The sequence below is a fragment of the Dromiciops gliroides genome, chromosome 1 (genome assembly GCF_019393635.1).
Source record: "Dromiciops gliroides isolate mDroGli1 chromosome 1, mDroGli1.pri, whole genome shotgun sequence".
Lineage (NCBI taxonomy): Eukaryota > Metazoa > Chordata > Mammalia > Microbiotheria > Microbiotheriidae > Dromiciops > Dromiciops gliroides.
In genome coordinates this window covers 674,813,874-675,100,924 of record NC_057861.1, presented here as the reverse complement: position 1 = coordinate 675,100,924, position 287,051 = coordinate 674,813,874, and the positions used below count along the sequence as shown (strand labels likewise).

General features: G+C 45.2%; 7 protein-coding genes and 1 non-coding gene across 10 annotated transcripts in view; 6 read left to right on the top strand and 2 right to left on the bottom strand.

The window, feature by feature from the left end:
* RBM6 (RNA binding motif protein 6) overlaps positions 1 to 16,222 on the bottom strand; it is a 101,313-nt gene extending 85,091 nt beyond the window's left edge. The window contains exons 1-4 of the mRNA XM_043965280.1: positions 16,099 to 16,222; positions 8,335 to 8,442; positions 3,850 to 5,167; positions 2,961 to 3,050 (exon numbers count right to left, since the gene is read on the bottom strand). Of these exons, the coding sequence (XP_043821215.1) occupies positions 2,961 to 3,050; positions 3,850 to 5,167; positions 8,335 to 8,378 (1,452 nt within the window). The 5' untranslated portion in view covers positions 8,379 to 8,442; positions 16,099 to 16,222. The remainder of the gene's footprint in view (positions 1 to 2,960; positions 3,051 to 3,849; positions 5,168 to 8,334; positions 8,443 to 16,098) is intronic.
* Positions 14,093 to 14,154, top strand: LOC122737752. Its single transcript, XR_006354531.1, has one exon. It is a non-coding gene; the product is annotated as a U7 small nuclear RNA (small nuclear RNA).
* An 18,076-nt stretch (positions 16,223 to 34,298) lies between the features above and the next one.
* Positions 34,299 to 48,157, top strand: MON1A (MON1 homolog A, secretory trafficking associated). Of its 3 annotated transcripts, none has more exons than XM_043978952.1 (6): positions 34,299 to 34,480; positions 39,088 to 39,228; positions 42,427 to 42,915; positions 43,997 to 44,762; positions 47,454 to 47,601; positions 47,886 to 48,157. In XM_043978952.1, the coding sequence occupies exons 2-6, from the start codon at positions 39,102 to 39,104 to the stop codon at positions 48,024 to 48,026; spliced, it is 1,671 nt and encodes a 556-aa protein (XP_043834887.1). In that variant the 5' UTR covers positions 34,299 to 34,480; positions 39,088 to 39,101; the 3' UTR covers positions 48,027 to 48,157. The 3 variants fall into 3 exon arrangements, with proteins under 3 accessions (XP_043834887.1, XP_043834886.1, XP_043834888.1); XM_043978951.1 differs by having other exon boundaries at positions 34,301 to 34,648; XM_043978953.1 differs by lacking the exon at positions 34,299 to 34,480 and adding an exon at positions 39,647 to 39,884 and having other exon boundaries at positions 39,112 to 39,228; positions 42,424 to 42,915.
* A 23,341-nt stretch (positions 48,158 to 71,498) lies between these two features.
* Positions 71,499 to 106,513, top strand: MST1R (macrophage stimulating 1 receptor). Its single transcript, XM_043979844.1, is given in 22 exon segments — positions 71,499 to 71,612; positions 71,940 to 71,987; positions 71,990 to 73,225; positions 80,584 to 80,775; positions 81,541 to 81,666; positions 82,690 to 82,860; positions 83,558 to 83,718; positions 84,880 to 85,039; positions 85,173 to 85,309; positions 92,363 to 92,524; positions 92,845 to 92,938; positions 93,175 to 93,387; positions 93,622 to 93,768; positions 94,327 to 94,489; positions 100,438 to 100,521; positions 100,613 to 100,810; positions 101,265 to 101,345; positions 101,863 to 102,044; positions 102,645 to 102,754; positions 103,261 to 103,426; positions 104,591 to 104,727; positions 105,326 to 106,513. Coding segments are annotated over 21 exon segments (4,257 nt in total). The 5' UTR covers positions 71,499 to 71,612; positions 71,940 to 71,981; the 3' UTR covers positions 105,657 to 106,513.
* A 56,645-nt stretch (positions 106,514 to 163,158) lies between these two features.
* CAMKV (CaM kinase like vesicle associated) lies at positions 163,159 to 187,730 on the top strand. Its single transcript, XM_044004960.1, has 11 exons — positions 163,159 to 163,340; positions 180,996 to 181,103; positions 181,556 to 181,687; positions 182,269 to 182,343; positions 182,959 to 183,097; positions 183,878 to 183,998; positions 184,529 to 184,604; positions 184,717 to 184,853; positions 185,111 to 185,189; positions 186,768 to 186,855; positions 187,124 to 187,730. The coding sequence occupies exons 2-11, from the start codon at positions 181,009 to 181,011 to the stop codon at positions 187,706 to 187,708; spliced, it is 1,527 nt and encodes a 508-aa protein (XP_043860895.1). The 5' UTR covers positions 163,159 to 163,340; positions 180,996 to 181,008; the 3' UTR covers positions 187,709 to 187,730.
* Positions 187,731 to 187,737: 7 nt separating this feature from the next.
* Positions 187,738 to 244,188, top strand: LOC122755970 (TRAF interacting protein). Its single transcript, XM_044004974.1, has 15 exons — positions 187,738 to 193,001; positions 200,718 to 200,775; positions 201,766 to 201,849; positions 204,030 to 204,069; positions 205,149 to 205,276; positions 208,138 to 208,232; positions 214,277 to 214,390; positions 215,174 to 215,261; positions 216,934 to 217,023; positions 217,791 to 217,879; positions 233,109 to 233,264; positions 239,165 to 239,213; positions 242,159 to 242,308; positions 242,797 to 242,847; positions 243,356 to 244,188. The coding sequence occupies exons 1-15, from the start codon at positions 192,904 to 192,906 to the stop codon at positions 243,467 to 243,469; spliced, it is 1,404 nt and encodes a 467-aa protein (XP_043860909.1). The 5' UTR covers positions 187,738 to 192,903; the 3' UTR covers positions 243,470 to 244,188.
* Positions 244,189 to 248,093: 3,905 nt separating this feature from the next.
* On the top strand, positions 248,094 to 269,069 carry UBA7 (ubiquitin like modifier activating enzyme 7). Its single transcript, XM_043977854.1, has 25 exons — positions 248,094 to 248,112; positions 248,244 to 248,802; positions 248,935 to 249,103; positions 249,227 to 249,361; positions 249,699 to 249,805; positions 250,532 to 250,622; positions 250,735 to 250,867; positions 251,282 to 251,379; positions 251,862 to 252,008; positions 252,112 to 252,294; positions 253,595 to 253,693; positions 254,216 to 254,296; positions 254,722 to 254,877; positions 255,258 to 255,423; positions 256,180 to 256,376; positions 256,779 to 256,864; positions 257,174 to 257,357; positions 257,472 to 257,546; positions 258,796 to 258,985; positions 260,438 to 260,517; positions 260,778 to 260,870; positions 261,662 to 261,853; positions 266,520 to 266,621; positions 267,146 to 267,240; positions 268,557 to 269,069. Exons 2-25 carry the CDS (start codon positions 248,747 to 248,749, stop codon positions 268,687 to 268,689), a joined length of 3,048 nt encoding a protein of 1,015 aa, XP_043833789.1. The 5' UTR covers positions 248,094 to 248,112; positions 248,244 to 248,746; the 3' UTR covers positions 268,690 to 269,069.
* A 415-nt stretch (positions 269,070 to 269,484) lies between these two features.
* On the bottom strand, positions 269,485 to 272,440 carry INKA1 (inka box actin regulator 1). The gene is given in 4 exon segments (XM_043976435.1): positions 269,485 to 269,647; positions 269,649 to 269,836; positions 269,839 to 270,326; positions 272,244 to 272,440. Coding segments are annotated over 3 exon segments (765 nt in total). The 5' UTR covers positions 270,293 to 270,326; positions 272,244 to 272,440; the 3' UTR covers positions 269,485 to 269,524.
* Between the last annotated feature and the right edge of the window lie 14,611 nt (positions 272,441 to 287,051).

Genomic DNA, 287,051 nt, shown 5'->3' with positions numbered 1-287,051 from the left:
CACTATGCATACCCTTTGATCCAGCAATATCACTACTGGGTCCGTATCCCAAAGAGATAAAAAAAGGGGAGGGGGGGGAGAAAGGACCAGAGAAAGAACTGGTAGAATCTGAATTCAGATCAAAGCATACAATTTTCGGGTTTTTTTTCTTTTGGTCTGTTTCTTATTTCACAATATAACTAATATGGAAATATATTTTACATAATTGCACATATATAACCTATATCAAATTGCTTACTGTCTTAGCAAAGGAGGAGATGAAGAAGGGAAGAAGAAAATTTGGAACTCAAATTTTTTTAATGAATGTTAAAATTTGGCTTTACATATAATTAGAAAAAATAAAACAGTATTTATTTATTTATTTGTTTGTTTGTTTGTTTGTTTATTTATTTATTTATTTATTTATTTATTTATTTATTTATTTTTGCGGGGCAATGGGGGTTAAGTGACTTGCCCAGGGTCACACAGCTAGCAAGTTTCAAACGTCTGAGGCCGGATCTGAACTCAGCAACTCCTGAATCCAGGGCCAGTGCTTTATCCACTACGCCACCTAGCTGCCCAAAACAGTATTTTTTTAAAAAGAACTAACCAGGGCAGCTAGGTGGCACAGTGGATAGAGCACTGGCCCTGGAGTCAGGAGGACCTGAGTTCAAATCCAGCCTCAGACACTTAACACTTACTAGCTGTGTGACCCTAGGCAAGTCACTTAACCCCAATTGCCTCACCAAAAAAAAAAAAAAAAAGAACTAACCATTTATATAACTAAAGTTATAACCCAACTCTCTAATAAGAAATGCAAATTAAATTAACCTTTGGGTCTCTTCTCACACCAAGAAAATTGGCAAAGATGAGAAGAATCAGTGTTAGATGGGTTGTAGAATACAGGTACACCAAGTAGCTATGGGTAGAGTTGTGAATTAGTATAACCACTCTGGAAAGGAATTTCAAATTAAGCAAAATAAAGACAAAAATGTCCGTATCCAATGACCCAGAGATTCCAATGCTAAGTATATACTCAAAGGAGTATATACTCCTTTTGTGTCTGTGTGTGTGAATACTGTGTACACACACACACACACACACACACACACACACACACACACACACACACTCCTTGAATATATACTAAAAGGAGGTCACTTATAAAAAGAAAAGCTCTATATATGCCAAAATACTTATGGCAGCACTTTTAATGGTAGTACCGAAGAACCAGAAGCAAAGTAGATATCTTACTGATTTGTAAATGGATAAACAGTGGTACACCAACATAACAGATTACTATACTATAAGAAGGAATGAACATGATGATGAAATGTTGAACAAGATACAAAAATAAAAATGCATGAAAAGACTTAAATGAACTGATGCAAGTGAAGCAAATAGAGAATGAAAAATAACCTGGGGGCAGCTAGGTGGCACAGTGGATAAAGCACCGGCCCTGGATTCAGGAGGATACGAGTTCAAATCCGGCTTCAGACACAACACTTACTAGCTATGTGACCCTGGGCAAGTCACTTAACCCTCATTGCCCTCATTGCAAAAACACACACACACACACACACACACACACACACAAAACAAAAGAAAAATAATCTGCACAATAACTACAACAATGTAAATGGAAAAAAAAACAACTCCATAAAACAAAAGAAAATGAACACTGCAAAATTATTTTTTAAAAATTGGCTCCAAAGAAGAGCTATTAGAAGACAGTTCCCCTTACTCCTCTGCAGAAAAGAGGAAAGGAATGACCCCAGCTGGGGAACATTGCACATATTAGATTTTTTTTAATGTATTGATAGGTTTTGATGAATCTTTTATTTCTCTCTCTTTTTTTAAAGTTTTTGATATAAGAGATGATTGGCTGGGATTGGGGAAGGGGAAAAAAGTGGGGAAATCTCAGTAATATAAAAAATATCCATAAAATATGTTAATAAGTCATGTCACAAAACAGTCTGTTTTGATATCATTTACTGCAATATTGTATAGATAAGACAATATCCACATTTCATAGTTATTTTTTCAGTGCGAATATTGAATACACACACACATAAAAATAAGTACATGGCACATAAATAATGAGACAAACAGACATGGCTGCCTCCAATTTCCCATATCCAAGTGGAAAGAGCATTGTCAGAGTCATAGGGTCTAGATTCAAATCCCAGTCCTCTAACTGGATGTCTCTCAGACATCTTAAACTCAACATGTCCAAAACTGAACTTTTCAATTTTCCTCCAAAACCCTCCTCTCTTCTAAATTTCCCCATTACTGTAGAGGACACTATCCTCTTTCCAGGCACCCAGGCTCACAACCTGTTGTCAGCCTCGACTCCTCACTATCTCACTCCACATATTCAATCAGTTGCTAAGTCCCGTTGATTCTACCTTCATAACTTCTCTCATATATGTCCCTTTTCTCTATCCCAAAGCTTCTTAAACTGTGGGTCATGACCCCATATGGGATTGTGTAACTGAATGTGGGGATCGTGAAAAATTTGGCAACAGTAAAAGGTTATGTATACCTATTTTATATACCAATATTCCCCGGGTCATGTAAAAATTTCTTGGTTAAAAAGGGGTCAAAAGTGGAAAAAGTTTAGGAAGCCATGCTCTATCCTCTGACATTGCCACCACTCTGGCACAAGCCATCATCACTTCATACCCAGACTATTCCAATAGCCTGTGGGTTGGTCTCCTACCTCAAGTTTCTCCCTGTTCCCAATCTATCCTCCACTCAGCTGTCAAACTCATCTTCCTAAAGCGCACTTCTAACCATGTCACCCAACCCCAATTCAATAAATTCTAGTGGTTTTCTATTACCTCGAAGATCAAATATCAAATTCTCTACCTTTTAAAGCCCTTCATAACCTGGCTTCTTATACCTTATTCCCCTCCACAAATTCTACTATCCAATGACACTAACTTAACAGTGATTTTTAAGGATTAAAATATACTCACATCTTCCTTTGTTGCATTTTCAGGCACCCCTCCTAGTCGAATCAACCTGCTTGGCTTCTCCTCAGTTGGGCCAGTCCTATAATCCTGGTCCTTGAAAAGAGAGTGAAAATTATTTCAACTAGAAAAAATATGGCTAGAAGACACAAAATAGGACAATCATGGAGTGCTATAACAGATATTCAGGAGATTAAAGACAAAAGGCCTCATTACACAAAACAAGTTGTCCTGTATCAGAACATGAGAAACAACTATGACAGTCCCAGAGAAATTATATTTTAAATTATTAGAATGCTAGAAGAATAAATGTCTACTCAATTCATTCCCTGAAAAAGTCCAGTTAAGATGAGAATTTTATGAATAAATGCCCTAACCATTCCTACAATGAAAAGAATATTTTTTTGGGCTGAACTGTTTTCTTTTCCTGAATGGTCAACTTTGGAAAACAAAAAATCTAGATGTTAATAACAGCCATACTAGATTTCTTTTTTATTGGGCAGAGCAATGAGGGTTAAATGACTTGCCCAGGGTCACACAGCTACTAAGTGTCAAGTGTGTGAGGCCGAATTTGAACTCAGATCCTCCTGAATCCAGGGCCAGTGCTTTATCCACTATGCCACCTAGCTGCTCCCATACTAGATTTCTAACATAAAATTTAAAAGGCTACCATATTATAAACTAGCTTACAACTATAGCTGAATAACTGAATTTAGAGTCTGTAGAATTGGAATATACTTTCTCTAGAGATCTATATTACATAAATGTTTCTAATGGTTCAAACTATATTATGAGAAGCCATTCTCTCAGAACACTAGCCTCCTCTCTTCTGCAGTATAACAATAAGAAAGGAAAAAACAAGGTACTTCACTCCTAATTGCATTCATTCACATACCTGAAGATCTTGCCGGGAATCTTTGACAATTTTTCCCTCTGGAAAAGATTTGTTATGACTATAGTCAAACATCTGGTTCCCTGGAACCCGGTGATCCACATCACGGTACTCCATGTTTCTATAATCAGTATCTTGGCGGCCAAGGAAATCCAGACCCTCTTCTTCTTTAAATACAAGACCAGAATCTGGTCTTTGTTGTTCACCTCCGGAAAGTGGCTGTTTGTTGGCAAAGATTTGAGGTGCTTTATCTTGGTCCTGTAGAGGGCGCTGGTTATTCCGAAAGTCTAAAGGAGACTCATTTTCAAGGCCCAAACCATGAGGGTCTCCTTCTCTTGCTCTTGTCTCTGAATGTTGAAACTCTCCCTTCTGGATACCAAAAGGAGGCCTTTCTGTTCCTGCAAGGTCATGGGTGGACTCTTCTCTTTTGTTCACATTTATGCCAGATCGTTCTCTATCTTGTGTAGAGGGCTGAATGAAATCCAACATATTTGGATCCATGGGGGGCATCTCCCTATCTGTAAATTCCATATGGGGAGCCATCTCTCTGCCCCTAAAATCCTGATCAGTCCTAGATCGATGTCTACCTCTGAAATCTGAAGGTGGTGTATCCCTGTCCCTAAAGTCTAGATCAGCAGTGCCTGAGCCCCTACCCCTAAAGTCCATTTGAGACCCATCCTTTCCCCTAAAGTCTAAATCTGGTATATCCCTATTTCTAAAATCTGGGTGGGATTGATCCCTACCCCTGAAATCCAAATCAGACATATCTCTGCCCCGAAAATCTGAGTGGGACCCATCCCGGCCTCTAAAATCTAAATCATATGTACCCCGGCCCCTGAAATCAGGAGGAGGCCCATCTCTACCCCTAAAGTCAACAGCATGCGCTTCCCTATCTCGATAGTTCATATGGGATGCCTCTCTACCTCGATAATCCATAGAAGTACCATCCCCACCTCTATAATCCATAGGTGGTCCTTCCCTATCTCGAAAATCTCCTGGGTGTATCTCTCTACCCCTGAAATCCAACTGTGGAGAATCTCTGTTCTGGAAATCAGAAGGGAAATCCCCCCCCATGAAATCACGTCCGGGCCCCTCCCCAACTCGATAGTCAGCATGTGGTCCATCTCTAGCTCCATAGCTGAAAGAATGATCCTCTACATTTGCAAAGGGAGGATTGGGAGGCCCCGTATGCCCCTGGAAATCAAAGGGAAGTGAATCTCTGCCAGGAAAGTTGCCAGAGTGTCTTTCTTGAGCATGACTCTTAAGGGGAGGAGGATAATCCCTGTTCCACCCGGGAGCAAACCTTTCTTCTTGGCTCCCACTGTAGAAACAAAGACAGTGTTATTCATATTGTCCAGAGTTTGCAATCTATACACCAGCATATTCTTCTCTAATCACAGCACATTCTTCCGTATACCAAAAAAAAAAAAAATTTTTTTTTTGCAGAGTTCTGAAACAATGTCCTAGATTTGCAGAAAACAGCAATGTTTTGATATTTTAAGACGAAGTGGTGGAGTAAACTTTTATGCTCCCATTTCAGGATACGAGGGAAGTCAACACAACGTTTTCAACATGACTGCTGCAGAAAAAGCTTTCACCCAGGCCTGCAACAGGGAAAATCCGCAATACCAGATAAGCTAGCAATGGTGACATGCTCTATAATTTTCCATTTCCTACAGCCAGGGAAGCTAGAATTCCAAGGCCAACATGATGACTCATATATATTAAAAGCTTTTTATTTAAGGTAGGTTCTGTCAAGTGGTCTACTTCTCATAGCTACACATCAATTCCAAGTGTGCCCTGAATAATCCTTGCCTGAGTTTATTTATTGCCTGAATTATCAATCGGCATTACAGAAGAGTATTAATACCACCGTAAAGCACTCATGTTTAATTCCTTTATACCAAATTCCATTTATATATTTGTTTTGCTGCAATGAAATTTGTTAAAAACAAATATATTGCTAAAAATCATTCCCAATTAGCAGGACTTGAGATGAAACTCAGCTGAACTTAGCTTTTCAAACCTACCCTACTCCTTTTTACCCTACCCTATGATCTGAATGTAGAATTAGGTTTTGGCAAATGAAAAAATAAGGAAAGTTGAAAGGAATTACTATACGGCAGAACACAAGCCTTAAGTTTTCAAGTACGACTCGGCTCTCCTCACCCCACCTACAATGCAAACAAGCCAATAAGTTCTTTAAATCATCTGGTACAAGAGAAAACACTTATTAAAAACTTTTCAAGGCAACACTGTTTCTAAGCCATTCATTAGGACAGAAACAGTTGAGTCATAAAGAACTCTCCTTTGTGATGGTACTATTTAGGACTTTCACTTGCTGTAACCTTAAAATTAGAACAGTAGCCCCAAATGCAACAATTGTTGGGGAAAATGCACTGACTACTAACATCTTCTACTAATATACTGAACTTACATCAGATCTTTAAGGTTTACCATAAGAAAAGCCACTTTAAATTTGGGGGATTGGAACTGTAATTTCATGGGTAGTAAGAGCAGATCAGGACCTGCTCTGCAACCTACTGTCTTACAGAGTTGCCTTGGGGACTGAAAAGTTAAATGATTTGCCCTAGGTCACTGAGCCATGATGTGTTAGAAGCAGGACTTAGAATCAGGTCTTCCTAACAATCCTGAGGCCAGTTCTCTACCTACTACCTTACCCTTCTTCTCATTTGAAGAGAGCTGTCATACTTATTGACTGATATATTAATTACACTGTAACAAAGGAAACATACAGCTCATTTCCTGAAATGTCCTAGGTGTTCTTTCTGGCAAGATTATTTAATAGTAATGTGACTGTGGGCAAGTCATTTAAACCTATATGAGCCTCAATTTCCTCATCTGTTGAATTAAAATTTAAGTCAGTTTAATATGAGGTAAAGGAACAAAATACTAGGCTATGTTTACAAATACAGGGAAAAAGCTGAATACAGCATAAACATACTCAACAGCTCTGAATAGTAACTAATCCACATTGGCCTTGATTAAGCAATTTATTTGGAAATAATTCAACTTGCACAACAATGATCTACAAGTATAGAAATGCCAAAATATAAAACTCCTATTACAAATTTAAAGCAACCTGTCTCTCTGATCTAAAACTGGCTTAACTGAAAGAAAATGGGGAAAAAAAACTTACACCACCTTCATCTTAAAGGTCACTGGATAGAAGGCAAAGCTTCCTGTGAGGTCCATATAACTCTATCTAGTACCTAACATTTACTGAAATCATCTCATTGAGTACTGGGCAGAATATAAGGGTTTTGTGGTTTCTGTTTGAGTTCAAGAATTGGAATTGTAAACTTTTAAAGGGCAGGCACATCTGTTCAGCCTACTCAGGCAAAGAGGTACCTTTAAAAACATTTCTGCTATAATTGCAATTAACTCATTTGAAGATGAGCTTTTCCACCACACTTTATTAAATGATAAACAGGTATTACTATTCCTACAAAAGGATGAACTAAGGCTGAACCATTATATGAATTTTTAAAAATTTTATCCCAATGGGATGTCTAAGTAGTAATACTGTTTCCAGTAATGTTATATTGATAAAGAAAAAAAAGATTTTGAATATCATATTAACTGGGGAGGGGAATCACTTAATTGCCATGATAGTCTCTTTCATTCAATGTGATGTAAGGGAAAGAAGACCACACTTTGAATCAGAAGTCCCAATACTGAAGTGTTATGTCTATAAACAATTCACTTAAATAGAAGCTTGTTTCTTTATGAAATGGGAATGATAATTACATTAGTTACCTTATAATGCTATTTGTTTGTGAGTTATTCTCTTGTTTCTTATTATTTAGTGGTCCCTAAAGCTGGGCTATAATAGAAATGTATTAAGAAAATTTCATCAATAAGTTTTCCCCTCAGATTTTTTAAATTTGCAAAGGGATATAAAAGTACTTTTTAAAAGGACTTTAAGAGAGCATCTAAAAAATTATTTTATGTGAAAAGAGGTATTTTCTGTCTGAAAAAGCACATTAGCAAATAAAAGAGTCCCCAAAATACACAAAGTACATTGGGAAGAAAAAATTATGGGTTTAGGGTTTTTTTTGTTTTGTTTTTTTTTACAACTGTATAATCATTTTAGAAGCAACTAGAAGCCCAAAATGTATTCCCAGCTAAATAGAATAGTCTGGGAGTAGAAAATGACACTTGTGTTCCTCTTCAAAAACAACAAAAACATCTAACTAAATTATAAGAAGTCAAAATTTGGGACTACACTGGTATGGTGAGAAATCTGGCATTGTAAGAATGGACATAAATGTCTAAATAATTCTCTCATTAATCTAACAATCTGATGATAGTATAACAGAAGGTGTAGAAGAGTTAAGTTTAACAGTAAATTTGGCAATGAGAGATCAGATACACAGTAAGCTTGTTACTGAATGTTTTTCAAGTGGCAACCAAAAATATACACATTAAAACTAGAATCTTGAATATAAAATTTACATTACATACCGGAAAGGGCCTGTCCTGTTAGCAGGGCGAGGGTCCCCCCACATTTCTTCTTGTGTTGGGAGGGCCCCAATCAATGGATTTTTTTAAACCAAATGCTGGTAACAGTACCTACACACCAAAAAATAAAAAAATAAAAAAGAATAATTAGCATACTGAAACCAAAAATCTCTGTTTCATTTATTTAAGGTCACTTTAAGAAGAGTCACTGTGAGACCCAACTTTACATATTACTTTATACCACGAAAACAATCTCATTTTTAAAAGTTCATGCAATGATTCAAGTACACTAATTCCCTAATATTTAATAAGAATTTACTTTGAACTTTTCTTAATATTAAAATATTTATTAAACACACACCAAGCAAAATTGCAAAGTAAGCAGTCTTAGAAAAGTACTTCCAAAATCTTAAAAGTGCTATTATCTATATAAATGTCAACTTTCATTATTCCCATTTTTAAGGCGATCAAACTGGGGAAATTCAAGGGAAATAACTACACTAAGGCAATTTATTGTTCTTCGTAGTACCTGCACCAGTTAGTGATTTTATGGCATTTTTCTATACCAATTTCATTTATCAATTGACCAATTTAGTCAATGCAGTTAGACAAATTAAGAAGTACTAAAAATTACCATATCTATAAACAATCAATTGAAGTAAAGTAGACAAATGAGAGCTACCTTCCCTTCCTTCACTTGGATAGAGGAAAGGGGTACTAAAGGAATAGGGAGTGGAGAGAAAAACAACTCTATTTCTTTATCACTTAAAAGGCAGCACAGAACTAGAGAAAAGACTTTCTTCTCACCTAAAAGTAAACAATGAGCCAGGAGACAAACTTTGAAGTACTAGTAAAGTTAAAAGAACCTGGTAATTGATAAGTGCTACATATACATAAGTATACTGGGCCTCTAGGGTTGCTACTAAAAAACCAAGTGAACTTTTAGGGTTTCCTACTTCCTCAATCTCTCCTTTCCCACAAACCTCTAGGACTTTCATTCCTGATTTAGCTGTAATGTGAAGTGTTCAGTGTAGTATTTAATCAGGTCTCTTGGACTACATCTTGTTTTTCCAACAAAGGAAAGCATGGTTATTCCTGAGTTTCCTCAACAACTGAGAGAAACGAAGCATACCTTAGTATAGCCAAGGGCAGCAAACATCGGCAGAACCTAATATGAGTTTCTCATTCGGACAACAATGTTTTGGAAATGGTTCAAAAACCTGTCAAAACTGTACCAGTCAAACCACTTATTGGCATAACAAGCCCATCATTGGGGCAGCTAGGTGGCACAATGGATAAAGCACTGGCCCTGGATTCAGGAGTACCTGAGTTCAAATCTGACCTCAGACACTTGACACTTACTAGCTATGTGACCCTGGGCAAGTCACTTAACCCTCATTGCCTCACAAAACAAAAACAAAACAAAATTAAAAGTCCATCATTTTTTCCAGTCCAAAAAGATAGGCCTTTATTTCAAAAAGCTTGGCATTTTTTTTTTTAGTGAGGCAATGGGGGTTAAGTGATTTGCCCAGGGTCACACAGCCAGTAAGTGTTAAGTGTCTGAGGCCAGATTTGAACTCAGGCCCTCCTGACTCCAGGGCCGGTGCTCTATCCACTGCGCCACCCAGCTGCCCCTTAAAGCTTGGCATCATTAAAAGGACTATGAAATCTCCCAGAGACAAACCAGCCTGCTCTTCTTCCAAAGTCTGAACAAAAGCTATTCCTCATCCTCTTAAATGTATAAATGGAATCTTTTGAGTGACCATTCCTCTCATTAGGAAATGTCAAAATGTTCTTGGCCTTTGTTGCAATCAAGACACTTTCTCTGCCAACAGGTATACCTACAGAACCTTTGATTCCATGGGGAATCCCCCCTTCCATTTTAATTCTGCTAGAACACTGTGTGTGTCCGTGTCCTTGTTTTAGGCATTGTTTGATGTTAATAATCACAATTGTCAGTTATAACCATCACATCTTTTAAGGACCCCTAGATGATTCTAGCCTACACATGGGAGATACTTTATTGGAGAACAGCTTTTATAAAGTAGCATTTTGCCCTACCAAATTGAAAGATGGTTTAGAAAGACAAGAATACAACGGGATCTTGTATTCTCTACGCCTTTCTTTCAATATTTTGTCAATAAAAGGCATTATTTTCTCTCTACATAAGCAGCTGCAAATTAAGGGCTATCATAAACGCTATCATGATGACTGCTACCATGAGCCTCCTCTATACCTACTTTTCCCAACGGCATCCCTCTCCAATGGAACTGCAATGGCATACTTGACCTTTTCCCTCCCTCAGCTGTAGCAACAAATTAATGAACAAGGTACACTGGAAGACCCCTGCAGCAATGGGTAGGCTAGGCTCTGAAGGACTTGTGACCACCATTTTTATGGGAACAAGGTAGTGCCTATTCCTAGGGCTGAGAAGATACATTCCAAACTGGGACTTAGAATATACCTTCTGGTTTAAACAATGGTGAAAACAGTGGAGAGTTCCTAGAGTACTACTAAGACAGAAATATTAGTGGTCAAGTAAGTTTTTATGTACTGGTTAACCACCATAATAAGGTTATTTTTATGAGAAAACATACTCCAAGTTCCAAACTGAGCCACAAGTGAATTTTTAGAATATGACCAATTGTTAAGTTTGGGAGCTGGTATTCCTCCTGTGACAGGGACTAAGATATTCACAGAATACTTAAAAATCATAGAATAACTTCACAAATTTAGAACTGGAAGGGACCTTAGACGCCATCAAGTCTAAATCTCTCATTTTACAAATGAGGAAACTGAGGATGAAAGGTTTAAGTATCTGAGCTGAGATCAGAACTCAGATGTTCCTAATTCCAAGTTCAGTACTTGTGCAATTCCTACATACAGAACTAAATCAGACTGAGCAAAGGACACAATGCTTGAAGGCTGAATGCACTCCAGTAATGTAAAAAATATCACAAATAAGAAAAATAAAGTTTTCACCAGAAACAAAGAAAATATAGATTTATGGGCTAATTTCAAGTTCTCAAATAGAAAACTGAAGCAATTCACTATGACAATTAAAGTTGAATCAAATGTTTAAAGACCATGCTCCCTTTATAAAGGCATTCTGCTACACCATTATTTTTCTATGAATGCAAGTCAAGTATTCCTTGATTATTCTTCACTGATTGTATTTTTAAAGCATAAATATACTTTAACTTTCAACACGTATTTTCATAAACAATCCTTTATGTCTTTGTTTTCTTTTTTTTTGTTTCATTTTGTTTTTTGCAGAATCCTTTATGTCTTTAAAATCTAAGATTAATTTTTAGCAGAAGCCTTAATTAACAAAGAAAAGTGAAACTGTTTATAAGGTAACTAAAATGATATTTTTATTTGGCTCATCTTCCAAAAAGTCTAATATGCCAGAGTTAGGATGATTTCATAAATACACAAATGTTAGAGAAGGGGAAACTTCTTTTGTTCATATTAAACATTTCCCTCAGGACCAAAGACACCTGTTTGTACCACACAAAGTTACAAAGAACCCTAGCATCTTACAATGTGGTACCCTTGAGAGGAAGCATGGCAGAGTAGATATGGCACTGGAGTCTCTGGAAAACCTGGGTTCAAATCCCACCATAGATAATTACTTTGTGTGACCCTGGACAAATCAGTTCATCTCCTTTTCTTTATCTGTGAAATTAAGGGGTTGACCTTGGCCTCTGGCTCCAAGCCTTTGATCATCTAAACAATAATACAAGCTGTCTGACCCTGGCTGGTCATTTAACCTCTCTCCAGCTGAGTCTCCTCTGTAAAATGGCATCAATAAACCTCTAAAACACAACTCTTTAAGATTACTGTAAGAATGGAATGACACTTTGAACAACTTAAAGAACACACTAACAGGAAGTGCTTCCAAGATTCTGTCACAGGCTCTTTCTCTTCACTCTCCAATTGGTTTAAATATCATCTCTATAAGGCAGGTAGGTGGCACAGTAGATAAAGCACTGGCCCTGGATTCAGGACAACCTGAGTTCAAATTCTGCCTCAGACACTTGACACTAGCTGTGTGACCCTGGGCAAGTCACTTAACTCTCATTGTCCTGCAAAAAAAATATCATCTCTATGAAGATGACATGCATATCTACATAGCCAGTCCCAGTTTCTTCCCTGAGCTTCAGTCCCAGATCACCAACTGAATGCTCATTAGAAGTTTCAAACTCGATGTCCCATAGATATCTCAAACTCAAAATGTCCAAAACTGACCTCATCTTTCCTCCCTTCTTCCAAACTTCCCTATTTCTGTCAAAGGCATCACAATTCTTCTACTCTCCCTGGTTCCATTACTGCCCCTCACCCCACAAATACAATCAGTTGCCAAATTTTAACATTTCTACCTCTACAACATCTCTCACATCTGGCCTCTTCTTCTCACCACTCACAAAGCTACCATATAAGTTTCAGCACTTATCACCTCTTGCCTAACAACAGCTTTATAATAGGTCCCCTGCTTCGAATCTCTCGCTCCAGTCCATTCTACACATCACTGCAAAAAGTGACTCACCTTGAATGCAGACCTAAAAATATTACTCCCCTACTCAAACTCCAATGGCTACCTATTGCCACTAGGCTCAAATATAATTTTTGTTTAGTTTTTAAAGTCCTTTACAACCTGATTCTATATGTCCAGCTTCATTGAACAATAATCTCCTTCACTCTCTTCCTTATATAAAACATTCCCACCTCCCATCTTCAAGCCTTTGCTGTCTGTACACCATGCTTAGAATGCACTCCTTTCTCACTTCAGTCTCAGACCCTCTTCCTTCAAGAAGAAACTTCTATACATAACTTTTCTTGATCCCTCCCAACTGCTAGGACCCCTCTTCCCAAGTTATCTTGAATTTAATTACCAGATATAATGTATTATTTGTGTATTTGTGCATATGGGTATAGATATATCTATTTATACATATACCCACATATGCATTCTTACATTACTGTTCATCCTTCATTTTTAAAGAGGACCAATGACATCACAGGGTCAGTGTCCTGACCTTCATGTGAACTGGATTTAAGTGAGGCAGTTGTACAAAGTTGTCAGCCTTACACTCTCTTCCAGAGTCATCAAAGTCCAGTGGCAGAACAAAAGTCAAGATGACTGATGATATACACACCCATATATGTACTTCTTGTCTCTCACATGAGAACTTAAGGTCCTTTTAAGTAGAGATTGTTTCATTCTTTGCATTTGTATTCCCAGAGCCTAGCACGTTGCCTGGCATACAGCAAGTACTCAATAAATGCTTGCCTGATCAATCAAGTTATTACTATTTTACAGTTTAAGAGAAATATTTATTGCATATCAACTTGTGTTTCTTGATACTGAAAGACAAGGAACTGAAATGTAATCTGAAGCATAAAATCACCATAAAACTTATACTTCCATACAAACTGTAAAATATCCACTGCATTCTACCATAAAATGAACTTACTTATGGTCTTTATATTTTCAGAGGTTTTCAAAGGAATTTTATTCTCCATTTACAAATTAAGAAACTAAGGGCTAAAAAAACCTAATAAACTTGCTAAACTTTTCTGGGACACTTTTCTTACCTATAATATAAGGTAATGGGACTAAAATGATCTCAAGTCTCTTCTAGTTCTAAACTCTTAAGATTTTAAGTTTACTCAGCAAAGGGGGGGGGCAGTTAGAACTAAGGCTCACTGAGAGCAAGTGACTCTCTTCCATTCTACTCCTTAGCAAAAGTCACCCCATTAGTGTTGCAGCTCTTTTAGAATTTGTCTAGTAGGTTTTCCAGTGTCTACCAGGAAGCCCTTGCTAGGAAAAAAAAAAAAGTCACCCCATTCTTCTGATCCCTCTTGTCCCTAGACATATTCTTCTTTAACCTCTAAATCCTCCATCTGCTCACCAACTGCAGTACACCATTCTAAGATCCTACAGATACAAAAAAAGACTGGGAGAAATTAACAATCAGAACACTACATCAATTACAACGGATTTTCATTCTGTGTGTCAGATACCCACTTGAGGCTGAACCCAAACAGTCCTCTACTTGGATCACTAAGCCACAATACCTAACCCTTTAGCTCTAATCACCTTGTTTTGATGGTTATAGACTCAAATATTCCAAATTAGCATCATTTCACAACAGGAAGAAAATAATAAATTCAAGCACAACAAAGTTCAAAAGTGAACCCATAATATCATGTATTTTTTTTAAAAATCTCCTGCTCTCATTAGGTGGGCCCTAGAACGATAGATCTGACACATTCTCTAAGATATTCAATATAATCCAAAAAGAGTACAAGAGTTAGGTACTTTTCATTTAGAACAGAAGCCACTGCCCCTCTCTGGGTATCAGTTTTTCCATCTGGAGGTTTGGACTAGATGATCCCTAAAGTCCCTTCCAGTCTAACTTATGGGCTTACTAGGCTATGTGCCTTTGCCTTTCTTTTTCTGGAAAGTGGTGTTTACTTACAGAACAAGGAATCAAAATACAAACTTAACTGAAGAGATGCTTACGCCTCTAACTATGATTAGTACAAAATTTCATTAAAACTCTTCCCCGGGGGCAGCTAGGTGGCACAATGGATAGAGCACCGGCCCTGGAGTCAGGAGGACCTGAGTTCAAATCAGACCTCAGACACTTAACACTTACTAGCTGTGCGACCCTGGGCAAGTCACTTAACCCCAATTGCCTCACTAAAAAACAAAAAACAAAAAAAACCTCTTCCCCAAATGGTAGAGGGAGGGAGGGAGGGAGGGAGGGAGGGAGGGAGGGAGGGAGGAAGGAAGGAAGGAAGGAAGGAAGGAAGGAAGGAAGGAAGGAAGGAAGGAAGGAAGGAAGGAAGGAAGGAAGGAAGGAAGGAAGGAAAGGGAACTGCCAAAATCATCCCTAAGGTCCCGTGGAGTTTTAACATTCTGTGAAAAAATGAGACTTCTCATTTTTAGCCAGATCGAGGCAGGGAAAGCCACCCAAGGACCTGGCTTCCCTTCCTAGTTCACAGAAAGGAGAGCCTGGAGTGAGCGTGCTGGGCGAAAGGCAATTTAGCAGCCCGAGAGCAATGCTAACTGAAGGAAATTATCTCCTGGGCGCTAAAATCTTTCCTGCATCCTAAGAAATCGAAAAACAGAGAGATGCATCTAACGCAGGACCCTTAACTCCCCCGGGAAGGAGGGTAGCCCCAGGAACCGGGAACATTCTCCATCCTGAGCCTTTAGAGGAGTTTGAAATTCCCCACCAGTCACCCCCTCCCTCCCCCAAAACCCACCACCAAATCCCGCGGGTCATCCTTAACAGGGACGCGCCCCAGGCGGGAGCAGTCGGTGGTCGGGGACCCCGGGGGCCCTGTCCCTGGATTCTCTGACTCGAGTGGCCGGAGACCGCAGCGACGCCACTCCCCACTTTCCCCACTGCGGGGTCCCGCCGCGGCCCGCGCCCGGGGCCAGTCTAGGCCAGTAACCTCGCCTCCTCGTGCGGCTGGATCCCCCGAGGCCGGCGGCGGCGACGACGACGTCGCCCCCACCACCAGGCCGGCGACAGCCCCCAAAAAGGGGCGGGCCAGGCCGCTGCTCCGGCGGCCTCGTCCAACTCCTGTTCCCGAGCGAGCCGAGATTGCGAGTTCGCGCGGGCCTCTCCAGGCCCGCCGGGCAGGCCCGGACCTCTCCCCGCAACACGACCTTTGGAGGCCGGAGACCCAGACGGCACAAGGCCGGGCGTTCCACCACCAGTCCCAGCTCCGCTCGTCAGGGACCCTTACCTGAGACAGCGACAGCTACACCGTCGCCGCCTCCTCAGTCGCCGCCGTCACCGACCCAGCGCTAAGGAGACCGGAACTTCCTCCCAACCCCCTCCGCTGCCGCCCCGCCAGGCCTCCACAAAGGCGCCCCCTCCGACGCCAAAGCCCACTGGGAACTGTAGTCGACCTCGGAGGCCCACGGACTACGACTCCCAGCGTGCATCACGCAAGGAAGTGGCTCTCCGCCGGTCAGAGAGGCGGGGCGGCGAGGGAGGTGAGGAAAGGCGCCGAGATTAGATGGAACCCAGAGACATCCAATGAGAAGGATGCTGCGTCTGCGGTTCCCAAAATGGCATTCAATTCACGACTGCCGTTGTCGCGAGGCTTACTGGGAGTAGTAGTTTGACAAAGCTTGCTGCCCAGAGGGCCTTCTTCAATTTAAAAACCTTTTTCCCCTGCCCAAAGGGGAGCCCTAGAGAGCAGTATAGCTTTCTAGATATTCCCATGCGCCAGAATAGGATCACTGAGAGTAATAGGATTTAGCATCGGTTCCCCTTTTGCTGGCCTCAGTTTATCTCCTGGGCCTTTAATACATTTATACGCTTAAAACAAAGGCTCCTCTTCTGAGAGAAGTTCAGCTCAATTCGGTTCAATCCAATAAATATGTATTAAGTACCACCACCACTACTCCCAGATACAAAGGTTAGGGGAGCACATAATGGACAAGCATTTGTTCAGGAGGAGCACAAAGTGCTAAAGAAACAAGGAAAACTTGAAAGCAGGCCCCGCCCTCAAGGAGTTTACATTCTAATGACACCACATGCCCACTGAGCATCCCCTCAGCTCCCTCAAATATCCTAACTCTGCAACTCTGACAACTGGGGGGGAGTGGGATGGAGGGGATGATCACCGTAAAGTCTGGATTAACCCTGTGGGAGGTTATTTTTTTTAAGTAATAAACATTTTTATTTATAGTTTTGAGTTACAATTTTTACCCTTCCTTCCCTTCCTCCCTTCCCCCCTCCCTGAGGCAGCAAGCAATCAGATATGGGTTATACATGTATGATTGTGTAAAACATTACCATCTTAGTCATTTTGTACAAGAAAACCTGATTTAAAGGAAAAAAATGAAAGTAAAAAATAGCATGCTTCAGTCTGTTCCATCAATATCAGTTCTTTCTTTGGAGGTAGATAGTATGTTTCATCAATAGTCCTTTGGGATTGTCTTAGATCATTGTATTGTTGAGAATAGTCAAATCATTCACAGTTCTTTGTCAAACAATATTGCTGTCTCTGTGCACAATGTTCTCTTGGTTCTGCTCACTTCCCTATACATCAGTTCACACAAGTCTTTCCAGGCCTTTCTGAAATCATCCTGCTTGTCATTTCTTATAGAACAATAATATTCCATCACCATCATATACCACAACTTGTTTGTCCATTCCCCAATTGATGGGCATTCCTTTGATTTCCAATTCTTAGCCACCACAAAAAGAACTGCTAGAAATATTTTTGTACAAATAGGTCTTTTTCTCTTTTAGGGGATGTCTTTGGGATATAAACTTAGCAGTGGTATTACTGGATCAAAGAGTATGCACAGTTCTATAGCCCTTTGGGCATAGTTCCAAAATACTTTCCAGAATGGTTAGATCTTTTCACAACTGGGAAGCTATTTCTTTTTTCTTTTTTTTACACTTAGGTTTTTGGGGTTTTTTTTTGTTTTTTGCAGGGCAATGGGGGTTAAGTGACTTGCCCAGGGTCACACAGCTAGTAAGTGTCAAGTGTCTGAGGTCGGATTTGAACTCAGGTACTCCTGAATCCAGGGCCGGTGCTTTATCCACTGCGCCACCTAGCTGCCCCTGGGAAGCTATTTCTAACACTGTCCCTTATGAGGGGCCATCACTCAACAGTAGTTTGCTCGAAGGTGAGCTAGGCTCAATTGCCAAAGGATCACACCCCTCTTTCTTGGCTCTTCTATTCACACAGAGATCCTCCTCCTGATACTGAGCCATCTGTCAGGCATTCACAGTCAGTCTAAGTAGAAAAAATTGGTGGGAGATTTTGTAAAGAGAAAAAGCCATTCAGAGCATCAGTAGGAGTACATGTGGATCAAAAGTATAATTTTCATGATCAAAGGATGAGTAATAGCTCATCCAAGACCAGGGAGAATGACAGGGGGGGTGTAAGGCTGGGTCATGGGGGAATGGGCTGGGCAATAATAGCACTCATGGCTCTTTTTTTGGTGGTTTTCATTTTGTTTCAATCTTCTAACTTTAAACATGGCCCACCATCTCCTGCTCTCTCCTTCTCTACCAATTCTCATTCTGCTCACCTTATCTCTTTGCTTTACCCCTAAAGGTGATGGTTGGCAGAAATTCCTCCAACCCCTGAGTTCATCCGTGGTTGACGAGGAAACTCAGTGGCACAGTGTGTCCTTCTGCCCTCTCCCCCTCCCTCTTCTTCTCCTTTCCTTTGCATTGGATGGACCCCACTTATTTTTCTGCAGGGATGTATCCATTCACTAAGGGGTTGCACTCCATCCTGCCACCTATTTGTAGGAGGCAATGCCTTGGGGTTCCAGGCCCAAGTTCTCAACTTAGATAGTCACGTTGGTGCCTCCTTTCCCTAAGCCACAAATTTACTTCCACTGCTGGCACATTCTCTGAAGGAAGTTCCAGACTTTCAGCCATGCTCTCTTGTGTCAGCAAACCTGCTCATTTCATATGAGAGATCACCTTCACCCTATTATTAAGAATCACTGTGGAAAAAAAAAAGAAAGAAAAAAGAAAAGAAAATACGGGGGCAGCTAGGTGGCGCAGTGGATAGAGCACCGGCCCTGGAGTCAGGAGTATCTGAGTTCAAATCCGACCTCAGACACTTAACACTTACTAGCTGTGTGACCCTGGGCAAGTCACTTAACCCCAATTGCCTCACTAAAAAAAAAAAAAGAATCACTGTGGTTTGTCACCCATGGGGACCATGGGAAAGGGTACTTGTATTTGCATTGGCTGTCCTTAAGCCAGTAACATGTGCTGAACTCACAATCCAACTCTAAGGAGGCTTCCAGACTCATGTTTATCAGCACATACACGAGCAGATTGCTGTCCACCCAGAACTAGGCCCTGGGTACAAAGTCTCAACATTTTTTTCAATGATAGCCTATTTCAGGGCCAAGAAATATAACTTGGAATAATGACTCTCTCTGCCAGTAAATCCCCTACTGTAAAATGCAGGCAGCATTTAGTGGCCATAGCTGTATTTATAGAAAATGGTCCCCGGGGGCAGCTAGGTGGCGCAGTGGATAAAGCACCGGCCCTGGAGTCAGGAGGACCTGAGTTCAAATCTGGCCTCAGATACTTGACACTTACTAGCTGTGTGACCCTGGGCAAGTCACTTAACCCCCATTGCCCCGCAAAAAAAACAAACAAAAAAAAAAGAAAAAAAAAGAAAATGGTCCCCAAGGCATCTACTCTTGAGGCTGCTAAGTGGTGCAGTGGATAGAGTGAGGGGCCTGAAGTCAAGAAGAATTGAGTTCAAATCCAACATCAAATACTAGCTGTTTGACCCTCAAAAAGTCTTAACTTCTGTTTGCCTAAGTTTCTTCAGCTGGAAAAAATGAGGATGATAATACCACCCCCCAAGATTGTTGTGAGGATCAAATGAGATAATAATTGTAAAGCACTTATTGCAGTGCAGTGCCCAGCACATAGTAGGTACTATGTAATTGTTATCCATCATCATCATCATTTTTATTATTGTCTTTGGCATGTGATACAAATAGCTTGCTTTGATCAGAAAGTCATCTTAGCACCCCCTTTGGGTCTACTCTTCCAAGGAGACATTAATAGCTAAGAGTCTCCAGAGGATGGCTAACTACTACTTATTGTGAGAGTTCTAGGATGACTCTGAGGTGCTGAGATTTCTAGTGCTGTCACTCATGAATCCCCACCAGTATGCTTCTCATTAATGATTTTCTAGCCAGATTTAATGAGCTTTTGGAAAAAGTCATTTACTAAAATAGCATGAAAGAATGGTTGGTATAACCCCCCCCCCTCAAAGTTTAGGGCACATTTTCCCACAAGTGCATTCACAGTACAGGGGAAGAACGAGCTTAAATTTTATGTGTTCGTCGTAGTGCATACCTACATGGAGAGAAAATGTGTGGCCAAAGGACAAACTCACAACTCATGGCTGCTGGAAGTCCTTTCCTGCATGCAGCTTTCTCCTCTCCCCACCTCAATCCCATTGATAAAAGGAAAAACAAAACCTTTGTAAGAAATATGCATAGTCAGAGCAAGATAAATTCTCACATTGACCATATAAAATGCATGTCTCATTTTGCATCTTGAATCCATCACCTCTTGGTAAGGAAGTAGGTAATAGTCTTTATTATTAATCTTCTGGAATCATTTTTGGTCAATACACTAGTCAAAGTTCTTAAATATTTCAAAGTTCTTTGTCTTCACAGTGTCGTCATTATTGTAAAAAATTGTCCTGGTTCTGCCATTTTACTCTGCCTCAGTTCATTCAAGTCTTCCCAGGTTTCTCTGAAGTCATCCCTTTCATCATTTCTTATGGTGCAATGATGTTTTATTACATTCATATAACAGAATTTGTTCAATTGTTACTTGATATGCATCCCCTTAGTTTCTAGTTTTTTGGACACCAAAAAAGAGCGCGCGCGTGTGTGTGTGTATACAAATATGCATATAGATTATATATATGCTATATATGTAGAATATATGTGTATACATTATATAGATATATAATTTTTTTACATATGGATCATTTTCTTCTTTCTTTAATTACTTTGGTCATATGAGCCTAGAAGGGGTATTGCTGTGTCAGAGGACAGGCACAGTTTTGTAACTCAGGGGAATGGTTCCAAAATGTTTTTTGGATTAGGTGTTCATAGCTCTAACAACAATGCTTCAATGCACTTATATTCCAAAGTTCTTCCAACATTTGTCATTTTACTTTTTTGTCAACTTTGCTCATCTTAAAGGTGTGGGGTAGAACTTATAGCTGATTTAATTTGCATTTCTCTTGCTGTTGTTAGTCCTTCATTCTGGAAGAGGACAGGTGACATCATCAGGGTGATATAACTTTCCAGTGAATTGGATTGAAGTGAGACAAAGCTGTGCAGAGTCATCAGCCTCACTCTCTCCTCCAGAGCCATCTGAGTCCAGTGGCAAAACATGTCAGGACAATTGACAATGGCCCAGGATGCAGTGGGAAGCCTTAGCCTTTTTAAGGTCTTTCCCAGGTCTCAGTTTGTTTGAGACAATACCCATTCAATGATTAAGGGCTAGGTAAGAAATGAGATAAAAGATGGCCTAGTTTGCCATCACAAAAGAATCAGTCTGGAAGAAGACAGTCAAGGTTTCTCATCAGAACAGAAACAATTGTTATTTACACTCACTCTGAGCCATCAAAACCCAAATAATAAGTGAGGCTTGGGCTAGGGTCTATTATTGGCCAATTGATGAAAGCCAGAGTGATTTGGGTTGAAAGGCATAATCAAATTAGCTCCATTTGAATCACAAGGGGGTTTATCAAAGTCTAATTTACCAGAGCTGTTTTTTCAAGAAATCATAAACGAAAACTGCATGAGACAGAGTTAATAATCCCAGCTTTTTGAAAAAAAAAAAACGATAAGATTTGGGGATGGGGTAGAGAATCTAACCCCCAAATGCCAAGATATCTTGTGAAGTATAAGCAATCAAAAATTATATTCCTTTGGACAGAGCATCCACATGTAAGATTTAGACTCTCCACATGGATAGAGGGACAGAAGGAGGAAGGAAAGAAAGAGAAGAGGCAAGAGGATGAGAGGGAGGAGAAGGAAATAGTAGCATTGCCCAAATCAAACTGGCCAATTGGGTTCCTGGGGGGGGAGGGAAGGGGGCAGTTACTCCTCCGCACAGATTGTTGTTCATCCTTCATTCTCAAAGAAGACTAATAACATCATGACTTGTGAGTGAATTGGATTTAAGTGAGGCAGAGCTATGTGAAGTCACCAGCCTCATTCTGTCCTCCAGAATCATCAGAATCCCTGCATTTCTCTAATTTGTGATTGGGAGAATTTTTTTCATATGGCTGTTGACAGCTTGATTCACTTCCATTAAGAACTGCCTATTTGGGGCGGCTAGATGGCACAGTGGATAGAGCACCAGCCCTGGATTCAGGAGGACCTGAGTTCAAATCCGACCTCAGACACTTAACACTTACTAGCTCTGTGACCCTGGGAAAGTCACTTAACCCCAATTGCCTTAAAAAAAAAAAAAGAATTGCCTATTTGTAAACCCCTTGTTAAATGTCAAAAACAAAATGACCACAAAATGAAGTGACCAAGATCCTGCCTGATTTTAGGCCAAGTGGAAAAGTTTCCAAATCCAGACCCAGAAATCCAGCCATAGGATCTAGAGCCAGAAGGAACCTCAGAGATCACCTAATACAATGCTGTCAACAACAACAATCACAACTAATATTCATATAGTGCTCACTAGATGCCGAGCACTGTGCTAAGTGCTTTGTAAATATTTCCTCATTTGATCCTTACAACAACCTTGGGAGGTGGGTGCTATTATCACGCCCATTTCACAGATGAGGAAATTGAGATCCAGTAGGGAAGTCACTTGTTCAAAGACCCAAAGATAAAAAGCAGCAGACCCAAGATTCCCTCTACCCACAGATCTGGTACCCAACCTTCTATTCTACCCAGCCTCTGTTAGTCACCGAACAATCATAGATCCCTTAGGTGGGCTTAGCCTATACGGCAGAGAGTTCTCATTTTATTCCTAGAGATTCAACTAAGGCAAAGAGAATGAGCATGACTTACCCAAAGTCATAGTGTGGCCAGAAGTAACCTCAGCTGAGTCATCAGCCAGCCAAAAAAAAAAAAAAGCATTCCCTGTTCTGGCCAGGTGGATCACATCTTCCTCACACATTCAATTTTTCAGTCCACCTTGGGGATTATTTGTGGTCCAAAAATACTCTAGCCATAGGTTATTTTTTCCTGACCATTCAGGTGGGTGGACAGACTGCCTTCTCATTTTAGAGCTAGAAGGAAATTTTTTTGTTGTTAAACCATTTCCATTAGACTCTTTGTGACCCCCTTTTTTGGGGGGGGGGGGTTTCTTGGCAAAAATACCAGAGTGATTTGCCATTTCCTTCTCAAGTTCATTTGACAGATGAGGAAACTGAGGCCAACAGGGTTAAGTGACTTGCCCAGGGTCATACAGCTAGTAAGTGTGTAAGGCCAGATTTGAACTCAGGAAGATGAGTTTTCCTGAAGGAAACTTAGAGATCATTTATCAGGGGAAGAAATGGAAGCTCATTCTAGGGAAGAGATTTTCCCAGAGTCACACAGCTAAGAAGTGGCAAGGCAGGAATTCAAACCCAGGCCTCCTGATTCCAAGTCCAGAACTCTTTCCTCTAGCCTGATGAACCAGAAAGATAATTTGTTTTCAATGCCATAATAAAGAGGAGAAATACAGTACAGAAAAACCAAAGACTGAGAGAAAAGCCATAGAATAAGAGTGGGAAAAAATGATTCCCTCTGGACTCAATGATTCCACTCATAGAACAAAACTTCTCAAAGTATCACTAAGGGGCCATGTGATATAGGTCATAGGTCAGGAGTCAGGAAAGCTCAAAGGTCCCTTCCAGATCTGAGATACTGTCATTCCATGAGCTGAGTTTGAATCTCCGCTCTGATGTGTGGCCCTCCCTGGACGGGTCACTTAACTTCTTTGAGATTTATACTGTCTCTTTCCCGGGTCAGTTGCAGTGAATAGAGTGCTGGCCCTACAAGTCAGGAGGTTCGGATTTCAAAGCAGGCCTCAAACAACTTACTGTGTGACTTGCAAATTTAATGGAAATGGGGGTTCTCTTTAAAAGGAAGAAAAGCCTGTCTGTACAAGACTATTCATAGAATCTTTATTTGAAAAACAAAGATGAAAAGGTCCAAAAGTCAGACAGTGGCTGAATAAATGGTGTTGTAACAACATGATGGAATAGAACACATACGCTGAGATACTTGTTCCAACTCCCTAATCAGTTAGGTCCCTAGAGCTCAGCTAGTGCATCACTGTCTGGATTGTAGAGGTACCCCTAAGGGCTTGGGAGAAAGGAAGTATCTTTCTAGTATATAGCTTATGAACCCCTACCAGTATGCTTTCCACCCTGGTTGTCAGTTCAGCATCATTTATTTAGTCAGCCAGACTTAAGTATTTACTAGAAGGATGCAGTAAGAATAGTTGTTGCAAAACATCCAGAATCCAGGGGAAAGTAGACTCAAGCTTGGAGAGCACCTGTAGCAGAAGGCTGACTCACAGCTCCTAGTTGCTGGGAGTGCTTTTCTCCCCTGCACAGATGAAATCACAAGACTGGACCAGAAATCAGGAATCTATAACACAAGGTAATCAATTTTATGTGTCCCAAAGTATTTAGTTGTAAGCTTAGTACCAGTGATTGGTCAATTTTGGTCAAATCCATGAGAATACTAGTCTTTTTTTTTTTTTTTTTGCAGGGCAATGACGGTTAAGTGACTTGCCCAGGGTCACACAGCTAGTAAATGTCAAGTGTCTGAGGTCAGATTTGAACTCAGCTCCTCCTGAATCTAGGGCCAGTGCTTTATCCACTGCGCCACCTAGCTGCCCCCGAATACTAGTCTTTAATAGACATTTTATCTTCATATAATAAGCCAACAGGAAACAGAGAATACCTGTGCATTCTCTGAAGCAAGGAAGGAAAGGTCTTCTCTAAGAGATATATCCAGAAGCCGGTTCACCAAGCCTCCACGTGGCTATGTAGCTGGCAGAACATAGAGAAGCATGAGCATAGAACATGAGACAAAGACCAGGTCCTCTTTGGCCTGTCCCTCTACCATATGCTATAATGTACTCCAACTATCTGGATTGATTTTTTAAAAATTTAATTTGATTTTTTTCCAATTTTTCCCAATTACATGTAAAAAATATTTTTTGAGTTCCAAATTTTTCCCTCCCTCCTCCCAAAGCAAGCAAGCAATCTGATAAAGGTTATATATTACAATCACATTAAACATATTTCCGTATTAGTCATGTTGTAAGAGAAGAATCAGAACAAAAGAAAAAAACAGCAAGAAAGAATAAACAACAACAACAAAGCAACAACAAAAGTGAAAATAGTATGCTTCAATTTGCATTCATATTCCATAATTCTTTTTCTGAATGTGGAGAACATTTTCCACCATAAGTCTTTTGGCATTGTGGATTGACCTTTTAATTCTGTATTAGACTATAAGGGGCAGGAACCTGGCATTAACCCTATCCTTGATACAATGCTCTCTATACACAGAAGGTATATTAACAAATATTCACTGAATTGAATTCATTGACTTGAAATGTATATGTTTGTCTGTTAAGCATGCCTATGCTGAGAAGCCTGAAGTGCCTCACTTATTGTCTCTCATAACATATGCTATCACAGTGGTGGGAGGAGAAGGATTGTTACCCTTGTTTGACAGGTGAGGAAACCAAGGCATAGAAATGTTAATGAGTTTGCAGAGTTCACCCAAGCCAGACAATGATAGAGCTGTGACAAGAATCTAGCTCTTTGGATAAAGCACCGGGTTCTAATCCTGGCTCTGACAAATAAGTTTGAGCCGGAGCAAGTCATGTCACTTTCCTATTTCCTCATCTGGAAAATAAGGAGAATGATAGCTGTCCTACCTACCTAAGAGGGCACTGGTAAGAAAATGATTCATAAGCCTTAAAGTCCCATAGAAATATAAAGTTTTAAAATATTATTATTACAACTTGGTCTTCTTTTAGATGGACTCCAATTGCCTTTTGTTGGCCAAGGATGAAGTACAGTGAGGTATGAGTAGGTTGCAGATTTCTCATCTTAAGATTTGCCTTTTCAAAGAAACCAAAGAAAATAAACTCTAGGAAAAAAGGAGGCCTTGTGTTTGCCCTTGCTGCAGTTTCTGTATAACACACTACCACAAGCCATTGTTCAGGGCAGAAAGTGGAGGCATTGAAAAACTCTGCCCTAAACAAAATTGAACACAGAGGGTCTGAACACTGCCCATCGAGAGGGGAACAATGGGCTCACTCATGGAGACACAGGACAGGCTGTCATTGGCTGAGGGACCTCTTCGTTATAAGAAGCATTTATACGGGGAGGGAATAAATCAAAGAATCAATGAATGTTGGCACTGGAAGGAACCTTAGTCCAAACCCTTGTTTTTTTTATACGGGGAAATGAAGGTCCTGGGAGGGAAAGAGGCTTGACCAAGGTTACAACTGATTAATAAGCAGCCTCATTGAAACTAGAGCCTGGATCGGGTGATCCCCTATTCAGAGCAATCTCTGACATACCACAGCTGCCTCATCCCTCAGTGCTTCATAGGTCACTGACTAGACTATGTTTGCATCTATGTGGCAGTTACTTTGTATGGGAGATCAGAGGAGCTGGAAACAATGAGACCAACTAGGAATTTGTTAAAATAGTCAGTGCAAAGGGCATCTAGGTGGCACAGTGGATAGAGCACCGGCCCTGGAGTCACCAGTACCTGAATTCAAATCCGGCCTCAGACACTTAACACTTACTAGCTGTGTGACCCTGGGCAAGTCACTTAATTCCAATTGCCTCGCTAAAACAAAACAAACAAATAAACAAAAAAAAAAAAAAGAAGAAAAGAAAATAGTCAGTGCAAGGGGCAGCTAGGTGGCGCAGCAGATAAAGCACCGGCCCTGGATTCAGGAGGACCCGAGTTCAAGGTGGCCTCATACATTTGACACTTACTAGCTGTGTGACCCTGGGCAAGTCACTTAACTCTCATTGTCCTGCACAAAAAATCCCACATAAAATAGTCAGCGTAAGACGTGCTGATGACTGCCCGAGCTAGTGGTGGCTATGTCATGTGAGAGAGAAAAGGGGACAGTAGGGAAAGATGTAGAATCAGAGGTAGTCAGCAGAACTTCGTGACGGATTTGGGTATGCACGTTAAGGGAAGGGGAGAATAAAACATGTTGAAAGTATTACTCTTCCCTATCCCTCCTCCCACCCCTCAGAGAGATAGTGGTAGCAAGGAGTGGGGTGGGGGTGGGGGGTTTGCTGGAAACGGTCAGCTGTCCTTTCTGAGGTGATATATCAGGGCAAGCCACCAGGTGGCACTGTAAATTCAAGCTGTACCTGCAACCATGTACTACATCTAAATGAACTGGACCTCCAGTTCTGAGGCCCTAGTTTGTCCATTATGTGAATGTCTTCTGGCTTGTCTGGGTATAGGATTGAGGTAGGAAATGGCAATAAAAGTAAAAAGTACTCCTTCTCTTCTCTGGCATCCACCTTTGCAATGTGAGTATCACTATATCAGGTATAGCCATACCTTTGTTCCCAAAAATCAGTTCCTATTTCCTAGTCACTACCCTCAACTCACTCCTACATAGAGAAATCGTGGGGGAGAGAGGAGAGATGAATGAGTCCTCTTGTCCTGACAGGCTGGACTTGTCTCAGACAGCAAAGATGGTGATGAGACTCATTTTAGCCTAAGGGAAAGAAGGAAAAATCCCAAATTTATTTTAGTTCTGCTTTATGAGACATTTATCCAAAACCAATCAAGCAAAACCACCAGATTCTTTCTCAGTTTGATTCAGCCCCAAGCTAGTATTTTTGGGAACTAGGATTTGAACTTTGATTTCTATGAACAAGTACCTGAACACTTCGGGCAGCTAGGTGGTGCAGTGGATAGAGTGCCAGCCCTGGAAACCAGGAGGATCTGATTTCAAATCCAGTCTCAAATAGGTACTAGCTGCATAAACCGGGGCAAGTCACTTAACCCTGCTTGCTTCAGTTTCCTCATCTGCTGGTAGGTTGCTCTTTGTTCTCAAAGAGGATCAAAATGACATCACTGTGTTGGAATCAAGGTACAGTGTGTCTGGCTTTGACTGATCAGACCAATAGGAGCTTGAGAGGCTCTGCCACAGGTCAGACACATACAAACATTTGGAGTAGAGATGTCTCTAAATTTGTACATCTTACATTTCTTCGGAGCTACTGCAAATTTTTTTTAATAAAGTATTTTATTTATTTTTTCCCCATGACATGTTTTTGTTTTGTTTTTTGTTTTTTGTTTTTTTTTTTTGCAGGGCAATGAGGGTTAAGTGACTTGCCCAGGGTCACACAGCTAGTAAGTGTCAAGTGTCTGAGGCCGGATTTGAACTCAGGTACTCCTGAATCCAGGGCCGGTGCTTTACCACTGCGCCATCTAGCTGCCCCCTTCCCCCCATTACATGTAAAGATAGTTGTCAACTTTTGTTCATACAAGCTTTCCAATTTCAGATTTTTCTCCCTCCCTCCCCCCTCCCCTAGACGTCAGGTAATCTGATATAGGTTATATTATATATATATAATAACATTAAACATATTTCTGCATTAGTCATGTTATAAGAGAAAAATCAGAGCAATGAGGAAAAACCTCAAAATAGAAAAACAACAACAACAGCACCAAAAACAAAAGAAATAGTATGGTTCATTCAGCATCTATACTCCACAGTTTTTTTTTTTCCCCCTGGATTTGGAGATCCTCTTCTATCATGAGTTCCCTGGAACTCTGGAGCTACTGCAATTCTGCCTTGTTCACAGTCACAGCACCTTCTTTGATGTGGGCGGTCCTTTGCCAGTGTCTCCTATGTCATGAAATCAATTCCAAAATTCATCAGAGAGACCTTGAGTATTCTCATATCACTTCTCCTGACCACTATGTGAGCGCTTGCCTTGTGAGTTCTCCATAAAATAGTCCTTTAGGCAAACGTATGTTTGTCATTCAAACAATGTGGCTCTCTTCAGTAGAGTTTGAATGCTTGGCAGTTTAGCTTGAGGAAGGACCTCAGTGTCCAGTACCTTATCTTGCCAGGTGATCTTCAGAATCTTCCTAAGACAATTTAAATGGAAGCTAGTTGGTTTTCTGCCATGATATTGGTAGACTAACTGTCCAGGTTTCACAGTCATACAACAATGAGGTCAGCACAAAGGCTCTGTAGACCTTCACCTTGCTAAGTAGTCTAATACCTCTTCTCTTCCACACTTTCTTTCAGAGCCTCCCAAATACTGGGCTAACTCTGGCAATGTGTGCATCATTCTCATCATCTATGTGTACATTCCTGGCATGTATATTGCCAAGCCAAGTGAACTTATCCGCAATATTTAACATTTCTCTATTTGATGTAACCGATGGATCCACATATGGATAGTGCACTGGCAGGTGGAGAAACTATGTTTTCTTGTTGTTAGGCCAAAATTAGCACCAGCAGGAGAGAATTGATCTATACTTTGTGGCATCTCAGCTTCAGAGGCTACACTGAGTGCACTATCATCTGTGAACAAAAAAGCATACACCGACTCTCCCTCCACTTTAGTCTTGGCTTGTAACCTTTTCAAGTTAAATCTGTAAAATGAACTAGAGAAGGAAATGGCAAACCACACCAGTATCTTTGCCAAGAAAATCCCAAATAGGGTCACAAAGAGTCAGACCTGACTGAACAACACCTGTACACTATTCCTCCCAGCAGTACTTTCTGCATTTGCAAATGAGGCAACTCCCAGATCAACAGCAGGTTAATAGATAGGTTTTATCTAGGTAGCAAAAGAAATGCAAACTATTTATAGAGACTTTAGAAAAGTAACTTTAGAGATTTGAATAAGCTTTGAAATAAACCTCTGCTCTGTTTGGGCAGATTAGAGGGTCAGGGAAGAAGAGACTGTACTTCACCATCCAGTTCTCAATTCTCCCCAATAGAAAGCCAGCCATCACTGTCCCATTCTGGGGGTTTTGGGAGAAAACTGCAACACACAGGTTCCGGCAGTGGCACTCAGCTCAAAAAACCAATCCTACTTTTCATGCACCTATACTACTTGGCGTTTGCAATAGTCTCCTTTAGACAGATGCAGCTAGGAAAAAATGTTATCTGTCCAGGACTATTTCTCCCGGAAACTCCTTCAGCTAATCTCTGAAAGGGCCTCTGGGTGATGCCATAGTTCGTAGAACACCAGGCCTGGAGAGTTAGGAAGACTCATCTTCCTGAGTTCAAATCTGGCCTCAGACACTTACTAGCTGAGTGGACCTGGGCAAGTCACTTAACCCTGTTTTACCTCAGTTTCCTCACCAATAAAATGAACTGGAGAAGGAAATGGTAAACCACTCCAGTGTCTTTGTGAAGAAAACACCAAATGGAGTCACGAATTGTTGAACAGGACTGAAAACAACTGAACACTAATAACAAAAGTTCTGCAATTTTCTCCTGGCCCGCATCTCCAAAGCTAGACATGTAGACATTACTAGTCCCTATAGCTCTCTAGTTTCCTCCATTCCAGGTTAAAGTCTAAGGATATATACTAATTTCCATCATAATCCATAGACCTTTTCACTCATTTTTTGTAGCCATTCCATAGGATTCTTATCTCTAGTTTTCTTTTCTTAGAATGACCCAATCACATATAGATTAATATGTAGATTTTTTTTTTAAACTGACACTCCAAAGTAATAGAAATAGCCCCAACTGAAATTCCCTACCCCATTTTCTGCACTCTGCCTATCTGTTGAAATATCATGAAATAACATTTTTCTATTCTGAAAGTCCTTTTCAGACTTGGCTCCTTTGGAAGGTGGATTAGGCTGAAGACAAAAGGACTTTCTTACTTGCCTCCTCAGTGGATGGGAGTGGGGCTTGAGGGAGGTAAAGAATATGTAACTGAAATTTTAAAAATGAATGCTAACAAATAAACATTTTTAACAGAACTTTCTTACAGTAAAGCTAATCATGGGTGTCTTACAGAGCTCTGTCCAGGGACCTTTTCTCTTCTGCCTCTGCACTTTTTCACTTGATGATCTCACCAGCTCCATGGACTCAATTATCATCTTTATTCTGATGAATTCTTTTTTTGTTTTGTTTTTTGTTTGTTGCTGTTTTGGCAGGGCAATGAAGGTTAAGTAACTTGCCCAGGGTCACACAGCTAGTAAGTGTCAAGTGTCTAAGGTCAGATTTGAACTCAGGTCCTCCTGAATCCAGGGCTGGTGCTTTATCCACTGCACCACCTAGCTGCCCCGATTTCTTGGCACTTTCTTTGGCCGTCCCACATGCCTGAAATGCTCTCCTTCCTCATTTCCCATTTCTTGGCTTTGCTATCTAAAATCTCACATTCTACAGGAAGCCCTTCCCAATCCTTAAGTCTAGTGCTTCCCTCTCCCCTCCCCCCCATTATTATTTCCTATTTATTCTCTATGTGGCTTGTTTGTGCATAGTGCATGTTTTCTCCCCTATCAGATTGTGACCTCCTAAAGGGAAGGGGCTATTTTTTTTTTTTGCAATTCTGTAATCATGCAGTGTTTTATTTAAAAAGGCATTAAAACCAACAAAGAAAATGTTTATAAATGGTTTAAAGGAGGGTCATAATTTTCCAGAAGTTTTTTAAAAATCCATTTGCTTAATTTAGGGGGCAGCTAGGTGGCGCAGTGGATAGAGCACCGGCCCTGGAGTCAGGAGGACCTGAGTTCAAATCCGGCCTCAGACACTTAACACTTACTAGCTGTGTGACCCTGGGCAAGTCACTTAACCCCCACTGCCTCACTAAAAAAAAAAAATCCATTTGCTTAATTTAGATGAAAGAATTTCCAAAGAAATTTGCATTTCTTCAAAATGCAAAAGCTTTCCAAGATTACAATCCATAAAGAGTAGCATACCTAACTGGGGGATATTTGTAACAAATGTTATCGTATTATCAAGCAACATTAAGGTTTTGAGTTCGATTGTCAATGTAACATCATCACAGCCTTACAACTTAAAACACAGGAAAATAAAATACATCAGAGCAGTGAAAGTTGCATGGCCCCAAACAAAAAGAAAACAGTTACTGTTGGTATCAGGAAGGGGTTATTTTTTGTCTTTCTTTGTGCAGCCCCAGTCCCGAAGCCCACTGGCCTGGGACTCTCTCTTCAGAGGTAAAGATGAAAGCCCTGCCCTCCACAAGGCGCAGGGTGGTGTTGGCCAGAATGGGAGAATTCCAGTCTCCTTCAGTCTTCTTTGGGACTATACGAGCATCAGGTTGCTTTGGGTACTACTGGTTTCTAGCTTCACGAGGGAAGATGGAAGGAGCCAATCTCACTTCAGGTTGCTGAAGGAGAACACTTTAGCTCCGGAGACATGAAAGGAGATGGCAGTCTGTACCATGTCCCTATCCCTAACTTGCTACACTAGAGACTCAGGAGAACTTCCCCTTGAGTGAAATCCAGGACTCTCTCTCTCTTGTGAGAGCCCATCTCTTTATTGCCTCACGCCCTAAGGAAGAGTTCCTTTACTCTGTATTGTCTGGTATATAGTCTTCTTCTGTGTGTACTTGTCTTATTTCTGTTTTGCTGTTCAATTTTTATAAATGTGTTTTCTTAGCTAAATGCTATGTGTATTCATTGTGGAACTAATATTTTGTGGGAAAGGGATCGAACCTTGGATCTAAAGAAGAGAATCTTCTCTCCTACCCAGACATAGCGACTATTAGTTGGATTGAACCTGATCACACATATCCATCCCTTAGACTAAAAACATGTAAGGGAAGCATATAGATATAATTCTAGCCTGGAACTCCCTCTTTCTGAGGGAAGCAGAGTGCCCTTTGGCCCCATTCAGATAGGGTTAAAATGATATGGATTAGGGGCAGCTAGGTGGTACAGTGGATAAAGCACCGGCCCTGGATTCAGGAAGACCTGAGTTCAAATCTGGCCTCAGACACTTGAGACTTACTAGCTGTGTGACCCTGGGCAAGTCACTTAACCCTCATTGCCCCACCAAAAAAAAAACACCCCAAAAACAAAAAACAAAACAAAATGATATGGACAAGGGGAAAGGTCACCCTTTGATCACTCCCAGAGAACACTTATGGGAATCGAGTAGTGACTATTATTCTTCCCAGCTCTGCCAGGGGCAATGAGGATTAAGTAACTAGCCCAGGATCACACAGCTAGTAAGTGTCAAGTGTCTGAGGTCACATTTGAACTCAGGTCCTCCTGAATCCAGGGCTGGTGCTTTATCCACTGTGCCACCTAGCGGCCCTCCGACTATTATTCTATAATGTTAACTTCAAATTGTATTTTTCTTTCTTTTTTTTTTTTTGTGGGGCAATGAGGGTTAAGTGACTCGCCCAGGGTCACACAGCTAGTAAGTGTCAAGTGTCTGAGGCTGGATTTGAACTTAGGTCCTCCTGAATCCAAGGCCTGTGCTTTATCCACTGTGCCACCTAGCTGCCCCTTCAAATTATATTTTAACACATAACCTCTTTGTTATTTTTGTTGTTGTTCAGTCGTGTCCTACTCTTCATGACCCCAACTGGGATTTTCTTTGCAAAAATACTGGAGCAGTTGGCCATTTCCTTCTCTAGCTCATTTTACAGATGCGGAAACTGAGGCAAACAGCTAGTAAGAGTCTGAGGCTAGATTTGAACTCAGGAAGATGAGTTTTCCTGACTCCTGGCCTAGCACTCTATCCACTAGTTGCCCCACCCTTGACAAATGCTAGCAACTAAGGGAGAAATAAGGAGGAGGGTTGGTCTACCTAACAGCAAGATGCCCTTCTGGCTCTAGATTCTATGGCATTCTAAGTTCCTGACTCTGCTTCCCCCTCTGCAAAATAGAAAGGGAGATTAACAGGAAAAAGGGAGGCTTGATCATTGTATTACAGATGTGCTTTTGTTTAAAGATGTATTACTATCTTTTGGTTTTCCGTCACACTAGCCATGTGACCCTGAGCAAGTCACTTAACCCTGCTTGCCTCGGTTTCCTCATCTGTAAAATGAGCTGGAGAAGGAGATGGCAAAACCACTCCAGTATCTTTTCCAAGAGAACCCCAAGAGTCAGACACGACTGAAATGACAGAACAACAACAACAATGTAGGGTGGGTAAATGACTTGCCCCAAGCCACAACACTAGCATGTAGCAGACCCAGGTCCTCAAACTCCAGAGCCAGAGCTCTTGCCATTTAAACCACAGGGATCTGCCCAACCCCCACAGGGCCAGGCCTTGGCAGAGTCTGGAGTAGGAGCCAGGTCTCTGATGCTCAAGAAGTGCTGTTTCCAGGAGCCTGGCCTTGCCATTCTTAGAAGTGCGCTGAGTCAGGGGCGCAGCCAGCCAGGTAGGAGCCTTCCTCCCCTAGACCACGCCCCCTGAGCACTGAGGGAGGCTGCTGGGGACTGCAGGGCCTTGAGCAGCTCTTGGACTACAATTCCCACAATGCAACCTGAGGGAAGGTTGGGCCGAGTCGCTGGAAACTGACCTTTGGGAGGAGAAGTGGTTTTGCACTGTTTTCCTGGCTGGGCTGGAGATGAACAGGATGGTTCGAGCTGCAGCAGTTCCAGTGGTGGCCAGAGGTCAGCAGTTAGGAAGCCACCATGGTCAGGGGCTGGGAGAGTGAGGACTGCTGGGGCCTGGCATCCCTCGCTCACTAGGTGGGCCCTGTCCGGGCCCCTCCAGCTTCCGGGGAATCTGGCTAAGAGCAGTGCTTTACCTGCTCGCCCCCTTCTTGGAGCAGAAGCCAGGTGGGTGTGCCCGCTCCTGTCTGTGGGCTCTGGGCTTAGGGTGTGGGGAGGGGAGGGCAGGAGCTGCCGCTGGACCCACTATCTACCGGCTCTGCGGGCCTAGAGGGCACTTCAGGGCGGGGGCGGGGATGAGGCACACACCTGCCTTACCAGGTGTGGGCTTCTGGGCCCTCCCCAAGATGAACACCCCACCTAAACCCAGGATCTGAATATCAGTCTTTAAGTCCAGTTGAGGACTGGGGGGTTCTGGCTCCTCACAAAGCAGAGAATCATAGGATTTAGAACTGGAAGGGACTTTAGAGGTCATCTAGACCAAGCCACTCATTTTATAGATGCGGAAACTAAGGTTTGTTAAGAGAAAGTGACTTGCTCAAGGTCACACGGGTGACAAGTAAGAGAGTGAATATCTGAGCTCAGGTAATTCAGACTTCCTGCTGCTTTCTTTGTGGTGAAGGAAATGGCAAAGCACTCCAGTATCTCTGTCAAGAAAACCCCACAGACAGTGCAGTTTCCACCAAAATGCCCAGGATGGCATGTATCCTCAGGTCCTCGCCTTTCCCCTTCCTCCCAACCAGAGAATAGGGGAGAAGCGGGAGGAGGGCATAGGGAGGAAGTTCCTGGGAGTTCTGCGACAAAGGGGCCACCCTGAATCCCAGGCCTACCAGATACCCTAGAGTCCATTCAGAAGAAGCCAGCTGCCTTTGTCAAAGAAGGGAGTGGTCCTCCCACAGAAGGAGGCAGGACCACAGACCTAGGGCTGAGCAAGCATGCCGGTAGAGACTCCCTGCACCCCAGTCAGGGCTTCCTCTGAGGCCCTGGAGGCCACCCCGCCCTACTCCACCTTTGTTGTACACATTCACCCTCCAGCACCTCCCCAGCCAAGCCACCTTTCCTGTTAGTCTGGGACTGACTTCTCCCATTCCTTCCCCTTCTACTGAGGGAGGTACTTGGGCTAGATCACCCCTGAGGTCCCTTCTAATTCTAAAAGTATGTTTCATAGCAGGAGGCCTTTTGGGAAGCCAGCACTGAGGCCCCATGTTATCTTTTGTGTGAGTTCCTACACTGTAACACCCTTTCTAACAAAAAGAGATGCATTCCGGAAACTTTGTTGCAAGAGGCAGAAAGAACACAGGGAAGGGCTTGTCCTAGGCTGTGAGGATACTCCTTTGTGCCCTGGCAGGACACTGCTTCCCTCTCGCCCAAGGATGGGTTGGATTAAGACATCCAAGGTTTCTCCTAAACGAGGTATTTGGGGAATCTTGGAATTGAGCCTCAAAGTTGGAAGGTATATATGTGTATTGTGAATTGTAGAGTGTCTCTACATCATTCTCACCAGGCTAGAAATACTTCCCTAAAGTCACTAGAGGGAAATTAACCAACGATTATGAAGAGACTGGCCAAGTAACCTACTGAGAATAGCATTTTTCAGCAGAGGGGTGGGGAAGGAAGGAGAAACTGGGGGCAGGGGGTGGTACAGGAAAGCACTGAGCTCTCCTGGAAAGGAGTTAGCCTTGAAGCCATCTGCCCACCCCCTGAGCCATCTGGCAGGACCCAGAGAACTCCAGCCCTTGAGCCTCAGAAGGGCTCCTTAGGGATTTGATTTCTTTATTGTGGCTAGGGCTGGCACTTGTGCTCGCTCGCTCTCTCTCTCTCTCTCTCTCTCTCTCTCTCTCTCTCTCTCTCTCTCTCTCTCTCCCTCTCCTGGTTATCTGAGTAGGAACATATCTGTTGTAGAAAAGAGCATGCTCCTGACCTCTCTGCTTAGGAGAGACTTTGGCCAACAATTCACTTCCAATCAACAAATAAACATACTCACAATGAAATGGTCCCTATTCTCAAGGAACTTACTTTCCACTTCTCCACCAGAGAATCAATGACTGTGGCTGGATTATAGGGTGTGTTAGAAGTAGGGGGAAGGAGATAGCATTTGTACTAGGTCTTTTCTTTCTTTTTTTAAAAAGTGTCTTATTTTTATATGTGTCTTTTTTGGTTTTTTCTTGTGGTTTTTCTCTTTTGTTCTGATTCTTCTTTTACAACACGACTAATGAGGAAATGTGTTTAACATGATTATACATATATATGTCTTTCAATTTTATATCTCAGTTATTTATTTTCCAAATATCTCCTTCCTTACTATGAAAGAATAGGATGGGGAAGGTATGAGTGAAAAAGAACTTTTGGGTTTTTTTTAACTGGACCCAGTGTGCTATTACTTGTAATATATATACATTTTTTTTTGCAGGGCAATGGGGGTTAAGTGACTTGCCCAGGGTCACATAGCTAGTAAGTGTCAAGTGTCTGAGGTCGCATTTGAACTCAGGTCCTCCTGAATCCAGGGCGGGTACTTAATCCACTGTGCCACCTAGCTGCCTCTGTAATAAATATTTTTAAAGAATGAAGGAGAAAAACCTGAATATATTGACTATGATTAATAACTCATGTAATATTCCAGATCCCTAGTCCCTAGGTCTGCAATGAAGAGAACCCAGTTTGAAGTGGATCTTGAAGGACCAGTAGGCTCAACAAATAGAGACAGAGAAGGGAAGGACATTCCAAGAGAAGGGAAAGGGAAGAAAGAGAGCATCTGATGGACCATGTTGTAGGGTTTTCCAGAGAAGAGAGCACCAGTAGCCCTGTGAGGGGGAAAGATTTGCTCTCAGGCAACCTCCTAGCCTATGGCAGTCTAGAAAGGAGGTGGGCAGCTCCATCATGCAATCAATTTATTAATCTTTTTTTTTTTTTTTTTAGTGAGGCAATTGGGGTTAAGTGACTTGCCCAGGGTCACACAGCTAGTAAGTGTTAAGTGTCTGAGGCTGGATTTGAACTCACGGTCTCCTGACTCCAGGGCCCGTGCTCTATCCACTGCGCCACCTAGCTGCCCCATGCAATCAATTTATAACAAGTAGGTATTTAGTGCTGGGCATCTTTTCCTCTACATTGTCAAATAAAACTTTCATATTAATCCCTCCCTCTCTTGAATAATAAACAATGAACAATCGAGAAATGGCAAACTACTCTAATCTCTTTGCCAAGAAAACCCCCAAAGGGGTCACAAAGAGTCAGACGTGACTGAAAAATGACTAAACAACAACTCTTGGACAAAGCTCATTGTGCTAGGAGTATTTAAAAAATTTTTTTTTAATTTAATTTTATTTTAAATTTTGTTTCCAGTTACATGTAAAGATTTTTTTTTTAGTTCCAGATTTTTCTTCCCCCTACCTCCATCCCTTCCCTCCCCTCTCCCAAGGGCAGCAAGCAATATGATATAGGTTATACATTTGAGTATTTTATTTTAGCAATGATTAGCTCTACAGTTATCTCTTCCACATTGCAGAGGTTAGGGGTGTGGTACCCCCATGATCTAAAAAATCTGTATAACATTTTTGACCCTTCATACCAGAGAAGAAGTCTGAATTTTTTTTCCTTTTCTTTTATGGGATATTTACAGAACTTTATAAAATTTATTGGTCATAGGCTATGTTATACAATACTATACATATATTTTATGCATTTCTGAGTTTTTAAACTTTTTCTGTGTTGTCTGCTGGCTTTCACATGTGGTCTACGGCTTCCACAAAACTCCTAAAAAATTCCCATTTAGTTTCTTATGCTAACCTGCTATGTATCAAAACCACAATGGGGAAAACCAGGCTGTGGAAGGGATAACTGTAGATTATCTCCTCTAATGGAGGGAAATAGAGGCATGAAGTAGACAGATGTACCTCTGGGGGTCAGGGTTTACATGTAAGCTGAGAGGACTCTTAGAACCCAAATTATCAGAGCTTAAGAGGGCCCTTAGAAATAGCACATAGAGGGGCAGCTAGGTGGCGCAGTGGATAGAGCATTGGCCCTGGATTCAGGAGGACCTGAGTTCAAATCCGGCCTCAGACACTTAACAATTACTAGCTGTGTGACCCTGGGCAAGTCACTTAACCCTAATTGCCTCACTCAAAAAAAAAACAAACGAAATAGCACATAGAGGGGCAGCTGGGTGGTGCAGTGGATAGAGCACTGGCCCTGGAGTCCGAAGGACCTGAGTTAAAATCTGACCTCAGACACTTGACACTTACTAGCTGTGTGACCCTGGGCAAGTCTCTTAACCCCAATTGCCTCATCAAAAAAAAAAAAAAAGAAAGAGAGAAAGAAATAGCACATAGGATATCACAGCTGGAAGGGACCTTAGACCATCGAATGTCAGGCCTAGAATTTACCTTAAAACATAAAATGTCAGAGGCTGGGAGAGCATTAGAAATCCAATCCAATCCCCTCCTTTATCAGTGAGGAAACTGAGACTCTGAGAAGGGATGGCTCACACAGTGATTGGGGTGTCCTGATTGTAAGGGAGGCCTCATTCTACCACCCAACAGAGCGTTACCTCGACAGCGCCAATTACACTAGCTCCCCTGATGGTTCTTTCTCTTGTTGGTTTGTGGTTACAGGTTGAAGCAAGAATATGGCTGCTGATGTGCATAAGAAAGAAAGCTGGGAAACCACCAATGGTACCTTGGTCCCCTCCGATGGACAGCGTTCAGAGCGGTCAGAGAGCCCAACCCCAGGACTGGCCCAGGGAACAGAACCAGGTAAGGCAGGTAGAGGGGTGGCCTGCAGGCAGAGGCATAGCTCCCATCAATAAGAGTCCATGAGGGCAGTTAGGTAGCACAGTGGATAAAGCACTGGCCCTGGATTCAGGAGGACCTGAGTTCAAATCTCACCTCTGACACTTGACACTAGCTGTGTGACCCTGGGCAAGTTACTTAACCCTCATTGCCCTGCCAAAAAAAAAAAGAGTCCATGAGATGGTGCTCTAATTCAAACCACTTCTACCTGTGACTTTTCAGCTCTGTGCAGGGGATAGATAGAGCCTTGAAAGAACCAGAGTTTTTTATAACATTAGCTAATGTTTATATTGCACATGAAAAAAAAGTGTTCTTTTCTTTGATCTTTATAACCACCCCCCGTAAGGTAGGTAATGTGAGTATGATTATCTCCATCTAGTAGATGAAGAAACAGAGGTTCAGAGATGTGAATCATTTGGCCAGAGTCCCCCAGCTAGCAAGGGACAGCTCTGGGATCCAAACTCAGGTTTTCTGCCCGCAAGGTCCATGGCCCTTTCCATTGAATTGTCATGCTTCTCATCCTGGGGGGAAGGGAAGGGCTCAGAGGCAGACCTCATCAACTTCCTTCTCCCAGTTTTTCCTCTGCTACCCTCACAGCACAGAGGTGGCCCTGGTATCACCAGCTAACCTCTAGACTTGCCCAGAGGGAGCAAGGGCAAATGGGCATTCTGTGCCAGACACAGGGTTCCAGAGAGCCCCAGCTCAGAACCCCAGGGGCGTGGAAATGGTTAATGCCAGCCCCAGGATGGCTTTTCTTCCTGTGGGGGAGGATTTCCTGCAGACCCTAGGGAACCCAGGCATGCCCTACCTCCTACAGTGAGATAACAGACTGATTAGACATGCAGATAGGGACTTCCCCAGGCAGGACTTTTGGGGGGTAGGGAGGAGGGAAAATCATGACTATGGAATGGAATAGATCATCCTCTCTTTGTCTTCTTCACCTCCTCCTTTGAGAGAGAAGGAATGAGGCACCTTGATTTGGGGCAGGTACCTGAGTTCATAAAGGAATGAAGAATAGCCACTCCTCTCTTAGCGGCTTTCCTTAGATGAGGAAAATCATTTGAATTTTTTATTTTTTTTTAAATTTTTTTTTAGTGAGGCAATTGGGGTTAAGTGACTTGCCCAGGGTCACACAGCTAGTAAGTGTTAAGTGTCTGAGGGCTGGATTTGAACTCAGGTACTCCTGATTCCAGGGCCGGTGCTCTATCCACTGCGCCACCTAGCTGCCCCCAATCATTTGAATTTTTAAAAAATTCAGTGCATAAATACAGGTTAGGGGAGGCAGAGCTAAACAATATTTCACATGAAAAAGATCTGGTGGCCTACAGATTTTAGTGGACTGCAAGCTCAGTATAAGTCAGCATCTGACAAGGTAGCCAAAAAGCTAATAGAACCATTTAGATAGAACCTACTATATGCCAAGCACTTGACAAGTATCTCATTTGACTCTCACAGCAATCCTGGGAAGCAGGCAATATTTATTATCCCCACTTTATAGGTGAGGAAACTGAGGCAAACAGGTTCAGTGCCTTGCCCAGCTTGCAAGTCTCTGAAGTTGGATTTGAAGTCAAGGCCTTCTTCTTCTTTTTTTTTTTAAAGTGAGGCAACTGGGGTTAAGCGACTTGCCCAGGGTCACACAGCTAGTAAGTGTTAAGTGTCTGAGGCTGGATTTGAACTCAGGTCCTCCTGACTCCAGGGCCGGTGCTCTATCCACTGTGCCACCTAGCTGCCCCTCAAGGTCTTCTTGACTCCAGGCCAAGTGTTCTATTCGTGGTACCATTCAGCTGTGTTCACAGAGAACACTGACATAGAAGCAGAAGGTCTAGAACAGGGAGGTTTTCGGGTGCCCCCATCCTGTACCTTGGTTAGAGCACATCAGTCCTAGGTACTCAGTTCAGTTTTAGGAAGGATGCTGCCAAAGTAAAGGGATTCCAGGAGAGTGAGGGAACTGAAAAACAAGCCATTGGCTGAAGAACCTGATGGAACCCTTAGCCTAGAGAAGAGGAGGAGGCCCAGGGGAGGCCATGGCAGCCGTCTCTGAGTATCTGAAGGGCTTTCACATATGAGCCACTTTTGGATCCTGCCCGAGAGGCATCGGGTAGAAGTTGTAGACAGACCAGTCTGGCTTGGTCTATGGAAGGCTTCCTCACCAGGAGAGCTGTCTGTCTTGGGAGGCAGAAAACACTTTATGTCCTTGGGTTTTCAGGTAACAGCTGGATGGCCACTTTGGGAGGCTATTGTAGGAGGGTTTCTTCTCAGCTACTCACCATACTAGAGACCCTCCAAGGCCCCATCTAGATGGGAGATTCTGTGACCAGGTAAGGTACTTTCCCATCCTACCTTGGAGCTCAGCCTCACCACATATACAGTGGGGATGGCACTGTATTTTTAGGAGGAGGAGGTGAACCCTAGACCCCACAAATGGGTCAGCTGCTAGAGAGAACATAGAGAAGGTAAATTCAGCCCCTGCTCCCGTATCTGAAGGCCCCTGAGCCAGCCGGCCCCTGCCATGCCCTGAGGCCTATTGGAGATCATCCTTAATTCCATCTGTCCCTCAAGGATGGGGAGAAGGGGCTGATGGAATAAACAGTGAATGCTGAAAAGCAATGTGTGAAATGCTGTGCGGTTATCCACAGTGACGGAGGACAGCTGTATGGCTAATGTCAAAGTGTGGGAAATCACCCAAGAATCACAGAATGAGAAAACTTGGAGCTGGAGGGTCCCTTAGAGCTCATCTGGTTCAATCGTCTCATTTTACAGCTGAAGAAACCGAGGCCCATCCGAGGGCTCAAGCTAGTAAATAGCAGAGTTGGACTTCATACCTCGGCCTTGGGACTCCAAATCCGCTATATCATGGTGCCTCCAAAAGTAATTTCTGTCTGGCGCAGGAAAGCACCATAGATAGCACTGGGTGTTGGTTTGGTTGTGGGGTTTTTGGCAAGGGAAGCACACGATATCTCCTTTCCTGCTCTTCTTTGGCCATGATCCCCTGAGATTCCCTAAGCATAGGCTGATTAACGAGGGGGTGAAACTGCACAGAAACAGCTGTGTGTGTCGAGGGCACCAGTCCCATGCTTGTGGTTAAGCCACAACATAGAAAATGAAGAGCCAATTGGATGAGGATGTGCCCCTCTCCTGAGAGTCTGGTTTTTTGGTTGGCAGGGGCTGGTCAGGAAGGTGCCATGTTTGTCCATGCCCGTTCTTACGAGGACCTGACAGAGTCTGAGGATGGGGAAGCCACGGGGGGCAATCCTGAGGAAGGAACCAGCGCCCAGCCTCGGGCTACCGCATCAGACATGCGACAGATCAGCAAAGACTTCAGTGAGCTGAGCACCCAGCTGACTGGTGTGGCCCGGGACCTAGAAGAGGAGATGCGCCCAGAGCCTGAGGACTGTGTCGAGTCTTCGGGACCTGGGGAGCGAAGGGCCTCAGAAGCCCCGAGGGAGGGAGAGGCCGGGGAGGGCGATGAAGAGGATGCAGTCGAAACGTGGCGGCTCCACCAGAAGCACATCTTTGTGCTGAGTGAGGCAGGGAAGCCTGTCTACTCCCGCTACGGCTCAGAGGAGGCGCTGTCCAGCACGATGGGGGTCATGGTGGCTCTGGTGTCTTTCCTGGAAGCTGACAAGAATGCTATTCGCTCCATCCATGCAGGTAAGGCCTGCCTTGGGAAGGGGAATGGCGGAGGGAGGAACACAGGCAGCCTCTCCCCAATCCCCTTGGAGATCTCTGGCCAGCCCCCAGGAGGCTGTGATAGAAAGCTTCTTCCTCCCATTTCTCGCTGGTTTCCTTCTAGACGCATTCAGTTTACATCATGCATCAGATTAGCCCTGTGTGCACAGGTCTGGACTAAGCTTGATTCAGGGAAGGGGCCTGTTCTTGTGGATCCCACCTGATGGGGAACATATAACCCTGGCCTTGAGGAATCCCTCAGGCTGATAGCTAGACACCACAGGTTTCCCATCCCAAATCCAGGCACATTCTTTATCTAAAGGGTAGACATAGTGCTTGCCTTCAGGGAGCCCCCAGTCCAAGTGGAAGACACAGGACCTACCCTTAGGAAGCCCCTAATCTGAGACAAAACACAGTCCCTGTCTGCAGTCAGCATCTGATCTGGGGGGGGGGGCGCAAAAGACAACCTCTATCCTCAGGATGCCTCCAGTTTTGGAGCAAGACATGGATCCTACCCTCAGGGAGCTCCCAGTCCAAGGGGACACCAGGCCCCATGTACACAAATGCTTTCAGACCCATAAATAAGCCGAGTAAGAAGAAGATAAGCCTGACTGTGCCTGGGAAGCCAGGGATCTCTGAGAGCTTTGGAGGTTAGATTGAGAAGCTTTTTACACCCACACAACCAACATTTCTTAAACATCACCTGAATGTTGAATTTGTGAGATACAAAATGAAAGAAGACATTGTCTTTGTCCTTAAGGTGCTCATAGGCCAGTAGAAAGATAAGACAAAACCAGATCGTTTTCATGTACAATAGCATGTGGCAAGCATATGAGAGGGCCAGAATTGTTCTCTGTAAGATCTAAATCAGTGCTGACTGGGAGGGGATCAGGGGTAGCTTCCTGGAGGAGGTGACTTTTGAGTTGGGCTTTCTCAGGTGGGTAGAAATTCAGCAGGCAAATTGGGAAGGGGGGCATTTTTCCATCTGGGAGCTACAATGGACCCTTGAGCAGGAGAGGGACCTCCCTCTCACCGGGCTGCTTTTTTCTCACCCTTCCACCAGATGGCTACAAGGTGGTGTTTGTCCGCCGGAGCCCCCTGGTGCTGGTAGCTGTGGCCCGCACCCGCCAGTCGGAGCAAGAGATTGCCCAGGAGCTGTTATACATCTATTACCAGATCCTCAGTCTTCTCACCTGGACCCAGCTCAATCACATCTTCCAGCAAAAGCAGAATTATGACCTACGGCGGCTGCTTTCGGGCTCTGAGCGTATCACCGACAACCTGCTGCAGCTCATGGCCCGTGACCCCAGCTTCCTGATGGGAGCCGCCCGTTGCCTGCCCCTGGCAGCCAGCGTGCGGGATGCTGTGAGCACCAGCCTGCAGCAGGCCCGGGCCAAGAGCCTCGTCTTTTCCATCTTGCTATCCCGGAACCAGCTGGTGTCTCTGGTGCGGAAGAAGGACCAATTCCTTCACCCCATCGACCTCCACCTTCTCTTTAACCTCATCAGCTCCTCATCGTCCTTTCGAGAAGGAGAGGCCTGGACGCCCATCTGCCTCCCCAAATTCAACTCAGGGGGCTTCTTCCACGTGCACATCTCCTACCTTGAGCCAGACACAGACCTGTGCCTGCTCCTGGTCTCCACTGACCGAGAGGACTTCTTCACGGTCTCAGACTGCCGCCGCCGTTTCCAGGAGCGGTTGAAAAAGCGCGGGGCCCATCACATGCTGAGGGAGGCACTGCGTACCCCCTTCTACAGTGTGGCCCAAGTAGGCATCCCAGACCTTCGCCACTTCATCTACAAGTCTAAGAGCTCAGGGCTCTTCACCAGGTGAGAGGCCCCTCCTCCCCCCGCCCCCATCAGGGACTGCCAGACCACTGGTATAGATGGACTTGACCACAGACCAGTGCTTCTGCCTTGGGATTACCAACAGGATGGGGTGTTCTCTGAGATCTGAGATTGAGGCTGAGCTAAAGCTGAGGCAGGACTGAGTCACAGGGCAGGGCTTCTTGATTCCCCCATGCAAGGTTATTGGAGTACGTACCCCCTGGGAGAATAATGACAACTCACATTTCTATGTAACTCGAAGATTTACAAAACACTTTTTAAAAACCAGCCAAGAGAGGCATGTCATGTAAGTATTGGCCCCACTTTGTGCAATGAATGAAAAGAACCTTATTAAGCTTATTAGTGCATGAAGCAATAGGAATATCAACAGAAAATTGAGACATGAGGGAGACAATACTCATGGCAGGGGTTAGCCACAGGGAAGATGGCAAGGCCCAGGGGTCAGGGTATTACTTACTGCAGGCCTGATGGTGATGTATAAACTTACAGAGGGTAATGGTCCAGACTGTGTAAGTGATACGGCCAATGTCACAGAACTCAAAAGCAGGACTTGAGCTGTGTTCTCCAGACCCCACATTGGGCCGGATTGCCACTATCCCACACTCTGCTTTTCTGCACTGTGGGAGGGACTGCTCTAGGAAGACACAGCCCTGAAGGCTCTGGAGTCCAGACAGCTGGGGCTGAATCCTATCTTCAACGCGTAGTAACTACATGACTATATATTTTTCTTTTCTCTCTGAGCTGCCTCATCTGCAAGATGGGAACAACAGGCCTTGTACTGTCCACCTTACAGTAGGGGGCAAAAGCTTTCTATACTTTCCAGGTGTTCTAGAAATGACAAGTGACAGTGCTGAAGCAGAGAACATATCCCACCCATGGAGGTACAGGTGGTCTGGGCTCCCTGCCTCTCCTCATTCCCTCCTTCCTCCCCCATCAGTCTCAGCGTGCGTGTGCGTGCGCGCGCGTGCGCGCGCGCGCACACACACACACACACACACACACACGAGTATCCTTAAACACACTCACTTTCCTGTCACAGAGCTACAAGCTGTATGCTACCAGAATTTGAGTTTGAGGAGGGGCCTTCCACCCTGGGAGATCCAGGAACACCCACTATCCCAGCCCCCTTAAACTGAGATGAATAAGGAAAGGGTCAGACAGCTAGAGCAAGAGCTTCAAGGAATAGAGAAGTAGGAGGCAAAAAGAAGCAGAGGAATTGAAGAGTGGTCATCACCAAGGCAGCTCTTCTTAGAAGTAGGGGATTTATTACTATTATCATTATCATCTTCATTAATAACATTTATATAGTGCCTTAAGGTTTTCAAAGCTCTTTACATATATATATATATATATATATATGTATATGTATGTGTATATGTATATGTATGTGTATATATGTGTGTGTGTGTGTGTATACATATATACACACACACACACACACACATATAGACATGGATATCTAGATACAAAAATCTAATTTGAGGCTCACAACAACCCTGGCAGATAAGTGTTATTATTATCTCCACTTTACAGATGTGGAAATTGAGGCCAAAAGAGATTAAGTGACTTTAACCTCTGAGTTAAATCTCTGAATAATTGCCTCTAATTCCCTTTGACACCTTGTGAATCTGTCTTACTGTAGCACCCCATACAACCAGACAGGGACTCGGGAAATCTTTGTGAAAATGAGGAAGAATGGGGCAGCTAGGTGGTACAGTGGATAGAGCACCGACCCTGGAGTCAGGAGGTCCCGAGTTCAAATCTGGCCTCAGACACTTTACACTTACTAACTGTGTGACCCTGGGAAAGTCACTTAACCCCAATTGCCTGGCCAAAAAAAAAAAAAAAGAAAATGAAGAAGAACATAAGACTTAGAGCTAGAAGAGACCTTGGGGTCTGTCTACACCCAATCCCTCCTTTCAACACGAGGAAACTGAGGCCCGGTCTTTTGTAAAGGTACACAGGCAGGAAGGAACAGAATGCCCCTTGAACACCTGGTCTGAATGCAGAGTTCTGGCCTCCCTCTCAAGTAGGCCTCATCTGACAGGGGAGTGCTTCTCAAAGGAGATAATGGAAATCAATCAATTTGTACCCTTTAAAGTGCTTTGTAAAAGTGAGGGATGTGGTGCTGATGGTAGTCTTTTCTCTGGGGAGCTTAGGTTTGGATGGAGGCTACAGTGCACTTGTATGTACACACACACACACACACACACACACACACACACACACACACACACCCCTCCCATTCCTTCAGAACTTTAGGGTTAAGAAAAGGCTTTTCCCATAACCTTGTGAGGTAGATGGTGCAAGGATGATTGTTCCCATATTAGAGATGAGGAAACATCATCAGAGGGAGGGAGAGATTTGACCAAAGGTCCTATGTGAATGTGAATGAATGTCAGGGGTTGAGTTTCAATTAGGTCTTTTGACTCCAAATCTGGCATGTTTTTCAGTATGTTATTCTGATGCACACATTCACATACACACAGACAGACATATATACACGCTTTGCCTTGTGCAGCCTTGGAAAGTCACTCAAACTCTGTGCCTCAGTTTCCACATCTGTAAAATCAGGGGGTTGGACTGGATGCATCTGCCTAGCTGTCCTGTTTAGCTCTGGATCGATGATCCTGCCAAGTCTCATGTTTCCCCTCTTGTCCACTTCCTCCCCAGCCCAGAGATTGAGGACCCATACGTAAGTGAGGAGGAACAGGAGCGACTGCTGGGCCTCTATCAGTACCTACACAGCCGTGCCCACAATGCCTCCCGCCCCCTCAAAACCATCTACTACACGGGACCCAATGAGAACCTTCTGGCCTTGGTAAGGGGCAGAGGGCTGGAAGTCCCTTCTCTCCCACTGCCTGGGATCCATTTGACCTGAGCTGTCAGTGCTGAGGAATCAGGGTCCTACACACTGCATAGGGGGGAGATTGGGATTCCAGGGGCTGGTCTGGGGTTGGGGTGGAGGGAGGATGGTAATCATGATCCTTTGGGGTGCTGGCTTCCTCGTCAGTCAGACTCAGGAGCAGCTTCCCTCTTACACCTGTGGCAGAGGCCCTTCCCCCTGGGGTCTCCAGAGGTGTGACCATGCCCTCCCTCCCATAGGTGACAGGAGCCTTTGAACTGTATATGTGCTACAGTCCCTTGGGCACCAAGGCTTCCGCCATCAGCGCTGTGCACAAGCTGATGCGGTGGATCCGAAAGGAGGAGGACCGGCTGTTCATCCTCACTCCTCTGACATATTGACAGACACTGGGGACGGCTGGGACCCCCACATGCCGCAGAGGGCCCGGATTGGTGGGAGTGCAGAGGGAGGCCGGGAGGGCTGCGGGGCGATCCCTGGATTTTGTGTTTGCATTAAAGAGTAGATGTCTGAAGCCATCGCTGTCTGCTCCCAGCGTCCCCTGGGGTCTTCTGGGATCTTGTCACAGATTGGAGCTGCCTTCAAAATGCTCCCTGTACCAGCTTCCCCTCTTCAAGCCCACCTCAATTTCCCCGCCCTGTACACTTCCATGTTCCATACCCGCTGTGTACACGTGCACCCACACACACCTGCTCACATCAGCCCTGCACCCCTCCTGCAAGCAAGCACACCCACGCACTAATCCCTGAAGTGCACTGTATCTTCATGCACACGTGCTCATTTGCTGACAGTCCTTGGGCCTACGCCGCACATCCCTCCTCATGCCCCCACCAATGGCATACACCCGTGCTCTCTATAATAGTCATGCACTTATTAAGCACCTACTATGTACGAGGGATACATGGTAGTGTGTATGTGGATATATCCTCCCCTTCTCGTCTGCAGCCAGCTGGCCAAATCCCACCCCCAGTCTGCTTTTGTAAAGCCCTGGAGCTAAGATGGATTCTTACATTTTTTAAAAAATACATTATTTTCAAATAAAATTTTATTGTATTAAAATTGTAAAAAAACCACCCTCAGCTGGCAGGTAAACCCTGGTCTCCGCTGTCCATCTATACGCACATGTACATACCTGGTGATAACAGTAGCTTTCATTTCTCTAGCACCCTGTGAGGCCCGGCCAAAGATCAGATAGGTCAGATGCCCAAGGGTCACAAAGCTCATAAGGATGACAGCCAACACTGCAATGCAGGACTTTCCCCTCCACCACATCAATGGCTTTAAACTGCACTAAGACATTTGGGACACTGCATGCATGCACACGTGTGTGCATGTGTGTGTATATACTGTGTGTATGAGTGTTCTAAGTCCATGTGGTTTTAAGCTATGTATGCATACAAACATATATATATGTATACTCACACACACACACATACTGAATGTCTACAAACAGTGCCTTTTCTACCACCTGAAACCACCTACTCATGCATACAAACAAACTGCAACATAAACAGTTTTTCCATCAATTTCCCTTGGGAACCCAACTCTTTCTAAATGGAGAGAGGAGCTCTGTATTCCCTCACTATTCCTGAGCCTGGGATAGGAATGGACCTAGTTCATCTTCTTTGGCCCCAAGGGACTGAGAGGCTTTTAAATGATTTGTTGTTGAAGACTCAAGAAAATCTTTGTACCTTTAGAGCTTTGTCACCCAGGACTAACTTTCCCCCTACTCCCCAGCCTAGTGCTTACATATATGTGAGCCACACACTTAGGTCATGAGTTTGGCCATGCTAACCTCTACTCTTGGCCTGGCTGGCTCACTGCACCATCATTCTCCCTTAGTTTCCAGACATCCAGGCTTAGCTGAACCCCTCCCTCCAGATAAGATTGAGTTGATACAAGAAGACATCAGGGCAGCTAGGTGGCATAGTGGATAGAACACTGGCTCTGGAGTCATGAGGACTTGAGTTCAATTATCACCTCATACACTTCCCAGTAGTGTGACTCTGGGCAAGTCACTTAACTCCAATTACCTCTAACATCTGGGGCCCTCTCCAGTCGTCCTGATGTATATCTTGCCATTGGAATTGGATGGCTGTGGAGGAGAGAGTGAGGGTGGTGACCTTGCACAGCCTCCCTCACTTAAATCCAATTCACTGCAAGTTATGACATCACCCCCTCCCCCCACGTCATGGTCATCTTTGAGAATGAAGGACAAACAACAACAACAACAACAACAACAAGGCATATATATAGTTAGAGCCTGCTATAAGCCAAGCACTGTGCTAAGCACTTTACAGATATCTCATATGATCCTCACAACAAGCTTTAAAGGTAGTAGCTGTTACTATCCCCATTTTACAATTGAACAAACCAAAACAGACAGAGGTTAAGTGACTTTCCCAGAGTCACACAACTAGTAAATAAATATCTGAGGAAAGATTTGAACTCTAGTCTTCCTGACCCCAGGCTCTATCCATTGTGTTGCCTGGTGGCATCTAGCAGGGCTGTTACTTTCTTAGTCCTAGATGAACACTGTGCCTCTCAAAATGCAGGGTAAGATTGCATTTGTTTTATTTCACTGCTATTTCAGATGAACGGCTATCAGTCAAGCAGCCTCCCTAGGCTTTTTTTTTTCTTTTCCTTTTTTTTTTCTCCCTAGGCTTTATTAAGTCCCTAGCATCATAAGATCATAGGTTGAAATCTAGAGGGGACCTCAGCCCCCTAGTGCCATTTTACATATGAGCAAGTTCAGGCCTACTATGTGTCATCCCCTATCATAGGCACTAGGGATCCACAAAGTCTCTGCCCTTAAGGAACTTACATTTTAATTGAGGACACAACATGTTGGCCATGCCTGCTTCACCTTGGTCTTGTGAAACTGGTTTTTTTAATCCAAATATTGTCTTTTCAGCCTGAGCTGTAATGTCAGCTGTAATGACATTCATTCATTCATCTCCCATCCTTCCTGGGCTGATTCCCCTCAAACTTCCTTCCTTCCTTCCTTCCTTCCTTCCTTCCTTCCTTCCTTCCTTCCTTCCTTCCTTCCTTCCTTCCTTCCTTCCTTCCTTCCTTCCTTCCTTCCTTCCTTTCTTTCTTTCTTTCTTTCTTTCTTTCTTTCTTTCTTTCTTTCTTTCTTTCTTTCTTTCTTTCTTTCTTTCTTTCTTTCTTTCTTTCTTTCTTTCTTTCTTTCTTTCTTTCTTTCTTTCTTTCTTTTTTGTGGGGCAGTGAGGGTTAAGTAACTTGCCCAGGGTCACACAGCTAGTAAGTATCAAGTGTCTGAGGTCTATGATAAACTCTACTAGAGAATGATCATTCCCCACCAAAGGTTCCCTTCATTTGTACCCCAGCAACTGGTTCTTCTCATTAGTAAGATTAAGACAGGAAATAGAATTCCTTTTGCTGGTTTCTCCATTTTTAAAGGTTTGGATTATCACCAAGGCAAGTCAAGAAGTTATTAGCCACTCTGCTTTTCTTAAAGAGAAAGAGGGATGGTGGGAGAGAAGTAGGGGGGGAGGGAGAAGAAAATAGAGAAGAAAGAGTGAGAGGAAAAGAAATAGAGAGAGAAGAGAGATGGAGGGAGAGAGAAGAAGAGGGAGAGAAGAGGGGGACAGGAAAAGGCAAAAGAGGAGAAAGAGGGAGGGAAGTGAAAAGCTTTATCAGAAGTCTGGATAATTCTGTACTAGGCTTGTGATCTTTTCCCAAACTCCTCTCCTCTTTCTTTACAGGTGGTCTATAGTATTCTCAGATACAAAACCACCTGTTTCTGTCTCCTTTGACCCTTAATCAAATACCATCATGTTTCTCCACTTGTTACTGAATTTGTTCTGCTTGACTCCAGAGAGCAGAACTAGGAACAATGGGTAAAAGTTACAAGGAGTCAGACTTTCATGGAATAAAATGAAGACTTTCTTTCTTTTTGAGTGTGTGTGTGAGGCAATTGGGGTTAAATGACTTACCCGGGGTCACACAGCTAGTAAGAGTTAAGTGTCTGAGGCCAGATTTGAACTCAGGTACTCCTGACTTCAGGGCTGGTGCTCTATCCACTGAGCCACCTAGCTGCCCCAAGACTTTCTTAATAGCTAAAGCTGTCCAACACGGAATGGACTACCTTGGGAGAGAAGTCACCTGTCAATCAGAGGTTACAAAATCAAAGACTCTCAGAACCACAAAGGACCATAAAATTCGTCCATCCAGTCCCTATCTGAAGCATATAACACCCTCAACCAATAGTCATCAAGTTCTGTTTGAAGACTGCCAGTAAGGGGGAAATTTACTGCCTTTTGTGTCTTTGTTTGTGGGGCAATGAGGGTTAAGTGACTTGCCCAGGGTCACACAGCTAGTAAGTGTCAACTGTCTGAGGCCAGATTTGAACTCAGGTCCTCCTGAATCCAGGGCCAGTGCTTTATCCACTGTGCCACCTACCTGTCCCCTAATTCACTGCCTTTTGAAGTGGCTCACTTCACTGTAAGTCATTTCTGATTGTAAGGAGGTTTTTTCCCTTTTTAGAAATGTTGTAGAGGGGCTTCCTGTTCTGGGTGGGCAGTTGGATGGATTTAGGTGACCTGAGAAATCTTTTCCCTCCCTGAGCCTGTCAAGTGTTTATCATCCTGTTCCTGTTTATAGACCTCCCATGATAGAGACTCATACCATCTGCCCCAACCCTACTTTGGGACAGTCCTAGCTGTTTACTACATGGAGAGGAATTCTGCCTCTCTACAACCTCCTTTCGTTGCCCCTAGTTATGTCCTCTTTGACTAGCATGGGTAAAGAGTCTAATCAATGACCCACAGGACAGCCCTTAAAATACTTGAAGACAACTATCGTGTGATTCAATGTCTCCATTTTCTTCAAATGGTCATTATCTGATGCGATTCTGAAGACTTTCTACTTCTTGATTGCCCTTCTCTGGATTCTAATGGATCAACAGCCTTCCTAAAATGTAGTGTTCAGGACCAAATGAAATGGTGTAGATGCTATCTAATCAGGGCATAGAACAGTAGGACTATCATATGTTCCTCATTTTGGACACTTAGCCTCTCTGGTAATGAAACCTAAGAGGACATTAACTGTCTTTAGGCTGCTATGCTTTCTTGTTGTGCTTGTAGTCCACCCAGCTTGTAGTCCCAGCTCTTTTTCATGAACCAGACTAGCTTCCCTTTGCCAGTTACCTTAGCCTGGCCAGATGATTTCCCTATTAACCAGACAAAGGAAGAATTGAGGGCCCCACCTCTGGCCTCATGAGGTGGGAGAGTGGCTTAAGGCGATAGTTCTCAAACTTTTTGGTCTTAGGACCCCTTCTTGTTGTTGTTTAGCCCTGTCCAACTCTTCCTGAATCCATTTGGGGTTTTCTTGGCAGAGAAACTGGAGAGGTTTGCCATTTCCTTCTCCAGCTCATTTTATAGATGAGGAGCTGAGGCAAACAGAATTAAGTGACTTACTCAGGGTCACACAGCTAGTAAATGTCTGAGGCCAGATTTGAAGTCAGAAAGATTAGTCTTCCTGATTCCAAACCCAGTGCTCTCTCCACTGTACCACCCTATATACTCTTTTTTTTTTTTTTTTTTGGTGAGGCAATTGGGGTTAAGTGACTTGCCCAGGGTCACACAGCTAGTTAAGTGTCAAGTGTCCGAGGCCAGATTTGAACTCAGGTCCTCCTGAATCCAAGGCCCGTGCTCTATCCACTGTGCCACCTAGCTGCCCCAACCCTATATACTATTAAATTTTATTGAGTACTTTATTGAGTGCTATCAGGGCAGCTAGGTTGCTCAGTGGTTAGAGAGCCAAGGCTGGAGTCAAGAAGACCTGAATTCAAATGTTTGCCTCAGTTTCCTCATCTGTAAAATGAGTTGGAGAAGGAATGGCAAACCACTCCACACTCTTTGTCAAGAAAATCCCTAATGGGGTCACAAAGAGGCAGACATGGCTGAAAACAACTGAACAAGAAAATAACTACCAATATTTAGAACTTAAAATGTCTTGGGTATATTCTAAAAATAGTTTAGACTTAGCAGACTCCTTGAAATGACCATACAACCCACTGATCTAAGAAGTTGGAGTAAGGGGAAGGGTCTCAGGACATCAGGACATAGGCTGGTGACCCGATCATGATGTGATTAGAAATCCAACCCTAGAAATTAACTTTCCACCAACTTTAGCACACTGCCCGAGGTTATGCCATTACTGAATCATTCCTTTGTATTGATGATTAGGGATAGGGCATCTTAATAAGAATGTCAATGGGAGGGTGGCCTGGATTGGCCTTCCAGAGCAAGAAAGGAGGGGAGAAGAAAAAGGAAAGCCCAAGAGAAGGTGTGTGGGTGGGGGGAAAGGGGGGGGGTCCTCCTTTTGGCAATGGCCAAGAATGGCCACAAGAGGGAAGCAGAGGCCAAGCTGCTCCACGGGGTCTCTGGATGGGTGGGGAATCTGGGAGCCTAAGAATATTTATAGAATTGGGAAGGATCTCAGAGGCCACCTAGTCCAACCTATACCTGAACAAGCACCCCCCTAGACCCTACCTGACCACTTTGCTTCATACCATTAACCTCTGTCCTGGTTACTGAGCCTTCATCCTGAGCTGGGCTTGGTGTTATTCTCTATCAATCAAATGGGAGCAGCCTCTTCCTTCACACAGCTACCAGATTGATATTTCTCAAAGCACAAATCTGTCATACTCCTGCTCAAGAAACCTCAGTGGCTCCCTATTGCCTCTAAAGTAAAATTCAAACTCTTCTATTTATATAGTACTTGCCTCCTACATGGGAGACCCTTCATCACAACCAGACATTTTATTTGCTTGCCTTTTTTTTTTCTTTTAGTGAGGCAATTGGGGTTAAGTGACTTGCCCAGGGTCACACAGCTAGTAAGTGTTAAGTGCCTGAGGCTGGATTTGAACTCAGGTACTCCTGACTCCAAGTCTGGTGCTCTATCCACTGCACCACCTACCTGCCCCTGCTTGCCTTTTATTTGTTGGAATACTTCATTCATCCTACTCACCTCTTAAAATCCACAGCTTTCTTCGAAGCCCAGCTCAACTATCACCTTCCGCACTGGGCCCTTTCTGGTATCCCGTTCCCCCACCCCCCACAGTTGCTAATGCCCTCTCTCCATCCCCTCTGCAAATGATTATGCATTAGTTTTTTCAGATATTTGGTTTTGATTTATTTATGTATGTTTTGTCTCTTCCCAATAGAATGTTTTTGGGTTTGGGTTTTTTTTTGGTGAGGCAATTGGTGTTAAGTGACTTGCCCAAGGTTGTCACACAGGTAGTAAGTATCAAGTGTCTGGGGCCGGATTTGAACTCAGGTCCTCCTGACTCCAAGGCCAGTGCTCTATCCACTGCACCACCTAGCTGCCTCTATCTTTCCAATAGAATGTGAGGTCCTTGAAGGCAAGGGCTGTTTTGACCTGTCTTTGTATCACAGTGCCTAGCATACAGTAGGTGCTTAGAAAGGTTTGTTTAGGGGGCAGCTAGGTGGTGCAGTGGATAAAGCACTGGCTCTGGAGTCAGGAAGACCTGAGTTCAAATCCGGCCCCAGACACTTGACACTTACTAGCTGTGTGACCCTGGGCAAGTCACTTAACCCTCATTGCCCCGCAAAAAAAGAAAGAAAGAAAGAAAGAAAGAATTGGGACTGTCTTTAAAGGCCTCAAGTGATGGGAGCTCACTGCCTCTGGGGGGAGCCCATTCCACTTTTAACTAACTAGCTCTTTGAAGTTTTCCCTTATACTAGGCCCAAATCTGCCTTGGCAAATTCTATCCACTGATCCAAGTGGTGAATCCTGGGGTCAAGTAGAACGAGTAATCCCTCTTCTGTGAGACAACACTTCCAACATTTAGAAGCACAGATTCAGAGCTGGAAAGAATATGAAAGGTTATCCAAACCAACTCACTCATTTTACAGATGAGAAAATGAAGGCCTTCCTTGAAGGGCTAAATGATCTGTCCCAGGTCCCACAGGGAATGAGCAAGCAGAGTCAGGATTAGACCTTAGGTCCCTAGATTCTATATCTTGTGCTTTTATTACTTCACCAGCAAGCCCTGGCTTGAAGGCAGCTACTCTATCTCTCTGAACTCCAAGCAAACAATTCCCTCATTATTTCAATGTATCCTCCTATGACATGGACTCAAGGCTCTTTGGCATCCTGCTTGCCTGCCCTCCTCCGGATGCTTATCAATGTGCTTCCTAAAATTTGGTGCACGTGGCTGAATGCGATTCTCCTGTTGTGGTTTGGCTAGAATGGAGTAATAATAGCTAACATTTATATAACATTCACTCTATGCCAGGCACTTTATAATTATTACCTCATTTGATCCTTACAACAACCCTAGGGGAAAGGCACTAATCTTATCCTCATTTTACAGATGAGGAAACTGAGGCAAATAGAAGTTGAAGTGACTTTCCCAGGGTCATACAGCTAGTGTCAGAGACACTGGAACTCAGGCCTTCTTCTTCTTCTTTTTCTTTTTTTTTGCGGAGCAATGAGGGTTAAGTGACTTGCCCAGGGTCACACAGCTGGTAAGTGTCAAGTGTCTGAGGCCAGATTTGAACTCAGGTCCTCCTGAATCTAGGGCTGGTGCTTTATCCACTGTGCCACCTAGCTAGCTGCCCCTTGGAACTCAGGTCTTCTTGATTTCAGGCCCAGCACTTTACTCACTATACCCACTGTACCACTATATCTCCTAGCTTCCTATAACAGCACCATCACCTCCCAAGATCAAATTCACTTTTAAAAATTCAATTCAAGAATTCTTTTTAAAAAACTGTCTATTGGGGCAGCTAGGTGGCACTGTAAATAAAGCACCAGCCCTGGATTCAGGAGTACCTGATTTCAAATCCAGTCTCAGACACTTGACACTTACTAGCTGTGTGACCCTGTCCCATAAAACCAAAACAAAACCAAACAAAAAACTGTCTACCAGGGGCAGCAAGGTAGTGCAGTGGATAGAACACTGATCCTGTAGTCAGGAGACCTGAGTTCAAATATGGCCTCAGACACTTGACACTTAACTATCTGTGTGAGGGGGCAGCTAGGTGGCGCAGTAGATAAAGCACAGTCCCTGAATTCAGGAGGACCAAAAAGAACACAAAAAACAAACCTGTCTACTACAAGCAAAGCATTGTGCTGGGCTCAAAACAAAAACAAACAAACAAAAAACAATCTCTGCCATCAAGGAGCTCACTTTCTTTCTTTCCATTTTCATTTATTATTTTTATTTATTTACTTGTTTGTTTGTTTGTTTGTTTCAGTGAGGCAATTGGAGTTAAGTGACTTGCCCAGGATCACACAGCTAGTAAGTGTTAAGTGTCTGAGACTGGATTTGAACTCAGGTACTCTTGACTCCAGGGCTGGTACTCTATCCACTGTGCCATCTAGCTGCCCCCTCCATTTATTATTTTTAACATTATTTTCTTTTAAAATTTTGAGTTATAAATTCTCTCCTTCCCTTCCACATCCTCCCACACCCACTGAGAAGGCAAACAATATGATATCAATTATACATGTGAAATTATGCAAAACATATGTCCATATTAACCATGTTTTTTAAAAAGCAAAAAAAAAAAGCATGAAAAGCATACTTCAATTTATACTCATGAGTTCATCAGCTCTCTCTCTAGAGGAAGATAGCATTTTTTCACTATGAGTCCTTTGGAATTGTCTTGGATCATTGTAGTGATCAGAGTGGCCATGTCTTTCATAGATAATCATCATTACAACATTGCTGTTATTGTGCACAAAGATCTCCTGATTCTTCTCACTTCACTTTGCATCAGTTCATATAGGTGTTGCCATGACTGAAAGCCCCTCCCCTCAAGTCCCCATGGCTAAATAGTACTGCATTACAATCATATGTTACTTGTCCAGCCATTCCCCAGTTCATGAGCATTCCTCTAATTCCAATTCTTTGCCGCCACAAAAATATTTTTGTTCATATAGGTCCTTTTTCTTTTTCTTTGATCTCTTTGGGATACAGACCTAATAGTGGTATTGCACTAGTAGGGTATGCACAGTTTTGAAACCCTTTGGGCATAGTTTCAAATTGTTCCCCAGAATAATCGGACTGGTTCATTACTCTACCAACAGTTCATTAGTGTACCTATCTTTCCCTCATCCCTTCCAACGTTTGTCATTTCTGATAAGTGTGAAGTGGTACCTCAGAATTGTTTTAATGTGTGTTTCTTGAATCAATAGTGATTTAGAACATTTTTTCATATGACTATAGATGGCATTTATTTCTTCTTCTGAAAACTGCCTCTTCATATCCTTTGGCCATTTATCAATTGGGAAATGTCTCTTATTTTTATTAATTTGACTCAGTTCACTAACTATATATTTTAGAAATGAGAACTTTATCAGAGAAACTTTAAAAAAAATTTTTACATTACTTCATTGTCTATGTTACCTTTTAGCCAAATGTAGTTCCCTAATTATCTCATTTAATTAGGTCTATTTTTGCTTTTGTTTTGTCTGAGATCATGATTACTACCTTTGTCTTTTTTACTTAAGGTAAAGCAAAACAGATTCTGCTTCAGCCCTTTATTTTAACTGTGTGTGTGTGTATCTTTCAGTTTCAAGTATGTCTCTTTTCAACAACATATTGTTGGATTCTAGTTTCTACTCTATTCTGTTTTCTGCTTCCATTTTATGAGTGAGCTCATCCCATTTACATTCAGTGATGATTATTAGCTGCGTATTTCCCTCCATCCCATTGTCTTCTGTTTCTTCCTCTCTCTTTATCCTGTCCCTCTCAAAAGTTTATTTTGTTTCTAAATACTGACTTCCTTTAATATTCCCTCCCTTTTTTCACCATCCCAACCCCTTATCTCCTTAACTTCTTATTTCCTTATTGGGTAACAACTAAGTCTGTATATATATATATATTCTTCCCTCTTTAAACCAATTCCAGTGAGAGTGAGGATCAAGCACTGCCCGCCACTACCCCCCTCTCCATCATTTTCCCCTCCATTGTAAAAGCTCTTCCTTGCATGCCTCTTTTTTTTTTTTTTGGCAGGGCAATTGGGGTTAAGTGACTTGCCCAGGGTCACACAGCTAGTAAGTGTCAAGTGTCTGAGGCTGGATTTGAATCCAGGGCCGGTGCTTTATCCACCTAGCCACCCCCTACATGCCTCTTTTATGTGAGAAAATTTTACCCATTCTACCTCTCCCTTCCCCCTTCTCCCAGTGCATCCCTTCATGTTTTTGTAGATATTCCAATATAATCAACTCATACTTATGCCCACTGTTTATATAAATACCTTTTAACTACCCTAGTACTGATAAAGTTACCTGTATCATCTTCCCATATAGGAATGTAAACAGTTTAACTTTATTGAGGCCCTTATGATTACTCTTTCATGTTTACCTTTTTTATGCTTCTCTTGAGTCTTCTCTTTGAAAGTCAAATTTTCTATTGAGTTCTGGTCTTTTCATCAATGTAAAGGCTAAAATTCTAGCTAAACTATCTAAAATCTAATGAGTGGTCACCAATAAATTATAAGCTTTAGCAAGAGTTACACTTTTTTTTTTTTAGTGAGGCAATTGGGGTTAAGTGACTTGCCCAGGGTCACACAGCTAGTGAGTGTTAAGTGTCTTAGGCCGAATTTGAATTCAGGTACTCCTGACTCCAGGGCCGGTGCTCTATCCACTGCGCCATCTAGCTGCCCCAAGAGTTACACTTTTAAGCATTTATTAAGGAGAATAAGAATTTGGTAAAGAGAGAAAGGCCTACATTCATTTATCTATTAAAGGGAGAGTGCATTTCTAGCTCTGTTCTCTGCCAGAGTCCACAGGAAGGAGAGAGAGTCAGAGCGCCAGGCTCCCCCTTCTTCCTCCCACAAGCAAACATCACTTCCTGATGCCAAAGAAAAGACACATGGTCTTGCCCTCAGAGACCTTCACCTCATGGCGGAGCTTTTCTACAGTAAGTCTCCAGCAGGTGGCATCATTCCAATCATTACAGTCCCCGCTTTGTTTCTTCAAGAAATGGGGCGTTTCCTTGATGAAACAGTAAAAAATAACAGAATATAATATCCTATGCTAACTAACAATATGTTAATAACAATATAGAAAAGGGAGAGAGGAAAGTTTTATCCAGAGGGGTGGTTTTTTGTCCTCATGAACCGGTGCTTTGACATTGGTCTTGCAAAGGGAGGGCCTCTGCAGAGAGTACATGTAACAGATGTTGTATATTATAACAGAAAGAAAAAAGAAAAAAACAACAACAACAAAACAAAACTGTTCATTTAAAGTCTCTGAAAGTCTTTTCTCAGATGTCCTCTAGGTGTAGTTGTGGAATGGAAGTCTTTTCAGGGGTTGATGTGTGGATGCTGATAATCAGCCAGGATAATTTCCTACAAAATTGAGCTTAACACAACTTTAAAATAGCTTTGTCAATAATCAAATCAAACAATGAAAGTTCTCAAAAACATGTCTAGGGACGGCTAGGTGGCACAGTGGATAAAGCATTGACCCTGGATTCAGGAGTACCTGAGTTCAAATCCGGCCTCAGACACTTGACAGTTACTAGCTGTGTGACCCTGGGCAAGTCACTTAACCCCCATTGCCCAACAAAAAACAAAAACCAAAAAAAAAAACCAAAAAAAAAAAAAACCATGTCTAAGGGAATTCAGGATTTTAGTTGTTACACATGAAACATACAATAAAACAAAAATTGAAACATGCTTTAAAACTTAATATTACTATAGTCCCCCCCTTATGGAGAGTAAATTGAGAAGACAATTGCCGCAATATTAATTTATAAAAATAATTTTTATCTTTGTTTCATCACTTTTTGTATCATTTGCCTAATTATCCTCATGCCATTATGAGAAATTTAAAAATCTAATATAATTGGTAACAGATGTCAAGGCCAAATTCAACACTGTATTTATCATGACACCTGAGATAATTATGGGGGTTACCATAAAAGAACAGAGAAATGATGGGATATGAGCATTCCCACACTTGAGCTATTGCTCAAGCCATGTAGTATGCCAGGCTTAAAATAGGTGGATGGAATATATGTCCATGCTACTGAACATATTGGAGGAAACTGAGTCAGACTTAATCAGATGCATGGGATTGAGATGTCCATGGCATCAGGCATATAGGAGGGGGCATAGAAGCCAGGTGTAGAATGAGATGGGTGGGATCAAAACTTCCAGCCATCTGTACAGTATTGTGGGGAAAAAGAAAATAAAATATTAAACCAAGAGAATCCAACCTCAACATTTGTTAAAAGCCGTTCCCTCGGCCATACCTTGACTTCATGCATGTCTCCCCTCATGTGACAGTTCAATGTCTGCTCTTGCATGTATTCCTCTTGTGATTGGATGGCATCTTGGCCAACTGGCATCTGATAACTCAGAATAAAGGCAATTAATGTCTTAAATGATAAGTTCCCATAATCCCAGACTCATATGGATTTAAAAATTGAGGGTAACAAATGATCGCGAAAAATGTGAATACATCTTGACTCAGAATATAATATAATATAATTATGCAACAATTTCAAATAATACCTTCTCTTTTTTTTACAAATTATACTATTTATATAATTACTTTTGTGAAAAATCTAAACATATTTAAATACAAGTTAAAGTACAACACAATCTCAAAGAAAACTTTTTTTTTTTTAAAAAAAGAAAACTTTTACAAATGTTCCCCTCTCTTTTTTTTTGGAATATGCTTATCAAAAAAAAAAAAAACCAAAAAAAAAATAATACTTCTAGAATCAATTTACACTTGCCATGGCAACCAATTTGCCAGGGAAATGCTTTAAAGAATTTGATCAAATAATCAGTTGAGAAAAAAATAACAAAAACAAACAACTCAGAATATGGGAGCACAATACTCCCAGAATTAACATTGTATTATAAAATCAAAACCATCTTGCAATGTTTCAAAATTAGATAGATGGATGAATAGACAATGAAATTCAAACTAGGGAAATCGAAATGAATATGAATTTAATATTAATTAATAAGAGTATTATAAAATATAAACTTGATCACATGACTATAAAAAGCTTTTACAAATATTTTCTTTTTTTTAAAAAAAAACTAAGTATAAAATACAATCTCAAAAGCATTAAAATCTCTATGAAAATAGACCCATACCATTAATTTCAAAATGTAGATGTAATAGCATAGAAATCCTTTGTAACCTCTGAACTGATACTATTACTCTTAGTGAATTTAGAACATTTTTTATTCTGGTATCTAAAATCCCCAATACTCATATCAATACCTTGCTGCTTACTTCTACATTTCTGCAAAATATATACCCTTCCATGGCAAAAGAAGTGGAGTCTTGAACTATGATGATGATTGTCATTTTTATTCAGCTTAAGTTTTTCTTCTTTAACCCCTCCATATTGTCTGTCAGTCCTTTCACCATACAAATGCTTTATAAAGTTAGTAATTAAAGACAAAAGCAGATTAGCAAAATTATGGACAAAATGAGCATATCTGGAATTTAAAGGGCTTTCTAAGGTTGTCTCAGAATCACAGTTCAGCTGGGGTAGGGCTGAAAATGCAGGTAGAGAAAGCTGCACATGTACAAAATCAGGATCTGAGGAGGGTAGATTAGATCTCATGACCTCCTGGCAGGAGAATCAAGGAGAGGAGGGAGAGGAGGTGGGGTTCCTAGAGAAGGGGAGGGGACCACCTCTCCCACATGGTGCACAGCCCAGGAATCAAACTCAGGCCTGGGTTTCCCTTCCCCTGCTTCTAGGGGATTAAAAGCTTCTAGAGAAGCCCCCAGGCATGCAAAATTAGAGCAACAATTAGTGTTAGAATTTGAAAAAGCTGCAGAAATCAGAGTTTTCTCTGAAAGAGCATGGCTGGGAGAGGGGGAACACCCTTGTGTGAGCACCTTGCTGTCTCTTCTAACAAAAATAAAAATAAAAAATCCACAAAAACAAAGCATTAACATGATCTTATCCCCCATTTGTCTGGTTAAACAGAGTAAAATAAAAAATAGGGTATTTAGGGAGTTGAAAAACCCCATTTGAAAATGTAAAGGGAAAAAACAGCCAGTACTTAGCGGTTTAAAGGGACAGGGTAGGGGAAATTTCTTACCCAACTGGAAGATCAGAAGACTGAGGTTCAGCTTTCCTTTTTGTGGTCAGCCATTTGTAAAGGCTAAAATTCTAGCTAAACTATCTAAAATCTAATGAGTGGTCACCAATAAATTATAAGCTTTAGCAAGAGTTATACTTTTAAGCATTTATTAAGGAGAATAAGAATTTGGTAAAGAGAGAGAGAAAGGCCTACATTCATCTATCTATTAAAGGGAGAGTGCATTTCTAGCTCCGCTCTCCACCAGAGTCCACAGAAAAGAGAGAGAGTCAGGGTGCCAGGCTCCCCCTTCTTCCTCCCACAAGCAAACGTCACTTCCTGATGCCAAAGAAAAGACACATGGTCTTGCCCTCAGAGACTTTCACTTCATGGCAGAGCTTTTCTACAGTAAGTCTCCAGCAGGTGGCATCATTCCAATCATTACATCAGGAATATTTGAAAGTCCTCTATTTCAGTAAATATCCATTTACCACCCTGAAGGATTACACTCAGTTTTGCAGGTAGGTGATTCTTGGTTGTAAACGTAGCTCCTTTGCCTTCTGGAACATCATATTCTTTTTTTTTTTTCACTTACTTTCATTTTTTCTTTTATTCAAGTTTTCATGTACAAAATTATTTTTTTGTTTTGTTTTGTTTTTTAATTAATAAAGTATTTTTTTTCTGTTACATGTAAAGATAGTTCTCAACCTTTGTTTATACAAGCTTTACAATTTCAGATTTTTCTCCCTCCCTCCCCTCCCTCCCCCCTCCCCTAGACAGCAGGTAATCTGATATAGGTTATATATATATATATATATATATATATACACACATAATAACATTAATCCTATTTCTGCATTAGTCATGGAACATCATATTCTAAGACCTTCTCTTCTTTAATGTGGAAGCTGCTAAATCTTGTGTGATCTTGACTGTGGCTTCACAATATTTGAACTGTTTCTTTCTGGGTGTTTGAAGTATTTATTTATTTATTTATTTATTTTTTAGTGAGGCAATTGGGGTTAAGTGACTTGCCCAGGGTCACACAGCTAGTAAGTGTTAAGTATCTGAGGCTGGATTTGAACTCAGGTCCTCCTGACTCCAGGGCCGGTGCTCTATCCACTGTGCCACCTAGCTGCCCCTGAAGTATTTATTTTAATTTTTTTATTTTTGCGGGGCAATGAGGGTTAAGCGACTTGCCCAAGGTCACACAGCTAGTAAGTGTCAAGTGTCTGAGGCCAGATTTGAACTCAGGTACTCCTGAATCCAGGGCTGGTGCTTTATCCACTGCACCACTTAGCTGCCCCTGTTTGAAGTATTTTCTCTTTGACCCCAGAGCTCTGGAATTTGACTAGGAGTTTTCATTTTGCGATTTCTTTCAGGAGGTGAACAGTGGATTATTTCAATTTCTATTTTACTTTCTGGATCTAACATATCATCAGAGCAGTTTTCCTTGATAACTTCTTGAAATATGACATTTAGTTTCTTTCTTTACTCATGGATTTCAGGTAGTCCAATAATTCTTAAATTATCTCTCCTCAATCTATTTTCCAGGTCAGTTGTTTTTCCAATGAGATATTTCACATTTTCTTCTTTTTTTCTTCATTCTTTTGACTTTGTTTTATTGTTTCTTCATGTCTCATGGAGTCATTAGCTTCCACATGTCCAATTCTAATTTTTAAGCAATCATTTTCTTCAGTGAGATTTTGTACTTCTTTTCCCATGTGCCCGATTCTGTTTTTTTAAGTTCTTCTCTTCAGTAATGTTTGTGCCTCTTTTACCATTTGGACAAATTGTGTTTTTAAGGTGTTATTTTCTTCTGTATCTTTTGGTGTCTCTTTTTACCAAGATGTTAATTCTATTTTCATAATTTTCTTGTATCACTCTTATTTTTTCCCCTAATTTTTCCTCTACCACTCATTTCTTTCTTTAACTATTCCAGGAATTCTTTCTGGCCTTGTGTCCAATTAGCATTTTTCTTTGAGTTTTTTTTTTTTCTGTATCTGTTTTCTTTTCTTTTTTTTCTTTCTTTCTTTTTTTTTTTTTGCGGGGCAATGGGGGTTAAGTGACTTGCCCAGGGTCACACAGCTAGTAAGTGTAAAGTGTCTGAGGCCAAATTTGAACTCAGGTCCTCCTGAATCCAGGGCTGGTGCTTTATCCACTGCGCCACCTAGCCGCCCCCCTGTATCTGTTTTCACATTGTTGTCTACTCCCAAGTTTATGTCTTGGTCTTCTCTGCCACAGTAGTAGCTTTTTATGGTAGAATTCTTTTTTGTTGTTGTTTGCTCATTTTTTTTTTTAGACTATTTCTCAACTGAATTTTATGTTAAAGTTGGGCTTTGCTCATCTTGGAGTGTGTAGGCACTATCCCAAGTTTCCAACTTTTTTTTTGTACTGCTATTTTCAGACCTAGTTTTGGGGATCTGCAAGTTTTTGTTGCTTCCAAGGTGATAGAATCCTGGGAGAGGTGTGGTCATTGCTCTTCTGGTCTATGATCTGGTCTTTACCCAGGAAGGCCTCTGGTTCTTTGCATCCACAATCTGCTAGCAATCTTCTTTACTTTGGAACTGTGACCAGGGCCCCTGCCCCCTTATGATTAACTACCAGTGTTCCTCTGCATTCTGGAACTATGACCCAGAACTGCATACGAGCCTGAGAGTTGCTAATCAGTGCCAGCTTGACCCAATGCTAGCAAGGGGTCCCCCGAAATCTCTTTCTGACCATATTTCCTATCCCCTTACTGTATACTGAGAGTCTTAGAGCAGCTACAGCTGTACAGGCTCCAGACAGGCCTCCACACTAGTGCTGCAGACTTCTCCTGCCACCTTTTTACATTTTCTTAGGCTGGAAAAATGTTTCATTCTGATCTTTTGTTGGCTCTGCTGCTCCAAAATTGTATTTGAGGCATTATTTTAAAGCTGTTTGGAGGGAAATGTTAGAAGAGTTCAGCTGGGTAGCTGCCCTTAGTCCACCATCCTGGTCTCTACCCAAGCTTATTGAGGATAGACATAAACGGTGAAATAAATATACAGTCATTTGAGGAAGGGTCACCCCTTTCTTGATCCCATCCACTTGGAGTCTACCTCACAGGGTTTTTGTTGTGAGGGTCAAATGAGATACCGCATATAGTGTTTTGCTGGTCTCAAAGTAGTACAGAAATGCCAGCTAGCAGGTATTGTTATTGGCCCTCTTAGCCTTTTGTCATCTGCAAATTTGATGAGCCAGAGGAGCAAGCTGGCCATCGATACCTTTATGCAAGATCTCGCAGGTGATGGATCTGGGCCAGGCTAGCTTTTAAGCACCCCAGAAACAATCCTAGGTAAGATCCCTGGGCACCCTTAGGGCAGACAGGTAGGGCCCCTTCCCACCTGCAGGAGGGGAGACTAAGGTACTGAGCCTACTTGGAGATATAACTCGGGGACTTGAGATTGCTCTTTAGGGAGTCCCTGGTCTGAGAGTGGAAACCACTGGCCCCTTCCTTTAGAGAGTCCTTAAAAGGGATGTGAGCTGTGAGGGGGTGAGTCCTATCCTCTGGGAACTCCTGTTCTGAGGAGGGGAGGCACAATCACAATAGCTAATAATATAAACTTCAAAATATACATTGTCCCAAAAGTCTTAGTACAGTTTTAAACTATTAAAGCAGCTTTAAAAATAGCTTACAACTGCACCAAGACCTTTGGGACTCTCTGTATAAATACATATAAAGCGCTTACTTGGGCAGCTGGGAAGGTTTAAATGCTTCAGTGCTGAGGAAATGGAATGTGTGATTCTGGGCAGCAAGGCCATGAGGAAGGCAGCATTCTGTGGGAGGGAGGAGTAATTTAAGAAGGAAGACTGAATAGGACTAATTCCCTCACCCCACTCCCATCCCACACAACCTGAGCTGCGTTCTGTCCCTGGAATCTGAGACCATTTTCCTCAGAGACTCCTCCCCGCCCCTCACCCCCCAATTCTATTCATGAAGAAATGTCACCTATTCTACAGAAGGGAAAATTGAGTCTCAGACAGAACAATAAAAATGTCTGGAACACCTGAGCCCTAATCCTTCATGTATACACCTCCCCCCACCCCGATCCCCTACGCAAACACATACACACACTCTTTTAAGTAATGTTTTCGGAGAACCCTACTCTGTGGACTCTTTAGAGGAAGGAGGGGAAAGGAGCAATGGGGGCCAATCCCCTGGAGGATGGTGGGGGATTGGCTGTTGCAGGATGCATGTTCATGAGGCAATCAGCAGTTCTGCCTGGGAGAATTCATTCAGGGGCATTAATAAAACCAGAGGCTAGGAGGCGCTGATTCCTGAGCTCTGGGTAAGGGGAACAGCTGGGCTCTCTCTGCCCCAGGCCCTCTTTAAACAAGGAGGCTGTCAAGAGGCTCTCTGGTTCCTAATTGAAGTGGTGCTGAGTGGGAGAAGAGGGGAGGGGGAGCGCTGACAGACTTGTTAGAATTGGAATAGACCTCAGTGAGACTATCTGTGTCAATCTGAACACCATGCCCCTACCATTTACAGATAAGGGAAAAGCAATCTCAGAGAGGTACGGGAACTTGTCCAATGTCACACAGCTAATCCTGGGGAGATTCCAGGAACAGGGCTCTTTCTACTACGCAACATGACTCCTTCCGGAAGATATTAGCAATTCTGACTTTCCTCCTCCCCCACTCACCCCCAAAGCAAACAGTACAGGATACTGACTTTCCTTCAGTCTTCTCCCTAGGAATTCTCCCTAGAAAATGGCATTCTCAGAAGGAGGGAAGTCAGTAGGAATCTTAGAAGGGGTTTTTATCAAGTATTTGATCTTGGGTGCTTAAGCTGGGTGTTGCTTTTTAAAAATATACTTTTGGATAACTCTATTTCCAATATAGTTTCCTTTGTAATCCTAGGTATTTTGTTTTATCAAGTAGTGTATTGTATTCTGAGAAGGGGTCCATAGATTTCACCAGTCTGCCAAAGAGGGCTGTGACACAAAGGTTGACAACCCCTGATGTAAATCAACCTCTCTCTTTTTACATCTGGAAACTGAAGGCAAGAGAGCTTCCTTGGGAGCAGGGTCCAGTTTGGGTTTGTTTTTGCATTTCTTTGTATCCCCATTGCTTGGCACTGTACTTGGCACATAGTAGGCGCTTAAAAAATGCTGACTGACTTGGCCAATATTGCATAGGTAGGTTCAGATTCAAACTTAGGTCTTCTGACTCCTACCTACCTCCTTCCTCTCACCAATTCCCTTTATCCTGAGAACGAGCCCTTCCCCCCTCCCCTCTTCCTTCCCTTTTCCTGGTACTAACTCGAATCTATTTTATAGACACGCAAGAGAGGGCAGAGGGGGAGGCCCAGATCCACCTAGCAAGGGGGCTATTCCTAAAGTGTTCCCAATCCTACTGGACATCCTCTTGAGGGGGAAGGCACTGAGAGTCCCAAGAATTTGCCCTTCTAATTAATAGCTTTTATCCGCCTCCCTTCAAGTCCTGGGTCTTTGAGTCCCTTTCATTCCTAAGATTTGGCAATAGACATCAAGGAACACAGGTTCCTTGTTCCTTGTGAACATTTTACAGATGGGTAAACTAAGGCAAGAAGTCAGAGATGAGACTGAAATCCTAGAACCCTGCTTCTGCTCCCCCCACCAACCTCTGAGACACCCAGCTGACTCCAAATGGCTGGTAGGAGAGGTGGAGCTGGGGAAAGTTCCCAGACTGAATAATTAATGTGTGATCAAAGTGTGTGTGTGTGTGTGTGTGTGTGTGTGTGTGTGTGTGTGTGTCTCACACATGGGAGACAATGTAACATAGAGGGAAGAGTGCTAGGTGTAGACCCCAAAGAGAAGCAGGTTTGAATCCTTACTTTGATAGTCACTAGTTAAGTGATCTGGAGAGCTCGCTTAAAATCCCAAGCCTCAGTTTCCCCATTTATAAATATCTATGATGTCTATCTCACATTATAGTTAGGAAAATGTTCTGGAAATCTTACAGCACATGAAAAATTCTGGTTCCCAATATGTATGTGCACTTGTGTGTACATATGAATATGCATGTGTATAGCATGTCGGTATATCCATGTGCCTGTGTGTCCCTTTGTCCATCTGTTCGCACATGTGATTATGTGTTCGTGCACATGTGTATGTGGGTGAGGCGTGTGCCTGGGAAGAAGCAAATTCTCCTTCAGGGAACACATGTGACATGACGGCACACAGTGTCAGCTTCCCAGCACCCTCAGGGCTGTTGGCTTTGGTGGTGGTAGAGGACACGTGAGCCATGAGGAGGGGGGGAGGGAATGATATGAGCCTATCCCCCCCCTCCCAACCAGGAAGGCGGCCAAATGAGGGGGGCGTTCAGCTGCGGAAATTGAAAATCTGTATCCCCTGGGCCAAGCCTGCCAACTGCTCTTACTGATACAGATGCAAAGATAGAAAAAGAAACAGAGATAGAAAGAGACAAGGAGATATGGAGAGAGAACGGAGGCAGAGACACACAGAGACTGGAAAACACAATCAGAGAGAATCACAGTCTGGACAGCACAAGACCTAGGACTAGAACTCAGGTCTCTAGACTTCCAGACCAGGGTACTTTGCCCCTCCTCCACCTTCCTCTCTCACCTCCCTCCTCCCACCTCCCTCTTTCACTTCCCTCTTCCCACCTCCCTCTTCCCACCTTCCTCTCCCACCTTCTCCCACCACTTTACCCAGTTTCAGGCCTGACCTGCTCTGCTGCCCCTCACTATCTCAAACAGGTTGATAAGAGGTGATCCCAGGGCTCCCGAGGCTTCCCCTGCATTTTCCCCATGGTAGGGACAGAGGGACATATACCTTCTGTTGGTCCGCCAGTCTCAGTCTTTGTCTGTCTGGTTTTTACTCTGACCTGTTTTCCTCTTTTTCTGTCTGGGCCCCTCTTGACCTTATTGGGTCAGGATTTGTTTTCGACAGGACCATCTCTAAGGTCTTTGAGTCAAGATGACTGAGGTGGGACTTGAAGTTGCCCTGATGGTGTCTGTCCTGCCCTCCCCATCTGAGTTGTCTCCACCCACCCACCCACTCACATATACATCCTAGGCACCCTGGTACTGCCCACTCTTCACTAAGATTCCCTCACTTTCTGGCCCTGTATGGTCTATTCTTCATAAATATATGATTCCTCCTTCAGGCTGTGTCCCAACTTCCACATGGTGGGGGAGGGGGTGCGATCTTTATACCCGGAACCCATTCTCTCCACTCCTATTCCATTGCCCACATTTGTGAGCCCTTGAAGAATTGTTTGAGGATGCTCAGGGTCCTTGTTGGGGGTAGGACAAGTACCAATCTGATAGCGTGTAGAGATGGAGGACACTAGAGTCAGAGTTAAAAGGACAGAGATTAAAACCTGACTCTCCACTTAATATGGGGGTGTCAAACTCAGATAAAAACAGAGACCACTAAACAATACATAAGGATCCCTCTGGGCTGCATATTGACTTTAGAAAACTTTTGTGTGTATGTGTGTGTGTGTACACACACACACTTATATACATATACATGTCTATATATACACATACATGAATCCATTAAAATCAGAACTTCATTTTAATCTGGTTTGGGTTGTTCTCTGGAGTGTTGTGGCCAGGAAGGGCAGCATGTTTGCCAAGTCTGACAATAGAATGGTACAAATCCCATAACCTCTATGAGCCTCAGTTTCCTCTTATGTCAAACAAAGGGGCTTGGAATAGATGACCTCAAAGTCCCCTTCCATCTGTGATCCTCTGCTCCTTAAAGTCCCTTCCAGCTCTGACATTCTGTGATTCTGAAGTGTGGTCATGGACCCCGACACCCAAGGGAGACATACATACACAGGAGGGGCAGCTGGGTGGTGCACAGTGGATAGAACGCCGGCCCTGGAATCAAGAGGAAAAGAGTTCAAATCTCACCTCACACACTTACTAGCTGTGTGACCCTGGGCAAGTCACTAAACCCCAATTGCCTTAAACATCTAGGATTATCTCCAGTCATCCTGATATATCTTGCCATTGGATCCAGATGGCTCTGGAGGAGAGAGTGAGGCTGGTGACCTTGCACAGCCCTCCCTCACTTAACTGCAATTCATCACCCCAATGTCATGGTCCTCTTGGAGAACTAAGGACAATCACCATCAACATACACTGGGCACTCCCAAGCCCCTCAGCCCCAGTCTCTCTCCCCTCTCACTTTCACTGCTCTCCTAAGCCTGCTCCTAGGGCAGTGCCCTCCGGTCCTTCCTGGCTGGAGTCACACTTGGCCTCTGACTCCTTTGAGGAGTTTGGGGAGGAGAGTACAATTCTCTAACTTCCTCCTCTAGTGGGTCTAAGCATTAAGGACAGAAGGGAGCTGAGAGATCACAGTCTGAACCTCTTTGGTTTTACAAATGGAGAAAGCAAGGCACCAGTGAGTTGCCCAAGGCCATGAGGTGAGCAAGTTGGGACAGGATTTGAAGCCGTCTTTTGAGTCTGGGTCCAAGGCTCTATTCATTCTCTAACGGGCTGCCTTCAGTGTGTGTGGTTCTGGTTCTCTATCCCAGTGAAAAAAAGCCCCCCGACAGTTCCCCAGAACAGTCAGCTGACTCTGGAGACTGGAACCTGATCCCTGATCCCCACCCTTCCCCACTGCCTGTCTGGGGCGGTGAAGGACAAAAGAAGGACTTGGACCTGCCCAGCCCCGGCCTCCAGGCTCCTGCAGGGAATCAGGGAGGAGTCCCTGCGGCTGCCCCTCCTCCTGGGCTCCTCCCCCTCCTGCCCTCCCAGGCCGGCTCAGATCCTCGCCCCGCCTGCAGGGCCGATCTTGCCTTATTCTGCCTGAGTTGAGGAGGACACAGGTGAGAGACCTAAGCCAGCCGTTGGGGGAGATACAGACTCAAGCAGCTCCCTCCTGTTTCTGGCTGCCCCAGCCCCTGCCCCTGCCCCTACCACAGGTATGGTTTCTAGGGGCCCATTCCTTGGGAAATGGGAGGACGGGGAACAGAGAGAGGGGAGGGTGAGTCCTCTGGCACTCAGGGCCAGACCAGCTTTGGGGAGGAATCTCAGGGGCGCTCCTGCCCAGTGGGAGCTGAGCCCCAACACTCCCCCACCCAAGACCCTGCACTGTGGGGCCTTTTTCTAATGAAAAATCTGCCATTACCCAAGTCCTGAACGTTCAAGGCCTGAATGGCTTGGGAAGGGGGTAAATTTGGGGCCTCTGCCTTGGAGATCCCTTTCTGGAGGGGCTGATTCTCTTTGCTTATCCCTCCTCATCTCCCTAGCCCAGGAAAGATGCTGCCCGCCACGCCTGCCCCTTGGCCCAGATGATAGGCCCTCTGCCCCTGCCATGGGGTTCTTCTCATTCCTTCTACTGCTCCTCCTGGCACAGGGGCCACCTTCCCGAGGGGAGCCCTGGCAGTGTCCGGCCATCCCGTACACCATCTCCCGGAATTTCAGTGTCCAGTATGAGGTGCCCAGTTTTGAGGCTGGCGTCCCCATCCAAAGGGTGGTGGCCTATGACAAGGGCCAGGCCATCTTTGTGGCTACTAGGAACCATTTGCACATGCTGAATGCCAGGCTGGAGCTGCTCCAGAGCCTAGTCACGGGACCTGCCGGCCACCCCAGCTGCCAGTCCTGTGCAGTATGTGAGAGGTCAGAGCGTTCATTCCCTGGGGGAGACACAGACAACGTGGTCTTAGTCCTGGACCCTGAGTTTCCCTGGCTCTACAGTTGTGGGTCCTCCCTGCTCGGCCGCTGTTTCCTTCATGAGCTGGAAGCTCTTGGCGAGTCGGTCCGCTTGGGCAATACCTTCTGCCTCTGGTCACCCCAGGCCAACGGTCCTCAGGATTGCCCCGACTGCGTAGCCAGCCCACTGGGCACCCAGGTGACTGTGGTCGAGCAGGGTCACTCTTCCTATTTCTATGTGGCCTCCACCCTGAACCAGACGGTGGCCGCCAGCTATAGTCCCCGCTCTGTGTCCATCCGCAGACTCAAATCGAACTTCCTGGGCTTTGACCCCGGCTCCCCAGCCCTGTCTGTGCTGCCCCCGTACCTGGCCACCTATCCCATCGAATACGTCTACACCTTCCACTCTGGCAGCTATGTCTATTTCCTGACAGTTCAGCCAGAGTCCTTGAAGGTTTCCACCCCTTACCATACCCGGTTGGTGCGGCTTAGTGCCACCGAGCCGGATCTGGGGGAGTACCGAGAGCTGGTCCTCGACTGTCACTTTTCCAACAAGAGGCGGCGTCGGAGAAGAGAGGGGGCCAAAGCCGGGGAGGAAATCTATAATGTGCTTCAAGCGGCCCATGTGGCCCGCGTGTGGTCTTCGCTGGCAACGGATCTAGATGTCCCGGAGGGCCAGGAAGTGCTGTTCGGAGCCTTTGCCGTGAGCCCCCACGGGAGCCGAGTCCCGAGCCACAAATCAGCCGTCTGCGCCTTTCCCCTAACCAAACTGGATGAGTTCATTGATAGTGGCATGGAGACGTGCTGTGGGTCTCAGGCCACCCAGGAGCGTGTGGAGCGAGGAGTGGAGTTCTTCCAGCCCCAGAGCTACTGCCCCAATCCGGTGAGAAGGGGAGGCGAGAAGAGCCAGGGCAGGAGGAGGGGGAGGGAGAGTCACGGGTGGCAAAGGGGAGGAAAACCCACTGGCCTGAGGTGCACGGGGGACAGAATCCTGCCGCTGAGGAAATTAGAGGGGGCCGGGGCAAAGTTTGAGAAGGGACTCCTCAGCCTTTCCATTCTCCCCCACCGTTCTGCATCTGAGGACCTAGATTCAGATCGTCACTCTGCCGTATATTACAGCAAAATCCCAAGGGCATCCCTTTGCTTCTCTGTGTCTCAGTTTCCTCATCTGAAAAGTGAGGAGGTTGGACTAGAATCTGGGGTTTTGACCTGGGGTCCCAATTTCATCGAGTTTGTGAACTTGGTTTGTGTTTGTTTGTTTGGCGGGCAATGAGGGTTAAGTGACATGCCCAGGGTCACACAGCTAGTAAGTGTCAAGTGTCTGAGCCTGACTTTGAACTCAGGTCCTCCTGAATCCAGGGCCGGTGCTCTATCCACTGCACCACCTAGCTGCCCTGAGTTTGTGAACTTGGATGGGGAAAATTACATCTTTATTTTCACTCATCTCTAACTGAAATTTAACAACTCCATCAACCATGAACGAAGGCAAAAAGTCCCAGGGTATTAGGCTTCACCAGATTATTGAAGGGGTCTGTGGCACAAAAAACCCCCAACAACAGTCATAACCCCGGGAACTAGGTGATCTAAAGGTCTTCCCTTACAGGCCTAGAGCCATAGCAAAGAAACAGGAAGGTAAGGCTTTTGGCTCCTGGTGGGCTAGAGAGGGGTGGTGAGGTCAGGAACCCTAGCTAATCTGTTTGGGAAGAGGAAAGAACAGGCCCCAGCTCTACACTTCCTCCTGGCTGGGCCCAGCCCCACCCCTGCTTTGGCCCCTTTCCCTTGATTTATTAGGTAGTTTCCAAGGTTACACCAAAGGGTGATTGCACCATAGCCTGGGCTCTGACTCCCCAGCTACCAGAAGGGTGGGCAAATAACTCTTTTCTGGGAGCCTTTCCCCACCCACCTCCTGGACTCTGTTACTATCTTCTATCTCCCCAAGCAGAAAACAATTTATTTCCTTTCCTGTTTGGGGAGCCTGGGCTAAGTCCTTTCTAGGGGACACACCTCCCAAGCCTAGCCTCTAGGATCATTGATTTTATTGCTGAAAGGGATCTTAAGAGATCATTTAGTCCATGGGGTTCTTAACTTGGGGCCCATGAACCCCACAAGGGAATCTGTGGAGAGATTTTAGGGGGACTCCATGATCTTGGATGGGGGGGGAAATTCCATCTTTTTTCTGCTAACCTTCAGCCGAAGTTTAGCATTTCCTTCAATTGTAAATTAAAATAACGACATTATGCTGAGAAGCTGACTGCCAAAGGAGGCCCAGACACAAAAAAAGGTTAAGAACCTCTAATCTAATCCCTTCAGTGACAGAGAGGAGGTAAAGGATGAGACCCAGAGAGGTCAAAATGATTTGCTTAAGGGCACAGTGTGGGATTGGATTTCTAGGCCCTCGGTCTCTAGCAGCTTTCCAATACCACAGGCTGCTGCCAAGAGCTCCCTCCCCTGCTGCATCAGCGCCCCTTCCCCCCCCCCCCCAGCAGGGAGATAGTCTCTGGGCTTCATATGAGCTTGGGGTCTTGGCGCAATAAGCAGCCCCCAGGCCAGGGGTCTTGGTTTGTGAGGATACAAAGTCCCTGCCCTAAACAAACCCTATCCAAGGTCTGATGCTGCTGTAGGCCAGGAGCCCCGTCAGGAAGGTGGGTTTGTGGCTTATCTCCATGTCTTCCTTCTCCAAAGGGTGGACTCAAAGGATTAGGGGTTAAGAGGGTCTTGGTTTGGGGATGGGAGCTTGAGGGTCCTTTCTGGGTTTGACTTGGGAGGTTTCAGAGTCCTCTCTGTAGGTGCTAAGGCCAGGGTTCAGGACCCTCTAAATCTAAAACATCCTGGGGTTGGAAGCAATGGCTGAAGAGACCCACTAGGACTTGGCCAGGCAGGTGGGGTGAGGAGGAGTGTATGCCCGGGTGTGCCGGAGCACCAGCACCTCCCTTCTTGGTACATGCTGACAAGCTCCATGCTATTCCATCGTTGGTTGGGCCCGGGCCTCTTTTGCCTTCTTCTGTGGGCTCCAGATTTTTCATCATTCCCCCTCCTTCTCATGATGAAGTATTGGCCTAGATCTGAGGGCCCTTTCAGGTCTACATATATGATCCTAAAACGTCAGGAAGGTGATGATGGGGCAGAATTTGAATACAAGTCTTCCAGTTTCAAATCTGTCTTTCTACTTCATGAGGGACCAGACTCTTAAACCTGACAGGGCCCGACTCCCAAATTCAAACATTCTGCACCAACAAGCCCCCTTAAACCACCATCCTCATTCTACACCTCTAGTCTGAGAGGAGCTGGCCTAAGACATGATACATTGATCTTAACTTTCCAGGCTTCTCTCTGGTCCTGTGGCTGGGGAAACTGCCCCTTGCGGCCAGGTTAAGTGATTTACCTGTTTAGGGGCCAGGAGGAACCAACTGTCACCAGTCTCTGAGTTTAGATGTGAACCTCTAGGGCTCACTAGGTCTGAGATGGTTAGCATCATAGATCCCATGGGCAGTCTACTGAAGCCTATGGAGTTCTCAAAATCAGGTTTTTAAATAATTGGAGGAAATGCCAAATTTCAGTTAGAAGTCAGTGAAAATAAAGATACAAATTTAAATAAATATATATATATGCATATATACATGCATACATATACATACACACACGTGTGTATATATACACATTTGCAAACATACATTTATAAATATATACATATGCTTGCATATAGATTTTCAAATATATATAAATATATGTGTGTATATATAAATATATATACAAATATAAATATATATTTACATATATTTGCATCCAAGTTCACAGATCCCCTGAAACCTGTCCATGGACTGGTTAAGAACCTCTGGGCTAGGGGCAGCCAGGTGGCACAGTAGATAAAGCACTGGCCCTGCATTCAGGAGGACCTGAGTTCAAATCCGGCCTCAGACACTTGACACTAGCTGTGTGACCCTGGGCAAGTCACTTAACCCTCATTGCCCTGCCAAAAAAACAAAAAATAAAACCTCTGGCTTAGACTCTAGAAAATGTAAAGAAGAACAAGAACAAGAACAAGATCTGCCCTAAGGTTCCAGCTCCAACTCTCCCACTGACCACTTGTGGAACTGGTTGCCTAAGTTCTCTGAGTTCCATCATCCACATGCCCTTCCCATCAGTTCAGAATTCTGAAGTTTCTGAAGCACCTTCACGGGCATCAGCTCACTGGATCTTCACAACAGCCCTGAAGGGGAGGCAGCTTGGGGATTAATACTTCCATTTTCTCAGATGTTAAAAACAAAAGGCAGCAATTAAAATTTTATTTTAATAACAGAGGATAATAAGCACAAGAGGACTTTGATGGACTCTGTTTGAAATAAGCTCCGATTCTTCAAATGGGATGGCGGGATGCTTTTTTTGTTTTGTTCTTAAATGAAAGCCCTGCTGCAGATTTTTCTTAAAAGAAACCTAACATTTTACAAAGGAGAAAAAGGAGACTCGAAGAGGGAAGTTATTTGCTCAAAGTCAAATAGCTTATTAAGTAATGGAACCAAGATTTGAGGGCGGGGTCTTCTTTCTGACTTTCCAGGGTTCTTTCCCTTGAATCATGCTGCCTCTGTATGTTTAGTCTTATCCCCATTTTGTATATGAAGTGACTGAGATTCAGAGAAGTTAAATAATTTAACCAAGACCACTCAGGAAGTTACTAGTTGAGTCAGAATTAGAACCCACACCTCCTAATCCTTATTTCTTTTGAAATTCTTTCCATAAACTTAGTTGCCTTGAAATTCCAATGCTGAGGTTACCAATGGGAAAACTGAGGTTCAGCAAGGTTATATGAATGTTACCTGTCTCTTTGAGAGGGTGGGGCAAGGTCAGTACAGTCTTTCCTCCACCCCCTCTCTGCCCCCCCCCCCCCCCAGAATTGGGTTTTTTTGGTGAAGCAACTGGAATTAAGTGACTTGCCCAGGGTCACATAGCTAGTAAGTGTCAAGTGTCTGAGGCCAGATTTGAACTCAGGTCCTCTTGAATCCAGGGCTGGTTCTCTATCCACTTCAACACCTAGCTGCCACCTCCCCCACCTGAATTCTGTAGCCGGAGAGTGAGTCACTTAGCCCATCTCTGCTTCCTAGCAGCACTGGGAGTCCACGATGCTAGTGGGGAATGTCCTTTTTATTCATGATACAGTCATCTCTAGTAAAGAAGCAGACCCCCAGGAAGTAAGGGACTGGGAATATACAGCTCCACTGGGGGACAGGCTCCTTCCTTGATAGGTCAGTGTCCAGAGTGTTCTGCAATCTCCCATTTCTGAATTTAACCACTGCATTTACCAGTGTCCTTCTGGCTTTGGGGCAGTCACTCCCATTCTTAGGATCATGGATTTAGATAGAGCATGGTAGCACCTTAGAAGGCATCTAGCGCAAGCCCCTCATGGGACAGTTGAAGAAACAGAAGCTTTTGTAACTTGCCCAAGGGTCACATAGTAAATGGGAGAACCACCTACCGATTCCTGATTGTTCAATGGTTAGACCGAGATGTGACCCAGTTATAGACTTGATCTCTGTTGACTTTGTGGCCAGGACACATACAGACCCCTGCCTATCTTCTGGGCAAAATAGATTAAGAGCGGGGCAGCTAGGTGGCGCAGTGGATGGAGCACTGGCCCTGGAGTCAGGGGTACCTGAGTTCAGATCCGGCTTCAGACACTTAACACTTGCTAGCTGTGTGACCCTGGGCAAGTCACTTGGCCCCAATTGCCTCACTAAAAAAAAATAGATTAAGAGCGGGGGCAGAGAATCTTTTTTCTCTGATCTTGGTAGCCCCTGTCTGGAGCATACCCATGAGCCTAGGATCAGCAATCCAGAGCTGGGGGAGACCTCAGAGGCCATCTAGGTTGGCCATCTAGGGGACTGAGGCCCAGGCCGGTCTTTGACTTCAAAGCCTATGTACTTTCCACTATACCACACTGCCTCCCTCCTCAGCCCCCTCCCTCCCAAGGGCTGTGACCACTGTGGGAAACCATTTTTTGTAATGTTCTATTTACAACCCCCGAATGGGCCCAGCCAGTGCTTAAGGTGGGGCCCACCTGTCTGTTTTCACCCTGGCTGAGTTCATATGTGCTGGTGCAGTGGGGGAGGAGAGGGAGGATGGGGGTGTGGCAGGCAGACACCTGTGTTTGTTGCCTCCTTAGCTGCACAGACCTGTCTGCCCCATTCCCTCCCATCCCAGCCTCTCCCCAAGATTCCTCTGGAATTTAGGGCATGAAGGGAAGGAGGAGGGTAGAAGACCAGCCAGAGATTCTGGGGAACCTGGGGCCAGGCCCAGTCTTCCCAGGCAAAGGGTTTAACCTCCTTCCTGTTTGTTTGTGGGTCTGGGGACAACCATGCCAGGTTCCAGGAGCCTTTCTCACCTGCTTGCTCACACTCCCTTAGACTCAATTGGTGGGGGTGGGGAGGTACGTGGGTGTGACTGGGAGAGTGTGAGTGTGTTTGAGTGTGAGTGTGTATGTGTGTGTGTGTGTGTGTTCAGGCTTGTATCATTCCTATATTTACTTAGTCCTGGACTTGGAGGCTGAGGTCTTGGTTTGCTCAGGACCTGCCTCCCACAGTCCCCGCTTGTGTACCTTGGGCAAGTCATTTAAACAAGACTTGATTCTTCCTCTATAAAAGAAACGGGGTAGGACGAAATAATCTCTTGGGTCTCTTCCAGCTCTGAGTGTTCTACATGGGCAGAAAGAGCCCTAGCTGGCTTATCAGGAGACTTGTGTTCTGGTCTGGCCTCTGCCTCTAATTTTCCCCCATCTTTACTTTTTTCTTCTCTAAAATGGAGCTGTGAGAAACTATTCCCTCCTATGTTGTCCCCAGGGGGCTTTTGAGAGGTTGCCACTTGAGAACAGCTACGGAGGCCCCAATGTTCCCTTAGCCAGCTTTGTCTGTGTTTGGGGGGGCTAAGGGCCGTAGTTCACTGGGGCCTCTAAGGGGTGTGGTGGGGTGGGGCTGGAAGGACTGATGATCGCTCCCTGGCCTCCTGAGAAATGAGCCCTTGGGGTGAGGCAGGGCCTGAGCTGGCACTGCACGTCTTGGTGTCTGGAAAGCAGGACTTGTCATGGCCAGAGCCTTACCTGTCTCTGAGTCATTCTGAGAACATGTGGCAGGGATTTCCTCCCTGGAGTGGTAGCCCCCTCCCCTCCCCTTCCTCCTCCCTCCTCCCCCGAGGAGGGCCTCAGAGCTAGAACTGGGTCAGACATATTTCCGGACAAGAGCGAAGGACCTGGGGTCTAAATCCTGACTCTGCTCCTTATCTAGCTGTATGGCTGAGGGCCAGTCGCTTACTCTTTCTGATCCTCAGTTTCTCCATTTGTAAAAAGAAAGAGATTGTACTTGATCATCTCTAATGACTCTTTTTGCTCTAAATCTTGCAATCCTCTGTATTCCTAAGGTACCCCTTGGATGGTTGCTCCCTCTCTTTTGAGTGGGGGGGGTCAGTGGAGGGGTCCATCCCTGAGGTGCCCAAGTCTAAGGACGTTTTATAAGGGGATCTGTGGAGGAGGGGAAAAGGTTAGACCGTCATAAACACAAGTGTGATCCAGCTGTAGCCACATGGAGTGTGCCTCGACCTTCCCCCTTCCCTGACATAGCTCAGTCAGGCCTCAGATTGAGCAAAGTCTGTGGCAATAATGGAAACAGGAAATGTGTGTGTGTGTGTGTGTGTGTGTGTGTGTGTGGGCAGATGGATCTTGAGAGGAAGAGGAGGAGGAGAAAGAAGAAGCCTCTGAAGTGAACATTGCCTTCAGGGGCCTAACCAGCCTAGTTGGGTTAATGAGTCTTTGGTGAGGGGGGAGGGTGAAATAAGGGTTGGAAGGTGAGTAAGAGGATATTGGGAGACAGCCTAGAATGAGACTTGGCGTCAGGAAAGAGCTAGGTTTGAATATACATTCTAATAGCCGTGTAACTTCAGACAACTTAAACTCCCTTGGCCTTAGTTTCAGCTTCTGTGAAATGGAAATAATAATATTTGTGTGTATTACCTGCTTAACATGGAGGGAGATGAAGCTAGGCTAAGAATGGGACACAGAGAGTGTCTTCAATTTGCTTGGGGTACACAAAGGAAAGCCAAATGAAATAAGACTTTATGGAATGTGGAGGCCCCAGAACAACAGGATCAGAAGAAGTTTATACTTTATTTGGCAGACAAGAGTCGTAGAAATCTGAGTTTTCACTTTTATTCTTCTCGATTCTGCCCTCCCCCTCGGATGGCATCCCTCAATCTTCTCTGCAGCCTAAAACTACTCCGATGGGCTCCAATGTCAGCTGCTGGAACTACCCCACAATGATCCCCGCCAACCACCCACCCCGAGAGGACCTCCTCAACGGGCACCTGGATGGTGTTCTCCTTACAGCCATCCACGTTATCCATCAGGGCAATGCTACTGTGGCACACATGGGCACTGCTGATGGGCGCATCCTACAGGTAAGGATGAGGGCATGACCTTACAGAGTGTCTGGTTGGGAATGGGACGTAGGCGGCAAGGCCACAGTCTCTCTCCTTTTTTTTTTTTTGCAGGGCAATGAGGGTTAAGTGACTTGCCCAGGGTCACACAGCTAGTTAAGTGTCAAGTGTCTGAGGCTGGATTTGAACTCAGGTCCTCCTGAATCCAAGGCCAGTGCTTTATCCACTGCGTCACCTAGCTGCCCCCTACAGTCTCTCTTCTGGCAAAGAGGAAGCAGGGGTGTGGGGCAAAGAGCTCTAGACTTGGAGGCATGAGAGCTGGAGAGAAATCACAGTTCTACCATTTTGCCTTGTGCACACGTGTGTGCATGCATGTGTGCGTGTGTCTGTGTGTATGTGTGTAAAACCTTGAACTTGTCTGGGTCTCAGATTACCCATCTGTAAAATGGGAATAGTTATTTTACTATTGGCCTCACAGTTTTGTTAGGGAGTGTATTAGACAGAGGGAAGGAATAGACAATAGGGAAGACCTGAGTTTGAATCTAGCCTCAGTCATTTATTAGCTGAATGATCTTGGGAAAGTCACTGAACCTTTCTGGGCCTGAAGTTTCTCATCTGTGAAATGCGGATAATCATAGCGACTACTTCACAGGGCTGTTGTAAGGATCAAATGAGATGATATGGGCCAAGCATCCGGAAATCTTTAGGGGGGTTATGTAAATGTTAGGTGTGATAAACAAAAGTGCTCCAGCAGCATCCATTATTTGTGTTATTTTTTGGCCCTAGGTGAAGTTGTATAGGTCACTCAACTACCTGCTCTACGTGTCCAACTTTTCCTTGGGCTCCTCTCAGCCTGTGCATCGGGATGTCAGCCGCCTCGGGGACCACCTGCTCTTCAGTTCTGGGAATAAAGTAAAGCCTGGATCTTCCTGGGAGACAGATGTGCCTCATTCCATGCAGGAGGGCATCACCAAAGGGGATGGGGAGGGTCTCTCTGGTCCTGGCCATTCCTGTCCTAAGGGAAAAGCCCCAATCTCAATTCAAGAAGCATTTATTAGGCACCTTCCAAGTACAGGAAGGGCACTGTGCTTAATGAGAAATGTAAAAGTAGACAAGATGCAGATCCTGCCTTCAAGGAACTTGCAATCTAATCAGCTTGTGATTTAATATGCACGGGGAATAAGAGAGTTAGATCTAGCCAGGCCTGGGAAAAGTACTCTGAGAAATTTGAGGAGGGAGTGATCCCTGTCAACTTGAGGGGGGGGGCAGAGGAGGGGGCAGGGAGTCAGGATAGCTTCGTGGAGGTAGGCAGCACCCGAGATGGGCCTAGAAAGACAGGAAGAACTTCATGAAATGAAGATAGAAGTGGGGTGTGGGGTGTGGATTAAGAGAGGGGTCAGGTTGCTTGGGGTGCCTGGAGGTGAGTTAAATGAAATAAGGAGAGTCTTAAATGCCAGAATCAGAAGTTGATACTTCATTTGGTAGACAATGGGGAGCCACTGAAGGTTTTTGAATGAAAGTATGACATGATAAGAGATGTGCCTTAGGAAGATCACTTGGGCATCCAGTGAAGGAGGAATCAGGGAAAAGGAGTGACTGGAGGCAGGGAGACAGGGAAGACTTGGTCCGTGCTTTGATGGAACTCAGTTTAGTAGAGGAATAAGATCAATTACAATAGATAACAGTAATAGTAACAGTATGTAGTAAGGACATAGGAGAAGTGTAACTAAGGTGTGCATGCTAAGAGAGGTGATAGGCCAGAGGCCCTCTAGAGTCCCCAGCCTTGGCCCAAAGCTAAAGCTGCTGGCAAAGAGTGAGGGATAGGGTCTGTGTTTCTGTCTCTCTGTCTCTCTGTCTCCCTGTCTCCCTGTCTGTCTCTCCCTCACTCTCTGTCTCTCACTATCTCTGTCTCTCTGTCTCTGCCTCTGCCCATAGGTCTTCAAGGTGCCGATCCGGGGCCCTGGCTGCCGCCACTTCCTGACCTGTAGTAAATGCCTGAAAGCTGAGCACTTCATGGGCTGTGGTTGGTGTGGGGATGTCTGTGCCCGGCAAGAGGAGTGTCCAAGTACTTGGCAGCAGGAATCCTGCCCGCCCCATCTTACTGAGGTGTGTTCTTCTCCTGCCCCTGCCCCTGCCCCTGCCCTTGCCCCTCCATCCCCACTCCCAGAGCAGCTATTCTTTCTCCTGGACCAACTCAGGAAGAGATATTCAAATCAAGTCACTGAGCCCTGGCCAAAATCTGCCCCCAGTTCCCCAAAGTACCCAGGGAACTCAGAGTCTCAGAGTAGGAGTGGAGGAACAGGACGAGACCTTGCCCACAGGGATCTCACAGTCTGGTGGTAGAGACCTACTATACACAGGAAACAAAAGTCTAACTGCATGAAAGAGGCCCTGATACAGGACTCCTAACCTTTGTGTGTATGATGGACCCGTGGGCAGTATCTGGTGGGGTCTATGGACTCCTCAGAATCGTGTTTTTAAAAGGCCTAAAATACATGGCTTACAAAGAAAACCCATTATGTTAAAATTGTTATGAAGATATTTATTCATTAATATATGTTCACAGACCCCAGATCAAAAACTGCTGCTCTGAGGACTAGAGGGGGTCAGAGGAGGAGGAGGAGGAGGAGAAAGCTATAGTCTGGAGTAGCCAAAGAAGGAAGTGAGACCCGCTTGGTCTTCTTGACATGTCTCAGTCCTTAGGAAGAATGCCTACCCCTCTCTCCATTAGTATCTAGAAATCTGGGGGAGGGGCAGTTGTTCCTCCCAATATCCACATGTGCTAGGTCTGTGTCTGTTACAGTTCCACCCCAAATCCGGACCCACGAGGGGCAGCACGAAGCTAACGTTATGCGGCTCTAATTTTCATAGCCACGTCCAGGGTCTGGCCCCAGAGGGCCCCCAGAGAGTCACTGTAGGCCAGAGCCCCTGCAAAGTGCTGCCTATGGCTACCTCCCACCTGAGGTATGTGCATGTGGCCCCTGTATTCCTAGCCTGCTGGGGACCCGCTCTCCTTTGCCACCCTGTTCTCTCCTTCTGCCCCCTCCTAGCTGGCACATCACCCAGGTGCGAGCCGGGGGACACTCAGCTTCTTGTTCCAGTACAGTCTCTTGTTTGACGTTGGGTACATCCCATGGCTTCTCTAGGCCTTGGTTTCCCCATATGTAAAATGGACATAATAATCCCAGTCTTCCTTCTCTCTCAGTTGTTTATAAGGACCCAAGGAGAGATGGGAGGGTACTCTGGAAGCTGTAAATTGCTACACCAGTGTGAGGGATAATATGTAATAGAAATTCAGAATTCAAAATTCAGCAATCATTTACTGATCATCCACCTTGTTCAAGGCCATGTGCTGTGGGTGTTGTGGGGGGGGAAACAGAGGTAAATAAGGCTGAGTCAGTAGTTTTTTCCTTCCACCTAAACCTACACCACATCTCAGCTTTCCTATTTCTGTTCCTGGCACTGCCATCCATCCATTCATCCAAGGCTCTGAAGCTCAGAGCCATCTTGGACTCCTCTCTCCCCCACCCCCACCCCATCCACATCCAATTGGTTGACAAGTCCTGTTTCTCACCGCCATAACATCTCTCCCATTTATCCTCCTTTCACCAGCTCTGCCTTGGCTCAGACTTTCCTTCTCTCTCACACGAACTACTTGAACAATCTCCCAAGGGGTCTCCCTGCCTCTATTCTCTCCCCTTTCTGATCCAGCCTTTGCAGATGTGCATGTCTGACCTTGCCATTCTCCTACTTCAGGAGTTTTTCCTTCAATGCCTCTCTATAGCCTTCCCAATATACTATAGACTCCTTACCTTGGCACTGAAGGGCCTCAGCCTACCTTTTTCAACCTCATTTCACTTTAAGACAAATTAGACTTCCAGCTATTCTCCAGTGTTGGGGTGTTCTCTCCCCAACCTCTATGCATTTGCAAAAGCTGTTGTTCTGTGCTTTTCTTTGTACTCTTTGTGTTTTTCCATAAAGTGCCCAGAACTTAGCAGGCACCTAATAAATGCTTGTTGACTTGTTGGTTAGAGAGTGTCATGGGTGGTGAAATGAGGATTAAGAGGGTTTGAAATTGGGGAGAGGGAAAGTCTCAGACCTAAGACATCACCTGGCCTTCCCAAGGTCCAAGAAGGACTCTGTGCAACAGTTAGAATGTATGCTGGAGGCATCAAGTTCCCAGGCTCCTGGTCCTGCCAATGTCACTATCACCATTCCTGGGATGGCTTCCAAATTTCAGTTTCAACTAAATGGTTCTTCTGTCCTGAGTGGCTTCTCCTTTGTGGTAAGTCAGTTTTCTTACTGTCATGGGTGAACATGGGAGGCAACAGGGCTGGCCTGGGAGACTGACCCGAAGCATTGGGTGCTGAGTTGCTGATCAGGTCTTCTCTGGGCTTTTTCCCTGTGCGCCCGGGTAGGAGCCAGTGGTGACATCTATTTTGCCTCTGTTTGGCCCTCGGGCTGGTGGCACTCAGCTCACCATCAAAGGGCAAAACCTGAACGTGGGGTCCAGTCAACTGGTGTTGATTAACAGAACCGAGTGCCACCTTGAAGGGTGAGTACTACATTGGCACTGAATGATTGTGGGTGGATACTGTTAGAGGGTACTTGTTGCTATAATGTCTTCTCTTTCTTTGTGGCTGACAGTCAATGAGCATTTATTAAGCACCTCCTGTGTTCCAGTTATTGTGCTTAAGTGCTGGGGATGCAAAACCAAAACTGAACCAATCATTGCCCTAAGGGGCTTTCATTCCGTCTGAAGATTGAGGAGATGATGTGTATACACACACACACACACACACACACACACACACACACACACACGCATTCACAAATTTACATATGAGGCTAGAGACTTTGAATGGAATCTAAGAGTCAGAGGTCGTAGAAGGGAGTAAATTCCAGGCTTGGGGGATGACCTGTGTGAAGGCAAAGAAACAGGAGATTGTTTTTAATTTTTTTTTGTGGGGGCAATGGGGGTTAAGTGATTTGCCCAGGGTCACACAGCCAGTAGGTGTCAAGTGTCTGAGGTCAGATTTGAACTCAGGTACTTCTGACTCCAGGACCGGTGCTCTATCCACTGCGCCATCTAGCTGCCCCCCCAGAAACAGGAGATTGAATAGCATGTTTGATGAAAAGCAAGAAAGCCAATTGGATTATACTGTAGGTTGGTGAAGGGAAGTGATGTACAATAAAGCTAGAAAGATAGTTTGGAGCCAGGTTGTGAAGGGCTTTGAATGCCAAACAGAGCATTTGATCCTAAAAGTACTAGGGAGACACCAGAGCTTCTTGGGCAAGGAAGTGACATAGTCAGATATATGTTACACCAGTGTCACTTTGCAAGCTGTATGGGTGGGAGAATAAAGAGCCTGGAGACAAGGAGACCAAGTTCAGAGGCAGTAAAGGTCTGAACTGGGGTTGTGACTGTGGAGAAAAAGGGGTAATAATAGTAATAATAATAACTAATATTTATAAAGGTTTAGGGGCTGCTAGGTGGCAGAGTGGATAAAGCACCGGCCCTGGATTCAGGAGGACCTGAGTTCAAATCTGGCCTCAGACACTTAACACTTACTAGCTGTGTGACCCTGGGCAAGTCACTTAACCCCAATTGCCCTGCAAAAAAAAAGGTTTATATAACTTACTATGTGCAAAGTACTATGCTAGCTCGGCTAGCTACTTTACAGTTAGGATCTCCTCTAATCCTCACAACAAACCTGGCTCTGCCTTGACTCAGGTTCCATTATTATTATCATTTTACAAGTAAGGAAACTGAGGCAAACAGAGGTCACACAGGGTCACACAGCTAGTAAGTCAAATCGGAGGTCGGATTTGAACTCAGGGCTTCCTAACTCCAGGACCAGCTCTCTAGCCTCTCTAACAGCTAGCTGGATGAAAGAGATGTTTTGGAAGACAAAATTTGATTTGATTTTTGGGATGAGGGAGAGTGAGGAATTGAGGATGATGCTGAGGCTGCTAACATGAGTGACTAGATGGTGGGAGCTTGGACAGAAAGAGGGAAGTTCAGAAGAGGAGTGAATTTTTTAGGGAAAGATGATGAGTTCTGTCTTAGAAATATTGAGTTTGAAGTGCCTACAGGACATCTAGTTTAAAATGCTGAATAGGTGCAAGACTGGAGCTCAGGAGAAAGACTAGGGCTGGATATATAGACCTGGGAATAATTTACATTGAGATGGCACCAAGAGAAAGCATAGAGAGGGAAGAGAAGAGGGTCTAGGACAAAGCCTTGGGATATCTGCCACGGTTAGGAGGTGGCATATGAATGATGCACCAACAAAGGAGGCTGAGAAGCAACAGTTAAGACAAGTAGAAAGAGAACCACTAGACTACAGAATCATTAAAACCTTGAGAGGAAAGAGTATCTAGGAAGAAATGGTAGTCCTCTGTGCCAAATACTGCAGAGTGGTTGGGAAGGATGACAAAAGATTACCAGATCTGGCAACTAAGAGATCGTTGGCAACTTTGGGGAGGCCAGTTTCAGTTGGGTGATGTAGCCAAAAGCTAGATTGCAAAAGGTTGATAAGTGAGAGAGAAGAGAGAAAGTGGAGGCAATGAGTGTAGATAGCTCCTTCTAGGAATTTGGCTGTGAAATGGAGGAGAGATATAAGATGATTTAATGGGAAGGTAGAACCAAGGGAAGCTATAAGAGAGCTTCTAAGTAGCAAGGGAAGAGCTGGTAGGAAGGGAAAGATTGATTCTTGGAGGAGGGGGAGTTCTTGTTTTTAGCAACAAACATTTATTTTATTTTCCATTTACATGTAAGGGTAGTTTTCAACATTCATTTTCATAAGATTTAGAGTTCCAAATTTTTCTCCCTCCCTCCCTCCCTTTCCTCCCCACTCCACAAGATCACAATCAGGTTATATATGTACAATCCACAAGTGTTCTTTTTATCAGTTCTTTCTATAGGGGTGCATAGTAAGCTTCCCCAATCATTGGGATTGTCTTGGATCATTGCACTGCTGAGAGTAGTTAAGTCATTCACAATTGTTCATTAAACAATATGCACAATGTCGAGGAGGGAGAGTTCTTGTATTGCAGTCTGTCCAAGGAGATGGAAGGAGATGGAATCATGGGTCTAAGAGAAGGGGTCTGTTTTTTGTGGGGGTTTTTTGTGGGGGGGTTGTTTTGTGGGGCAATGAGGGTTAAGTGACTTGCCCAGGGTCACACAGCTAGTAAGTGTCAAGTGTATGAGGCCGGATTTGAACTCAGGTCTTCCTGAATCCAGGGCCAGTGCTTTATCCACTGCACCACCTAGCTTACCTGAAGGGTCAGTTTTGAACCTGAGGATTGCTCCTTCATCAGAGACTCTAGTCTTTATTCTAATAAAGGAGAAGAGAATAGGAGATGACATCAAAAGATTTTGAGAGGGGGCAGCTAGGTGGCGCAGTGGATAGAGCACCGGCCCTGGAGTCAGGAGAACCTGGGTTCAAATCTGGCCTCAGACACTTAACACTTACTAGCTGTGTGACCCTGGGCAAGTCACTTAACCCCCAATTGCCTCACAAAAAAAAAAAAGATTTTGAGATATAGAGAAGATGGGTGGTGAATGGCCTCTTCTTTTCTCAGTAAAGTGAAATCAGGTCTTCTGCTATAAGGTTGATGGGGAGGGGATAGTAGGGCTTGAGGAGAGAAGTCTTGGAACAGCCACCATGGAGAGTGAGGTAGAGAATTAGTTAAGGAGACATAAAAGACATGCCTTGCTGCATTGAGGGCCCAGTTGAGATTAGATACCATAAATTAATAGTGGAAGCCATCAAGCTTTGTTGTGGTTGACAGCTATGCTATCAGCTATATTGAGAAGCCTAGTGAGCACAATGAGGAAGGGGTGAGTCAGTCCCATTGAGAGAAACCCAGTGCTACCCTGAACAAGGAAGCCGACAGCTCTGTTGTCCTCTGCTCAGATCCCATCTGAAGTATCATGTTCAGTTCTAGATGCTATACAGAGAGTGTCCAGAATAATGAGGGATGAATGTCATTGAAGGATTTGTTGAGAGAACTAGAGATGATTAGCTTGGATTAGGAGCTAGAATTTATATTGGGGTGTATGGGGTGTTCAGGGAAGATTAGTACCTCTGTTGTGAAAGCTTGCTGAGTCCTTTTCAGGGCTGCTCATCCATCTTTTTTTTTTTTTTTTTTTTGGTGAGGCAATTGGGGTTAAGTGACTTGCCTAGGGTCACACAGCTAGTAAATGTTAAATGTCTGGGGCCGGATTTGAGCTCAGGTCCTGAATCCAGGTCTGGTGCTCTATCTACTGCACCACCTAGCTGACCCTGCTCATCCATCTTTAGTGTTCACCTGTCACCCAACTCTCAGCTGCAGCTCCAAGAAACTGTAGCATGTGTGCATACCCTTTGACCCAGCAATACCACTTTTGGGTCTTTTTCCCAAAGAAATCATGGAAAGGGGAAAGGGACCCACATGTACAAAAATATTTATAGCTGCTCTTTATGTGGTGGCAAGGAATTGGAAGTTGAGGGAATGCCCATCAATTGGGGAATGGCTGGACAAGTTGTGGTATATGAATACAATGGAATACTATTGTGCTGTAAGAAATGATGAGCAGGAGGAGTTCAGAGAAACCTGGAGGGTCTTGCGTGGGCTGATGATGAGTGAGATGAGCAGAACCAGAAGAACATTGTACACAGTATCATCAACATTGAGTGTTGATCTACTGTGATGGACTATATTCTTCTCACCAATGCAATGGTACAGAAGAGTTCCAGGGAACTCATGATAGAAGAGGATCTCCAAATCCAGGGGAAAAAAAAAAGAACTGTGGAGTAGATGCTGAATAAACCATACAATTTCTTTTGTTTTTGGTGCTGTTATATAAAACCTATATGAGATTACCTGCTGTCTAGGGGAGGGGGGAGGGAGGGGAGGGAGGGAGAAAAATCTGAAATTGGAAAGCTTGTATAAAAAAAGTTGAGAACTATCTTTACATGTAACGGGAAAAAAATAAAATACTTTATTAATTAAAAAAACAAAAACAAAAACAAAAAAACCCAAAGAAACTGTAGCATGTGCAGCGGCCACACACCAGTAAAACTATCTCGGCAGACTGAATAAGCCAAGTTGAGGGCAACCAAAAGGCCTCAACCCCATCAGTGAATTGGGGAGGTGTCTACCTCTAGCATATGAAGACTTACCCCAGGCAGAGTGGGTAGATGAGAACAATGTGTTCCAACGGTCATGAAGGTGGCTTATAAGCAGGTGCTGTGGAGGGCTTAGAGCCTGGTTAGGCATGGAAGACACCAAGGTTGTCCTCTGCATGCAGGGCCATCGCCAGTTGTTCCAACTTTTGAGGCTGACAATTCTGTGCAAGTCTGCCCCACTCAAACCCAATTGAAGCACAAGTCAAGACATCACCTATGACTTCATTGCTCCTTATCAAAAATGAAGGACAGGGGCAACTAGGTGGTGTAGTGGATAGAGCACCGGCCCAGGAGTCAGGAGTACCTGAGTTCAAATTCAGCCTCAGACACTTAACACTTACTAGCTGTGTGACTCTGGGCAAGTCACTTAACCCCAATTGCCTCACTAAAAAAAAAAAAAAATGAAGGACAGGGGGCAGCTAGGTGGCACAGTGAATAAAGCACTGGCCCTGGATTCAGGAGGACCTGAGTTCAAATTCAACCTCAGACACTTGACACTAACTGTGTGACCCTGGGCAAGTCACTTAACCCTCATTGCCCTGCAAAAAAAAAAAAAAAAGAAAAGAAAAAAAAGAAAAATGAAGGACAAACAACAGCATATATAGCATTTTAAAGTTTGCACATTGTTTTACCAATGTTATCTCATTTGATCCTCACAACAGCACTGTGAAGTTTATGCTATTATTATCCAGTTTTAAAGATGAGGAGACTGAGGCTGAGAATTGTTAAATGTCACCTACCCAAGATCACATGGAGAGTGAGAATCTGAAGAAGTATTTGAACTCATCTTCCTAATTTTAAATCCAATGCTTTATCCATTATACCACCTAGTATATCTATCTGTCTGTCTATCTATCTATCTATCTATCTATCTATCTATCTATCTATCTATCTATCTATCTATCTATCTATCTATCTATCTATCTATCTATCTATCTGTTCTTTAAGAGTACATTATTGGGGACAGTTAGGTGGCACAGTGGATAAAGCACCGGCCCTGGATTCAGGAGGACCTGAGTTCAAATTCAACCTCAGACACTTGACACTTACTAGTTGTGTGACCCTGGTTAAGTCACTTAACCCTCATTACCCCACCAAATATATATATATATATGTAGATTATTTAGTTTCCAATAATTTTTAATCTGTCCTTCCAAATCCCTTTATTGAATGTAATTTTTACTGCATTGTGGTCCCAAAAGGGTACATTTAATATTTCTGCTTTTCTGCATTTGTTCAAGATGTTTTTATGCCCTAATACCTGGCCAATTTTTGTAATGGTGCCATGCCCAGTTGAGAAAAGGGAATATTCCCTTCTACTCCCATTTAGTTTTCTCCAGAAGTCTATCATATCTAACTTTTCTAAAATTCTACTCATCCCCTCGATTTCTTTCTTATTTATTTTTATGGTTAGATTTATCTAGTTCTGAAATGCGTGTGTTTGTGTGTGTGTGTGTGTGCAGAGACAGATAATCTATATCCATCTATTTATATGACGGGGGAAATGTAACCACTGCAAACAAGTATTTGAAGGGCTATCATACAGTAATAATAATAGCCAGTATTTATATAGAGCTAACCATGTTCGAGGCATTGTGCTAAGTGCTTTACAATGGTTATCTTATTTGATCTTCATAACAACCCTGGGAAGTGGGTCCTATTATTACACCCATTTTACAGATAAGGAAACAGAGGTGAAGTGACTGGCTCAGAATCACACAGCCAGTAAATGTCTGAGGCTGGATTTGAACTCAGGTGTTCTGACTCTAGGTCCAGCACTTTATCAGCTGCAGCACTTAGCAGCAGGCTTAGAATTCTGCTTGGCTGAAGGGGGCAGAATTAGAAGCAACAGGGAGGCAGATATTATTTCAGTGTAAAGAAAAACCTCTTAACAATGCAAGCTGTCTACTTAAGGGAGCAAGTTTCCCCTCCCCCTTAGTTTTCTAGCATAGGCTGGACGACCACTTGTTGGGAATGTTGTAGAAGTTCCTGTTCAGTTATGGGGTGGACTAGATACTTTCAGGCCCTTTGCAACTTAAGAGTGCTGTGGTTCTGGGGCAGCTAGGTGGCGCAGTGGATAGAGCACCGGCCTTGGAGTCAGGAGTACCTGAGTTCAAATCCGGCCTCAGACACTAAACACTTACTAGCTGTGTGACCCTGGGCAAGTCACTTAACCCCAATTGCCTCACTAAAAAAAAAAAAAGAGTGCTGTGGTTCTTTAATCCTGTTAGGCAAGAGGGAGAGTCAGACAGGACTCAGAGGAGGTGGTGATGATGGCTGAGTAGAGATTTCAAGAGGAATCCAGCCTAGAGCAGGAAAAGGTCCTCCGGGAAGAATGAGAAGAGAAGGGGCTAGGTAAGGACACACAACCTGATTGCAATTCTCCCCTATCCCTTCCCTTGAATCCTTTCCTCCCTCTCATCTCTCCCCAGAATGGATGAACAGAGACTTCTTTGTAGTGTACCACCAGGAGGGGCTCAGGCCAATGTCTCCATCAGGTTGTACATTGGGGGTGCTAAGATCGATACCCCTTGGCTCTTCCAGTATCGGAACAATCCCCAAATCTTCAGCATCTCCCCCAACTGCAGCTATTCGTGAGTCCCCATTTTTCCCTTTGTCTCCTTCACCCCTTGTCTCCATCCATCTCCCTCAGTTGAGGATCCGAGTTTCCAGTCCCCTAAGGGATATTGGGAGCTAATCAACAACTCCTGAGTCTAGGCTCACGCTTCCCTTTGGGCCATGTCTTCCCAGGGCCTCACAGTCCTTTGGGTAGGCCTTAGTTTTCCCCTCGACTTGGGTATTCGTGGGTACAGTTGGTTCCACCTCTCTTTCCTGGGGGCTCTTCAAAGTATACCTATGGCGGGGGGGGGGGGGAAGGACAGAAAATAAAGTATCCTTTCTTGACCTTCCCCAGTGGCTCCCGTATTACTATCCGAGGCCAGAATCTGGATGCCATTTGGCAGATGGTCACCACCTTTGAGGACGGGCACAAGAGCATGGAGAACATGGTGAGCAGTCCCCAAGTACTTTCCTTTGAGATCTTTTCCTCTCCTTCCTTCTCACTTTAGTCCTCAATGCCCATCCTAGGTACTGGGAAGAAGCATTGCCAAGGCTGTTCCCCAAAGGTGGTCAAGTGGAGGGTGGGTGGCCCCCTACCTCTCCATGGGCAGAGACCTCCCTCATATTTGGGGTTGAAAGCTAGGTTTTTGGCCAGCCCGTGAGCCTCTCTATCCTTGGCCCTCAGGAATGCAACAGCACAACTCTCCCCACTGAACGTGTGTGCCTGGCTCCTGCCTATCCCAACCTGCCAGGCCCAAGGCAGATGTGGGGCAATCTGAGCATCAGTGGGGATGGCTCCCTTCTCTACTTCCACCCCAACTTCCCATTCTACTCCAGGCCCCACACCCATTCCCAGCCGGGTACTCTGAAGATGGAGCAGGGCATTGTGGAAGTGAAGGTTTGTATGGGGCTGGGAAATTTAAAGCAGCTGAGGCTTGAGTTCCTGGATCTTTTTGTCCAGGAGGGCTCTGGCCTGCTGGGAATGGAAAGCCATTGGCAGAAAGGGAAGAAGGAAGGCAGAAGTGGCTTTGGGAAGAGGCAGAAGGTTGTGGAGAAAAGGGGCCTGCTTAGAGGACAGGTAGGGTAGAAAGCATATATCCTCACATTCACAAGGGGATGGGATTCTCTGCAGTTTTTCGGACTGAGCACTTTGGCTTCCTGCATGGATGTGAACATGACCGTGGGCGGCCGGAGCTGTCAGGCCAACCTGAAGAACAGCCCCGTGATCTGCAATGTTCCTCCCAGCCTGTCCATCCCCCATGGTGGAGTTCCACTGCAGGTAGAGAGCTTTCTGGGCACCTGGGCTGAGGACTGGGACTCTGGGATCTTGGCCACAGTCCCCTTGTCTCCCTGGACCTCAGATTCCCAATCCAAGGGTACAACTGGAGAGCTATTTTCTAGGAGCATGGAGAGAACAACTGAGACCTAAGCCCTTGAATACTGAGCTCCTAAACCCTGAATCCGCCCCCCACCCCCTCAGGTCCTCCACCACCTGGGAGGGGGTGATTTTGTTCAGTAGCCCCAACAACGGGATCACAGCAAGACTTGGGCAGCATCATCAAGACATGGGGAAGGCACACTGGGGAAGTGCCGGGGAGGCTTAAGCCCCCACCCACACTCCCTGAGATAAATTGAAATCTCACTTAACAAATCCAGGGAAGCCAGGGCTGGAGTGCAATTTATCAGTGGGCTAGAGATGGTTGGATGATAAAGGTGGACCAAGGTGGTGTCTTTGTGAGGCAAGGACTTCTGGGGAGAGGGACGTGTTGTGGGGGCTTAGCCAGGCTCAGTTCACAGCCCAGGGGATCTGAGCTGAGTCTGTCTGGTTGGTCCCTAGGCCTGCGCTAATGGAGAATGTTGGGACCTCGGTAACGTGATACAAAGCTCCTCACAGATCCCACAAGTCTTCATCATTGTGTCCTTAATCATCGTCCTGCTGTTGGTCTGCTTCCTTTTCTTGCTGCTTCTCAGGCTGTGGAGGAAGAAGAGTAAGAGGCAGGGTGAGTCTCTCTGCCTACTCATCTTCCCCTCACCCTTACCTCTCTTCATCTTCCCTTCCTCCCCCCCCCCCCAATCTGGGAGACTGGACAGGTCCTGGGTGACACCATCTCTACTGGTGCTCATAGGCTTTAACTGTCTGGCCCCCATATTTCTGTAGACCTGACATGGGATAGGTTGAGATTGGGAGGTAGAGGGCAGGACCTGGACATCAGGATGGAAACGAAAGAGGAAGATTTTGCCTCAGTATGAGTAAAAACATCCCAATAGTTAGAGACAGCTAGGTGGTGGTGCAGTGGATAGAGAGCTGGCCCTGGAGCCCTGAGTTCAAATCTGACCTCAGACTCTTTTTTTTTTTTTTTTGCAGGGCAATTGGGGTTAAGTGACTTTCCCAGGGTCACACAGCTAGTAAGTGTCAAGTGTCTGAGGCTGGATTTGAACTCAGGTCCTCCTGAATCCAGGGCTGGTGCTTTATCCACTGCACCACCTAGCTGCCCCCTGACCTCAGACTCTTACTATGACTCTGGGCAAGTTGCTTAACCTCTGTTTGCCTCAGTTTCCTCATCTGTAAAATGGGGCTAATAATAGCACCTATCTTGCAGGGTTGTTTTGAGGATCAAATGAGATCATATATGTAAAGAGCTCAGTGCAGTGTCTGGCACATGGTTGGTACTTAATATTGCTTATTCCCTCCTAAAATGGAATAAGCTATCTCAGGAGGTGGTACATGGAGGTTTCTAACCGCTTGTTGGGTGCGTTGTTAAAGGGATTCCCGCTCAGGTGCAGGTGGGCCTGGTCACCTTTGACGTGAGCTCCCTTTCAGCTCTTAGATGAAGTCTCTAGTCTCAACCCTGTAACACTCCCCTTCTCCCTCTGTCCCTAGCCTAGACCTAAAGGTTCCTGAAAGCCCCAGATTTGGGGATCAGAAAAGCTGCCTTTTAGTCCTGTCTCAGCCACTGACTCCAGGGAAATTTGGGCAAGTCACTTCTGCCCTCTGGGATTTAGTTGCCTCATCTCTAAAATGAGAAGGTTGAACTGTATGATCTTCAGTCTCTCCCAGCTCTGACATTTTTTGCCCTATGTTGTTAAGTCCCCCTCTCAGCTCTGCCATTCTGGGTTCTGGGTTCTAAGACCCCCCCTCCCAGGTCTGCCACTCTATGTTCCAGGTTCTAAGGTCCCTGTCAAGTCTGACGATCTGTGTTCTGTGTTCCAAGTTCCCAGCCAGCTCTGGGGTCCTGTTATTCCAAGTCTGTGCTCTTGGGACCAGAATCTAACAATGGAAAATTATAATTCATGATAGCACCCATTATGCTTTGCATGATGACTCAGAAAACTTGCATGTCTATTATCAATCAATCAAAAAATTATTAAGTATCTACAGAGTGCAGAGTGAGTCTCTCCCCACTCGGATCCATCCTCCACACAGCTGCCAAAGTGCTTTTCTTGAGATACAGGTCTGACTATCTCACCCTCCCCCCCCACCCCCCCAGTCTCCCACCTTGCCACTCAATAAATTCCAATGGCTCCCTATTACCTTTAGCATAAAACACAATAAGCTCCTTTGTTTGGCATTTTAAAAGATCTTTGCCCCGCCTCCCCCTTCTTTCCTTTCCTGTCTTCTGCTCATTCACTTGTGCTAAGGCCCATCCATGTTGATTTCCTTGCTGTTCCTTTCTTTTATTTCTTTTTCTTTTCTTTTCTTTTCTTCTTCTTCTTTTTTTTTTTTTTTGGTGAGGCATTTGGGGTTGTGACTTGCCCAGAGTCACACGGATAGTAAGTGTCAAGTGTCTGAGACTGGATTTGAACTCAGGCCCTCCTGACTCCAGGGCCACTGCTCTATCCACTTGCACCACCTAGCTGCCCCCTTGCTGTTCCTTTCTCATGACACTCTCATGCCTGGAATGTTATTCCTCCTGACCTCCAACTCTTAGAATCCCTGGCTTTCTTCAAGACTCCCCCCAAACACCACCTTATGCAGGTGGCCTTTTCCCCGCTGCCCCTCCAAGGCTACCTTCTACCCACTTTGTGTATGTCTTGTATGTGACCCTTTCTATGCATATTCTATCTCTCATTCAAATGTAAGATCATTCAGGGCAGGGACTGCTTATTTTTGCCTTTTCTTTGAATCTCTGGTGCTTAGCACAGTGCCTGACTGTGCAGAGCTTTGGGTTGAATAAATACTTGTTGATGGACTGGTTGGAAGGTAAGACACAGTTTATGTACTCATGGAGCTTAGCATCTAGATAGAGGATAAGAAAGACAGATACACAGAGAACTTGGATACATGAGATTTCGCGATATTTGTAGCAAGTAAGCCCTTCGCCCATGCTTCCCAGGGGAATCCTGGAGCGCAGGCATAAGGAAGGACCACAGCTGGTTGGTACCATCCAAATAAATATTTGTCAGAATATAGGTCAACAAATTGTTTTCTGTTCTTACCTCACCTCTGGATATGAGAATGAACACCCGTCTTAGTGGAGAATGGCAGTTAGATAGGTAGGGTCTAATATCTAGAAATCTCTATCATCTGTTCTTCCTGTTTGCCATCTGGGCCATCCTTAAAGGATGATAAAAGACGCTTCTGGCAAAAACAAAGACAAAAGACACCAAGGACTGGAGCAAGCTGGTGCCCCTACAGTGGGTTGTGAACACAATACCCCTGCTGGCAGATCTGGAGAAGCTCAATTACAGAGAGGAGGAAGCCCAGCATAAAGGCCAGGGTGTTTTCACTGTTTGAATGAGATGTAGTGTGTGCAAAGAGGATCGTGTTCCCAATCCACCCCTTAACTCTCCTTCTTCTTGAGAGCAGTTCCAGAAAATATCTTTCTCAGAGAGGAAGGATACTTCAGGAATCACTCAGAAGAGTGGCATCATCCTAATGCCCCATAGTCCATATTCCTCCCCTAAGCCAGTGGTACAGAAAATTCAATCGTGGCCAAATAACCAGAAGGGTAAAAGAAGGGGGAAAGGATCCAGGTATGCAGTCTAGACTCCTTGGCACATTTTGGAAATTGCTGGGATGAGAAAAGTGACGTGGATTTTAAGGACTTGGTCCCTAGCTTTACGTACTCCCTACCCCCAATGTTAGCTTTTGCAGATCCATGCAGGCCTCCTATGTCACACACTAATGCCAGCCTAGATTACCTGGGGGGGCAGTTTTGTGCCAGAAAATCAATGATCTCTGGAAGCCAATTGCATTTGCCAGTAGAGGGCTCATGCACAGGGAGACCTGTTCTCCCATCCACAAATTGGTGTGATTGGCCTTGAAAAGGGCCGTCTCTAAAATGTTTTGGGACTATGTGTACAGAGCTAATTTCAGGTAAGAACAGAAAACAATTTGTTGACCTATATTCTGACAAGTGCTCATTTGGATGCCACCAACCAGCTGTGGCCCCAGCCATCTCTGAGCTCAGTGTGCATTATTTGACAGGAGGAACCAATGTGAATGTAGATGCCCCATCCCACGAATTCTCATGTATCAGAAATGACAATTATCTGGATTGTGGGGGCTGAAGTTGATCTGTGACAACAGGAAACAGGCCCTTAACAGACGGAAGCAAGGGAAAGAGCCAGGGACTTCCCCTGGAGACCGTACAGTAGGTGGAAGCAAAGTTTATAGCTTTGGGCCAGGCCTTCTCACCCATTATGAAATGAATGACTGGTAGTAGAGCCAGCTAAAAGAAAATGGGTCTGTGAGTAGTGGGGACCCTCAGGAATCAGAGCTAGCCCCTGTGAAGGGGCACGCCTACTGTAGAAGTGGCAGCTGTTGGAACTCTACCATGGGGTTACATGCCAAACTATAAGTGATCCTACATAAAATGCTGTGTGACATTGGGCAAATCACTTCACTTCTGTAAAATGAGGATGTTGGACTAGACAGTTTCTGAGGCTCTAGATCTGTGATCTCATGTGAAAAGGCAATTAGCACTATCCAAGCATGCCAGTCCATGGCCAGGAAGGTACTCCTAGGGGATTTGGGGCACCCTGAATCTGGCACAGAATAGTTCTGTGGGCTCCAAAAGATAGCAGACATATACAAGAAGTATGAGGCCTGGGTTTCAGAGGAAAATATGAGTTGTACACAAGCTGCTTACCTGGGGAATATGGGAAGCCAGGGTTGGTTTCTTACCTCTGGAAAGGGTGCAGGACAGCATTCAGCACAATTCATTTCTTTCTTTCTTTCTTTCTTTCTTTCTTTCTTTCTTTCTTTCTTTCTTTCTTTCTTTCTTTCTTTCTTTTTTTTTTTTTTGGTGAGGCAATTGGGGTTAAGTGACTTGCCCAGGGTCACACAGCTAGTAAGTGTTAAGTGTCTGAGCTGGATTTGAACTCAGGTCCTTCTGAATCCAGGGCCGGTGCTTTATCCACTGCGCCACCTAGCTGCCCTATAGCACAATTCATTTCAATGGTAGCTGTGTCCTGGGAGCGACAGGCTGATCCCTCTGGCGTATACAGGCATAGCTACCCAACCATTAGCAGCCACTGTGGCCTCCATAGCGGCCAAGGTGGGATGGGGGAAGGCTATCTCGGTATATGCCTTCTCAGTTTATTTCCATCAGGACTGAGATTATGTTACTCAAAGGTATGCTTAACCTGGAAGAGATGAAGAAATCTAGATTTATGTTATAGCATCCATACCCGGAGGGGCTCCTCAATCTGAGCATTTTAATTGCACCCTGCTGAATCTGCTACGGCCGCTAAGACATCTCAGTGGGTGGCTTTTCTGAGGCACGCCTGCAATGCCACCAGGAAAGATGCCAAGGGCTCTATTCCATACACCTGGATGTGTAGGGGAGAGCCAACTGCTGGGATCTGTCCTTAGGAGTCCCCAAGGACAGGGAAGGCAGAGGGACTAACGACTAGTGAGTCACTTGATTGAGTGACCAACTGACAGAGGTCAGCTGTCTAGCCGTGGCCTTGGCCCAGAAGAGCCGGGAGAGGAACAAATAATAACATGAGGCCTGAGTTTTCCTGGCAGTGGATTAGATGCCTGCTATAAAATCTTTTAGTGTCCCAGGAAAACACAGAGTAGTAGGGCAGTGAAGGGCCACCCCATAAAAAGCAGACTCAGGTCATCTGCTGCTCTATAAAAGCTCCCCAGGGCATGGCTGGGGTCCTTTGAAGATGATACACCCCAACCTCCAGTTGCCTAGGCTGCCCCTCAGCCACTAATGGGATCTGAACATGGAAGAGGCATAAGAGATCCTCTAAGATCAGTCTTCTCTTACGGAGGAAGAGACTTGAGGCCCAGAGAGGCACAGGTGCTAATTAGCAGAGCGAGGGGCTGAACTCCGTTTGCTGGCTCCAAATCTCCTACTTTCTGCGCCACCGTCTTGCTGCCTCCTGATCGCTAATGAGTGCTTGGCATTTGACTCACATGTTCCTGAGTGACAGCTAAGTCATCCCTTCCTTTTCCCCTCTTAGAGAGAGAGGGGGAAAAAAAGAACAGGCCTCATTATCTTTTTGTGCTTATTTCTTGGGGGGAAAATGTCTTAATCAATGGAATCCTCAGTTCATTTTTTGTTTTGTTTTTGTTTTTGTTTTTTGCAGGGCAATTGGGGTTAAGTGACTTGCCCAGGGTCACACAGCTACTTAAGTGTCAAGTGTCTGAGGCTGGATTTGAACTCAGGTCCTCCTGAATCCAAGGCCGGTGCTTTATCCACTGCACCACCTAGCTGCCCCCCTCAGTTCATTTTTAAAAGACTGCCCATTTCCCTCACTTGGCAGGGAAGGTGGATTATACCATTTTTTGTAGATGGGTACACTGAGGCCCAGAGAGACCTGACTTGCTTAAAGTTGTACATGGAGTTTGTAATCTAGCCCATACTAAAATCTAAGCCTCCTTCCTCCCATTGACACCTCTGCACCACTGGTTGGGGGTAGAGATGCCCTGTGGTCAGTCCAGCTCTCAAGCGGGTTGTTACTGCTCTCACAGAACTCTCTCTCCATGTAGACCTGACAGGGTCTCTGGACAGGAATCATCCAGCTGTCTCCCTACCCCTGCTCCGATCAGGCTCTGATTACAGGAACGGCATTGGTAAGGACATAATCCCAAGGGACAGATTGGAAAGGGGGGGGCCTGCTCACTCAGCTCCTCACTATTTCCCCTCCTCTTCACTTCTCCACAGCTCTCAGCCCCACAGAAGAATCTGGCCATATTCAGGTTATGTCACCCACAAGCAACAGCAGTAGTTCTGGGTTTCCCCTGCTTCGGGTAAAGTCCATCTGTTTGGGGAACCTGAGTTCTGAGCTCCTGGCTGAGGTAAAGGATGTCCTCATCCCCCCTGAGCAGATCCTCACACACCACGATCAGGTCATTGGCAAAGGTGAGGAAGGCTGGCAAGGATGTCTTAGGGGCTGGTCAGATTAGGGGCAGGGGCTTGAGCCGGGGGAATAGAATAGGATGGGAGGGGATGGGAGGAGATGGGAGGGGTAGGATAAGGTTCACCTCCCTCCCCCAGCATCTCCTTAAGAAGGGACGCCAAGTCAACAGCAAAGGTGAGGGCTGTCAACATCATCTTGTGGGTGAAGGTCAGGCCAAGGGCTCAAAGTTGGGGGAATGGGAGTATTGGACTCTCTGGGATGTGTGTGGCCTGAGAACTCAGGGCAGGGGGATAGGGATAGGCCCTGGGACCCGGGGGAATGGGATGGAGAAGCCAGATCCACTCTGATCCCTGGGTTGGGTCTTAAGAAAGAAAGACCTGACATCTTTGAGGAGCTTTTCTCCTGTCCTTTGTCTATCCCAACCTCACGAGGAGCCCTTCTCTTCTCCATCCCTAGGCCACTTTGGAATTGTCTACCATGGGGAATATGTGGACTCTTCCCAGAATCGGATCCACTGTGCCATCAAATCACTGAATCGTGAGTATGCTGTGTGTGTGTGTGTGTGTGTGTGTGTGTGTGTGTGTCCAGTGGGGTGGTGCTTGGGTCAGCCCTGTCTGGAATCTCTTGGACTTTGCAGTCAGGTCCTTATTTGGTACCCAGGGAAGAGAGGAATGGAGTGGTGGGTGGGGGGTGGGGCAGGGAAGATTATCAGGGCAGGAGGAAGAGATCATGTCTTCTCCTCTTGCTGTGCAGGGGAAGAAGCCCTGGACTTGGAGTCCTGCTGCCTGGGTCACCTTGGGCAAGTCTCTACCCCTATCTGGGCCTTAGTTCTCCCCTCTGTAAAATGGGAGTAATAATACCCAGTCTCCTGGGTCTGTGACACTCTAATCCATCTGTGAGGGAACAGAGCAGAACCGTGCTTCCCCCGAGATGCCCAGCAGACGGCTCACTGAATGCTTGTTTTGTGGGGGGGCCTGGGCCTCTTCGACCTCCCTTGGTGGGGAGCTTCCCTGATCAGGGCCCCAGATGGATTGAGAGCTTGAGTGTTCTACAGGCATCACAGAGATAGAGGAGGTGGAAGAGTTCCTGAGGGAGGGCCTACTGATGCGCAGCTTCTGTCATCCACATGTCCTGTCCCTCATTGGCATCCTGCTGCCCCCTGAGGGGCTCCCCCGAGTGGTGCTACCCTACATGAAACACGGGGACCTGAGACACTTCATCCGCTCCCCCCAAAGGGTGAGTGACCTCCAGACCCCTGCCCCCTTCCTTTGAAAATGATGGCTGAGAGGGGGGCGGCTAGGTGGCGCAGTGGATAAAGCACCAGCCCTGGATTCAGGAGTACCTGAGTTCAAATCTGGCCTCAGACACTTGACACTTACTAGCTGTGTGACCCTGGGCAAGTCACTTAACCCCCATTGCCCCTCGGAAAAAAAAAAAGAAAAAAAGAAAATGATGGCTGAGGTTCCTCCCAGTCAGTCCTGGACACTGTGACCTCCAAGGTTATAGGCCTCAGCCTCCATTTACCTGGAGGCCAGAGGGCCATGGCTCCCCAGCCAGAGCCCAGGTTTTCTTCTTCCAAGGCCTCAGGGCCCCTTTCTGACCGGATACAGGGCCTCAACTCTAACCCACAGCATCCCTTACTTGCCCAAGGTCCCCAACAACCCTTCCCTTCCCTTCCTGGGTCTATTTCTCCCTAGGTCTCCCCATACTGTCTCCCTGCTAGCCAGGCCATCTCCAGGTGGTAAGCCAAAGTTGCATGTCTCTCTGAGCCCTAGCTCAGAACCTGGCCCTAGCCCCACACCCTTCTACCTGCTGACTGCTACGATGTCTTTACAGAAGCCCACGGTGAAGGATCTCATTGGCTTCGGGTTGCAGGTGGCCCGGGGCATGGCCTACCTGGCTGAGAAGAAATTTGTTCACAGGGACCTCGCAGCTCGGAATTGCATGTAAGGAGCCAGGTTGGGGAAGTCCCAAGAGAGGGGCAGGGGCAACCAAGTCAAGGCTGGGAGAACCCAGGGGTAGTACTTGAGTCAGGGAGTCTTAACAGTGCTGAGAAAAAGCTGCTGGATTCCAGGGACACTGGTCCCCATTCCAGCGATAGCTTGATGTGAGATCTTAGGAAAATCTCTCTGGTTCTCACATGTAGAACCAGGAGGGAGGTGGACCAGACGGGGTCTTGAAGGTCCCTTTCAATCGCCAAGATTTGCTGATATAGGGGATTGAACCCTGGTCTTGAAATCAGCAGACCTGACTCTGCCACATATTCCCTATGTGACCCTGGTCAAGTCACATCCCTTTTCTAAATCTCAGTTCCCTTATCTGTAAAATGGAGGAATTGAACTAAGTTCCACCACATGAACTGACCCAGGCAAGCCACAATGGGAGAGAGAGAGAGGGCAGTCCCAGGCCCTATACCCAAATCACTAAAGACCCCCATCCTCTATCTCCCCAGGCTGGATGAGACATTTACAGTAAAGGTGGCTGATTTTGGCCTGGCCCGGGATATCCTAGACAAGGAGTATTACAGTATCAGGAAGCACCGTCACGCCCGGCTACCAGTCAAATGGATGGCCCTGGAGAGTTTGCAGACATACAAGTTCACCACCAAATCAGATGTGGTAAGAAATGGACTGGACTGGGCCTTCCTCCTCCTGGCACAAATCCTCCCTGTGTGACTTGGGGCAAGTAGCCCTTCCCCTTCCTTCCTCAGTTTCTTCACCTGTAAAGTGAGGGGTTCAGACTAGATGGGCCCTGAGGTCCCCTTCAGCTCTGCATCTATGGTCCTCCCAGAGCCATCTACTGCCACCAAGGGCATGCACCGCCCACTCCCACTTCTCTTTGCTACTTACTGGCAGTGTGCACTTGGGCAAATGACCAGACCCCTCTTATCTCCAGGGCCTTTCCCGGCTCTAAATCCTTTGCTTTCTTGTGGTACTTCCTCTGTGTCCTTCAGGGTGTTTTCCTCCCAGCAGCCTTGTGAGCCCTGGATGAGAAGTACAGGTAATGGTCCCCTGTCTACAGCTGAGGCTCAGAAAGTCATACTGACTTTCAAGGTCACGCAGTTAATCAGTGTCAGAGGCAGGTTAAAAACATTTGGTCACTGGGTGCTTGGTAACTGCTATGGTGCTCTAGAATGAGTCACTGCTATCATGAATATGAATATTAGACATCTGCCACAGGTAGTCCTAAAGGTGAGTCACCTCCTTCCCTCTTCTTCTCCCATGAGCAGATCATCAGGGGTTGATTCTAGAAACCATGAAGTCCCTGACACCACTACTGCTCCCAGGCCTCGGTTTCCCTCTTTATCAAGTAGAGAGTGTTCTCTCTGTAAGAGGTCTGGGTGGAGGAACAAAAGCAAGGTCTAGGGCAGCTAGGTGGTGCAGTGGATAAAGCACCTGCCCTGGATTCAGGAGGATCTGAGTTCAAATCCAGCCTCAGACACTTGCCACTAGCTGTGTGACCTTGGGCAAGTCACTTAACCCTCATTGCCCTGCAAAAAACAAAAACAAAAACAAAACCACCAACAAAAATAAATAAAAGCAAGGTCTACAGGAGGATAGTTTTGTGGGGGGATGGAATTTAAGGATCCAGGGGGGAAGAGAGGAAGAAATGTAGGGGGCCACTTAAATGTAATAAAGCCTGTCATAAGCCTGGGGGATGCCTCATCTAGAGCCAGGGGGATCCTGTAGAGAGTTTGGAGGACCCTTCTCGGCCTACAGTCAGAGAATTGTTGAAATGGCTGTTCATGAACTCTCCTAATGCTCTATCCTCTTCATCCCCAGTGGTCCTTTGGGGTCCTCCTTTGGGAGCTGCTGACTCGAGGGGCATCCCCATATCCCAACATCGACCCCTTTGACATCACCCATTTCCTGGCACAGGGCCGACGTCTACCTCAGCCCGAGTACTGCCCTGATGCCCTGTGAGTACCACAAGAGCAGTGGGGATGTGGGGCATAGTTCACCTGAGGAAAGAGGGAGTGGGGCTAACACTGCTGGACTGAGAGTCAGCATAGCCAGGTCTCTCTCGGTTTCAGTTTCTGCCTTTGTACAATGAGGGACTTGGACCCGGTAAAGGTCCCTTTCAGTTCTAACTCTGATGTCCCCTCAATGATTATCACGCTCTTCTTTGGAGTCCTCAGAGGTTTATAGATCAGAAGCAGAAGGACCTTTAGTCACCTCCTTTTATAGAGGAGGAAATGAGGCCCCCAAAAGGCTCAAGGTCTTACAGCCTGATCCATAGAATCAGGATTCAAAATGAGGCCTTGTGTCATAGAGCACCTGGGAGATGAAAGCCTTGGAATTTGGACCTAACTTAATGTGACTGTGAGTGATTCTTTCCCCTTCTTGTGGCCTCAGTTTTCCCCTTTGGTTGATCCATAAGAACCCCACCAAACTAAGGCTCACCTGGGTTGGGGCCTAGGCTCAATTGTCAGGATGAGGCACGGGGCTTTGATTGGGGTAGATGGCAACTGTGTGGGCCCCTCTCCTTCCTCCTCTGAGGATATCTGTCCCCTCCAGGTATGAAGTGATGCTCCAGTGCTGGGATCCTGTCCCCACAGAGCGGCCCGCCTTTGGGGTGCTGGTGAGGGAGGTGGAGTGTGTCTCTGCCTCCCTACGGGGGGAGCATTATGTCAACCTACACAGTGGCTATGTGAACCTGGAGTGTGGCCCCATCCTGCCACCCTGCCCCAGCTCTGAAGATGAACTGGACCAGAGTGAGGAGGAAGAGGAGGAGCCTAAGGACTCAGGGAAGAAAGTCGAAGAAAAGGAAGCCTACAAGCGAAGGGCGAGTCACCGGCCGCTCTCAGCCCCTCCCCTCACTTTCCCCATGATGGAAAGCTCTACATGACAACTGGTGTCACAGAGGATGACCTCTGCATCAGGACAAGGACCTCCCCAAAGGGAGGGGACGACCTGGATCTGGGTGCCTGGGCACCCAGAGCGGGCGGCTCAGGGACGCTGAGTGAAGAATGAGCAGGGCCTACTGACAGAGTTCCGGGCCTGGCCCACGGCTGGCTGGCTCTCTGACTCAACCCCCCTGGCTCTTGGTGCTCAGGGAGAAATGCAAACAAAACATTTCAAGGACCTCCGTGGCTGCTTCCCCTGTTCAGGAGCCCTGGCCCAGCGCTTCCCTTATAATCCTAGTTTTTAAGGGACCACCCCCTCTTTCCCTTGGAGGAAAGAATGGGGTACAGACCGAGGCACAGAGCTATCATTCACCAGCTCCAATATCTCCAGAGGACCAGGGTTAAGCACAGGCCCCATATTTCCCTTCCTGTCCCTGTTGGGAAGAGGGGGCACAAGTAGCAAAGAGAAGGTGGCCCCTGGGTTGTCACTATACCCTTATTCCTTTTTTATTTTAACCTCATTTTTCTGAGGCTCCTTTAAGTATCCAGCCAGCCTGGGGAAAGGATGACTTTAGGGGGTGCTCGAGCATCTTCCCAGGCCCTCAATCCACTCCTCTCACTGCTGCCTGAATTTCCACCATTATAGTTTCATTCATTGGAGGTTAAGAAGTGCCCTCCCTTGGCCTTTCTTTCAAAATCCCAATTGTTGTGGAGTGCCACCTTCTGTAAGAATAGTCCTTTCCCAGTCTTCTTTAATGTGAGTGTCTTCCCTCTGAGACCATCCTCGATTTAGCCTGTCTCTATCTTGTTTGTATATATTTGTCCGCATGTTGTCTCTGTCATTAAATTATGAGCTTCTTGAGAGTGAGGAGCTAGCTCGTTTGTTTGTTCACTTGTTTGGGTTTGGTTTGGTTTTTTGGTTTGTTTTTTTTGGGGGGGCTTTCTTTGCATCCCCAGTGACTCCACTGTACCGCATCTTCTCATTCCCTTGGTCACTTCTTAGAATGAGGTTAGTGAGGAGCTACCTTCTCCCCCAAGAGAGACATGGGCAGCAGGAAGAGAAAGGAGACTGGGAGGAAGCTGTAAATAGACCTGGGTTCGAGTCTTTGACTCTGCCACTTGTGTGACCTCGAACAAGCCCCTCCTCTTGGTCTCATATTCTTCCTCTGTGAAGTCAGGATGTGGTCCAGAGAATCTCTAAAGTCACCACGTCCACCTTTGACATGCAGTGTTCTTCTTGCCCTTCCCACTGCGACATTTCAGGATTCTGGATCTTAGGTTTGGTCCATGGGATGCTGACTATCGGCCCTCCTCCCTGGGCTGAATCCGGACGTCAGCCTGTGGTTCCCTTGCCTAGACACCATCCCCCAGTTCTGTCTGCATAGAGTCTCAGCTGAGTTGGGGGGAAGGGAGACTGGGAATCTGTGGGAGAGGAAGGAGGAGGGTGAGGGTGAGCCATCCATTGTAACCAAGGCATTCAGATTTCTATTTATACCAGCCTCAAGGCCATCAGCACAGCAGGCCAGGCGGGGACTGGGGGCTCGTGAATGGCTGCCTTGCCCAGAAGGGGCTGCTGGGGGAACAGGGGAGGGAGCTTCTCAGATAGGCTGGTGAGGCAGAGAAGGCTGAAGCTGGAAAATATGAGAAGTGTGGCGCTCCCCTGTGCTCTCCTTCACCCCGCTCACCCCATCTCTGGACCAGACCTACTTCAGAAAGTCTACTATTCCCTTAAAAAACATCTCCAGCTGGGCTGGGGTCCCTGGCTCTCTCATCCCTGGCACAGCCTGGCTAAATTTCTCAGAGGCTGGGCAAGGACAGTGTCCCAGGATGGGACAATCAGCTGTGTCCCTCCCCCCATCCCCACACCTCATGCCTTACTGATTTTTCTGGACCTTGGGTTTCCTCCAGCTTTGATTGACATTAAGCAAGAAACCAGGAGAAAGAAAACTTCAGGTTATTCCCTTCCTCCCTCAGGGTAGCCTCAGTTTTCCCCATCTGTAAAATGAAAGCATTGGGCCTCTCCAGGGTCCTTCTCACCTTGAAAATTCTGATTCTATTATCCTAGTCGACCAGGGGGCATTGCCCCAGTCACAGGTTATGAGAAGACTCTGTCAACAGGGCTTCAGCAGGAGAAACGGGATGTGATCCACACTTGCTGATTGAAACTTGCCCCCCCCCCCACCCCGAAAGAAACCGCTCCCCTTTTGAGATCACTGGCATTGAGAGAGACAGTGATTGGGATCAGGTTTTAGTCTGTATCCTTGGTCAGGGCCTGTGCTGTCCTCAGCAGTGAACAAAGCCTTCACCAACAGACTCGGATCTTAACAGCTTAACAGCTGGTCGGGCTGATAAATCAAAGTGGGACATAAAACTCAGCTATCCAAGTGATCTTCCTCAAGTGTAGGTCTAACCGTGTCATTCCCCTACTTAACAAACTTCAGTAGCTCCCTATGACCTCCAGGATCAATTATAAAATCCTCCATCCTGCAAAGCTCTTCCTAACCTGGTCCCCTTCCTACCTTTCCGGTCTTCCTACAGCTTACTCCCTTCCATGCATTCTTCCATGCTGTGACTCTGGCCTTGGTTGATGTCCCTTGAACATTTTCTCTGGCTGTTCTCTAGGCCTGGAATTCTCTCCCTCTTCAGCCCTGCTTCCTGTCTTTCCTGGCTTTTTTCAAGTCTCAGCCAAAGTCCCATCTTCTGCATCGGGCATCATCCTTTCCTGGTCCTCCTTAATTTTAGTGTCTTCCCTCTTAAACTCTCCTGACCTTATCCCCTCTTGATCTTGTCTGTGTATGTCTTGCTTGTATGTTGTCTCCTCTTGATGTAGGAGGCAAAAAAGGGGTTAACAGAAAAACCTAAGACCCAACCTCTAATTTAGATCTGAGCTCCAAGAGGGGTTCAGACCCCAGTTAATGGAGAACTTAAGACTTGAGTCTTCATTAATACAAGTCAGGGCCTAGGTTCTCGTTTCCCCACATGAATCAGCACCCATAACAAGAACATACAGAGGCAGGTCATGGTGACCTTAACTATAACAATGGCACATTGACAAGGTATAGAAATTCAAACTGATAAATGAAAATATTTTGAAACTAGACATGGGAATGAAAAGGTGACATGTGAAGGAAAAAGCCAAATTTGTCCCCAGATTCACCTCATGACGTGTAAACCCCAAAAACATATGTCCACAGAAAAAGGTACCTACTTCGGGGGTTGGCTTAAACCCCCAGGAACTCCACATTAGGTTAAACCCTCCCCTGTACCACCCTAAGGTGGAGATTATGATAATGAGACTGATAATCAATTTATCCATACTATACAACTGTCTTTTCTTTCCCTATTCAAGAGAGACCTTTCCACTTTTCTGGTTCTCTCCCTGTGTTCACTCACAGTATTGCAATAAAACTTGGGAAACTGAGTCACTGAGTCTTGTAATTCTTTTGGGATGATTCACGATCAATTTGACCCCAAATTCCATCCCATATCACTCTGTTACACTGGGAGCAGTTCGTTCCTTGGGAGTAGGGACTGTTTGGTCTTTTTTTTGCCTCTCTGTAACCCCAGAGACTCTGCTTCACCACACCCTCTCATCCTGGCTCCAGGAGCCAATGGCTTCTTGTCCACTTTTAATCATGGGGGACTTTGAATTAGACCAGCTGTCTTCCCGATCTCTGCCCAGAGAGAATTCCTTTTTTCATTCTGGGCTCCTTTGGGGATAGAAGAAAGGAGGCTGAGTGAGACACAGGATCTTAGGCTGAGACATTTGGGACCCAAGCCGGGGCGCCAACATGTAAGCTTTGTCTGGTCATGCCTGGTATGGGTATGAACTTTTCCAAAGCCTTTTCTAGACAGTGGACGGTGTGCTGAATTTGGAGTCAGGAAGACCTGGGTTCAAATCCTACCTCTGATACTTAATAGCCAGCATTTATATGTTGCCTTAAAGTTTGCAAAGTGCTTTACTAATATCTCATTTGATCCTCACAATGACCTTGTGAGGGGCAACTAGGTGGTGCAGTGGATAGAGCACTGGCCCTGGAGTCAGGAGGACCTGAGTTCAAATCCAGCCTCAGACACTTAACACTTACTAGCTGTGTGACCCTGGGCAAGTCACTTAACCCCAATTGCCTCACTAAAAAAAAATTAAAAAACAAAACAAAACAAAACAAAACAAAACAAAAAACCAATGACCTTGTGAGTCAGGTGCTATTACTATCTCCATTTTACATTTGGGGAAACTCGAAGCAGCCAGAGGTCAGGTGACTTGCCCAGGGTCATACAGTTAGTAAATGTCTGAGACTGGATTTAATCTCAGGACCTCCTAACTCCAGGCCCAATGTTTCATACATTGAACCAACTAGTTACTTAGGGATAATGTCTGTAAAGCATTTTTAAAGTCTTGAAGTAATATATCAATTATTAAGGGCAGTTAGGTGGCAGAGTGGATAGAATGGCAGGCCTGGAGTGAGGAAGATGAGTCTTCCTGAATTCAGATCTAGCCCCAGACACTTAACTAGCTGTGTGATCCTGGGGAAGTCACTTAACCCTGTTTGCCTCAGTTTCCTCATCTGTAAAATAAGTTGGAGAAGGAAAGGGCAAACCACTCCAGCATCTTTGCCAAGAAAACCCCAAATGGGGTCGGGAAGAGTTGGATTCGAGTGAACGACAGACAAATGATGAGTTACTGTTATTAACAATCCTCAGAAGCAAACATTCACCAGTTGAGTGTACTCAAGAACTCAATTCAGGAGCACGGGGGCATAAGTTGGCTGGGAAAGGAGGCCATGGGGCCATCCATGCGTGTCTCTACAAAGGCTGAAGGTCACCTGCTGCTCTAGGCCATGGGGAGCAGCTGCATCTCCATCCTGGATGAGTGCAGTGAAAAGAGAATGAGGCCTGGTCTCCATCTCCCTCCAAGCCCTCCAGCCATCATTTTTAATAGCTATCCTCCTGACAATGAAGTTTCCCATTAAACTATAAATTCGTGCTAAGCTCTGACCTATCTCTAGCTTTGATGCTGCCCTTAATATCAAGCGGTTAATTTCTCATTAAGATTTTCCAAGACCTCTTTGTGTGCCCAACTCTGTGCTCTGGCTCTGTGCCAGGCTGGGAGGAAGAGATAAGGTCTTCTGGTTAGCAAACATGTCTGAAGGGCGTGGACCTCACTTAGGGCCAGTGCTGGTTCTGCTCCTTATTGGCTCTGACATCTCGGGCTAGTCCCATCCACTCTCTGGGCTCCTGGTAGCTGATCTGCAAAAGGAGAGGGTTAGACTAGGTCATCTGTAAGTTCCCTTCTGGTTCTAAACCATGTGATCCCAAGATTCTTGAGGAACTATTATCATACGGAGAAGAAATTCCCACAAAGCCCTAAACAGAGAAACACCTGTTTTAACAGCTGCAAAAGGGGCAAGATCAACAGAATTTGTACAACCTGATCAATAGTCACTGGCTTCAACCATTTCTCTGCAGGGCTTTCTGCTAGGCCCAAAGGCTCCCTCTTCCTTCCCCTTTATACGTGCCACCTGCTGGAGACTTACTATAGGAAAACTCAGCCTGTACTCAACCCCTTTACCTGCTAACCAAAGAAATAAGGGACCCAGGATCTTCTGATCTTCCCAAATTGGGCTCCAGACCTTTCAGGAAGAAGGGTGAAATCATCAGGAATCCTACCTAGATTTCATCTCTATTTTACTTCTGGGTGGAACCTGCAGGACAAGTATAATTGTAATGATATGGTACTTTAAGCCTTTTTTTCAGTCCATTTTTCTATCAATGATCTGTGGGAAGGCAAGGCTGTCCCCATTTTATAGGCAAAGAAAAATAGAGAGGTAAAAGACTTGTCCAGGGTCATGCTGTGAATTAGAACCCATATCTGGAGTTTGGGGCTTCAATCCTAGACTGTTTTAGGAAGGATTTCCACAGCATAGAGTGTATCCAGAGGAGAATGAACAGGATGTTGTGAGGGGACCGGAGACTGACGGATCGGCTGAAGGTTGTTTAGTCTACAGAAGAGAAAACTGAATTGGAGGCATCATCTCTGTCTTCCCAAGTACCTGAAAGGCTGCCATGGGGAAGAGAGATTAGATTTGTTGTGCTTGACCTAAGAGAGCTGTCTCACCTGCTGTGGGAGTTAGCTCCTTGTTGCTGGGGCCTCTTCCATTAGAGGCTGGACCACCATTGTTGGGATACTGGGTTTTTTTGGAGGGGGCAGGGCAATGAGGGTTAAGTGACTTGCCCAAGGTCGCACAGTTAGTAAGTGTTAAGTTTCTGAGGTCAGATTTGAACTCAGGTCCTCCTGAATCCAGGGCCGGTGCTTTATCCACTGTACCACCTAGCTGCCCCCTGGGATACTGTTAAGGGGATCTCTGTCCAGGTATGGGTTAGACTTGATGGTCTTTGAACTTTTTTCTATCTTAGAACCTGGGATTCCTGACTTTCCTGCTCTATGGGATAAAGGAAACCCTTTGTGGAACAAGGAGTTGGGAGTTGTACTAAGACGCAAGGAAGGGAGATTAGAAGGAACTAGGAAGGAACTAGGAAGAGTGAACAAGGAAGAAATGTCACGGACCCAGCCTGGCTTTGAGATTCTAATCTCAAATTCAAGAAAAATCACTTAAAAGTCCTAAAATGTTGGGCATGTTGAATTGAGTTGTCTTTGTTTTTCTAGCTGTTGTTAATAGGTGCATGTTCTTGATTGATTGTATTCATTTTACCTGAGTGTCCAGCCCTTCTCTGAGCCCCTTTCCTCTCCCTAAGCTTCTATCTGCCTCATACAGACCTCTTTCCCTCTTTTGTTGATGAGTCCCATCCATGCCAAGGGCATTGAACTAATCGCGGGGGGGGGGGGGGGGGGGGGTGTGTGTCAAAGTTTGTTGTTGTTCATCCTTCATTCTGGAAGAGGACCAATGACATCAGGAGGGTGCTGTCTTGACTTGTAAATGAATTGGATTTAAGTGAGGCTGGGCTATGCAAAGTTATCAGTGTCACTCACTTCTCCAGAGTCAACAGAGTCCAGTGGCAAGACACAGTTCAGGATGACTGTCAATAGCCCAGGGTGTGGTGGCAGACATTGGCTTTTTTTTTTTAAGTGAGGCAATTGGGGTCAAGTGACTTGCCCAGGGTCACACAGCTAGTAAGTGTTAAGTGTCTGAGGCCGGATTTGAACTCAGATCCTCCTGATTCCAGGGCCAGTGCTCTATCTACTGTGCCACCTAGCTGCCCCAGACGCTGGCCTTTTTAAGCTAAGATCTTTTCTAGGTCTTGGTTTGTCTGAGGCAACACCCATTCAATGTTTAATGGCTAGGCAAGAATTGAGGCCAAGGATGGCCTAGTTTGCCTTCACAAAAGAATCAATCTGTGAGGGGAAGACCTCTGTTCTAGCCAGAACAGAGGAGATAAAGTTAAAAGGGAGGACTCCCTGTCTTCAAATTCTGTGTTCTCCCTCTTGAGAGAACCACCTGTTAACATTTAAAAAGGAGATGGAGAGAGGCAGCTAGGTGGTGCAGTGGATAAAACACTGGCTCTGGATTCAGGAGGACCTGAGTTCAAATTTGGTCTCAAACACTTGACACTAGCTGTGTGACCTTGGGCAAGTCACTTAACTCTCATTGCCTTGAAAAAAACACAATAACAACAACAACAACAAAAATAAAAATAAAAAGGAGATGGAGGAAGAGGAGCAAACCTAGGTCTTGCCCTAGGTGGGGATATAGTCTAGGAGAGACAGAAGAAGAGCAAAACTGGGCCTTGCCCTCTGTGAGCTTCCAGTCGAGGGAAGACAAAGGAGGAGGTGCCTGCAGGGAGCTCCCAGTTGGGAACAGCTGCCTCTTCTCTTCAAGGATCCTGTGCCCCCAAGGCATGATCTTTGGTTGGGGGAGAGAGGTATATCTGGCAGGGGTATTCAGAGAGAGAGAGAGAGAGAGAGAGAGAGAGAGAGAGAGAGAGAGAGAGAGAGAGAGAGAAAGTTGGCATGTGGTTCTCAAGTTCCTGGTCCAGTGAGATAAGAGGAAGCCCTCCGCCTCCTCTCTCAGCTGTCATTGGGTAGGTTTGACAGCAGGATGCCCAGAGGGATTCCAGGACACACACTCACATACTCACACCTGAACTGCCTGTGTAGTTTGCATGCAGGCTGGCTTCTAGTCTCCCCTAATTCAGTCTCTTCTCCCTAGGAAATTGGACAGACTCCAGGGCTCAGCAGACTTCCAGGCGAGGGGTAGGGGGCTCCTGTGTCATGTGCAGATGTGCGGTGTGCTGGCCACTTATGGAGCCCTGAGTGCTAGGCCTGGGATCGCAAAGGGCCACTCAAGCGGGAGGGGGTTCCATTGGCACAGCAGGCTACAGACCTCTCCCTTCTGGTTCCTCATTCTCTCTGACTTCAGCTCAGAGATGACTTTCCTGTATTGCACAGTTGGAATGCCCTCTCTTCATTTCCACCTGTTGCAATCCTATCCCTTCTCCAGGGGGCCTGACCAAGGGATGCTTCCTCCAAGAACCCTTTTCTGATTCCTCCAGGGCAGCATGATCCTCCCTAGCCCAGTGTCAGCCTTTGTCCCATAGCCCTGGGCATACATTGCCTTCCATTGGAGGGGTATTTTTCTGTCTGATTGTCCTTGTTGGGCTGTGAGTTCCACAAGGGAAGAGTCTGGGCCTCTCTCTCTCTTCCTTATAGTATCAAACTCTATGGTCGGCAAGCATACATACACTAAGCACTTAGTATGCCAGGCACCTTGTTATGTTCTGGGAATACAAAGACAAAACCAAAATGGTTATTGTCCACAGGGAGTTTTCATTCTTGTGTAAGCTTGAGAACTTGATACCAACTTCTCTCTCTCACTGAACATCCAAGACACTTCCTCCCCTTTCCCCCCAGTTCTCCAGTTTAAACCAAAGGACATGCCTTAGGCCACAGGACAGGAAGCCGGAGGATCCTTGAAGACCCTAACCTTCAATTTTATCCAAATTAGAAGGAAGCAGCTGTTCCAAACTGAAGACACCTCCTTCCCCAGACTGGGGGCTCACAGAGGAAGGGCAAGGCCAGGTCTGCTGCTCCTCTGTCTCTCCTAGACTCTAGGCCCCTGAGGACAGGGTCTGGGTTTGCTCCTCCTCCTCTGTCTGCTCCTTTATCTTTGATTCCTTGGTATAGATGGGGCTCATCAATCAGAGAGGGGGCTGTATGAGACAGAAACTTAGTGAGGGGGCAGGAGCTCAGGGAGGACTTGGAGACTCGGTGAGGGAATGAGGGTACAATCAATTAGTTAATCAACAAGCATCTATTAAGCTACCACTATATAACAGCTAGGTAGTGCCGTGGATAGAGCACTGGCCCTGAAGTCAGGAGGACCTGAGTTCAAACCTTACCTCAGACACTTATTAGCTGTGTGACCCTGGGCAAGTCACTTAACCCCAATTGCCTTAAACATTCGGGGCCATCTCCAGTTGTCCTGATGTATATCTTGCCACTGGACCCAGATGACTCTGGAGGAGAGAGTAAGTTTGGTGACCTTGCACAGCCCTCCCTCACATAAAAATCCAGTTCACTTCAAGTCATGACATCACTCCAATGTCATGGTCCTCTTCAAAAATAAGGACAAACAACAATATAGTAGTTACTGGAGAAACAAAGACAACTCAAATTCAACATGTCCAAAATTTAACTACTTTCCTCCTAGAGCCAGCCATTTTTAGGGCTTTTAAGGTCCATCACAATCTGTTTCCAGCTTATTGTTCTGGGTTAATTATCCAATACTCCCCCGCTTAGTCATATGATGCAACCAAATTCTCCTACTGGCTTTTACCCATACATGACATTTAATCTCCTGCCTCCACGACTTTGCACAGATGGTCCCCCATGCCTAGAATGCCTTCTCAACTCTGTCTCCTGAGACTCCTAGTTCTTTTCAAGATTGATCATGCCACCTTCTTTAAGAGGCTTTTCCTGACTGCCCCAGTTATGAGTACATACACTTGCCCCCCCCACTTGCTTTGAAATTATTTTGTATGTAGCTTATACATCATCTGTGACCACACTGAATTCTTTACCCCACCCCCACCCCAATTAGAACATAAATATTTTTTTTTGCAGGGCAATGAGGGTTAAGTGACTTGCCCAAGGTCACACAGCTAGTAAGTGTCAAGTGTCTGAGGTCAGCTGTGTGACCCTGGGCAAGTCACTTAACCCCCATTGCCCCGCAAAAAAAAAAACAAAAAAAAAAAAAAAGAAAGGGGAGGGAGTGGGGGAGTCTGCACTAGAAGCTTGGGAGGCATTCTAGGCATGGGGGCCAGCCTAGACAAAGGTATGGAGATAGGAGAGAGAATGGTACGTACCTGGAATAGCAAGCAGTTCAGTTTGGCCAGAGGGAAGAAAGGAGAGTAATACTAACAAGCCTGGAAAGGTGGGTTGGAGCCAGATCGTGAAGGATTTTAAATGCCAGAGGAGCCAGTCTGCATTTTATTCTTGATAAAATGTGGAACAACGGTGAGGTTTGTTTTGTTTTGTTTTTTTAACAGGAGAGTGACATGGTTGGCCCTATGATTTAGGAATATTCATTTGGCATTGTGTGGACAATGGTTAGGAGAAGGGAGAAGCTCTGCTTAGGGAGGGGGTAAGTGGACACAGTGAGGCACATGGGGCTTTAGTGAGCAGGACAGTGGCCCAGCAAGGGGTTAAGGATTCAAAGGAAGCTTTTTTTTTTTTTGGTCAGAGAGGGTTTGGCGGGCTGAGTGAGGGGCAATAGGTGTTTAATAAGGCATACGGTCACTCAGGGAGGGAATGCAGAGGGCTCAGTGCAAAGGTGAGAGATCAGTAAGAGGGATGGGTTTTTCATGAGGGTAAGGGGACACAATGAAGGCCAGGGAGATAAAAAACGAGGAGAGCTCTAAGAGAGGAGACAGGGTTTGGTGGGAACACAGGGTTCAAGCGAACGAATAGTAGGTTCAGTGATGTAATGAAGGCCCAAGGAAGACTTGGAGGGTCAGTGAGGCAAGGGAATAGGGGAACTCAGGAAGGGGGATGGGAGAATCTAGGAAGCACCATGAATAAATCCCTCTTCTCAAGAAGAAGGTGCATTTTTGGTCCCTTTTCTGGGCCACGTGGGTCCCTGTGGTCCCTGTGGTTCCCCCCAGGGGGAGGACCCAATTAGGCCCTTCAAAAAGGTGGAGGTTGGCTGCACGTCACCAGGGTGGGGGTGGGGGGCTCATGGGACCTGACTCTGCAGGGCTCCTGCACCTGCTGCTGATTGCCCTCCTCTGTTCTCTCCAGAGGCCAAGCTCCTGTCAGGCACCATTAGAAGCTATTTGACTGCAATGCTGGTCCTGCCTTGGGTCCGTCGCATCTCCCCAGGAAAGAGGAGATTTTTTGTGTGTGTGGAGGTGTCTCAGCTGGGGGATCAACTGAACACCCCAGAGATGGGTCAGGAAGAGAACTAGGGAAGCTGGGGACCATCAACCAAGGGGCTCCCTCTGAAGCCCAGGAGCCCTAGGGCTGTTACCTTGGGCTTGGAGATGGCTCAGAACTTCCTGCTCTTATGTGTCACTGTGCTCTATCACTTGTTAGGAGCCACAAAAGCTATGAAAAGGCCTCCAAGGTACCGTGATCTCCCCTAGGGATGGGAAAAGCTAGGATTAATAATAATAGCTCCCATTTATATAGTGGGGTTTTTTTTTTTTGGTGTGGCAATGAGGGTTAAGTGACTTGCCCAGGGTTACACAAGTCACAGGGTCAGACACAAGTGTCTGAGGTTGGATTTGAACTTGGGTCCTCCTGAATCCAGGGCTGGTGCTTTATTCACTATGCCACCTAGCTGCCCCTATATAGTGCTTTAAGGCCTACAAATGCCTTTCTCACAGCAGTCAGGTAGATGGAGCAAGAATGATTATCCCTTATTTTACAGGTGAAAACGCTGAGGTTGATAGAGGGGAAACATTGTGCCCAAGCTCACATACAGCTATGGCATTTGGGAGCTTGTGATTAAGCACAGCTTTTATGATACCGTGTCCAAGACCCTGCCCCTTACAGTGCTTGTTACCTCAGTGGGCTAGGAGAAGATTATGATACCTTTAAAATGACCTAATACAACCCCTTCATTGTATAGATGAAGAGACTGAGAGTCAGAGAGAGAAGTCACTTGCCCCCTTCATTGTATAGATGAAGAGACTGAGAGTCAGAGAGAGAAGTCACTTGCCCCCTTCATTGTATAGATGAAGAGACTGAGAGTCAGAGAGAGAAGTCACTTGCCCCCTTCATTGTATAGATGAAGAGACTGAGAGTCAGAGAGAGAAGTCACTTGCCCATGGTAACAAAGGTAGTGAGTGTCAGCACTAGGATTTGAATTTAGGTCACCTGATTCCAGTGGTTTTTTTCCATTATAGTTGGGGAAACATAGAGAGAAGAGGAGGCTATTAACGCTAGGATTTCACTGTGTTGTCATACTTCTTCCTCTTCCCAGTCCTTAGCTTTCCTCATCTGTCAAATGGGCATCCTAGAGGATCATAGATTTGGAGCTGAAAGGGACCTTAGAGGCCAGCATGTCTAATTTCCTCATTTTATAAGAGGAAACTGAGGCACATAGATTAGGAGAATAGCCCAGGGTCACATAGTCTTCCTGATTCCAAGTCCACTATGTTATACTGCCTGATCATCATTATCTTTATGCCTTCATTCCCTCCTAGATGAGTCATTGTGAAGAGGGACTGAGAAAACAGTTGAGAAAGTATGGCGACAGAGGGACAGTAAGAAGGACAGGCACCCTCTGCTCCCTGGTCAGCTGTGTGTGGCTGAAGAGGTGGGATGCTCTCTGTCAGGCAGGACGCTATCCATTTTGGGTCAACCTCCCTCCCAGGGACATAAGCCAGAAGATAAGGAAGGTTTGGAGCCCAAAGGTCTTTGAGGCAGCATCCACTGTGGTTTAAAATAATGTGGAACATAAACATGAACCCAAACCCCCAATTCCCCATCCTGTACCCTCCCCTACTTGGGTGACTGCTCTTCACCACAGCAATTTGTAGCTCAGGCATTCCAGAAAACACTGTCATCACTTTTGAGTAAATAAAAGCTGATGAGCAATAGCAACCAAATGGATTTCAACATTCCCCCTTCCCTCTTTCTTGGAAGGCCACAATGGGAGCTGGGACGGTCTTCTCATCTGCAAAATGTAGGTGTGGGATTACATGGTCTCTAAGGTTCCTCCCAGTTCTAACATTCTGTTTTCTGTGTTTTAAAGTCATTCCCTGCTCTAACATTCTGTTTTCAATGTTCTATTTTTTAAAGTTCCTCCCAGCTCGACAGTATCTCCCAGCACTGACATTCTATGACTATGTCATTCCTTTGAGGACACTCACTTTGACTGGAGGTTGAGGGTAGTGGCAGGATTGGAAAACATGATATTGCGCAAAAAGCACTGGATTTCAGGGAAGCTAAATACTGATCTCAACTGCTTATTGCCTGTTTTAATTCAAGTTCCTCCCTTCCTCTCTCTGAGCCTAAGTTTGCTCCTCAGTAAAACAGTGGAGCTGAACTAGACAGTATCCAAGGTCTTGTGCAACTCTAAATTCTATGATTCTGTAAGTTGGGGGTGTCCAGAGAAGAGTCATCACCAGGAGAGAGCTTCCCATAACTTAGCCAGAGTTTCTGTTCCCCCTCACCACAATTCCAACACAAAGGGACCTTTTGGGAAGGAAAGCAGGGATGGGATTGAGAAAGGTTCTGGGGAGCTATGACAGCCATGTCCTTGCTCAGTGCTTGGGAGAAGGGAAAAGATGATGCCTTGGGGCCAGAGCTTTCCAAGGCATGTCCCATGTAACATTCTCAGGACCACCTGTATCCCCAAAGAAGGTGCCTTTGTTAGAGGAGACTGAAAATGAAGAGCCTGAGAGGTCACTTCAATTAAAATAACATTTATGAAGTACCTACTGTGCCTATATCTTGCCACTGGACCCAGATGGCTCTGGAGAAAAGAGTAAGGTTGGTGACTTTGCACAACCCTCTCTCACTTAAATCCATTTCAGTGCAAGTCATGGCATCATACTCTGTCATGGTCCTCTTTGAGAATGAAGGACTAACAACAACAATAACTGTGTACAGAATCCTATGCTGGATCTCCTCCTTTGGATGGAGAGTTGAGGGACTATAGGTACAGAACACTGTCAGACAATCACTGAGTCAGCTGGTTTTGTTTATTTTTCCCCTATATTACAAGGGATGACTTATTTCAGAGTGGGGTGGGGATATCTGGGAACGAATAAGTTGTAAAAACAAAAGGCATCAATCAAATATACTAAAAAAAATTCTGATTAGATCCAGAGTGTCATCCTCCGCAGCCCCTCCAAAAAAGGATCCTGTGAGAGGCTACATATATATATATATATATATATATATATATATATATATATATATATATATATATATATATATATATATATATATATATATATATATATATATATATATATATATATATATATAATCCCTTCCCTCAAGAACCTTGAAATCTACTACTTTGTGTCCAAATAGATGTATGATGCAAAGGAGAGCTCCAGACAATGTGCTCTAGGAAATTTGAAGAAGAAGGTAGCACTTTGAAGTAGGCTTATCAGGGAAGGCTTCATGGAAGAGATGGTACCTGAGCTGGCCTAAAGAAGAAGGATTTCAACAAAAAGAGATGGAGAAAGTTCCAGATGTGGGAAACCTGTGCAGATTTGTGGAAGTGGAAGAGGGAAAATGAATAGACCGGTTTTGTGGCTTTACATAGAGAACATGAAGCAACCAATGTGAGATAAGACTAATTATAGAGGGCAGGCCTTGAATAGTAAAGAGTTTACAGATCTTAGGATTCAGAGCTGAAAGGGACCTTTAAGAAGTCATCTAGTCTATTCTTATTTTAAAGATGAGGAAAATGAAGCCCACATCAATCAGTTAATGGCTTTCCCAATGAATCCCTCATGGGAAGAGAATATGGAGATTTGTCACTCAGTTGAGGTTGGCTAGATGAGGGGGTTAGTTTTGCTGAATTGTGTGGGTTCCCCCCCCCTTTCTTTATTCTTTGTTCCAAAGGATGCCTTTCTGTGCGAGGGAGAGATATATTGGGAAATAAAAGTGATGTAAAAAACCAACCCAGAAATATAAAAAAATTTTAAATCAAAATAAAATATGGAGCCCAGAAGCAGGCACAGTTCTCAAGATATGATCTGTGGTCCAATCTGTAGTTCAACTCAGGTCTCTTTATTCCCAGTTCAGTGCTCTTTTCTACCAAAATGAAACCCCTATTATTTCCAAACTTACTTCCCATTACTCCCTTTCACATACACTGTGTTCTAGCCCTAGTGCCTTACTTGCTTTTCCTTGTACACAATCTTCAGTCTCCTATCTCCATACCATTGTACAGATATTCCCCAAGCCTGGGGTGATATTCCCCCCCCCCCACCTCTGCCTCTTGGAATCCTTAATTCCCTTCTAAGCCTGTCAGCCCAGATGTCACCTACTATATTAATCCTTTGCTGATTCCCTCAACTGTTATTGCTTTCCACCCCACCCCTGCCACATTGGGTTGTTTCACCCCCATATATTTTGTATTGACTCTACATTTATCTTTGTACATGGTTTTTCCTCTGCCTTGAGGCAGGGACTGTTTTCATTTTTGTCTTGTATTCCCAGAGCCCAGAACAACTCCTTTTTTTTTTTTTTTTTTTTAGTGAGGCAATTGGGGTTAAGTGACTTGCCCAGGGTCACACAGCTAGTAAGTGTTAAGTGTCTGAGGCTGGATTTGAACTCAGGTACTCCTGACTCCAGGGCCGGTGCTCTATCCACTGCACCATCTAGCTGCCCCCAGAACAACTCCTGATACTAGTAGGCACATTGAAAATGCTTGTTAAAAAAAAGAAAAAAAAATGCTTGTTGAGTTGAATTGAAAGATAGGTTAGATAGGCAGGAAAGATTGGGAAGGCATCCTAGATGGGACAAATGGAGATAGGAAAGGATAAGATGTTTGTATATAAGGAAGATACTCCATCTGGAGCAAAGAGTTTCCATTTGGGAGTGGTGGAAAGATAAATTGGGGCAAGTTCTTCAAGGGCCTTGAATGCAAGACTGACTTCAGTAATGGGGAACCTTGAATTGTTCTTCAGTAAGGAAATCTCATGGATGGGTGGATGGTTGGATGGGGACTGTGTATATACAAGGAATTAGGAGAAAGACTAAAAACAAACTGATGAGCTTATTACAATAATCCAGGCAAGAGGTGATTAGGAAATGGAATAGCTAGCTATTTAATCAAGTCTTGGGTAGACACCATTCTATTCTCTCCACTCCACACCTCTCCTCTAACACCTGCCAGCCATGCTTCCTGCAGTAGGATTCTCTCTCCCTCTCAAACCGGGAGCCCTCTGAGGGCATGGGCCAGCTTTCTCCTTATTCTCCCCATAGACTCTGAGCTCCTAGAGGTCAAGGTCTGTTTCTATGACTCCTCAGTTGTTCTTCCCCAGACTAGAAGCTCCCTGATGACAGGGCCTGGTATTCACCATCTTTATTTTCTCAGGAGGAAGTCACTGCTGAGTGTGGAACAAGATGCGCCAGCAATATGGGCAGCATTTTTCTGATGAAATTGAAGGTTCAGGGAAACTGCAAAAAGGACACCATATGAGGAAGGAGTGCCCCTCTATGATGCACTGGCATACTGCAGATGTGTGTGCCTCATGTTCCCCTACCAACAATGAGCTCCATGATGTTAGAGACCATGTTTTATAAGGAAGCTTGGTGTAGTGCAAATCAGGCTGGACGAGAGAGCCTAGACTCATGTCCATGTTACTCTGCTCAGTAAAATGTACTCATACCTAGTGTATCCCCCAGTAAAATGTAAGCCCCTTAGGGGCTGGAACTATTTTTCCTTTTGTCTTTGTATCTCCACTATCTAGAACACAGTAGATGATATAAGCATATGAATAATTATATAAATATAATTATATAGAATATACTATAAAATAATTACATATTAGATTGTGTGACCTTGGGAAAGTCTCTTTACTTCTCTAGAGTTCAGTTATCACCTCTTTAAAAAAAAAGGAAGAGGGAGAGTTTTCCTAAGTGATCTCTGGAATCACTTTTCTCTCTAAATCTATGTTCTAAGCTTTGTACCTCAGTTAATTCCTGCCCCCCCAACACACACACACACACACACACACACACACACACACACACACTCCTCAGAATGAGAAAGGGAACTCTCTGGGAAGAATAGGGAAAGCATAGACTTTATAGGCCTCAAGTCCTTTCCTCAGGCCCAGTGACATCTTCATCCCTTAGCTGTTGGCCCAGGGAAATGGGTTAACTCTCTAGCTCATCCTCACAAGTCTAGAACTGGTCTCAGGCTGGTCTCTCCACATAGGGCCAATCCATGATTCTTTTTCAAGAAGTCAGTGCTAAAAAGGAATTTTATTCAAATGCTTTTTGAACTAAAGAGGCACTGGTGGGAGTATCAGCAAGAAAACTGGTATTTCACTCTGGAGAAGTCACTAAGAGCAATCTCCAAGACTCAGAAGAAACTGTTCATTCCCTTAGAACCTTTCAGGAGCATCTCTGGGATCTGGAACTGTGGCCAAGGTTATCAGCTGGGCCATTTCTACCTTGGACAGCTCCTCCAGGAGCCAGTTTGAGATCCCTGAAGGATGATGCATCTGTTGTATATGTTGGTCTTATACTGTATTCCTAAAGGTGGTCACATGGGTGCCTCCTGTCTTCACCTTCAGATCAGTGGCTCCTTGAGGGTATCTATGTGTCCCCTCCAGACAAAGGACTCCTAAAATTTCCCCCACAGGCAGAGATTGTATCTCCTCCTCCTGAGACTAGGGGGCATGTCTCCTCTTTCCAAAATGCAAACATTTGCCAAGACTCATTCTTTCTCCATAACATGTCTCCCACACCTCCCATATTCTGTGTACCTTTATTTGTTTGTTATCTTCCCTATTAGAATGTGGGCTCCTTCAGAGCTTGGCTTTCTTTGAACCCCTAGCATTTTGCACAGTGGCACACTGTAAGTGCTTAATGTTTGTTGACTAGCATTGCTCTTCCCTAAATAGTGCAGCCTCCAGCTGCAGGTGGGGAGAGAAAGCTGCAGAACTGTCTGCCTCTGAAAGGTACCTTAGTAATATTCCCAGTAGATGAGAAGCACTGCTCCCTGCCCCACATCCCTGGGGCTAACTCTACCTATTACCATTGAAACAGGGGAGACACTGAGGGTTCCAGGCTCCATACTTTCAGTTCTTCTTCAAGCCTCCTTCAGGATATATCCTCTCCTCCCTCCCCTTGCTCCCCCATAGGTGAGTTCAGCATCCTCAATGGTGGAGGGAGGAGTGGGAGCTCCAGGTAGCACACTCCTCCGCTCCTAGGCTGAGCTCTTCCAGCCTCCTGTCCTTCAAGCCTCCTCCCAAACACTTGCCTTCCTCCTTCCCTTCAGTCCCCCACAGGTGAGCTCAGCTTCCTGAGTGAAAGAAATCACTGACTGAATAGAAACTTGTTGAGCTGAATTTCTGCATCCGTGGAATTTTTGCAGAGCACCGAATATTTCCAGTGCTCTTGGAGAGCTGTGGTGAATCCCTTTAGGAGACTAAAAAGAGGAAGGATCCTTTGGAACAATTCCATCCTGCTTTCTCATTCTGCAGGTTTGGATTCTTCAGGTCAGCTTTTCTTTTCTTTCTTTTTTTTTGCTGGGCAATGAGGGTTAAGTGACCTGCCCAGGGTCACACAGCTAGTTAAGGGTCAAATGTCTGAGGTCAGATTTGAACTCAGGTCCTCCTGAATCCAGGGCTGGTGTTTTATCCACTGCACCACCTAGCTGCCCTAGGTCAGCTTTTCTTAAAAAGAAGTCCCCTTGGAAGAGAATCAGCACTTGTTGGGGTCCTGGGTTTCTCCCTTCTGGAAATCTGGAGAACCCTTGCTTCTTTTCTGTAATGGAAAACCTTTGTGGTAAATATCTTAGAATGCAGTATTGGGCTCCAGATTTAGAACTGGAAGCAAACCCATTTTAAAGATGAGGAAACTGAGGCCTGGAAGGATTAAGCCATTTGTTCAAAGGAGCAGAGAGAGGATTAGAACAGATCTTCTGGCTTCAGTCCGGTGTTTTATTTCTTCTATGTTGCTTCTTGCTCCCTCCAGGCTTCCTAGCACAGAAGGGTGGGGGAAGTGAACCTTCTGCAAAGGGAGAGGGCAGTGGAGGCCTAGAGAAATTAAGAGAATGACCCAAGATCATCTAGGACCCTGTGGAAGCCAGACATCTGGAATCCTGGTTTCTGAGCTGGGATTGAGAGGGGAGGAGAATGCAGGTGGGCAAAGGGGCCTGTCCAAGGACAAGACTGACCATTAATGCCTCACAGTTATGTAACTGCTGAGTCAAGCACAGACCTGCTATTCATTAAGAGGCTATTTTTATTCGGGTAACACATCCCGGCAGAGGGGGAACTGCCACACACCGGGAGGGTTTTTTTTAAACATCTGTTATTTAAATTTTCCTGCAGTTTTAAAGTTCAGATTCAACTACTCTAAACACTAGTCAGTTCTTGGTTTTAATGATGTCACTCAATTTGCAATTAGTTAACATTCAACCAGCCTATTTGTCAAAATTCAGCTGTGAAAGAAAAGCATTTTACTATCATCAGAATCCAGAAACCTGAGAAGGAGATTCTTCCCCAGCTTCAAGTCTCTGGAAATCTGTAAAATGGACAGTCTTCTCAACCCCTCCTCCCCCAAGAACAGAGGAGGAAACAGGCAGGAGGAGGCCTGCTTTCGGAAGGCAATGGCCAAACTACGATAGGGCTAGCATACAGGAAAGGTAGCTCACAGCCCTGACCTTTAAATGACTATCAGCTCAGGCTTTGCAGAGAGCCCTTGCATAGTAGGTGCTTAATGAAAGCTTGCTGGCTTGACTTGTCAGCTAGAGGTGGATATAGAGCTGAGCCCCTTCACCTTAAAAAATAAGAGCTTACCTTGTCCCTAGGAATCTGCAGTCCACAAACATTTGTCTCATGAGAACCCTGTGAGATAGGTTGTGTGAGGATTATTACCCTTTTATACACAAGGAAACTGAGGTGAAGATTGAGATTCCTGGTTAGTTAAGTGCTGGAAATGTAATTCAGATTGAAGTCTACCCAGGTTCCAAGTCTAACACTCTTTACTGAACCATTTACTTCTTTATTTCTAATACCTCTCTGCCTAAAATGAGACCTTCTCTTTCCCCTCACTATGTAATCCAGGGTAGCTAGGTGATGCAGTGGATAGAACACTGGCTCTGAAGTTGGGAGGACCTGAGTTCAAATCTCACCCCAGACACTTACTAGTGGTGTGACCCTTGGCAAGTCACTCAACCCCAATTGCTTTCGACATCCAGGGCTATCTCCAGTCATCCTAATCTCTCTCTCTCTCCCCCCCCCATCTCTGGAGGAGAGAGTGAGGTTGGTGACCTTGCACAGCCTTCCCTCACTTAAATTCAAGGTCATGGTCCTCTTTGAGAAGGAAGGACAAACAACAACTATATGACCCTACTCTGACTCTCCACCCTCCCCCATGGCCAACTAAACTTACCCTCTCTAGCCAGACAGAGTTTTTGACCATCTCCCACTTACTTTAGGCTTATTTCTGGCTTAATGACTTTGCTCTCTGTTCCCCTTGCTGAAATACCATCCACCTACTTTCCATAAATTCAAATATTACTCTTAGGTCCCAGCTGAAGTTTCAGAAGTCTTCCCCGAGTCTTTTAGCACATCGTTAGGTATCCCCTATGGAAAGCCACATGGAAAGATCCCAGGGGGCAAGACCTGAGCTTTCCAGGGCCTTTGGTCTTCCATGGGATGGGAGGTAGAGATCCAAAAAGATTTGCACTCAAACGTTTAAAAGCCTGGATTTGGTCCTGCACCAAAACATGGTAGCCATTTGACATGGAAAGAAATAACTTCCTTTCTTTGCACCTCAATTTTCTCATTTATAGAATGAGTGGCTTTAGACTCTTTTCTAAGGAACCTTCCAGATCTAATAGTCTACATTCTAAGGTCCCTTCCTGTTCAGAAATTCTATGTTCTAAGGGCACTTCTAGCTTTCAATCTTTTGATCCTATAAAAATTCTTTCCTCCACTTTTAGGTCTCCTTAACCTCTCCTTCCCCCTCCCTAACACTCACATGAATGCCTCAGGCTGAGCCCTGGTACTCAGCTGGAGCTGGGAGCCAGCCGGAGTCCCAGGGGTATTGAGTATAGAGGGAGAAAGCAGAAGGGGAATTGAGGGGCTGTCATGGAGTGCCATTGTTAGCTAAATAAATTTGCCTGTCAGTCAAGTGGAGATGACAAGCCATTCGGTTAATGGGGAACCACGATGAGAACTAGGGAGGGAGCTGTGCTTAGGTACAGGGTCCCTCGGGGCCAGTCTGTCCCATCCTGTCTTGTCCTTCTGCCTGGATACCCATACTTCACCAGAGGACCTCACTGTCAGGCTAAGTGAGGTAGGAGAATATGAAGTTGAGTTCCTCAATCTTTGTTGTTGTTCAGTTGTTTCGGCCACATCCTGCTCTTCATGACCTCATTTGGGGTTTTCTTGTCAAAGATATTGAAATGGTTTGCCATTTTCTTTTCCAGCTCAGTTGACAGATGAGGAAACAGAGGCAAACAAGGCAAATGACTTGCCTAGTGTCACACAGCTAGTAAGTGTCTGAGGCCAGTTTTGAACTCAGGGAGATGAGTATTCCTGACTCTACCACTATCTACTTCACCACCTAGCTGATTTGATCTTAGTTCATCATTTATAACACTTCTGCCTAGCATTGCAGTTTCCCTATAATCTGTGTACTCTGCTTTTCCATCTTTTTTCCCCATCGCCCAACCTGAAGTTCAACCAGGTAGACCATGCTCCCCTCCTTCTTACATGATAAGAGAAAGGAAGGAAGGGAGGAAACAAGTATTTATTAAGCACCTACTATATCCCAGGCACTATGCTAAATGCTTTACAAATATTCTTATTTAATTCTCACAATCACCTTGGGAGGTAGGTACTATTATTATCCTCATATGATAGTTGAGGAAACTGAGGCAGAGGTTAAGTGACTTACCCAGGATCACACACCCTGTTTATTGTCTGAGGCCAAATTTGGATTGAGATCTTCCTAACTCCAGGCTCAGTGTCCTGTCTATGGTATCACCTAATTGCTTCTGATAGCGTCTTTTTAAAAAATTTTATTTAAAAAAAATTTTCCTGATAGTGTCTTAAATCTGTGGTTTAAACCCTAGAGCTGGTTTGGGGAGTTAAGAGATATGATTCCAATCCCAGATTGAATAGTTAGCTACCTGCATGACCATGGACATGTCACTTAACCTTAACGATCCTCAGTTTCCTCACCTGTAAAATGGAATTAATAACATACTATTTAACTCATGGCTTGCAGTAGGGAAAGTACCTCATAAATCTACCCTAAAGCACTATAGAAGTTATTATCATACTTTGGTCCTTCACAGATTAGGACCTGGCTATATCATAGCACAACTATGTCCCTTGCTGAACTTCTTTCTCTTGTCTGGGTGTCAGTTTGTCTCTCCATAAAGTAGGGAACATCTCAGTAGAGTCACCCTTCTATTGGGGTGGGGGATGCAGTTTAGAGTGTGTGATGTGTGTAGGGCTAGAGCTGTGAAGAAGTTGACTTGGGACACTGTCAGTTCTCCCTCCTGAGCTGAACTAAAAATATCCCTTGCATTTGGAAAGCCAGTTCCCCAGGGAGCAGCTGGGGGCTCCAGGGCTTGAGACTGAAATTGAGGTTTGCTATGAAGGGCCTGGAAGGATTCACACTGGAAATTCTACACTTCACCTGATCTGTGAGCAGGACATGGGAGAGGAGATTGGACCAGGGACCCCTTCACTCAGAATGTGGGGAACATTTAGAGGAAGCACTGGACTGGGAAACAGGAGACTTGGTTTTATAGGATCCTGGGATACTCATTAGAAGGGATCTCAGGGATCATCTCACCAAATTTCCTCATTTTTTAATCCAATAAATCTTTTTTATGTGCCTACTATACACAACACTCTGTGCTAAGTACTGGGAATATATAACAAGACAAAATACAGTCCCTGCCCTCAAGAGGCTTATACTCTACTTGGATACAACATATAAACAGACAAGTATATGGATGATAATTTTGAGGAGGAAGGAGATGGTACTAACAGCCAAAGAGATTTAAAAAGGCTCTTTCCCCTAGAAGATGGCATATGAGCAGACCATTGAGTGAAGCTAAGAATTCTGAGAATCAGCATTCAGAAGGAGATGGAGTCCAGGAAGAAGCAGAAAACGGGGTGAGGGGGCAGTTAGGTGGTGTAGTGGATAAAGCACCAGCCCTGGATTCAGGAGGACCTGAGTTCAAATTTGGCCTCAGACACTTGACACTTACTAACTGTGTGACCCTGGGCAAGTCACTTAACCCTCATTGCCCTGCAAAAACAAAAACAAAAAAAGAAGAAGATGGGGTCAGTTTCAGGGAACCATCAATTTCAGATCTAATTATTAATAGACCACTTTGTCTAGAATATAGAAGCAAAGTAATATTTCATAAGCCTGGAAAGATCAATTGGAGTCAGACTTGGAAGATTTTTCCACTGGAAGGAGGAGAAACTGAAGTCAGAAGTCCAATTAGGAGGTATTTGGAGCAAGAGGTAGAGAGCCTGGATGAGAGTGTTGGCCATTCTAGTGAAGAGGAGTGAATGGATGTGAGAGAGGTTGTGGAGGTTGAATTAACCAGACTTGACAACTGATTGGATATTGGGGGTGAGTAGGGCAAGGGAGAGGGAAGAGTCCAGATGTGGATATTGAGGAGCAAGAAGATTAAATGACTTTCCAAAGGCCGTGCAGGCACTGAGCAGCAAAATGGGAGCCCCAACCTAAGTCTTCTGTCTCCAAACCCACCCTATCAAACTGCCTTCAATTCCTGGCTTTGCATTAACTCTATAATATGGAGCAAGTTCCTATTCCTTTCTGGGTTTTTTCTACTCTCTGTAAAATAAGGGATGTTGAAATCACAAATAATTAAAGAACAACTCTGAGGCTCAACATCATGCCCATCAGATTGGCAAAGTTCACCAAAAAGAAAAGAGAAAATGACAAATGCTGGAGGGGCTGTGGGAAAACAGGTATATTAATGCATTGTTGGTAGAGCTGTGAACTGGTGGCCAATCTAGAAAGCAGTTTGGAACAATGTTTTAAAAGCTATTAAACTGAGGCAGCTAGGTGGCTCAGTGGATAGAGCACTGGCCCTGGATTTTTTAATGTTCCCAGTTCATTTTATTTTTTTATTTTTTTTTGTTTTGTTTTTTTGTTTTTAGTGAGGCAATTAGGGTTAAGTGACTTGCCCAGGGTCACACAGCTAGTAAGTGTCAAGTGTCTGAGGCCGGATTTGAACTCAGGTACTCCTGACTCCAGGGTCGGTGCTCTATCCACTGCGCCATCTAGCTGCCCTCCCTGTTCATTTTATACACGAAGAAACTGAGGCCCAGGGAGGAGAAAGTTAATCAATCAATAAACATTATTAAGAGCCTAACATGTGTCAGACATTGTGCTAAGCACTGGAGATAAAAAAAGAAGTACAAGATAGTCCTTTGTTTCAAGGAGCTTACAATCTATTGGGGGAGACAACATGCAAACAAATATATTCAAGCACGCCATATATAGGATAAATAGGAATGAATTAACAGAGAGAAAGCACTAGAATAAGGCAGGGAGAGTTAAGAAAGGCTTCCCGTAAAAAAAAATGTGATTTTAGTGGGGAGTTAAAGAAAGCCAGTGAAGTCATTAGATAGAGCTGAGGAGGGAGAGCATTCCCCTTTTTTTTTTTAAGTGAGGCATTTGGGGTTAAGTGACTTGCCCAGGGTCACACAGCTAGTAAGTGTTAAGTGTCTGAGGCCAGATTTGAACTCAGGTACTCCTGAATCCAGGGCCAGTGCTTTATCCACAGTGCCACCTAGCCACCCCAAGGGAGAGCATTCTAGGCATGGGGTCAGCCAGAAAATATACCTGAAGCTGAGAGATGGAGTGTCTTGTTGATGGAATAGCCAGGAGCCCAGAGTGTATGTTGAGGAGTAAGGGGTTAAGTTGTGAAGGGCTTTGAGTGATGAATAGACTTTGTCTTTTATTCTGAAGGTGATAGGGAGCCACTAGAGTTTATTGAGTGGGGGTGGCGGTAGTGGTGTCATGATTAGACCTAAGCTTTAGGGAAAACACTTTAGTGGCTGAATGCAGGATGAATTGCAGTGGGGAGAGACTCTCTGAGGAAGGAAGCCCTATCAGGAGGCTATTGCAATTCCCAAGTGTGAGGTGATGAGGGCCTGTACTAAAGCACTAAGGAGAGAAGTATTCGAGAGATGCGGAAATCTGCGAAATCAGCAGGCATTGGCAACAGATTGGATATTGAGGTGGAGGAGGGAATTGGGAAATCGTGAGGAATCCAAGATGACTCCTAGGTTGGGAGCCACAACAGGGAAAGTGTGGGGCGGAGGGCAGGGGGAGGGTTTAGGGTGAAAGAGAATGAGTTCTCTTTTAGACATTTAGAGTTTAAGATGGACACCAATGTGAGATGTCTAAAAGGCAGTTGGAGATGTGAGATTGGAGGTCAGTGGAGAGTTTGGGGCAGGAGAGGTAGATCTGAGAATTATCAACATAGAGATGGTCATTAAATCCATGGGAGTTGAGGAGACTACCAACTAAAGTAGTCTAGAGGGAGGAGAGAAGAAGGGCCAGGACAGAACTCTTAGGGACCCCAATGGATAGAGGGCGTGACCTGGAGGAGGATCCAGCAAAGAAGACTAAGAGGACATGGCCAGATAGGTAGGAGGAGAACCAGGAGGGATTATCAAGAAGGAAAGGGGGTCAAAGCCTGCAAAGATGTCAAAGAGGGATCAAGGAGAATGAGGATTAAGGAAAAGCCATTGGATTTGCCAACTAAGAGATCATTGGTAGCTCTGGAGATTTTTTTTTTTGATGGAATGATACGGTTAGAAGCCAGATTGCAAGGGGTTAAGAAGAAAGTGAAGGAAGAGAAAATGGAGATATCTATTGTAGAGGGAGGGACATTTCAAGGAGTTTAGTTACAAAGGGCAGAAGAGATAAAGAATGATAATTAGCAGGGATAGAATGAATGATCAAGTGAGGGTTTTTTCAGGATGGGAAAACATGGGCATGTTTATGTTGTTCAGTCATTTCAGTCGTGTCCCACTCTTCGTGACTCCATTTGGGGTTTTCTTGGCAGAGATACTGGAGTAATTTGCCACTTCCTTCTCTAGCTCATTTTACAGATGAGGTACTGAGGCAAACAGAGTTAAGTGACTTGTGCAGGGTCACACAGTAAGCGTCTGAGGCCAGATTTGAACTCAGGAAGATGAATCTTCCTGGCACTATCCTCTGCACCACCCATCTACCCAGGCATGTCTGTAAAGCAGCAGGAAAGGAGCCAAAAGAGAGAGAAAGATTGAAAATAAGTGAAAGAGTGAGGATGACAGGGGACAATCTGTTGGAGGAGAGAAGATAAAATGGGATCGATTGAGCAGGAGGATGGGGCTAGCCTTGGTAAGGAGTAAAGGCCGCCTCATCATGTGAGTCGGGAGAAGGAGGAGATAGTGGCAGAAGGCACCAGAGTGATAGGAGATGAGGAAGATGGGGAGAAGAGGGAGTTCATGCTGAATGGCCTCAATTATTTTTCTGTAAAATATGAGGCAAAGTTCTCTGCTGAGAGGGTGGAGGGAGGGAGAGCCATGGGAGGTTTGAGGAGGGATGAGAAGGGTTAGAAGAATCATTGTGGAGAGGGGCCCGGAGTTGATGGGGGAGGTCTGGTAGGATTGCTTAGCTGCAGTGAGAGGCCATTTGAGGTTTCTTAAGTAGCCAATCAAGGATTCAGATTAAGTTCTCCTGCCTCCAGATCCAACTGGGAACGGTAGCATCGAGTCCTCACAGTAACAGGTGGCCTGTTTGGGAAGAAGACAGAAGGAAACGAGCTTTTATTAAGGTCCTACTATGTGCCAGGCACTGTGCTAAGCCCTTTATAAATCCTCCCAACAACCCTGGGAGTCAGGGGCTACTATTATCCCCCCCTTTTTTGGGGGGTGGGCAATGGAGGTTAAGTGACTTGCCCAGGGTCACACACCTAGTAAGTGTCAAGCGTCTGAGGCTGGATTTGAACTCAGGTCCTCCTGAATCCAGGGCTGGTGCTCTATCCACTGTGCCACCTAGCTGCCCCATCCCCTTTTTATAGTTAAAGAAACTGAGTCAAACAGAGGTTAAGTGACACATCTAGGGCCACACAGCTAGGAATTGTCTGAGGCTAGATTTGAACTCTGATCCTCCTAATTCCAGGCCCGCCTAGACACCTCTGAAAGGCAGAGGAGTCCGTTTTCAAACTAAGAAGGGAAAGCAAGGAGTTGGTACAGAGGAATTGTTCCATTCATTCCCCAAACTAACAGCTAGAGTGTTCTGTGAGAGATGCCATGTGACTCTTAACTTTCCCAAGTGTGTTATTTATTTTAGGCAGTCTGTTTCCTGGTCCTCAGGAACAGTAAAAACCCTGTGATACTATCCCCGAGGGAGAGTAGGGGAGAAGAGGAGCTAGGAGACTTCATCTTGTCCCGCTGTAGGATGCAGGAGTGGACAAGGAACCAGTGAGCCAAACCCTACTTGGACCCCAAGGGAGAAAAGAACAGGGTGACCAGGAGCTAGCTCACGAATTCAGAAGCATCTTCTTTGTGGGTCGGCACTATTAACAGAGCCCAGGTTGAGCTTGGCAAAAGGCTCAGGGATGGTGCAGGCAGCTCCAGTTGGAGCTGCCCAGGACACCAGAGCTAGGATGCTCTGGGATCCAATCACACTGAGGCATGGAGCTTGAGGGAAGACTAGAGAAGGTACAAGCCCTGATAGGAATATATACGGACTGGGGGAGGGATGAGCTCACCTGGAAATCCACTTCTCTTTCTTCCTCTTCAGAGGAAAGGACCTAATTTGTATAGAAAGGGGAAAGAAAGAGGATTTGCACACAAAATTCCTGTCAAAGGGAGCTTAGACCTGGAAAGGGGAGGGGATGGAGGAATGGGTGGGAGGTGGGGAATGGAGCTGGGAGACAGAAGATATTGTTTTCTGCAGGTGGGGGGGGGAGTCAAAAGGAGGGTTCTGCCTCTGCTGGGGACTGAGGAGGCCTGAGGGCTCCCTGGGAGAGGAAGCTGCCAAGCCAGACATAGCTAAAGACATCATGATGCGGTATGTTATAGTGAAGGGACTGCTGGGCCAGGAGTGGAAAGACCGTTCTTTTTAGCTAGGTAACCATGGGCAATCCTTACTTCTCCTTTCTGGGACTTAGTTTCCCTATCTGTAAATTGAGGGACTGGACTATGTGGTCTTTGAGATAATTTTCATCCTTGATTTGGGTATCTCTGGGATTATCCTAAGAATAATTGGGGCCTCACTCTCCCTGCAGCTGGGTGAGCCAGGACCTAGGCTGTCCTTTCTGCCTGCCTTCCTGTCCCCTTAATCTCTCAGTCTCCCAGAAGCTGGTTTAGGCTGAGGGAGTTGATTTGCTCTGTGTGTGTGTGTGTGTGTGTGTGTGTGTGTGTGTGTTGGGGGGTGGGGTGGGGAAAAAACCCTCAGAAGTTACCATGGGAACGGGCAGGGCTTGCGCAGTCCTGGCTCCTTAACTCCCTTGAATCATAAATAGAAACGCAATTCGGGCTCATTGGGGAGAGAATGTAAACAAAGATGATTGGATGAAAGGTCCCTGGGCTAGGGTCCCTCCACCCCTCATCTCCGGAGGCACTGAAGTTGGGGGTAGGGAAAGCTGTCTATTTATGGGCCTTCTAAACCCACCCTGGCCTCAGGCATGAGCTGCCTCCAGCTATTCTTTCCACCAGAAGCCAAATCCAGGGGGGCTCTGGCTCAACCTGGAAATTCAAATCTGATCTCTCAGTTGGTGTCAACTCTAACCTTAACCTGCATCTCCCTATTCCTGTCTACAGAGTGGGTTTTTTCTCATGTCATTTACAATTTGAGCAGTCTGGTGAAGACTATGAACCCCTCATCGGAATAATATTTGCAAATAATCAAAGGGAGTCCTAAATTTCAGCTAAAGGTCAGTGAAAATAAAGATGTGATTTTAAAATTTCTCATCCAACTTTGCAGACCCCCTGAAATTGATCAAGGTTAAGAACCTCTCATGCAGAAAGTAAAGCAAACAAAGCCGATGGCAACTGTAACAGATTATGGATGTACTAATAGGAAGGACGGGTTGGGGTAAGTGGGGATGGGGTGGGTGAAGGGGCAGAATGGAAGTTTAAATCCTCAAATCTAGGGGCAGCTAGGTGGTGCAGTGGATAAAGCACTGGCCCTGGATTTAGGAGGACCTGAGTTCAAATTCGGACTCAAACACTTGACACTTACTAGCTGTGTGACCATGGGCAAGTCACTTAACCCTAACTGCCTTCAACATCCGGGGCCATCTCCAGCCATCCTAATGTATATCTTGCTACTGGACCCCGATGACTCTGGAGGAGAGAGTGTTGGTTGGTGACCTTGCACAGCCCCTCACTTAAATCCAATTCAGTGCAAGTCATGACATCCCCTCCTCCATGTCCTGGTTCTCTTAGAGAACCAAGAACAAACAACAACATGCTTTGGGACTATGAGTATGTGTTTATAAGATGTTCACATCAAACCTGCAATTGAGAGAAGGGCTTAGCCTGTTTCCTGCTCTTTTGCTTCTATTCAAGTTACCTTTCCCTCAGACCCTAGGGGCCAATCTCACAGCTTCTTTCCTCCCTCACTTCCTGTCCCTGACATGAGTTCTCTTTCTGCAGGAGGCTGTTCCAAACAACAAGGAATTTTACCAAGTCACAGGTCAATCCAAAAAGTCGTCCCTGGCCTGTGTTACAATGTCAACCACTGGAGCTTGGTCTCATTTTGCTAGTTTCCTCGTTTCAATATGATTCTATTAAATGGTGGTGGTGGTGGTGGCAGGAATAGCAGCAACGGTAGTAGTTATTGTAGGAAGAGAAGGAGTTATTGTAGTAGTAGTAGTTGTTGTTGTTGGAGGAGTTGTAGTAGGAGTAACCTTTTCAAAGCCCAACCTTACAAGGTGAGAACAATGTCAAAGTTGGGAATGCCAGACAGACGATGTTCAGTAGGGTCTTTGAGGGCCCCAAGACCACTCACTATGGTAGCTATGATGGCCTGGCAGGAAACCTGAAACTATGGCCAGTTGGGCTCTAGCAATGCCACTGATTGGGTTAGTACCCCAGGCCTCATGTTGCAGGCTGGCCCTACTTGGGACCATCTTGATAATTACCTTGACACAAAGAAGAGTGAAGCATGTGCTACTTTTTTTGTGTTCTGGCTCCATCTTGGAAGAAAGCAAAATACACTGGAACCAATCAGAAATACCAATAAGCCACCTGCGGGAAATGTTTCAGGACAGATGGCACCGGCCACTAAAACGGGCAAACCGCAGGTGGGCAGGACATGAATTAAAGATATGAATGCTTTTACAGTGTTGTGAGCCATTACTACATCATAACAAACTTGGAAATAATCTTACCAGTTATAGACAAGACTTTATACTGCTTTTTTTTTGGTCACAATAACCTTAGCTCCAAGTCACACAGTAACATATTGCAGGTGTATGCAGGCTAAGTAGAAGAAAAAAACTTCATTCCTCAACCTGAATTAGATGAAATTCGTGAAAATTGACTTGTTACTTAAATCCAAAGAAGGAAAAGTTGAAGTATCTGAAGCCACTAAAAACCTCCCTTTATACAAACTACCAAAATATTTCCCAATAGTAATATGAATGGCCAAAATAATGCCTATGTCTCAAATAATTTTGAAAAGGGAATGCAAAAAAAGATGAAGGGGCAGTTAAGTGACACAGTGGATAGAGTATTGGTCCTGGAGTAAGGAAGACCTGAGTTCAAATGTGATCTCAGATGTGTAACATTAGTTGTATGACCCTGTGCAAGTCACTTAACTCCAATTGCATTGCCCCAAAAAAGAAAAGGGAATGGATATAATTTTTGAAAATTTGAATTTTTGAAATTTTGAAAAGCCCTTTTTAAGTTTAATAGGGTGAAGCTACATAATAGCTCAGCTATGCTAAAACAGTTTTGCTTTTTTTTTTGTGGAGCATTGCGGGGTTAAGTGACTTGCCCAGGGTCACACAGCTAGTAAGTGTCAAGTGTCTGAGGCTGGATTTGAACTCAGGTACTCCTGAATCCAGGGTCGGTACTTTATCCACTGCGCCACCTAGCTGCCCCCAAACAGTTATTTTTTATAATCTGTTATCTGCTGTAACCATCATGAATGAATACATTTTCACAATTTCACAGAGAGAATAAAAACATTTCAAGACCTGCACACAGGATTATAGAACCATAGGAAGAAAGGTCAGAGTTATATAGGAAAACTGCTAAGTCTATGAGTCAAATACTACACAATGGCAACTCAACGGATATTGAGCAAGCCACCTGAAAGTACTGTAGCATTTACACTACCCTTTTTGATCACTGAAAAACCTTTGACTCAGTTCCACACTCATGGCTTAGTCATCAACTGCAAATATATAAAAATTCCATGCATGGCAAGAATCCTAGAGTATTTAATGTTCATAAGGAAAACTGCTCTCTATTTAAAACATACCACACCAATATAGTAATGTTAAAAACAACTGATATAAAATGTGGTAAAATCTTCCATGGAGACAATTTGAGTCAACTAGAGCTCTACTTAGCCTTATATCTATTATTAATTATTCTCCTTGACTAGAAATGATTATTGCTTTCAAGTCAAAGAACGAATTGTATAAAAGTATCATTTTAGCCGCTTGAGGCACATGGATGAAATCAAGTTACATGACTCCACTAAAAAGCATATTAAACAGCTTCATTTCATGAAAACTCTCTCCAACGATATAAAAATAATCATTTGCACTTGATAAGGGCACAATTGTTCATGTGCACCAAGGAATGGTAGAGACTGGAGGCTTTGAACTTGAATTCAAAGGCCAACTGGAACCAATGGATGAAGTACCACATGTCTACAAATATCATGGTCTTCAAGCAAGACACATTTGACATAAGTCTGTCAAGGAGAAAGCTGAGGCTGTATATGTTAAACCAAGTAGCATTTGGAAGGCAGTGCTTGGTGGGAAATGCACATTTAATGCAATTAGCCTGTGCAAAACCAGTCAACGAATGCTTTTGGCACTGTACCAAAAGCATCCGCTAAATGGTTTTGCACAGTAAAATGGAAGACAGTAGCTCTAAAGGGTGTTTAAAAAACCCACTCCCTACAACATTAATGAAACACAAGGCTCATCATCCTAAGAGCCAATGCCTAGTACATAGTAAGTGCTTAATAAATGTTTATTGACTGATTAATCCTTGAAAAAGTAGGAAGATGATTGATGGATGTTCTCAGAACATGTAAGTAAGTTAAATAACAGAAATAAAACACAAATAATTTGAGGACAAACAAATCCTACTTTGCAAAGCATTAGTAAAGTCTGACAACATGCATGTGTGTGAGTGTGAGTATATTATATTTATATATATACACGCACACAGAGTACACACAATTAATGTATAAACACATTTGTATGTATACATGCACATGTGTATATATGTATACATATAAATGTGTACCTACATAAACATAAATTCAGTGGCCTATATGTATATACAAGCACATATACATATGTGTATGTACATACATGTACACATACCACTGGGTTGTTTTAATGTAACCCAAAGTGTTTTATCTCTAGTCAGAGCCTATGAAATATCTAAGACCCCAAAGTGAAATGAAATGGAACTTGATAGATGACTTCCATATGAAATCAAACACGTTGAAACAGATTTTGTTGTTGTTGTTCAGTCATTTCACTTGTGTCCTACTCCATGACCCCATTTGGGGTTTTCTTGGCAAAAATACTGGAGTGGTTTGCCATTTCCTTCTCTAGCTCATTTTACAGATGAGGAAACTGAGGCAACGAGGGTTAAGTGACTTGCCCAGGGTCACATAGCCAAGAAGTGTGTTAGGCCAGATTTGAACTCAGGAAAATGAGGCCAGACAGGGCATTATATACAATACACCACCTAGCTACCCTGAGAAGCATGAAATAAATAACTTAGTGATACATATTTATTTATAGAATGGAGAGGTTTATGCTAATAATTTAGGATCATATGTCACTGCCATCAGAAATGACAGAAAGGTTATCCTTAAGGAAACCTGATTCATTGATTAATACAAATCATGCAATGAAACGGGTGAAATTGTACAACATATCATTGTAGATTGCAAAAATATAGTACCCAGAGGATACCTACAAAGTCACCACTTGATCAAAGGGTTGGAACTATACAACAGAACTTTGATATTCTCTATAGACTAACAGATGACAAATCCCTGTGCTACAAACACAACCCCCAAGATATCTTTAAGAATTCAGGAAATAAATAGTACCAGAATTTGAGCATCATTTACAGACAGAACTGTTGCCTAAAACTGCCTGGGCATAACATTTACTGGATCTTGGAACTTTGAGTAAGGAAGACCTGGTTTCAAATCTCTCCTCAGACCCCTTTAAGCTTGTGATTCTGGGCAAATCACTCTTCTTCTGTACTCAGTTGCTTCATCTATGACCTCAAAGGTCCCTTCTAGCTCTAAATCTATGATCCTTTGAAAACGAATACTCTTTAAATTATAGTTACATGGATGGAAAAGCTTTCAAAATATAGAGACCTAGCAGAAGAAATTAAAATCATGTGGGATGAAGACAAGGTCTATCATGCTGTCTACTACTCAGATACTTTTAGTGAATCTACAGAAGAGGAGCTTACATTTCAATGCTCTTATTTAGTTAAAATAAAGTAATTTATATACCTGTACCAACACCTACAAAATATTAAATATAAAAGGATAATGGCAAAATAGCAACTAATCCTCAGACCATTTACATCTATATCTAATTTCTTAAAATATGAGAAGAGGATAAGGAATAGTTATAAAGAGAATAATGGTTATTTTCCATATTTCATTGCATGAGCTGTATTAAGTCAATGAGTTTGTATTCCTTAATAATTATTTTTGTTATATAACTATTACCTTGTATCATCATCATCATCGTTACAAATACCTTGGTCTTTTCTAGGCAAGACAGATGGAACATAAAATTACCAAAGAGAAAGCTGTTACTATATAAGTCAAGAGACTTATTGGCATTCTACAGTCAAAGCTAAATGGGAATGACACATTTAGGAAAACTAATAACTTCACAATAATGTATATTTTGAAGCAGCAAAATGGACTACAAATTTAGAAAGTATCCATGCAATATTAATGAAACAAACAGCCCATCACCCCAAGGAAGATAGAGAAAGCACAATACTTTATCTTCAAAAGAAAGAGGACCATTCTCCGATTACATGACAAACAGGCTAAAAGCTTAAGGAAATATCTCTAGAATTTGCCACTTCATAGAGATCAGTAGCTAAGGCTGAAAATAGGACTATGTCCCTGGACTTAACCAAATGTAACTTATCTATGTTGTTTTACCTCCTCATGGAACCTACAAAAGCTCTTTGTTTTCAAAGAGGACCAATGACATCACAGGTCGTGAAAGAAATTTAAGTGAGGCAGAATTGCACAAAGTTGTCAACCTCACTCTTTCTTCCAGTCATCTAAGTCCAGTGGCAAGACAAGAGTCAGGATGACCGGCAATGCAGTGGTGGACCTTGGTGTCTTAGCTGTCCGATCAAGTTCTAAGTGTTCCATAGCACCTGATATAACCAACCGCCTTCATGGCCATTGGAACAAATTGTTCTCATCTGCTCATTCTGCCAGGGGAAAGCCTTCACCTGCTTGGGGGAGACACCCCCCCCCAACTCACAGATGGGTCTGAGGCCTCTTGGTTACCCTCTTGGTTACTGGTTTAGCCCATCTGTCTAGGTGGTTTTACCATCTTTACACATGCTACAGCTTCTCGGAGCCACAAAACCTTTAAGATCAAAGAGTGATGCTAAAAGGCTGGCCATAGGTGACATCTACATGAATTCAACCAGCAAAATGTCAACAAGCAACTGAGCAAAACTCAGAGTCATGTGTAATTTATTTCCATAAGTAGTGGGATTTATTATGGCCTCTGGCCTATATCACCCTCCCCCAACTAGCATTCATAGCTTGGGTTCCCTTGGGTTAAATACCCCGGTTGCAAATACCCTATTTCTGCCCTTCTAAAACGATGGCTCTCAACTTCTCACCAATGTATTTCACTTTGGATAGTCAGAAGACACAGTTAGCTCAAAACAAAGGCATTTTATGAATGACAAAGTCAGAAAAGTAGCAACAAAACACCTCCCCCATAAACCCATGGTGTGATGTCCTACAAATACACAGTGTTAGTGGGGAAAGTGGAAGCCCAAGGAGTTTACAAATGGAGAAGCGCATATGCTGGGAATGTGTGTGGCCTAGGCACTCCTGTTCTTCCTATGTATTCTCATGGTGTCTCCCAGTTACTCCTTGCAGATGGTGTCACATCTTCACTGAATCACTAGATGTCTCCCCTCGGGTTGGGCACATGGCATCAATGCTGGGATTGAAGCTCCAAGTGTGGGATTCTTGACTCCTCCAGCCAGCTTGTAGTATATGGTGCATGCATAAAACCAGTTTGCCGTTAGGTCTGCTTATGAGGGCTGACGGTACAGTCCTAAGACTTATACTCATTGATGTAAGCAATAAAGTTGTACTGGTTATTTCCTTTTTGTGACTATTTCCTAATACAAACATCACACCCTCTGGGAACAAACCACCAAGCTGATTCCTAGAAGTCCTAGTCAGTGTTTCTTAACTCGCTGCTCATGACTAGGTTCCCACTCTTCCCAGTCAGAGGAAAAGTGGCAAAGCTCTGCCCATCAGCACTGCTCTCATGCTTACACTTACAAGTTTGGGGAAAGCAGGAATTTTGATGGCTGGGGCCTACTATGGGTTTTTTACATTCTAGCTTAGGGCATTTGCAAGTTACAGCTAAGTTCTTATCGGCGACCGTTACCTAAGCTTATGAGAAATGGATATTCTCAATAAAAGTGAATGCTGCTAGCAGGTGTTTCTCTGGGGTTTACAAGATTTAGGAGGGACACATGCCAGCAGTAATTATTTGCCAATTTTGGTGGACATCTATCACTGCCAGACTATACAGTCTATCTTGATCACAGAAAAATAACTTACATAACCAGTACTTAGTCACAAAATGGAGCTGTTCATCCAATATTATTCCCACTATACAACTATAGTCAGTGTGACCCCATAGCTGGATTCTCTCCACTGGATACTGCCATATACTTCTGCTTCAAGATATCATCACCAATGGTGGGGGAGAAGAGAGAAAAAATCCCCACTCCCCTTGCTAGACCCTCCAAGAGGCACAAGAGGAAAAGTAAAGCACAAATCCTCAGCCGCTGAGTTCTTTCTCCATAGCTGGAGTTGTTTCTTCAGCTCTGCCAGGGCCAGGTCTCCTATTTTTTTTTGTGAGGCAATTGGGGTTAAGTGACTTGCCTAGGGTCACACAGCTAGTAAGTGTTAAGTGTCTGAGGTCAGATTTAAACTCAGGTTCTCCTGAATGCAGGGCCGGTCTATACACTGTGCCACCTAGCTGCCCCCAGGTCTCCCATTTTTACATCTTCACACCAAAACTTTCTCCACCCATGAGCAAATCCATTACCTCTGTCAATCTTCATCCAAATTTTCTGACCCTTTCATATGCAGATGGCCCCTCAAAGTCTCTGAGGGTCTCAAACTTTGAATGCAGCCACTGAAAGTCTCCTTATGCATCACTGTCACCTGCCCCTTACATCCTCAAAGTCTGAAAGCTTCTGTAATTTTTGAATTGCCATTTGAGGTTTAGGAGGGCCTTTTTCATCCAACAGCTCTAACAGATGTGTGTAGCATCCTACCCATTTCACAGATTCAAGCACTTATACTGTGCTTACACAAGAATAATAGGATTTGGGGCAGCTGGGTGGTGCAGTGGATAGAGCACTGGCTCTGTAGTCAGGACCACCTGAGTTCAAATCTGGCCTCAGACATGTAACACTTACTGGCTGTGTGACCTTGGGCAAGTCACTTAACCCCAATTGCCTCATCAAAAAAAAATAGCATTTTAGATTTGGAAGGGACTTTAAAGATCATTTAATCCAACCTTCTCCTTTTACATATAAGGAAACTGAGGCCCAGAGATGGAAAGGGATTTACCTACGATCACACAGAAAGTAAATTGTAGCATTGGCATTCGAACACAGGCCTCCTGACTACAATGAGTCCAGTGTATCTCCCACTACACAACAATTATGCATTGCAATATTCAAGTCAGCTCAATCCCACTAATTCAGTGACCTATGGACTAGGCCTTTGTTGGGGGTGAGATAAAAATAATAATAGATAAAAATAATAACATTTACATAGCATGTTAAGGTTTGCAAAGCAGTTTACAAGTATTAGTTCATTTAATCCTCACAACAACCCTAGGAGGTAGATACCATTAAATTTAAGGAAACTAAGGCAGACAGCAGTTAAGTGACTTGTCCAGGGTCACACAGCTAATAATTATCTAAATCTTGATTTGAACTCAGGTCCAGCATTTAATCCACTCTCACATCTTCTTTCATGTTCAAAAGTCTGGACCAGCCTTTGGTTCTCTTTTATGTCCCAGGAGGCGATTCTTGGATCCTTCCCTAACATACGATCTGACCCTTGACCCTGAAGAATAATACTGAAATACCATCTTCCACAAGAAGTCTTCCCTAACCCCTCTTACTCCCAATGCTTTTCCCCTTTTAAGTGTTTCCTATTCATCCTGTACATAGCTAGCTTTGTATACATGTGTTTGCATGTGTACATTAGATTGTATACTCCCTGAGGGCAGGAACTGTCTTTTGCCTCTTTTTGTATTCCCAGTTGAGGTAGGCACTTACTAAATGTTTATTGAATTGAATAAATAGAAAGGAAAGGGTAAGACAAAGGCTCACAGAAAGCCAGTGCTTTTGGTGGATATTTGGTGATACTTAGACTTCCTGGGAGATGATGCACTGATAATTCTTCACAAAAAAAGAACTCTAGTAGAGTAGATGTGGGGTTAGGAAATCTAGGATCAAATCTTTGCTCCAACATTTGTTAGCATTGGACTGTGGGCAAATCAATTCTCTTAGATTCTTCATCTATAAAATGGGGATAATCGTATATGTTGCTCCTTTCCTCGAAACAAGATGTTGAAAGTATCTCAATCTGACTCCACATTCTCTGATTCTGAAACTAGTGCTTGTAGTGTGATAGGGTTTGGATGTTAGCTAGACCCCCAGGCACTGTTTTCAAGGCCCTACTTTCAGGGGTATTACATTGGTGGCACAGACTAGGGGGAGTAGAAAAGTAGTGGGCTCCATTAGACAAGCGTGGAGGGAGCCTGAGGAGTCAATTGAATCTGCTTCAGTCCCCCCATCTTTGAATGCCTGTGTTTGATTTTCCCCTCTGCTTAAAAGATGCTCTTTTCATACTGGGGCTGCTGGAAACTGTTCACACACAAAGCTTCTGACCTAAGACAGACACACAGTTCCAGGCTCTACCTTGGAGAATAGGCCAGGACAAACACAAAGAATGACATAATGAGTATGGACTGAGGGAGGTGGCCAGGAGGAAGCTTCATTCTTTTCTTAGGCTTCATTTTTAGCCTTGAGAGGTATGGGTTACTATCCAGAAGGCCCTCCACTGTCCTCTCAGAGGCATGCTGACTGGGAAAGTGGGTGGCAAGCCACCAACAATGACTTGAGAAGCCCAGACTACTGCCCACACCATTTTGTGTTCCCTTGCTTGTGAGCCCAGGTGTGGAACTTGGCTAGAAAGATACTCTGAAGACATGGGGATTGGCAGGTAAAGGGCAATGATGAAGGAAGGGAGGGAAGAGGACTGGCAAGCAGAAATTTGATGGGCACATGGCTGGTGGGCAAAGAATTGGCAGACTAAGGTCTGGTGTTGTGGCAGACAGAGGTCTTTTCAGGAAGAGACTAGCAGTCAGGGAGCTGGTAGTCAGGTAGCAGATGGGGCTGGTAGGTAAGGAAATAGCAGACAATGGGTATAGGGGTAAGGGGCCAGTGGATAGGGGAGCTGCTCAGGAAGGTGGCCTAGAAGCAGGGAGCAGGCAGATATGCATATGGCAATGAAGTAGGTTGTTGAGGAGGAGCCTGGAAAACGGGGTTGTTTGAGAGGTGGACCTACAATGCAAAGGGAAGAGGGTGAACAGAAGTCAAGCAGACAGGTGGCAGATAGGATTGGCTGGGCAAGGAAGAACTGGGCATCTAATCCTATCTTGGCTCCTCAGGGCTGGGCCTTTAAAATGGCTTAAACAGGCATGACACTGAGTCCTGAACTGTCCCAGTTTCTTACTTAAAGAAAAATCCAGCGAGAAGCTGGAGAGACAGGAAGGGCTGAGCTAAAGAGGAGGAGAGGAGAGGAGGCTGAATCAGGGATTAGCTAAATTGCTCCAATTATGGAGATGCAAATTCAGCATCTCTTCTGCTGCTGGTCTTAGTCCCCTGGTATCCCTTAGCAGTACACCCTGGACATTGGGATGAAGAGTCGCTATTTTTAGCCTTCATGTAAATACCATTTTAGAGATCAACCGGAGTTGGCCTTGGAAAGAAAAAAGAACAAGTAGAAACAACCACAACAACCCTGTTTCCAGGGTAGAAATACTGAGGCCCAGGGAGAAGAGCAGGGCCCTGGAAAGAGAGGGGAAAGACCAGAGGATTTAAAGCTGGAATGGGCTTTAAGGATCATCTAGTTCAACCCATTATGTTACAAATGGGGAAACTGAGACCCTGAAAGGTTAAGTGGCACATAAAGGTTACTTAGGGGAATAAGTAGCATAAAAACTGGGATTTGGAATCTGGGTCTCTGACTCCAAGTCCAGTCTTCACTACACTGTGCCATAAGACATAACAACGACAACAATAACAATACCTATTTCTTTAGCATTTTGAGATTTATAGCCCTCTCTTCACAACAGCTCTGGGGAGAGGCAAGAACATTTTTAGCCCTATTTGAAAATGAGCAAACTAAAGTTTACACAACGTACTTAGTCCTACAATTAAGGAGTATCAGAGTCAAGATCCAAACCTAAAAGGGACCCTACCCCCCATTCCTCTCATCAGTACCTGAGGAGTCTTGGGAAGGAAAGAAAAAGAATTTATTAAGTGCTAAGCCCTGGAGAGACAAAACCAAGCAAAAAGGGTCCCTGACTTCAAGGAGATTACATTCCAATGGGGGAAGACAAATACACAAAAGGATGCTAAAAAAGAGGAGGAAGTGGGGAGGAGGCAGTTTTGGGAGTGAAGGTACCCTAGGAAGGGGCACCATTTTGAAGTTCAGAGAGAGTTGAAAACAGGACTGGGAGGGAAATGAAGGCAGGGCACCTGCTATACAAAGTGGGAGCCTGGGGGCAGCTAGGTGGCACATTGGATAAAGCACTGGCCCTGGATTCAGGAGGATCTGAGTTCAAATATGACCTCAGACACTTGACACTTAACTAGCTGTGTGACCCTGAGCAAGTCATTTAACCCTCATTGCCATGCAAAAAAAAAAAAAGTGAAGGGCCCAGGAGGAACTCACCAGTGGGAAAAAGGCAGTGGGTCTTGAGAAGGGATATTCCATGGTGAGTAGCCCATAGGGAAGGAAGGAGGGGCTAGGAAGTATACTTAGGGCCCTGTCTGCTCCCTCCTGAAAAAGGCCCTCAAGTTCCTTCTCCACCAATCAAAAAGCATTTATTAATTGACTACTATATGTAAGGCTACACATTATATATACAAACACAGAAAAAAAAATGAGGCAGTTCCTGCCCTCAAGAAGCTTACATTCTTTGGGAGAATTATATGTAATCATAGACAAGCAAATCAGAATATATATGCAAAATAGCATATAGGTATGTGTATATGTGTATATATATATATGAGTATACATACATATATATACATATATACACACTTATGAATGTTACATATATATCTATGTATGCATACACACATACACATCTATTTATGAATGCTAGGCTGATATCCATAAAACAAATCTGACCATGCTACTCCCCTACTCAAGAAGCTTCAGTGGCTCCCTATTACCTTTATGATAAAATAGAAACTTGTCCGTTTGGCATTTCCCTCATATTTATTCTATGTTACAACCAAACTGGGCTACTTGATTGTTCCACAAAAACACTATACTCCAATTCAGCAAGTATTTGTGTAACATTTCCTCATGTTACATGAGGAAGCGGAGCGCTTTGGGAAGAATTCTGGGATTTGGAGCCAGAAAATCTGGGGTCAAGTCATTCAGCCAATCAGTCAATAAACATTGATTATGGACTTACTGTGTGCCAGGCAATATGCTAAGTGCTGCAGCACTGGGCTAAAGCTCAACTCTCTCACTGACTAATTGTGTGACCCTGGGCAAATCATAGAGGAGAAGACAGCACTGAACACAGAAGAAAGAAAGGAATAATATGAAGAGCTTCAAGTATGGAGGATGGATGGGTCAGCAGAGGAGGTAAGTTTCCAAGTACATCATCTAGGTCTTTCAGAGTCTCTGCCTATCCCCAAGCCCAATGTCAGCCTCCTAGACTATAGGAATAGGGGCTTTAGGAAGAAGGTTTTATGCCACAGCCAAAGAACAAGCCAGAGCAAGTGTTAGAACCAGATCAGGACAGGTAATTAATTGTCTCTAGTATACGGAACCCAACAAAGACTGGGGATCTTTGGAACAGCACCATCTTGACTTCCTGTTGGGGTCCCAGACTAATGAGTCCTTGAGTGACCTTAACACCTTTGTCCCTCTGGCAGGGACAAAGGGAAATTGGATTCCGGTGGGGCTGGAGGCAAGAATGGCATAGTCCTAGAAAGGGTATGGGACTCGACAAGAGTCGAGAGATCTGGTTGTAATCTCTGAGCCTAGTTGTATATCTTCACTAAAGTCCCTTCCCATCTCTGGTCTGCATCTCCCTTTGTAGACACAGTCTGAGTTCACCTTTGTAAAATGAAGAGTTGAACTAGATGAGCTCTAAGGTCTCTTTCAACTCTGGAAATAGATGAAGTCTATTATTGATGCTGGAAAGATCAACCAATCAATCTTTCCTCTCCCAAGAAAGTATCCGTAGGCCCTGCCATGTGTGTATACCCTGGTGGTATCAGGAAAAGAAAAGTTGGGGTCTCCAATAACTCCCATTCCCTCCTTCCAGGCAACTGGCCACCTGGTCTCTAAGAGCTGCTGCCTTCACCCACTCTAAGGCTGTTATGTGAAATATTGCCAGGGTAATGTTGGATAGGAGAAATCAAAGCTATCTATAGTCATATGAAAAATGATCTATATCACAATTAATTAGAGAAATGCAAATTAAAAAACTCTGAGGTACTACCTCACACCTATCAGATTGCTTAATATGACAGAAAAGGGAAAAGACAAATAAATGCTGGAGGGGATGTGGTAAAAATTGGGATACTAATGCATTGTTGGTGGAGTTGTGAACTGATCCAACTGCTCTGGAGTGCAATTTGGAACTATGCCCAAATAGTATACCCTTTGATCCAGGAATACCACTACAAGGTCTATCTCCCAAAAAGATTTTTTTAAAGGAAAGAAATGTATTTGTACACAAATATTTATAGCAGCTCTCTTTGTGGTAGCAAAGAATTAGAAACTGAGGAGATGGTTGGGGAATGGCTAAACAAGTTGAGGTATAAAATTGTAATGGAATACTATTATGCTATAAGAAATAGCAATAATTTTTTAAAATCCTGGAAAGACTTATGTGCACTGATACAAAGTGAAGTGAGCAAAACCAGAAGAATTTTGTACACAGTAACAGCAATATTGTAAGGTTGATCAATTGTGAATGACTTAGTTATTCTTAGCAATACAATGATCTAAGACAATTCCAAAGAACTCATGATGAAAAATGCTATCCACCTCCAGAGAAAGAACCGATGGAGTCTGAATGCAGATCAAAACATATTATTTTTCACTTCATTTTTTCATGTTTTTTGTGGTCTGTGTTTTCTTTTTACAATATAATATGGAAATGTTTTTGCAGGATTGTACTGTATAACCTATATCAAATTGTTTACCTCTTCAGGAAAGGAGGAAGGAAGGGAGAGAGGGAGAGAATTTGGGACTCAAGTTTTTTTTTTAATTAATATTAAAAATTGTCTTACATGTGATTAGGGAAAATAAAATTATATGTAATTTGAAGGAAAACCCACAATATTATTTTTAAAATAGGGGAGCCTACAAGAGATATGGAATCAATCCAGAAAGTACTCCCCATTGCCAGGAACCAAGACTGCTCCCTGAATCCCCAGTTGTTGGGAGAGTAGCTTCTGGCATCCAGCTGAAATGGCCACAGCTCTAAGTACTGATCCTTGTAGCTGTAGGTCTGTAGGTCCCATTCTGGAGGCCATACAGAGAGCCAAAAGCCTACTTCCCTGTCCTGTGGTGGCAGCCTCGAAATGGCTACTGGGACCAGATGTGTGGAGCAATGACCCAAACTGGGCCTAAACTCAATAGGTACAAGGTAGGAGTTGAAGCTACCCCAGAGAACACTGAAAAATACCTGCATACCCTAGTTACCAACCGAGGGTCAATGGAAAGGATGGGCATGATGGCATTCTGGTGAAGGCAGGGAAATCAGGACCAATTATGCACTTGGACATGTGTATTCAAGAGGCCTTTACAAAAAGCTCCCCACCCCCAGCCACATCCAGTCTTATGAAACTGCTACCACTACTATGCCCATCCTAACGAAGGGTGAAACCAACTGGGATCAAAACCAGCAGCAATGTATGAAGGCAATTGCTCCTAAGAGTCTTTCTTGGAAGGGTGAAGAAATCAAAGGAGCTAACCAGAGTCCTTACTGACTGGGGTTTCAGCCAATTCTGGCCATGAAAAACAGTTCGCTATTGTTGGAGATGACAGACAATTCAATTCTGCCACACTCATTTATGAGGCACCTATTCAAGGTGTTTAAAGTTAAGCATTGTCAGTCTTAGAACAAACCAAGTTTTCTTCCACTGGTTAAGGAGCAATCAAAATAACCAGGCAACACCTGGAGAGGCAAGCCATTTTGATGGTGAACATGGAAATGCCTATGCTGTCTATGATGGTGTCCATGGTACTTATACCAATGTCATTGGTATCCATGGTAGTGTTTATGACAGTGCCTACAGTGGTGTCCATGACATTGCCCATGACAGTGCCCAAACAAAGTAGGCTGCTCATCCCTAAAGATCCCCCAGACCACACTGGGGAGAGTGTGATTACCATACATTCTGGTCCCAACTACGACTTTTTCTCCAGTGGAGCCAAAACCATCAAGAAATCCAACTTCAAAAATCCAAGCTCCACCTACTCCCAAATTCTGAACTCAAAACTTATTTTTGCCAACATCCCCACTAAGGCTGGGTTAGATGACAAAGACATAGATCTTTGCATGGTATCTACTAGTGAAGAATTTATATAGGGCTCCAAACCTGAGAACTGGGCCATCTACATCAGAGACAAAAAAGTCTCCAATTAACCCATGGCCACATGCAGCATGGAGGGCCAAGAGCTCTGCTCTAGGAAGCCTCCTCAATTTCAGGCCCCACATACCTTGGGCTCCTGCCAGCCAGACAAGGAGAGCATGATAGTAGACATATGCACTCATCAGGCCAAATTTGGAGTTGTGTGTGAGGGAAATACATTTCATGGGGAGGCTCACTGCAAGGAGGCCTTCGGGAGCCTTTGTCTAGGGACACGGCCCATCTGTGTCACGGACAATGTGGTCTGCCCCCGATCTCCAACCACCCTGATCACTGATTCCCCGGAGGTTGAGCTTCCTAGAAAAATCCATCCATGGGCCACCAGCCCAGGTCCCTCCCAAACATCTAAGGTCACAGACAGGGAAATCACAAAGTCAGTGACAAGGAACAGCAATGCAAACCTGGAAAAGAGGGGCAGATCTGTGACCCCTGTGCCCACAAAAATTGGACTACTTAGTGGTCACATACCCCTGGAGCCACCCTATTTTGTTGGGCAAAATATTCTAACCTACCAGAAGGAAACCTGCTGGCCCCAGGTGACATCAGGCAAGGATAATCCTATTCCCTCTTTCTGGGCCCCACAAGCTTACTCCTCTTCAAACACCTCCAAGAGGCCAGTTACTATGGAGCACAGCAAAGATGCCACACTCAAAAGGCAATGTGAGGAATCAGTCTCCTATGGCTCTGCCAGACAGGAAGGGCTCATCATCCATCCCCACGAAGGCAGTATGAAAGAGGATGTTTCCAATATAGCTGAAGTCCCCAGAAAAAACAATGCTGAGTCCCTCCACTATGCTTCCCCCTTCCACAAGGAACTAACTACAACTACAGTGACCAACAGTGTGGACTCTGCCCAATCCTCGATGCCTCTGCCCACCCATGTAGGTGTACTAAAGATGCCCCTGTCACCAGAAATCCATGTCTGTGATGGAAAGGATGGGATGACTCAGGATGTGGCAAGCCATTATACCAACACCAAGACATCCCAGGACACAGCCAGCAGTGTCAACTACAGAAAATCCTCTGCTAATACCCTGTCTGTTGGCACCTACCGCCGCCCTGGTGTCACTTACAAGACACTGCCCATGACTCTGGTGGACAAAGGGTCTAATTATACCAAATATTCCCTCACTGAGTCAAGTGAAAACCGGACGATGGTCAACCACTCTGGCTTATTCCGAGGACCCTATCATGAGCTGGTCTCAAATGCTGATTTTCAAGAGCGCCCCCCTGCCCAAATGACCTCTGGACACACAACAGACCTCTACAAAAGCCTGGCTGCCGTGGTGATAGACACAGGGACAGGCTATAGCAAGTGTGGTCTGGCAGGGGAGGATCGTACCCGTGCTGTGGTGCCTACCCGGGTGGGGATACACAGATACCCCAAAGGGGATAAAATGCCCTACTACGTCACAGAGGACATAGAGGCAGCTTGCTCAACGCTGATCCGTGGTGTAGTTGCTGACTGGGATGCCCTGGAAGTCCTCTGGAACCACATCTTCTACAACAAATTGTGTGTGGCGCCTGAAGAATTGGCTGTACTAGTGGCTGATTCACCAGTCTCTCCCTGTACCAATCGTGAGAAAGTAGTTGAGCTCTTGTTTGAATGCTTTGGAGTGCCTGCCATGCAAACTGTCCATCAGGCATTGCTCACCCTCTATGCCTACGGTCGCACCACAGGACTGGTCATGGGTAGTGGGCATGGCACTTCCTATGTAGCTCCCATCATCAAAGGTGAACTGTCGCCCCTGAATATCTACCGACTAGATGTGGCTGGGAAAGATCTCTCCGAATACCTTTCCCAGCTGCTTTTGGCTGGTGGGCAGCCACCACCCAAGGCTGATGTGCTGGCCAATATGAAGGAGACTTGCTGTTATGTGACCCTTGACATGGTCTCTGAACTCTGCCAAATAGAGGGCAAGTATCGGCTTGACTTTGTCCTCCCAGACAAGCATGTCCTCTCCCTTGGGGCTGAACGGTTCCGCTGCCCTGAGGTCCTGTTTAAGCCTGACATCCTGGGCCTTGATCAGCCAAGTCTACCCCAGCTGGCCCAGATAAGTATTAGCCAGCTGGAGCCCCACCTGCAGGAACGACTGTTGGCTAATGTGGTTCTGGAAGGTGGGACCACTCTGTTGAACGGCTTCTCTGAGAGGGTCCAGCAGGATCTGGGGCCCACGGCCACAGTCTTATCCTTGCCTCACCGTGCCATGGCTGCCTGGCTAGGTGGCTCTATCATGGCCTCCCTTGATTCCTTCCAGACTCTGTGGCTGAGCCGCGGGGAATACCAGGAAGAGGGCCCATGGGCCATCTATAAATACCACCTGTGATGGTCATGGGAGTATAAAGTTACTCTGGGTGTCAGAGAGGGCTCTGGGTCTCTGGTATCTTTTGGGGTCATAGGATTCCAGTTGAGGTAGGGTGAGGGGGCAGGGCTTCAAGAGACATAACTCCATGTCTTTTTTATAAAGTGCTCCAACCATGCTGAACAGGGAATCTTCTCTTGCTTTCCCTAACTTGCTTGGTAAAACAGTCAATCTTCCCTTCTCTACTCCATCCATCCATTCTATCTAGAGTCAAAGATCCTTCAATTCCCACCAGATGTGAGAGGAAAAGACAGGCTCCCACCAACAAACTGAATGTCCTCAGTCCTTAGGGAAAGTATGACCCTTCCCCCCACACTCCTAGGCAGACTGAGATCTCCCTACAGCTTACAATTTGGGATCCCAAAGGCAGTGGTGCCCCAAGAAATGTAAATCTGTCTTCATCCCCTCTAAAGGACAACTGCCCGGGACCTTTAGGGCCCAAGGAGCTGCTTCTTCTCTGGGATTTGCCCCAGTTGCCCAGGCAACCAGCACAATTACCCTTGATTGCCAGCTGGTTGCCATGGAGATTTCAAACACAAAGTAATAACCCACACAGCAAGCCAAATGACTCATAGCTGGGGGGTGGGGACAGAGGGAGAAGATCCTTCCTTTCTGATGGCATGCAGGATTGTGGTTGGGGGGGTGAGCGGAGGTGGTCCCTGAGTCTTTCACCCCTCCGGTTCCAGAGAACATGGATGTACTCCCATTAACACCCAAGGGCTCCAGCCAAGGAATTAGCCTAGCCTCTGGCCCTTCTTTCCTGCAGGACTTCCACCATAAGTCCATTCAACACCATGGAGGACTCCATTGACCAGAAAGCTATAAATCAGAAAGAATCCTACCTTGTTAAGGGATGCCCAGCAGGGATAAGAGGGAAAAGTGGGGCAAAGGGGAGTGAGTGGGGTTCCTATGGACAGCACACTTTAGGGACATTTTCCCAGTGTGTGGGAGAGGGAAATGAAAATCAGAGATGGAGGTAAATAAATACCAAAGGAAAGAACCAGGAAATATGAGCAAATAGCATAAAATGGGGACAAATACTAGGGAATGGGGGACAGGGTGGTAAATGCAGGGCGATCATGTCAAATATCAGGGAATGGGGGCAAATATGAGAAAAAAGGGTGTCAAGTGCCAAAAAGTTAGATTAAAACATGCCCCAAACAAAAATATTAGAGTGGGAGCAGAGAGCAGAGAATAGGGGTAAATGCTAGGACATGAGGACTAAATAAGAGTAAATGAGGTAACAAAGAATTGGGTAAATACTAGGGGATGGATAAAATAATGGGCAAAAAAGCAGAAAATTGGGGCAAATATTAAAGTGGGAGCAAATACAGGGGAATCAAGGGTAAAATACCAGAGCATGAACACTGGACTTGGAATTGGGAAGACCCAGGTTCAAATCCAGCCTCACACACTATCTGTGCGACCTTGGAAAAGACACTTAACCTCTCTGTACTTCTATTCTCTCATGTGCAATACTGGCTTCAACAACCTTTTTCCAGTTCTTAATCTATGATCCTATAAATGGGGGAGTGAATAATGCTGAGTGACAGGGTAAATGTAAATCTCAAATATTGGGGTGACAGAACAGGAGCGGAGATGTTTCTATCTCATGCTCCCCAAACCCCAGGCCCAGGCAGTGGGTGATTTCAAAGGCTCTTTTGTGAGTAGGTAGATTGCCTCACCTGTAACTTCATATGTAGGGTCATACTTGCAACTCTTTCCTAGGACTGGGCACAGATATCCCTCCCAGTCAGAATCAGCTGCTCCTCACCCTACCAGACACCCCACCCTCAGCTTTGGAGGACCCCTGGGGAAGTGGAAGGACACCTATTCTCCTCTCCTTGCTTGCAGGACTCGAAATCTCTTTACTAGGAGACAAGCAGAGATTGAGCTGATTATGCAAATTACCCGGGCCTCTAGCGAATCAGACAGAGCCGGGACAATGCATCTGTAAATCTGGGCAAGGTTTGAACATGGTGCCCCTGTGCATTATTGCCCTTCCCCCCACCCGCCATCATCAGAAGCTTTGAGCCTGCATGATTAACACACAACTCTGCCTCTCACAAAATAAATACATGCCCTGGAGAGAGGAATTTTCAGACATTAAAAATATATGCTTTTATTAAAAGTCACATTTAAAAATGCTCTTCAACATGTGCACCTTCTCCTTTGTTCTGTGCTCTGGGTGTCTGCCTGCCTTGCTTATACACCTAGAAGCCAGTCCTCTGGAAGTCAGGAGGTCAAGGTTCTAGTCCTGGCCTAACTCACTGCACAACCCTGGGCAAATCCATTCTCTCTCTCTCTCTCTCATTAAGGCTCAGTTTCCCCATATGTCACATGCATGAAGAGGTTTGACTATATAATCTTTTATTTCTCTTCCATATCTGATATTCTATGGTTCTGTGAAATCAAGAAGCCCATTTATATTCTTGTAATTAATTGCCCTCGATGCACTCTCCGATTTAGTCATACTGGATGATTTAGTATTTCTCATCCATGATTCTCCAGCTGCTATCTCTGTGCTTTTGAACATGGTTGTCCCCCATTCTGTCTCCTCTCTCCTCACCTTCCCCCTCTTAGAATCCATGGCTTCCTTCAAGACTCAGCTAAAACACTGCCTTCTGCAGGGGGCCTTTTCCAGTTTCCCTACCATTAATGCTTTTCCCTTTGAGTTGCTCTCCATCTACCTTGTATGAAGCGTGTATTTATTTACATGTTGTCCATATATCTGGTAATTGTCCACGTTATAGTGGAATTGTTGTTGAATTATCCTGGAGGGCAGGCACAGTTTTTGCCTTTTCTTCCTGTCTCCAGGACTTAGCATGGTTCCCGGTACATAGTAAGTGCTGACTTAACAAATGCTTGTTGGTTTATTGATCTATTAAAGGATATACAGCTAAATAGTAAGGCCTTTTCTGAGAAGTTTTATTTGGGAAGGAAGCAGAGCACAAGTTCACTGTATGATTGAGAGGAGGGAAAAAAGGGAGGGGGGCAAATATGTGAACCCAGACCTAGGAACAGGGTGGCAGAAAGGCCCATCTTGGAACTCTGAAAGTAAACTTTTAATTTTAATATGGAAAATAAGATATGTTCTAGCTGCAAACCAGGAGATAGAGATAGATGCGACAGAATTCATTACCTGGTTCATAATAGATAGTCAACAAATACTTGTTGAATGAAGTTAGGAATGATCAAATGTAAGATCTTCAGTGTTAGGAAGGTAGGCTGGGAGGCTTTAAGGCTTCTGCCTTTCTGCTGAAAGCCCTGAACACCACCCCACACCCCAGACACACACACACACACACACACACACACACACACACACACACACACACTCCCTTAGGGGCTGGTTGCCTTGGAGGTGGGAAGAAAACCATCTCTTCTGGGTTAAAGAGGCTTCTTGACAAGCACCTCTAGGGAATTACTGGGAACCAGGGTAGATGCCTTCTAAAAGCCAGTGTAACTATTGGAATGATGCCACCTGCTGGAGAGGTACTGTAGGAAAGCTCCACCATGAGGAGAAGGTGCCTGAGGGCAAGCCATGTGGCTTTTCTTTGGCGTCAGGAAGTGACGTTTGCTTGTGGGAGGAAGAAGGGATGAGGCTGGCTCTCTCATTCTCTTTCGTCAGGACTCTAGTGGAGAGTGGAGCGAGAAATGCGCTCTCCTTTTAATAGACAGATGAATCTAGGCCTTTCTCTTTCTCTTCACCAAATTCTTATTCTCCTTAATAAATGCTTAAAAGTCTAACTCTTGCTAAAGCTTATAATTTGTTGGTGACCACTCATTAGATATTTTAGACAGACTAGCTAGAATTTTAGCCCCTTACACCAGGCAATGAAGGATGGGTCCTAGGACCATTTAGAATTTAGAATTCGAAGGAACCTAGGAGATAATTTAGTCCCATCTCTCCTTTAGAGATGAGGAAACTGAGGCACAGACATGTAAGCTGATTTGCCCAAGGTCACACAGACAGTAAATAGCAGAGCCAAGATTCAAAGTCAGGGCTTTTACCCATCCATGCCCAGGCTAGAGGGAGGGAGTGGAGTTTTTATATCCTCTTAATTGACAGGGAAGAATCCTGCTCTGGAGTGTTACGTGCCCAGATCATAAAAGCGGAGGATGGAACCCAAGTAAAACTTCAGCCTTCTTCCGGCAGCACTTTTACCAGCATTCCCTGCTTTCTCAGTGGTTAAATTCTAGAGAGGCCCTTGTTTTCATATCCCTTCAGTTCAGGGCTACTTGGGTGGTAGTTATGGCAACACTGACTTGCAGTCTTCATCCCCTAAGCCCTCTTTCCTCTCTCTGTCCAATTCAGCAAAGGGCTTCCAAACATGAGGTATCTTGGTTCCCTTAAGCCATGGATGGTCAGATACTCTATTGGTCAACTGCACCACCCCTACCCCCACCCTTAACCTTCAGAAGAGCCTAAAACAGTTTTATTCACCTAGTTCTTGCTGAACCCTGGCCCCTGCCCAGGCTATAGGAAAAGCCTAAATTACTGATGGGGCAGCTATTCCTATGACCCTAGATACTTTGGCATGTCATTCGTGCATTGCCCTTTCCCCTCTCCTGCACAAACTGCAAATGAACCAAAGATCCCTGGAGATTATTCCTCATTTATGATCTGGATGCCTGTGTCTCAGAAATAGGGAGAGGACAGCCCTGGGGATCTGTGTGTGCAGTCATGCACACACAAAAGTGCATATTCAACTGGATGCCCAGGGAACTGGAGAGAAGCAGGCACATGTACAAACACTCGTGCCATCCCAGGCATGATTGCACATAGATATATCATCATGGTCAAGAGTTAACATTCACTGAGTGCCTACTAAGTGCAGATTATCTCCATATACTTTCATGCATCTCTATTCCTGAAAACATCCTCATGTCTCTCCTCTATTGGTCCCTAGGGAACTAAATAAGGACAGTCTCTACAGAGTCTCCATTTAAGTCTCCCCTAATCCATATAAACACCCAAATCCTGGTTTCTTTCCTGTCTTTCTCTTTCCTACAGATAAGAGCAGGGTAGTCAGGAGAGAATGTGTCAAACTAAGCACAAGAAACTAAAGACATCTACCAAAGAATACAGTATGTGTATGCAATGTGAAGCCAGCCAATCCTAGTCACATACATTCAAATTGCCACACTGTTGGTATGAGAAGCAGCATGGCATAGTAGCCAAACATCTGGATTTGGAGTCAGAAGACCTATATTCAAATTTCTGCTCACTTATTCACTGTGTGATCATGGATAAGTCACTAAACTTCTTAGAGCCTCATTTTACTCATCTGTAAAAAGGAGATAATAATACTAGTGCTACCTACCTTACAGGGTTGTTGTAAGTACTCATCATTCAATTCAATAAACATTTATTTGCCAGGAACATTGGAAGAAGCTGAAGATACAAAGACAAAACCAAAACACTCCCTCATCTCAAAGAACTTACATTCAACTGGAGGAGAGGGATGGCATATAAACATATAAGTAAATGCAAAATATATAAAAAGCAATTTGGGGGGGCACTAAGAATGGAAGGATTCAGAAAGGCCTCATAAAAGATAGGAATTGGGCCAACCTTGAAGAGGTTTCTTAACAGCACAATAGTATTCCATTGTATTCATATACCACAACTTGTCCAGCCATTCCCCAATTGATGGGCATCCCCTCAACTTCCAATTCCTTGCCACCACATAAAGAGCAGCTATAAATATTTTTGTACACGTGGGTCCCTTTCCCCTTTCCATGATTTCTTTGGGCAAAAGACCCAAAAGTGGTATTGCTGGGTCAAAGGGTACGGACAACTTTATCACCCTTTGGGCATAATTCCAAATTACTCTCCAGAATGATTGGATCAGTTCACAGCTCCACCAACAATGCATTAGTGTTCCAATTTTCCCACAGCTTCTCCAACATTTATTATTTTCCTTTTTTGTCATTTTAGCCAATTTGATAGGTGTCAGGTGGTACCTCAGAGTTGTTTTAATTTGCATCTCTCTAATCATTAGAGATTTAGAGCATTTTTTCATATGGGAATAGATAGCTTTGGTTTCTTCATCAGAAAACTGCCTATTCATATCCTTTGACCATTTCTCAACTGGGGAATGAGTTGGATTCTTATAAATTTGATTTAGTTCCCTATATATTTTAGAGATGAGGCCTTTATCAGAAGTACTGGCCACAAAAATTGTTTCCCAGCTTTCTGCCTCCCAATTTTGGATGCATTGCTTCTGTTTGTACAAAAATATTTTAATTTAATGTAATCAAAATCATCCATTTTGCATTTTATAATATACTCTATCTCTTGTTTGGTCATAAACTGTTTTCCTTTCCAAAGATCTGATAGGCAGATTATTCCTTTCTCTCCTAATTTACCTATGGTATCACCTCTTATGTCTAAATCATGTATCCATTTTGACTTTATTTTAGTATAAGTGTAAGATATTGGTCTATGCCTAATTTCTTCCATACTATCTTCCAGTTTTCTCAGCAGTTTTTGTCAAGTACTGAGTTCCTATCCCAGAAGCTGGAGTCTTTGGGTTCATTGTTTCAAGTAATTTTTTTTTAGTGAGCAATTGGAGTTAAGTGACTTGCCCAGGGTCACACAGCTAGTAAGTGTTAAGTGTCTGAGGCTGGATTTGAACTCAGGCACTCCTGAATCCAGGGCCGGTGCTCTGACCACTGCGCCATCTAGCTGCCCTGTTTCAAGTAATTTTTGAGTTGATTCTCTAGGATTCTTTAAGTATACCATCATATCATCTGCAAAGAGTGATAGTTTTGTTTCCTCCTTGCCTATTCTAATTCCCTTAATTCCTTTCTCTTCTCTGATTGCTAAAGCTAACATTTCTAGGACAATATTAAATAATAGGGGTGATAATGGACATCCCTGTTTCACCCCTGATCTTATTGGGAAGGCCTCTAATTTATCTTCATTGCATATAATACTTGCTGATGGTTTTAGGTAGATACTGTTTATTATTTTAAGGAAAGCTCCACCTATTCCTAAACTCTAGTGTTTTTATTAGGAATGGGTGCTGTATTTTGTCAAAAGCTTTCTCTGCGTCCATTGAGATAATCATATGATTTTGGTTGGTTTTCTTATTGATGTGGTTAATTATGTTAATAGTTTTCCTAATGTTGAACCAGCCCTGCATTCCTGGTATAAATCCCACCTGGTCATAGTGTATTATCCTGGTGATCACTTGCTCTAATCTCCTTGCTAATATCTTATTTAAGATTTTAGCATCAATATTCATTAGGGAAATTGGTCTATAATTTTCTTTCTCTGTTTTTGCTTTGCCTGGTTTTGGTATCACCACCATATTTGTGTCATAAAACAAATTTGGTAGAACTCCTTCTTCACCTATTTTTCCAAATAATTTGTATAATATTGGAATTAATTGTTCTTTAAAAGTTTGGTAAAATTCACCTATAAACCCATCTGGCCCTGGGGATTTTTTCTTAGGGAGTTCATTAATGGCTTGTTCAATTTCTTTTTCTAATATGGGTTTATTTAAGGATTTTATTTCCTCTTCAGTTAACCTGGGCAGTTGGAGTTTCTTAAACAGTTGTGATGTGGTTAGACCTGTGATTGATGAAGGCCAATTCGATAATTGTATGAATGGTAGATTTGAGATAGGACAGACTTAATGCTAGGAGAGCATTTAAGAGAAGTGAGGAAAAACTGAATTTGGGTAGTAGCTGTTTGAGTATGTAAAAACAAACAGGTGCAAGAGAGATTGTGGAGATAGAATCAATAAAACATGGCAGCTAATTCAGTGAGCAAGAGTGTTTTTTGTTTGTTTGTGTGAGGCAATTGGGGTTAAATGACTTGCCCAGGGTCACACAGCTAGTAAGTGTCAGGTGTCTGAGGTCAAATTTGAACTCAGGTCCTCCTGAATCCAGGGCCAATGCTCTATCCACTGCACCACCTTGCTGAACAAAAGTGAAGAGTTATACATGACTCCTATATTGTGAAACTGGGTGATTGGAAGGATGGTGGTGCCTTAACAGAAAAAGGAAAGTTATATATAGCTATATGAATGTATGTTGCTACTGGTGGGTCATCTGTGGCTGCCAAGGACAGTAAAGTACAACCCAAAAGAACTTCCTTAGTGACATTTAATAAATATGAAATTAGTTCTCAATTACCAGAATGTGGATTATCTGAATAATGTAGACTCTCCACTCTGGGCCCTTGCAAACTCATAGAGGGGAAAGACACATATGCAAATAACTTTTATATAAGGTAGAATACGTGCAAGAGAAAGATACAGGCAAAGTGATGAGAATTTTAAGGATAGATCCCACTGGGTCACCTTCCCCTGCCTTCCATCTCTGTGAGATCAGAAAAGACAGTCCCTTTGCAATATTATTTAGAATCATATTGGATGGGGAAGATACATCTGCTTCCTTTCAAATTGTTTAAAGCATTCTGAAGCCAAAAGAAGTGCTTTGGGGGATTATCTGATGCTGTGGATTATGAGTATCCTGAATCCTCTCTTCTTTAGTGGAAAATTGAGACTTGATTGTATTTGTCCAGTGTGTGTATCTGAGTCTTTATTAGTATGGATCATCAGCCCCCAAAGCATGGGTGTCGTCCAGAATGGGACCATTTGAAGAGAGGTCAACAGCCTCTGATTCTGGACCATGTGATCACAGTGGTGGTCAGTGCAACTCCTTAGATATGGGATAGGGTGAAGGAATCAGGAAGGTATACAGAAATGATAACAACGCCTTCTCTCTCCCCAACAGTATACCTCAGTTATGCTCAGATCTGCCTGGAGATAAAGAGGTGAATTAGATAACTTACATAAGGGCCTTTAAACAGCAGGCTTCAGAGTCCCTTCACACCAGAGAACTGGTCTTCTGTATTCCCTCCTCTGTGGGTTTTTCTCCTCCCTAGAATGCCCTATCCTATGTCCTTCGTTTAAATTCTATCTGTGCTTCAGGGACCATCTCAAATCACAGACTCCTCAACAAAGGCTTCTGAGACCACTCCAGTCCACGGTGATTTATTTCTTTTATGAAATTTTATAATCCTCACTTTCTACGTGACTTATGAGGCACTGAACATACAAGGTTTGACATTACCTTTAATTTTGTCCTGTGTTGCTACCCTGAAAGGCACAGACTTCCTTCTATTTACCTGGATCCTCCATGATTGGGAACCTGGATCAAAATAGATTCATCACTGGAAATACAAATTGAACCAAAAGTCTTAACGCAGCTTTAACCTAAAGCTATTTCAACAAAACAAAACCAAAAAAACCTTAAAGTTTAAACCTGTATTGTTACTTTTGGGACACACTGTATATCACTTTTTAAAAATATATTTGTTTTAAGCTTGGAAAAATTAATGGTATAGCAGAGAACCAGATTCCTGTGTGCTGTGAGCACATCATCTGAACCCTCAACAGAGCTAAAGGCGAGAGACCTAACAAAAAACAAGTAGTGAAAAGTGGCACCCAAAGTGCCTAAGGAGCTGTCCAAGTGCTGAACCGGGGCAGAAGGCTCCTGGAGGTTGCCAGGATTCAGGAGCCCTTCAGGATGGAGTTCTGTCAGGTTATTTAAAATCCAACAAGGCGGTTCTCAAGGCATCTTTTTACCCAGTTCACACAACGCTTGCTCTCATCTTAGTCCTTCCCAACTACTTTCTCATAATACTATCCAGTGGGGAGGACAGTGGGGTGGGGATGAACCAGCTCTCCAGCAGAGCCCCTAAATTTCAAACTCACGTACTCTTATGTAGATGCAGACACGCTATATGAACATATCTGTGCAGACACAATATGAAGGAGAATACACACAATATTCACATGCTCAGACAAACATACAAACGTCCACCAATTCAACGCACATCCATAGAGACACACATTTGCATCCCCAACACATGCTGATGTGCGTCAGCACAGACACACTAACATGTTTACATGCATGTTTTCTGTCTTTGTCTAGGCACACACCCAGCCCGGTTTCTGCCCCAGGGTTTCTCTCCTCATTCCAAATTCCCGAGTCCCGTTTCATCTCTGACTAGGGACTGAGAACTAGAAAAGGGCTAAAGCAGTCTGAGACCCCAGGGAGAGCATCCCCTCTAGCTGAGATGCCCTCGGCAAAACCTTTCCTTTCTCAGCCTTAGTCTCCTCTTCTGTAAAATGGGTAGGTGGAGGCTTAGCCCTGACTGCTCCCTGCTCCAAGGCAGGCTTTAGAATTCTTCCCTGCATCCCGAATGAAGGAGGGTCTGGAAGGCTGAGGTGAATCGAAAGTTGGGGAAAGGGGTCCTTTCCCGGTCCAGTACTTGGACACAGCCAGAACCTCTCCTGAGAACAAGGGTCGGGGAGGGGGCTAAGCATAATGGATGAGTCACCAGCGCATTTAGATTCCTCCCCACCCCCCACCCCCACTCCGCGCCTAGACCGATGGCTCCTCCCCTACGGGGGCGGGCCCGAATAGAATAAAGCTCCACCCCCTCCGACCCGCCCCCGGCCCCCGGTGCGAATCTTGCGCTGGGGAGCGGCGGGCGATGCTGGAGGCGCGCGGAGCTGGGGAGCGGCTGGACTCGGCGCCGCATCTCCCCCGCCCCGAGCGGACTCTGTCCTGCCGCCAACTGCGGCGTTCCTGGACCCTCCGGAACCCCTTGAGCCTCGAGCCGGCAGCTTCCTCCTCGTGACGGGACAGGCGCTGCAGGTGGGTCTCTGAGACCAGTGGCGGGGTTTGGGGCACTCGCGACTTGGCCCTGACGGAGCAGTGGGGATCTGGGCTGGGTGGGTGGAGGAGTTAAATTCGTTGAGGTTCGAGGTTGGGGGACACAGCAACCGGAGTGGGCTGCGTGTGTGTGTGTGTGTGTGTGTATGTGTGTGTGTTGCGGGGCGGGGGGGGGGGTGTTCTGTGGCTTTCCGGGGCCCTAGAGTGGGAAAAACTGAGTCCCTCTGGGGAGGGGGGCAGCGAAGACTAGCTGTGAAAGCCGAACAGAGCCGCCTGTCAGGCTGAACACGCGGACTCCCCACGGGGTGGGGGAGGGGTGCTTCGGGCCCAGAGAGGGTCTGGGAGCAAAAGTTCTCTGGAGCAGCTCCCCGGAACGAACCACATGTGCTCCGCTATATCCCCTTACCCCATCGCCCCTCCTTATACCCTTGTCTCTGGACATACAGGACCCAAAGCCCTGGGTGCAGAAAGGCTAGCTCAACTGGGAGCTAGATGGTTGTCGACTGACCCCCTTATACTAATAGATCAAAATTCAATTAAATCAGCATTTGTGAAGTGGCACCTACTGTGTGCAGGGCACTCCGGGGTGCCGGGGGGGGTCTGTTTTGCCCATTTCCCTTCTCTTTGCTCGGCTCCCCAAGTTCCATCCCCCCAATCCCTTCCTGTATCCCGAAGGGATCCCCCCCATCTTCTCTCTCTCTCTCTCTCTCTCTCTCTCTCTCTCTGCTCAGACCAGGCACTAATTTCCATGACAACCGGGAGTTCTTTATTGGTGACAAAACGCCCAGGGGGCTGGAAAAGATTTGGGTGGGGGCTGGGAGAGAAGGAGTTAACCCATTTTGGAATCCGGGCTAAGCATCCTCATTCCCATTCTTTGGCCCAGACCTTAGAGGCAGGGTTGTTCCAGCCGCAGCCTAAGGTCTCAGATGGGGCTGGGGGTGCTCACGTGCAGGCCGGGTGCCCATGAGTGCGGGTGTCCATGTGTTCGGGTCGGTGACGGGGGGGGGGGGGGGGAGTGGGGCGTGGGTGCAGACACATGTACACGAGTGAGATGGGGGAGGGGCTAGCAGGCACATGTTTCTGGCTGGGGGGGGAGGGGGCTTGGGGCTCGTTAGTCTGTGCATTCGTGCATCGTGCATATATGTGCACGTAGGGGCTCCATCTATGAGGCAATTTTCCCAGAGTGGAGCCTGAGGCTGGGGGGGGGGGGGGGAGGAGCAGAGATAACTGACCTGTGAAGCTGGAGAAGGGTCTCCAGGTGCTCAGCTTGTTATCTGCAAGGCTGTACATTGTGTGTATGTATGGGTGGGGAGGGGAACATGAGAGAAGGGGGGCCTAGTTTGGGGCCTTTGGCAGCCCGCCCAGCTGTGAACTTCCAATTAGGCCCCTCCCTAGTGTCTTCCACTTTCTGTCCTGAGGAGCCTCATTTCTAGAAAGTCCCCCTCCCACCCCTAGAATCCCTGACAAATGGTCATTCTATACTACCTTTGTCCCCACTTACTGCTCTGCCCAAGGAATTGTGTCTCTCTGCTTCCTGAACAAGCTCCCCCTCTAATGGTGTGGAACCCCCTCCCTCCCAGAAGAGTAGCTTCCTCTTTCTCTCCCCTTCTGTTCCCCACCCCCTCCCAACCCTTCCAAAGGTGGCATTACCCCCGCACTGGACTAGAGCTAAGGTGTTCTCTCTCCTTGGGGAACCAGGGTGAGGGGCAGAGTCTGGAAGAAGGACAGAGGCCTGAGCTTCTCTTTGTGTCCCAACTCCTCCTGAAGCTCAGTCTGTTCTCTATTGGAATCTGAGGAGGCCAGAATATGATGGGGTGGGGCCTGCCAGTGACAGCATGGGACACTTTCCCACCTCCAATTTTATAGGAATTGAATGATCCTCAGGACAATAACTACAGGTAGAAAAGGATAATTGGGAAGCACCAAGGATAGGTACATGACTATAGCCCTCCTAGCAGTCTGGGGGGTGGGGGGGGGAGGCATTGTTTCCTGAAATACAGTCTCATAGTGGAAGTTAGGTCTTGGGGTTCTTATCTCTCCCCCTATGAAATTGATTTCACACTCACCATTCTTGGTGTTAAGCAGTGGGATGTTGTCTGGGGTGGGGGGTAGACAAGAGAAGTGGGGGGAGGTGGGAGATGGAGAATAGATATCCTCCCTACCCTAATTTCTGGGGGCTGTGTGTGTTCAGGGGCTGAGGTTAGGTGGCTGCTCTAGAGAGATCACTGTGTTAAAGGAGTCTGTATTGCCTCTTGGTAACACTACCCTCCCACAATATCTTTGTGTCTGTCTTCTGTCACCTTCTTGGAACGCCAATTCTTCTCCTCCCCTGCCACCTCTCACTGGTGTAGAAGCAGAAAATCTTTCTCTTTGAGAGCCAGAGGCACAGGACAAGGGAGAAACTGAGGCACAGGGAAAGGAATGAGATTACGCAACTGACGTTCCTATACTATCCATTTTCCTTTTCTAGTTCCACTTCCTAACAGATCCCTGGAGGGGAGGGCCTGCTGGTCAGAGGTGGAGACTGAAGCAGCCCTGGTGACCTTATGATTTGTTTTACCCCAGCTCTCAGCCCATCAGCCACACCTCTTGCTCCATAGTTTTTGCTTGGGGATGGGGGTAGGGTTGGGGAGAAAGGGGAGGCTTAGTCTGCTAGGCCTTGGGCCTGGATGATTCTAGGGAAAGTGTTCAGGGCAGATTTGGTTTGGGAAGGGCAAGGGATGAGCAGGGAAGGTGGTGGCTCAGATCTCGACTTTCAAGCTCCTGTATTCCCTCCCCGAACTCTTGCGACATGTTGAAGCTGACGACAAATCCTAGCTATTTTTCCTCCTGAATGTCTGTGCCAGCAGGGAGGAGAGGGAGTGGAACTACAGTGGGTGCTGAGGGCAGAGCTACAGTCTCTCCTAGGTGAGTTGGGACTGACCTGCTCCTGTTTTTCCAATCCGTGGCCCCAATGCAGTGTCAAGAGCCAAGTTGCTTTTTCATCTCTTGGGAGACATTGTGGTAGCAGGGGCTGGAACAGTTTAAAGCAACTGGCTGCTTTTCCTGCTCCCAGATCTGTCTGGCCTGGTTTGGAGGTTTGGTGGGGACCTCATTCCTAGCTCCAGATGATGAGAGTCCAGCACTTTTTCCTCCCACCCCTTCTTGTTTCTACTCTTTCAGATGTGGGGGGGGGCATGAGGAAGGGGAGCAACCAATACTAGAGAGAATGGGAAGGTACCTGGAACAACTTCCTGCCCCTTTCTGTCTTTGAGGGCTGGAAACTCCACATGCTTTAGGGGTCCCCTAAAGTGCTTTGAGATCACAGCTCTGATGGCCTCCCTGCAAAAAAGGGTGTGTTCACTGGCTCTCTCTCCTCCCCTCTGCCCATTCACTCTGCAGCTCTCTTAAGCCATTTTCTCATTTTCTCTCTCCAGTTCTCTCCCTCTACTGCTTTTTCTCATTCTGTGTTACCCAAACTGGTGGGTATGTTCTCTTCCCTTCCCCCCACAAAGTTCCTTGATTTTAATCACTTTGTCTTTCCCTTGCTTTCATACACCTGTTCTCAGTCTCTCCACCCCTTTCTATGTCACCCCTTTGTTTCTCTTTACTTTTAGTCTCTGCCTTTCTCCATTCTCCCACCTCTCAGCCTCTCTAAGAATAACAGAAACTGAGAGTTAGAAGGGAATATTATCTAACCCCTGGCTCTACCTCTCCTCCCCCCACCACCTTCTCACTCCCTAGCCTCCTCCTAGGGTGGCTGGGCTGTGGTGTGAGAAAGAAACCTCACCCAGCAGTGATAGAGTTAGATACCCAACCTACTGATAAACACATCCTAGGTAAGAGGGGGCTGGCTCTCTGGCCCATTAACTCCCTTTCCCCCACCTCCTCCCCTTTTTTTCAAAACTACCATTGCCATAGAAACACCTGCTCATGTTTCCTGATGGATGTTCATCCCCTTTCTTTTCCCTGCTTTCCAGGAGATTCCCCCATGACTGATTGTAAAGTGTATGTGGTGGTGAGTGGCGGGGGTTGGAGTGGGGGGGACTCCCTAATTTCCCTGGGGGAAGGAAACTGTCTAACTGGCTAAGGGAGCAAGGGTCGGATCTTAGTACCATGAAGGGTCAAACTTCTCATCTTAGGTCCACTTTTCTCCTTGTATCCTCATGGAGGGAGAGCTATAAAGCTATTGGAGGGAGCAGGATATGAGGCCTGGTTACCCCACCCCTTACCCCCAGCAAAAAACAAAACAAAACAAAACAAAAAAACAACCCTCCCCAGCCCCAGTGTCTGGGGAAATTGAATGATTGGGAGGATGGAGTCAGAATTATGGGAACAGTTGAATCAACCAAAACAAATGAGAATGAGATCATAGGACTCAGCTGAAAGAAACTTTAGAGATAATTAAATACAACCATTTAATTTTGCAGAAGAGGAAACTGAGGCCCAGAGAGGCTGAGTGACTTAACCAAAGTCACACAGACTATAAACAGGAGAGAAGGCCCTGGAACCAAGGTCTTTTGACACCCAAGTCCAATGATCTTTCCATTACATCATAATACCTACAACACTGACAAAAAGCCAGGAATCTCACTTTACCCATTCCTCTTCCCCTGGAAGGAAGCTGCAGGGGCCTTGACTTTGGACGCTGAGTACCTGGCAACTATAATCAGCTGGAGGGGAGACTGAACAGACCCCCCTGACTTGAACTGCCCTGGACTGTGATGCTCAGGGGGAGACAAGAAGGTTCAGGTAGTCAAATCAGGTCAGTTTTCCCCTCCTGGAGGCAAGGAATACCCTGTTGGTGGAAGAAAGGAGGAAAAGAGGAAAGGGAGAACTCCCTGTGGAGTGAAGGCCCTGGAACAATGTGGGCTGGGTCAGTTCCCTGTGGAGACAGGATAGGGGTTCCTGGGTCCCTAGAGGTTTTTCAGGGTAGGTGGGGGAGGCCACAGGCAGAGATGATATTCACAGCTGCCACTAAATCAGGAGGTGTCGGTAACAGCAACCACAGTGAGAAAGGAGCAGGGGGCCCTCCCTTCTTCCTTCTTTCCCTCTCCGCCTCCCTCCCTGTGACCCAGTGGGAGGGGGAGGCAGTTGGCTGTGTCTTGATAATGCTAACTCATGCAGGGACTGACCCCCAGGCAGCCCCAAAGTAAGAGAGAATGAAACATTTTTGGCCCAAAACCCCCAAAAAACAAAAAACACCAACCCAAGAATAGAGAGGAAGAAAAAGAAAAGGACCTTTTGCTAGTCTGTGGCCAAAGAGGACGGGTAGATCATAGGATTTAGAAAGGAAAGGTATCATAGAGATCAGCGAATTTGACCCCTCCCCTTTTTACATGGAAGAAACCCAGACCCAGAGAGACTTGCCCTCAATAAAAATAAGAAGAGCTGGGACTGGCATCATGGAGAGATAGGTGGGCAGAAATAGACTAGCCTGAAGAGACATACCCTCCCAGAGTCAGCCGGGGCAGGACCCAGGATCTAGGGGCTCAAGCTCCCTCCCTGGGTAAAGGTTCCCTATAGTACAGTAGCAGGTGAGTGACTCACCTCCACCCCAGGGCCAGTCTATGATTCAGAGAAGCATCTTTGGGCTTCGTGGACAAAGAGTTACTCCCACATCCCCTGGGGCCCCAGAGTCCTTAAACAATCCAGAGCTTGAGAGAGATTGGTCAGGCTCAGGCCCTTGACCTTAACAACATCTAAGGCTGAGTTAGAAGTGGTTCATTCCCCACCCTCAAACACACCACATTAAGGGAAGGCCAGCTTGCATTTGGCTGGGAGTGCATCTTAGACAAAAAGAATAGACTCAGCCTATTTCAAGTTAAGGGGAGGGAGTTCCCTATGAAGGGGCAATCTTTGGAGGTCATAGGATTTAGATTTAGGGCTAGAACCTTAGTCCAATCCCAGATGAAGAAATTGAACCCTAGAAAGATTAAGTGATTTGAATACAATCTGAGCCTCAAATCAGGATAGATTGGAATGAATTAGGGCTTGGGGATCCTCTATCAGGGAAGATGAGGACTGGGGGAGGGGGATAATCTTAGGTTAAATCCTCTCTCCCCCTCCGCTTCCAGCTTCTCATTTATTCTATTTTTTCCATTTCCTTTTTTTTTTAAACAAAACAAACCCTCAGGGCAGTAGCACACCATTAAAATATGGAAAACAATCCTCAGCAACAGGCAGGATGTATCCCAGGGAAACAGAGGAGCAGGGATCAATGACAGACTGGCTTCCCCTTGTCCTTGCATCTCTGCCTCCCTTCTTCCCTTCTCTGGCTTTCATAATGGGGAAACTGAGGCCTGGCATGGGAAAGTGCATGCATTTACCTGGGTTGAATTCGTGTCTGTTTGTCACACAGATCTTCTTTTTGTTGATACCCTCACACTTGATTGTGAGAGATGTAGAGAGAGGTCTGGTCTCAGGAAGGTTCTGCCTTTCCCAGTGCAAAAAGTGAGCCAGGCGTGTAAAAGTACACCCATGTGCCTACATGCAATACGGATTATTTGGCTGTAGATCTGTCCTCCTTGTGTTGATATTCAACCATGCAGTAGTAGGAGGTAGAGGCCTGATCTCAGGAGTGTTCAGGGGCTTTCAACAGAGGGACCTCTAACCTCAGCCAACAGCCTAGAGGGAGGGCCCCTAAGCTCTCCAGATAGGAGGGAGGCGTCTGAGATGCAGTTTATTCAATATGCTAATGGTGGCCTTGAGTCCCAGTGTACCAACCGCCCTGCCCCCCAAGGTTGTGATGATAGCACGGGCACTGGGTTTTGTGGTGAACACAGACTTTCCCTGGCCAGCAGGAGGTTAGCCTCCCAAGTTCCAGGGAAGAGGGAATTGGAGGGGGTGGTGAGGTAGAAAGAGGGGAGACCAGACCAGGGACCAGGTTCCAGAGGTGAGAATAGGCTGGGAGGCAGTTGAAGGGGGGCAGGGAGGGAGATTTGGTGAAAGCTCAGTATCTCAACAAGGCATCAATGCAGTTGGGGAGCAGATGGTGAGAGTGGGCGAAGAGTGGGGAGGGGGAGGGGGCATGAAGAGGGCCTTATTGTTACCCTGGGAAGAACCAAAACGCTCCCTGTTGTCTGGCTCCGTGTTTTGTTCCAGTGTCTGAGACTGGCCAGGCTGCAGCAGGAGGGATTTGGTTAGAATGGAGGAGACGCTTTACCATAGCGAGGGCCCTTTCTGTTAAATGCGGATCTTTTCCTGGGGAGTGAAAGACCTTCAGAGAAGCAAAGGCCTCCGACTGAGGGTGAGGTAGGCTCTGTCCTGCCTGAATGCAGGGATGGATGCCCTTCTGTCCATTTGTCCTGAGGGGGTAGAAACTCTGGAGGGCTGCTTCAGGAGAAAGCCTCTATCTCCTCACAGCAGATGGGCTTGTATATTATCTGGGGTCATCAAGATGGGCTCTCCAGAAAGAAGAGGAAGAGGAAGAGATTACATCAGGAGGTGTCAGAGGCAGAGCCTGGGTTTCTACATGATCACAAAAGAGCTAGTTTCTTGTTGATATCTCACTCTTTGCAGACAGTTTTAGCATAGCAGATAAGGTGCTGGACCTGGGGTCTGGAAGACCTGGGTTCAGATTCTACTCCTGACATTTACTGACTGGATAAATCATTTAACCTTTCTGAGCCTGAGACACCTTCCTAAGACTTATCTCCTGGGTTTTAAAAAGATTCGATCTGTGTTGGTGAAAAAAGTTCCCACGCTAAAGAAACAGACAAACTAACAAAATCATAGATACTTGACCTAACATCTGGAACAGCATAGAAGAAAGCACCTTCAAGATTGTCTGATCCAACCTCCCCCACCCCATTCTATAGAGAGAAGACTGAGGCCAAAAGAAGGAATCCAAGGTTATACAACAGGAAGTAAAAAATTGGAATTTGAACCCAGATCTTCTGACTCGGAAGCCAGCATTCTTTCCATTACACCATCTTACCAGTTTCCTTCCTTGCCCACCATTCTCCTGTGCTCATGGTCTTATTCCACAGAACTCATCAAATGCTTGTGTACAGGTGGCACAGGCAGAAGGGGAGACAGGACTGAGTTAGACCGGGTCCCTCCTCTCCAGGACCTTCCAATCTAATAGGAATAAGACAGACACAAACCACTACAAGGTGGAATGTAAGCTGCCTTTAGAGAAGTAGAGAGGTTAATGAAGGGCTTAGAGCAAGAGTTCTTAATCTCTTCTGTGTCATGGGCAACCTACCCAGAATGATGTGGGGTTGATTTTTGTTTGTTTCTTGGATTGGTTGGTTTTTGAGACCAGGTCTCTCTATTGTTCAAACAGGAGGTTCAAATCTGGCCTCAGAAACTTACTAGCTGTGTGACCCTGGACAAGTCACTTAACCCCATTTGCCTCAGTTTCCTTATCTATAAAATGAGCTGGAGAAGAAAATGGCAAACCGCTCCAATATCTTTGCCAAGAAAACCCCAAATGGGGTCACAGAGTCAGACACAACTGAAACAAAGGAACAACAAAAACTCCCTATTGTGTCATGGCTGGGAGTGTAGCAGCCTCTCACAGGCCCAGTTCTATTGCTGATGGACATGGAAGCTTAGACCTGCTTCACTTCCAACCTAGGCTGGTTTGCCCCCTCCTTAGGCAGGTTGGCAGCTCCCTTTTACTGGGGGCTCGCCATTTTGGTACCAAACTTGGTGCAGATGCCCCATTCAGCTTGAGCCCTGCTGCAGCTGAGATCTCCTTAGCCCAAGTGATCTCTACCAGCCCCAGTAGCAAGGATTATACGTGGGCTCACCACCCCCAGCCAGACTAATGGGTTTTTTTAATGCATAAAATAAAATACACAGGATTACAAAGGAAACCCATTATATAAACAGTAATTATATATTTTTAAGCAAGTTCATGGATCCCTGGAGAGGATGGAGAACTCTGTCCTGGTTGTGTGGTAGGAAATCAGAGAGGCTTCACATAGAGGCAGTATTTAAGCTGGCACTGGAAGAAAATGCAGATTTTATTAGGAGGAGGTTAGAGGGAGGACATTCTAGTCAGAAGGAATAGCAGGAGCCCAATGGACAGGGCAGAGGCACCCCTCTGGTGGGAGGGAATATGGGAGCAGAAGGAACAGAGGAAGATAATAGGACTCAACACCATCCTCCACCTCAACTGCTTTAGCAGCGGCAAGTAGAGCTTCTGAGGCCTGATGGGAGCAGTGCTACTGGGACCCTGGAACACAGAGAGGGTTGGGCCGAGGACCTGCATTCAAGAAAACTGCCTTGTGGTGCAGTAGATAAAGCACTGGCCCTGGATTCAGGAGGACCTGAGTTCAAATGTGACCTCAGACACTTGACATGTACTAGCTGTGTGACCCTGAGCAAGTCACTTAACCCTCATTGCCCTGCAAAAAAAAAAAGGGAAAAAGAAAACTGCCTTGGAGGGCTCTGAAGTGTGATTCTTGTCAATTCTCAACTCTGTCCTACTAGAGAGAAGCCAGTCAATCAGGGTTTATTGAGTACCTGCTATTTGCACTCTACTAGGTGCTAAGGATGCAAAGACAGAAATGAGGTAGCCCTTAGGGAGCTTACCTTCAGTGGATGGAGATTGTGTGTGTGTGTGTGTGTGTGTGTGTGTGTGTGTGTGTGTGTGTGTGTGTGTGTGTGTGTGTGTGTGTGTGTGTGTGAGAGAGAGAGAGAGAGAGAGAGAGAGAGAGAGAGAGAGAGACAGGGAGACAGAGAATATGAAATAATACAAGGTAATTTGAAAGGGGAGGGCCTTGCAGATGGGGAGATTAGGAAAGTTCCCTCCAGAAGATGGTGTATACGCTGATCTTTTAAGAAAGTGAGAAATTTGTAGGAGCAGAGATGAGGAGGGGGAGGGGGAGTGTTTCAAGCATGAGGGCTCTGAAGGGGCAGGAGATGGGATGCTGTGGATGAAGAACTCCAAGAAAGTTAATTTGGCTGGACCAAAGATTGTGTGAAAGGAATCAATGTATAAAACATCTGGAGAAGTGAGCGGGGATCAGGTTGTGAAATGTAAAAAAAAAAAAAAACAACTCTGAGACTGAGGTTCCTAAAACAGTGGATATTCTCCAGATCTTGTAATAATGCCTGACTGTGGCTCAAACAAAGAAGGTGCTCAGTTAATGTTAGTTGAATGGAATGGAATTACATGATAGGTTTAGCCTTGTTTTATTACAGTGCCTTTGCTGAAGTCTTCCTCTGCTACCTTATGGTGTGGAGAGTAGCCTTCGGCTCTGGAAGGCTACGCTGGTCTTCCAGATGGATGGAGCTAACAAGCAGAAAAGGCTGCCAAGAAGGCTTGGGTGATGGCATTATACATCTGTTGTTCAAGGACTAGCCTGGCTATGTTCATCACCAGAGGCCGTCCAACAAGTGATGAATTGTTTTGGCCACTGTAATGCAACAAAGACTGAGTCTTGACAAGTGCCCTTAGGCATTCCTTTGCCCATGCCTGTGGTGGGGATGTCCAGATAGAGAGGCAGTACAGTGGATTTACACTTCCCCAGTCTCATGCCAAGGAGAATGTTGTTGTTATTTCATCATTTCAGTCCTGTCAGAACTCTTCATTACCCCTTTTGGGGTTTTCTTGCCAAAGATACTAAAGTGGTTTGCCATTTCCTTCTCTAGCTCATTTTACAGATGAGGAAACCGAGGCAACAAGGGTTAAGTGACTTGCCCAGGGTCATACAGTTAAGACATGTCTATGGCCAGATTGGAATTCAGAAAGATGAGTCTTCCTGACTCCAGGTCTGATATTCTATCCACTTCACCACCTAGCTACCCCAAGGAACATAAGAACCCCGGGCCACTGGCCATGTCATGAACCAGGGTTCAGCTTGAAATCTCCCTTCTTGCTTCCATTTCCATGTGTTCTGTAATTGTTTATCTTTTTAACTAAAAAAATGTTATCAATATCTTTTTTTTAATCGCCTTCCCTTCCAAACATATTCTTCTACCCTCCCCTTTCCAGCAAGTCATCCCCCTGTAACAAGGAATTAAGAAAAACAAGAGCTGTTCAACAAAATTAACCAATGTATCAGTTGAGTCTGGCCCCATAGTCCTCCAGCTCTACAGAGAAGGGAAGGTGGTGCCTTTTCTAGAACTATTTCTAGAGCTCTGGACCCAAAAATGCACCAGACCTTCTAAATGAAGCCTGTGGCAGAGTTTCAAAAAATTACAAGTCCCTACGGGTAAGCCACTAATAGATGGATGCTCCCCAGTTGCCACCATATGGAAGAAGGCAGGCAGCTAGCTGAGGCAGGGGTTTGTTTTTTTGTTTGTTGTTTTTTGGGGGGGAGGAAGGGGTTTTAAGGCAAGCTGGGAGGACTCCCATTTGTGTAGCCCATTCAGGCATCTTAAGTGCTTTTTTCAAAACAACTCTAGGAGACAGATAGCAGCAGGTACTTGATCACAGTCACTCACGTGTCACAGAAGCATCTTTCAAAGCTAGGGCCAGGTACTCTAAACCTGACCCACTGACCACTGTGCCACACCCCATCTCATGGGACCTTAGGTCTTTGTTTATATTCTAATCTAGGGTTAGATGCCCGACAAAGGTCTCGATGCCCTCTTTCTATAGCACTAATCACAAATATCACATGCGATCCATCATAATTGATAGGAATGGATACCAAACCATTTAAAACACTAAAATGAAAGTGAGTTGCCATTATAGGGGGTGGATCGGGGAGGGCAGACCTTGGATTTCATTGGTATAAGGAACCCCCAGAACAGAAGCTTCCTCTGCCAATGCAAATTGGCCAGTTTTTTTATCCCAGTGACCTCAGAGAGTTATCTGGGGGCGCAGAAAGCTGCAGTGACTTTCTTGGGGTTACATGGTCAGACTGTGCTGAAGGTGAGACAAACCCAGTCTTTCCTGACTCTGAGGCAGACTGCTTCACTTACTAGGATGAGCCTAGCCAGAGCAGAGTGACCAGGAGATTATGTTCTATGAGGATCCATGGAAGGAAATGGGGGTTCTTGACTTGTGGAAGAGAAGACTTGGGAAGGGACATGAGAGCTATCTCCAAGGGCCATGGTGTGGAAGAGGGGTTTAGATTTATTTATTTATTCTGCTTGGTCCCAGAGGACAGAACAAAGAGGAATGGGAGGATAATGACAGGGTTTGGCTGAGTGCAAGAACAAACTCCTCTTTCCAACTCCACACCTATGTTCATGTTCTTAATAATAATAATAATAATAATAATAATAATAGCATATATATTATCGTAAGGTTTGCAAAGTTTTATCTCATTTGAGCCTCACAACAATCCTGGGAGCTAGGGAATATTATCACCCCCATTTTACAGATGAAGAAACTGATGCATAGAGAAATTAAGTTGACTAGCTCGGTGTCACACAGGTGTCTGAAGGAGGATTTGAACCCATGTCTTTCTAATTCCAAGTCCAGTGCTTTATCCATGGCTCTTTCCCTTCTATCCAAATCCTATTCCTGCTTTAAGGCTCAGCTCAAATGCCAAGCCCCCTGCTCCATCAAGCCTTTCTTGAGCTCTCTTTATCCCCTTTGAATTACCATAGCACTTGTTTGTATCACTCATATCTTAGTGGTCATAGTAGAATGTATGTTTCTTAAGGGAAGGGACATTTCTGTCTGTCTGTCTGCTGCCTGTTTGTCCCTCCTTCCATCTGTCTATATCTTTTTATCTATGTAGTTATGTAGTTATTTATTTATGGTATATGTGTGTGTGTCCCCAGACCACCTAGCACGGTGCCTTGCTCATAGCCAGCATTCTAAAAATGCTTTTGAAAAAAATAAAAATAACTAAGTAAATGAACGAATGAATGAATGAATGAACAAATAAATAGATAAATAAATAAACAAATAAGTAAATTAATGAATGAACAAATAAATGGATAAATGGATGAATGAATGAATAGATAAAATTGAAAAATAAATAAAAATGCGTTTGAGAGGGGCAGCTAGGTGGCGCAGTGGATAGAGCACCGGCCCTGGAGTCAGGAGGACCTGAGTTCAAATCTGACCTCAGACACTTAACACTTGCTAGCTGTGTGACCCTGGGCAAGTCACTTTTTTTTCTTTTTCTTTTCTTTTCTTTTTTTTTTTTTGAGAGGCTACAGGGGTTAAGTGACTTGCCCAAGGTCACATAGCTAGTGTCAAGTGTCTGAGTTTGGATTTGAACTCAGGTCCTCCTGAATCCAGGACTGGTGCTTTATCCACTGTACCACCTAGCTGCCCCCTGGGCAAGTCACTTAACCCCAATTGCCTCACCCAAAAGAAAATGCTTTTGAGAGTGGAAGGATGGTAAGCAAAAAAACAATTAGAAATGTCCCAAGGCAGAACATTGGGGGGAAAGGGGGAAGGTGTGGAGAGAAGAGGAGGAAATAGAGGACATCAGATAAAACCTCTCCATGTCCCAGAATCAGGAGTGAAGAGGAGGTGATTCTGTGTTGTGAACAGGTTTGACTAGATGCCCTCTGAGGTCTCTCTCTCTTTTTTTTTTTTTTAGTAAGGCAATTAGGGTTAAGTGACTTGCCCAGGGTCACACAGCTAGTAAGTATTAAGTGTCTGAGGTCGGATTTGAACTCAGGTACTCCTGAATCCAGGGCCAGTGCTCTATCCACTGTGCCATCTAGCTGCCCTCTGAGGTCTCTTCTAACAATGAGATTCTGGACTCTGAATTTTCATCCCAGGTCTCTAGACACTGGGATTACTCTAGCCTGGTAGGTGCCCCAGGATCTGAACTATCTGTTTTACAGTGGCAAGATGGTCCTCTGGTTTAGAATTTATCCTACCATGGTTGTTCCTTACTGAGACAGATAATTAAGCGCTATCTGAAATCATACTTTCTTCCTGGGCCCTTGAGAAACCCAGTGCCTTGTTGGCCTCTTAGAGTTTGCTGCTTTTTATTTGTTGAACACTTTCCTATCTGTTGGTCTCACTGGCTGTCGCACTTAGGCGGCGCTCATTTCATACTAAAGTTTCCAAGGGACCTTCAAAACCTTTCATATCCATTGTCTTTATTTCATCCTCCCAACGACCCCTGCAGGGTAGACATTATTATTATTTCCATTATTAAAATGAGGAAACAGGCTCAGGCAAGGTACAGTGACTTGCACAATTAAGTTCAACAAGCATTTATTAAGTGCTTACTATGTGCAAGGTTTTGTACTAGGCACTGGGAATAAGAAGCTGGAAAATGACACAGGCCTTGCCCTCTGAGAGCTTATACTCTAAAAGGAAAGATAAGAACACAAGACACGAGTTAAGTGGAACACAAAATAGAACATGGCAAGGCCAAAAGGGAAATCCTAGTAAAGCAATCAGAGTATAAGAGAGGGAGGTGTTTAATAAATCACCAAAGCCCAGGTCTAAGCTTTTGGTTTCATCTCTATATGGTGTCTGCAACAGGGAAGGCACTTTGGAGATTAAGACTCAATCAGGGGGTCAGCTAGGTGGCACTGCAGTGGATAAAGCACCGGCCCTGGATTTAGGAGGACCTGAGTTCAAATCCGACCTCAGACGCTTGACACTTACTAGCTGTGTGACCCTGGGCAAGTCACTTACCCCTCATTGCCCCACAAAAAACAAGACTCAATTCAACCTGAAGAATGGGGGGAAGGGAATAAGTATTGATTAAGTACCTACTATGCTCCAGGTACTAATCCTTTTTATAAATATTATCTCACTGTGGTGCTATTATCATTTTATAGTTGAGTAAAGTGAAGCAGACAGAGATCCAGGGTTACATAGCTAGTAAGTGTCTGTGGCTGGATTTGAACTCAGGTCTGTACTGAGGTTGGAAAGCTAGGTTGAGACCAACTCCTGGAGAGCTTTGAAAACCAAACAGAAGAATTTGGTCTTGAAACTAAAGGTAATAGGGAACCACTGGAGTTTATTGAGTAGGAGAGTGACATAGTCAGATCTGCCCTTAAGGACAACTACTTTGTAAACAGTGTGGATGATTGGCAGGGAGCAGGGAGATTTGAGGCTGGGAGACCAATTATATGTAAGGGGTAAGGATTTGGCTTTCAAGGGTATCTGATGGCTTCAGGGATAGACATCGCAGAGAGGGAAAGATACAGTACAGAGGCTCTGAGCTTTCTTAATTCCCCTTCTCCCCTCTAGACAGAGGGGTCCTCTGACAATCTATGGGGGGTAGTCTCTGAACCTTTATTCTCTACTGCATGATGGAGCAAGGAAGCTAAGGTGTTCCCCCTAGCCCCATCCATAGCCAAGTGGGCCTGTCCCCAGGAGATGGGGGCGTACAGAGACTCGGGACCTTGCTTCTTCCTTTTTCTTGGGAAAAGGTACTAAGGAGGCATCCCCTTAGCAACAATTTGTTACTGGCCTCACAGGTTGAGTGAGACCTATCAGCAAGAGGCAAGTGCGATATGGGAATGGGGAGGGAGAATAGCTTCTGCCTTAGTGGAAGGAGGATGAGGTCTGTGTTACTGACCCCCCTACCTACTTCTGATGGTCCCTCACTATTGCAGAAGTGATGGGTGTCCCAGCTGTGCTGAGGAAACTGCCCAGAGAGCCAGGGAACCTGTGCTCCACTGGGGACAGATCCTTCCCATGGGCCCTTTTACAGCAGTTCAGGAGGAAGTGGTAAGAATCTGAGCTCCCAGACGTGGCCCCTGGGCCTGTCCTTTAGGGGATAGCTAATCTTCAGTGGGCCAGGGGTTTTGCCTCTGTACCCAAACTAATACTGGGGCAAGTTCCCCCAAATTTCTGTTGCAAAAAAAAATTTACTTCTAGCTTTCTTGTTTATTTACATGTGTAAATTCATTTGTTTATTCATTCAACAAACTCTTCATTAAGTATTGACTATGTGCATGCTCTTGAGGTTGGTCCCGGGAGGAGAAACAGAGATATATTAGAACTCACAGGTAAGACACGCAAACAAATCAATTAATGCAACTTAGCACAGGATAAGTATAAAGTATCATAAAATAAGATGGTCTCAGTCATTGATTGGATTTATATCTTATATGAGAGGTAATCGAGTGTTGTAGATAGTTAGCTGGCCTCAGGGTCAGAAAGACCTGGGTTCAAGTTCTACCTTTTACACATAATAACTGTGAGACCTTGGGCAAGTCACTTAACCTCTCAGTGGCCCTGGCAACTCTTAAGATGAGAAGTTTCAGAAAAGGCGCCTGTCTGCATTGGAAAATGAAAGTCTTCACTGCAGGTTCCCTCTGTCAATGAAATTGTAGGTCAGGTAAAAAAATGTATTATGTATTTATATCCCATGCAACAATTCAAATATTTATCAAAGGCATGTTGTGTACAGAGGCTGGGGAGAAATGCACACTTTGGAAAAGCCCATCCATGAAGTGAACCTCTTATTTGCTCTCAGAGTGTAAGCTGGGAATGGGCCTGACACCCCATAGGCACCCGTATAGAGCCATGCACAAAAAGCTGTTTTAAAAGGTGACCTTGTCTTATTCAATAGATTTGTTCCTGAAAAAGTTGCATATAAATAAAATTTATGTAAATCAAATCCTATTTTAAACCCTCCTTTAAAAAAGCCTGGGAGTGGCATAGTAGAAACAGCTCTGACATCAGAGGACCGAGTTTGAATGTTGGCCCTGCTGCCCACCAGCACCGTTGTGGGGTTCTGTTCCCTCACTTGTAAATGAGGGCATCGGACTACATGATCTGAGGTCTCTTCCAGGCCTAAAGTCTGTGATCTAAATCCAGACAGCAACAAATCCTGCAAATGTGAAGGACCTGTGTGGCAAATCCTTTCTAGAAGAGAAGACTCAAGCCCCAATTTCCTTTGAAAATCTGGATGAAAAATCTGCAGGTTGCTTAACTCAGGGCCCAATGGGACTTTTCTGGATGGCATTGGAAGCTTAGCTGCCTTAGGCCTCGGTGGGCAGTGTGGTCAGAGGCAGAGAGGAATGAGTCCAGGTTAAGCAAGTGCTGGGCTGCAGGCAGGGTCCTGGGAAGGAGGCAGTATATTCAAACCAGTCTCTGAGTCAAAAATACATTCAAGTCAGACTTCTGGGTTGGGAATTACCAACTCCTATTTCTGGGCTCTGCCCAGCCTCAACCTGGCAGAGTGAATACACTTCTTAGAATTGGCATGTTGCTCAAAGTAAAAAGCATGCTCGAGTCAAAAGTGGCCTTGGAGTCAGGAGCTCTTGGTTGGTTCAGCTCAGACATGTATAGGCTCTGCGACCTTGGCTTGTCCCTCAATTTTTCTGAGAATCGGGGTCTTCATTTAGAAAATGGAGATAATGATATTGACATGACTTACCTCACAGGGCTGTTTTTTGAAGAGAGAGCTTTGCACAGCTTAAAATGCTATGGAGGGGGGCAGCTAGGTGGCGCAATGGATAGGGCACTAGCCTTGGATTCAGGAGGACCTGAGTTCAAACCCAGCCTTAGACACTTACAAGCTGTGTGACCCTGGGCAAGTCACTTAAACCCCATTGTCCTGCAAAAAAAAAATGCTATGGAAATAGAGGCCAATTATTATTATTGTTATTATTTTATTATTATTATGGAGCAAATGGTGGAGTCCTGGGCTTGAGAGGCATCTCGGTTTTGCCTGGACAACCAGGAACTGACACCATGGGACAGTTGAAGGATATGTGGTGTTACCTGTGCTGGAACCTAAGAGAAGGCTCATGGGGGATAGTGAAGACCCCATCCTCAGGAAAACTATGCTTTTGTTCTTCCTGCAGACCGGGGCCGGCAATGCCGTTTGGCTGTGTGACTCTGGGAGAAAAGAAGGACTATAATCAGCCATCTGAGGTGACAGACAGATATGACTTGGGGCAGGTCATCAAAACGTGAGTACTGGGCCCTGGAGAAAGGGGGTGGGGCATCTGGAAGAGATGGAGCACCAGTAGGCAAAGAGGAGGAGGGAAGAGGAAGGAAGTGGTCTTGGGGGGATGGAGAAGCAGTATGTGTGTGTTTGTGTATGTGTGTAATACACATACATACACACACATATATATACATAAATATATGTGTGTGTGTATATATGTATATATATGTAGAAAGAGAGAGAGAGGCCACTAGATTTGAAATCAAAGGATCTGAGTTCTAATCCCTGCTCGTTTGTATGATCTTGGACCAATAATTCTATCTCTGTAGGCACTAGTTTTCCTCACATGAATAATGAGATAGCTTGGATTGGATCTCTAAGAGCCTTCCAATTCTAAAATCATTTGATCATATGATCCTAGGGAAGGGGGGCAGGGGGGAATGTACCCAGGCTAAACAGGGCCCTGGGCTGCAGGGAAGAGTTCTGCGAGATCTTTCGGGCCAAGGATAAGGCAACAGGGAAGCTGCATACCTGTAAGAAGTTCCTAAAGCGAGATGGGCGGAAGGTGCGCAAAGCAGCCAAGAATGAGATCATCATCCTGAAAATGTAAGTACTAGAAGACCTCTGACCCCATCCCTGGAACTGAAGGTCAGAAGTGTGGGGGAGGGGCGTATAGGGGCAAGGGCGTGGGGATCAAAAAGAGAAGGAAGAGGATGGAAAAGAATAGAGGCAAGGAGAGGAAAAGATGTTCCGAGTGAGAAAGAGTAAGGATGGTGTCATGGAAATGGACAGAAAGAGTGAAGAGAATGGAGGAGTGTGGGTCAGGAATAAGAACTTTCCCCTCCCTCCAGAGGATCTTCAAGTCCAGATGTTTGGCCCGTTGATTTGCTCTGGTTGGCTAGTCAGTGTCCCTGGCACCTGGTAGTGTTTGGACCCCTGCCTCTACTCCCATGTCTGCCCATTGGTCTCCTTACAGCTCTGCCAGTTTCCCTTCAGGAAGAAGAGCCCCCAGGCTAGCTCCCACTCCCCAAATCCTTTGCAGCAAAGCAGTTTGGGGCCTTTCCAAATATCTGCCTCCTCCTTCCTGTTGTAGCTTGATCTTATCTAGGTATAGACTGGATGGTGGCCTTGGTGGCCCTTCCCAAATCTGAGTTTTTATGATTCCCTACCCCCACCTCTGGCCTTAGGGTGAAGCACCCCAACATCCTGCAGCTGGTGGACGTGTTTGTGACCCGCAAAGAATACTTCATTTTCTTGGAGCTGTGAGTAGGGGAGGAGGTGGAGTCTAGGGTGCCCAATTATCCACCCACCCTTGGCTTAGCCCTGAAGTCTTCCTCTGCTCCCTCCTGCTGCAGCTAATGTCCTCCCCCCACCTCCTGCCCAAAGGCTGAGCTTCAGTGGTGTGAGAGCTCCCTGGCAGACAAAGTAAAAAGATGTCCCGGGGTTGGCAGTGGCCTAGAGAGAACCTGGTCTTTCTGAATTCTTTACCACTTCTACTCTGCCAACTCCCCAAGAGGAGTTCCAAGAGCCTGCCTCTCTCCTGGAGAATGGTTGGCAGGCTCCCTTTTCTGGCATCTGTGCCCCTTTCTCAGGCTCTCTCTAGGCTCCAGCACATGTGGGAACTCCTCCAGATTAGCCAGCCTCCTGCCTCCAAGCTCATTAAGATCTATAGAGTCTTGGGTCAAACTGGGAGCAGCCTAGCTAGTGAAGACATAGTCTGGCTCTGGCATCCGACTCCTCGACCCACACACACAAATACACAAAGCGGCCTCCCAGAGTCTTTCTCCCATCCCTGTCCCTGGGTCCGCCACGTCCAAATTAGGGGGTATCTCAGGAAATACGTGTCAGGAAAGGGCTCAAAGTTCATTGTCTCACAGGGCCACGGGGAGGGAAGTGTTTGACTGGATCTTGGACCAGGGATACTACTCAGAGAGAGACACAAGCAATGTGGTGCGGCAAGTCCTGGAGGCCGTGGCCTACCTGCACTCCCTGAAGATTGTGCATCGAAACCTCAAGGTGTAGCCCTGCTCCAGGATGGAGAAAGGGACTGGAAGGGATGAGTGGCTTGGGGGCTTGTACTGGGGAGGGGAAGGCATTGAGTTGTAGGCAGCTCTCACTTGTATAGGTTTCAAACATTTTCTTTACGCAATTTCCAGGTAAATTTGTAATCTCTGGCTGGCTCTCAGGGTACTTGAGGGAACACAAATTTATATAATTTAGCCTGAGCTAAAGTAATCAGGAAAGCTAATTACTGGAAGCAGTATGCATTTAGATAACAGATAAAAAATGATGTCCAGAAAAATCAGAGAAATGCATTGGGGAATTATCCTTTGGTTTGCATTATTTGGAGGATCCTCTCCATTTACAGAGATAATTGAGAGCTGACTCTATAAGGAAAGGGGAATGGGGAGCTGGGTTGTAAGGGTTTGAAGGCCTGAGAATCAAGGTTGGAGAGAACTAGATTTGAAAGACCCCTAGATTTGGGCATCTCGGTTTGAATCTCAGTTCTACCCTTTCCTTCTTTTGTGGTCTTCCATATCATACCCTCGCTGTACCTCAGTTTCCAACTCTGTAAAATGATGGTAGTAGGGGGAAACTAGATCATTTCTCAGGTGCCTTCTGGCCCTGAATCTATCATTCGATTAAATTCAGGGCAAGGGGAGGAGAGGAAAGGGACTGTAGCTGGGCTGGGAATGGTGTTCCAGTGGTGCAGGAAGGGGTGGGTCTTTGGGGCACCAGGCTATTTCTCAAGAGGATCTCACAGGATCTTCCCCCACTTATGTGGCCTGGTGGTAGCTGGAGAATCTGGTGTACTACAACCGGCTGAAGAATTCCAAGATCGTCATCAGCGACTTCCATCTGGCCAAGCTAGAGAATGGACTCATCAAGGAACCCTGCGGGACCCCAGAGTACCTGGGCAAGGAGTGGGAATTTTGGGGTGGGGGTAGAGAATGTAGAGAAGGGGAGAATCAGGCAGGGTCTGAGGAAGAGAAGGGAAGAAACAACTGGGCTGAGATACCATTCCCAAGCGTTGCTTGGCTGCCCCCAAAAAACAGGTCCCCACCACCACCCTCTTTATTTACTTTTTTAATATTTTAGCCATTTTATTGAAACCTTTCCAAGATTTATCACACATTTCCTTACCTTTTTTAAAGGTAATAAACATTTTTATTTATAGTTTTGAGTTCCAATTTTTATCACTCCTTCCCTCCCTCCCCTCTCTCCTCCTTGAGGCGGTAAGCAATCAGATAACCATGACCCTCTTTACCCTCAGAAAGGCCCTCTGCTCCACACATATCTACATATACTTTGGGACATTTCCCCAAAGGTCCAGGTGGGCTGAGATGAGTATGATGTAGGATGGCATCAGCAGAACCCAGGGGGTAGGGTAAGAAGGAAAACTCAGATGGGGTTAGAGCATGACACTGATGGACTTCATTGTTGCAGCTCCTGAGGTGGTTGGCCGACAGAGGTATGGACGGCCTGTGGATTGCTGGGCAATTGGAGTCATCATGTATATTCTGTGAGTGGGAAGTGTGAGAGGAGAGGGAGGTGAAGGGAAGAGGGAAGGAAAAAGAGTTCTGGCCTTCTGGAAGGCTATACTTAGGGATTCCTCTCCCCACTCTGGACTGTAGGCTGTCAGGAAACCCCCCCTTTTATGAGGAGGTGGAAGAAGATGAATATGAAAACCATGACAAAAATTTGTTTCGCAAGATCCTTGCTGGAGACTATGAGTTTGACTCCCCATACTGGGATGACATCTCACAGGCAGGTGAGAAGGCCACGTGGACCCAAACTCCTGGGGCCTCCTTCTTTGCCTTCTGTTTCTTGTTCCATCTCCCACAATGCCTAGCACATCTCTTGAAACTTCTCAGATTGCTGCTCACTGTAAGGACTCAGACCCACTCTATCCTGGACAATCTCCAGGATCCCTCTGTTCCTCTCTAATGGGTTGTGATACCAACTTCCCCTTTCCCACTCCCATCTCTCAACTGGGACACAAACCTTCTCCTCGTTGGGTCCTTACAGCCAAAGATCTGGTGACCCGATTGATGGAAGTGGAGCAGGACCAGAGAATCACTGCTGAAGAGGCTATCTCCCATGAATGGTGAGTGGGCCTTCCAGCCTTCTTCACTATGTCCAACTCAGAAAATGGGGTATGGGGAAGGGCTCAAGGCTTATGTCCCATAGGACTATGGGAAGGGTGGTGTGTGAGTGCATCTTGGATGAAGGATACTGACCAGAGCCTGATTTAATCAACAGGGGGTGGCACATCTGGGAGGTTGTACCCTACCAGCACTAGAACATTAGGCATCAAGACCTTGGGGTATATGGCCTTGGCCCAGAATGGGGAAAGGAACTAGAGGTGATGAAGGTCAGGGTTGGGAGAGCCATAGGTTAGCCTTGGGGAGAAGACATTTAGTATGGGGTCTACCTTGAATAAGGCAGTGTAGAGTAACTTCTGGACCTACATGTTGGGAGTGGGTTCTAGTTTGGGGAATGGTAGACCTGGGGTTGGTCCCTAATTAGAGGTGGGGAGCCTTCTGGGTTCCCTCTTTTTTTGTGGGGCAATGAGGGTTAAGTGACTTGCCCAGAGTCACACTGCTAGTAAGTGTGAAGTGTCTGAAACCAGATTTGAACTCAGGTCTACTTGAATCTAGGGCCAGTGATTTCCACTGCACCACCTAGCTCCCCCACCCCACCCCCAGGTTCCCTCTTATTGCCAGTACAGGCCACTTTGGTTTCCTTTAAACTCTGTTAAAACTTCCCTGACTCCTGAATGCCAGCTCAAGGCCTGGAGTCTCCTCATTCTTCCTTGTCTCTGAGATGACTTAGTTCCCTGAGTTCAGAGAGCTGTTAAACCTAACTCCTAACTGCTTGTCCTTCAGTGTACTCCTGCTACTACTACTGTCTATGGGTTTCCTTTCCTTGCATCTGATCTTTCTTTTCTATCTCCTGTTTCCACACACTCCAGACCATAAGAGTATGTTTTCTAGGGTTGATTGACAAAGGAAAAGGGTGTGTGCAGATTCAGAAACAGCATGACAGGGTAGGATAATTAGAAGAAGGTATGTAAGAAATCTATCCAGGTCCAGACAGGGTGGCCCTAAAATCCTCTCAGGCCTAGCTCGGCCATCGGGATTCCTCTTGGGGGTAGAATGATAGTAAAAGCGCCATGGCTACTCAAGAGAATGACATCCCGTCTCCAGGGACACTCCAAAACTAAATTTGGGGTTCACCCACCTGTATTTAGTGGATCCACTTTATGATAATCTCGGTTTCACTTAGGAAGCTTCCTGAAGGCAGGTCAGTCTTGTCCTACTATCATATGATCTAACCTAACCTAATCTAACCAAACCTAAAACCTAACCTAACCTAACCTCACCTAGCCTAACCTAACCTAACCACATAGTCCCTTGATTAATTATCCATCTAACTTTTATCTCCCTCTTATCAGAGAATTTTACCACTCTAGGAATGTTTCCTCATCTCTATAAATGAGGAGTTAAGATGTCTTCCAAATCCCAAATCTTATGCTTCTAAATCCCCAGTAGGGATTTATCCCAACCAGGATCCAAACAGGTTGGGAATAGGGGGTGGGCTTAAGCACAGTTTAGGGGTACTGCAAAGGGAAGGGACTGGGCACCAAAGGAACCAGGGCATCCACCTCCTTTCCCTCTTCCAGGATTTCAGGAAATGCTGCTTCTGATAAAAACATCAAGGATGGAGTCTGTGCCCAGATTGAGAAGAATTTTGCCAGGGCCAAGTGGAAGGTATTGGCTGGGGGACCTCTTTCTCCCTCTGTGTAGTTGCTTTCTTTCTCTCCCCCTGCCTCAGATATTTCTGACCCTAGTCCCCACGGATTTTTCTCTTCCCCAAGGACTGATCCTCTGAATTGCTCCTGCCCACTTGCCTTTGTGTAGTCTAGAAGTGGTTGCATGAATAGGGCAAGGGCCCAGCAAGGGTCCTTGGAAACTATTCCTGGTGTCATAGGTTCCTGTGGGTACCTTCTCTCCACCTGAGTTCTTTTCCTCCCTCCAGAAAGCTGTCCGAGTTACCACACTCATGAAACGGCTCCGGGCTCCGGAGCAATCCAATGCAGCTGCTGCCCAGGCTGCTCCAGCCACGGACACTGCCACGGCAGCTGGGGGAGCCACATCTGCAGCTCCCGAGGGCAGTGCCGCCCCAGCTGCAGAGGGCACTGCTGCACCTGCTGCTAAGAGTGGCGACACGCTTGCCACAGATGGGAGTGTCACCCCGGCCACCGATGGGAGTGTCACCCCGGCCACCGATGGGAGTGTCACCCCGGCCACCGATGGCAGTGCCACCCCGGCCACCGATGGCAGTGTCACCCCGGCCACCGACAGGAGTGCTACTCCTGCCACAGATGGGAGTGCTACACCAGCGAGTGGAGGGCGGGCCACACCTGCTACAGAAGAGCACACTACACCAGCCCCCAAAAGCAGCAGTGCGTCTGCTGCCAAGGCAGCTGTGACCCCTGAGCTGGCCCCGGCCCAACCGGACAGCACAGCTTCGGGGGTCCAGTCGGTACAGGCTCCATCCACGTGTAAAGGAGAAGAGGCTGCCAGCTCCGCCCCGGAGGCGAGGAGCGAGGAGACCGGCTGAGCCGGGCAGGGGAATGGGTGGGGGGGAGGGGGAAGGGGAGGGTGGGCCTGGGGGAGGGTCTCACTGTACATAGAGTCACTGGCATGACAACCCCTGTTTCTTGGAAGGGCCACAGCCTGGCCATGCCGTGCGGCAGCCTGTGGTCAGGGGGTGTGGCCTGGCCCCCTCCCCTGTGGGGTGGATCCCTAGGGGCTATAAGAGAGCTGTCTCTTCCTCTGTATGTGCGAGTGGGTGGGGGAGGCCCTGGCTGGCCCCAGCCCCTGCATGGATTTTTTGTGGCTTCTTTTGTCTTTTGCTGGCTTTCCTATTTCTGTTCCTTGCTGGACACTGCTCCCCAGTCCCTTCCCCTTCCCCATCACGATTCCCCCAGACCCCACAGGTCCTGTCCACTCTCAGGTCCTGTCCTGAGAGCTGGCCATGTGCTGAGGCTATGCGGGGAGAGATCAAGGTGACCCCCTCAGCCTCTCTGGTGAAGGTATGGGCCCTTCTTTGCATATGCACAGAAAGGGGTAGGGGTAGAAATGACAAGAAGCTTGGTACAGTGTACTCATGAGCATAGTGTGCAAGTGAAGCTGCCCACTACCCTCCGTGACCTCAGACAGTAGAAAAAAGAGCGGGTGGGTCTTAGGCAATGTAGAATAGCAAAGTGCCCACAGATGCCAAGGGAAGCTGTCCTCAGTGCACTTCTGCCCCAGTCTTCTTGGAAGTCTTTGCCAGGAACCTCATCCCTGCTTCTTAGGCTTACCCTCCCATACTCCTGAGAACCTTGGTGCCATCCTGCACAATGCCCCAAGGGGCCAAGGGATGCCGGCTTGGACAGCTAGAGTGGGCAGAGAAATACTAGGGATGGCTTGAGCTGAGGCCTGAACTCTCATCATGGGAATGAGCAGAAAGGTTGAAGGGGGGAAAGAGGGATGGTTGGAAAGGGTGAGGCCAGAAGGAGGGGCTAGGTGGTCTTTGTACTGTGGGTGGCCTGAGCTACACAAGGGAGCAGGGGCTGAAGTTCAGCTGGTCGCCAAAGTCCCACTTGTTCCAGCCCAGCCCTCTTCTTTCCTCTCAGGCTGTCAACCAACTCATTACCCAAACCCGGTAGTACCCTTAGTATATCGATTTCCTATTGTTTCTCTATTTTGGGGATCTGCCTCTTCATGAGTTGATTTCTCTATCATGCATTTCACCAACAACATGGAGGTAGAAAAACTCAGTGTTCTTCAGTCCCGTCCCGTCCCCCACTAGGGCCTGGAGGGAGGTCTAGAACACAACACCTTGCTAACCTTGCAGGGGTCCTGGAGAAATCCCAAGTTTCTTTTTCTGAAAGGGGAGATTGTGGGCTAGATTCTATTGGCCCCCCACTCTAGGGAGCTAAGGATCAAGGGAAGGAACTTGGCAGGTACCCCTTGTAAGAACCTGCTGCTCAGGGCAGGGGCAGCCATGCCAACCCCCTGCCCCTATGTCCCTACCCCAGGCTGGGCCAGGCTTCTTGCCCCCTGCCTGAGGATTTCTGCAATGGTTGTGCCCCAGCTCCCCCTGCATGCCCGTGGGTTTGATGTGGCGCTCAGAGGCCAGCAGGGCTAGACTGCGCGTCTTGCTGTAATTGGCAAATAAATGTCACCCTGCCAAAGCCTCCTACCCACTGCCTCACTCTGTCCCACTGCGCCGCCCCCACCTGGGGCCTGGCCCCTGGGCTCCATTTCAGCCTTCTGGGGAAATTAAACAAGATTGGGGCACCCCAGCAGGCAATGGGGAAAGCTCATCTTGCTGGACTTACAAGATCAGGGAAGGAAGGCATCAACAGTGGCCTGGTCCCTAGTAACTCATCACCCTGACATCATGGGAATTTGGTGGGTCTGTGTTGTGAAAGCCATCCAGCACCAAAGCTAGGATTTGAAAAATCCTCCTTCCCCAAAAGTTTCTCTGTTAGAGATCCATCTTAGAGTAGGAACTGACAGGCTTGTGGGGTAAGATGGTATGGACTGCTCCTTATGCCATTTGATAGATGATAGGATCAGGTCAAAGCACTGGAGACTCAGATTCTTGACACCATAGTTGCTTCTTCCTCCTGGTTCTTCTATGGGGCCAGCGCTCTTGCCTCCCACTCCAACCCCACTATGTTAGGCAGTCAAAAAGTATTTATTAAAGTATTTACTATGGGCCAGGTACCATTCTAAGCACCAGCAATACAAAGAAAGGCAGATTCAATTCCTGTCTTCAAGGAGCTCACCTTTGAATGGGGGAGATGACCTGTGAATAAGTAGGTATATACAAGATCTTCGCAGAGGAGGAGGAAGGTGGTCTAAGAAGGGAAAAGGTGAAGGTGAAGGTAGATTTTATTTCAGGCACGGGGGATAGGCAGTTCAAAGGTACTGAGAGTTGGAATGTTGAGTTAAAGAAAGAGCAAGAAGTCTACCCACACTACAGAATTTGGACTGTGGCAGCTTAAGGGTTAAGGCAAACTCAGCCGGTGGGGGTGGGGTGGAGGGGAATCGGGGAGAACATATAGAGTTCATAGAAGTGCTGAATTGGGCTATGTTTCTATGCTATGCCCCTACTTGCCATTAACCCATAACCTATGAGGACCTATGCCAGTAAGTGTTCTGCTCAACCCAGGCTGTGCCCAGGAAAAGTGCCATGAGCTATTCTTTCTTTGTGTGTGTGTGTGTGTGTGTGTGTGTGTGTGTGTGTGTGTGCAGCAATTGGGGTTAAGTGACTTGCCCAGGGTCACACAGCTAGTAAGTGTCAAGTGTCTGAGGTTGGATTTGAACTCAGGTCCTTCTGAATCCAGGGCTGGTGCTCTATCCACTGCACCACCCAGCTGCTCCTGGAGCTATTCTTTCTAAAACAGGATCCCTGATTTGTCTGGTGTGTTTGTTAGGGCCCCTTTAGTAGCATCCAGGGTCATGGGAAAAGGATGTTGTTAATTTTAGGCTTAATCACCTGTTAGTTGCTCCTCTTTAAAGCTGATTTGGGTCTCCTGGGTGCTTAAAACCCGCAGAAGGAAATTGCAACAACATAAATGAAGCTAGAAGACTACATATAAGGGGCCAGAGGTTACAGCAGTACCTCAGGTGACCTGACAAGTAATTGCCTCACTTTGGATATCATTTTCTTCATTAGTAAAATGAGAAAGCTGGATTAGATGATTAAGATCTCTCCAAGTTCTGAAACCTAAGACCCTTTGAATCATCAGGGATGTATCTTGAAGCTTTAACATTCAATACCCTTTAAGAGTTCCATAGTTCTTGCTCTACTGAGGGGCAGTAGCCTAAGATTTTCCTGTCGGCTTGGGCCTCGTAAGGGTATGGAAAAGAACTAGCCTCCTGGAAAATGACACAATCCTTAGGGTTAGCCATTTAGCCTCAGTTTTCCAATCTAATTCAGTTGAGCATGAATTATTTTATAATGAATAAGCAAGTTCTTTGGGTCATGGGACCAGCTCCTCTCACTTCCCCTTTTTTTTTCCTTCTTGGAATTGCCACATATACCCCACCCTAATGCACTATCCTGATGGCTTGGGCCAGTAGAGACAACAGGTCTTCCTATCATAGAGGTGGCCTAACTGTAAACCTGTACTTCACTAGCCTGAAGAAGGAAGGCTATGATGTTCCCACCAGCTAGGATCCGTGTCTGTTCTAGATGTCTTACATCGACAAGCCATGCTCTGATCATATTGCTTCTCTACTGTCAAGGGGTTAATTAGGTTTTGCTAGGTGTGGAGGTGCCTGGGCTCAAGCTTTGAATAACTTGGAGGAAGGGGATCAGTTCTGGGGCTTAATTCAAGTGAGTCACCGTGAATACGCTGAAGAATGCTTAAGGATGGATTGCTTTGGGGAAATATGGACCACCTTCACACTTTTGGGCTCCAGTCAAGATGTCCCTACCTGAGGCTGAGACAAGGTGATCTGAGGGGCAGCCAGGGAGATGGGACAGTAAGAAGGGGGGTGGGATTTGCCCAGGACAGGAGGAATCTTTACTGGAGACACAGGGCAGGGGCCTGAGCTCCCTGGTCAGTCACCTATTAAATGCCAGGCAGGGCAGCAAGGTGGCACAGTAAGTAGATAGAGGGCCTGGGCTTGGAATTATGAACACTCATCTTCCTAAATTCAAATCTTGCCTTGGACACTTACTAGCTGTGTGACCCTGGGCAAGTCACTAAACCCGGTTTGCCACGGTTTCCAAAATGAGCTGGAGAAGAAGATGACAAACTAGTCCATCATCTTTGTCAAGAAAACCCCAAATGGGGTCTTGAAGAGTACAACAAGCATCAGACACCAGGCATGGAAAGAAAGGCCAACCCCCCCCCACACACACACAAAGAGCTGGTAGTATAATGGGGAAAACCTATTACAAAAATTTTTTTAGAAACCCTGATTCCCAAGCCATCATCCCAGGCAAGGCTGGTACAGGTCAGGTTGTGGCCCCTAAAGATTCAAGATAGAGAAGCCCCTCAGGTTCCGCGGAAATGGAAAGCAGGAGAGTAGAACCTAAGATGAATCCAAGCCTGTCAGAGAAGGGAAACCCAGAAAATACTATTTCACAGATGGGAAAATCGAGACTCTCAGAGGGGACTAGCCCAATGCTCCATGGCCAGAAGGCAGCAGAATTCGAATCCCAGCCCAGGTTTTCCTGTCCCCAAGCCCAGACCTTTTTCCCGTGGACCAACACTTCCCCCCACCTCGCAACCCCCATCACCCACCCCAGGATTTGGTGCCACTTGGAACGCATTTCCCTCCTTTTACAGATGGGGAAACTGAGGCCCAGGGAGGGAGGAAAGGTTTTGCCCAAGAGAGGGCGGGGGAGGGAGGGAGACAGGAGAAGAATCCAGCCAAGTCACTCCTTGGGGGAACAGAGGCCCTGCCATTGGCTCTACAGGTGTCAAGAAAGCAGCTGGGCTCCAGGTGGGACGCGCCTCCGCCTCCGCCTCCGCCTCCCGCCCGCAGCGTCCCCGGGATAGTTCCGCCCCTTCCTCCCTCTCTCCCACCCCACCCCCTTCACGCGCGCGGGCCCCGCGCGGCTCTCATTCAGAAGTCGCGCCTCATTCCTCTTGCGTCACTTCCGCCTCCTTTCCGGAAGCGACTCTGACGGAGCCAAATTTGAAGAGAGACTAGAATTTCCGCCGGCTCGGCTCAAGCCTCAGGTCCTCCCTGGGCCCAGCTGACGGGGTCCACGTGGGTGCAGAAGCGTCGGGGGCCAGGAGGATGCCGATCCGCGCGCTCTGCACCATCTGCTCGGACTTCTTTGACCATTCGCGAGATGTGGCTGCCATCCACTGCGGGCACACCTTCCACCTGGCGTGGTGAGTGCGGGGCGGGCCGGGGGCAGGGTCTGAAGGTGGCCCCGCCCAACTTTCTGGTTCCCCGAGAGAGGGGAAAACAGGCAGGCCGCCAAAGGAAGGGGGAGAAGAGGGAGGGTTGGGGGGGGGGAGAGGAGGGGGTAAGAACCCTGGCTTGAATCCTGGGCAAGCGCCCCATCTCTCTCCCAGCCTTGCTGTGGTGACTTTGATCAGTTCATTGGAAGTTTCTGGGCCTCTAATGGAAATACTGGGCTCCCAGAATCCAGGCATCCGCTTGTTAAAGCTATTGCTATGAGCTGAAACTCTGCGGAACCGCAGTAACAGAGGTGGTATGGAACTAAGGTATTTTTCCACCTGTAGCAGTCTCTAGTACCTCAGTTTCCTCCTTTGTATGTGTGTTTTTGTGTTGAGAATATTCCTGCCAGCAATCGAATTTCCTTTTTAAAACGTGGCTTTAAGACCAGCGAGAAAAAAGCCAGGGATACACATAAAGGTGAAGTTTTAGTATTTCAATCTGAAAAAGAAGTTTCATTTTTTCCCCCACAGTAGAGCTTCCATTGAGTGGGCTGCTGGTAGGCTGACATGATGCTCTTGGGTCATGTGAAGAGTTAGAATAGGCTTGATTTAAAGGTTAGGCGGCAAATGAACTTAGGCTTTATCTATCATCTGTCTATGTATCTGTGTATCTATCCATCTATTTATCATGTATCATCCATCCATCTCTCCATCTATCTATCATCTATCAGTCACCCATCCATCTATCCCTCTATCATCTATCTATCATCCATCTATCTGTCTATCTATCTGTCTGTCTGTCTATCTAGTGCTGGGGCCAGTTGCATTATTTATGTTGGTGAACCATACTGAACATCAAACAGCAGCAGAGTCATTACTAGTGGAGCCCTAGAGGACCATTTGTCTGTCTCTGCTGCTCAGAAGCATTGCTTATAGTTTGTCCAATAGGGGATGAATGGCAGGCATTAAGATTTTTTTTTAGCTTTGTATTTTTCGTATTTTTTTTTCAATTTTTAAAATTTTTGTTAAATATTTCCCAGTTACATTTAGAAAAATAACATTTTTTTAAAAATTTTGAATTCCAAATTCTGTTTCCCTCTGTCAACCCTCCCCCCTCCTTGAGAAGGCAAGCAATTTGAAATCAATTCTACATGTGAAGTCATGCAAAACATATTTCCTTATTAGCCAAGTTCAGGCAACAAGATTCTTAGGCAGTCATTATAAGGCATTGTTGTTGTTGTTGTTGTTGGTGGTGGTGGTGGTGGTCCTTCATTCTCAAAGAGGACCATGACATCACCCCAGTGTCATGACTTGCACTGAATTGGATTTAAGTGAGGGCAACGGCAAACCAAGGTAGCCGAAAAACCTTCCAAGAAAGGATCTGGGAAGGGTCAAAAAAGCATAGTCCAAAGGAATGGGACCTAGCTGTTGATTTCTGAGAAGTGACACTTAAAAATAAACTGTAGGGCATAGTCAGAAAGGAGTTGGCTCACTTAGGGCAACAGCAACCCAGGAAGCAGGGAAGCTGGTCCAAAAATGGCCAAAACGGTCTGTATGTTCTCCTCAGTTACTGGATAGAGATGGAGCCCAGCTTTTTGTCCACATGAAGAACCATGCTCTCAGGACTATGATGTTATCAGCTATGAAAAACGAAATACAAATACTAATTTATCATTTAGCCTGTTTTAACCCTTTCCCTTGAATAGATCCTTTCAAGAGGAACCTAGCTTGTTTCAGTCATGTCTACCTCCTGTATAGACTGTTTCCCTATTTTATTAGCTGTGTAAGCTGTCACTGTTTAGATTATCTAAGTTATGCTTCATTTAAGCCTTTTTTAGCTTATTTTATACACAATTGCTTTCTTCACCCAAATTAAAACTAATGTAAAGTTATAATAATAAAAATACCTAATTTAGACAGCACTTTACAAAGTTTTCCCCCAATGACCATGTGAGGCAAAGAATATAAATATAATGTGTTTTGCAAATGAGGAAACTGATATTCAAAGTGATTTGTCTGTAATTACATAGCCGGTAAATGTCAGTACTGGGATTTGAACACAGTTCTCACAAACTCCAAATCCCATGCTCTTTTCACCATACTATACATGTTTGTTAAATTAAGTACCTAGGTTTTACATATTGTTGACCAGTACCAGAAACTATTGCAATTTGGGGGAGTGTGGTGATGGTAGGGAAATTAAAATTTCAGGTTAACCAAAAGTTATTCCTTTCTACATGATTGTAGATAACTTGCAGAAACCTTTACCCATAGATTTTGTTGGGCATACGCCACAAACAGACTTATGCTGAACCGTGTAGTCCTGGGGCACATTTGGACTGTGGGAGAAAGAAGGCTGTGAAATGAAAACATATCCATTTTATCAGCAAAATCATTTCTTTGTACTTTCCAGGTGCTTAATATGAAGTGAGAATGACAACTCTAGAATTTCTCACATCTTTTGTCTGAACTGCAAAGTTTTTGGAGCAGACACTACCTCATTCGTCCTTGCAGCTTTTTTGTATGAGAGGGAGATAACAAGTATAGTTCTCCCCATTTCTCAGATTGTAGAAACTAGAGAGATTAAAAAATAGAAGGGGAAAAAACCGGCAGAACTCAGATCAGAGTCCAGGTCTCCACTTGCCTGTTGGGGAATACCTTTTCTCCAGTGTTCAAACTGACTCAAGCCATTAGCTTTGAATTATTTATTTATTTATTTGCAGGGCAATGAGGGTTAAGTGACTTGCCCAGGGTCACACAGCTAGTAAGTGTCAAGAGTCTCAGGCTGGATTTGAACTCAGGTACTCCTGAATCCAGGGCTGGTGCTTTATCCACTGCGCCACCTAGCTGCCCTCAAGTCTTTAGCTTTGGCTAAGGTTAGTCTTAAGTGCACACAGGGCTAATTCTCCAAGTTGTGAGAATGTAAGACTGTGGGTTTTGACTTAGTTGGAGCACAGTGTTGTAGGCTTAGAATAGAACTAGAACCTGCCTTAGACTTTGTAACAGGTGGCTTGATTGCTCTTTATTGTGTACCAAGTGAAATCTCCACTCCTTAGCTTGGCATTCAAGTCTCCCCACAACTTGATCCCAGCCAACCTCTTGAGTGTGATTCTAATACTATTCCCTTGTGATGTAGCCAAACCAGAAAACTTAGAATTCCTTAAGTACTTTTTGCTACCCCTGTGACTTGGCTCACATTGTTCCCTATGCTTTGAATGTGCTTCCTGGTAGCAGGCTCAAAACATAATTTATCCAGTTAATAAGCATTTCTTAAATGCCTCCTATGTGCCGGGCATTAGGCATACAAAGGCAAAAGTGAGAAGGTTCCTATTCACAGATAGCATCTATCTGAGGCCTTCCCTGTCCTTAGGGGACTTACATTCTACTAGGGGTTCAGGAAAGGTCTCTTGAAAGGAGTAGCATTTGAATTGAGCTTTGAAGGAATCCAGGGTTTCCAGGAGGCAGAGCATTCCAGATAAGGAGGTCAGCTTGTGCAGAGGGGCAGAGGCAGGAGATTGAATGTCTCAAGCAAGGCCTATACTGGAGCATAGGATTCGAGAGGGAGAGGACTGTGCTAGCACAGCCTAGAAAGTTGGCTGAAGTCTGCTTGTGCCAAATAGAGGAGTTTTGTGTTTTAATGTAGAGACACTATAAGGGAGCCACTGATATTCCTAAAACAGCCATCTGACCATGTCACACTGAAGGAGTAACGTGGTTACACATGTCAGAAATATCAGTTTGGCAGCTGGTGGAGGACAGGTTAGAGAGAGAAGAGACTAGATATAGGGAGACCAATTAGGATTGGCTTTTTTAATTGTCTAAGCCAGATGTGATGAGGGTCTGGACTAGGTTACTTTTGCTAAAAGTAGACATGAGGGGACATATAGAGACATATATAGCCAAATTGAGAGGTATATGGAGGAGGTAGAATCAAGATATGAGTTGCAACTAATTGGATGTAGGTAGGTGAGAGAGGGAAGTGTTGAAGATGACTTTAGGTTGTGAACATCATTGACTAGAGAGATCATGGTGTCCTCTGCAAAAATAGGGAATTTAGGGGTCAAGATAATGAATTCTGTTTTAGACATGTTGAATTTTAAATGCCTGTGGGACATCCAGGTGGAGATGCCCAGCAAGCGGTTGGAGATGTGAGCCTGAAGTTGAGGAGAAAGACAAGACCTGGATCTGTAGACGTAGGAGTCATCTGCATAAAGATTATAGAAATCATTGGGCACTGATGAAATTACCTAAGGAAAGAATAAAAGAAAGTCCAGGACAGAGCCCTGAGTTCAAATACTCATGCAGAAGGAGCAGCATGTAGAGGATGATGCATAAAAAGAGACAGACAAAGAATCATAACAGAGAAGACTGAGAATAGGTCTTTGGACTTAAAAAAATAAGTCTTTTGTGACCTAGCAAAGATCACTTTTTATTGAGTACTAGGGAGAGAAGGCATATTGTAAGGGTTTGAAAATAATAATGATGATGGTGATGACAACTATTAGCATTTATATAATGCTTTAAGGTTTGCAGAGTATTTAAAAAGTATTATCTTTTTCTATCCTCACAGCAACCTTGGAAAGGAGATGCTGTTGTTATCTTTATTTTACTGATGAGGAAAGTGAGGCAGAGATTAAATGATTTATCTGAAGCAGGATTTGGACTGGGTCTTCCTGATTTCCAACACCTGCATTCTACCCATTGTGCCATCTAACTACTTCAGCAAGTGAATGGGAGGTAAGAAAGTGGAGACAATGGAAGCTGAGGTATAGGATTATAGTTTGAAGGTCAAGTGAAGGTTTTTTAAGGATAGGGGGAATCTGGGCATATTTGAAGGAAAAACTATTGGATATGGATAGGTTGAAAACAAGAAGAGATGCAGTGATCAAGGAAGCATGCTGCCAGAGGAGAGGAGAGGAGAGGAGGTAGGATTAAGACACGAGTAGAAGGATCGGCAATACCAAGAAGGATGACTTTTTCCTCTGAGGATGGAGCAAAGGAGAGGATTGTATTTTTTTGGTAGATGAATAAATCTCCACTTGTTGAAATCCTTCCCATTTTTAAAGGCCATTTTTAAGTACCATATCTTCATGCAGCCTTCCCTGATTGTTATCACCCTCACCAAACCAGAACCAATCTCTTCTATTCCATTCTTTCATAATACTGTTTTCTCCTATGTATTTATTATATCCAAATTAATGATATGACTTTTTATAATTTTAATAGTATTTTATTTTTTCCCAGTTCCATGTAAAGATAGTTTCCAACATTCATTTTTGTAAGATTTTGAATTCCAAATTTTTCTTCTTCCCTCCCCCCAACCCAAGACAGCACACAATCTGATATAGGTTATGTGTGTACAATCATGTTAAATATATTTCCATATTAGTCATGTTGTGAAAGAAGACTCAGAATAAAAGGGAAGAACCACAAGAAAGAAAAAAACAACAAATAAAGGGGAAATTCTTCAATCTGCATTCAGACTCCATAGTTCTTTTTCTGGATGTGGAGAGCATTTTTCATCATGAATCATTTGAAATTGTCTTAGATCACTGAGTTGCTGAGAACAGCTAAGTCTATCACAGTTGATCACCAAATAATGTTGCTGTTACCCTTTGTTCTCCTGGTTCTGCTCACTTCACTCAGCATCAATTTATGTAAGTTTTTCCAGGTTTTTCTGAAATCTGCCTGCTCATCATTTCTTATAATACAGTAGTATTCTATTACATTCATATACCACAACATGTTCAACCATTCCCCAATTGATGGGCATCCCCTCAATTTCCAATTCTTTGTCGCCACAAAAAGAGCAACTATAAATATTTTTGTACATGTGGGTCTTTTCCCTCTTTTATGATCTCTTTGGGATACAGACCTAGTAGTGGCATCGTGGGGTCGAAGGGTATGCACAGTTTTATAGCCCTTTGGGCATAGTTCCAAATTATGGCTTGTTATAATTACATCACAGGTACCATAGGATAGTGGCTGGAGCACTGGACTTGGTCAGACAAAGCTTTGAATCCTGTCTCAGACATCTATTGTGTGATCATGGACAAGTTCGTGTAACCTTTCAGAGCCTTAGTTTCCCCTTTCTAAAATGGGGGTGGCATTTGTTTTAGCTACAGTGCAGACTTTAACAATTTTTAAAATATTTTATTTTTTCCCAATTACATGTAAAACCAATTTTTAACCTTCATTTTTTACAATTTCGAATTTCACATTCTCTCCTATCCTCCTTCACCCATCATTGAGAGGGCCGGCAATTTGATAAAGGTTATACATATACAGTCATGCAAAACATATTTCCATGTTAGTCATGTTGTGAAAGAAAACAAAGACAAAAAGAAACAAGAAAAATAAAGGGGGAAAAAACAGTATCATTCGATCTGTATCCAATTCCATCAGTTCTATCTGTGAAAGTGGATAGCATTTTTTTTTATCATAAATCCTGGGAGTGTCTTGCATCTTTGTATTGTTGAGAATAGCTAAGTCATTCATAGTTGATCATTGTACAATATTGCTGTTATTGTGTAGTGCTCCTGGTTCTGCTCCTTTCACTTTGCATCAGTTCATGTAAGTCTTTCCAGTTTTTTTCTGAACGCATCCCCTTCTTACTTCTTTTTGTTTGTTTGTTTTTGTTTTGCGGGGCAATGGGGGTTAAGTGACTTGCCAGGGGTCACACAGCTAGTAAGTGTCAAGTGTCTGAGGCTGGATTTGAACTCAGGTACTCCTGAATCCAGAGCCGGTGCTTTATCCACTGCGCCACCTAGCTGCTCCCCTTCATTACTTCTTACAACACAGTAGTCCTCGATCACAATCATATACCAAAACTTTTTAGCCATTCCCTAATTGATGGGCATTGCCATAATTTCCAGTTCTTTGCCACCACAAAAAGTGCTGCTATAAATATTTTTATACATATAGGTCTTTTTCCTTCTCTCTCTTTTTAAAAAAATCTCTTTAGGATGGGGGCAGCTAAGTGGTACAGTGGATAAAGCACCGGCCCTGGATTCAGGAGGACCTGAGTTCAAATCCGGCCTCAGACACTTGACATTTACTAGCTGTGTGACCCTGGGCAAGTCACTTAACCCTCATTGTCTGACACCCCCCCCCCCCAAAATCTCTTTAAGATACAGACCTAGTAGTAGTATTGCTCAGTCACAGGGTATGCAGTTTTATATCCCTTTGGGCATGGTTCCATATTGCTTTCTAGAATGGGTGGATCAGTTCACAACTCCACCCACAACAGTATCTTGCAAACTTGTGAAAATAGTACTTTGCAAGCTTAAAGTACTATATAAATTGAGGAGTTATTTATACTCTTATTTTATCATTCCTATTAGAATATTAGTACTATGTGGGCAGAAAATCATAATATAGTGAGAAAAGCACCAAATCTAGAATCAAGAGTACATCCTACCTGTACTATGTAGTGTTTACTCTCTTAGTGTCCTTGAGCAAATCACTTAACGACTCTGGGTCTTTTTTCTCATCTGTAAAGAGAAAGAATTTGACTAGATGATCCTTAAGGTCCCTGCTGGTTTAGGAATATAGGAGTTTATCCTGTCTTGAATGCTCTCACTTTATCCTCAGTAAATGCTCATTCTATATTTCATGGACTTCCCAAAGCAGTTAGTCCAGCCCTCTGAACTTTTTGCTAAGCAATATCTAAAATGTCCATTTTGCCATTTCTCCCCTTTTCAGCCTCATTAAGTGGTTTGACACTGCTCCAAGTCGTACATGTCCACAATGTCGGATCCAGGTAAGCTACTATTTCTAGAGGTAGTGTGGCTGGTAGGCATGCCTTGAAAGATTGTCTTTACTTGTTGGAGTGAATGAATTAGAAGAGCTCTTGGGGAAATATCAAACTTGTCTATTGCCATTCACTGCAGCTTTGTTTGGGCATGCTCATCCTGTGTAAAGTTTGGAGTGGGTGCCATCTCAACAAGATGGCACCATTGGGGTCATCAAGCAGATACTGGATAACCACTTGGGTTTATTATAGTAAAGATTCCTTTTGGTTATAGGTCAAACTAGATGGCTGCCAAAGCCAATGGGGCAATGAGGGTTAAGTGACTGGCCCAGGGTCACACAGCTAGTAAGTGTCAAGTGTCTGAGGCCAGATTTAAACTCAGGTCTTCCTGAATCCAGGGCTGGTGCTTTATCCACTGGGCCACCTAGCTGCCCCACAAAACCCCTTCTAACTCTCAAAATTTTGTAATTCTTTGAGATGCCTTCATTCATCAGGATCAGTAAATAGCCCCCTTTTTTTTCTCATTCTGTCAGGGGATGCCGTGTGAAAACTGGTCTCCATCCTTTTTCTGATTTTCTTAAGGTCCAATGCCTTTGGCTGCTTTCTTTTCATTGAGTTAGCCTTGGAATAGTGGGATTTTTATCAGTGGGAGCTGTCATTCAATTAAACAATGTCATAACTTTAGAGAACACAAAATTGTTGCCATGTGGGTTTGTTGAGGGCATGTGGGGCACTTGGAAGCTATCCATTTTAGCTAGAGTGCATCTGAGGTTCTGAGAGAACCCCGTCCCTAATTCCTTTCTTTTAGAGAAGGAGCAAAGTGCCTTTTCTGGTGTAATCTAAGTGTTCTGAGTGTGGAAAGAGAAAGGTATTTGCTTCATATCGGTCAGGCAGCAGTCAGAGCTTGATGCTTCATCCCTTCCCTTTTCCTTTAATACCTTCTTCTTGGTCTGTATACTGATGATGAGTCTCTTTTCCCTATTCTGTTTTCCCATCTAGGTTGGCAAAAGATCCATTATCAATAAGCTGTTCTTTGACATTTCTCAGGAAGAGGAAACAGGCCTAGATGCAGAGACCTTAAAGGTATGCAGGAGCAAACAGAGTCATGGTTTTCTATACAATCTTCTTTTCCTATTCTTTTTTACATATTGAAATGTTTGTGTTTAATGTTTAAGTAAACAGTCAATGAATTTTTTTTTGTAATTTAAGGTATGCAGTACCATTATGCAGGGGAAGTGTTCTTCAGCTTTATTATTTAACAGAACCCTATGCATATTTTGTGTCTGCTCATGAAGAAAGGTCAGGGTTTCCATGTTTTTGGGAAAGAGAGAAATAAGAAAAAATAATAATTAGGCTCTTGCCATGGAAGGTTGAAGTAAAGGAGAATTATAAAGTAATGACATGGTTAGCGAGGCAAAGATGCAGGAGCAAAGTGATCATGAGATTTAGAACTGTGAAGGCCCTTCAGGCAAGTCCTTTTATAAATAGGGGAAAAGAGGCCACCAGAGATTAAGTGGCAAAGTGGGGATTTGAACCTAGCACCACCCTCAGCTTACTCCTCACCTTATTCTTATTATTTTTATGTAACAGCCACTGTGACATAATGGAAAGAGCACTGGATTTAGAGTCAGTCTGCTTTTATCTGAAGTCCCCATGAAATTCCTGCATAATTTCCAGCTTGAAAAACAGTAATATAGTGTCCCCATTCCCTGGACATTTAATACTGCAGTGGTGTTTAGCACTGAAAGGCACATTGCTATATTAGTAAGCCTTTGTACTTGTAGATTTCTTAACCAGGAAGCTCAAAGCCCTTCTTGGATGTTCTTTCAGTTTGCTTGTGAACTGACTTAATTCTGCCAGCCTCATTTTGTAGCTAGGGAAATTGAGCCCAGAATATACAGTAGAAATAATTTTGCTCCTTTACCCTTGAAGTTCCCAAATGACTTGACCATTAACTTTGGGGAATCACGCAGCTGAAGAGCTCTGTTTGGATTGTATCTGTTAGCTTTCTGGACAGGAAATGACTGGAATCAAACAGCTTCCTAAATGAGGCTTTGTTAAGACTGACAAGTAATTGCAGGGTTTTAAGGGTTAATTTTTCTAGGCATTGAATTGTTCCACCTTCCTGCTGGTAGCTTAGTGACACATTTGCTTCCTTTGAGCCTCGAGTTAGCTGGAGTTCAAATAATGGGACTCTTGTACCCTCTTCTGCTTCAAACCAGTGTGCTCAGCCATTACCATCACTTCCATTGTCATGGCAACGGCTCCGTTTTTAAATGGCATAGCCCCTGTAATGACAGCAACAATGACATCTTCTAATACCTTCCTGCTTAAAACATATAAATCAAGGGTAGGGGAGAAGGGTAGTATCTTTGGGGCTAAAAGAAGTAAGTAAGTGTTTTGTAAAAATTGTACCAAAGTATGAAAGGAATTAGAGTGACCTTGGGTTTTTGTTTGATTCATTTGGCTGGTGTCTTTCCCTGGTTAACTGCTACAGAGTATCCTTCACTCCTCAAATATCCACTCTACCCAGACTCACAGTTGTCTAACCAGAAAGTATTTGGAGAGCTAATGCTAATTAGAAAGTTTCAGGTAGATTTCAGGAAGCAGGGCTCTTTATCCCTCTCTGAGTCGTAGGATTCAAGGTGGACTTAAAGCAGGATGTAAGCTAGCTAGTTTGTCTCTTTTTTAGAATGCATATTCTGAATTTTAGTTTCAACATCTTCTATTTCAATCCCCCTTTAAAACCTCTTCTTGATGTAGAGGTGACTCTCGATCTTTCTGGAAGAACACAAGCTTTGAAAGAATCTGCCAAACTGGAAGGACTTGAGGCATGGGCCTAGCAGTGAATTATTATCTAAGAACCAGCATATCTAGGTTTATAGAGATGTCTTGACAGGTTTGCCATAAAATGATGGATTTTTTTTTAGATACAGCAAATAATGAAGATAGTCTACCAAGAAAGACATAGAAATTTTATATGTAGTCTACCTCAGTAAAGGGAGTATCCACACTAATGAAATATTTTTAGGTATAAAAATAAATGTTTGTATGCCAACGATGTTCTGGGGACTGGAGCTGGAATGCATCCTTGTTATCATCAGTGGAAACTTCACTATATCTCTTATACTCCCATTACCTTTGCTTTTCTGTTTATCAAATAGGAAATGCCTCTTAAATTCAGATAGCACTACTTAATGAGAAATAGTATAGAGAGTATTTGTGATATCCTTAGACCCCTGACCATGTTTGTTTCCTTATAGAATGAACTGGATAAGACTAGAGCCCAGCTGTCCTTGAAAGGTGAGTTATAGAAAGATACACCTACTCCCTCCAGATAGCTGAGGAATTTCCCCCAAAAAGCACATGAACTAGGAATTGATTCCAACCTGGTCCTCCCCTCATTTGGCTGAGTGTAGTTAGCCTGCCCAGCTTTTAAAATAGACAAGGGGCATGATTGAGACCATCACAGTGGGCCTGTGCAACTTCTCCAACACTAACTTGTTGCCTCCTGTTCATTAGCTGATTTGTATAGAACAGTCTAGAATATGAAGGAGAGGGTTTGGGTCTGGGTTGTGCCGGTCACATGTAGCTATGAAATGGGGGAGACCCCTGGAACCTGAAGCAAAGAAAGCCCTGGGGATTGTGGAAGATAGATTCTGGAGGCAGCTTAACTACAGAGTATAAGTCACAAAGAACAGAAAGAGTTTTGTCATTCAGCCCGAGTGCCAAGGTCCCTGCCCTAGAACAGGGCTTTTTAAACTTTTTCTACTTGCAACCCTTTTCACCCAAGAAATGTTTATATGACCCTAGATTTATAAAATAGGTATAGAAATCAAACCTTTACTGACAAATTTTTTGTGACCCTCCCACATACATTTATGCGACCCCCCTACGTGACCCACAGTTTAAGAAGCTTTGGCCTAGATCATGATAAAGAGAAGGAAGCTTAAAGTGGGAACAAAGCTAACTTGTTTAATAGTTTGGAAAGGATTTGAAACCTTCCCTAGTTTCTTATGTGACTAATGGTGCTTAGTAGAAACAACTGCAGGTCTCCTCATTTGAAGTAGCCTACAGAGTGGAAGCTAGTGCTCCTAGTATCTCTGGAACAAATAAGAGCCTCTCCTAAGGAAAATAAGTAGTGCAAACACTGTCTTTGGCCTTTTGGTTTGATACTGCCCTGATCCCCTCACCGCTTCACACACACACACACACACACACACACACACACACACACACACACACATACACACACTCTCACACTCACACTCACACATTCACACTCACACTCACACACTCTTCATCTTGCAGTTGGTTGAAGGGTACAAGCAGGACACTAGGTTAGGAAGCTGTATTGTGCTGATTTGAATGTTTCCCTTCAGTAAAAGAGAAGAAAGATTGCCAATCCATCATTGACTCTTTGCGAGAAGTACTAGATGTGCGCAATGTCACCATAGAGTCGCTACAAAAGGCCCTGGGAGAGTCAGAAATGCTGTGTTCAACCTTCAAGGTAAGTCCTTGGGGATCTGTGTGCTTCAAACCTTTATCTCTCATTTCTCTACAGAGAGAGGTTCTCTATGTCACTGAAAATACTTTTTGGTGGTAAAGAATATGAAACTAGGAATTTCCCCATTCCTGAGGTTCTCCACTATCTCTGTTTTGGTTTCCCTATGTGTAAATTGGAGACAAATCCCTGTCCCTTGTTAGTCCCTGTAGGGCAGGTGTTATTAAACTATGAACTTAAAAAAACTTTGGATAACTATTTTAATATAATTAATTTCCTTTACAAGCCTACATATTTCATTTTATACATTTTTAAATATTCGAAGGATTCCATAGGCTTCACTAGACTGCCCAAGGGGTCCATGACACAAAAGGTTAAGAACTCCTGCTTTGGGACCTCAGTAAGTATGCTTTGAGCAATCTACCTTGTTCTATGGATAAGCTGAATTTGAAAATGACTGAGAGTGCAACCAAACCCTAGCCCCTTTGGGACCTGGATAGGCCCACGAAGGCCGCTGTGGCAGCCAAGGTTACATATTGACTTTGAAAAGTGTGAAACAACTCAGAAAAGCCTTTCTAGCTTCTTCCAGCCATAGACACTTGCAAGACAAGAACTAAGAGGCCAGGGTGAGCTGAGCCCTTTATGCCTGAGATAGGCCCAGGCCAGCTTCAAGAAGGCAGCTGATGAGACAGGCCTCAGGAAGCTGCCCATTAGTGCTTCAGCCTTGGGCCGAGCTGCTCTCTGGAGCCAGATCAAACAGCATCCCAGGGAAGAGCAGGGGACTTTGAAGTTGAATGTGCTCAACTGACCGGGAAGATCAAAGCAAGCGGCCCCCAAACCCAAATGAATATTGTATCAGCATGGGCCTGTTGGCCTCTTTCCTTCCTCGGCCCCCCTGCCCTCCCCAAGGGGGAATGAGGTGATTGATCTGAACTGGAGATTGGTATTCTAGCGGCAAAAGAAGCAGCAACCCCATGTGATATGCTGTTTGAAAGGCAGCTGTCGTTCTGCGGGAGGTCAGGCTGCAGGGTTTTCATCGTTTCTTCAGTTCTGTTTTAAGGAGCTGGGTGAAGAAGGGAAGCAAGGGAAGGAAAATTTAGGAGCTGGATCAGGCACCAAGATGAGTGTGGAGGTTGGGGATGAGTGTGGGGAGAAGTGAATATCTTGAAAGGGAGGAATCTGTCGATCACATTTCTAGACATTCCTTAGGCGAAGGGCTGACTCTCACAGTGCAGCACACTGGGAGCCAACATGCTGATAGGAGGGAGGTTAAATGCAGAGCTACCCCCTGAGCCTGAGCAAGAGCCAAACCACATTTGCCTTAAAATGATAAGCAGAGATTAATGGTGGGTGATAGAGGCCTCTTTTTATCATCATTGTCTTTCTGGTCAGAGTCCTTCTCTAATGCTTCATCATGGTGTCGAGGTGACCCTGGATTCTTAAGGGCTGTACCAGGGAAAAGTGCAAACTCGGATGCTCCAAAGGCTTTGGGTAAGGTTCTGGCAACAAATGACATCTGCTTTCTGAGGAAGAAGTACAGAGAGCTCGTCACCAGTGACTGTCCACTCGAGGATTAGTTCTTTGGCCCTGACAGTCCATAAACAGGACTGTGCAGCCTCATTCGGGTTTTGCAGTGGAAGAAAAGAGGATAGAGGGTACAGAGAATCACGGAGGTTTAAATGATTTATAAACATTAACTTTGTTGTTATGGTACTCTAAATGTGAGATCCTTGTCCATTGACCTAGTAGACATAATATTGGAGGAAACAAATTATGTCATTGTTGACATTCTTGCAGTAAGTTAAACGAGAGGACAAAGGAAGTTATAGTTGACCACAGGTTTTCCTTGGAGAGATTTGATGGATTTGGTTCCATTATGTATCCAAAGGTAAAAATAAACATTTATCATTTCATGGGACATTTGCTAATTGCTGCTTGTTTGCTAACATATTGTAGAATACAAGAAAGTAGAAAAATTCTCTTTGAAATTGAAAAACTCAACAGGCCCTTCTAAATGAAATCAATCTGTAATGTAATTCCCCAGATGCTGGGTCTCCTCTTGTATTACTGTCATATCCATAGCCTCTCAGATGCCTTTATTTGTTTATTTCTTTTTTTATTATGACAAATGACATTTCAATGTACAAAGAACAAAAAGGATTATATGTAAACCTGCACTTGTATTACATACGGCTTGGGTTTTTTAAGTGAAAACTAAATTAATGTGATAATTACAAAACTGCCCTTCTTGTCTGTGTTCCCTTTTGAACTTTCTTGCTCTCATTTCTATATTTTTAAAATCATTTTATTGATGCTTTTTTCCTTCTCGTATTTTCTTCAAAACTCAACTCAAGTACCATCTTCATGAAGCTCTTCCTCATCCCCCAGCTGCTAGAACAATTCCCTCCCAAAATTACTTTGTATTTATCTTGCATAACACTTGTACATGTTGTCTGAGCTTCTTGGGGAGCCTGGCACATAGTAGGAGCTTAATAAATGCTTATTGATTGATTTCTTACTCATTTCTTATGGGTTGGTTGCAGACAGATCTCTATCAATCTGTAAGTTACACTCATCCATACTTGACTCATCATTTGTATCTCATTGGTCAAATAGCCCAGGGACAGGGAGACCATCTCAGTTAGGGAAAACAGATATTAGGAGAAGTAACTTGACCCAATGCCATTCAGCAAGTCTAGTGCAGAATCAGAGTCAAGCTTGAAATGGCTGGATGCTTGGTGTATTCCTCATTTTGAACAGCTTGCGGGAGATGTTTTCTGAGGCCTGTGATTTGTAGAAGAAACCCATCCTGTGAGTGGGAACCTTCAGGAAGATCCACTTAAGCAATAATTTGTTTTTCCTCCCAGAAACAGATTAAGTACTTGGAGCAGCAGCAGGATGAGACCAAGAGTATAAAAGAGGAGGCCTACCGTCTGAGGAACAAGATGAAGACCATGGAACGGTGAGTTTGGGGCCCAGTATCATAGATGCCCTTGACCAACAAGGCTGTGACAGTGCACGGCTTTCTCTTTGCAACTCTTCTTCCTTTCCCCACCTGTGAGGAAAAGGGCTAGGATAAGTTTTCCCACAAACAGTCTCCCTTCTGTCCTAGCTCTTAAGAATGGCAAGGGAGCTAGTTCATATTTTTCTTTTTGGTTCTGTTTTTCATAGTTCTGAGAAGGGGAGAACAGGAGAATAGTTCTGCTTAGTATGAGTATTAAGGACTTCATTGCAGGAGACTCTTGACTTTCAAGGCCAGTGAGATCCTCCAATATAAGAATTTAATTCTACAATTCACATTGACTAAACATTTATTGAGTCCTGAGCACAATACTAGCATAGTGAATAGGAAATGAATGTGAGAGAATATTGTAGAGATAAAATCAGCAAAACAAGATTTCTTTTTCTTTCTTTCTTTCTTTTTTTTTTTTTTTGGTGGTGGTGGTTGTTGTTTTGTTTTGTTTTTGGTGAGGCAGTTGGGGTTAAGTGACTTGCCCAAGGTCATACAGCTAGTTAAGTGTCAAGTGTCTGAGGTCAGATTTGAACTCAGGTCCTCCTGAAATCCAGGGCCTGTGCTCTATCCACTGCGCCACCTAGTAAACAAGATTTCTTAACCTGGGGTCCATGACTATATGGATGTCTTTGTTTTCTAACATGTTTCTGGTAAACAGCAGATTGAAGGGTTTTGTTTTCTTATCCTTTTTGTCACTCTTTTTTGTTGTATTGGATGGTTTAATCCATTCACATTTAAAATTATGAGTTAGGTTTTTATTTTCTGCTGTGTCTTAAAATTGAGGGTTTTTTTTTTTCAGATTATGGTTTTCCATCCTCTTCTGCTGTAAACACAGTATTATGTACCTTCAATTATTTCACTTTTTTTTTTTAAGGCAGCCCTGTTCCTACTGGCTTACCTTCCCCTCCCCCCAAACCTCTTCTTGTTTGTTACCTTTTTCCCTTTAGGGTTTTGTTTACTTGTTCCTTTTTCTTTCCTGCTTTTATCTACTTATTTATTTCTTCCCCCTCTTTTTTTCCATCTCAGTAGAGTAGATTTCCCTTTCCTCTCCTTCCCTTCAGCTAGTCCTGTTCATTAATTTTTAAATGTCATTTTTTGAGCCCTTTCCAAAAAGGATTTCTCTCACTCCCTTCATTATCCACCCTATCTTTCTGTTTACTTTAGATCCTCATTTTCCTCTGATTCATGACCCCTTTAATCACCTAGCCTCTCTCTTTTCTCAGTATTCTTTATACAGTCAAAACTTCTAAAGTATACGTTCTAGGCTCTGCCGCTGCCTTGTAGTATTTACCCCATGGAATTCACCTTTTTGTTGTGCCTCACTCTCAGAGTAATGCCAATTATTGCAGATATCATAGAGGACACACTGCCCCATGATAAGGCCCTTCTGATACACTCCATCCCCACCCTGCTGATTTTTCCCTCTCATTAACCTTTTTTATTTTTCCTATGTTTTCCTGGAAATCTCCCTGTGTTCTTTCTCTCCCACTCCTGTAGGTGCCAGTTGCACCCCACCCCCAGGGGTTCCAAATCCCCTCCCCAGCCAGGACAAGTAGACTTTTCAGCCATGAAATGCCCCAGGCCTCATCCAGTGCAAGGTCTTCATTTACCTTTGTTTCCCATGCAGTATTTGTCAGAGGAACTCTCTCTTCCAAAGTAAGGCCTCCTTTTCCCTCCTTTTCATATTTCCCCCTCTATTCCTCACCAGGTCCCCTTTAGGTTCTTCTCTTTATGAAGCCAAAGAGGTCACCTTCCCCTCATCACTAACCCTTGATTTGACCCTGGCACATCACTCACTTCTCTCTATCCCCTTACTCCTCTCCCCCCCTTTCATGTACCCTCCTATGTTGTAATGTGGTCCCACAAAAGAAGCATTCACCCGTAGGCAAAGGTTCATTAAGTCTGTAATGTTGTCTCCTGTCCACCTCTTCGTTGTCTCCTGTCCACCTCTTCACTGTTACCTCTACCAGATTTCCACCTTCATCTCTGTTTCCTAGTATAACTTAAGAAAGATGTCTCTAATGGGGTCTTTGTTGTATTTATTCACTCCTGCATTTTTGTTGTTTTGGGTGTTTAAGAAGAAAATAATCTTTTCAGTTCTGGTTCTTTCTAAAAATGTTTGAAATTCTACTTTATTATTGAATGTTCATGTTTTGTTCTATATGTTTAAGCTCAGATTTGCAGGATAGGTCACCTTGGGGTGCATCTTGATCTCCCATGGTCTTTGGAACACATTATTCCATTTTTCCATTATTCCTTTTTCTAGTAGGTACAGAAGTCTTATGTTATTCAGATGTCCTTTCCTTTGTATTTGAAGGTCTAGCTTGCAGAATTTGTTTCTGAATTCCATTGTTAACTGATATGTGTCTTGGAATTTGCAGCCTTGGGGTTTTTTTCTGGAGGCAAACTGAATTCTTTCAATTGGGCTTTAATTTTCCTGTGTTCAAAAGTTCTGGGCTTTTCTATTGTTTCCTTCCATGTGGTGTTGAGGCTTTTGGTCCTCTAATGTTCTTCTGGAAGACCTGTGATCCTTAGTTGTCTCTATGGTTCCTGTTTTTGAGATCCGTATGTTTTGCTTGCATAGTGAGCATATTTTCTTCTAATGTTTTTGTTTTTTGCTTCTTTTTCTAGATTATCCTTTGCTTCTATGTATTTACATTCCCAATCTATTGTTATTTCTTTTATTCTTTGGTAAGGCTTGCCATTGCAGATTCAAGTTTTGCTATTCTACCCATTGTTTTTGTAGGACATAAATTCTGCTCCCATGACTCTCATTTCTCTTTTAAACCACTCAAGAACAGCATGTTGTGATTCCATGTTCTCAAATCCCACAGAATCCTCTTCTGTCTCATCAAATGTTGGATCATTTTGCTTTATTTTGCAGTATTTATTCTTAGATTCTGGAACTTGTTTACTAGATCTAGAAGCCATATTTCCTTCTGTTACTGCTTTTTCCTATTGATTTATCTGTTTATGTTCAAGGTCTTTGATATTTCTTTTTCCTGAAATTTTTGATACTTTTAGTGTCCACCCTCTTCCCCTTCTTTTCCTTATCACCCACTTCCTGACTCTTTCCCTTTTGATAGTGGTTTCCTTGGGAGTTGGATCTCAAAATATCTCAGACTTTTCTTGAACTGGGCAGTTCAGGGTTCAACAGCCTTAGATATCTGCCTCAGTTGACTTTTGGGTAGTCAGAACTGGCCCCAGCTGGATACTGTGTGCTTCTCTCAGGCTTGGTGGAGTACAGCACCACTCCCCACATGCAGGGTCTCACTGACAGTTCAAAGCTTTGTAGCACTGACACTCCTTTACTTCTAAAGGATGGTCAAGCTGGCTGGCCAATCCCAAGCAAACTTATGCAGCCTGGAGCCAAGATCTCTGTGGCACTGGAAAGAGGGAGGGAGGACCAGAATACAGGGGTTGGTTTTGATGTAAGTCTCTGTTGTATTCTTGAATCTGCTAATGCCTCCTCCCATGGGAGGTGGCAGAGGGGTGCTGAGTTAGCTCAGGGTCAGTGAGCATCAGTTCTGGGTTTTGTTTTTGTTTTTAACCTTTTCTTGGATTCTGAGTGTCTAAGATCATGGAAACAGTTGAAGTTGTTTTATCTTTGGCACATAATTTCTGTTTTGGAGAGGTTTGAGAGGTCATATGGATCAGAGAAATTGAATAGTCTTCCATCTTATTGTTCACATGGCCCAGAAGTCTCCATGAACTTTTTTTTGGGGGGGGGAGAGGGGGGAATCCAGGTTAAGTGACCTGCCCAGGGTCACACAGCTAGTAAGTGTCTGAGGCTGGATTCCAACTCAGATATTCCTGACTCCAGGGCCAGTGCTCTACCTATTGTGCTACCTAACTCTTTCCATGAACTTGTTTTTTTAAATATTTTTGATAACTGTATTTCAATATATTTGGTTTTCTTTGTAGTTCTATTCATTAACTTTAAAACATTCTGAATTGGAATCCATAGGCTTCACAAGACTGCCAAATTGGTCTGAAACACAAAAAGGTTAAGAACAAATATATACACACATACACACACACATATGGCAATGAGGGTTAAGTGACTGGCTGAGGGTCACACAGCTAGTATGTGTCAGGTATCTGAAGGCAGAGTTGAACTCAGGTCCTCCTGAATCCAGGGCCAGTGCTTTATCCACTGTACCACCTAGCTGCCCCCAAGAACCTCTATAATAGAACTTACTAATTATATATAAAATGTGGAGAGGAAGAAAGTGCAAAGATAAACCAAGATTTTCAACATGAGAGACTTGGAAGAATGTTGATGTCAATTGAGAGATGCAGCTAGAAGGTAGGAACGAATTTAGGAGGAATAAGAAAGTCAGTTTTGGACATTTGAGTTTGAGGTTTGGGTGGGATATCAATGTCTTTTAGGCAGTTGGAGATGAGAGTCTAAAGCTTGAGAGAGAGGTCAGAACTAGAGATAGAGATTTGGGATCATATACATTAGATGCTAACTTCAACTATGGGAACAAATGAAATTGCAATGGGAAACAGTGTAGCTTCAGAAGAGGAGGACCAAGAAGAAACCTTTAGATATTTGGAAGAGGATCCAGCAAAGGAGACTGAGTGTCGGGAAAAAGGCCAAGGAGGAAAACCAGAACAGTAAGAGTATCCATGGTGGGGAAGGGGCCAGTAGTGTTTACATAGGCTTCATTGGGATCATGGACTTTTTTTAAAAAGCTTATGGATATAATGATTATGACTAGGAGGTTATGGGTAACCTTTTGGGAGGAGTTTCAGTCAAGTAGGGAAAACGGAAACTGGATTGCAAGGCAGTGAGAGAGTAAATGATATCGAAAAAAGTAATATTAGCCAGGAAGGGGAAGAAAGCTAGGATAGTAGCTGGATACGGAAGGCTCACGGGAATGTTATCTTTTTTTAGAACTGGCAAAATCTGAGCATGCTTGTAGGCAGATGGGAGAGGTAAAGATGGAAGATGCACAGGAGCAAAGAAATAAGCATTTAAGTGGAGATGGGATCAAGGGCATAGGTAGAGGGATTGGCTTGAATAAGGAATTGGGAAGCTGAGACAGGAAGAGAGGAGAGACAGTATGGGTGATGCTGGAAGGTTTTAAGATTAAGAACAGGAGTTGAGTGAGCTTTTGTCATTGCCTACACTCTCTCAAAAGTTAGGTCTTCTGTAAACGTGGTGAATGGAGGGTCACTTGGAGCTTGAGGAGCAAGAAAAAAGTACAAAACAAATTGCTAGTCAGGACAGGAGTAAGCCAGTAGGTAAAGACTAAAAGGGATGCTGAGCAACAGCGAGGTCCCAGCTGAGAGTATGTGCCACAAATTGTCATGGGTGAAATGGCTCCATTTCATCACTTTCTTTGTTAGAGGTCTTCAGAACCAGAGTAGAAATGGGGAAATTGTATAGTGGGGTAATACTACCCAGGGTTGAGGATTAACAGCTACGTGATAGCAGGCTAATGAGTGAGGGCTTCCATGGTGCTTATGAATTATGAAATTGGCCAACGTTGGGGTTAAGTCTAGGTATGGAGGCTAACGAGGCCAGTGTTTTAGGAAGAACCTGGGAGAATAGGGAGAGAACAGAACCTACAGGGTGAAGAGCAGGTTTAGTGAGAATAAAGGTGTGAGTACAAAGGACAGTCTTGCTTATTCCTCCACTGGTTTGTACTGCTCTTTATTTATCAGCTTAGCAAGGTCTTAGATGTGTTCCTCTGGTATCCCTCTCCTTCAGACTTACCCTCTCTGAGGTGTTGCCTTTTGTTGTTGACCCCTCTTACCTAGCAGCATCCCTGTGAAATCAGAGCAGAGCAGCTTTCCTCAACCCTTCTGTAGGTATCCATTGGTGATGCTGTCGGCAGACGCTTCCCTTTCTCCTCACCCAGCAGCCCTGATACATTGCTATAGCAACAGCAGTGAGGGGAAACAGAACTGCTAGGATGCTTCTGCCCTGGATCCTTTAGATTTTACAAGCCAGGAGGTTGGTTGTTTTTTTCCCCCCGCAGCCTTGAGATCCTGCTCCAGAGCCAGCGCCCAGAGGTGGAACAGATGATCCGAGATATGGGAGCAGGCCAAGCAGCCGTGGAACAGCTGGCTGTGTACTGTGTATCACTGAAGAAGTAGGTATTCCAAAATGCACTCAGGGCTTTTCGTCACTTGCCTACATGAGGAGAGGGTCTTTCCCTGAAAGGAATAGACTGATCCCAGCCTCCAGCCCTATAGACACAGGAGCCTATTTGGCTTTCGAACTCCCCTTTCTGCTGCTTGTACTTTGAAAGAGAAGCTGGCAGGTGAGGATCTGCTAGAGGCCCTTCTCTTTCTGTAATGAGGAAGCCACCTACACCTTCAGAGCAGGTCGATTTTTCTCACTACAGAGCTTGGTGTGTCTGTCTCAAATTCCAAAAGCGTAGCCCTCTGCTGCCCTTTGTTAGGGTGAAGACTTAGAGCAGATTTGTGGGCCTGGGTCAGTGGAGGGTCAGCTGTGAGCTGACTGGGCGCTGTTAACTCTAGCCCTACAGACACAGAGTAGGAAGGGTGGAACCAGGAGCTCCTCTTCAAGAACTGCTGAGCCTGCCTGTTCCAGGCTGCTCGGTTTCACAGCAGCCCCAGTCATGTATGGCAGCTCATAGCCAGGAAGTAGGTATGGAGACCAGGCACAGATGGTATGCCCTTTGTAGGGAGAATAACTGAGGTATGGGTCTAAATGATGTGCCCAGAGACCCTCACTGCCATCCCCTTGTTCTTTTCTCTGCCATCAGCAATACTTCTCTGTCCTGCTAGCATAACACTTTAGGCTCAATACTAAGAAATATGAATAAACAGATTGGATAATTGAATGCCCTCTGATGGTAAGGGAACTTCATGTTTGAACATCCTAATGTTTCTCTGTGATGCCTTTGCAGAGAATATGAAAATCTCAAAGAGGCCCGGAAGGCCTCAGGTGAGCTGGCAGATAAGCTAAGAAAGGATTTGCTTTCTTCTAATAATAAGGTAATGTGGTGGGGGAAGGGGAACAAAAAAAAGGGTGAGATGCTCAGCTGGAAGGGGGAAGGGGGTATGGTGAAAGGCATATTCCTTAGTCTAGGGCATCCAGCCAAGGCGAGTGTTTTAGGCTACCTATAATATTTTGTGGGATCTATAAGCTCAGCTGGTACCTTAGGGCTTTAGGACAGGCTCAGAAAGAGACATGGTCATATTTCCTACCCAGCCCTTGGTCCAAATATCAGGAGTTCCTTTCACCAGGATCTTTCTGAGTTCAAATCTGGCCTCAGATACTTACTAGCTGTGTGACCCTGGGCAAGTCACTTAACCCTGTTTGTCTCCATTTCCTCACCTGTAAAATGAGTGGGAGAAGGTAATGGCAAACTGCTCCAGTATCTTTGCCAAGAAAATCCCAAATGGGATCACAAAGAGTCGGACACAACTGAAACGACCAAACAACAACAAAATTCTCTTTAAATGTATTTTGTGTGTCCTTCTAGATGTACTTTTTTGTAAGCTTCTTGAGAATAAGGATGCTATTATTCTTTTATTTGTATCACCAGTGCCTGGCACATAGTAGGTGCTTAAAATATGCATGTTGATAGGTGATTGATCTTGAGCTTGAAAGGGATCTTAGAAGTTCTCTTATCCATCATTGCCTCATTTTGCAGTCAAAGAAAGAGGCCCTGAAAGTCAATATGGCTTGTCCCACTTCCCATGGACACAGCAGAGCCAGGATTTGAGCCTGGGTGCTATGACTGCAGATCTGGCCCTCTGCACACCATACCTCCCTCCCTCCCCCTTCAAAGAACAAACTACAGGCCTTTGGGGGTTGGCCATTCACATCCCTAAAGCAAAGAGCAAAGTCCATCATGGGACTTGGTATCATTAAGAGATAAGTCATCAAGCTCTCCTATTTGGTTTTCTGAAGATCCACTGGTCACTTTTCAAGTCAAGTCTTTGTGGACACAGAACAGCAAATCCTCTCATTTACTTGGAAGAACTGCTATAAAGGTGCTTTTGACATTTTCCTTGTCACTGCTTGGCCTAACCTCTCCAAAATGCAAGGGAAGGAGTCTAGGAGCTTTCAGTTAGGATTCCCTTCTAAGTATATTAAAGCTCTGTAAATGTATATCCTTTGCAGCAACAAGGATCAGTTTCCCCATCTTTTATAAATTCCAGTCTACTGTGACTTCACCCTCTCCACCTCCCAGTCTAGCTTGAGGACATCTCAAGTACCCTAGATTGTGCTGTAGGGATTTGAATGTCAGTTCCCCAGTCCCATCTGCCTTGATGTGGCCCCAAGGAAATGACCTAGCAGTCCCTGCAGGAGTTATTTGCCAAGTACTTGTTCCTGCTGTTTCCAGATTTTGGAGTTTAAAGGAAATGACTTCATTACTTGCCTCAAGAGATTGAATTGCTGGGGGCACTCCCTCTGGGTTGTGTGGGAGTAGTCCCTGCATGTGGTCAGATGATGGGAAAATTGCTGCACTGTCTGGGCACAGGAGACCCTCCTGGCTGGGGGAATCCTGCTCAGGCTCTTTCAAGGGCCTCTGACAGACAGATTCGGAGTTCTCTACCAGGCCAAATCCTGAAGATTGTCCCTGAGGAAGTTGTTTTGGGCATGAGTTGGAATGATCTTTTGGAACTTTAACAGTGTCATCCCTCTCTTCTTCCATAGTTACAAAAAGCACTCTCTGAGGTTGATAATGTCAAGGAGGAACTGAAATCAACCCAGAAGGATTTACAGAATGCAGACAAGGAAATCAAGGTGAGATCTTGAAGGGCCCTAGAGTTTATATGCTTTTACAAAAAGGAACAATGTAGCCCCATTTTCCACTTCCTAGTGTGGACCCCTGTACTCAGCTCAGCTCTTCCCAGTAAGCTGAATACTTGACACTCTTAATGCAGAAACCCAGAACTAAATAATTGCATTCGTTTCTGGCTGCTGCGTGTTCATCCAGGACAGGTTTCAGAAATGGGAGGTGTATCATGGCCTTTATTCCCCCAGGCATCCTGCTGTCACTCCATTGCTGAACATTATCATGGTGTTTGCCATCTGAAGTATCGGTTATAGATTTTATTGGCTAAAATCCCCACCTCACTTGGAGAGGCAAGTGACACATCCTCATTTATTATTTGTCCTACCAGAAGAGGACTTAAGACTTTATTTGTGTGGCCAACAATCCCTTCCTGTCCTGTGAACATAACAAATTGTCATTTGGTTTTTAACTGTAGTCACTCTTGTGAATTTGGACAGCAAGGTAATTGAGGTGCATGAGGGGGAAGTAACTTGTGCAGAATCACTCCAAACATCTATTATCCTCAAGCTGAGCCTTGGGCTCCAGGACTGGACTCGGGACTTAGTGTGAACCATGGTGTCGCTGTGTCAGCCAGTCTGTGCAAGGGAAGAACCTCCGTATACTACAGGAGCCTGACTGAGTCTGGCCTTGCCTCTTGTTCTCTTCTCTTTGTCAGTCTCTAAGCTAAGAGCTTTATTCATTAGTCTTCTCATTTACACTTTTTCTTTTTCCTAAGAGCTTAAAGAAGAAGCTGACCATCCTACAGGGGACCCTGAACCTACCATCCCACACCAGCGAGACCCTCAGTCGGCTTGTCTTAGAGAGGTTTGCTCAGCCCCTTGGGAGCAGGGAGAGGGGTGGATCTGGAGAAAGCGTTCAGAAATCCTCCAGAGAAGTATTACTCATCCTGAATTATTAGAGAAAGTCTTTGGCTTTAGGAATCATGCCTAAGAAGGGCTAGTGACCTATCCTAGACATTCATTAGGAATGAAAAGCAAATCAGGAAATGAATAACCTGGATCCGCAAGTGAACTGCTCTGGGCGTAGGCCTGAGCAGAAGTTCAAAGCAGGTTTAATCTCACTGTGTCTTCATGCTCCTTTGGTGTGGTAGTTTATTTTACTTTTGTTTTTACAGCCCGTTCATTTCAGTAAATCACCAAGCATTTATTAAGCACCTACTAAATGCTAGGCACTGGGAATTCAAAGACAAAAGTGCTACAATTCCCTAAGCTCAAGGAGTTTACATTCTAATTGGAGGTTACAATACAGTATATTCTATATGGTAACGATGATAATCTTCTTTCCCCATCTGTTAAAAAGTATCGTGTATGGGAGCATCTCAGCTGGACCCAAAGTACTTGAGTTTTGCAGAGTAGATGGGAATATTGGTTCCTAAGGTTTACTGTCTTGGCAAGTGGCTCCAAGGATTGACCTAGCAGTTGCTGGCAAGGGAAGGGAGTTTTAGATTAGGTAGTTGTGGGGATTGTGAGCCAAGAGCCCTTTCCAGGAGCAGTGGTGGTACTGATTATATGATTGTTCCAAGAAGAAGAACTTGAGGGTCTAGAGGTTCTGGGTGACTGCATGGTACATACATGGTGGCAACAAAATAGCAAGCTGCCCTTAGTGATCTGGTGGATAGATCCATTCTATTGTTAGTGTGGGTGAGCCCTTGGTACAATGAAAAGAGCACTGGATCATAAGCTCCCCGGTTAGCCAGCTTAATAAGATCTACCTCTACCCTGATCCTCAACCCAGTGAATCTTTCCTTATAAGAAACATTACAAGGGGCAGCTAGGTGGTGCAGTGGATAGAGCACCGGCCCTGGATTCAGGAGGACCTGAGTTCAAATCTGACCTCAGACACTTGACACTTACTAGCTGTGTGACCCTGGGCAAGTCACTTAACCCCAACTGCCCTGCAAAAAAGAAAGAAAGAAAGAAAGATTACAACAAAATCAAACCAAAAAAAAGTCAGCTAAACCACCAAATCCACTGATGGTATCTGTGAGCCTGGGCCACATTCTGCACCCTTGTCCTTGACCCCAGCAGCAAAGGGAAGGAGCTAGTGTAGCCACTCCAAGTGGATTCCAGATTCCTACAGTCCTGAAGCCTCTCACTTTCCTGTCTCCCTTGCTTCCAAATTATTCCTACCTTTTTAAGCTGTTGGTGGAGGAAGAAAGGAAGTGGTGGGACTTGAGCAGCACCCAAATCTGACAGCTCACTGTTTTTTTTGTTCTGAATTTGACAAACAACAATAAGCACGAATATTTCCAGACATAAAGTACAGAAAGAGGATTGTGGATGAAACTGGAAATCTTGCTGTTTTGTAGGTATTTACTTATTTTAGCACTTCAGTTCCAAGGCTGTTTCACTGCCTTGTTGCTCCCTGAACCTCCTCATCTCTTCTCTGCTCTTTCTTTCTTTTCTTTTTCCTGCTCTTTCTTTAAATGCTTCACACATTTTTCTTTCCTTTTGGGGGGAATATCCACAACTAGCTTGTGAGGAGCCAGTTGTCATGTTCATTGGCATTTTTACAGAGTCTTAATGAAGCACCTCATTTGCTTGCAGTTGTGCACTAAACATTGTACAAAGCTCCAGCTCTTGTCCTCCAGGAGCTGACAGTTGAAAACAGGCACAAGGTGAGTTAGATGAATCATTTAGTTTAACACCTTCATTTTGTAGAAGAGGAAATAGATCCAGAAGGGAGAAATGACATAGTAGCCAAGCCCAGATTAGAAAACCTAGGGCTTCTAGTTACAATTTCTTCATTCTTTCAACTCCTCCAAGCTGGTAATCTTGTACTTGTACATGTACGCATACCTCTCTACCTGCACAAGTGATCCTATCCTATCTCATTTCAACTCTTCCAGCAGATTACCCCCTTGGTCATCCCCACTCTTTCACTAACCTGCAGTCTCTGTCTGCTGGCTTCTCTCCTGCCTATAAACATGCCCACATCTCCCCCATCCTCAAAAAATCCTCTGCTGATGTTTTCATTTCCACGATCATCCTATATCTTCTCTGCCCTTTGTGGCTAAACTCCTTGAAAAGGCCGTCTCCTCTCAGATCTCTTCTTAAGTGCTTACAATCTGACTTCTGACCTTTTAATTCTGACCTCAATGATCCTCTTTTATTTTTTTTTAAACGATCCTCTTAATTGCCAAATCCAGTGTCCTTTCCTCAGTCCTCATTCTCCTACAGCTTTCAACACTGTTTATCACCCTCTTCTAGATATTTTCTTCTCTCTAGGTTTTCAGGATACCACTGTCCCTTGAGTCTCCTCCTACCTATCTGACTACTTCTCAGTTACCTTTGCTAGTAACATTTATAGCTAATGTTTATATACACTTGCTGTGTGCCAGGCACTGTGCTAAGGACTTTCCAATAATTATCTCATTTGATCCTTGCAACAACCCTGGGAGGTAGGGGCTGTCATTATCCCCTTTTTACAGTTGAGTAACCTGAGACAAACAGAGGTTAAGTGACTTGCCCAGGGTCACACAGCTAGTAAGTGTCTGAAGCTGGATTTGAATGCAGGTCTTCCTGACTCCCTGGCCAGCATTCTATCCATTTTGCCACCTAGGTGCTTCATCTAGAGGCTAGCTACCTAGTTGGGTCCTCATCCAGATCACTTCCTCTGACCATAAGTGTCCCTCAGGGCTCTGTCCTGGGCCCTCTTTTCCCTCTCTACTACTTTACTTGGTGATCTCATCAGCTTCTATCAATTTAGTTACCATCTCTATGCTGATGATTCTCAAATCTACCTGTCTTGCCCCAGCCTTTATATTGGCCTCCAGTCTTACATCTTCAGCTGCCTTTTAGACTTTTTTGTGTGTGAGGCAATTGGGGTTAAGTGACTTGCCCAGAGTCACACAGCTAGTAAGTGTCAAGTGTCTGAGGCCGGATTTGAACCCAGGTCCTCCTGACCAGGGCCTGTGCTCTATTCACTGCGCCACCTAGCTGTCCCTTGTAACGATTGGAATAACGCCACCTGCTGGAGATTTACTGTAGAAGAGTTCCGCCCATGAAGCGAAGGTCTTTGAGGGCAAGACCAGGAGTCTTTTCTTTGGCGTCAGGAAGTGATGCAGACTAGTGGGAGGAGGAAGGAAGAGACTGGCGCTCAGTCTCGCGCTCTTTCCGGAGGACGCTAGTGGAGAGGGGAGCTAGAAATGTGCTCTCCCTTTAATAGATAGGAATCTAGGCCTTTCTCTCTCTCTTTACCAAATTCTTATTCTCCTTAATAAATGCTTAAAAGTCTAACTCTTGCTAAAGCTTATAATTTATTGGCGACCACTCATTAGATATTTTAGACAGTTTAGCTAGAATTTTAGCCCTTAACACCCTCTTTCAGACATTTTTAAGTAGATGTCTGGCAGACATCTTAAACTCAGCATATTCCAAACAGAGCTTACTATCTTTCTTCCAAACCCTCCCCTCCTCTAAACTTCTCTGTTATTGTAGAGGGCACCACCATCCTCCCAGTCCCTCATGTTCCCGGCCTAGGAGTCATCCTTGACTCTGCACTATCTCTCACCCCTATAAGGGGCTGTTGCCAAGGCTTGTGGATTTCGCTTTTGCAACTTCTCTTGAATACACCCCTTTCTCTCCTCTGACACTGACACCACCCTGGTGCAGGCCCTCATCACGTCACGCTCCCCTACATCCATCTTCCATTCAGCCACAGAAGCGATTTTCCTAAAGCACAGGTCCAGCTGTGTGTACACACACACCCACACACCCCCTACTCAGTAAACCCCAGGAGCTCCCTTCAGCCTCTCAGATCAAATACCAAATGCTTTTTGGCATTCGAGCCCCTTCATAACTTAGCCCCTTCTTACCTTTCTAGTCTTCTCACAATTTACAACCTCCACCCTCCAATACTCTTTAATCTAGTGGCAAGGGTCTTCCTTGATCTTCCTCTTGACTCCAAGTATTTTTTCTGGCTGTCCCTGATGCCTAGAATACCCTCCCTCTTCATCTCTGCCTCCAGGCTGCCCAACAAAAATCCCATCTTCTACAGGAAGCCTTTCCCAACTGGAATTCTAGTGCCTTCCCTCTTTTAATTATTTCTTTTTTATCCTTTATGTAGCTTGTTTGTTTATATTTGTTTGCTTATTGTTTCCCCCATTAGATTGGGAGCTCCTTGAGGATAGACACTGCCCTTTGCCTCTTTTTGTATTGCCACTTTAGCACAGTACCTGGCACAGTAGTAATAAAGTGCTTAATAAATGTTTATTGAGTCACAGACACATATATGTGAAGTATAGAGAGAAAGATAAAACCCTTAAATACATAAGTGGGTTGGCAAGATCTTTTTTTAAAATCAGATATAGGTAAGTATATTAGGTTTGTCCGTAGGGTATTTAAGGTATAACCCTTTGTTAACTGGATTCTCTGTGACCAGGCTTCAGATAACCCTTCTACAAATGGAGGCAAACAGGTTAGGTGACTTGCCCAAGGTCATACAACTAGTAAGTGTCTACAAAGAAAAGCCATGAACTAAAGCCAGTTCAATATCTAGTAAATAATTGTGGGAGCATTATTGCATATTTCCCAGTTTGTTGATAACCAGCATTCAAATCTATCCTCAGACACTTACTAGCTGTGTGACCTTGGGCAAGTCACCGAACCTTTGTTTGCCTCCATTTCTTCAACTGTAAAATGGGGATAATAATATCACCTACCTCCCAGGGTTGTTGTGAAACTCAGATGAGATAATATTTGTTAAGTGCTTAGCACAGAGTCTGGCACATAGTATGTCTTATATAAAAGCTAACTGCTATTATTATGATTGTGATTATTTATTGAATTAATATCCATGTTAAATATCCACTTAAAAATCCATAGTTTCATAAGTTGTTGATTTTCCTTTCATCAGCACAAATTGTGTGATTGTATTCCCTCCATGTCTTAGTAGATGTTTTCATGAGTTTTTCTAATTAACAGATTCATCACCTGACAGTCCACCATTTGTTGATGAGTCTCTGCACTTAGGTTGGCCTTTGGATGACAGACATATTGCCCATACTTTTCACCTTGGTGAGACTTACCCATATAAGTCTTATAAATCTGGTGACATAACTTTCTAACACCCAGAGTCATCTCACCACAACAAGGCATCAGAGCAGGCCTTTGGGGGAGGAGCCTGTCCTTACCCAAGTAAAAATGTGTTTCAGATATGAAGCACTTACTATATATTTAGCATTAAGTGCCATAAATTTTGCTAAAAATCAAGTTACATGTTTTCTGTTTTTTCCCCTCAGTCTGTCAGACCTACCAAATAGATTGATTGACAAGATACTTTCTTTACAAAACAGTGTTGACTATTATCCTCTACTGGCTCTGATTTGATTTTTTCCTGTTCACAGGGTTGTAGCTTCCAGCTTCAACCTTGTTTTTCCCTTTAAATCTAGACACAATTTAGCCTCTCTGATTTCTGTGTACTTTCCCATTCTTCCATAAGTTTTCAAAAGTGGTTCTGCACCAAGTGCCCAAGGGTAGAGTTCTGTTCTGGGTACTGAGGAAGTTGTAAAGTTTAGATAATACCTGGTTCCTGCTGTTATGAAACCCACCATTTGGAAAGAAGATTCAGAAATAAACATAGGTAATTCTAATGCATAATATTTCATGATAATTTCATTAGGAAGGTACAAAATAAAGTGCCATGTGAAGTTTGAGGGAAAATCAGAATCATAGATGAGGAAATCAGTGAAAGCTTTGTGTAGGTGGTAGCATTTGAGTTGGTCTTTTAAAGATGGTAAGAATTCTACAAGTGAAGAGGGGGAGGCAGTTTCTGGCATTGGGAATAAAAGAAGGCATGGAGGTGGGAGTGATCAGGTTGTGTTCTAGAGTTGGATAAAAGTGCAGTTTGGCTAGATGTAGAACATGTGAGGTGGGTTGGGGTTAGTCGATGAAGTTTGAACTGTAGGTGGGTAATAGGGAGCCACTGAAGACTTTCCGAGCTGAAAGGTAGCATCAGAATTTGCAAATAGGAAAGACAAGCATGGCAAGATAATTCAAAGGATAGATTACAAAAGCTGTAGAAAATGGAAGCAGAGGGGCAGCTAGGTGGCGCAGTGGATAGAGCACCGGCCCTGGAGTCAGGAGGACCTGAGTTCAAATCCGGCCTCAGACACTTAACACTTACTAGCTGTGTGACCCTGGGCAAGTCACTTAACCCCAATTGCCTCACTAAAAAACAAAACAAAACAAAACAAAAAAATGGAAACAGAAAGACCCATCAGGCACCATATCTATTTAACCTTTTATCAAATCTTTTCCACTCACCTCAAAATCTATTTGGCTCCAGTTCACCTTAGATTTTTTTTGTGTGCCTTTTTTTTTAGATTAAAAAAACAACCACCATCCTTCCCATTCTTTGTCTTTGTATAAGCTTCTTTTGTATATTCCCCTCCTTTTTCATTTTCTTTTTCCTACTATATTTAAATCATGTCCTTCATTTTCCCTTTTTCATTTGAAAGTTGCATCATATTTCCTGCCTTTCCTGCTCATATTTCCGTAACAGTGTTTGTGGCTCTACTCAGCAGCCTGCTCAAGTTTCCATTCTCACTTATGCAGCATGGCCACATATAGTTCTGTTTGGCCAACTGGGCCCTTCTCCCCATTTTAACTGCCTGGTGTGACAGTGCCATGCCACCCATTAACCTCTCTATCAATCTGTCTTTGAGTGTGGAGATAACATTGCTGCTCCATCAAGGTGGGAGTAAGTTCCTTAGATTTGGAGCGCTTAGTGAGTCCAAGTTGAAACCCCAGCCTCATGCTAGTCTCAGACAACCAGACAACCTTGTTTCAGATTGAAATATTGAAATGTATCCAAGGGGCAGCTAGGTGGCGCAGTGGATAAAGCACCGGCCTTGGATTCAGGAGCACCTCAGTTCAAATCCAGCCTCAGATACTTGATACTTCCTAGCTGTGTGACCCTGGGCAAGTCACTTAACCCTCATTGCGCCGCAAAAGAAAAAAAAAAAGAAATGTATCCAGAGCAGGGTGAGGAGGATGTGAAGAGGCTGCGATAGACCATGACATCTGAGCAGGACAATGAATATGGAAGGGACTGGGAATGTTTAGCCCAGAGAAGAGGAGGCATGGTTGATGTTTTCAGGTATTTGAAAGACTGTCAGGGGCAGCTAGGTGGCACAGTGGTTAGAGCACCGGCCCTGGAGTCAGGAGGACCTGAGTTCAAATCTGGTTTCAGACCCTTGACACTTACTAGCTGTGTGATCCTGGGCAAGTCACTTGACCCCAATTGCCTCACCAAAAAAAGAAAGAAAGACTGTCATGGGGCAGAGGATTGAAGCTTGTTATTCTTGGGCACAGAGGACAAAACAAGGCTTGCTAGATGGAAGCTGAGGAAAGGAAGATTTTTACTACATTTAAGAATTTCCTAATGGTTAGAGCTATCCATAAGTCTGATGAAAGCAAAAATGAGAGGTTATTGCATTCTCTGTCACTGGGAGTCTGCAAGCAGAGGCTATGTGAGCACTTAAGATACTGGAGAGGACTTCTTGCTGAAGTCTAGGTGGAAATAAATAAGGGAATGAGTGAATGATATGCAGGTTGAACCAGAACACCCTGAGGTCTCTTCTGACTCTGTGAGTTGGAAGTTATTTTTTCTACCCTTGCTTGTACACAGGAAGGGAGAAGATGTTACTTGAATAGCACTAAACCCTCTCTAGCCCTTTCCCCATTGATCTTCTTCCCCTATGTCCCTCGCCTCCTGACCTTCCTTCATATTTATTTTCTCAAGTTTTTCTGACTTCTTTACATTTATGCACGTTGTTAGTTTTCTTTATAAAACTAGGGTGTTGGGTTAGATTGTTCTCCAAGGTGCCTTCCAACTTTTCTGTTCTGTGGTTCTGTGAACTAACTTCTCCTTTAAAAAACTGACTCCAGAACACTCATCCTTATTTTGTCTCCTTTCTTTTCTGCACCTGAAAATGGTCCTTAATTATCTTTTTTGTCTTTTCTTTTGTCAGGGCAATGAGGGTTAAGTGACTTGCCCAGGGTCACACAGCTAGTTAAGTGTCAAGTGTCTGAGGCTAGATTTGAAGTCAGGTCCTCCTGAATCCGAGGCCAGTGCTTTATCTACTGTGCCACCTAGCTGCCCCCCTTTAATTATCTTTTACTTGACTAGCTGTTGCCTACCATGTAGCTTTTCCAGAAAACAACTCGAGTTTTTAAAATAATGCTATTTATTAAGCACTTGATAAATATACAGCATTGTGCTAGGTCCTGGGGAAAAAAAACCAAAGTTTAAGTAAAATATGGTCCCTGCCCTCCTGAAGCATGGAGACTTGTGGCTCATGTCTTCAGTAGTATTCAATTTTCTGACTTGACAGGTTGGATGTACTACCCAATGAGCCATGTTGGCTTCCTTCCTTTGTTTAGGAAGCTTATGAGAAACCCTGGCCAAAAGATCCCTCTTAGAGATTGTCAGAATTATGAAGATGGCAGATCATTATGCATTTAAGCGCCTCTACCAAGCTGTTAATAAAAGTAGCAGAATTTTTTTAAAGGTTCCTTTTTGAACTGATAGCAGAGACTTCATTTTCCCTATCACAGTCAGCTTCTCTAACCAAGGCCTCCCTTTCGACTCTGGAAAACAGCAGCTCTTGGAAAACGAATATATGTCAGGTCCCCTGAACATTAAGCCTCCATAAGCTGACAGTGAGCCAAGTAAACCCTGTATAGCGCACAGGACATGCTGTTCCTGATGGGGCTGTTTAACCAAGTAAATTTGCCAGAGAAAGCAAGATGTTAGAAATCCTCGAAGATGACTCACTTTCTCTAATGAGAGAGAATGGTCTTTGAAACTGTTCTCTTGTCTTATCCTTTGCTTCCTGCTCTGTCCCTTATTTTGAGCCAGTGTGAGACCAACTGTAGGCAAGAATTGGGGAGGAATTTGAAGGAGAGGAAATGACAGGCGAGGAGAAGTGGTTTGGAATATAGAGGAGCTTAAAAAGGCCTGGGAACCAGAGAAAAGGACTCAAAGCAGGCAGGGGAGAGAGTGAGAGTGTGCAGATGGTGAGCTGCACAGAGAGATGTCATGGGCAGGGAGGGGGTGGGGGGATATGTATCCACTTAACCAGACAAAAATGCTTCAATAAGCCCTAAGGTTTGGTGCTGGGGACACCACAGCCATCCCAGCCTACGAGGAGGGAGCTCACTGCCTGGCACATTTTACTGGCTAGAGAGCTGGATGTGGGAGTGTCAGGAAGACCCAGCTTTATATCCTGCCTAGGGGACTTAACCAGCTTTGTGATCCTGGGCAGGTCACTCAACCTTCTAGATCTTCGTTTCCCCATCTCAGAGGTGCAGATAATAATAGCACTTACCTCACAAGATTATTGGGCCGAACAAATGGGATAACATATGTGAAGCTGTAAAAATGTAAGCTGGCTATCAGCCTAAAAATTGGGACCCAGGAAGGGTCTGGGATGTGAGCAGTTTGTATTTGGAATTCCAGCCTGTGCCAAAGAGCAGACAGAGAACTGAATGTGTGGCCCATTGACTAGGTCAGCGAGGCATGAGAAGGTACCATCTGGAATGGCCCAAGGAGATTAAACAATCTTCAGTGGCTCCTCCAGAATAAACTATAAACACCTTAGCTTGGCTTCTAAAATACTCTGCAGTCTGGCTCCCACCTACCTTTTCCCTCTCACTTCCTCTTGCTCCCATTCACATACTCTGTTCTCACGGCCTTTGTACATGCTGCTTTTCACACCTGAAATGCTTTCAGCGGTCACTTCTTCCCCTTAGAACCCTTAGCTTCCTCCAGAGCAGGGCTCAGGTGCCATCTCCCACATGAATGAGGCTTTTCCTGCTTCCCCTTCTCCTCTGAACCCGTAAGTTGTTCGTTCTCTCCCTTGTGAAATGATTTTGTATTTCTTTATCTGGCAATTATTGTCTCTTCCCCTCCACCTCCTAAGTCAGATGTAGACACCTTGATAGCAGGAATATATCCCTGTGCATTAATAAATGGTTGTTGAATTAAAGGAGAAGGCGAGGGGGTGTGACCTGCTGGTAATAGAACTGTGCTTTTAAGATGAATTGCCCAAGTACTTTCTGAATTTTAACACCGTAAGGAACAAAGGTCAGGCCATATCTAAGAGAAAGCCAGAGGATCTAACTTCTCAGTCCTGAAATGATGTCAAAAGCAGAAAAGTGCTATCAGAAAAGCTCAAGCTGAACCTGAAACCCCATCACTGTTGTCTGTAAAAACTCAGAGGTGACAATCTGTGACTAGTGGGTGTGGGAGTTTCCATCTGTTGTTGCTATGTTATGTCAACTATGCCTCGCCTCCCACCCCCCAAAACCCAAACCCAACAACACACAAATCCTATAGTAAGGATTCATGCTTCCACAGTGCTTTAGAGTTTCCAAAGCACCTTCTTTATAACATGTCCCTGTGGCAGGTAGTATAAGTATTATTGCCCCTGCCTTTATAGAGGAAGAAACTGAAGTTCAGAGAAGTGATTTAGCAAAGATCCTGGGACTAGTAAGTACCACAAGAGCCACCATTTGGGCTTTAAGCTGCTTTGGAGCATGCAGGTTCATTCTCCTGGCTAATCAGAGCCACACATTCTTGTTAGTCTCTCCAGAAGTCCTCTGCCTTGCTACAGTGTGTAGCTTCCCTTTATTTTTCCTTTTTTTTTTTTTTTTTTTTGACAAAACAGACATTTCCCAACAGGTACCCAACTATACACCTCCACAAAGCACATTCCCCGCAAAAGCAATGAACTGACCCATTGTTCTGTTAGAACAGGAGCACATTTACCACAGGGACTCATTTTTATGGGCAGTAAGTTTTATCTGTTGAGCCAATCAGTGACTCATTGGATCTCATTGGATCATAGAAGTTAGAACCAGGAGGTACCTTAAAAACCATCTATGGGCAGCCAGGTGGCACAATGGATAAAGCACCGGCCCTGGATTCAGGAAGACCTGAGTTCAAATCCAGCCTCAGACACTTGATACTTGCTAGCTGTATGACCCTGGGCAAGTCACTTAACCCTCATTGCCCCACCAAAAAAAACCCCCAAAACAAACCATCTTGTTCTTCCCCTCATTTTATAAATGAGGACACTGGGGCTCAGAGAGGAAATTACTTGTCCATGGTCATAAAGTAGCCAGAACCAAGATTTCAAGTCTTAGGACTCTAAATCATGTGTGTATATATGTGTGTACATGTGTATACACACAGACATATGTACACGCACATATACATATGTTAGTTTATTATAGTAATATATCATTTTTCATAATTGACTCAGTGATATTTACCTGCCCCTATGTAAAGCAAGCATAGAAAAGGAAGGATGCCATGTTTAGCTAAAAACAGTTGTACTCTACATGGCTAGAAGAAAAGAAAAGAACTTTTTTCAAGGTAAAATGGGCCAGATTTCTTACCATTTCCAAGCTATGTACACCGTGTGCTCCCCCATCCCCCTTCCATCTTAAGGGCTCTTAGGCCGCCACCTCAGCTTCTCTCACTCCAGTGATTAAATCTACGAGTTCCCAGATCTGTCTTCGTGATGCTTCACACATCTCATCAAACACAGCCCTCTGCTTCAGTGTCTGTGTACCAGAAGCCTTAAAAAAGGAAATGTAGAGCACTGAGGGACCCTAGGGGAGAGGGACAGAGGCTGGCCATTTCAAAGTAGGTCTCCCTAGGCAGCCTCATCTTGGAAATGTTGTCATTTGTCCTGTTGTCTGAAAGGACCTACCTCTGCTGTTGCAATGAATACCAAGATCTCTTTGTGTGGCCAGTGGTGCCCCAAGAATGATTTAGAAAATGAGAAGAGAAATCCTGGCATTTGAGACAGGTTTCTGGTTTTATATGTGGTTTTTCTGTTGCTTCCTCTCAGCCACATGGGCTATGATTCAGGAAGAAAATGAGGATAGACCTTGAATTCACCCTTTCAGATATTTCAGCACTTTGAAGTATGTGATACTTCAATGGGTCTGTGATCTCACTGATGTGAGCACTCTTTGCACTGGCAGAGATCATAACCCACCCACACCTTCTGATCCTGTGTGTTGCTTGTTCTTGTCTTTCTAGATAGCTTCCATAGAAGATTTGTCCAGCATGCCAAAAGCCTTCCTCTGGTTCTTTTAATAATCTTGTGGGTACCCATGCAGCGCTCAGGAATCTGTTATCCAAGTTATCCATTTGTTAGCCTTTGCTCTCTTCCCAGCTTGTGCCTTTTCTGGTCAGGTGGCCCCTTGAGGATATCTTCTGCATCACTTGCCATGCTCAAGTTATCAATGACTAACTTACACCCACTGTGTGTTTTTCCATTGCCCTTATTCTGATATCATGGTGACCTGTGATTTATAACCATACAAAGAGAATACTAGTATTGAGAAGTTGGGTTTTGGAGGCAGGGAGTAGATTAGAATTATTGAAAGCATTGTTCATTAGCCAAATTCAGTCTAGCCCATTCTCTTCCTATTCATCTCTGGGCCTAGCTCACTGTCTATTTATAACAGCTATCCATTATATATGTATTGATGGAAGGGCATTAGTGGTCTACCTAGATGCCAAAATATGAGAAATAGACATCTACCATCCATTTGGGTTTTGCTTTTTGGATTGTTAGCTTAATCTCTCTTGCATTCCCTGTAGTATTCTAGTGCTTGATGATGACCCTTTCAGGTCTTGGGGGGAGGGGGGGGTGGGCAGGGCAATGAGGGTTTAAGTGAGTTGCCCAGGGTCACACAGCTAGTAAGTGTTAAGTGTCTGAGACCAGATTTGAACTCAGGTCCTCCTGATTCCAGGGCTGGTGCTTTATCCACTGTGCCACCTAGCTGCCCCCCCTTTCAGGTAAATTTTTAAAAAGTTGTCAGTCCTGCATACATTGAGTTGAAGTGATCAAATAGTTTGTTCTTCCCACAAATGTTTATTAGGCACCTAATATGTGCAAGGGACATAGTAGACCCTACTATGGGGCATACATAGTGTCCCCTAGACACTGGAGGGAGGGAGGGAGGGGGTGTTAAAAGTGTATTTTCAGGTTCTTTAAGATGCCTTACCTTAAAACTGAGCATAATCTTTCAGAGGAAAAAATGGGACTTTAATGAAAAAGAGAATTTTCGGGTATTCGTGATGAAAAGACCTGAACTGAATGGCAAATTTGACTTTCAAGTACAAGACCCTAGAGAATCAAAAAATTGGAGTTGGGGGACATACCTGGGGTCATGCAGTGGGTGACTGTCTTGTGTCTGAGGCTGGGTTTTGGCTGGGATCCCCCTGGGTCCAGGGTGGATGCTCTGTCCACTGTGTCACCTAGCTGCCCCATGATGACATCTTTAGGGTTAAATTGAGGGGTGAGGAGAATGCACTGGGGGAAGGGGAAGAGCAGAGGTGAAATCCTACATGAAAGAACCTGGAAAAGGTTTATGGAGTGGGGGAAGAGGGGAAGAGCAGGGCAATAAATGAATTTTACACATCAGAAAAGGCTCAAAAACCTTAAACTCATCAGAGTTGCCTCAAGGAGGGATTAACACACACCCCAAACTGGGTGGGGTAATCTATTTAATCTGGGCAGTAAATGAGCCTAACACTCATCAGAATTGGCTCAAAGACCTCAATCTCATCAGAATTGGCTCAAGGAGGAAATAATATACACACTCAATTGGATGGAGTAATCTCTCTAACCCTGCAGGAAAATAGATGGGGAAGGGGATAAAGAGAGAGGGACAAAAGAAGGGAGGGAAGATTGGGGGAGGGGACAGACAGAAGCAAATCCCTATTGAAGAGGGATAGGATGAAAGAAGATGGAGAATAGAATAAATATCAAGGCGAAGGGAATAGGATGGAATGGAAACCGTTAACAACAGTAATCATGAAAAAGAGAAAAGGGGGAAAAACTGTACAAAAAAATATTTATAGCAACTCTTTGTGGTGGCTAAGAATTGAGAATCAAGGGAATGTCCATCAGTTGAGGAATGACAGAAGAAGCTGTGGTATATGATTGTGGTGGAATGGTATTGTGCTATAGGAAATGACAAACAGGATGATCCCAGAAAAACCTGGAAAGACTCATGAATTGATGTATAGTGAAGTGAGCGGAGCTGGGAGGACATTGTGCATAGTGACAGCAGTATTTTTCAATGAGACTTAACTACTCTCAGCAGTGCAATGATCCAAGACAATCCCAAGGGACTAATGATGAAGCATACTATGCACCCCCATAGAAAGAACTGATAAAAAGAGCACTTGTGGATTGTACATATATAACCTGGTTGCTGTCTTATGGAGGGGGGAGGAAAGGGAGGGAGAAAAATTTGAAACTCTAAATCTTGTGAAAATGAATGTTGATTGAGTGTTGATCTACTGTGATGGACTATATTCTTCTCACCAATGCAATGGCACAGAAGAGTTCCAGGGAACTTGTGATGGAAGAGGATCTCCAAATCCAAGAAAAAAAAAAAAAGAACTGCAGAGTATAGATGCTGAATGAACCATACTATTTCTTTTGTTTTTGATGCTATTGTTTTTTTCTATTTTGAGGTTTTTCATCATTGCTCTGATTTTTTCTCTTATAACATGACTAATGCAGAAATATGTTTAATGTTATTATGTGTGTGTGTGTATATATATATATATATATATATATATATATATATAACCTATATCAGATTACCTGCTGTCTAGGGGAGGGGGGAGGGAGGGAGAAAAATCTGAAATTGTAAAGCTTGTATAAATAAAAGTTGAGAACTATCTTTACATGTAACGGAAAAAAAAATACTTTATTAATTTAAAAAAGAAAAAAGAAAATGAATGTTGAAAACTACCCTTACATGTAACTAGAAAAAATTAAATAAATATTTGTTCCAGGGAGGAAAAAAAAAAAGATGCCTTACCTTAATAGGTAGGGTAGGACCCCATGTGCAGTGAATAAATTGAACCTAGCTGTTCATTCAGTCAGAGCCTGAAGAAGAGAATGTTCCTCTAAAGAGAGGAAGGCAGATGGAATTGCCATTTATGCTGTTGTATGTCTTCTGTAGTGAATGCTTCTTTCTCTTTCTAGCCCAGCTCCTGTGGAAATGCTGAGCCTAAAGTTGCGACAGCCTGCCCGTGGGGAAGACATTGATCTAAATGCCTCTTTTGATGTGGACACCCCCCCAGCCCAGCCCCACAGCTCCAAGCTTGTCCCAGCTAAGAAGCTCTGCCTGGAGCAGTCAAGGTGAATGGTCTTTGCCCTGGCCCGTGATCCCAGCTTTCTGCACTGGGGAAGCCCATCAGTCATCTGCTGGGTCTGTAAAGAACCGATGGTGACAGGGGGAGGTGGGGAGGCCATTACTACTTACAGTCATTTTCCTTTGTCACCAGCTCCCAAATCCCCTTTTTAGAAAAATAAGGGGAAGATTATAGGAAGATATCACTAGAGGAAAGCCAAGATGAAGGCATTCCCTCCTTTGGCCTTCATTCCAGAGCTGGGATGGGGTGGTGTGATAGCCGGTGGCTTAACCCCAAGGGGGATGTGGGTCACATCCCATTCTCCCTGTGATACTGTACATTTGTAAGACTTAACAAACCTCCTTTATCCCTCCACACTATCTCTCTCAGCGCCCTCCCTCTGCTGTGCAAAGCTCCCAACCACAATCTTTCCGAGCCAGATATTGGCTTCTCCTGACAGTTGTAAGATAACCTGATGCTGCAGGCAGATTCTGCCATGTCAGGCAAAGACCAATATGTTAGAGCTCTGTGTTGCCCATTTTCATTTTAGGTGAGAAATCTCTTTCACATCTTGTTTGGGGAAGGGAGGAAAAGGAGGGGAGTATGCATTTATATACTGAGTGCTTTACAAATATCTTATTTGAACCTCCCAACAACCCTGTGAGGTAGGTGCTATTATCCCCATTTTACAGTTGAGGAAACTGAGGCAAACAGATCAAGTGACTTGCCCAAAATTACAGAGCTAGCAGGTGTCTGAGGCCAGATTTGAACTCAGATATTCCTGATTTCAAGTTTGTTATCTTTGCCCCAAACTCATTTCTCTTCCAAACTTCCCTACTACTGTGGGGTTTTTTTGTTGTTTTTTGTTTGTTTTTTGTGAGAGTTAAGTGACTTGCCCAGGGTCACACAGCTACTAAGTGTCAAGTGTCTGAGGTCAAATTTGAACTCAGATCCTCCTGAATCCAAGGCCAGTGCTTTATCCACTGCGCCACCTAGCTGCTCCATCCTACTACTGTTTTAAAAATAAGTTCTTATTGATATTTTCTGTTTCTTACTTCACTATATACTTTCCTCTCCCTGAGAATCATCCCATATGACAAATAGTATTTTTAGGAGTCAAGGGACCTGAGGGGAAGTCAGCACAACTGATTGATACATTCAGAAAGTCCAAAAACATATGCAATGTGTAAAACTTGTGGACCTCCCACTTTCACAAAAGGGTGGGTTGAGGGTGTCTTCTTATTTCTCTTCATTTGAGTCCCATTTAGTCTTTATAAGTTTGTTAGATTTACTTTTGTCTTTGGTGTGTCATTGTTCTTTCCAGTTACATTGTTACTGTGTATGCTGTTTTCTTGGCTCTGCTTACTTTAGTCTACATAAATACATATAAATCTTTCCATGCTTTTCTGGACTTATTACACATCATTTCTTAGAGTGGAGTGATATTTCATTAGATCGATGTACCACAATTTGTTTATTCACTCCCCAGTTGATGGGCATCTTCTTTGTTTCCAAACTCTTAGCTATCACAAGAACTGCTGCTTATAAATATTTTGAAGTATATGAGGAATTTTTTCTTTGTTTTGTTTTGTTTTGCTGGGCAATTGGGGTTAAGTGACTTGCCCAGGGTCACACAGCTAGTACGTGTTGAGTGTCTGGGGCCAGATTTGAACTCAGGTTCTCCTGAATCCAGGGCCAGTGCTCTATCTACTTCGCTACTTAGCTGCCCCAAGAATTTTTTCTTATCGATGACTTCTCTGGGTTATAAGCCCAGTAAAGGAGTATCTGGGTTAAATGGTATGGACATTTTAGCCACTTGATATGCATAATTCCAAAGTGCTTTCCAAAATGGTTGTACCATCTCACACTTTCCCCAGCAATGCATTAGTGTACCTATCCTTCCACAAACCCTCCAACATTGCCATATTTTGTCATTTTTACTCATTTGCAAAGTGCAAGGTGAAATCTCAGGATTGGCAAAGCTGTTAAGGTGATCACCCTCTTTCCAGTCACCAAGGTTCGTAACCTTGGTGTCATCATCAAATCAATCCTCATTCTCTTTCACCCCACATATCCAATGGATTGTCAAATCTTGTTTGTATTTTTGAAACCTCTCTTGCACCTATCCTCTTTTGTCTGCTCCCACCGTTAACACTCTTGTTCAGGCCTTTATCTCCTCTTACCTCGACTCTTGCAATGAGCTCCTCTTTGGTCTGCCTTCAAATCTCTTCCCTCTCCACACCATCCTGCACACTACTGCCAAAGGGACTTTTCTAAAGCGTAGATCGGACCACGTCACTTCTCTTCTCAGGAAGCTCTGTGATCAAATATTACTTCATCTTTATCTCATCCTTGAGAGATTTTTTTCATGCAAGTTGTATAACATGCAAAATTATTACTACTGTAGTACATGTAAATAATTTATAAGTAGGTAAGTATGTATATATTTGGTATATATGCTCAAAATTTATTTGCTGGTGGGGATATGCATCAAAGAAGCCATTGCTCTGGGAGTTTTCAATGCCCTGCTCTTCTTGCTCTGCTGACTTCCTTAGGACCCAGAGCTCTTCTCCCTGTGCCTTCATTTTCCTATTTGTGTTTGTATTAACCTCTCTGTAAGGATATAGACTTTTCACACTACAGTTACAAGCATTCTGGCAATTGAAAACCACCAGACAAGGACCTAGATATCAGAAGTGGCTGTTGCCATGAACTCAGGGATATCTGAAAAATTTGTGGAAGGGAGCTTGAGTCTGCACAAAGTAGAACTTCTCTAATAACTAATAATGACTCAAGTTTTTCTGTTACTTTTCTTGTTCTTGTTGTTGTGTGGCCTCCAAGCTACAGCAGTGCAAAGAACAGAAGCAAATCCCTTCAGAGACTTAATGTGGTGAGAGAATATGGCACTCTTCAGAAGAGTGAGAGAAACTGACACTTAGAGGAGCAAAAAGTGGGTCATTAGGACTGTGTCTGTGTGTGTCTGTGTAACGTACACATACATGTACAGAGTAGCTGCTGTTCTGCACTAGCAGAGAATGCCCCTCCTCAAGGGGAGTTCCCTACACCAATGAAATGAGAGGCCTGAACAAAAGAAAACACACACACACACACACAGTCTTCATCAAGTGTTCAGCCCAAAGAAGTGAAGGTTGATGTCAAGGAAAAGATCATTGATAGGCAACTGATAAGAGAGCAGAATCTTCTGAATAATAATATAACATCGACCTTTTTTAAACCTCATTAAGGTTTGTGATGCACTTTGCATATATTATCTCATTTGATCCTAACAACTTTGTGAAATAGGTGCTATTATTATTCCTATTTTACAGATGAGGAAACTGAGGCTGAGAAAGGTTAAGTGATTTGCCCGTTCGCATGTAGCCAGTAAGTGTCTGAAGCAGGATTTCAACTCAGGTCCCTTGACTCCCAAGCTGAGCACTCCGTCTCCTACACTGATGTGTCCAGGAAGGATAACGGGCTGAGAAGTGTTCTTTTAAGTCAGGCCTGATTAGAAAAAGATGGGGAATTTCATTAAAAAGAAAGAAAATCCTTCAAAACCAAACTGGGGTATCTGGTAAAAGCTTAAGAGAAGACGGCTTTGAAGTTCAGAGAAGACTTGGGGGGATTTCAAGAAAAGTAGTTCAGAGCTGAGTGCCCTGATGAGATCCCTGCTGAGCTTCCTGTGCCATTAATTGCCTACTCTGCAGACCTAAAAACAAGGGCTAACATTGGGGGGGTGTCTAGGATGAAGCCCACAGAACAGTGTTTGTTCAACCAACATTTGCTGACTAATTAGCAATTCAAGCTGTTATACTAGGTGACTTCTAAGGCCCTTTCCAATCCTGTGATAAGTTACAATGTGTGAGATAATGTCAAAGCATTGTGCATAAGGTACTATTGAAGTTGTGGGACAAGACCTAGTTCCTACTTTCACATGGCTAACTCACTGGTAAGTCATGAGATAGAACATCCTTCCTTGTATTTGAATTATTTTTATTTAAGAAAGGGAAATTAAAAACAATGGAAGTTGAGGGGGAGGAGGAGATCACTTGTACCTAGGAGGTCAGACAAAGTTTCATAGTAGCAGTGGCATTTGAGCTGGGTCTTGAAGGATGGGTAGACTTTTGATAGGGAGACTGGGGAATGGGTATTCCAGATTAAGGAAACAGCATTAACAGAGGCACCGAGGCAGGAAAGAATAGAATGTGTTTGGAAAGGGAAGAAGTACCCTGTTTTGGCTTAAGGAGGGTGTGAGCACGTGAGATGTGGCTGGGAAAGTAAATGTGGGTTAGTCCGGAGAGAGAGCCTTGAATTCTGTATCAAAGAAATTTAGTTAGACTTTATCTCACAGAAAATCAGGAATATTTTTTAAACAAGGAATGACACGATCAGTGTAGAGGGTTGATTGGAGATCGAGAGAGACTGTGGTCCAGGAAACCAGGTAGATGTCTGTTACAAAGGGAGAGGACCCAAAGAGGAGATAAACCAGAAGGAACAAGGAAATGAACTCAGTCATGGACAGCAGCTGCAATGAGCCAGCTAAACTGAAGAGATTCTCAGGCTGATCAAATTAACTAATAGAAACATCCTCCAGGATCAGAGAGAATCTTGTGCTGTTAAAAGAAATCTGCTTCAGGGTAGGAAAGGGTCCATTAGGAAACTTAAACAGGCCCCCAATTGCCAAATACCTGCCTAGCCATTGAACAGAGAAATGAAACGAAGGAGCAAGATGTAGTGGTAGATGACAGTTCCTATTGTTTTAGAAGGTTTTAGGCTCATCGTGTCAACGATAGTCATGGCAAAGGACCGAGGGAGGGGAGCAACAAATGGATTCTGTGCTTGACTCCTTGAGACAGCCATTGGAAAACCTGAGGTACCATTTAACGGTATTAAGAGAGTAATCCATCACAGTTCAGCAAACATTCCATGCTATGTACAGAAGCCAAAGCAAAGTTTTGGAGCAGAGACAAAGATGAGAAGCCACAGAGTCCTTGTCCTCAGAGAATTTATAATCTAATGGGATAGGACGTGCACAAATGAAATCTGACACAGTACTAGGATGTTGTAATCAAGCTAAGAGAGAGACCCGAGTGAAGAGTTGTGGGAATATTTGAGGGGAAAGAAATCATTTTTATTTGTTGGTCAACTTAACTGAGCCTCGAAGGAGATATTTCAGCAGGTAGTGACGTGTGGAAGGTGTGTATATTCCAGACATGGAGGATAGGAGCTAAATAAGATAAATAATACTTTATCAAGTTCAGTAGTCCAGTAGATGGGTCCTTTAAATGTCTTTGTGCCACAGTCTAGACACCTGAAGGAAAAGATGAACAAGTAGAGACTGCTGTATCCTCATCTGTGAAATGAGGGCTGTAGACCTCAAAGTGATCTCTCCGCGCCCTTCTGGCTGTGACTTCTAAGATCTTTATACGCAAACACCACCACAGACATGGTCTCCATATCCGAGAACAACTGTTTGGATTAAGTGGAACCAGAGAAAGCCTTTGATTTGATATCTTTAAAATGCTGTGACTTTCCCCATCCCCCTACCTTCCACCCCCTTCTTGCTAGCAAGAAACACAGCCTAGCTGGATCCTTTGTGGCTGTCAAAGGAAGGAAGGAATGAAACTGTGCCCAGCAGCATGGCAAACCTGTAAAGAGGGTGCCCCCTGGTGGATGATTCTGCAGGCAGCAGCTATGCTGAGAAGCTCCCAAACGGTGTGGCACAAAGGGATGCAGGCAAACCTGTCCCCTTCTGTCTAAATAATTTGGGGAGGAGCCTGCCTGGTTGAGGTTTGCTGGACCTAGCAGGATAGCCCCCAGCTCCTGGAAGTCAGCTGTGGGCAGAGCTAAGACCTCTATACAAGCTCCCTGGCCAGCCTCTCACCCTCTTGTTGGATTTTCTTGCAGCTCCCTGACTCCTGGCATCTCCAAAAAAGACAACAAAGACCCCAAAAAGGTAGGACATTTCAACTTCCTCTTCTGTGGAACTGGTCTATCCTAGACCCCTCCAAAGGCAGGAAAATCTCTGGGCCTGAAGGCTAAAAGCTATCCTGGTCTGGCCAGCTTTGAATTCTTTCCCTGGTGCTTCTCTTGTCTTTAAAGCTAGTGTATGTGGCTTCTATAGTTTAGGCAACCTGTCTATGTGAGGGAGAGTTATCACCTTATAAGGCATAATGGGAAACACCACAGTGATGGGAAAAATACTGGACTTGTGTCAGACTTTGGAATTTTAATTTTTTAAAAAATTTTAAAAAATTTCTTTTTTTAGTAATATTTCCTTCCAATTACACGTCAAGACAATTTTTAGCATTCATTTTTACAAGATCTTGAGTTCCACATTTTCTCCCTCCTTCCCTTCTTAAAAAGGTAGGCAATTTGATATAGGTTATACATGTGCTATCATGTAAAATATTTCCATATTAGTCACAGTTGTAGAAGAAGAAACCAATCAAAAGGAAAAAACTATGAAAAAGAATAAAAGTAAGTGAAAATATGCTTTAATTTGCATTCAGAGTTCATCAGTTCTTTATGTGGATGTGGAGAGCATTTTCCATCGTGAGTCCTTTGTATTTGTCTTGGATCCTTGTGTTACTGAGAAGAGCTGAGTCTTTTCTAGTTAGTTAATCATCATCACATAGTGTTGCTGATGCTGTGTATAATGTTTTCTTGGTTCTGCTCACTTCACTCAGCATCAGTCCACTTAAGTCTGTCCAGGTTTTTCTGAAATCTGCCTGTTCATCATTTCTTACAGCACAAAAATATTCCATTACGTTCATACACTACAGCTTGCTCAGCCATTCCCCAATTGATGGGCATTCCCTCAATTTCCAATATTTTGCCAACACAAAGAATTGCTGTAAATATTTTTGCAATGTGGGTCCTTTTCCCTTTTTTATGATTTCTTTGGCATACAGACCTAGTAGTGGTTTTTCTGGATCAAAGGGTATGCATAGTTTGGTTGCCTTTTGGGCCTAGTTCAGACTTTGGAATTTTTTATTTCTTTCTTTGCTGCTTCCTGTGTGCTCTTGAGATGGCATAGATGTTGACTTCTCTTAGAATGTGAGCTCCTTGGGAGCAGGGACTGTCTTAGCTTTTCTGTTTGTTTCCTCAGTTCCAGAGCTTAAATGAGATATTAGAACTAAAAGCTATAAAAGCTCATGCAGATCTAAGCCATTATTATGATGTAATCCACTTTGTAATCAAGTCCAGACTTGAGCCTTCCCAAGGGGCAGTCTGTCCTGCTTACTCCCCTTCCCCTTTTTTTCAATCTTAATGGTGTTTTATTTTTTCCATTTACGTGGAAGGATGATTTTCAGCATTTGTTTTTATAATATTTTGAGTTCCATACTTTCCTCCTTTCCCTCTCTCCTCCCCAAAACAACAAGCAGTCTGACATGGGTGATACATGTATAATCACATGAAACAGATTTCCATATTAAATCATGTTGTTGCCCAGCCCCCCCCCCTTAAAATAAAGTCTCCATGGGGAAGGTAGAACTCCCACCACCTCTTCTTGTTCTTTCTTTCTTTCTTTCTTTTATTGCTAACATTTATTTTTATTAATTTTTTTTTTTGGTGAGGCATTGGGGTTAACTGACTTGCCCAGGGTCACACAGCTAGTAAGTGTCAAGTGTCTGAGGCCGGATTTGAACTCAGGTCCTCCTGAATCCAGGGCCGGTGCTCTATCCACTGCACCACCTAGCTGCCCCTTCTTGCTCTTTCTTAGTCTTGTACAGGTGAATTTTTTCAAACAGGAAATAGACAGAATGAACCAGATTATTTCTACTCAACATGAGTAATGCTAAACATAATGGATCTATTCAGTTAATCAGCAAGTTTTTACTTAAGTGCCTACTATGTGCCTGACACTCTTGTTTTAACTGAACCTAGAATTTCCATCTCTTCCTAGTTAGGAGACATGAAGGTATATAGGATATAACTGGTATAGAAATAAAAAAGCATCAACAAAATTTTATTTAAGACATTTTCCTCACTCTTGTGGCCCCAAGAACTTGTTTTCCCCATTTTCCTTTTATCTACATAACAATAGGATGGAGACATCATTATTATATGGTGTCTTAGATGCACAAAGTACAGCAAGCCTATGGAGCAGGGCGTGAGAATATTTACCTTGTTTTATAAATGAGGAAGCCATGTTTCTCAAAAGTTAGATGATGCCCAGGATCACCCAACTAGTGAGAATTGGTGGAGGAAACAGGCCTCACTACATCATGCTGTGTTTCACCATTTTAGGCCAAATTATACCATTCAATGATATCTCAGTATGAAGAGAAATTAAATCCAACTCTAGCAACCCATAGCACTGTGTCCTTTCCTGGGTGAGTTTCAAAGGGACAGAAAGAACACTTGGCTGGCACTAAAAGTCTCTAAAATTAAAGGTGTGGATTAAGTGCTCTCTAGGGTCTCCTTTCAACTCTAAAGTTCTCTGTTCAAGGACCCCTTGAATCAACATGGATATTTCTGTGCCCCAGTAGCAGCTAAGAGCTGTGTTTCTCTTTGGCTCCTCCCCCTCCTAGCCTTAAAATGCCCCATAGGAAGCTGTAGAGCTGCCAGCCTGGACCCTGGAGACTCAAAGGAAGAGCACTCTAGGACACTGGTGGTCCACTTCTGGGACGCTGTTCACAGGGGGGCGTGAGAGAACGAGCTTTGGTGAGAAACCTGTGTTCCAGTTCCCCTAAGAACCAGTTGGGTGACTTTGGACAAGTCATTAACTTCCCATTGGGCTTTAGTTTTAAAACAAGATGGTTGTACTGACTGAGCTCTCAGAGCCCTTTCTCTACCATTGTAGGTCCATGAGATTCTTCCTCCCAACTCCCCTGGTATTCTGGGGCTGTGCAGAGACCTCAGACATTTATCTATGACCTGGATTCTCCCCTTTAGGTGAATGGTCTTTGTCTGGGGGGTCAGCATTGGGCTGGAGAACAAGATGATGAGCTGGTGGGTAACTTCCCCTCATTCATTCGGAATGCTGTCCTGGGCAAGAAGAGGCCCCTGGGCAACCTGGGGGACCCATGCAGGAACAGTGGAACCGTAAGTATAGCTGGCCGCTTGCCTCCCCTTATTACTGTTTCAGTGAACCTGTGGGCATCCAATTCTCACCCACCTCCCTCATGCCCTGTGGTCTTCCCCGGGGAGTCAGATGAACATCCTTCCTCTTCCTACAAAGGCTTTCTCTTTCCTCTTTCCTGCTCCTACCTCCTTAACTGTCAGTATCTTATCTCCCTGATAGTGAAGTATTAGACTTGAAAATGGGAAAGACCTATGTTTGAGTCCTACTTCCTTATCTGTAAAATGGAATGACAGAACCTACTTCACAGGGTTATTTTGAGGGTCAAATGAAATAATACATATAAAGGTGTTTCACAGATTTTAAAGGTACCATGTAAATGTTCACTGTTGTGACGATAAGGCATCAGACAGGGATCATATCTTTTATCAAAACTTTATTTCTCCCACACTTACCGCAGTGTTCTGTATTTGGTAGGCACTTAATATGTTTATTGTATTTATTGCCATAGGTAAGAACGGGCTTTGATGGGCTTGGAGGACGAAGCAAGTACATTCAGCCCGTATCCTTTCTTCTCTGAGCCTGAGTTTGCCGAGGGACACTCAGGGAGGGGCCCAGAGCTGCTCTTGTAGAGATGATTGTAGGGAGTGTCTGATCCCCTCCCAGTCATGGGGGGGGGGGGAGCTCTTCTGTCCTGGCTTTGGACAGCCAGCCAAGGCTGAACCTTGGCTTTGCTTGAGTGTTGTGTTTGCCTTTTGTTTTTACAGCCAAATCACTTCCTCTCTAAGTGTCTACTTATTTAACTGTTGTAACCAAGACTCTGGCCACATTCTGATTGTGTGGTTCTGCACTGCTCTGCTGAGAGGAGGAAGGAGTATTTCATCAGCACCTCTCTGGGACCACGATTAGTCATTAGTCACTTCTCGGTGGTGTTGTGGTCTTCTTTTTCTTGCATGTTGGAGTAGCGTGGGCATTGTGTATGTTCTCCTGGAACAGAGATTTTCCTGTTCTTACCCCCTCCCTGCTGTCTCCAGATACCTGGACTTTTCCCTTGACTACAGCTTCTCCAGACTGACCCCTCCATCATCCGTCCACTGCCCATAAAGGCAAAGCCCAGGCGCAAGGTCGTGTCAAAGAAAGCAGCTCCCTCTGTCCAGGCTAGGTTGGACACTTTCCTGAGATAACCCAGAGGCCCATGTTGGGTCCAGAACGCACAAGAAAAGGCCACTGGGCATTCTCCCTTTCTCTCCAGACTTCTGAGAGACAGGGGTTGCCCGTTGGCCTGGAATGTGTGGGAGCAGGAGTAGGCCCTGCAGTCCACTGGGTGGAGGCGCAGCATCTGCCACCACTGGGGCTACCTGTTGGGTCATCCCAGCAAGTCACGCAGGGCACTCAGTGCTCAAGGTTCCCAGCGGGGGGCCCCGTCACACACAGCGTGTGCAGCTGACTCTGGCCAGGCCTGTGGTGGCTTGAGGAGCACCCATGGCAGGGGCTGTAAGCAGCAAAGTCCCCACAGCATGGCTCCCTCCCTTCCCTATGTTGCCTCTTCTCACCTTCTGGGTTCAGCATTTCCCTGGCAGGGCTCAGGAGCTCAGACTGTGGTACATTTTAATTCCTCCAGTGTTCCAGGGCTTGATTCTCTTACCTTATCCCCCTCCCCCACCCCATCCTGCACCCAAATATCACCTCTTCTTGACCAGCCCTGCTCTCCCCAGGTGCCTGCAGCCATGGCTCCAGTCCCTTCTGCCCCTCTGCCCAGCCCAGCCCCCACCGGCAGAGACTCTGCTTTTGCCACTCTCGTGTCCTAGTTGGCCTGGACAGGAGTGAAGCCTGCTTTCCTGTGAAGGTGATGGGCTGGTCATGGGCTGCACCTAGTGTTCTTATGAGGATACATGTAAAATAAAGGCAGTTTCACAAATGTATGGGTGTGACTGAGTGCTTTTGTTGCCTGGAGGTGAAAATAAAGGTCTCTAGGCCCAGCCAACCGGCTCCCTGCCTTGTGACCGGGGAGAAGGCATTAGGGCTGCCCTCCTGTTGGAGCACCCAGGAAAGGGGGTATGGTCACCTTTGTCTCACCTGCTAGGATCGGGGACAGATGGGTGGGAGTGGGGCTAAAGAGGAGATTTCCTTTCTAGAGGGAGAAGAGGGGGCCTTGGGAGCAGAGTTGGAGTCTAGACAAGATTGAAGATCAAGTGAGCTCAGTGAAATCAGGCTGGGCCTCCTGACCTTCCCCCCGCCCCAGGGACTTCCCTGTGTGGGTTGTTTTAGTTCCTTTTCCAAATACTACTGTAGTAGCAGCCTAGTAGGCCTGGGATCAGTTAGGGACACGCTGACCCTGAGGGGGACGCTCTGACCATGGAGAAATATGGTTGATCAACTTGCTGGGGTTAGGTAGAGATGACTCTTTCTTTGGAAAAGCAAAGGAGTTAATTAACCAGAGAGTGGTTAGTCAAAACAGATAAAAAAGCAGACATGTTACAGACATCCAGAAAGCTGAGAGCCTTGAAATTTGTAGCATGAATTTAGTTGGGAGCCCAGTCATGTTTGCTATGCAGTTAGGACCAGGTAGTGACAATAATCTTGAGTTAGAAATGTGGAATTTTTATTATTCATGTATTCCGCTCCCCAGATAGCTAGCATCCTCATTCCCCAAACAGCTGTCACTTTTCAGTCCTAAGACTCTCCCCTATAAAACCATCATCACCTTCTCCTTTGTTCGGGGAGTTGAAGTTTAGACTTCTCCCAGCCATACCTCTGTGTGCCAAATAATAAAAACTGACTTAAATTTTGATTGGATCATGTGTGCGAGTAATTCTTTGAAACTATGAAACTTTTAGACACCAGACCAACTATTGGCTTGTTTGTTCCCTCAGCCCAGGGCCCAGGGCGAGGAGGGTAAGATAAAAGGGGGCACCAGGCATCTAGTGAATTCTATAAAAGTCTTCAGTAAACACCAGGATACAAAGTAGGCACAAACTCCCTGCCCTCAAGGAGTTCCCATTCCCCTGGCTTAGCTGCCCTGCTCTCCTGCCCTCCTGCCCCAAGACTTCCTGGGCATCAGCTGTTCCTGCTTGGAGTCCTGGGTTTGGGGGCAGTGGGCCCAGTTTCCTGTCCTGCATTACCCTTTTCATCTGTAGAACCAGGAGGGGCTGAACTGTTACAAGAACATTATTTGCTGTTACAAATAGTCCTATTTATTTACTACTTCCTGTGTGACCTTGGGCAAATCATCTCAACTTTTTTGGTCTTTTTTCCTCATCTTTTTTTTTTTTTTTGGCGGGGCAATGAGGGTTAAATGACTTGCCCAGGGTCACACAGCTAGTACATGTCAAGTGTCTGAGGTCAGATTGGAACTGGGGTCCTCCTGAATCCAGGGCCGGTGCTCTATTCACTGCCCCACCTAGCGGCCCCTTCCTCATCTTTTAAAATAGTCTGGATGATCTAGTTCCTTTCAAAAAGCCTGGGTCACTGGCGTCACCCAGCACCACTGTCCCTGCAGTCAGTAGCATGGAGAAGCACTTCCCTTTCTCTCCCCATCCCCCAACCCCACTGCTGAGGCCAAGCTTTTATGTTTGTGATACACTACAGAGGCTCTTACAACCAGTGTAGGGAACATGAACTCATCCCAATGATAGATGGCTTTCTCTGGGTTCTTTAGAGATAGTTGCTCTAGGCCTCTGAAACACCCCAGCCCTTTGGACCTCCAGTGGCTTTGCTCCAGGGCCCTCCTCATTTCAAAACCACTTCTGCTTCCCAAAGTTCTTTCCTGTCTTCTGAAGGCATTCTTTCTCAGATAACTCTCTCCCTCCTCCCCCTCTTATCTGCAACCATTTTCCTCTGTCTCCAACTCTATGAAAGGATTCCCTCAACCCCGCCATCCCTCAAGCTATGTCCTGACCCTCTCCTTCCTGAACCGGAAACAATGGCTATTTACACTCATTGGAAGCCATCAGTACAATGAGCCACGGAGGCTTGGGCTGGGCCTACTGGCCCTTCCATGAAAGCCAGAATGATTTGGGTTTGAAGACAGTCAAGTAGCTCCATGGAAAAACAGTGGGCTTTTAAAAAACCTGTTTAAACAGCTCCAAAGCTATATTTTAGGAAATCAAAATGAAGGGAGCAGCCAGGTGGTGCAGTGGATAAAGCACCAGCCCTGGATTCAGGAGGACCTGAGTTCAAATCCGGCCTCAGACACTAGCTGTGTGACCCTGGGCAAGTCACTTAACCCTCATCGCCCAGCCCCCCCCCCAAAAAAAAAGAAATTCAAATGACACTGGCACTGGACAAAAGCCAATTGTCCCAGCTCTGAAAAAAGAAGAAGAAGAAGAAGAAGAGGGTGATGATGCAGGGTGGATCCCTACTCTCAGATAACATAGTAAAGACATGGTTAATACAAAACCTTCTCTTAAGGATCTGATTCACTTCCCACAAATACACCTTGTCCATGGGAGGAGGTGGTTTAAACAGTAGTGAGGCACACGTGTTAGAAATGCGTGACGAGTGGGGGCAGCCAGGTGGTGCAATGGATAAAGCACCGGCCCTGGATTCAGGAAGATCTGAGTTCAAATCCAACCTCAGACACTTGACACACACTAGCTGTGTGTGACTTTGGGCAAGTCATTTAACCCTCATTGCCCCACCACCAAAAAAAAAAGGGAAGAGGATTAACATCGCCTGCTCTAGAATCCTCTGTGCAGACTTCATGCAGAGCCTGCTTATTTATTGTTCATCCTTAGTTCTTTTTTTTTTTTTAGTGAGGCAAGTGGGGTTAAGTGACTTGCCCAGGGTCACACAGCTAGTAAGTGTTAAGTGTTTGAGGCCGGATTTGAACTCAGGTACTCCTGACTCCAGGGCCGGTGCTCTATCCACTATGCCACCTAGCCGCCCCCATCCATAGTTCTTGAAGAGATGACAACCCCTCTACCACCATTACTAATTATGCACACGAACACCTCATTTTCGCTCTCCCCTCCCCAACAAGAACATTATTTGCTGTTACAAATAGTCCTGTTATTTATTTACTACTATCTGTGTGACCTTGGGCAAGTCATCTCAACTGTCTTGGTCCTTATATGAAGGGACTTCTGACATCCATGCCCCAAAACTAACTTCCCAATTCCTCAGTCTCCTTAAATCTGACCTACTCAATTATTTTACCTCAGCTACCCACAGTAATGATTACATCCTGAATTTCAGGGCAGCTAGGTGGCGCAGTGGATAGAGCACCGGCCCTGGATTCAGGAGGACCTGAGTTTAAATCCAGCCTCAGACACTTAACACTTACTAGCTGTGTGACCCTGGGCAAATCACTTCACCCCAATTGCCCCACAGAAAAAACAAAAACAAAAAAACATCCTGAATTTCACCATTAATAACAAGTGTTCACTTCTCTGTGGATTGATCTTATCCAATTTAACACTTCAAAATGTAATTGAGAAATATTTAACAAATAAAAATACAATACAACACAAACAATGTTAATTTGTGGTTTTCTAGGTCAACATGTGGTCTGCAGGGATCCTTTTCTATTTGTGTTTGATATTCTGGCTCTACGGTGTACCACATGCTGGTAATACAAAGAAAAGAAAAAAGCTGGTCCCTGGAAGGAGAAAAGTAACTAGTGAGTCAAGGGAACCACATTACATGTAAACTGATAAGCAACTATGTGATCATTTGAAAAGCAGGAAGGTAGCAGGAGCAGCTAGGGAGGGGCTGTTTGTAGCAGTGGCAAATGAGTTGGGCCTTATCTAGAGGACTCGGTGAGGTAGAATTGACACTGCCCCCCTGCTCCACCCCGCCCCCCCCCCTCCCCGGGCCCTTCATGGAGGTAAGAAATAAGAGAATGCCAGGTTTGGGGAACTGTAAGTCAACCAGTCTGCCTTGAATGGAGTCTGTTAAGGGCAGTGATGTAAGCTGGAATAAAGCCAGGCTAACGAAGGCAATGTCTTCTTCCTTCAGCTGAGTTTCCCTCTGGGCACTGCGGCACGTTCCAGGTTGATGATGAAAGTAAGAAGTTAACTGGGTCCCTAAGATTCATTTTCAGGTTTTTGTTTTCACTTTCACTTTCCTAGAAAACGAAAGAGGAGGCAGGGACAGAAAAGCTAAACCTGGTTTTCCTTTACTCGTTGCCCCATCTGATTCTTAACTGAGCTGGGGTGGAAGACTGTTTCATCTGTAAAACCAGGAGGGGTTTGCAGAGTTTAGGAAGCAGCCTGGACACAGTGTGGGCGGTTCTGGGAAGGGAAATAAAGGGAGAAGACTCGGGAGGCATTGGCTATCACTGTTCTGAGCCACCTGTGGGAGTTTAGGGTCAACCCTGACTGGCTGTTTGGAGCTCTGTCTGGGGATTAGGGCTTTGACCAGTGGGATTTAACTGGGTGTCTAGCAAGCGGGCTAGCCACAGCGCTGTCCAGCTGAGTGTACGGCTGAGTATTTGACCGAGTGGGGGTCCTTCCAAGAGAATGGGTACCTCCAAGACGCGTTTGGATATCGATGAACAACGGTATTCCCGACAGATGTAAGTCCAGGAGGAAGGGGGCACAGATTGGTAAGGAGCCAAATTTCCAACCATCTTTTCAGAAGGGGAGCTGGGTAGCAGGAGTGGGAGACCATCGATCAGCTGACCAAGACTCTCCCTCCACCCCTCAAGGTATGTTCTAGGCACAGATGCCATGAGGAGGCAACAGAAGTCTTCCATGCTGGTGTCTGGCATGAAGGGGCTGGGTGTGGAGATTGCCAAGAACCTGGTCCTGACCGGAGTGGGAGCGCTCACTCTGCATGACCCCAGCCCCACCTGCTGGATGGATCTGGCTTCTCAAGTAAGGAAGGGTCGAAGCGAAGGGGGCCCGTGAGGGAAAGGACAGTGGCGGCTGAAGAGCCCCACTGGGTCAGAGCCGCAGGGGGAAGTGTTCCTCTCTTACCACGACTACGTTCTGCCCCAGTTCTTCCTGTCAGAGGAGGACATAGGACGAAACAGGGCCCAAGCATCTCTGCCCCGCCTAAAACAACTCAACCGTGATGTGTGCATCAATACCTATGAGGGTCCCCTCACTGAGACTGTGCTACGCAGATTCCAGGTAGCCCCGGTTCCCCTCGTCCTCCAGACCAGCAGGGCTCTGATTCTCCTTTAAACCTCTCCCCGCCTCCCCCCATAAAAGACCAGCAGATTCGTTCCCCCCCACCCCCACCCCCCACCCCTTCCATCTTTGGAATACAACTCAAAGCTCCATCTTCAGACTCCTATTCCTTCCGGCCTGTGTTGGGGGTTCCTGTCCCGCTCCTGTAGGGGCAATGGGGAAGGAAGCCATCGGGGTTGGATGCTAGGGGAGGGCATTCGTCAGCACGAAGGTGGGATGGGAGTGAAAGGCCTGGTCAGCTCAGGTTGTGTGTGTGCTGAGCTCCAAGGACCCCCAGGTGGTGATACTGACAGACTCCACACTAGAAGAACAGCTGCAGGTGGGAAAGCTTTGTCATGAACATGGGGTGCGCTTCCTGGTGGCCAGCACTCGGGGCCTGGTGGGGTGAGTCACAGCAGAGCTTGATTTCCCTCTTTCCTTACTGTTTCCAAACCCCATACCTGCCTAGCCCAGGATAAGCTTTACCTTACCCTGGCTCTTCCAAAACTCTCTCCCATGCCAACTTCTTGAAGTTTTCTTTGATTGCATTGTTAATTATTAAACATTTGTTTAATTTTAAAATTATTTGTTCATTTAATTATTAAATAAATAAATTTAAAATAAATAAAATTATCGGGGGCAGCCAGGTGGTGCAGTAGATAGGGTGCCAACTCTGGACTCAGGAGAACCTGAGTTCAAATCCAGCCTCAGCCACTTGATACTTATTTGCTGTGTGACCCTGAGCAAGTCACTTAACCTTCATTACCCTGCAAAAAAATAAAAATAATAAAAAATTAAATTAAACTATTTGTTAATACTTTGTTCATTATTGAACATTATTAAACTCCCTCTCAGACTCTGTGCCACATTTTGACCGCCTCTCTCTAATGAACAGTCTCATGAGAGTTTCCATGCTGGCATTCTGAGGCTAGACAGGGGAACTGCTCATGGGAGAGTCCTTCATGTAAACTCTGTACCTCCCCATCCTCAGGCACAGCACTTTCAACCTACAGTGGAGGCTTCATAAATCTGTTGAATTCCTTAACTGAATTTCACTGTGCCCCAACTCTCAAAGGACCCATTACCAGGAGCTGCCTCAGTGGTCCTTTCTTCCCCTTCCTTCTTTCCCAGGCAACTTTTCTGTGACTTTGGCGAGAAATTCACCATCCATGACCCTAGTGAAGACGAACCCGTAGAGAAAAGCATCAGGCAGATCTCTCAGGTGGGTGTTGAGCAGCCACAATCTAGCTGCTGCAGCCCAGGATGAGCAGTGGCCTTGGGGTCCCCGATGCAGAAGGCACTGACATATGCAACCAGAGTTCTGTCATATTTAGGATTCTCCTGGTGTACTCACTGTTCTTGAAGAAGATGGCCGTGGTCTCCAGGATGGGGCCTGGGTGACCTTCTCTGGCATCGAGGGCATGACAGAGCTCAATCATTGTGATCCTCGGCGTATCCGAGTTCTAGGTGAGTCATACCAACCCTGTGAGGGTTGAGGGTAAGAAAGTCCCAGAGTTGGGTGAAGGAGGATAGAGAGAGGGAGAAAAGGTATGAGTTATAGGACAGAGTCAGCTTCTACTCTTGAGAAAGTCCCCAATCTTCCCTCCCCCACCTTCATGGAGCTCCTAACCCAAAGGGGGAATTTCTTGTCCTTGGGAAGCCCCTAGTCTGAAGAGGAACAATAACCCCTTCCCTCAGGAAGCCCCTTGGATTAATGATGGAGACAGGGCCCTGCTGTCAGGCACATCTCCTCTTTGTCTTGTTGTCCCCTACTAATGTGCTTAACCATCAGAAATCAAGGCCAGGGTAATTCTAGGACAGTTCCTAGAGTAGTGGAGTGGAATTAGGCGTCATGCTGACTGGTGGTGGAAAACTCGACAGACAGATGGACCGTAGAGATTGGAGACACCTCGGCCTTCTCCCCCTACCTACGAAGTGGGGTCATCACAGAGGTCAAGAAACCCCAGACACGTTCCTACGTAAGCAGTCCTTGGAAAGGAGTAATTACTAGGGGGCTAGAATGAGGGTTGGGGCACATGCCTAGGGAGCCCACCAAGTAACGGGGGGGGGGGCGTAAGGAGCAATGGACAAGCCCTTCCTCTGCCAAGGAACTGGAGGAGGATCACAGGGTTTAGAGGTGGCATGAACCTGTGTGAACTTCTAGTCCAATCTCTTCATATGACAAAGGAGGAATTTGGGGCCTGAGAACAGCTAAGTGACTTGCTAAAGGTCACACAGGTAACAAGTGGAACCTGAATTTGAAACCAAATTTGAAGCTCAGTGCTCTGGTTCTAAACCCTGAGACCTAGGCCCTTAGGCAGGGGACCTGGCATACCGAGAGAAAGGGGAGCTGATGCCCTGAGAGGTTCTGATCTAAAGGATCGTCGTGGGGAGGGGAAGGGGAGCAGTGAGAGTGAGGTCGTCTACATAAAGGTGGGATGTCCCCTCTTCCCATCTCTAGGAAGCCTTGTCCCTATCGCTGTGCCGGCCCAGGATCGTGGCACCCAGCCCTAAGGAGAAACAGCGTGCCCGCTGCTTGCATCAGGCCTTCCGGGCACTGCACAAGTACCAGGCCCAGACTGGCCGCCTCCCCAGGCCCTGGCACCTGGTGAGTTGCCCCGGCACCCTCAGGACCTTAGTGATTGGAGGGAGAGCTGGGGCTGGGTAAAAACCAGGGAGTTTTCTCTTCATCACCTACTCCTCCTGGGCAGGGGGATGCCAATGAGCTGGTGGACCTGGTCCAGGGCCTAGAACCCCTTCAGGGAAATAATGACCAGAAGTTGAATGAGCCCCTCGATGAGGCACTGGTGAGGGAGTTTGCCATGACCTGCACTGGGGACCTGAGCCCTATCAATTCGGTGCTTGGCGGGATGGCAGCCCAAGAGATGCTGAAGGTGAGAGCTGGGGACCAGGAGGGAAGAATCCCCAAAACCCTTGACCCATGCTGGTGAGCCACTAGCTTGCAGTAACCAAAAGTGGTCACCAGAGGGTACTCTTGCCCCAGACTTCTATGCTTGCTAATGTCCTTGAGCTCATCCTGTCTTGATAGTCTTAGAGAATGTTTCATCTAATTCCCTCATTTTACAGAGAAGGAAATTAAGATCCAGAGGGCAGGAAGGGGTTTCCCCAAGCCCACACAAGTAGTGGCAACACTGGGATTGGAACACAGGGCTAATTCCAAGGTCTCTGAATGCAGCCTCAAGCCCAATGCTCCTCCTATGGGTGGGGAGCTGGGGGCGGGGGTGGGGGGCAGGAGGAAAGGAGCAGTTGGTAGGATCAGCTCCCATGGCTGGGGGGGGGGGCAATGAGGGTTAAGTGACTTGCCCAGGGTCACACAGCTAGTAAATATCAAGTGTCTGAGACCAGATTTGAACTCAGGTCCTCCTGAATCCAAGGCGGGCACTTTTTTCCACCGCTCCATCTAGCTGCCCCTCAGATCCCATTTTTATACTGTTCTATAAAGTCACACATAGGATCATAGACTTAGAGCTGGAAGGGACCGTAGAGGCCACCAAGTCAAACTCATTTTACAGATGTGGAAACTGAGGCATAGTGAGGTTAAGTTATTTGCCTGATGTCACAGTAGTGCCTGAGGCAGGATCTGAACTCAGGTCTTCTTGACTCCAAGTCCAGCACTCTATCCACTAGACCACCTAAGCTGCCTAGTTTTCAAAGTCCTTTCCTCATGACTACCCTGGGAGAAAACTAGGGACATTCTTAAGTATCTTCCCTTTGATACAGATGAGGAAATCAAAGCTCAGAGAGGCGATGACACAGCTAGTCAATATTGGCATCATGATTCAAACCCAGATCTCTCTTGAGTCCAGGCCTGGGCTCCCCTCCCTCTCCCTCCCCAACCACAGACTCCCCACACCAGAGAGGAGGACAGTTTCAAGGAGCAGGAACTATTAGAAAGGGAGGGAAGGGGGCAGCTAGGTGGCGCAGTGGATAGAGCACCGGCCCTGGAGTCAGGAGGACCTGAGTTCAAATCCGGCCTCAGACACTTAACACTAGCTGTGTGACCCTGGGCAAGTCACTTAACTCCAATTGCCTCACTTAAAAAAAAAAAAGAAACAAACAAAAAAGAAAGGGAGGGAAATAGAGTTGATTCTGTGGAGCAGCCAAAGAAAGGAATAAAGGTGGAAGGGAGGAAGGTTTGGGGGACAGGAGAGCTAATAATGTGGAATTTCCCAGGCAGCCTCAGGGAAGTTCATGCCCCTGGACCAGTGGCTGTACTTTGATGCTCTTGAATGTTTGCCAGAAGATGGAAAGCCCCCACTGAGATCAGAGGCAGTGAGTACTACCCCCACCCCCAAACCCCCGGGCCAAGGGCAGGGATGGTAGAGAGGAGAGTCTTCCTAGGCTCTGACACCCCATGTTAGACCTCAGGGGAGGGGAGGGTGGAATAGGAAGGAGGAAACAAGCTAAGGAATCCCGGATCTAGTGTGGGGGGGAAGCAGGGACAGGATTCCCTCAAAATTGAAGAAAAATCACAATAGTGGCCATGATGAGTCTTGAGCAGAGTTCTGTTGTGGGTGCTAAGGAGATGCAGTCGATGTAGAAAGCGCTTTATGAAAAGCACTCTCCTTGCGATAACCTTGTAGAAGGTAGCTAGGTAGAAAGTTCAGCCTTTACCCCCATTTCACAGATGAGGACACCTTGCCAAGAGCAGTGAAGAACCTGAACACCAGGTCTTCTGGCTCTGTGTCAGTGTTCTTTCCACTCCAGCACAGTGAATGGTAGCGGGGGTCCTATTTGCTTCTCCTCTGCTCCCCCTCTCTGTCCCCCTTACACCCATCCCAAATCTCCCTTCAGAGAGATTGTCGTTATGATGGACAGATTGCCGTATTTGGAGATGATTTCCAGAAGAAGCTGGGCACGCAGCGCTACTTTCTGGTGAGCAGAAGGGGGTCAAGGGGGTCCAAGCTGGCATAAGTCAGGCCTGGTGTGAGTGAGGCTCTTTTCTCTTGTCCAGTCTGAGCCTGATGGGAGGTGAAGCTGCTTAAGGTTGCTATGGGTGTGAGCCCCAAACAGGGTTAGGAAGTAGAAATCAGGGCTCTGGGCTCCTAGACGCTGAGCCCCCACTGCCCAGCAAACTCTGGGGAGTCTGTCTTCTCCATCTCTAAGGTCACTGGAGGAAGGAGCAGGACGCGGGAAGCCATGCAGGGTGGAGTGAAGGGAATGGGTTTTGAAGGAGGTCAGGGGCCCATGGAGGGCAGAGTCAAAGGCTCTTGGAAGCCATTTAGTTATTTCAGGGAATGAACTGGTGACTTCCCTTCGGTCCAACAGCTGGTCAGCTAGGCCTGTTTTCTCTGGGGCAGGTGGGGGCAGGGGCCATTGGCTGTGAGATGCTCAAGACCTTTGCCATGCTGGGCTTAGGAGCTGGGCAGGGCGGGGGTGTCACCGTCACGGACATGGACATCATAGAGCACTCCAACCTCAGCCGACAGTTCCTCTTCCGGTCAGAGGACCTAAAGGTGAGTTTGGGGACTCAGCCCACATAGCCATCCCATTCCTCAAGGTTCCACTTTCTGGAGGGAGGGGGGATTCTCTATGGAGATCTATGTCCTGACTTCCTAAGCCTCAAAGGGGCCATCTCTATCCCCTTCCCTTCAGACTCCTCAACTTTGCACCCCCGGTGTCCAGCCCCAGAACTCTGGGCTCTCTCTCTCTCTTTTTTTTTAGTGAGGCAATTGGGGTTAAGTGACTTGCCCAGGGTCACACAGCTAGTAAGTGTTAAGCGTCTGAGGCTGGATTTGAACTCAGGTACTCCTGACTTCAGGGCCTGTGCTCTACCCACTGCGCCACCTAGTTGCCCCTGGGCTCTCTCTTAAGCTTCTCTGTCTTCTTCTTCTAGAAGCCCAAGTCAGAAGTAGCAGCCCTAGCTGTGAAGGGCATGAACCCAGCTCTCTCTGTGACAGCACACACAAATGAACTGGGCTCTGACACAGAACACATTTATGGCGACGACTTCTTCTCCAGCCTCGATGGTGTGGTTTCTGCCCTGGACAGCTTCAAGGCCCGTACGTATCCTCATTGGGAGGGGATGGGGAGGCATCATAGGATTTAGACTGAGAAAGGGGCCTTAGAAAGCATCAAGTCCAGGGGCAGCTAGGTGGCGCAGTGGATAAAGCACCGGCCCTGGATTCAGAAGGACCTGAGTTCGAATCCGATCTCAGACAGTTGACACTTACTAGCTGTGTGACCCTGGGCAAGTCACTTAACCCTCATTGCCCCGCCAAAAAAAAGATGAGGAAAAAAGAAAGAAAGGAAGGAAGAAAGAAAGAAAGGAAGCAAGCATCAAGTCCAATGTTCCTCAGGAACATTCCAGAAGAAGAGGAAGGAACCAAGAACCAGGTAGAGTACGGGCTCCTTCCCCTTTGTGTCATGAACCATTTAGATCAACTGGTGATGGCTTTTTACCGTGGAACCTTTCTCAGAATCTCATTTGTAAATTACCGAAGGAAATACTAAATTTGAGTTGTAGGTTAGTGAAAATAAAGACCCTTCAAGTAGGTACTGGTGTTATCCCCATTCTACAGTTGAAGAAACTGAGGCAAACAGAGGTTAAGTGACTTGTCCAGGGTCACACAGCTAGTGAGTGTCTGGGGCTAGATTTGAGAGCAGGTCTTCCTGACTCCAGGCCCAGCTGCCCTAAGGAGAGAGACCTTTGGTAGACTGATACCAGACTATTCCCCAAATGCCCACCCAGAAGCCCCTGGTCCTCAGTCCCTAAGCCCCGGTGCCAGCCCTCTCACTCTCCAATCCCGACCCCCCAGGTGGGTACGTGTCCAAGCGCTGTGTCCACTATCTGAAGCCAATGCTAGAGTCAGGCACTCAGGGTACCCGAGGCAGTGCTGCCGTCTTTGTGCCCTCCATAACCGAGCAATACACACCCTCTGAAGATGGCAACGAGACTGCACACCAAGTCTGCACCCTACGCTACTTCCCCAGTACCATTGAGCACACCCTACAGGTGACTCAGTAACCCCGAATCCCTCGCCTCCCACCTAACTTGAGCCTGGGCCCTCTTTACAGGAGGTTCTGTAGGAAGCAAAGGGAGTGGGGGAAGAGAAGGAGAGGGAGGCATTGGCATAGAATGGAGTGCTTGGAGTCCAAGGATCCGAGTTTGAATCCTCGCTCTGCTGTTGACTCTGTCTGTGACTCTGGGCAAATCAATTCATCTCTCTGGGCCTCAGTTTCATCATCTGAAAATGGGGAGGGTTGGGCCAGATTCCCTCTGGGGTCCCTTCCATCCTCTGGTCCAAAGGCTCCAAGACAATGGGGGGATCAAAGAGGGTGGGCAGAGTTTAAGATCACCACCTCTTCCAGGCTGGGTCTAACCAGCCGCTTTGTTCCGCTTCCTCTCTTGGCACAGTGGGCCCGGAATGAGTTCGAAGGACTGTTCAGATGGCCGGCGGAGATAATGAACCGCTACCTACAGGAAGGCCTCAGCAGTGGAAGGCAAGGGGTGGGATGGGGCCTTGAACAGCAGCACTGGGTGCCCCAGGTACTGCGTATCACTGAGCCTTGTTCTCTGGTGGGTGGAAGAAGGTGTTTATCCTGGTTCCAAGAGCCCCACAGCCCATGGGCCCAGGTATAGAAGGACCAGAATCCCTGTTGTGGGAGCAGAGTCAAGGTCAGTGACTGGGATGGTAGGTGGGAAGGAGGAACAGTTCAGGGGTCGTGTGGAAGGACCCATAAGGCCTGACTGTTCATGACCCCCAGGGGCCCAGATTCTGGGACTCTACATTGAGTATTCCCTATTCCCAGGGAGTCAGACTTGTTCGAGGGAATGGAGGGGCTACAAACCCTTGATTATCTGAGGACTGCCAGCACTTCCTTCCTCACCCCACCACGGTGCTGGCGGGACTGCGTCGCTTGGGCCCGCGATCGCTGGCAAGATTGCTTCCATGACAGCATAATCCACATTCTTCAGTACTACCCCCAAGACAAGGTAAGGGAGCAAGGAAGAGGGCTGTGTGTGGGGGAGGGGGGAACAGGGAGAAGTCAGTAACCGTGCATACTCCTGATGTACTGATGAAGACTCTGACCTGTCCTAACTCCCCAGGTGCATGAGGAAGGAGTCCCCTTCTGGTCTGGAACCAAACGCTGTCCCCAGCCCCTGGAGTTTGACATCCACAGAGTGAGCAGGGGCACAGGGGCTGGGCCAGAGCCACTGGGATGGGTGGGGAAGGGAAGCCAAGAACTGATCATTGTGGGAGAATGTGCCTCATCCTTTGGTGCCTGTGCCAGCCTCCCCAAGTCTTTTTTTTCCTAATTTAGAATTTTCCCCAAGTTACAGGTATAAAGAAATTTTCACATTGATTTGGGGGGGGGGCGGGGCAATGAGGGTTAAGTGACTTGCCCAAGGTCACACAGCTAGTAAGTGTCCAGTGTCTGAGGCCAGACTTGAATTCAGGTTCTCCTGAATCCAGAGCTGGTGCTTTATCCACTGCACTACCTAGCATCCCCCCCACATTGATTTTTAAAACTTTGTGTTCCAAATTCTCTTCCTCCCTCCCTCCTGACCCCGCCTTAAGAACTTAAGTTATATATGTGCAGTCACACAAAACATTTGCACATTAGTCAAGTTGTGAAAGAAAACAGACCAAAAAAAACTTTAGAAAGAGGAACTAACAACAAAATTATACTTCAATCTGTATTCAGATACCATCAGTTTTTTCTCTGTAGATGGATAACATCCTGTTCATCATTTCTTACAGCACCATAGTGTTCCATCCTAATATCATCCCACAATTTGTTCAGCCTTTCCCCATGCCTCCCCAAGTCTTGAAGAATTTGAGACCTGAACCTCTTCACACCTTGTCCTCATGGGTCCAGAATTCAGGACAAGTCATGCTACTGATATGGGAGTGGGGGTGGGGGGTAATTTGGGATCCAAACAGAGACAGACATATGTGGGGACACAGACAAGTGCACGTATTATGTATATATCAATCAACAAGCATTTATTAATCTCTTCCAATGTGCACTTAACACTGTGTTAAATAAACACGGAAGAGACAAAAAAAAAAGTCAGCAACATGGTCTTTGCCCTCGTAATGGACATCTATGATAAAAGTGGAAGGCGTGTATGCATGTATGTATGCATGTGCATGTACATAGATCTATGCATGTACAGATAAGCAGGCACACACGCAAACATATACCCATTGAGCTTTGTCTGCAGATACATGAATGTGGACACACACATCCATATGAAGATGAGCATTTGCATAGACAAACACATGCTGTAGATATATGTCTATGTATCTATGTATGTGTGTATATATATGCAGACACATGTGTACTTAATTACATATACATCTGAACAGGCAGAAGGGAAACATACACGTGACATTAGGCCCTACTGATCTTGGCTTCTACCATAGGACACCCACCTGAATTATATTCTGGCAGCGGCTAACCTGTATGCCAAGACTCATGTACTTCAGGGCTCGAAGGACCGTGATGAGTTACGTGTGATGCTTCAGGAGTTACCAGCACCTGATTGTCAGCTCCGGGTCCACATGCCCATCTTTGCCAATGACCAAGAGCTAGAACAAGATTCAGCAGAATGGGGTAAAGGCTTGTGCTTCCTCCATCTACCCTTGGAAGTCCCAAGTCTAATAGGAAAGACACAGCCCTTGTCCATAGGGAAAGCCAGCCAGAACTTGAGAGGGAAGGTATAAAGGATCTAGCCCTCTGGATCCAGTTTTCTGGTCCATCACTTGATTATACCATCAAACAGCAAGCATTGGTTGGATACCTACTATATGCCAGGCACTTTCCTGCTAGGCAGGAAACAACAACAACAAAAAACCCACAACCCAAACAGGTAACAAAAGGGTTCCCATCATCTTCAAAAATAAATCAGAATGAGAGGGCAGCTAGGTGTCACAGTGGACAAAGCACCAGCCCTGGATTCAGGAGGACCTGAGTTCAAATCTGGCCTCAGATGCTTGACACTTACTAGCTGTGTGACCCTAGGCAAGTCACTTAACCCTCATTGCCCCACAAAAAAAAAAAAAAAAACCCTAACCAAACATAAATCAGAATGATTCAATCTAATATGTGGTCAACCCCAAAGTTTACAAAAGATAACTCCTTTCCTTACAAAGGGTTCACACAGGTGGAAATAACAAAGGGGCATTGATCATTAATCCCAGGATTATAGCACACCACACCTGGAAAAGACCTCAGTGATCAGCTAGGCAAATCCCCATTTACAATAAAGGAAACTGAGGCCCATAGAAGGGAAATGACTTGCTCAAGGTTACCCAGCACCTTAGTGACAGAGCCAGGACTAGAACTCAGTTATTTTGACTCCCAGCTCAAGACTCTGCCCCTACACTCTGATAATGATGAAAATTATTTCGGTGATGACGACAACTCACTTTCTAGAGCGCTCACTTTAAGGTTGGTAGAAGTTCCTATACCAACTCTAGAAGGGAGGCAGTACAAAAATCGTGGTGTGTGCACCTGTATATTATAGATGAGGAAACAGTGGCTCACCCATCATCACATGGCTAGGAAACTTCATAGTCAGGATTTGAACCCAGGTCACCTGATGTCAAGGGCAGCCCTTTTTTTTTTCTTAACTATCCCACTCTGTCTCTCAAGGCCTGCTGTTTGCCATTTAAAGCCCACCTCATGGCAGAGAGAGACACTGTTTTCAGACATGACCAATATGTGAATTTGTTTGGCTCTGCTATTTGTTACTGGGTTTTTTTTCTCCTTTTTCCCTTGACAGGGTGGGAAGAAAGAGAAGGGAAAGAGGGTGGGATTTTAAAAAATGAATGCTTGATAATTGAAAAGAAACCAAAATTTAATTTTTCTAAGTGAATTCTACAAAACATTTCTTTATTTCCTTTTTTGCTGTTTGCGTTGATGTTCATTATTGTTTCTTTTCTTAACCATATTAAGTAATATAAAATTTAATTTTTTAAAAAAGTAACTGATCAGAGGAGCTTCCAGGCCTAGGCTTGTATGCTTAGCCAAATGACATTCTTTATCCTCTTCTCCCAACTGCAGCTCCCACCCATCTGCAAAAACTACGATCAGCTCTAGCCAGATGGCCAGGAACCTCCTTGGAGCCACAGCAGTTTGAAATGGTAAGAGATAGGCCTGGGGCAGCTAGGTGGCCTAGTGGATAAAGCACCAGCGGCCCTGGATTCAGGATGATCTGAGTTCAAATTCGGCCTCAGACATTTGACACTTACTAGCTGTGTGACCCTGGGCAAGTTACTTAACCCTCATTACCCCCCCCCCCCCAAAAAAAAGATAGGACTCAGGAAGTACACTAAGTATCTCTGGGATGCTGAGAGCCCCAGAGCCCACCAGATTCTTCAGGGGTTTGACCAACTTTCCACAGGACGATGACAGTAACTTCCACATGGATTTCATTGTGGCTGCATCCAACCTTCGGGCTGAGAATTATGGAATCCCCCCAGCTGACCGCAGCAAGGTTGGACATCCCTCCCCTCCACTCCTCACCCCCCAGGTCCTCGCATCCACTCCGGTTATAGTGAAGAGTACACTGGGTTGGTGTCAGGTGATGGGTTCTAATTCTGCTTCCAACACTCACTATCTGTGTGACCTTGGTCCAAGTCTCCTTCCTCTCTGGGTCTCGTTTTTTTGTTTTGTTTTGGTTTGGTTTTTTTGCAGGGCAATGGGGGTTAAGTGACTTGCCCAAGGTCACACAGCTAGTCAGTGTCAATGTCTGAGGCCGGATTTGAACTCAGGTCCTCCTGAATCCAAGGCCAGTGCTTTATCCACTGCGCCACCTAGCTACCCCCTTGGGTCTCATTTTCAATTATAAAATGAGGGTGTCTGGGGCAGCTAGTGGCGCAGTGGATAAAGCACTTGACACTGACTAGCTGTGTGACCTTGGGCAAGTCACTTAACCCTCATTGCCTAACCCCCCCCCCAAGAAAAAGGGGAAAAAAGAAAATAAAATGAGAGTGTGAGACTGGAATAACTCCTAATGCCCCCTCAAGCTTTAAGGTGCTATGATTCTCTACGCTGGTTCTGTAGAGTCTCACCACAGTAGTTAAATGGGAAAGTTAAATTCCCCACAGCCAACGGGACCGGACCGGAATGATCCATTTTCCACCCGGCAGGAAAGAGCTGAGAGGAGAGGCCCCCTGCCCACCTATGTGCTCTCCATCTCTCCAGAGGGTCCAGCCCTCCTTGCCCTGACCCCCAAATGTCCTCACCTCTACTGCTGCTGATGCCTCCGTGTCTATCCCTCCCTAGAGTAAGAAGATTGTGGGGAAGATCATCCCAGCCATAGCCACAACAACAGCCGTAGTGGCCGGGCTGGTTGGCTTGGAGCTGTATAAGACTGTGATGGGGCATCAGCGGCTCAGCTCTTACCGCCACAGCTACCTCCACCTAGCTGTGCCTCGCCTCAGCCGCTGCGTCCCGGAGGCCCCGCATGTCCAACAGGTGAAGACTCGTCCTCTGCCCTCACCCTGCCAGGAACCCCTCAGTTTCTTCCTGTGACTGCCATTTTTCCCCTCGCCTTTCTCTGAGCCTCTCTTCTTCATCTCCCCCCATATCGGGCCTTTTCCCAAACCTTCTCCCCCTCAGCCTGTCCCTCACCCCCTTCCCTTTCTACGTTTGGTCCCGATTGCTTAGCCTGTTCCTGCCTCTCTCCCTGTCCTTCCTCTGGTCCCCCTCTCTCATTTTGGCTCAGACCTTCTCCCTGTCCCTGGCCTTCTCCCCCCTCTATTCCTATAGATCATTCTCTGGCTGTCCTTGACTCTTTAGCCTTCTTTTAGTCTTTCTTCTTTCTGACCCCATTCCAGACCCCATCGCTGTCTCCCACCCTGTCATTCTCCCTGCCCCTTCCCTTATCTCAGTTCTTCCTCATGTCCCTCCCCCCTCCCTCTCTGTCCATGGGCCACTGGGACTCTAGTCCCAGCTTCTCATGAATCAGCTCATTCTCTGAGCTGACCCCGGGGAACCTTTGCCCTTGGGACAGGGCTTCCTTCTTAAGTTGCTCTTCCTTGATGGTAGGAAATCGCCACATCTGGCCCGAAACAGCTGAGTCGACTCCGAGAGAATATTTTTGTCTCCCTCAAAGTCACTTGGCCCTCTGTGGTCTTTCTGTTGTGTATTCTAGATAAAGTTCATCCGTCCAAGGAGCCTCTCCGTTGGCACGGCTAAGGAGAGGGCTTCTGGTGCCCCCTCTGTGCCTGTACTTCAGGCCAAGGTCCCTATCCCTGTCTCTAACCTAGTGTCCAAATGCTTCATTCCCAGCTCACTCTTGAGCCCAGCTCTGTCTCCAATTCCAGGCCTGGTCCAAGAGGCATCTTGGGGAGATTGGGGCCCCACAGGAAGCTCCCTGAGAATTCAGCTGGACGGTCACTCCCTGCTCCCCATCTCTGCCTGAGGAACTTCCCCCAAACTTGACGTTAGGGAGGAGTGTGGAGAGTGGAGGCCAGTCCTTCTTTGCCATCTTCCCCCCTCCTTCCCTCCCAGACTCCCAGAAGGGTTTGAATTGCCTGTCTGATTCATGGGGCTGATATCATAAGGGAGGTCAGGAACCTGGAAGGTAGGGGAATAGGCAAGGACTGAAGAGGGGTAGTACAGAACCAGGCTGGGAAGGGTGAGGAGAGAAGGCAGATGATTTGGGAGCCGGGCTGGGCTGGGAGGGGATGAGAGGCCAGAGTGGGGAACAAGGGCCGAGGCTGGGGGGATGGGGGCAGCAGGCTGGGAACTGTCAGACACAGGAAGCAGCCGTCAGACCCGCCGGGGTCTGCGTGGGGTGGGGTGGGGGGGCGGGGAGAGCTTGCAGCTTTAACTCATTAGTGTAGCCAGACATCCGGCCGTCAGCCCCCTCCTCAGCCCTCCCTCCCCTAGGGAGCCCTGCTGAGGGGCGAACAAGGGGAGCCTGAGACTTTCTCTGGGTTCAGTCAGAGCCAAGTCCACCCCAAAGAGGGGATGAGAATGAGAGAATGAGATAGGCCTGGACAAGGCCTGATTGCAGCTGTCGGCCTTAGTTCTCCCAACTTCAGTGCCTGGGCCCTGGGAGTCTTCAGGCTGGCCTGGCCCTGGGGGAGTGGTCTCTGGGGGCTACCTATGTTCATGTACCCATGTACGTGTGTGCATGTATGTCCTTGGGAGGGCATTCGTGCCCTTGCTCGTGTGTCTCAATGTGTGCTTACATTGTGCACATATGTGTGTTGGGGCTGGGCAGAGGGAAGCCAGTTACTCTAGGGTCTGGAAGTGATTATTAGCTCATTAGATGGAGCTAATGAAAAACAGGGTCTTGAAGAGGCAGGCAGGAATGGGGAAGGCAGGAAGAGGGAGAGAGGGAGGGAATGGTCCACAATGCTAGAAAGGTCTGTCTCCCTCCCCCTCCCCCCCCCCCAGTATGTGGGAGTAGTCAGGGGTCACAGGGACTGACTGTTGTCCAGTCCTGGGGTCTTCATCCCTTCATGTCCTCAGCTCCTCAGTGCTAGCAGTCCATCACAGAGTGCCTTTGTATGAAGCCCAGGGCAGGGGTTAGCAGGGAGCAACCGTGGGGGGGGGCCCTTCCTGCCCCCACACACAGGGCCTTCTTTGTCCCCAGACTAGGCCCAGCCTTAGGGCGAGATCTGGTCATTCTTTGGGGACAGTGGCCTTTCTGATGAGCCAGGCTAGGAGACCCCAGGATGGTCCCCACTCATAATCCCTCTCCTCCACTCCCCACTGTTCCCTGCCTTTTAAACCTCCCAAGGATTTCCTGTGTCCCTGGTATGTTCAAGCAACCTCTCCAGATGGGAAGAGCTAGCTTTAAATCCTGGGTCTTCTGACTCTGACTGTGGGCTTGGTCTTTTCCCATTCTGGCTCTCAGTTTCCTCTCCCATAAAATGACTGTTGGACTCAGGAGGTCTCTAGGGTCCTGTCCACCTCTGAATCCTGGGATCTCTTCACACAGATGTGAAATCTGAGAACCATAGAATCTTCTAGGGAACGAGCTTTGGACTTAGGTCAGCTCATCTCACTGTGTCACCTTACAGAGAAGGAAACTGAGAGGAAGGAACTAGGCCGGTCAGTGACCGTCCGGGTGCCCTGATTCGGGTACTGGCCTGGAGCAGGAACCTCTTGTCACCCTCAGGGAGGGCAGGCTGGGGAGCTGGGGGTTAGCAGCTCAGTGGAGACTGAGCTGGCTGGACGGCCATGGACTTGAGGAGTAATGCTCCTTATCTAAGCTTTGCAGCTGCCACTCCTCCCCCCTACTTCCTCAGGAAGCTCTCCTGACCCCCACCCCACCCCAAGCCTGCGTGAGCGAGCGGCCCCTTTTCCTGTGGAAATGGCCCCCATGTCCTGTGACGGCCCCACTGAGGAGCCAGGCCTGGGGAGGGAGGAGCAAGGAATGCTGACTGAGCAAGCCCTCTCCTCAGCGTACCCTCAACCTCCTCCTTCTGCCTTACTCCCCGCCCCATCCCCACTCCAGAACTACCCTTTCTCCCACCTGCAGTTCAAAGGCGTGGATTTCCTGGCCTTGCCTTTCTCTACCCTTTGGAGTGGAAGGGAGTAGATTTAGGGTCAAAGGATGTAAAGTGTGAAGGGGCCTTTGACATCATTTAGTTGACCCTCTCCTTATTTTACAAAAAAATAAGGCCCAGATAACTATGATATACAGGTAAGAGCTACAAAGGGTCAGATGAGGCCTGAAGTCACTGCCAGCCTGGAGAATAAGGGAACGTTTCCTAGATGAGGTGGCATTTTAGTTGGTCTTTACAGGACAAATAGGAACTCACCAGGCTAATAGGGGAGGGAGGACACAGCAGGCATAGGGAAGAGTCTGAATGAAGGCATGGGGGTGTTTAGGATGGGGGTGGAGGCAAAGAATCCCTTTCGACTGGACTATGTGGAGGACAGGGAAAACTGAACTTTACTCAAAAGGTAAGAGGAGTGACATGACTAGATCTACAAATAAAAGATAATTATTCTGGCAGCAGAATGAAGGATGGGTTGGTGGGAGAAGATACTGGTAGCAGGAAGTTCTGTAATGTGGTTATTGTAGTAATCTAAGGGAGTAGCAAGGCAGGCATGTACCAGGGTGTGACAGTAGAAATGTAGATAAATTCAGAAGATAGTCAATCAAACAACAAGCATTTATTAAATGCCTACTGTGTGTCAGTCACTAGGGATTGAAACACAAGAATCCCTGTTCTCAAGGAATTAACTCTTGGGGAGCGGATATGTACTTATAGAAGAATATGTAAGATGCATACAACATTAACATAATTTGTTGGGAAGGCATTAACAGCTGCAGGGCCAGCAGAGGTGGAAATGAGGTATTCTAAGAAGCAGCAGTAAGGAGGGAGGGTATGCCAGGCATGAGAGACAGCCAAGGCAAAAGCACAGAGTTGGGAGATGTTGCCGAATTGGAATCAACAAGACCTGATAACTGATTGGAGATGACAAGTAAGGGAGAGTAGGGGCAGCTAGGTGGCATAGTGGATAAAGCACCAGCCCTGGATTCAGGAGGACCTGAGTTCAAATTTGACCTCAGACACCTGACATTTAGTAGCTATGTGACCCTGGGCAAGTCACTTAATCCTCATTGCCCAGCCAAAATAAATCAATCAATAAAAGAAGTAAGGGAGAGGAAAAGTCAAAGATAACTCCAAGATGGGAGGCTGGTTGCATTGTGGTACTACAGAGAGAAGCTGAAAAATCAGAAAGAGTAGCAGGCATAGGGGAAGATGAATTTAATCTCAAACATGTTGGTTTGGAGGCAGCAGAACTTTCAGCTCTGGCAAGGTCCAGCATGGGGAAGCAGGATGAAGAGGAGGCTCCAGGGCTCTTCCTCCTTGTGTCCCTTCCTTTTCCACTCACTGCTTTCTGCTTCTAAGACCTCATCAAGATTTCCCCCCCAGCCCCATCCCCAGCTGGGCTTTTACTAACTGGGGAATCAAAGAAGTGAGGGATTTGTCAAAGAAGGACCTCTTGTCCAATTCTAGCCCTTTCCAAAGTAGAAGAGGGGGAGGCCTGGTTCTTCAGCCACAGCTGTTACTTCCTTGACCCAGAAGGAAGGGGTTGCGGGGTGTTTTGGCTCATGTGAAGCCTTGGTGTAGCCTTGTCGCTGACATACACATCTCTGCCCACCCAACAGTATCGTGATATGACGTGGACATGCTGGCACCGGCTCACGGTGCCTGCTCCTGCCCCGGGTCAACCTGAAATGACCCTCAAGGACCTGCTCACCTATCTCCAGGTGAGCCTAACCCCACCTGTATGCCAGATCTCCTACACATGGTCACCCTTGTCTCTGCACTAGCCCTTAGCAATGGACTTCTACCTATCCCTGCCAAATGGAGAATGGATGAGTTGGCCAGGGATGCAGGCCACTTCGACTCCCCTTCTTGGTCAAACCCGGATGCCTCCCTCTGTAGAAAATTGGACCCTATTGTCTAGGGACTCAGATCTCCCCTACCTCTGGTGCCCAATCTGCCTTGTGCCAGGTCTAGATGTAGCCAACCCCCTGCCCCAAGCCAGGAGACTGGCCCATCTCTTAGTGCCCCTAGGCCCAGATCCCATTGCTTCCAGCTTCTTCCTTCCCTCCCCTCCCAGGAAAGGACCCTAGAGTAGATTCCCCTTCAGAGTCTCTTCCCCATACCTTGCCCCTCCCTGCCCCTCCAGAGGCCTCTGTGACTCCCAACCTGCCCCATGGATTACTCCACATGCATGGGACCAGGTTAGGGCTCAGCAGGGCCTTTGTCCTCCCTCCATTACCCCCAGGAAAAGCATGACCTTCCAGTGACCATGTTACTGTTGGACTCCTATCTCCTGTACTCAAGGCGCCGGCCAGAGACCCAGCAAAACCTCCAGCTCAGGTGAGGTCCAGCGTGGAGGAGAGGGGACACAGGCCTCCTCCTGTCTCTCCTTTCTGAGGGACCCCATGGGTCTTAGCTACCACCCCCAGCGCTCTCTGCTGCCCACCCCCTTGTTCCCCTGTGTAAAATAAGCTCAGCTTCCTGTCTGCTCCAGTACCCCTTTCAATACCACTATTCCTTTCCCAGGGGGAATGACAGCTGCTCATCATGCTCTTCTTCTTTTTTTTTTTAGTGAGGCAATTGGGATTAAGTGACTTGCCCAGGGTCACACGGCTAGTAAGTGTTAAGTGTCTGAGGCCGGATTTGAACTCAGGTCCTCCTGAATCCAGGGCCGGTGCTCTATCCACTGGGCCACCTAGCTGCCCCTATCATGCTCTTCTTTGACAAATCCCTCACTTCTTTGATTCCCCAGAGGCAGCTGGCCACACAGTGGATAGAGCCCTATGCCTGGAGTCAGGAAGACCAGAGTTGAAATCAAGCCTCAGGGGGTAGCTAGGTGGTACAGTAGATAAAGCACTGACTCTGAATTCAGGAGAACCGAGTTCAAATCCGGCCTCAGACACTTAACACTTACTAGCTGTGTGACCCTGGGCAAGTCACTTAACCCCAATTGCCTCACCAAAAAAAAAAAAAAAAAAGTAGGGAGTGTTAACAGGCTCTGAAGTGGAAGGGGCCCTGAGAGATCTATTCTAACCTTTTCATTTTCCAGATGGGAAAACTAAGCACCAGAAGGAAGGGTTCAGTGATTTGCCCAATGTCATTCAGCTACTGTCTAGCCTAGCCAGCCTCTGAATCGCACAGCAGCAAGACTCCTAGGGGTCCCATCACTAGCTGACCCATTGCCATGACCTTTTCTTCCCTCCCTGTCCCCACCAAAGGGGCCCCTCACACTTCCCTGGCAGTTTCCTGCAACCAAATGGAGTTGCCAAATGGAATCTGTAGAAGGCAGGAGGACGGAGGGGGGGAGGGGGCAAGGTAAGGTCAGAGTTAGGGTCCTGCCCATGCCCAGGGAGAAGGTCGCATCCCCCAGTCCAGCTACCCACTCAGTCCTGCAGGTCCTAGACTGGGTTCTGGGGACGGGGCCAGATCCCCACCCTACTTGCAGCTCATGGCTGTTCGTCTGAGAGAATAGCCTGTTTCCTGCCTCTGCTCTCTCTTAAAATAGTTTCAGATGTTTCCTGTCTTGAGCTGCTCCTGTTTCTCACCGCCCCCCTTCCCTGGGCCCCCAACTCTGCCTCTCTTTCTCTTCTCTTTGCTCCCTTGCCCAAGTGTGGCTGAGCCCCTGACGCCCGGTGCCCACCCATCCTCCCCCACAGGGTGACAGAAGTGGTGCATAAGGTGACTGGCAAGGAGTCGAAGGTGGGCCAAAAGGAGCTGGTGTTTGAGATCGGCTGTGAGGATGAAGCGGACGACACTACCTTCCCCCCACTACATTACTGCCTCTGCTGAGCCCGGCCCACAAAGACGGACACATGGCTGAGCTCCGGACCTCAGAATCATTAATAAAACCCTTGATGAAGCATTAACCAGGGCCAGGTGATGGTGGCCAATTCGAAATCAGAAAAAAAAATTGCTTGAAATGTTACCAGCCAATCAGACTCTTACAGCCCAGGATTCTGCCTCTCAGGGAACAGGCTGCTACACTGAGCCCCTTTTTCGTTTTTTCCCATCTCCCCTCACCCCATTTGTGACTCAGGCACCCTACTGCGTCATTGCGGGCCCATCCTCCCTGGTAACAAACAATACTGACTGCTCCTTCACCAAATCGTGAGATTTAGAGCTAGAAAAGATTTTAGACATCAGCCATTCCATTCCCCAGAGGAGGAAACTGAGGCCCTGGAAGGGAAAGTTTGCCCAAGGCACCCTTATCACGCCTGCCTCTCTAGTCTTGGCCCTGTCCCTGCAGCCTGGGACCATGCCCCAAAGCCCGCTGGGTCTATCTTCAGACCAAACTGTGCGATGTGGCATACTTTGGACTCAAAGCGTCAGGATCTTGGCTCTGCCAGATTCTAACTGGGTGACCTTGGGCATATCTCTTGTCCCCTCTGGGTTTTAGCTTCTGCATATGTACACTGAGAGGATTGCTAGAGCCGTCAACGTTGGAATCCCGTGATTCTAAGGGTGGGCTATGCCTGGCGCCTGCGGTAGACCCTGCTGGGCAGTCTTGGGGGCAGGGTTCCTCCCCCAAACCCTTTCTGCTCCCTGCCAAGGAGGGGAGAAATCGGGGGCTAATAGAAAACCCTTTATTGTCCGTGCTTGGGGATGGGGGTGGAGAAAAGAGGTGTCAAATGTAGCCAATGACATCATTACAAATGATGGGCTGGCGGCTGCGGCTTCTCATTAGAGCAGCAAAGTGAGTAAAGTCCGAAGCGAGGTCCGGCGAGGGGAGGGGGCACCCAGGTGCAGGGGGGGCAGGACAGGCGCTTGGCGGCCATGGCTGCCGGGCTGCTCCGCCCCTGGGGGGCTGCCCCGGCTCCAGAAGGGCCCCGGGCCCGGCCCCCTCCCCCTCCCCCTCCCAGCCGGCGCCTGAGCTGGTCCGAGAGACTGAGCAAGAAGTGATGGGGCTTTCCCAACCAGCGGGGGGTCCCGGCGGGCACCCTTCACCCCCAGCCTCAGGCAGCTCCATCCAGTTCTCCACCAGGTCTGCGAAGCAGTTATCCCCTAGCACCAGGGGCTGGCGGCTCCGGCTCCGGGACAGAAGAGACGCTGTCCAGTCCTCAGCATCCAGTCCCCGCCACTGCTCCAGACAGACGTCAGAAGTAGATTTGGGACGGGGCCGACGTCCAGGTGGGGGGCTGGCCCGGCCGCGTAGGCGGCCCACCCTCCTAAGCACTGGCCTGTCCTCATCCCGCCAGGTACTCCCTGACACCTCTGAGTAGCCCGAGTCCCAGTCCAGGGTGCGTTCACAGGGGGACGGTGCACCCCCTTCCTCATCGTCCTCTTCTAAGCAGCAAGCTGAGTCTGCTTCTGAGGCATCTGAGGCTCGTGGTGGGTGGCAGGGCCGGGGGCCACTGGCTGGCTCTTGTGGGGGTGGCTGGGAGGGACCCTGCATCCGTGGGGAGCCCGGCTCTTCCCGTCCGCACAGCTGAAGGAGAGAGGAGAGCGCAGAGGTCAAAGCCAAGCGGTATTACTATCCTGATTTTACCGATGGGGAAACAAAGTCAGAGAAGGGAGGGGTCTCGTTAGAGATCTCACCGCCTGTTTGCAGCAGGCACTGGGTGAGTACTTGGCAAGTAGGCACTTGGTTGTCATGAGGGCTGACTGGGGTTCTGTCCCCAGATTAAGTATGGGGAAACTGAGGCACCAGGCAGTGACTAACCAAGTTAGTAACCAAGCATTAATAACACCCCTATAACAAATTAATAGCAAAAGCCTGGACTAAAATAAATTTCGTGATATTTTAATTGTTCTGATATTACAACACACAAGGACAAGTATCCTCATTTTGCAGATGAAGAAACAGAGGCAAAATGACTTGGCCAAGGTCACACAGCTGGTAAATGGCAGGCCATGGTCATGAACCTTTGCCTCTACAACCAGAGCTCATGCTTTATGCTGGGTACACTCCCAGGTTCCCTCCTGTCCCTCTCCCAGCTTTTCCCATCAGACCAGAATGAGTCCAGATTTGCAGGGGCCAAAAGCATCTTCCTGCTGGTGGAAAATGTTTGGGGGGGCAAGGGGGAGGGGGACGACTGAGCCCCAAGTGCGATGTCTAATTTGAGGCATCACTACCTATTTCCTATCATGGGGGGGGGGGGCATACCAGCACATACCAGAAGCAGGTGGGACACCTACCCAAAACCTGCCTGGCCCCCCTGGCACGTGCAACCCTGCCCAGCCAGCAGCAGCTGCCACGTGCCTGGCCCCCCAACCTCCTGTCTCCCTGCTTTCTTCAGGCTGGCAGGCTGCAGCATGTTCCCCAGCAGGCAAGTCAGCACCCGCTGCAGGCGGCCCGGGGGTGGCGGAGATCGGGCGTGGAGAAGTTGGGCCAGGATGGGTCGGGCTGGGCTTGAGCTCAGCTCAGCTGAGCTGAGGAGGGGGAGAGGAACTAGGGCAGGGCAGGGTAAGGGGGCTTCCCTCTCAGCTCCCATTGAGCTCTCTCTTGGCTCAAGAGGGAGAAGGAAGTGGCCCCGGGAATATTATAAAATCTCCCCTGCCCCCCTCCTCTCCTTGTCACAGTCAAGCTAGCCTAGCCCCCCCCCTCCCTTTTTACCCCTAGGCCCTCAGCAGGCAGCCCACCCCACCCCCCAGCCCCAGTCAGCTTCATAAAGCACAGCTGTTGAGAAAGAAGCTGCTGGATATGTGAGCTCCTCTGGCTACCATGGGTGCCAGCTAGTCTTGGGTGCCTGCCTGCCTCAGTTTCTCCCTTTGTGCACAGAAGCTTTTCTTCCCTTTCCTGGATGTAGAAGGTGGGGGGAGGGAGGCCCTCTGCCAGGCACGGCCAGCCGGCCAGGATGTTGTTACCTGATGCCCGGGACAGCCCCCAAAGTTCCCCAACCGTCCGAAATCCAACCCCGGCCATCTGCCAGGGCAGCTCCAGCCAGCTGGGGTGCCCCTCCCCCAGCCCCACACGTGTGGGCAAACACAGACCTAAGATAGAGCCACAGATCCTCGCCAACCGTGTCTGCAAAAAGCCCCCATCCCCGAATACTCACTACCCACAGAGATGCCAAGTCCAAGGCACTACGCTCCTCTAATACATGAATGGTGGGGTGAGCTGGCTGGGGAGTGGGGGTGGGGACAATACTTCCTGTCTTGTTCTGGGGTCAAGGCTGTGGGAGGAGAAACTGAGCTTTGGGGTGCCCCACAGACCATTCTAGTTTCTCTTCCTGGTGGGCAGGCCTCTGCCTTCCCAGCCCTCCCCCCCCCCACTAAGAGCCCACCTCAGTCCCTAGCAGAAAAGAAGCAAAGAAGCCAGATGCCCCCCAAGTCCTCTAGGGGTCCCTCCACAGTTCCCCATTGAACCCCCTCCCCAACTGGCTCTCGGGCCAGAAAGCTCACCAAACTCCAGACGGAACTGCCCTAGAAGCTGTCGAGCCGGGAGCTGCGCATTCCCAACTAGGGAGAAGGGCCCCAAGCGGGGCACGCACCTCCCCCCCCAGGCCCTCTCTCCACTCAGGCAGCCTCGCTACAGGACGTCTGTGGCTTGGGCAGGGATCGCTGGAGTGGAGTTGGGAGGGTGGACTGCTCCGCTCTCCCTCCCTCCCTCCCTCCTGCTACTCCCAACATCTGGCTGCAACCCAGGCCGCGCCCCTCCCACAGCCAGCCAATGAGGCGAGGAAGTGTGCGGAGGGTGGAGAGGAGGGGGGCTGGTAACTGGAGCCCCCGCCTCCTGCTGGAGGCAAGGATTGGGAGACCCAGCCCTGGGGAACAGTGCGGTGACCCCCTCCCCATTGTGCCCGCTCTAGACCACTCTGGAAGGCTTGGCATCCCAGCTCTCTTTCCCAATCTTGCCCTTCCTCCTCCCCCCCCCCAAAAGCGATGGGACCAGGGCTTTCTGTGGGACAGGGCATGTGTGGGAGAGGTTCCTGGGGGTGTGGATAGTTTGGAACAGTGATGGGGCTGGAAAGGATGACTTCCAAGTCAGAATTTAGAACACAGAGAACAAAGTCAGAGTTGGAAGAGGTCTCAGAACATAGAACAGAGAATGTCAGGGCTTTACTGTCCACACAGCACACTCCCCCTCCCTATCTCTTGTCAAAATCTCTCTCTTCCCTCAAGGCACACACCAGTCAAATGCCAGCATCTCTCATTAGAAAGAAACCTCCTAGCAAGTGGGCATTGTGTCATTCCTTCGATGTCTGAGCCCAGTACCCAGAGGAGATGCTTAATAAATGCTTGTGGATCCCCAGGAAGACCTCTGATTCACCCTGGCCGGAAGTATTCTCTCCTTTCTCAACTCTCCTAACATTTTTCCTGTTTTCTTGTCTCTGCTACTATCTTTTCCCTACCTTGCCCTGTGCTTACTGGTGTATATATGGCCTTGGTAGCCCACCATCTCTTTGAAGCACAGGGATTTTCGTTTTTGTTTTCGCAACCCAAGAGACTATAGATAGTTAATCAGTATTCATCAAATTGAAAATGGAATATGTGAGCCAGAAGGGGCCTAGGGATCAGAGTTGGTCCATTGTCCTTGTTGTACATAGGGGGAAACTGCGGCGGGGGTGGGGGAGCGGGGGAACCTCTCCCAAGATCACACAGAGACAGACAGAGACAGAGAAGAGGAGAGGGGGGAGAGACAGAGACAGAGAGAAGAGAGGAGGGAGAGAAAGAGACACAGACAGAGACAGAGAAAGGAGGGGAGAGATGGAGAGAGAAGGGGAGATTGGGAGGGGGAGAGACAGAGACAGACACGGGGAGGGGGGGACGGGGACAGGGGGGGGAGACACAGAGAGACATCCAAAACCACAGGGAATTCTGAGCTTGGGAAGTAGCTTCTGTAGTGGAATTTCTTACCCCTTTTTGTCTCATGGACCCTTTTGGCTGTTTGCTGAAGCCTTTCTCACAATCATGTTTTGAAATAATTGAAAGAAACTCCAAATTTCAGTTAAAGATTAGTGAAAATAAAGCTGTAATATTTTCCCAAGTTTGAGGATCTCCTGAAATCCATTCATGGACCCTATGGTAAGAAGCCCTGTTCTAGAGCATCTTCACCTCCCCGGGCCTCAATTTTCATTTCTGTAAATAAGACATAACTTTTGGACATGGCCAATTTGGGGGATTTGTTTTGCTTGACTATGCACATTTGTTCGAGCAAATTTCCATTTTTTTCTTTTTCTAGTTGGGGGAGGAGAAGCAGGAGGGAAAGAATGTTGGGAAAAAGAAGTTTAAAATGTTTTTCTTTTGAAAAATAAGGAGATTGGGGGGCAGCTAGATGGCGCAGTGGTAGAGCACCGGCCCTGGATTCAGGAGGACCCGAGTTCAAATTCCGGCCTCAGACACTTGACACTTACTAGCTGTGTGACCCTGGGCAAGTCACTTAACCCTCATTGCCCTGGGGAGGGGGGGGGGGAGAAGGAGATTGGACTAGATGGACTAGGGTCTCTTCAGACTCAAAAATGCCTCCAGGATGTGATGTTTCAGCCCCCCACATCAAGGCAGTGCATTGGTGCAGTGAATAAAATGTTAGACACCCAGCCATAGTCACTTAGTAGCCCTGTAACCACTCCCTGACTCGGTTTCCTCATTTCTAAAACAAAGATCTTAAAAAGCATCTGTCTCCCAGGATTGTGATGATAAAATAATATGGGTAAAGTGCCATATAAAGGCTAGCTATTGTTGCTATTGTTGCATTGCTGATCAGAGGGTAGGTGTGGCCCTGAAGGAGAAGCCGGCCCTTCCCAGGGAATGGGGTTCAGAGGAAAGAGGGCTGTTTGGGCCAGCTAGTGAGCCTAGATGGCTTTCAGGGGAGGCGGGGAGGGGCATCCGAGCATTGCCTGGGAGCCCACACACTCACACACACATATGAACACATACACACAGTCACACACATCACACACTTAAGGGCAAAATCACATTAACGTCTGGCCAAATGAGAGCTTCCAGAGCTAAGTGCACCCCGCCCTACGGCCAGGTCTCCTGGGCCTTGAGGTCAGAACAAGGGTGAGGGGTAGCCCTGTAAACTCCAACTTCCAATCTCTCAACTCACACACCAGCTCCAGCCCTTCCTTGGTGGTCACTGATCCTTTTTTCTAGGTAAAGCCCTGGACTGAACAGGGCAGCTCTGCCCCCTGGTGGGGGAAAACTCTGAATATATGAATTCCTGTCCCTCCCAACCCAACAAAACAGACCACCATCTCCTCAAAACCCAACTATGTCCAAAGGGCTATAGAACTGTGCATACCTTTTGATCCAGCAATACCACTGCTAGGCTTATATCCCAAAGACATTACCCAAAAGAGAAAAAGACCTATTTGTACAAAAATATTTATAGCAGCTCCTTTTATTTTATTTATTTATTTTGCGGGGCAATGAGGGTTAAGTGACTTGCCCAGGGTCACACAGCTAGTAAGTGTGTGTTAAGTGTCTGAGGCCGGATTTGAACTCAGGTACTCCTGATTCCAGGGCCGGTGCTCTATCCACTGCACCACCTAGCCGCCCCCTCAGCTAGTAAGTGTTAAGTGTCTGAAGTCAGGTTTGAACTCAGGTCCCCCTGAATCCAGGGCAGTGCTTTAACCACTGTACCACCTATCTGCCTCTTATTTTTTATTTATGTTATTTTATTTTATTGGTGAGGCAATTGGGGTTAAGTGACTTGCCAAGGGTCACACAGCTAGTAAGTGTCAAGTATCTGAGGCCGGATTTGAACTCAGGTCCTCCTGACTCCAGGGCCGGTGCTCTATCCACTGTGCTACCTAACTGCCCCCATCTGCCTCTTAGCAGCTCTTTTTGTGAATTGTAAATCAAAGGAATGCCCATTAATTGGGGAATGGCTAGACAAGCCTGTGGTCTATGATGGTGATGGAATATTATTGTGCTATAATAAATGATAAGCAGGATGATTTCAGAAAGGCTTGGAAAGACTTGGATGAACTGATGTATAGTGAAGTCAGCAGAACTAGGAGACATTGTGCATAGAGACAGCAATATTGTTTGATGAAGAACTATGAATGAGCTAACTATTCTAATGATACAATGATACAGACAATCCCAAAGGACTACTGATGAAACATACTATCCACCTCCAGAGAAAGATCTGATTTTTAAAATCATAAAAGTATTTTTATTTACAGTTACATATAAAGCTAGTTTTCAACATTTGTTTTCATAAGATTTTAGTTCTCTCCCCAAGAAGAAAGTAATCTGATATAGGTTATATATGTACAATCAATTAAACATTAGTCATGTTGTGAAAGAGAATCAGAACACAAGGGGAAAACCTCAAAAAAGAAAAGAAAACAACCAAAAAGTAGAAACAACATGGTTCAATCTACATTCAGAACCCACAGTTCTTTTTTCTTGGATGTGGAGAGCATTTTCCATTATGAGTTCTTTGGAATTATCCTACATCATTGCACTGCCTCGAAGAGCCAAATCTATCACAGTTGATCATCATACAATGTTGCTGTTAATGTGTACAATGTTCTCCTGGTTCCGCTCATTCACTCAGCATCAGTCCACTTAAGTCTTTACAGGTTTTTCTGAAATCTGCCTGCTCATCATTTCTTACAGCACAATAGTATTCCATTACATTCATATACTACAACTTGTTCAGGCCATTCCCCAATTGGAACATCCAATTCTTTGCCACCACAAAGAGAACTGTGATAAATATTTTTGTACATGTGGGTCCTTTTCCTTTTTCTATGATCTTTTTGGGATGCAGACCTAGTAGTAGTATTACTGGGTCAAAGGGTATGCACAGTCCCCATAGCCCTTTGGGCATAGCTCCAAATTGCTCTCCAGAATGGTTAGATCAGTTCACAACTCTACCAACAATGCATTTGTGTTTCAATTTTTCCACAGTTTCTCCAACATTTATTATTTTCCTTTTTTTTGTCATATTAGCCAATCTGATAGGTGTGAAGTGGTACTTCGGAGTTGTTTTAATTTGCATTTCTCTAATCATAATGATTTAGAGCATTTTTTCATATGCCAATAGATAGCCTTGATTTCTTCATCTGACAACTGCCTGTTCATATCCTTTGACCATTTGGAAGAATTGATATTGAAGGAACACAGACTGAAGGGATGCTATTTTTCCACTTCCTTTCATTTTTTTTCTTTTATTCAAGTTTTTTTTTACAAACTGACTAATAGGGTAATGTTTTACATAACCATACATGTATAACCCATATTTGATTGCTTACTGCCTCAGGGAGGGGAGAGGAGAGGGAGGGAAGGAGGGATAAAAATTGGAACTCAAAATGATAAATAAAAATGTTTATTACTTTAAAAAAAAACAATTACCTTCTTTCCTTAAGCTTCAGAAACCATCTAGTCCCAGGGGTTCCCAGGGGTCATTTGTGAAGATTTCAAGGGGCCCATGAACCTTGGATGGGAAAAATACACATCTTTATTTCCACTAACTTGAGATATCATTCCTTCCATTTGAATGAATTCAACAAAGTATTAGGCTTTACCAGGTTGCCAAAAGGGATTGATGACCAAAGACACTCCCAGGACCCAATCTAACCCAAAGCAGTCATTTAACAGGCAGCTGGAGGCTGGGGGGTGTCCTGGTGGATAGAGTATAGGAATCAGGAAGACCAAAATTTGGGCATTGGGCATTTACTAGCTGTGTGACCCTGGGCAAGTCACTTATCTCACTCAGCCCCTCAATTTCCTCCCTTGTAAAAGTGGGGATAATAATAGCACTACTACCAGGGTTGTTGTGACGATCAAATGAGATAACATAGGTAAAGCACTTGCAAGTTCTAAAGCCCTATATATAATGCTAGGTAGGATTAGAATCGGGGGTTAGGGGTCTTCGGTGAGATAGTATTTGCAAAGCACCAAGATTGGGTCCCAATAACAAAAGAAGGGTGAAGAACAAGTCCTGCTGTAAAAAGGGATTAAGCTCTATACTAAGCACTGGCCCTGGATTCAGGAGGACCTGAGTTCAAATTCAGACTCAGACACATTGACATTTATAAGTTGTATTGTCCTTGGGCAGTCACTTAACCCTCATTGCCCCACAAAACCAAAACAAAAAAAACACCTATACTGATACAGCCTACAAGTCTTTGTTCTGGGACCTGTCTTTGACCAGGAGTAAATGAGAACTCTTGAACATAGACTGTGAAGACAATGTGCCTGCACATAGTAGGCACTTAATAAGTACTTGTCCCCTTCCCCCTCCCACTATGCAGTTTCTGAGTTCCTTCTGTGTTCAGAGCCCTGTGCTAGGCTATCCCAAGGTGGACTTAGATGGACAAGAGAACATACAGAGACCCAACCTAGTTCCAATCCAAGGGTAGAATTTATGTGACAAGCCATAAGGGAGGCTCAGACACAGAACTAGGGGGCTTCAGAGAAGAGAGAGTTTGCTCCAGGCAGGGGGATTAAAAGAAGTATTACTGTAGGGCAGGGGTCTTCAGTGAACTTTAAAGAGAAGGCAGAATACAGGGGATTTAGTACCCTCAGCAAGAACCTTGAAGCAGAAGTCAGGCGATCTGGACTACAAAGTGCTTTACAAAGATCTCATTTAATCCTCCCAACGACTCTGGGGATAAGTGCTCTTATCACCTCTATTTTACAGATAAGGAAACTGAAGCAAACAGGTTAAATGACTTGCCTAGGGGTTGTTGAGTTACTAAGTGTCTGAGACCAGATTTGAATTTGTCTTCCTAACTCCTGGCTTTAGTACTGGGCCACCTAGATGACATCTAGGTTGTGAACTTGAATGACTGACGGAGGATAGGTGGTGCCCTTGACAATAATAGGGAAATTTGGAAATGGGGAAGGATTGGAGGGAACATAATGAGTTGAGTTTTGGACCTGTCGAGTTTAAGATGCGAATGGGACATCCATTAAAGATATCCAACAAGCATTTGGAGATGTGAAATTGGAGGCTAGTAGAGAGGTTAAGGTTGGATAAGTAGATTTAAGAATCATCAGCATAGAGTTGAAAAGTGAATCAATGGATTAATCATAATAATTTTGTTGTTGTTTGTGAGGCATTGAGGATTAAATGGCTTGCCCAGGGTCACACAGCTAATAAGTGTCAAGTGTCCGAGGCCAGATTTGAACGCAGGTCCTCCTGACTCCAGGGCTGGTGCTCTATCCACTGTGCCACCTAGCTGCTCCCCCCCCCCTTTTTTTTGTTTTTTGGTGAGGCAATGGGGTTAAGTGACTTGCCCAGGGGTCACACAGCTAGTAAGTGTTAAGTGTCTGAGGCCAGACCCGAACTCAGGTCCTCCTGACTCCAGGGCCGGTGCTCTATCCACTGCGCCACCCAGCTGCCCCTGCCCCCCCCTTTAAAAATAATGTTTAAAAGAAATTGGACCTCACAAAAAAAAAAAAAACAAAAAGAAGTTGGAGGTACAGAGATGGTGGAGTGAGAATCAGCATTTTTGCCCAGCATATCCAACACACCTCATCTACAACAACCTAGAAAAAAAACAGTGCCATATTAATTCTGAATAGGAAAGCCAAGAAAAAGTCACAGTGAGTTAATTTTCCAGCCCAGGGCAGCTTAGGAAGATAGAGAATTTGTAGACCCTGGGGTGGGGACTGGCCAGGAGCTCAGTACTGCAGCAGCAGGGTGGAGCATTCTAGCACCTAGGAATGGTAAGGGGCCTAACCAATGCTGGAAGCACCAGGCCAGAAAGAGATCCCAGGGGGACCCCTGAATTAGTGCTGGGAGGAAAAATAAGCGCCATCTGGCAGCTCTGTCTTCCATTATCCAGTTTTCAGGTCACAATTTCAGGGTGGAAAGGAGTAGTTGCAGTTTTGAGCAATAGAGACCCTAGCTGTGGAGAGGGAAGAACAAGTTTCAGAAGCTTAGTTTTGTGGCTCTGAGCGCAAGAGCAGAGGGGAGACTCAGTTCGAAGATTTAGCAATGGAATAACAAGGACAAGAAACCAACATCAAAAGGAAGTCAAACTATTCAGATCACTGTGAACCTGCAGTAATTTCTCAGTAGGTTAAAAGTCACTGAGTCCAGCAGCAATTTTGCAGAAACTCAACCACACATGAGGTCCAATTTGGGTCAGGAACTTGCAGAGCTTTAGACATAGGAGAGCAATGAGCAGACTGTGTTTTGTATTGTACCAGCTTTGAAGTACTGAAACTTGCAGGCCTTCAGACGGACCTTTGAAAACAGCAGAAGGTCATAAAAAAGACAAAAGTTCAGGCCAGACATTTCCCTATGAGTGAGTATAGCCCAAAACTAACATAAAGTCCAAATTCAAGAAGTAGGCTGGAAAAAATGAGCAAATGAAAAAAGAACCTGACCATAAAAGTCTAGTCATGTTTTGCTGACAGGAAGATTGAAGACACAAACACAGAAGACAATTATTTGAAAACATCTACAAGCAAAGCCTCAAAGAAAAATGCAGATTAGATGGAAGCCCAACAAGACTTCTTAGAAGAGTTAAAGAGATATTTTTTAAAAGAGAAAAAAAAGATTTAAAAAAAAAAGGTAAGAAGCTATAAAGGAAAAAATGGGGAAAGAAATGGGTTATGCAAGAAAGTTATGAAAAGAGAATTAACAGAATTGTTAAAAAGGTACAAAATATTACTGGAGAAAATAACTCCTTAAAAATTAGGGTTGGCCAAATGGAAGTTAATGACTCAATGAGGCATCAAAAAACAATACCAGAGCACTGGCCCTGGTGTCAGGAAAACCTGAGTTCAAATCTGGCCTCAAATCCTTGACACTTACTAGCTGTGTGACCCTGGGCAAGTCACTTAACCCCAATTGCCTCACCCCACCCAAAAAAATTAACAAATAAATTTAAAAGGTTAATTCACAACCAATGAAGTGAAAATAGAAACAATTATTAGGAGATATTTTGCTCAACTATATGCCAATAAAACTGACAATCTAAATAAAATGGATTCAGATCAACATAACAAGAAATAGAATACGTAAACAACTTTATCTTATTTTTTAACTTTTAAAATATTTTATTTTTTCCATTTACATGTAAAAACAATTTTTAGTATTCTCTTTAAAAAAAATCAAGTTCCAAATTTTCTCCCTCCCTTTTCTCCACGATCATTGAAAAGGTAAGCAATTTGATATAGTAAAACCCTATCTTTAAAAAAGAAATTAAACAAGCCATAAATAAGCTCCCTAAGGCAAAACAAAAACAAAAACAAATTCAGGACCAGATGGATTTACATGTGTATTCTACTAAATATTTAAAGAATAATTACTTCCAATATTACATAAACTGAAAATATAGGTAAGGAAGGAGTTTGATCAAATTCCTTCTATGACACAAATATGGTCTTGAAACCTACACCAAGGAAAGTTGATATTGAAAAACAAAACTATATTCCAATTTCCCTAATGACTATTGATAAAAAAAAGAAAGAAAAAACAACCAACCCAAACCTAAATAAACCACTAGCAATGAAAGTATAGCAATATATCAGCAAAAACCCCATATGCTATAACCAGGGCTTGGATTTAGACCAGGAATGGCAGAAGTAGCACAATATTAAGAAAATTAAGTAATTAACCAGATCAATAAGTTTTAAAATCACTATTTCAATAGATGCATAAAAAGCTTTTCATGAAAATAGCACCCATTGCTGTTTAAAAAACAAAACACTAGAAAGCACAAAAAAATGAATGGAGCTTTTCTTAAAATGATAAGTTGTTCAGTCCTGTCCAACTCTTCATGACCTCATTTGGTATTTTCTTGGCAAAGATACTGGAGTGGTTTGCCATGTTCCTTCTCCTGCTCATTTTACAGATGATGAAACTAAGGCAAACAGGATTAAATAACTTGCCCAGGGTTACTAGCTACTAAGTGTCTGAGGTCAGATTTGAACTCAGGTCTTCCTGACTCCAGACCTGGTGTTCCAACCACTGCCCCCTGAGATGCCCCAAAAATGGTAAACTAGTAGCTATCTAAAATGAAGAGAAGTATTATCTGTAATGGAAATAAGCTAGAAGCCTTTCCCAGTAAGATGAGAGGTGGATTCAGAATTCCATTATCGGGGCAGCTAGGTGGTGCAATGGATAGAGCACTGCCCTGGATTCAGGAGGACCTGAGTTCAAATCTGGCCTCAGACACTTGATACTTACTAGCTGTTGGACCTTGGGCAAGTCACTTAACCCCAATTGCCTCACCAAAAAAAAAAAAATTCCAAAAAAAATTTAAAAAATTTTAAAAATTTTAAAAAGAATTCATTATCACCATTTTTATTTAATATTACATTATAGTGTGTCATTTAAAAATTTTAGGGTGCCCTATTTCTGTCCCAAGTTTTAGGGAATTTAGCTCAGGTTTCTAACATATTGCTACTTATAAATTAGAGGCTTTAGCATCAGTTTTGGGGCATTAAGCATTTATTAAAGTACATTAAATATTAGTAAAGAGAGAGCTGCAACCCAAAAGTTCAAAGGGGAAGAGAGAGAGAGAGAGGAGAGATGAGAGAGAGAAAGCACGTCTCCTCCTTCCAGCGTCCCAGGCCAAGAGAGAGGAGTGTGAGAGGTAAGCTTCTTGCCGTCTGGAGGAGAGGCGGCCCTTCCACACTGCTCAAAGCTAAATAGCTAACATCAGTCATTCAAATCTATTGGTTTACTGGACTTGAAGGTGGTGCATAGCAGTACATGCTGAGGTCAAAGTAGAGAGGACAGACCCTCTGAGGGGAAGGCTTTCAGGTAGGTGGTTTTTGTGGGGGTTTTTGCGGGGCAATGAGAGTTAAGTGACTTGCCCAGGGGTCACACAGCTAGTAAGTATCAAGTGTCTGAGGTCATATTTGAACTCAGGTCCTCCTGAATCCAGGGCTGCTACATTATCCACTGTGCCACCTAGCTGCCGCCCAGGTAGGTGTGGTTTTAATCTCTAATTGTCTCTATTCACAGGTCCAACTACGTTCCCTCTGGAATTCTCCTGACTCTGGGCTGGCCTAAGGAAAGATCAGGCAAGGCTCTCTGGGTCTCACAGAACCCCATTGTTTTCTCCCAATAGCAATAAGAAAAGAAAAAGAAATTGAATGAATAAACATAGGCAAAGAGGAAACAAAACTCACTTTTTGCAGATATGATGGTTTACTTAGAGAACTCTAGAGAGTCAACTAAAAAACTAGTTGAAACATTTAACAACTTTAGCAGAGTTACAGTATATGAAATAAACCCACTTAAATCATCCACACTCCTATATATGCAAAACCTCAGCAGGAAGAGATAAAAAGAGAAATTCCATTTAAAACAACTACCCTAACAGACTCCAACTCTAACCCTAAATGCCTGCTGCAACTTCGGTCCCAGTTTGGGAGTCATGACACACAGGGACTTTGTGAACACAATCACAAAACACTCTTCACACAAATACATCTAAATAACTGGAGAAATATTAATTGCTTGTGGTAGGCCAAGTCAGTATAATAAAAAATCACATACTAAATGCTAAATTAATTCACTTATGCAGTGCCATACCAATTAAACTATCAAGAATTGTTTATTGAGCTAGAAAATTAATAACAAAATTCATCTAGAGTAACAAAAGATCAGAATATCAAGGTAATCACAGAGAGAGAGACAGAGACAGGGAGAGACACAGAGAGAGAGAGAGAAAGAGAGAGAGAATGGGTCCTATACCAGATAGTCTACAAAGCTATAATCACCAAAAAGTTTGGTACTGGATAAGAAATAGAGCTATTGATCAATGGAATAGATTAGATACATAATATATACAAAAGCAAATGAGCATAGTACCTAAAGCGTTTGATACATCCAAAAGGATCCAGCTATTGGCATAAGAACTTGCTTATTTGACAGAAACTGCTGGGAAAACTTAAAGTAGTATGACCAAAACATTAGGCAATAGAGCAACATCTCACATTGAATACTAAGAAGTTCAAAATGGGTACAAGATTTAGAAATAGTAACATCATAAACACTTAGTGAAGGATGGAAGAAATTACCTGTCGATCTATGAGTAGAGGGAGAGTTCATAAACAAACAAGAAATGGGTTCATGGGAGGTAAAACTGATCATTTTAATTATAAAAAAATTTAGAAAAGATTTTTTTAAACAAACAAAACCAATGCAGCTAAAAATTAGAAGAAAAGTAGGAAACAGGAAAATCATCTTTGCAGCAAGGTTCTCGATAAAGGTCGCATTTCTAAACTATATAAGGAACTGAATCAAATTTATAGGAATAAACACTATTCCCTAATTGGTAAATGGTCAAGGATATGAATAGGACAATTTTCAGAGGAAAATGTCCAAAGTTATCAATAACCACATGGGGGAAAATGCTCTAAAATAATCACTAATAATTAGAGAAAAGTCAATTAAAACAGCTCTGAGGCTGTTCAAAACTTTGAAGTTTTAGAGCCACCTCATAGCTAACAGATTGGTTAAGATAATAAAAATGGAAAATGATACCTGTTGGAGGGAGTATAGAAAAAATAGGTACAGCCGTTAGTGTAACTGTAAACTAGTCCAACCATTCTGGAGAATACTTTGAACTCTGCCAAAAGGCATATTGAAAGGGCAACCAAACTTGGCATACACCTTTGATCTAGCAATACCACTATTATGTCTGCATCCCAAGAGACCATAAAAAAAGGAAAAAGGACCCACATTGCAAAAATATTTAATAGTAGTTCTTTTTGTGGTGGCAAAACATTGAAAACTGAGATGATGCCCATCAATTGGGGAAATGGCTGAACAAACTGTGGTATATTAACATAATAGAATACTATTGTGCAATAAGAAATGATGAGAGGCAGATTTCAGAAAAACCTGGAAAGAATTGTATGAAGTGATTCAAAGTGACATGAGCAGAACCAGGAAAACATTGTACACAGTATCAGCAACACTGTGTGATGATCAACTAGGAATGACTCAGCTCTTCTTAGTAACTCAATGTTCCAAGACAAGTACAAAGGACTCACAATGGAAAATGCTACCACACATCCAGATAGAGAACTGATGAACTCTGAATGCAGATCAAAGCATACTTTTTTCACTTACTTTGTTCTTTTTCATGGTTTTTTTTCCTTTTGATCTGTTTCTTCTTTCACAACTATGATTAATATGGAAATATATTTGACATGATAGCACATGTATATCTATATCAGTTGCTTTCCTTTTTAGGAAGAGGAAAGAGGGAGGGAGGGAGAAAATTTTGGAACTCAAAATCTTGTAAAAAATGAATACTAAAAATTGTCTTGATATGCAATTGGGAAAAAATAAAATGCTATTTTAAAATAATAATAATAAAATATTTTAAAAATGTTGGAGAGGCTGTGGGAAAATTGGAACACTAATGCATTGTTGGTGGAGCTGTGAGCTGATCCAACCATTCTGGAGAGCAATTTGGGAATTATGCCCAAAGGGCGATAAAGCTGTGCATACCCTTTGACCCAGCAATCCACTTTTAGGTCTTTTGCCCAAAGAAATCATGGAAGGGGAAAGGGGACCCACATGTACAAAAATATTTATAGCGCTCTTTACGTGGTAGCAAGGAATTGGAAGTTGAGGGGGGTGCCCATCAATTGGGGAATGGCTGGACAAGTTGTGGTATATGAATACAATGGAATACTATTGTGGCTGTAAGAAATGATGAGCAGGAAGAGTTCAGAGAAACCGGAGGGTCTTACGTGAGCTGATGTATGAGTGAGATGAGTCAGAACCAGAAGAACATTGTACACAGTATCATCAACATTGAGTGTTGACCTACTGTGGATGGACTATATTCTTCTCACCAATGCAATGGTACAGAAGAGTTTCCAGGGACTCACATGATAGAAGAGGATCTCCAAATCCAGAAAAAAAAAAGAAAGAAAGAACTGTGGAGTATAGATGCTGATTGAACCATATTATTTCTTTTGTTTTGGGTGCTGTTGTTTTTTTTTTTCTATTTTGAGGTTTTGCATCACTGCTCTGATTCTTTCTCTTGTAACAGGATTAATGCAGAAATAGGATTAATGTTATTATGTGTATATATATATGTGTGTGTATATATATATATGTATAGAGATATATAGATATAACCTATATCAGATTACCTGCTGTCTAGGGGAGGGGGGGAGGGGGGGAGGGAGGGGAGGGAGGGAGAAAAATCTGAAATTGTAAAGCATGTATAAACAAAAGTTGAGAACTATCTTTACATGTAACGGAAAAAATAAAATACCTCATACATTAAAAAAAATAATAAAATATTTTAGGTCCACTGGCATATATATTATATAACCAACTTCAAATTAAGTTAACAGAAAAGTATTTTATCTTTTTTAATTACCTGAAAAAAATAAGTGTATGAAGAACAGAACATGAGTTCATAAGGAGAGTAAGCTCCTTAAATTGAAGAATTATGCCTTATACAAGATTATAAGCTCCCCGAGGGAAGGCAGAATCTCTTAACTAAACCTTGTGTCACCCTTAGCAACTAGCCCTGTTCTTGTACACAGTGTATGCTTAATAAAGATTTGTTGAATGACTGCTTTAAAAAAGCGATTGGGGGCAGCTAGATAGTGCAGTGGATAAAGCACCAGCCCTGGATTCAGGAGAACCTGAGTTCAAATCTGGCCTCAAACACTTGATACTAGCTGTGTGACCCTGGGAAAGTCACTTAACCCTCATTGCCCCACAAAAAAAAAGAAAGAAAAAACGCTATTGGCCCATGCATACCCTTTGACCCAGCAATACCACTACCAGGACTGTACCCCAAGGAGAGCAAAGAAAAAGGAAAAGGATCCATGTATTAAAAATATTTATAACAGCTCTATTTGTGGTGCCAAAGAATTAGAAATGGAGGGGATACCCATAAATTGAAGAATGACTGAACAAGTTATTGTATATGAATGTGATGGTATAATAATGAAGAGGATGGTTTCAGAAAAACCTGGAAGACTTGTATGAATTGATGAGAATGAATGTGAGCAGAACCAGGAGAACAATCTATACAACAATAACAATATTGAAAAGATTATCAATTGTGGAAAGATTTAGTAATTCTGGCAAACACAACGACCTACCACAATTTTGAAGGATTCATGTTAAACATGATATCCATCTCCAGAAAGAGAATTGATGGACTCAGTGAAGACTGAATCATATTTTTTCCTTTCTTTCTTAATTTCTTTCTTTTCTCTTTCTATTTTTCTTCCTTCCTTCCTTCCTTTCTCTTTCTTTCTTTCCTTCCTCTCCTCCCTTCCTTCTTTCTTAATTTCTTTTT

Bases quoted from the DNA above. Each gene is read 5' to 3' on its own strand.
- CAMKV (XM_044004960.1), top strand. From the start codon at position 181,009: ATGCCGTTTGGCTGTGTGACTCTGGGAGAAAAGAAGGACTATAATCAG. The intron at 183,999-184,528 runs GCAAGGAGTGGG...TCATTGTTGCAG, and splicing joins CGGGACCCCAGAGTACCTGG to CTCCTGAGGTGGTTGGCCGA. The intron at 184,605-184,716 runs GTGAGTGGGAAG...TCTGGACTGTAG, and splicing joins GGAGTCATCATGTATATTCT to GCTGTCAGGAAACCCCCCCT.
- MON1A (XM_043978953.1), top strand. From the start codon at position 39,112: ATGTGCATAAGAAAGAAAGCTGGGAAACCACCAATGGTACCTTGGTCC. The intron at 39,229-39,646 runs GTAAGGCAGGTA...TCCATCTAGTAG, and splicing joins GGCCCAGGGAACAGAACCAG to ATGAAGAAACAGAGGTTCAG. The intron at 39,885-42,423 runs CAGCTAACCTCT...TTTTTTGGTTGG, and splicing joins AGAGGTGGCCCTGGTATCAC to CAGGGGCTGGTCAGGAAGGT.
- LOC122755970 (XM_044004974.1), top strand. From the start codon at position 192,904: ATGCCGATCCGCGCGCTCTGCACCATCTGCTCGGACTTCTTTGACCAT. The intron at 205,277-208,137 runs GTAAGTCCTTGG...TTTTCCTCCCAG, and splicing joins TGCTGTGTTCAACCTTCAAG to AAACAGATTAAGTACTTGGA. The intron at 208,233-214,276 runs GTGAGTTTGGGG...TTCCCCCCGCAG, and splicing joins AAGATGAAGACCATGGAACG to CCTTGAGATCCTGCTCCAGA.
- UBA7 (XM_043977854.1), top strand. From the start codon at position 248,747: ATGGGTACCTCCAAGACGCGTTTGGATATCGATGAACAACGGTATTCC. The intron at 254,297-254,721 runs GTGAGCAGAAGG...TCTCTGGGGCAG, and splicing joins GCACGCAGCGCTACTTTCTG to GTGGGGGCAGGGGCCATTGG. The intron at 267,241-268,556 runs GTGAGGTCCAGC...CCTCCCCCACAG, and splicing joins CAGCAAAACCTCCAGCTCAG to GGTGACAGAAGTGGTGCATA.